Genomic DNA, 258,241 nt, shown 5'->3' on the forward strand with positions numbered 1-258,241 from the left:
GCTTAATATCCAACATAAGAGAAATCAAAAAGAAATATCTTTCGTTGGTAAATTTCCACATCCGGAAGTGGGATAGTCTACTTTGACTCATTGGCAGACTGCCTGTAGAAAGAATTAAGGTACATTTTCATTTATACTTTAAATAATCCTATTTACATAGCGCCACGGGAGGAGAGGGGCTGAAATGAACGAAAAAACAAAACAAAACAAAAAAACAGCCAAAGAAATGAAAATTAGAAACGAAATAGAACATAATTATTTGCTTTGGGAAAAAATCGAACCTCTTCTCGCTGTTAAATGTTATTGTTTTAACTAGACGGTTTTCCCCCTCTCCCAAAATTCTGGTGACACCCATGCACTTTTTGGCCAATGTGTGTTGCCATTTTGGACCAAAGCTTGATATTCATAATCATTCCAACACTAAAATCTGCTGTGATTTAGGAGACTTCGGCAGGCAAAAAGGAAAGTTACATTTCATTTCATTTATTAGCCAGATAAAAGGACAAAGAAAAATACGCAAGTTACATACAAGAGGCACGCCTAAAATCATCTAAATACATTACATGAGAGATATAAATAATTGCATAGTTTATGGAGCGTCAAAAGTGGACAACCCCATTTTCTCATTTTCTGCTAGTAGATTTTCTGGATTTTGGACTTTGCGTATAGCATTTTCAAAAAACGCAATTTTCCGTTAGCAAAAATTTGGATTTTACTTTAACAACTCTCGTGGCGCGTCCAAAGTGGACAACTAAAAACTTCCAATTCCCATTGGAAAAATTACTGTCATGCTCCAAAAGTGGACCACCCCATTTTCCCATTTTCTGCTTGTAGATTTTCGGGTTTTTTGAAGTTGCACCACTCCTTCTCAAAAAAAACCTTTTTTTTTTGCTAGCAGAAATTTAGATTTTATTTTGACGACGGCGGGGTAGTCCAAAAGGGGACAAGTAGAAACTTGAAAGGAAACTTTTCTCCCTACGTGGAAATGGAACGGTCTTAGGAACTTTTAGATTGGCATCACCGGATCCAGAAAAAAAAATTTATAATGTGGACGACAGTTGGGAAGCGGCTGCCGGAGTGACGGTCCTCTGCAGTATTGAAAACTAGCGGAGCTAGCCCATTAATGGTATTGACCCGTCGTCCGTTGACGGGCATCAGGTGTCATTTGGACATTCCCTTGCTGTGATTGGCCTTTTTCATGCAACTTGTATTTCCATCTCATTAAAGCCGATTTTGTGGAAGAGATCAGGCCTTTTTTACGTCAAAGATGTGAATTTTATGGGAGTTTAGAGGGGAGTATTATTCTAAAGGAAATTGTTGATAATAATATGTCCAAGCTTGACAAAAATTATGGACTGATTATGGTGGAAGTTACTCGGAGTGGCAAAAGTGAACAACCAATTTTTTGATCTTCAGATATAAGATTTGTTATACAATCCACCATCCATGTATTTTACAGTACATGCATAGGATGACTGCTCTGGGCCGTCACTTGCAAGTTTGTGTTTTCATTGCGTTAATATCTCTTCACATTGTCACTTTGAATCATTTGTCTTAATAGTAATGACCCAGGCCTCTACTATAACAGCCCACTTGTATTTGATGACTTGAACAAAGATTTTAACAATAGATATTAAATTAAATCTTTGATGTCATATCAGTGACCGACTGGTGTACTGGCTGAAAGATTTATTTTCTTCGTGGCTATCCTTTTTGTGATTGGAATTTTTGCGGAATACGTTTTTGTGGGAATTTGTTGGAATTTGTGGGATGTCAAAATTAATTCAACAAGTTCAAGTTGCATTTTAATGTTTCCCATTTTACTTTCTCTATTTTCCCCTATTTGAAAATTTCGATTCACTTGATTAAACAGCACTTAGCTTCTTCTCTTGACATGACTTTTTCAATTCCAACCTTTTATCGTTCCACAGCAAATTTAATTATACCACTGGACATGGATACACTGGTTTATTACAGCTAGCATCGTTTAGGGGACATATCACCATGCGCTCATTTATTTAAAATGGAAATTCCCGACGGCAAGCATTCTAATTACACGCTGCGCTAGGGAGTCGTAAATTTGCCGTATACCATAAAGGACTGTCAGGCTTTGGACGGTCCCTTTCGTATTTGCAAGTTTCTCAATGAGAATCGTTCACATTTTTTCCCGAGCTGCGACGCCATCCGTCAGACCATTGACCCTCAAAGGTGCACTGAACCAATTCAAGCTCCATTGAAAATAGTGTAAAATCAACCAAGTTTGGAGCCCCATGGCAGGCAACTGAAGTCCCTGAGGCCTCTCAAACAAAAACAATGTGTTGTTTGGTCCATCAGGTTTCATTTGATTTTCAATTTTTAGTAGGTTAACCAATGAATTTTTTAATTATCCGCCCAAACAAACTCACCCCCCGAGTGAATGTTGCCAAGCCCTCCCAGCGGCCATTTTTCAAATGACATCCCTCACCTTCCTGGGGCTCTTATGACTAATTTTAAATCCCATTTTTGTCTTCTTTGCCCCCAGATGGGTGCCCCTGAATCTACAGAGATAATCCTGGGCCATACTGACACAATCCCACCATTTCTTGGCCCAAACAGAGCCCTTTTTGCGAAACAATCTCTGAGGGTACTTTTTGTGCGCCTCCGCCTGGCGGAGAATTTTCCTTTAATTGGGACGCTGCACCCTCCACCGTTAATGTAGGCTGCCCATCTTCCAAGGCCGTTCCATTCTGAGCGTAGGGAGCACTGCGGTCGTTTCAGTTTTCAACTTCACCCCGTCGTCGTCAAAGTAAATTCCAAATTTCTGCAAGCAGAAAATTGGGTTTTATGAAAAGGGGTGGTGTAACTTCAAAACCCCAGAAAATCTACGGGCAGAAAATGGGTTGTCCACTTTTGGAGCCTGACAGTTATTTTTCCAGTGGGAATTTGAAGTTTTTAGTTGTCCACTTTGGACGCGCCACGAGAGTTGTTAAAGTAAAATCCAAATTTTTGCTAGCGGAAAATTGCGCTTTTTGAAAATGCTTTAGGCAAAGTCCAAAATCCCGAAAATCTACTAGCAGAAAATGAGAAAATGGGGTTGTCCACTTTTGACGTTCCATGTCGCCGGGTACAGCTGTCTGGATGCATCGACATTTCCCAAAACGAATTGTGTGTGTCGCTTTGAAATAAACTTGAAGAGGATGAGAAATAACCCCGATGCTAGTCCAACCATATGAGCTAATTCACCATAATGGACAACGCAGGTGACATTAATTTAATGTCGTAGACTTTTCTATAATAACTACATGTCGTTTCACGTCGTTTGTGGAACTTCTCGACCATTTTTGAAAACGCTTGTAAAACACTCAAAGTGGAAATGGGGCGAAGTGGAAATTGTGCGAAGTGGGGATGGGGCAAAGTGGTTAGGGGCGACGTAGAAATGGGCACACAGCCTAATACAAGCAACTGCGCTAGCACAACATTTGATGTTGTCAGATCAAACCAAGCACCACTGATGGCATGAATATTCAACTTCCTATACTGCAGTACACGACGTTTTAAGGATGAAGATTACCAGCGAAAAATTGCGGCGACGACGGGGCGGGTACAAACGGGTCTACTAGTACATGGGTGGAAGTGACTTAGCATCAGAAATGTGTCAGTACTACACGTATCATAGATCCCTGAAATGATGGAGAAAAAAAGCGTTTTCTTTGCAATTCTTGACATTTGTTTGGAGAGGGGCACGGGGATGGGGGGGAGGCAAAGGCCTCCATGAAATCTGAGCGGAAACCAATGTGCCATAAATGTGGTGCCATCTCCAATCAGTCTTGTTGTAGACAAGAATAAATGTAGCACACCCCTGAATAAAAGAAGTTTATTCCTGTGACTTCATCAGTGGTTAATTTCTCCATAATTTGGAAATAGTTCCGTGTATGAAACTCACTCATTTCCCTATTATCAATTAGTCCCCAGAAATCAGGTCAGGAAAGTCCATTTTAGCAACGACAGAGTACAAGCTGTTTCAGTGAAAACAAAATTTTTCAGACCAGTCTCAGAGGGTTTGTACACAGGGTGTAAATGAACTTCGTGTATGAAACTCTTTCCCATGATTTTTACCAAAACAACTTCATTAATATCCTTATTGGATGTCATTACTATTAGTCAATGGGGTGTCATTGCAAGAGTGGCCTTTCGTGATCTCAACTTGTGAGGGCGCTATACACTAAAAGTTGCTTGCCTGGTAAACAAACAAGGGAACTTGCATGTAAAATGGTGTGGCAAGGAACCCATGCATGACCAGAGGTCTTGGGGCTGATAGGAATAATACTGTTGAAAAATCTGTTCGTAGCACACCGTCACGGGTCAGCTCTAATATATGTTTTCCCCTTATTCCTTTTGATTTACAGTTACTTATGCTGGAAAAGGGCTTTACTCGTGTGAATAGTATTCTTACCTCTGCAATGAACATTATCCCTTTTACCGATTTTAAATTAATAAGAATAAACAGCCAAGATTCTTTGGGTAAGTCTATATTAAACCATCGCAGTTTAGTGTGTTGTCTTCTTTTTTAAATCCAGTGTAATACACTAGAAAAACCTGAATAAAAAGCCTTGAGTGGGGAAATAATTCTTTAAAGATACATTTGCAGAAGCTAAAAAAAACCTGGTGCATAAAAGACTCACTACTGAATAAGAAAAGTACCCCTCCGAATTCTATGTACATGCATGGTAATCATTTAAATTGTTCTCAAGACATGGTAAATTCTTTTAATGACTATTTTATACAAATAGGTCCCTCTCTTAATAAAAAAAACCCTAATGTCAATTATCGAAATGTCTTGACTGCGCCCAAAGAAAATTCTATTTTCCTCAACCCTTTAAGTGAAACTGAAATCGACATCGTCTCTAAATTTAAAAATAAAATAATAATAATCTTCTGGCTTGGATGGTGTTAAACCTGGGTTGATTAAACGTATTATTACCAGTATAAGTGACACCTTGTCACATCTTTAACTTATCTTTATCGAAAGGAATCTTCCCAGAAAAACTGAACATTACTTCAACTCACTTTTCAAAAAAAGATGATCTAGCTCATGTAACAAATTACAGACCGATTTCGGTCTAATCTTGTTTTTCTAAGATTTTGGAAAAACTTGTGTGTAAATTTTTAGAGAAGCATGCCCTTATCTCTGCCAACCAGTATTATACCCAGCAAGAAATGAGACCGGGGTACCCCCCCAACATGTCCAATCCCTATACACATTCCAGACTATTGTTGCTTAACACATCCCCCCAAGATGTCTGTAAGGAATTCCCCAGATTCCCGCGAGACAATGACCAACACAAAGCAGGGGGGTTCTCTCCGTCTCATACCTTGCTGCATATGCCCAGTATATGAAAACGACAAGCTTGACAAGGCTAGATGGGATCCGTCCACGGTCACACGCAAGTACGTGGATGCCATTGCCTTCGTGGCACATCCGTACTGCGAACTCACGCAGAAAAGCCAGGATGGAAGAGTTCCACATACGGACGCCAGTAATTCTTCCCTACAGTGACTTAATAGCCATCGGAAAGCAAAAACATGTCCAGAAAAGTTCAATTTAGGAGGAATAAAACGTCGTTTACTTAAAAAACACTTCCAATTTTGCAGACCAGCCCCACAGGGTTTGTGCACAAGGCGTCAAGTGGCGTCCGTATATGGAAATCTTTCCAGCGGACGGGATTTCTTCAAGCCGGATCTCAATGCTCAGTATCGCAAGATATGTTGGGGACATATTCCGGTCACGAAATATCTCTTTGGAGATGACTTACCGAAGCAGATTAGTGAATTAATGTAACCAAGCGTATAGGGCAAAAATTGGGTTCCGATCCGGCCTCTTGTACACACGGCTCGGGAAGCTATCAAGACAACAGATATCTGGGAGCATACTACAACAGATCTAGTCCATCTGCAGAAACGACACAAAACTGGAACACACATCAGAGCTCCAGCTGGTACCGCACTTCACGGTCCAGGCACCATCAGTAGAGTTCTTTAGGAACTGGAAGAAGATAGAGCAGAGGCTATTGTTATAGTTCCTCAATGGCCCACTCAGTCGTAGTGTCCTTTGTTTCCTCTCCTCTCTATTAACACAGGAATCGCAGAACACTGACGATGCCGCTCAACAATGCACTCGTCCATCCTCTGTACAAGACGCTGCAGTTGATGGCGTGCAACTTATTCGCAAAGCTCTGATCACGAAGGGTATTTCCCCAGGAACAGCAGACATCACACGGGCATCTTTGAGAAGTCAAACACTTAAACAATATGGCTCGTTTTTGAGGAGATGACAGTTAGTTTTGCGCAGAAAAATGGGCCAACGCATTGTCTTCAAGCGTTCAAGTCGCGTTAGATTTTTAAAAGCTGATTTGTTTAACAAAGGAGTTAGTAACAGTTTAATTAATACAGTAAGGTCTGCTTTATTTGCAGTAATTACTTTACTTGGTAATGTGGTGTTTGGACAACATCCACCTTTTTGTCGTTTTGTTAAGGGTGAGTTTCATTTATGTCCTAACCTTCCCTGTTACGATTGTATTTGAGATGTCGATCATTATTTTGCTGCAAATTGCTGATTACAAGGAGGACTTACAACACCTCACACTTAAGCAATTAACAACAAAGTCGGCTACCTTGATGGCACTACGGGCGGGGCAACGCTTGTGAATAATTTACATGCTGGATATCAGCTCCGTGGAATCAGACGCATCTTCAAGATAATTGAACTAATGAAGCAGTCGCGAACCGGGTTTTATCTCAACTAGGTGAATTTCCAGCATACCCTCGAGACAGACGACTTTGTGTGATCACATTGTTCCGAAAATACCTACAACTAATTGAGTCTCTAAGGAAAGGTGAAACGAAATTTCTGCTTATCACGACCAAGCCCCATAGAGCCGCATCAGAAACTATCAGCCGATGGAAAAAAAAACATTCTTAGAGATGCGGGCATCCATGATGACTGCTTCAAATTACACGGTGTGCGTGCCTCAGCAACAACTGCCGCCAAACGAAATGGAATCCCATTTGACGTAATACTTAAAACTGCAGGCTGGTCTAATGCTGCCACATTTGCGGCCTATTACAATAACCTGCCATTTCGACAACTACTAATGAATTATTTGCTTTTGTTAGATAAAGTCTAGACCCTTCGTTCACTAGTTGTGTATTAAATACCGTGGTATTTCCAGTACATAAAGTGTTGAACTTAATTGGCAGTCTTACGTAATCCCTCCCCGTCGTAATAGGCCTACGGCTAGGTCGAATCCTAACCAACCAAACTAGTTCGTTTAAACCATATCAAAATAGTTTTACATAGTCAAATTAAAGTAGTATATAGAACGTAGTAGTAGTAGTATAGAACGCCATGTCGATGTGGACACGACGAGTCTCAGTGTCCTCAGGAGAATGAAAGTCTGGTCGTAGTTAAAACGCAAGGTATAGCAAAAGAACTTCCCTCGGTGATTGCTGAAAATAAAATGTCTCCTGGATTACCATTCAAGTAGTCAATATTTTGCTTAATAACCGCTGTCCATACTCCGCCATTCTTACTCGTTCTGTACACGTTTGCGGTCTTATACATGTGCATAAAGTTTGGTGAAAACGGATCCTGGACCGTCATGTGACACACGTCACTATACGCGCAAAATAACAGATTTGTCCACGCGAGCAAAATGCCCCTTTTACATACATGGCGCAGCAAAAATGCAGGTCGTTTCTTTATTGGGAGATTTCGTATGGTTCAATAGGTGCCCCTGTAACCTTGGATCAATAGGGAGTGAACTGTGACAGGCTATTGATCCAAACCGGGCTGTTCCTGACAAATTGTAATTTACGTACACCGTGCAGTGTCAACAAACGTGTACATCGACTGTCGAGCTATTTTGCCCTGAATAAAGTTACCACTGAAGTGTTCGTGTAGCATCAATACACTGCAGATTGGCTGTGCCGGGATTCTTCTCGTACCAACTTGTGACAAGTGCCATGGCTGGAGTAAGTTATAATCTCTTTGAACATTTAACCCCGGAAGAGCCAGAATTGGCGGATTCAGCCCCCCATCGTCTGAACTTTTTTCCTCTATCAGTGCATTGCATTTTTTTTTCACGAGGCAAGCTTAAAGGTTTTCCATTAACCTTTGCTGGTCATTTTGCACCCATGTTATGAAAATCGATTATACCATTATCGCGAAGGGTCCATTTTCCTGAGACAAGTCAACCAAAAGTTGGAAACTTTCCTACTACCGTGCTCAGTGAACGAGGGCTGGCACGCGTGTCCTCGAACTTGAAATACCATAACAACAATACAAATCGAGTTGACACTTGTAACATTTGGGCAGATAAGGATTCTCTTACATGTATGCAAAGTTACAGTTACTTACCATGCAAGTAATCTCACTCTTCCCCGAATAGCTGCGTGATTATGGCTTGACTAATATTCAAAAGCTTGCTTTGATAAAGGGCAAAACAAGACTGATTTATGTATTTCATCCTCTGATGCAGCATTCCGCCAATACATATGATATATGCTTGTAAGCTCACATTAAATCTCTCATTCAAAGTTGTTTTATGATCTGTACCGTAGGTGTTTGGATTCTGCGGGTCTCCAAGTCTACTGATAGCCATCTTATTATTCACTGGAACTGTTGTACCGTCCTTGTCTAACGTGGTATGATATTCTTAATATTGATAGGCAGATTATTTTTACCCTAAGGCTAGACAGAGAAGTTGAAGTGAAATTGGTTGGGATTTTTAACGACTCAGAATACCACGGCATCTTTTTCCCGTAAAAATTGCTTTCTACAACTGGTCATTGTGAATGTTGTCTCTGCAGCTTCGCACTTTGGCAGCTTTTTTGAGATAGATCTGTTTGATTATGGGCCGTGGATGAAGTTAGGAATAATTGATAGATGCTGCTCCATTATGTTTCCAATTCATATAAACTTTTCCTCAATGCAGCCAAATGCAGATCCTCTGTGGGGATATTTTTCAGCCGTTGCTGGACAGGTACGTGCAGTATTTTAGAAGGTTGCAGTAATGCTGGTATTAGCAATGTAATTTCAGTTTGTGTACGATTTATGCAGTGTTTTGTTTTGAAGTGGGGAGGTGCGCATGTGATTTTCCTTTTTGGGTATCGTTTGACTTCAGAGAAAACGACTGTTTATTTAATTGATGTGAAAGTTTGATGAGGGGAACGCACCTTTTGTCCATTGCAAGCAGTTCTGGATCCGATATTTTGACCCTTTTCCTGATCAGAAATTTTGACTCAAAGTCTTGTTGTTAGGCTAGATCGAGGGATAATTATTAATTTGACGTAAAGTTTTCAAAGCGCTGTGCAGTGTTGAGCTTTTAAGCCTGAATGATAGCCCTATTGTCTTCGATAGGATGGGCAGATAGATACTAGGGAACTGCAACGAGCCTTGACGGCTTCGGGTATAGCGGGATCCTATCAATGTAAGTGCACCCAAGACGATGTAACCACGGTTAAATTGATCTGCCTAATGAGTCATCAGTTGCCTCGGAAACACGTCATGAAGGAGGCTAAAACATTTAGAGTGTAGCTGCAATGAATTTTTCTCAGAATAAACTTTTCTGCACCTTTGTACTCTTCTTCAGTGTACAAAAACTCTTTCGCACTCCTATTGGGTTGAATACAATTTCAAATAAAAAAATAAATTATCGACGCTTTGTTGGAAAACTGTGGGCAGTGTAGCTGTGAGATCATCCGGGGAAGACATAACTCTGTACAAAAGGTTTTCTATTGAAATTGAGAACCCAGAATGTACATACTGAAAACATTTATGAGAAAGAGACCGATGCATGTTTATTGCTGTGAACATGAAACACAACGAATCAGCAAAGAACAAAAAATTTTAGCAAACTACAAAAATCCAGGTCTCTTTGTGCACTAACCAATGAAACATTGAGGCTTTCTTCCTTTTGGGATGACGTCAAAGTTTTGCCATGAATATGGGAAATACTGTTTAGTATAAAAACCGAAAAGACAGTAAAATACCCATTGAAACGGTGAAAGAAATGCTAGAAATAAGGTGATCTGAGACACAGGTGCATGTTGAAGGTTTGTACTAAAACAAATTGATTGCAACTACTTTTAACAATTCCAATAAGGTACAGACTCAGCATTTACACAAATGGTAAAATCAAAAACAGAAACATACAACTGTATGAGGCTACTCCAATGCTAACGATATCAGTTGATATAACAAAGGGGCCCTTGCAAAAGTCCGTATCACGACTGTATGTGGCACTATTTGTCTGTTAAATGCTTGCAATAACGTGTAACAGAAGATAACGGCCTTTGTTTGCGATATGAAGCGCGGGATAAATAGTCTTAGCGATGAAAGTTATATTCGTCTTTTATGTATGAAAAATATTTGACATCCCTATTGAAAAGTGAACTTTTTAAACATTAAAATTTGACCATGACTTTAGGGTCAACTGACGCTGTTGCTGTGATTGGTTTCACAATTTTTTTCTATTAAAATTGGGAAGCCACACTCTGCTAATTGAATACATTTTTAGAATTACTGTATCCCTACACAAGAATGATTCACCAAGGAAAAGGGAACTTAGGTCAGCAAAATTTGAATGGGGGGGGGGCAAACATGAACGGACCATTGCTTTTGTTCTCGGGATGAAAACACAATTTTGCTCATAAATATCTGAAATATCATCAGAATAAAATCCTAAACGGCACCAAAATACCCTGCGAAAGCAAAGCGAAACCTGCAAACAAGGTTAATGGACACAAAAAGGTGCATTTGCAAGGGTTGAGTTTAAATAAATGCACTGCATTGACCTGTTGCCATTTTACCAAACTTTTTATATTGGCAGCATTTAGCAAGGCAACCTGCAAAGTGTTGATCCTTATGCTGGATGTATCCTTCAAAATAGTCTCCAATGGGGGGGGGGCTCCCCGATATGTTGCCATTTTTTTTCCAAATCGCCAGCAATATAGGTACAGTATTTCCTTACTTGGGAGGAGATTTGACCATGTTTTAAATGAAAAAAAAAGACAGTCGTTTTCAGCACAAAATAAAATTTGCCCCTCCTGGACCCCAGAGCGGGATACGCCGCTGATCGTTCATTTGATGCAAGAGTGAATCCAGAACCACATTTCGTGGGGCTGAATTTTTGAATCGTTATCTTACCTTTTTGGTGCTTATTACACGTTTCTAGAGTGAAGGGAAAAGTTGGACAAAAATCGCCTTTATTAAAAAGTGTTGGGGGGGGGGTTATGGCCCGCCTGCCCCCCCCGTCCCCATCCTGTCGTGATTGCCAGAGGCACATGTAGTTCCTTTCGCAAGACTCCTCCCGAAGTCCCCGTTATTTACACAATAGATCTTTAATCTTTTTTTTCTGGGACCTCCAATATTTGGGAATTTCCTGAAGTAACCTTTATTTCATGGGGTACTTCTAAAAGTACAATTTTAGAGCTTTTTCAATTACTTTGGGAAAAAACTGACGTTCTCCCCCACATCATCTGTTTCTCTGCATGATAAGAAAAAGCCCATTCTCGGGAGAGGGCATAGCCCCCTTTGGCCTTTGCCTGATCCGCCCGTGGGTTGAATTTGACAGGAAGAAGACGCTTGGAGGATTAAGAATGCATCTTTATTGAGACAGTTAGTTAGGTATGGAAGCTATGTAAAAATGATGTGGAACTAATAAGGGCGATCCACAATGGTGCGCCTCCAAGAGTTTGCAACGTTTTGGCCAATCACAACGCGCGAAATTTGTCGACCATTTCCAAACATGCATTGGGTCGACAGATTTTGCGCATTATGATTGGCCAACGCGTTTCAAACTCTTAGAGGCACACTTTTGTGAAACGCCCGTATTGGCTACAACCCGCCGCTCTGTGCGTTTGTTCTGATGACTGCTAATTTCTTTGACAGTGTTTCAGCAAGGATATGCGAACCATTAGGACCTTACATTTAAGGTTTTACAGCACTTTACTCACTTGTACTCATGTTACATTCAGATTTTCAAAATATCTGTTTGGTTAAAAGGAGACTCCAAACATGTACTGTTGGCTGTAGATATTTTGAAATATTAAACTGTCGAGAACAATGATTAGCTGACTTAATGAATGAATGATGGACAGCACGATCGGTCAGGCATGATGGGATTCAATGAGTTCAAGGAACTATGGAATGTCCTCAATCAATGGAAGGCTTCGTTTCTAACAACTGATAGAGATCGCAGCGGCACATTGGAACCACATGAGTTACATCATGCCCTTCTAAACTTTGGTGAGTAGATGTGGTGATCATCTAAAAGGTCACTGTTGAAAATCATTCGGTTTCCGTCCAAGTTTTTTGTTGTTTGGGAGCAAAAGGTTTAGATTCTGGTCTAAAACGTAGTAATTTTTTTGGGCTGTTTTCCCAAGTTCTTCCCATGTGAATATAATTTTGAATCTTGTGATGGGTTTGGTATTTTAAACTGATGGGAATGATATTAAAACGTCAATGTTTTGAACTATCAATTCTGCAAATTCTGTAACGTTTTCGTCCATTGGGAGTCCTTTACTAGATAAGTGTTTTTATTGGCTAGGATCAGTGCCGGGGACTGGGGGTCGGGAATTACTTTAAATCAAATATTTGCCTGTCCGTTAAAATCCAAAAAGAGCGGGGATGGGGGCTGGCGTAAGAGGGCGATGCTCAAATTAAAAACGCAGAGAGAAGCACCAACTTCGAACTTTGAAACCAAAATGGCTGTGCTTTATGTGTACTGTTATAATTGTACATGTGCACTGGCATATAATCCACAATTTTGGTTCCAACAATTGAAACACTCGTGTCACAACTCTCTTTATAAAAAGGTCTGTTAAGATGGAACCCATGTATACTTATATCTCTTAACCTTACATCAAAACGGTATGTTTATATTTTTGTTTTGTTTTTCCCTTTTCCAGTATATACCATTGAATACAGGATGGTTCTTGGGAAGTTAGTAAAATATACTTCAAAACTGTGGTCTTTTTCTCACCTCGAAGAAAATGTGGGGGATGATCCTACAGCCCATTTCTCGGTCAAAAAGTGGGAAATATTATACCCCCATCCCCGGGATTTACGTCCCTGATTGAACAACGTTGTCCGTAATTTGTCCTTGTAATAAAAATGACCCGTGAAAACCTCAGATTTGTTCGGCACCTTCACCAAATTCCACCGAACTGGTAACAAAACATAGGCAAGACATAATGGAAAAGCTGCTTCTAAAGTTAATGCATATAAGAACATGCGACGGCTGTTCCCCGATGTTCATTGGTGAGCCTTAACACAGGTAGAAACCCTGATCCTGTATCTTTGAATAAACAGAAAAGGTTATTCGAATGAAAAGAAATATTTAAGATTTTTCTTGGGCGTTTCTGGCTAGGATATAATCTGTCCCCCAACGCACTCGGGGCGATTATTCGTCGTTTCGCTGTGAATGGCAGAATCAGTCTGGATGACTACATCCTGTGCAGTATTCGACTGCGGACAGTGACAGGTAAGAGCACGTACAGACGAGCGGTATTACCTACGGAGCTCTGAAAGTGACATCCGACTTGTTGAAATCCTTTAATTTTATCCCAGGATGAAGACATCTCGTCAGGGGATGATGATACCTGAAAAGAGTTTGTCACGGGATGATGATGATGTTATAACGAGATGTCTACAGTCAGATGGCACTTCTAGAACTCTGTAAAGTCTCCTGCCCCTTTCCAGACATCTTTGTTTCTAACCCGCTGTATACTCCCGTGGGGAATATCTGCAAACTAGAGCGAATGAGGCCAATGCCCAGCAAATAGACATTGAATAACCCAGGTAACAATAAATGGAACACTTCAACCATGCATACAATTCTGATCATAAAGGCTTAATACTACCCCCACTTCAATGGCTGTGAGTATACTGCGGGATAAGTAGGTGCTAGGGAATAGAACACGCTTTGAGGTAAAAAGGTGATGATATCAAATCAAACACAAAATACATAGATTACTTCATAGTCTGTAGTTCATACGGCCCAATATTTCTCCACCAGATCATTTTAAGATGCGGGACACTTCTCGAAATGGACATGCCAACTTTCAATATGATGATGTAAGTGTTCCATTTTTAAAACTTCCAAGGATGATGTGAAAATTATTTTTAGAGCTTAGGTCAAAATTTGGATAAGAAACTCTTGTTGGCTGGCGACCTCATAGGTGAAATGTTCTCACGTGACGGTACAATTTCAGTGATACCTGATGCACCATTCAAGAAATACAAATAATTTCAATCGGGATTGGTTTCCAGTGGGTTCAATTTGCAACACGCTCTATTCTTGGCAAAGTTTGCAATACATTATCTTCTGCCAAAAGTTTTCCAGGTGCCACTTAAGAAGTCTCATAACTGTGTTTTTTCTCCCCCTTTTTTAGTTCATTCAAGTTGTTATGAGCGTGTGATGACTAGAGGAGACAACTTACATTGAAGCGCCTATGCGCCTCAGATAATTCTTACAACGTCGAGTGAATGGGCAACCCACGTAATCTTTAGACTCTAAAAGGAAAAGTAACCTAAGAAATTAGCAAAATGTGTATCGCGTAGAATAGACTTCGTTTGAAGATTTGCTGTTTGTCAAGGTCGTTTAGCTTTTTCTTTTTACCGAAGATGAATCACTGAGATCATATGTGTAAAAACGGAGATGTTTAATGCTACATAAAGGAGGAAAATTAATCGAGGATGTGCTGGTATTACACGCACCGATGCCTTTTAGTGCAAGTGTATTTAGATGGTAAGCCAGATTCGAAATACCCTCTGGACCAGTGGACCGAGATCTGTGATTTCAACAGTCTTACCAGTAAAATCCCTCCAGTCTAGTTTGTTCGTACATTTTTTTCCCATGAATTATTCCAAAATGTTCGTTAAAGAATTATCTTTGAGATAAAGGTACATGTACACGGTAACTTGCGAGCACGGGCGTCGCTAGACCATTCTGAAGGGGGGGGGCGGGTGCCACATGAAATTTGCCCACGGACCGTCACGCAAAACGAGTTTGCTGTATCCCCCTTCCTTTCATCCCCATTCTCAGTTCTTCATTCTTTTTTTTTATTTTGCTACCAGACCATGATTTTCCCCACAAAACTAACCGGGGGGGGGTTGACACACCCCTCCAGCGACGCCTGTGCTCACGCGTACATGTTAAACTTGTGTTTCCTAATACTGTATAGTCACTGGCCAGTCTTGTAACGTATTCCAGATACAGGCTATACCGTGGTCCAGTAAAAGAATTTGATCCCTGCGTGCCAAGGGAGAGGGGTAGACTGGTGAGCTGGCCCCTGTGAGCGGCCATTCTGGAATGCTGCTAGATCGAGGAAGTCAAAATTAGCCGCAGACATTCAGACAGTACGATGCATGTGTAAAAAAACTGATTTTAATTGGTATTTTAATGCTTTAAATTCTACAGTCATTACAGTACAAGTTCGTCTGCAAGAAATCAACATTTATATACATACTGTACAATTCACATACTGCTTACGTTTGATGAAAAGCTACACAAACGGGGTATGACTGGACCTCAAATACCGTTTGTAAAGTATGAGTGAATACTTTCACCTTTAGAATTTAATAACCGTATAATCGTCCTTAAGTGAGATAAAAGCAAATTTACCAGTGAAATACACCTTTAGTTTAAGAAAGACACACCATTTCGATGTTGTGTATGTGAATTGGTTTTAATCATACTGTACAAAATATTCTCCTTTGTTTATCTAGGTTTTTCTTGGGCGTAATTTATTATATAGGCCTATCCTTCTTTTGATCTTCATGAAATGTACAGAGGTAAGATTGCCCTTGCAATTATGGATGCTACTGTTGTATGTTCACTCACTTATAAACCTTTAAAATAAATGCTGTAGATTTAGGGATTATTGGCGCTGTTACCTGGAAAATAAAATTTAATAATGGATAAGCTTAGCTACCCAGCTTTAATCGATGTCAATCTGCATGACAAGATGCGCAGAAAAAAAAAGTTTTAAAAAAGCGATGGGCCACATTTTACAGCAGCAAATAATTCCCACTCGGTCTCTGTTACGGTAATCCAATTTGAATAGCGCCAAATATGTCGGCCGAACGTTTTTGTCTTGGTCTTAGTGTTGAGTAAGTCAACGATAAGTGAAATAGAACACAGATATAATACGGTAGACGGGAAAACGACATGGATGATGGAAGTGAACTTCTGAAGAACACTCTGGTATTGATATTGTAACTGACAGTATCTTTGTTAGATAAAATGCGACGAACAATCTCTTGCAGTCAAATCGCACGCGAGGCTGAGAAATATAGGTAGACACATGAATTTCAGGTAAAACACTGTATTTCGGGAGACCCAGTCTACCGCAGGTGATAAAGTAAAAGAACTTACATTTACAACCACATATTGAAAACGCACTTCATCATAAGAATCAAGGGGAAAAGGTGACAAAGGTAGCACGAATACAAGGTTGAGTCTGACTTTAAGGCCGAAGCTGATCAAGCAATACTTGTCCCATTACTATATAAACTTGTTCTAAAACTGTTATCCACAAACATCCACTTTGTGCACTGATTCTGCCGAGCTAAAACATGCAAAATTGTAGTCTAATGACATTTCAGTACATCTTATATATTCTGTTTCAGGCTGAAAGCAGTCACCATGTCTACACAACCAACTTAAGCCCCAAGGGTGTAAAACGGAGCTCAAATTCAACCAAGACGAGGCAAGACATACATCATTCGCAGATTTCAAGCGAGATAAAAATAAACGAAAGTTTAACAGTCGATTGATGTCTTACCTTTTTGCCATTCTGTGCACCTATAAACGCCTGTGCATTATCCAATGTGGTCTTACTTGGAAATCTTTCACCAAAAATTCCTTCGGGGGAAATGCGTATCTTTAAATTATCATTTAAATGAATTGACCTTCATTGATGGTGAAGTGTAATCGTCCGTGATCCTTACAGATGGTGCAAACGAAAAGGTGAGAATACACCATATACACATTCGCTCGCATCCTGGTACATGTTCTGTAATTTCTTACACTTACTTGGATTCATTTATCAGAATATATGAATATTTTAAGAATATCCAAAGAACGTTTAGAAGATAAAATTTATTCCAGTACAAACAACCTTGGTAACCACGCCGATTCCTCCAAACAATTATTCTGTCAGTGGCTTTGTGTTGTAATCATTTCTTGGGAGACTGTTGGCAAAACATGCAGCAAACATACAAATGTAATTCTTCCACCACCCTTTCCTTACCTGGCGTAAAACCAATAGAACTGACGAAATAACAGTAAGAAACATAAAAGCATTCATGAAACCAAATGATTGATGTACCAATCTTTAATGGATGAGGATTAACTCTGATTAACGGGTCAAAGACTGATGGAAAGTAAACTCCACAGAAAACGTGACTGAACGGACTATACAAACCAAACTTTTGCCTGAATGTAGCAATCAACTGACTGTTTACTGATTGGCGGAAAACATCAAGCAAGGAAAGAGGCTAAATCCATGCATTACTGTAGACTATACCGACTAAATGATGGAACAATCAACCAATCCATCATTAGATATTCTCTCCTCTCTGACGAGAGTTCCATATAATGGCGCTCTAACTGAGCTAGATGTTTCTATTTGCCGAATTCTGTTTCTTATGAGAGCACAACAAAAGATAAATGGCCACACCCGAGACAGCTTCCTGTACACTTGATGTAGTCCACAACCTGTTTTATTGCTTTTAAGTGATTTTCAGGGATGAGAATACATGTGATACCGAATCTACGAATTGTTTACATTTGATTTCACACAATTAGTCATGGAATACCAGTGGCTCTCGTGAATACAGACTTTATTGAATAGCGATAACATAAAAGAGGAATATGCACAAATTGCTTGAAAGTCATCTGCTCTTTTACTCAGCACTCTATCTTAACAACATTTTTGCAATAGGAGCAAATACATTACTGGAGAAAAAAGTGCAAAACAGTAAAGCAGCATCACTACTGTAAATGAATCGAAGAGCTGCCTTTAGCTTTACACTGTATACACCATAGATAAATATATATTTTTTATCACCAGTGTATCAAAATGATGCAGAATTTTCTTCTGTAAGAGTAGTAGTGTTTTCAAGGCCTCTAATGTGCATACAAATGTGGTAATATACAATGAAGAAATCTCTGATGAACAAAAATACGCAGCATTCTAAATTACTACAATAATCAGGCTAGTGCGGGAGGCAAGCTGCTTGCAAGATACAGTTTGATGAAAAGGTCTGAGAACACAGATCCGGTAAATATAACTATTGGCCTTTACTGCCATCCATCCATCCCGATTTCAAGCCTGCCTCACTGCTTTAACTTTAGGGATGTCAATGCAAAATTTAGTGATCAAACTGACCCCATATTTGACTTGAATGAATGCAATGGGTGGTCCAGATGTTTGAATAGTTGCAGTTCATCAAGTATAAATGTCACTCCAAAAAACTTCAACTCAGGTGGGCAGTACTGGGACCATGTGTGAGTTGATCATGGTCGCCTCATTTGAGAACACTGAAATGAGTTTGTAGATGGGAGCTATTAAGCCAAATAAATAAAGGACTAGCCACATCCTTAAGCTTGTGTCAATAGAGATGGCTGGCAACTATTTGGATAGCATCTAAGTGGATAGCTATACTGTAGGACTGGACCAAAGCACTGCTCTAATGCGGTCTACTCTCAGAAACACTTTTTTTTTCTGCCAGGGAAGTATAAGAGTGTCTTCAGTCTTATGAAGCAGCTAAGCTTAGTGCAAAGCTACTTATTCACTCAATATTGATGGACTTACTTCAGACAAGTGACTGTATTACTGTAATGTAATGAATCCTATTCTTGATTTTATGATTTAAAGGTGGGAAGAGACAAACTCAAGTTGCCAACTATAGTATCATTATACAAGCAAGGTTAAAAAGTTCATCAAACAAATCAGAAATTTACTGTATAAAAACAACAATCTTTTCTTTTCTACAAAGATCTTCGTCTTCGTTCAGAGAAACCACACAAACTTAAAAATTTACTAAATAAAATTACACATCATGTGCCAAAGACCTCATAAAATTTTGATAAAAACAACACAACTCTTTCATTGAATTACCTGTTTTAAGTAACTTGCCACAAATGTAAACCGTCTTTGACATTAAAACCAATAGTGTTGCACTGCACCTATACACAGCTAGACGAGTTTATACTGCACAAGCTCCCTCTGTAGATCGCCATTTGGACACAAATATTTCAATAGAATGTCAAAGCTTTAATGCTTAACCACCAAAGATTAGCCGATTAAGTACACTCATTTGGTACCGACAGTCATTAAAAAAGTACATGGGTCCTACATAGTCATCCTTGTGTTGACTACCTCGTGTGGATGAATGTGTAAACCCACAATGAAGTTCTCTGACAGTTGCACACAGTGTGTTAGCATGTTTTAGGTTATGTATATTCATATTGATGACAGGTTAAACAGTCAAATTTTATTTGATTTCTTTTGTCAATACACAAAATCAGTGGATGTGACTCTGTGTTGCACTTGAACTCAACAGCTGTACATGGCCCGTGCCAAAGCCCATATGTTTCTATGGTGGAGCGCTGGAAACCAGAAACTGTGGTAAGAAATGTAGTACAAATTGTGTACAAATAATTTTATCAACAGCCAGGATTAGCCGTACAGCTCAGTTATAAAAAGGACACCAGTATCTTCTTGTTCTCAAAAATTGAGATTTTAGGCAAGTGAATAATGGGTACAGGTTGCTGTGAAAAGATACCACCACCAAGCAGTTGACATCTGTCACATACCCACTTCAGATGCTGCATCAATTTTCTTCTCCCTAATTCACTGATGTGTAATAATTGGTCTGTGGTCCATGTGTCCATTGGATGTCCCTAAGAAAATGATAGTTGTAGATGCAGAGCAGACATAGAGCAGTGACAGACTAGGTGAAAGTCTCAATAGAGGAATACATCCACCCAAGAGACAGGGTTACCAAACAATGACCCATCATCACAATCACACATGTTAACATGCAAATACCGTGTCTGTCTTTTCTCAAATTCTCCTAATATGGTAAAAAAGAGATGCACATTCCTGTGTCAATGCAGGTGCAGTGATGCACTAGCATGTGACATTTTTCACCGTGTGACATACATTCCAAACTGACCTTTCCTAGTTCTCTTCCTTCTTGTATTGAGCTATGAAAGTGTCCTGTACATTGTCCCTAGAGGCCAAAGGAAATTTTCAAAACTTAAAAACAGGTAAAAGATTTTACATTTTAAAAAGTGTACTTGGTCTGACGTACGGATGTCTTTCCTAGCATTAATATGTACACTACTGCTAAATACGAATGGCTTCTTTTCTCTGTACAGAATGGAAATATCATGATTGTAATACATATACAAGTACTGTGCTAATAAAAGAGACAATGTGATCAAGTGAGCTTCAAATTAATCTTTGTAACTTAGACATCAGTGTTGCGCACTGATGATGAGGGTGATGTCTCCGTGTCTGGTGATGTTCTAACAGTAGGGAATTCAGTTGTCTGCGTACCAGCACTCTGCCATGGTGACGAGAGAGGTGAGGGACTAGTGGAAGTCCTGGACATGGAAGAGCCTTTTTGCAAAAATGGAGGAGTTTCCAAATCATCTATGTGCAGACTGGTCTGACTGTCGATTGAGATGTCAGACATGGATGACAACAGCAAAGTCTCAGGGTGTCTTCGTCTGAATGGTCCGTCCACTTGGGTGTTGGATGTGTCAGAAGACGCTGCTGCCAAGTCCTTGGGAAAGCTTCCACGTTGCGATCCTTCCACACTGCTGTTTGTGTTTTCGGATTCTGCTCTCATTCCATCAGATGGTGCTGAGGAGTCCACTCTGTTAGAGTTTGCAGGCTCAGTCGCAGTGGGACTCTGGGGTCTGGGACCAGACCACATCCTGGGTAAAGTGGGTCGAGCCTGGCGAGGTCGGTTGGCCAGCAATGGTGTGGGTCCTGACAAAGCCTGGGAGTAGTTCTTCCTAAGCAACTCCAAGATGGTTGCCATATCAGAGGTGACTTTGCATTCCAATCTGGTCATTTGATGCTGGAGGTCATCAAGCCGTCGCTCTATGTCTGCACTAGGAAGGATAAAACTGCTCACATCCTCAATTGTTACATCTGGCTGGTTCCCACTCCCTGTCATATCTGGTGCAGACTGGGAGAAACTGGTTTCCTGACTGCCTGGGGACAACGCAGACCCGGTATTCACTGTATAGTGGCGTGCTTTGCGTTTCATATGAGAGGAGTGCTCAGGTGTGAATCGCCGAGCACCAGTCACAGCATGCATTATGCTGTTCACACCAGACAAGGCACCTGTGATGGAGAGAGAACAAAAGAGAACACAAATAAAAATGATTATCTCAGGCTGAACTTCTTCGGAAGTGAAAAAAGGACTACTAGTCTTGGATATGGGCAGTCTTCAAGTCCGGTACCATTTTCTTGAAGGAAAGTCTTTTGGGGTTACTGGCAGTCTGACTATTGCCTTAATGAACTACCGACAGAAGGTTTAATGAAGATAAGGTTAATTCTAAATACCTTTTAAAATCCTGCTATACACTAAAATGCTATAATGTTAAGAAATTTGAAATGTATAGCGCAAAATCCTAGCTGAAGACAACATTATCCTTACTTACTATCCCACATAACAGGGTACTGTTAGGCACAGTAAGTTGATAAGCACATGGAGTTACTACTACATATTATCAGGCCAATCACCATTTATAGTGCCAACTTTTCCACCGAGCATCTCTATTAAAGTGGGCACCAGTCACTGGCTCTTACTCAATAAAGCTGTTTCATTCGTCAGTCTCAACCGCATTGCCCTGCCTTACAACCCACTGGTATGGCTAATCCTTTTAACAAAATAGTGTAAGAAGTTTGGACAATCCTTGAAGATGCATCTTTGTGTTTCACTTGACTACATTTTTCATTGTTTTGTTTGCTATTTTAAATTACAAAATTATTTTGGTGCCCTTTTTTTTGTAGTGTACTCCAAATTTTCATATTCATAAGTACAACTGTGGTGCCACTCCAGGGGAAAACCTAAATGCATTGATCTGTGTGTAAACTTCTGTGGGAAATTTTGATATTTTGTTGCTTTATAATTCCCTTCCCGTGGAGATTCATTGTTGTACCAGTATATGACAACAAGCCACTCAGCAAACCTTTGTCAGGAATGCTTCAATGAGCAAATTTTGGATGCATGATTCAAACAGAAAACATATAAAACTGAATGTCTTCCCTGAATGGCATCAGAGCAACGGTGACATCAGTTGCTCAGAAAAGCTTGGACAATTTGCATGTTTAAAGTGTAATTTTCAACACAATCAACAAAAAGGGTGTCAAATTGTTGAAGATAAATAGAATTGAAAGTAAATAAATAAAGAGCAATAGAAAAAAGTGCTGCTAAATAAATCACTTGGACCCTTCATTCAGAGCATATATATGCAATGTGCACGTGACAAGTGTGTGATCAAAGTGTTGTCTTGTAATACCGTCGACCAGAGTCAATCTAGACCTCAAAGAAAAAAATACTAAATCTGGAAGAAATGAGCCCATCCCCATGCCCTTTAAGCACACTTCTATGGGTATGAGCAGGTGTGTTAAATAGCTCCATGGTTTTAGTGTGGGAAACTGGTAGACTGCACATTCTGTGAAGTATTTTGGGAAGGCTGAAGTATCTGGGAAGTAATATGTCAAATCTTACATCCTGAACCGAAGTCATCAAAGTGTTAATTCACCTGGCATCTTGCTAGTAAACATTCAGCAAACTTCAACATTTGAAACCAGATCCCCCTTTAAAGCAGTCAATGATTTCAACCCTGCTCGGTAGTTATCAGCTGATTTGACAAGTCTGGCCAACCTATAAAGCTCATCAGGACAGCTCAAGAGGCGATTCTGTTACACTGGCAGACAGATACTGTTCCAACAACAATTTCACAAATCAAATCTGAGGTATTAATTCTTCATATCTGCAGGGTTTAAGAAGTGATCAACATTACGTTACCCTTAATACCACGCCTAAGTGGAATCATTCAGTAATAGTACAATGCCATTCCCACGCTTTCCTGAGGCCTGTTTGTAAATTGTAAAGCTCCACTTAAATTCTATGCCAGTGTTTAACACTCAAGAAGTTCGGCATCCGGCAACATATGATCAAGTTACAACAGACACAAAGAAGGTGGATTGCACTATGGACGCTTTACAGTCATTTCATCAATTCTGTGCAATGTAGTATAAGTACAGTATTGAAATTCCCAATTAATGTCTTTTTCTTTCAGGAAATCTTATCTGAAGTTGTTAAATCAAAGCTGCTTCTTTCATAGATATGATCTACATGCGCGGTACTGACAGAAGACTGATTCCAAAATGAGGGATGGGACACTGATGTCTCACCTGGGGTTTCTATGTCTGATGGAGGGAATCTGGGTAGGGGGGTTGGAATACATATTTTCAACAGGTCTGGTTGTGAGAGCACCTTTTTATCCCTTCTTTTACCGCCTAAGCTTGCTTAAACTTCAAGAATTTCCAAATTTGTCGGGAGTGAATATCAAAACCATTTATCTAAACAGGTTTCAATGAAAGACACAGATTTACCAACCTTTAACCACAGACTATTTGTATAGGGATGTGCAACTGCAAGTGGCCCCAGTGCAAAAACACTTACCATCATCGTTCCACGTGTGTTATGGATTATTCTTGAAAACTCATGACCACGTGACACACGTTGTTCACAAGTTTAGGTTTGATGGACTAATTTTCTTATCACATTTAAAGAGAAAAGAAATGTATGTAGACATTTCAATCAGGTTTATAATCTTCTTTCTTGCCTTCTGAGATAAAACGAGTCAGTTTTATTTTCAGAGTAATCCTTTGAATACCTGTGATAGGGGCCATCATTTTGAATCCACAAGTCCTAACTGCCGTTTACATTTATAATCAAATATTCACAAAACTATGGTACCTTTTTCTCAAAAGTGGCTCGATATTATTGTTTCATTATTTTTTAGGACATAGTTGGACATTCAAAGACAACTTTGGTGTATTTTTGACTTATCTAATCAGTTAATAACTTTAAAAGATAAACACATGGTAGTACGTTTTGCCGCCGCCTGACAAAATATCTGACAAGAGCATTATGAGGCATCTACTTGGAAATTATTTTTGCCATCCTTGGCTTGGATATTTCTGAAATTGTGAACTCCATAGTGCCTTATTTTACTGTTTTACTAAGCATATTGAATGTTTATGAAGATATAACAACAATATCTATAACTTTTACATACTTAATGGAAAGCTCAGACAAGCAAAGTGTACATCTTGCGTTATGTCATCGCTTCTGGGTGGTGAAATACATGTCCATCTCTGTATTTTTTTTGAAAGGCTGCTTTCTTGAACTCTTTGAAGATGACAATGTTTAAGCAATTTTTATGATCAGCTGTGCTGCATTGAATTACAGAGATGACAGAATCTAACGACCAAGGTATGAAAGTACCGGTACATATGCCGCGTCGTACACACCACACAGCGCTAGCAAATTACTGCAATCGCCCTGTACACATTTGGCTGGGCTGCAGCACAGAGTATATTGCCAGATACCTGTAGCATCAGACTATCCTCAGCTCTGTGTTAGGTTCTCTGTGAAAATTGGACTCCAGGCATATGAATGGGCATGAAGAAAAAGCCTGAAAATAATTTGCAATGAAATTTATCATGGGGAGACTACTGGGAGTGCGGAGCACGAAGCCCTTATGGCGTGGGGTCTGGGGCCTGCTTAAGGGCCCCGGATATGTTTGGATTCTAGATAGGCTGTGGTGCAATCTGAGGCAATTTGTGGCCCCTTTTCCTCTAATTTATTGAAGCAAAATCTTCTCAATAGTTGTTGGTTATGTCCTCTTTCATATCAGACAGAAAAGAGAACAGGGCTTTTTTGGTTTTGATACGAATACAACACTACTCACACCATGGTTCTCAAGGACTGTAAAGCTTGCAAAAGCAGTCGCCCACCACGTGCTCATCTTCTGTTTTAGCCAGTAACAATTTGTCGCACCATGACCAATTTCACTTGTTCTTTTACTGATTTGTCAATCTCTTTTGAATCGGCAGCTCCATGCTCAATGAACTTCTTTCCCTCCGCCATGATTTTGATTACACACATACATGTACTTGTACTAATTTCCAAAGCCAGTTCGCACATGGCTGGCCACGCAGAAGCACTGCCATGAATTTACGTCTATCAAACAAGGACCCCATTGGGAGTAATGCTCATGCATACCTATGATAATTAGGAGAATGATCAATCACGTGAGAGGAATTAACCAATAGCAGGTAAGAGTCTGATTTTTACTGGAGTCGGATTTTCATGTGACACCTGGCATTCGCGCTATCGCAAAGTGGCTTTATGGCAAAGCATAAGTGACTGCACTTGTCACTGGTTCCCTCCTTTGGCTTCGTAAAGAGAATTTAGGTTCGTGGGAAAAAAATTTGTTCCTCGTTTCCTACATACATGTACATTGTACATTTCGAAGGGTATTGCTTATACTGTCCGGCGACGTGTGAATTGAATTGCTTCAATGTACAAATTTCACTGGGAATTAGGGAAATTTTGAGCGCCGTGTTGTCAACCAATATTTACCCCCCCTTACAACTTACCCCCAAATTTTATTCCATTTTTACAGTGAACCCGAAGACCACAAATTTGAAGGAAAAAAAATGGAATTCCGGCTAAACTGGAAAGATTCCCATACCTGGGACTCAGTTAAATCCTCACTCCTTATGTTTACTGCACATGTGATTGGTTTTGGTCAGGATTTAATTACATAATGCTCACTGGCCGGCACACCATAGCAAGCCAATCAATATTGTGTATAATATACCACAATCAGATTTTTCAAAATCTGTCTTTTCGAATGCAGATCTGTACTTCTGTATTAGTGTTTGATTTCCATGCGAAATATGGAAAATCAAATATGGAAAATCCAAACGAGTTGGTAGCTCTCAAGATGAAAGTTAATGTAGGCATGCAAATAAAAAAAAGTAAGTGTGATAATGGAATGTTCTAGAACACGAGTTAGGCTGATCTCTTTATTGTTTTACACTAACCACATGCTGCCGGGTGCTTTTAAAATGCAGTGCATACATACTGGTGATTTTCAAGATTTTCAGTTTTCAAAATTCTTCAAAAATTTATCATTTCATTTAATGGACGTTTACACCCACACGAATGACTGTTTGGTTGTTACTCTAAGTTGACAGGCAACCTTCATTGATTACTGAGTATTTTAGGCAGGCCTGCTGCCCTGTAGAGAGAGCCCAGAATTGTGAGGTGTTGCGTAATTGCCTTTGTTCCCAGTGAATGCGAGTGGCGTCTTTTCAAACGCGGCTGGAATAGCATGCAGCGGTGCTGTGTCGCTCGTCAATGAGGCCCTGGAGCACTTTTGCCCGTGGTGCTAATCCGCAGGCGCGCTATGCCCAAGACAGTGGTATACTATTTACAAACAGTGACGGGTTACCTTTGAAAAAATGCAAAAAAAAGCCGAAAAATGACGGCAATTCCCAGCAGCAGGTCTTTTATTCCGAATACGGTCTTTTGTTACAGAGATCAGCTCTTTTGTTCCATTTCAGGCATCCCGGCTCTGCGTATAAGCCCATGGTGCTCGAAACGGGGTTCCCCGACAGTAAGTGGTTAAATACCGATCTACCAGCCCAATGGAAGAATGGGAATATGCTGTCAAATGTAGAACCTACTTTGTTGGGTAGGAACTTGGTGGGTTGACATACATGAACTGTTGAGAGTATTGTGTGGCTCACAGCAACAGCTATTGTCCACACCACATACTCGTTAAACACCACTAGCACATGGTGTAGACTAATTGTATGACTGATTTAAAAAGGTCTATGCAATATAGATTTTACTCTAACCCATGGGAAATGCACCTCTGTGTTTCAACTGACCTTAATGTCAATTTGTAATTGGCCTTTTCAAAGGTATTTTGATGTCTTTTGGTTTTAAGTAAAACTGTGATGTCCTGGAGAAAACCTTGATGTTGCATTGATTTGTCCACAAAAAACGGCTGGAAGTTTCTGGTGACAACTGATAACAGAAGTGATTTTTTTTGGGTGTTCCTGTCCTCAATAAATGTAACACATAATACACTACACAGCTGCATTGCAACAATGCTCGCATGTTCTCAATAACTTATACTTTCCTTTGTCACTACTAGCGAAGCTGTGATTATATAAAGAGCCCACTGACAGACCTCTGACCAAAGTTACTTTTACAATTTGGCGTGGGTTTCAAGTTGTCAAGTCAAACAAAATCAAATTGATCACTGAGCTGAACAGAAAATTCCACTTGTAACAAAACGAGGCACTCATCCATGGTGACTTGTCGGTTTGTTGGGGTCATCGGCTGTCTGGCAGACAATGCTCCATGCAGCAAGGGGGGTAACCGTCTTCCAGTTTCCAAAAGTCCAACAAAATTTCGAAATGTATTCAAAGTATTCACAGTTTGTTTTCTCAACAAAATAAAATTCAGAAGAATTCAACAAATTGGCAGAAATGAAGTCCATGTCTGATGTGAAGATGGAGCATGCATGATGTTGGACAGGCGGCAAGCAACAAAGCTTAATGTAGAAACTAAAAACAAAGTAAAAAGCATGCAACTGAGTGCAACACTCTAAAAACTGCTCAATAACAGCTATCCTCAAAAGCAAGCTTGACACTGTATATTGTGTTATGGCATTACAAAACCACCTGCATATCACAGCTTTAACGTTTGATACCCTGGTACTCAAATAACTACAGGTGAGGACAACACATCAAACTAAAAAAACATCAAACTACACTGGACAGCAAAAGAAACATGCCAGTAACCAAGTTGCCGTGCATGTCAATTTCGTCTTTGTTATAAAGATAATCACTTGCTTTCGGGCATGTGATTAATAAGGGGTATTGCAGCATACTTGTGTACAAAAATTGTTTATTTCTATGGAGGGAATTTTTATGTGTGGCCTTTGACAGAAGTAGCAAGTTTCTTTTGCTGTCCAGTGTATAAACAAAAAACGCATCAAGCAAGGACCATATTAGGCTTTACTCCTTAATAATACATCTAGCTATGAGTAAGAAACAGATCTTGCTATGCAAAACTGATTGCTACTATGAACAAACATCATCAACTCTGTATTGATCATCACAAATACTCATTCAGATTTTTTTTCGGACATTTTCAAGATTAATTCAATTTTCGTTATTAGTCTTAGTATTTAGACAACCACATTTTCCTCACCTGCAATGAACAAGGACAAGAAACGAAAATCATTCACAATCTTTCATGGAGTCTGATATAGTATGCCCCTCAACAGTGCTATTGGTTTACCGAGTCAATTTCAGAAAACACTTTCAAATGTTTCTAGAAGAAAGGAGTTCACTCCTATACAGAATTATGGTTTCCAACTGACTGTTGAGTTGGTCCACGTGAGAGGTATGTCTTACCATGCAGTAACAACACCTATTTTACATTGAATATTTCAACTCAAAATTAAATAATATGGGTAATCCCTGATTAAGTGTGCCATCAAGAGATTGCTACAGAGAGGCTATTTTTTTGCAGTGCATTGTGGGCAATGATCAAATTCTATTTGCTGGCTGGGCGCAGTGAACTTGAATTATGCCAGTGTTCGTCAGGGAAGAAGATTTCATTAAGTCAGCGCTGAAAGGTCATTATCGAAAAATTGCACTAAAAGGTCCTTGTTGAAAAGTATTGTTCCAAACATGAATTTTAGCAAGAAAATTGTTTAAAATGTAAATGTTGGACCAAAAAACCCTAGTTTCGTAAGTAAAGTACAAAAATAGTCTATTTCAATAAAATTTTTCATTTATGCTCAGAGTACGGCCCTGAGAGTATTTTCAAAAATTACATGAGCCAACAGTTTATAATTGTGTCTCAAGCAGCAGTTTGAATTGATTCTTTCTCCTCTTTCTACAGTACAGAATGTCTCCATCTATCAAAAATTTCCCTGAGTTGTAATCTGACATATGCTTGATTGCAAATTGCGGCAAGGCAGCCATGCTTTTGTCAACCATAAACTTGAAAAATGGTCACTCCCTGGGGAACTTCTTTGTGGCGCACTGTATTGTGAGCAGCCCCTACATGTACATGTACCTAGAATCCTCCTCACTTTTACTACAAGCTGCTTTCCAATGCCAAATTGAGGGAGTCTTTAATACTAAAATGCAAGGCTTGTAACATTTGTGTCTTACTTCAATAAATCCAAATTAATCTGTGAAATGGAAACAGCCATGCTAATAAACAGGCAAACTGAAATATCTACAAGGTTAAGCATGCAACCATCATTAGCAAGCAATGGGGTCTTTGATGAAATCCATTTAGGATTCTCCATTGCTTTAACATAAGAGGGGAAAACTGCACACTCCCTAAAACAACCAAACTGGAAAAAAGAGCAATGTACAGAGCATGAGGACTGATGAAAAGGAATTTGGCAATAGCACCATGTGTCAATAGCTGTTTTGAGATGCATGAGGTTTCAAACAGTCCTGTCTGTCTTGAGGAACAATCAACATAAGGTTATGTCCATAACATTGCACTAGCTCAGTTCCAAGGTTTCTTGCAAATCTCAAACAATGTCATCATGTTTTGACCAACAAAACTCTAATTAAAGGATCCATATCCTATTGCTAAAGGAAGCTTTTCACACTGCCTCAATCTTTCTGTCCTGTAACAATAACATATACATGTTGTGTAAGGTTTCCACCTTCAGATACCTTACTTGTGGCTTGGATGTGTTTCTTTATAGATGGGATCTGGAACTTGGATGTGTGACACAATAAAACAAAATGCCATGAGCTCTGAGCAGTGATTTTTAAAAGTTGTGGTCCACTGGTTAAGGTCACTATTTTAAACTGCTTTTAGATTGAAAAGGAGTACGAAGCTTGTGCCCTTTAGCGAGACCTTTTTCTTGCCAAGTTCATACATGACAAAAATTCTGGGACCATTCCTCTTGCCTGTGTCAAATTGTTTGTCCATGGAATATCAGTGGATCAATGCTTTCATCACTGAAGGTGTAAGCAAGCTTTTTTTGCCTTCTGTCACTTTCTAGTGTTGTAGTTGTGTCTCTCACTCGTACTGGCATTCTTCATCCGGTGTCATGTGGGTCTCAATCTATTCAACTGAAGTGTGACCAAGGCATTCCTTTGTCACTGTTAATCCTGTTTAGTTGTGACCATACTTGTGATTTGATTTGTGATGGAACTGACAAGACTGTCATCTTGGCCAATATTTATCCATCAACTCTGGACAAATTTGAAATGCTCTCGTGCTTGATTCCTAATTTCCCTCAAGAAAATGGGTATTTCTTCACCTTTCCTCTCTGGATTTTGCAAAAGCTTGTTAACTTCAGTATTTTAGGAAATCCTTAATTCTTCATGAGACAACTACCCAAGGATCATTGCTTAGCCTTGCAGCAAGCAGAATTCATTAAGTTATGACTTAATGAGGCAACACAGGAGAATCTCTGCTAATCTACGCTAACCAACACCCAGCAGATAGCAAACTGCAATGTCTTCCTTGTTTGACAAGTACCTATCATAAGGTTAGTACAGTGATCAAGATGCTGAAACCAACTCTGTGGTATGTGTGCTACGATTAGTATCAAGGAATGAAGTGCTAATGAAATGCATTTTGGGACACAGCAATACCCAACGCATGAACTTCCAGAACTGTGGCATATTTTGTGCATCATTTTCAATTGGTGTTCATTTATCAAAGTCACGTAACACAAGCCAAACTTCTCAGTGCTACCCAAACCACATGTACTCCCAAAACGAAACATGGTTTACTGCAATTGTTATTAGCAACTTGTTTACCAGTACAACTGAGAAATATTCAAATGTCTGCACACAGTGCAGTGTACATGTAGGGTTCTGCTATTAGACAATGATGCACAAGATGGACACACAGCTACATATCAGACATTTCTTGTAGAATGAGCTGTTTCATGATTTGCTTGTTTTTCAGATGGATATGAGATCTGCCACCACAACTAAGGACTAACATCAGCCTGCAAGGGTAGGCAATTTTTTTGAAATAAAGAGAGTCTCTACATCAAAGGAATCACACAATGTGCTTCTGCTTGTGAATTCTGAATATGACTTCACTCAGCAGGGTTAACTTATTTCTGCTGAATGCTTGTTGTGTGTCCTACAGTTGGTGTCAGATCATCACTGCTCAATGGTTGCATAGCATGATAGCAAATCATAGGAAGCACGGGGTGATGCAATGAACCAGCTCAATGTGATGGAAACCAGTCAACAAATATATGATGTTTAAAGGGAAGATCAAACGTGAGCGGCTATGGACTATGAGGATAAAGACCAAAGTACAGCAGTTACCAAAATCAAAGGAACAGGGATCTGATGGCTAAATTTTGGGAATTTTAATTGTTTGATGCAACTGGGAGCATTTCTTGAGGTTTTTAATTCACGTGAAATAAACTTTCACACGAATGGAAAATGCTCTGAAGCAGAAGGCTGAGAGGTGCCAGACTAAAAGACTTTAACAGGATGAAACTGTAGGTGCTGTACACACTGAGGTTTTCCTCAGTATGCTGATACATGTATATCACTCATGGTTTCCATCACATCTTGCACATGGTGAGAAGTACATACATGTTTGCTTCAGATATGCCAATTTAAGTTTGTTTTCATGATCTATTTCATAATTTGAAACAACTGAGACTTTATCATGGGCACTATTATACTTGGAGGAACAGCGCTATTAGTGAGACACATTTTGGCTGGGAAAAAACAGATTCAGAAAAACATTCACGCAACACAAAGCTATTTCAAAGTAGTACATTTGCTGGCAAACTTCACAAACTATGAATTTCACGACAAAAATCAAATATGCATGGAACTTGAGCAAAACATGAGACATGGAACAGGATATCTCTGCTTTTGGGGAGTTCCTTCAAATTTCTTGCTGTAATGTGTTATTATTTCTCAAGCAGAAGCTTATGTCTTAATAACCACTGCATTTTTCCTTAGAGAAGGCAATCAAGTGAAGCGCATTTTGAACAAAACCAGACAAGAATTTTGCTGATGTTTCAGTGACAAGAAACATATTAGTATATTTCTGCCTGTTTACATACTTGCCAGCCAAACAATATCTCACTGAAAACTGTGCCCTCCAATATAACATCAAACATCGTGCCCCTGCCCCTCCTTGTGCACTGAGACAGAACCAAACCAGAGAAGTCTTACCATGGCTGTTATATAATTCACTCTCGGTGGAACTACCTGCAATAGCGCTGAATGCGCCAGCGCCTCCCCCGCTGCGCCGGTAGTCCTCCTGCTGCAGCACTATCTCTGGGGCCGGGGTGACGTCACGACCGGCCATGTCTGGAGAGAATTCAAGGATGCCTGTGCCGCACTCCTCATCACTGGAGTCCAAGGTAGCTGAGCTGCCCCCGCGGTTTTGCGAGAACTTCTTGCGGCGGTTCTGTACCACAGCGACCGAGGTTGAGTCCTTAGCAGCTCCTGATGGAGATTTGGTGGTCATGAAATCAGACTGAGTCATCATTATCATGAATAAGTAGCTGTTTTTGAGTTGCAGCTACTTAAGTACAGGGTCTAAACTAGAAAAAGGAAACTATATAGTACAATCAGTTATTGTTATAACCATGCTATATAATCATTTTGTGTATTCATTTTCCCGAGACATATCAACAAAAGATTGTTTTTTATACTTCTCCCTTTGATGTGTTCAATTCAAGTGGGCTGACAGATGTGAGGTCATGAATTTCAAACGACTGTAACAACAAAGTCATGTGTAAGATTAAATTGAAACTTCACAGCTGTACTGAAATGAGTGACTTAACATGCAAGCCAAGTTTCAAACAGATCAGAACAGATCAGATGTGGGACAGGTGAGTTCTAGGCCCTCCCCCAGCTGAGATGGTCTGAAAATGCTCGGCTTTTTTTAGACTACGTCCCAATGAGGTCAAAACATATGAACCATAATTTCCACCACAAACAGTTAACTAGACTCATTTTTCCCCTGCAGCTGTTGTTGCTGTGATTCAATGACATGTAGGGTAGTCTGGTGCCCTTTATGCCATTAGTACAGTTTCTCTCATTACAATGGCAAGTGAGCTTGGTACATATTCCTTATGATTATTAGAGAGGATCATTTATGCAGTTAGGACTGTGTGATTACCCTTCTTTTGATAGCGGCCTTTCCTCTGTCTAGTCTTCTCGTGTGTTTGTTTACTCCCTGCTTGGTTTTTGAATTCTGCATCTGAAGAATTCTCATTCTCGTTATCCAGACCTTTTAAAGCAATGTCTTCCTGTTAAATGATGAAAAACAAATCACAAACAACATCTTGAAATATGATGCCAAGTGTAACAGTCAGAACCCAGTGTTGTGACCAGTGACAAGTTAACAACAGTGGAAAGTGAGAAGGGAAAGCTTTTGTCTCGGTTCATTTGAAATGCTTGTGACCTGACTTATGAATGAACGATGCAGTGGACAAGTACAGATTTGACTGGGGGGACTTGTGATGGATTTGACTACTATTCTGAGAGAAGCTGTGGCTATAAACTGATAATAATAATTTCTACTTAATAACTTCCTGCAAAAGTTGATTGCATGTCTTGTGGAATGGAACAAACAAATGCAAGAACATGACCAGCTTGTCTATGGCTCAAGGTAGACACTTCACTTACATCCCGAAGCACAAAGGTGATTTCAAGGTTTTTAGCAAACTGATGGTAGAACTCCGGGTACATGTCAAGAATTTCTAGCAGGTCTTCCCTCAGGATTTTGTGCAAGTCGCAGTACGTCAAGGCTCGCACGTTACACTTGGACTTGCCTACAGTGTCGTACTGACAGAAGTTTTCCCCAAAGACATCATCCTTCCCTGTAGTAAAGCACAAATACCAGTGATGGGAAGCACATGTCTTGTTCACACCATAAACCCTGTTGAAAACAGCAATTCCTAACTAACGTGACGTTAAAACAAAGGATTTTACATGATAGCGTATTGACCACATCAAGAGTTATGACAAAGGTGACTCTTTCTAGAACAGTAAAATTACATAAGATGTACAAGAAATCCTGAACTGTAGATCTGACCTTCACATCACACACAAATATAGGGACCAATAGGCCCTCGTCAAAACCTTTGATTCCTACTGGTTGCTATGTTCAATGCTGATTTAACTATCTTTGTTCGACTAAGGTGCATTTTAGTGGTTATGACCAAAACTTGAAGTGGTTGTTTTTAATTGCGATTTTCTCTGGAAATTTTGAAGGGGCAAGAATTATATTTGATGTAAAACTTGAATCCAGTTCTTGGTTATGACTGCCAAAATGCACGCCTGGCTGGACTTACTGTCATGCACATTTACAACAAGAAAATGATGCTTAAGTGCATGTGTGTGTAGATATTTTAGAGTTGGGGTATCAAGTTGTTAGGAAAGTCGAGATTGAGTGACAGGAACATTATTTGTCCCCACAATGTTTCTGGTCCCCAAAACATTTACATGTAAGTTTCAACATGTACATTGTAAGTTTTCCCAACTATGGAATATGAGTGTATACCCCACCCATAGAGAAGTTGAAAGAGTTGTGGGGACAAAAATTGGTCCCTGTACTGTTTTTACATTCCCACAACATCTTCTATTCAACTGCAGAACACGTATGGGTGTGCACGGCTGTGTAAGGATTTTACTGGAACCACAACTAATCCTAGTGAGGCAGGGTTGCAAGCATTTGGCAAACATGCAGTTTTCTTTGTGCATGAGCCCCACTCAACACTGGCACATAATGAAGGCTGTGTGAAGTACTTAATCCAGAAATCATGTTCTATCAATTCTCTGCGTGCAAAACAATGACGTTGAAAAATTCTTCCACAAAGTATCAGAGATCTAGGGTAATAAACCCCCAAAGGAATCCAAATGCCACCATTTTGGATCAGGTTTTGGGTATTAAGGTACTTGTCACAAGCCAAGTTGTTAACATGGAAACTACTAAAGTTCTTGTGGGCATGTATGTTTCGAGCCATTCTCAGTCTCAATATGCCAGCAGCATAATGAGACTGTGCTCAGACAACCGAAACACCAACTACAGCCTGTTTCTGATACAACTCAGTATTCCTCAATACAGATGATTCACAATAGTGCGCCCCCAAGAGTTTGCAACGTGTCGGCCAATCATAACGCGCGAAATTTGTTGACCCTTTCCAAATGCACATTGGGTCGACAAATTTCGCGCATTGTGATTGGCCAACACGTTGCAAACTCTTGGTGGTGCACTATTGTGAAACAACCGTATTCTACAGCCATGTAAATATATCATGCTTTAAGCAAGTATGATCTATTTTTCAAACTAAACTTGTTACTAAATCTATATGTCATTAGTTTTATTCCTAGCCATTCATGTACTTGTTTTCCACCATTTTCAAAGTCTTGAGGTGCGACTTCTCTACCGTGTGATTCCTTACTGCCCTAAAAATGTTTTATTCACCAGTAGAGTTAGACTTGTCTTAACCCCTCTGCTTGACATGTACAGTGTAAAATTTTCCACTGTTATTCTGAAGTTACATTTTGGAGTCTACTTTAATAAGCTGAGGTCACACTCATACAGGTTTACTTAGAAAGGATGTTGAATTGGTCCCTACAATGATTGGCCCATTCATTCCCCATGATTAACCAGGCCTGATGTACATGTAAAGCCAATTGTTTACTGTTTCTGAGAAACAAATCAAGTTCTTTCAAAAGGCCTACTGGCAACCAGTTGTCTTAGTTTTTCTTATGAATTCCTGCTTATAATCTTCATTTGGCATTTTAGTTAGATTGTTTCATAGCATGTCCATTTTCTTGTTCTTGATTTACAGATTTTTGACCGGATGATACACTTTGTTTCGCATACACACTGTGTAAGCTTTAGTTTCTTTGTCTTTGGTTTTAATTTCCTTGATTTATTGTAAGTTGGCAATAGTCACTGTTTTTAGTGCCTTCCCCTTCAAGATAATTAAGTTCATTAGTTGGTTTCTAGGGTTTGTTTTGACATTTTTGTGAAAAAAAACTTTTCTTGTCCTCTTGTTTTGAAACCTAGAGGTTTGTGTGCTTTGTCTCCATTAATTCAATTTTGTGTGACCATTCTTTTCAAAGATCCTTAATTTTGTTAGTTTTTTCGGTAGTTCCAATTCCCCACTGCTGCCATTTTTCCGAGTAACAGTTGCAGTCAAGTCTAAATCAGGGCCATGTTTTATAATGTTCATGAAACAACAATAAATGTTTCTCATGTCATTGAAAACCCATGACAATGAGTACAGGCCATAGCTGCTTGCAATTTAATTTAATTATTGTAACTGTAATTATTGTGAGAATGTGAGTGACTCCTTTTGTTTGAGTTTTTATCCACACATTCTATGTTGCGACCTTTTTTTCCAATTAATGAATAATGAAAGCCCTGGCAATCAGCACTCCACTTCCAACCTCCGCATAGATTCACACATAGATCTTACAAACTTGTGTCAAAGAAATGCCAGGACACTGTGATTATTCACAGTTGTGAATTCACTTATGATTATTTAAACTAATATCAGTGGCCATGCAAATACTATGTAAAAGGTAAAATAGTGAAATCTATCCCCTTTAACCCTACCAATTTTGTATTGTATTTTGCAACAGCAAACCTGTAGCTTTTAAAACAACTGGTGCCCTATTAAGCACATGTTTTGTTCTTTGTTTTCCAACCTCCCCCTAATTAAGGAAACCATGCCTTGTCATTTACAAACCTAGTATTGCTAAGACCACATCATCTTTAAGGATCTCAATAGATCCTCGGCAGATGAAATACAGTGCAGAGAGCACATCACCCCGATGAATTAAGGTGTCTCCTGGCGGAGCATGGGTAGTCTTGAACTTCATGGAAAATGCTCGCAGACAACCTGGGCTGGCCCCTTTGAATGCCGCGCAGTTGTTAAGGAGGTTACGGTTCAGGTGAAGGCAGATATCAGCTTGCAGGCATTCTGGGAAGCTTTTGAGAACCTGGCAAGGAAAGGAAATGAACAAATGTATTGGTAAACGGACAATGCAGTGTGCTTCATATGGAAAATTCTAGTTCATTAAATAAGCTTATTGAGAAAACAATGACTTTGGGGGATATTAATCACAACATGGCCTTGGCAGTGGGTGTCTGTTTCAAAATTCTTTGACCAAAACGACCTTTACTTGGCCGTTGAGAACACTTTCCATGAAATAGTCCCATTTCAGACCATTTCTCTTAAAGGCATATAAATCTACGCTCAAGTGGATTTCTACCTGATGATAAATTTCATTTCTGTTCATCCAACACTGCATTTAGCACCAATTACAGGATGAAGTGAAAATTAAAACACTGAAGAAATGTTCACTTTTATAAATGGGAGGAAAACCCCAGACAAATATTCAAGAGACACCAATGGAATCACGTAGGGACTAAAAACCCAATGCACATGCTGACCTAGGTGGGATATGAACCTTGGCCACAGAAGTGGAAGGCAAGGAAAGAGCCCCTAGACTCCCAAAGATCATGTTATTTTCAAATGAAAACATACCTCTAACATTCTGCTTTCCGGACCACCATTTCTTATTATGTACTGTGACAAACTCAAAAGAAAATGTGTTCCTAACTGCTGAAACTTTTGGAATAAGAAGCAGGAAGATCTTCTCAGTTTAAAATTTGAGACTTGTTTTGCTTATTTGGTCACTTAAACAGATTCTTAAATTCAATTTCAAGACTTATTTTAGAAGGAGGGTCATGGAACCTCTAAAAAAAACCAGATGACACACCTTTTATGTAAGAATGTGGATAGTATGTTTGTTAAATATAGCATGACTGTTTCAGGAAAAATCAATATTAGGGATGAATTCCGATGCATGTGTTTTGCACATACTGTACACTGGAAGATGACTGTACCGTCTAGCTACCAATGGCTTCCTCATCTCATCAGTCACTATTGATTTTTAGCAGCAATGCAGGCAATCTATGGGGGAGGGAATCACATTGCTGCCTGCACGGTGGCCTTGTGATGATGACAGAAATCTACTTTCAAAGGTTCTTTTCAGAGAGATTTCTGCTGACTTTCCAACTGTAATGTGTAAACAGATTTGGACAGCCAGAGGCTTTGATTGCTGGGAAAGATTGCTGTTCTTGTCAAACTTTTTACACACAAAATCTGTTGAGAGCAGAATGAGAGAAGAGACAGTAGACACCTCTAGACCAGTGCTTGGATTGATCGGCAGATTCATGGGCCAATATGATGGGTTTGTCTGTCTGCTGGGCCTGGGGAGCTGACTGTGAAAAGGGCATTTGATTATTACTGCACCCTGTGCATAAGCAGCACTGACGGCAAGCATGCAGGACTCGGGGAAAAATGCATACTGGGCTAATTTGATTTCTTTTAACATTTGTAAGCTTTAGTGCTGTTAAAAAAATGTCAAGCTGAAAGGACAGAACTAAAGCTGTGTCATCCTATTTCCATTACAACTGAAACTGAAACACTACATTTGAAGTTGAGGTTCTATGACTCATAAGATGACTTTCATTTGTCACTGCAGTGTGTACTCATTCGGCCTTCTTGCCCTACTCAATTTGTGCCTCTGGCCTTGATACTTGATTATAAATAGCCTTGGTGTCCTATTTGAACATTATCTTAAGGCCATTATGTCCTAGATTGGGGATCTAATGTCATGGCACCCTGCAAGGCTTTGAAATGGACCTTTCCCATGAAATATGCAAATAAGGTAGGAGCATGCACATTACCACCACTGGTTGGCAAAGTTGCTTAAATCTGTGATCTAATAATACAAATGCGCAACTATGACCACATACACACCATTTCTGTTTTAGTATAGTTCACACGAATGCCAAACTTACAGACTAAGAATTGTTACTCTCCAACCTCAGGACACTGAAAACTTCACTTAGTTTAAAAAAGCGTGCTCAAGTATCTGGCAAAGTCTGTAATACAGTTTGGATTGACCCTCACCACACCAGGTTATGGTTACAGCAGCTCCCCTACACTGCCAACAGTGTTGATGGCTGTGCTTGCCAACCAGTGGTAGTAGCATGCATGCGCCTGTCTAATTTGCATATTTCTTGGAAAAGGTCCACTGTATTGACAATGACACTTCTAGCTTTCCTGTAGAATGAATGTGTGCACATGTAATTTACATACGTGACTTGACCCTGTCAGAATAGGTCATACATGTAGGGCCAATGCCTGCCTGACTCTACTGTCTTTTTCTTCATGATAAGGACATGCTATCATTAAACGCTATGATTCTAGCTTAAAAATCGAGGAAAGCAACCAGTTGAGCTTGGTTGTAGTGTAGACTGCCATAACAAAAAAATGCCTGACCCCACTCGGAAGTTTAAAGAACAAGAGATTTATTTTGAATCCTGGAGAGTACCCACTCTCCAGTCGTTCATCCAGTGCATCTGGCCACACTCGTGCAATGGTCTATAGATAAATCAAGTGATATCCCCGATTTTGTACAGAGCGTCGTTTAAGAACAGTGTCTCCATATAATTGTTATTACCAAGACTCCTGTCATCACCAGAGGGGCCACACTGCAAATGAGCAGTGGTAAACCTACCATGGTCACTAAATTCATCTATGTATCTGGTTCATATCGTGTGGCATGATTTCAGTTTAAACAATGCCCACTGCACATTGAGTTCCATAGACCAAATGGAACCAGAAGCTAACACACTTGAGTATTCATCCAAAGGGAGCTTGTAATCTGTAGTGCATGTGTGCGAATGAGGAAATCACTTACAAATGGGATATCTGAGTGACACTCTGAGGCAGTATGATTCAGGCATGGCTTCTCTTTTTTTTGTACGAGTCCCGAATATTGTGCAGTTCACTGGCTTGTTTGCTTTTTCAAGATGTATTGAAAAGCAGGAGGTTGTGGGTTCGAGTCCCACCCGAGTAAGCTTGTGACTTTTTTTTGCAAGCTCTCGGACAAGCACTGAGCATACATTGTTTATTAATATATACGTTGGGTAAGGGCAAAACCCGTTATATAAATTGTTTGTTTTTGTTTGATAGTCTCATTGCTTCTAAATGTGGGAGCAAAAGTGTGGCAGAACAGTTTTAAACTGCGGGTATTTTAGAAATGGGTAAGAGCTTGGGGATGATAGCGGGCTGGCCAAAGGCATTACTTGTGTCTCAAAGGTATGGTGTGGGATGCATCTGTAACACGTTTAGGGTGTGTCCCAATCTGGAACAAATATGTAATTTCGTGGCAGGAAAGCTTGTTGTGACAATGCAGTTATTTATTTTTTCTTCTTTTACAGTAATTCAACACTTTCACATTTCAGTCTTACTGGCCTGAAACACAAAGTGTTAACTTTTGTGTCATGTTGTAGTCCATAACAAGTTCAACCACAAGCCCAATAACAAGACAGGTAACAGGGTAACCAATGACAGAGGGTGTCCACTAAGGAATGCTTTTGTCACAGTTCATTTGAATAGTTTATGACCTGGCTTAAATCAATTGGATGACTTGTGATGGACGTGTGGCAGACTGGGCTACAACACTGCTCGTGTGATGTGAGATACTGTTTTATATGCTTTCCAAAAGGCACCATCGATAGTGCTTTAGTTATCACACGCGTGTGATAACTAGATACCCATTGAGTGTAGAAAACACTTACAACATGTAGGTCCCAAATCACAAAGGTAACAAATGTCACATGAACATGATTACAGAGAATGTATTGAGTCTCACCATGTTCATGTCAATGCCATTGGTGTAAGACCATGCATGCTGGAAATATTCCTCCAAGCGCTGTCTGAGTGGGTTAGGGATCTGATGGAAGCGGATGAACTCCTTGACGCGCAGCATCTGGGTGTGGTAGCGAGCCGTGCCGGAATACAGCCTCTGGATAATGGCCGAGACATTCCCAAAGATGCTTGCATACATCAGAGCTAGGATGGGGTGAATGCAAGACCAAGCTTCATGAATGCAACTACTTGGATAAACTTGTCTTGTCATCACTGATTATGATGACAAGAACTTGAATGGCCTATGGACAAGGACGATACCTTCATTGCTGCTGTACTACACTAATCCTCCGGAGAAGTATTTCCCAATGAACCGATGTCTTGTCACAAAGAGAAATGTGGGTTTCAGCATGTACTTTTAATTTTCAATCTTTAGGAAAGAGTGTCCAACCTGTCTGCATGCTACTTCAAATGCCAAATGTTTGACAAAACAATACATCTTGAAAATACCGGATTTCTGGCAGGTTCAAAAAGGTTCCCAGGGAAAATACTCAGAAAGTAAGGGTTAATAAAGGTTGTGAGTGTGAAAGTGTGACCAAGTGGAAATGAAAGCTATTAGGGAGGACAGCCCAAAGTAGACATTGGGAGTAGGAGTGTGCACTTACAGGTACATGGGGAACCTAGTACCGATTCGAAGAATATGTACTCTTTAAAGCAAACCAATATTAAGAGTTGGATATCTGTGTGCACAGGGTTCAAAATAACCCAGCACATGGGGACTATTAGCACCTGTTTGCCGTGTTTGCCGGCAGACATGTCGGTAGTTCCTGCTCATGTGTGCTGTTTTCACTTCTTAAGTAGCCCTCAAGACAGCATAAATTTCCTTCGTTTTCGGTCAGTATTATTAACCTTTAATAGTTTTGTTAAACTTTCAATTTAAAACTCTGGAAAAGATATTTTCATGGCTAAATACGTACACTCATTGCTTTGAAGTTTATCAGAATACAATAATTTTTTTCTATGATCTTTGTCCAAAATTTTGTAAATAGCCCTTGGCCAGTGGGCCATGGTCTGCAGCTGCAGTCAAACACGTACCCAGGGGCTAAAACTAGCCTGGATGGCCAGTTGTCTATTTCTATCCCTGTACACAGATAATTCATTCAAGTCTGCCTGATAATATCACTATATTGGTGCATCAACACACACAGAATGATATAAATGTGTACAGTAAGCTAACACATCAGGGTGGCTTTATCATGTTAATTTTGGTCTGGCTTTCATTTTGCAGATTCTCCTCAAGTGGATTTAAAACCCTTTTTTAAATTCATTGTCAGAGAAATTATAAAGCAAAGTCTGAAGTTGGTTACGGGTCCCGATACTCAGTTAAATAAACTACATGCAATTCCTGGCAGAATTGGTTGGCTACACAGGTCCCTGGTTCTAATGCCGGGTAGTTAGCCCTACATGAGAAAATTACAATTTGGAAACTGATTCAGTACAAAATCATGGGATATAAAAAAGACATGCACAAACATAGGAAATACTTACATCCGATCAACATGACACAAATGGAAAAGATTTTTTCTGAGTTGGTGTTGGGTGAGACATTGCCAAATCCCACGCTGGTCAGACTGCTGAACGTGAAATACAATGCTGTAATGTACTTGGACTCTATTGTAGTCTCGTTAAAAGACGTTTTAGTCTTTCGGGCTAAGTCATCTAGCCAGCCAATGTTGTTGTTGTTCTTGTCCATTCCCTTTTCAACTTGCCCAATAGCAAACCAGATACAGGCCAGCCAATGAGCAATGAGAGCAAATATGCACATGAGCAGAAGGAGCACTGCAGCTCCATACTCCGAGTAGCGATCCAGTTTTCGCGCAACTCTGACAAGTCGTAGAAGGCGGGCTGTTTTCAGAAGACCAATGAGGGTAGTGGATTGCTGCACATAAGGAAGGAAAAAAAATCTTAATTGATCAGTAAAAAATGAATGGACTTATCAATATTCATAGGCAGTCAATGGTTATGTTACTCTCGGGGGGGCATGATCCATTGAATCCCAACAGGATAGTACACATATAAAAAAGCATGACAACATTATAGTTTACGTTTCGGTCGGGAGGGGCCTCCACAGTTTGTATGCAATGATTGTCTGGCAGATTCTGACAATTAATGCTATTCCATCAGTTCCTGACTTGCTGATTTCATTGATTTAGTGCCGAAATCGGGATGCATTTACATTGAACTGAATGGCTGTGAAAAGAGTTGTCATCGGCTGTTAGGATGACTTGTAGGTACTGAATTTTTCAATGGCAGTGAGAATCCAAAGGGCAAACCCATATAAGTAAGACATCCCACATTGGATGCCCCCTTTTCACTTATGCTGAATCCGCAACTGTTATTACAGCCTATCTGAAGCAACAACAGTAAATGCTTACTTACTGACCATAACACTAGACAGTGGTGTCATGTGTCATTAAATGCCAAACCAGTGAACAAAATATTTGTAGATATATTCTACAGATACAAATTTTGCAGGTAAAGGCCACAATCTTATCAGTGGTTAAGCAACACACCTTGTCATTACCACCAAAGAGGAGAAGATCAAATGGAATAGCGGCTACTGCATCAATCAGAAACCATCCTTTGAAGTAGTGCACAGCAATCTTTCCTGGGTTGGACACCACCTCATCATTCTTATTCACGTAGGTTGTGCGAAAATTGATGAGAATATCAATAATGAACATGACATCCACCATCAGGTCAATCACGGTCAGTGGATCACTGTAGCGTTCAGCGCCAGACCGAGATTCAGGGTTTTTGTCCAGAGCTGCTTTCTCAGCTTGATGAAGAGAACATAAGAAATTGACAAAAAAATTATAAAAATGGAATTTATATGTACATGTATATGTTTATATCAAGTGTTGGAAAGCTGTTGAACAGTTGTTGGGAAATTAAATGCCCCTCTTCATGAACAACATTCAATAAAATAAATACAGTAAATGACATATCCCCATATTTCCATTCTTCACACTGCATTATATGAATACTGTAATTTGCAGGTGAATTGTTGAAGGCCTTTGGTTGCTGCATGTGTTAAAAATCTTGCCCCTTTTAAAAATCCTTTATCTGAGAATAACATGACACCGACTTTCACTAAGAAAGAAGTAACTCAATCTATATTAAAACTGCAAGCGGAATGAACATGTATACAATTGAAATATAGTGAATATATTGAAATGCGGGTGTCCCATTTGTTATGGAGAACTGAAAGGAAAAATAAGAGCAAAGGAGCTTTCATGTTGCCTGTTAGCCACTACCAGGCATGATATACTTGTCTTGCAATCTATGATCTGATATTTTGTTTAGAAAGGTATATTTTATAAAGATTTGCAAATTCTGATATATTATTTTGATGTCCAGCAAGTAAAACTTGAGACTATGCATGGTGGAAGTACTAAATACAAGGTTTGCAGTAACATGTGACTAATTCTTTTTTTGGGTGAGTGTATGTGGTTCTGAAAAGAACCAGACGTCTCACTCAGCAGTTTGAATTGTGTGCTCTTTGGCCTTCAGCTCAGGGGAAGAATCCAGCAAACATGATGCCCATGCAACATATCTAGGCGTAAAAGTGTGATGGGTTGGTATTAAACTGAAACTAGATAGGGGCCTAATGATGATAATGGACCAAGCTGAACCATTATCATCCCCGTAAAATAAGTAGTGTATGAGACAGAACATTTCATGATGTAAGACGTAATTAATTATAAATGTACTGGGCGGTAGTTCAATCAATCAAAAGTTGAAGTCCCCTTCCACAAAATGCATTTTTGATGCTAGCACATTTTGTGCAGTATATCTCACTTTCATTTGTCATTTGGGGAAGCGGACCCCTACAAACCCATTGGAAATCATCACAAACTATAAGGGAAAACCTGGCCAGAAAAACACACTGACTAGGTTCACTGTTTGAACTTGAGTAAAACAAGTCGAGGGTGAGATCTGTACTCTCTCAGAAAGTCTAAACCTTCTTCCAGTCAAGCACTTGATCCAATGTGTGTCAGACTGAAATAGTAATTCTGGGGAAGACTGATACATAAAGACACAACCTTGTCACACACTGCCGCAACCCAGAAGCAGAACATGTCATGTATCCTCCAAAAATAAAATGCACTGTGTCACAGACAGCACAATTCCAAGCAACAAACCACACATACTTAAACAGGTAAGTCAATCTTTTGGAAAGATTCACTTCCTTCAGTAAGCATAAATCTTAACACAACAGAAATATCCTCTCTTGTGATGCGCGGATGCATATGTATGAAAAGAATTTCTGCAAGACAACCATTCCAGAGGTATGTTTCTTTGTTTCACATGAATGTGTGGTTAAGACATGCCATGCATACAATGCTAGAAATTAACTTAACCCAAAAACAAAAACAAAACAAACCCTTAAAGATGACTTGATTGAATAGGACCTACATCCTATATTGGACAAATCCACCACAGTGACTACAAACTTCCAGGAGGTTTTGGTATGCCCTGAATCTCCAACTTGAACTTCAACTTTCCAGTCAGCCGTAAATGTAATTTTGTCTGGGTGGTATAAACCTTCTTCAGTCTTGAAAAAGTTGCCAAACCTCCAAATGGATTGCTGAGAATCTGGAAGGGTTAACATTAAGGACTTCCTCTCCCTGCTTGCAAAGAAAATTTGTACAGGTCCTAAATTTTCTCTCCAGCCTTTCACTATAGTTTTTTTCTGAAGATGCAAGAGACAGATACTGTTTTCTGTTATTGTATAGTCCTTAGATTACATACTACAGGCACACAGCATGTCACAATCCTGCACTCACGTGTCGCTGAATAGACCACTTTTTCATAACATGAATAGCATATTTGCAACAAAACACCACTGGTTCACAACAACAGGATGTGATCATTCTAATGTATGTACATTATTGCCTTCAAGCTGAGGCAATCTTAACTTACCTTCTCGACTGGAATAAACAGGTGCAGAATACGAAATAAAGCATATTTTCAGCTACCTGTTTGTTAGTCCAATCTTCTCTGCCTTTGTGTCTCTCTATAGTCTTATATTCTTGTGCATACATCATGATGAATATCAGTTTGTTTCTATTCAATAACTTTAAGCTTTTTAAAGGACATTTTGCCAAAGGTTTTTGATTTGTTTTCAACATGTCCATCTACTCTTTTGTCATTTGCTTATTTCGTTGCCCAATTTCTCACTTCTCACATTTATTAAACTTAAATCATCAGCCTATGGTATATGGGGAAACTGACAAGGTACATGTACTTACATATTAATTACATATGAAGATGAATAAAGAAATTGTCTGGAGCAGGATTTGAACCTATAACCTCCGGAACACTGCAACGGAGCTCTCCCAACTGAGCTATCCAACCTTAAGTTCCCAGCTCTTCCATTTGTTTCACAATAGTGCACCTCCAAGAGTTTGCAACGCGGTCGCCAATCATAGTGCGCAAAGTTTGTTGACCCAATGCGCATTTGGAAAGGGTCAACGGATTTCACACGTTATGATTGGCCAATGTGCTACAAACTCTTGAAGGTGCACTATTGTGAATCGCCTGAATTAGCTAAATATTTATGATACTCAAACCATGTGCTCTAAATTTAAATTGAAGTAAACATCCACAAATGTCTGTACCTATGACAAGTTTAGCAGACTGATTTGACAGAGGATAAAATGTGGCCAAGTAATGTTTAAAACCAGTCAGCGATAAACGTGGTCCATGAATCTGGACAACCAGTCAGCGATAAACATGGTCCATGAATCTGGACAACCAGTCAGCGATAAACATGGTCCATGAATCTGGACAACCAGTCAGCGATAAACATGGTCCATGAATCTGGACAACCAGTCAGCGATAAACATGGTCCATGAATCTGGACAACCAGTCAGCGATAAACATGGTCCATGAATCTGGACAAAAATATCTGCTTTTGCATTCATTTAAAAATTCAATTAAAAAAAAGACAATATGAAGCTTACAAAAAATTCAGAAGAAAACTGTTTCTATAATGTAAAGTAAAATGTCATCTAAAAGAGTTTTTAAAAGACTTTGTTAAGAGTGCATCTTTATGATTGAGGTTAAAAGCTTGCAGTTAAAATGTAGTTCGTACAGTATGCTAGATACATCTACATACAGTAAATGTGTTAAAGTTAATTAAAGTGGAATTAAATGAATCAGCACACCGGTCCATTGGCTTACACTGTGGAGACATTCAGCTCTCGTAACTGAGCACAGTCAAATAATGGTGGCTGGATAGCTCATCAAACCTCCATGGCCAAACGCTAATCAATTCAGAGCTTTCCAACAATCTTTTAACACTGTGTTCTACAGTCAGTTTCCTTTATACACTTTGGTCTATTAACTAATGCTATTACTAAACTGTTCCAGAGTGAATGTGTGTGGATTTCTGCAAAATAAAAAAAGGTTTGCATAATGATGACTAACATGCAGGGACAGGTTATCTAATAGGCAGAAGTATATAGCCACAGCATAAAGTAATACATGTACATTGGCCAAGAAGCCTACAAAAAATTTTAAGGCCTATAGTACTACAATGCGCTTCTCTCTTTGAATTTTTGATTTTTCAAACTGCATGTAGCTGGTACATGTACATATCTTATGAAATGTGAGGCTCCAGTGTTTAACAATGCTGCGAAAATGGTGCTGGTATTCATGAATGAGTAGGGCTTAGAGGGAACACTGGTGCCCAGGGCCAACAGTATACTGACATATATATGCATATACTTTGAATTCAGGAGGGACAAATAGAACATAAAATAGCAAGGACTGCAGCAGATTCCAGTTCACTTTTTTCTGGCATCATGGTGTGGTTCAAGATAATCTAACTTAAAAATTATGCTGTGAACAAAGGTAACATCAAGTCAGGTACAACTGACACATTGTCACGATTGGATTTCTACTTACATTGGAAAGGTTAACTTTAATAGCGAAATGGAAGTAGCCCCTATAAAAAGCATACCTGGCCGCTCCAGCAGGAAGGCCGCATTGTAAGGTGTCACGATAGCTGTGTAGATGACCAAGAGGAGAATGATCCAATCCCACACGGCCTTGAAGGGTGAATAGTGAAGGATTGTCCATTTGTGAATGCGTGGGGACTGTAGTTTATACTCAGGAAGCACATCAGGCCCCAGGGAAAGCACCTAATCAAAACAGAAATGGCAATGATTATGACAATCCTCATTGGGGTCTTTGGAGAACAACAAATCTCAGTGTTTGGTACAGTGTATGTGGGAGTATGGTGAGATGCAGACAGACAGTGAAGACAGTAAACAACTGGAAAAATAGGTTTCTCCTTTATCCAAGTAAGAAGGTAAATTAATTCTCTGCATAAAGTACAAATAATACTGAGCTAGGTAATGGAAATCCTTGGCAAGGGGAAAAATGTAATATGGCAGAAAATATAAGGGGATCTCTCCTTCCCTCTGAGGGTTAATAATGTTTCTGGTATCTTTTAATTGCTAAATACCAAATTATAATCAAGGCACTTGTTTGTCACTTCAGCAAACTAAGGCCGTTTTCCAATACTCAACTCCGTCTCCGTCTGAGGCTTCGTTCCCAAAACCAATTCCCGATTGTGGGCCTGAAGTGTTTAAATTACATTGGATTACGATAATTTTTGGCTTTCTTGCATCTTATTTGATGTTCTGTGGCACTATTAGACTGATTACTGTGCTTACAGCTTCAAAGTCGGCTAGTAAAAAAACAGTTGAAGCCTGAGACGGAGCCAAAGTTGATTGGAAAAAACAAGGACTATAAGGAACGTATAAAAAAACACAACAAAATTTAATTTGAATTTTGTTGAGATTGTGTTAGCTTTACACCAAAATGACTAGTGATATGCTACTTATTCACACACTGTCATGGATGGCTGAACAACCATTCTTTTTGAACCATGGGACAAAGTGGGCTTGAGACCAAGTTTCAGTTAGAAACATCAGCATGAATTCTATCCAATTCTCCTTCTCTCCTGTGAAATGTTTGTAATGAATAGGCCAAATGTGTTCATAATGCAGTCGGGGTAAAGCATGACATAATATCTTAATGGTTACAATGTTTACAGAGAGACATGCTACGAAACACAATGGTAAGTTGTCATTATTAAGTTCACTTCCAATAGCATAAGATGCTCTGATGATTGCAGTGTCTAAAACTTAGTCCCAAGTCTAATTTGTCCTAGTGTCCAAAGCGAATGATTGTTTAGCCATCCATGACCATATGCAAATAAACAACATTGGACTGGAACATTCACTGGAAAGAGGGGATCTGTGGTTTTAACTTGGGCTACTAGTCATTTTGGTGTAAAACTAATAATACAGTCTCCACAAAATTCAAAAGAAATTTTGTTGCTTTTTTTATACGCTCTGTACAAATTAACATGTTTCTTTGAAATGCTGCATACATATACAAATCACTGCTATAACGAGCTGGGTCTTCAACAAAACAAATCACTACAAAATCTTTTTTCCTGTTGATTTGAATTTGATCCAGAACCAGTCTAACCATCTGTATGATGCAACACAGCCCCCACGTCCCTGACCCCCCCCACCACCTATTATGATTAAGGAACCAAACACCTGCTCTCCATCCCCAGATCGGGGGGGGCAGTCTGATGTAATTTAAATGATTCTTAATATAATTCCGTCTGAGATGTTACCATCTGCACCTGCCTCTTCAACAGATACTGGTAGCTGAGTATCAGTGGACACAGACAGGCCGTCACTAGCAAGACTCCTCCATAATGCAATGACTGCATGAACCACTCAACCATTACTCCTAATTTGAGCTGCAGTGTAGTCTGGTGTTTCTTAGAAAGACTAGCCACAAGTAGAGAAACCAGCCGAGAGCTTCATACCCAACCCCTGCCATGACTGATGGGAAATGGCTTGGGGATATGTGTTCTTGAACATTAAAATGTGCAGGCAGATGTCAGACACGTAATTGACTAGCAGACTGTACATATGGTAACCTTGAAGTAGACTGAGTCAAACTTCTACCTCCCAGAATGCATTGTACAAAAAAATTTCTATTAGCAGTTTGCCTGATTGCAACTAGTGAACTTGACATAAAAAGCCCGAAAATGACACCTGACACAATCTGTTTGTCAAGTACACACATGTATAAGATCACTGAATTGTCAAGAAATTTAGAGTAAGTACTATGGCAGAATGCTGAGCCAGATTTGAACTAAATTGACATTCAAGAATATTTTTCTATATTGTAACTAACCCAATGCTTGCATTTTTCCAAAAGAGATTGCTGAATGCACATGTCTGGATTCATCTATACATATTCATACATATGCACATGCAAATATTTTACGCGTGCACAGCAATGTAATGCAGTGCAATACAATGCAATGCAATGTAATGAGATCCATTTACTCTTGAAGCTCTATAGTCCAGTTTAATGCCATGTTTCTACCTGTAGTAACTAGTCCATGTGCCTAACACTGAGCACTGCTGTTATCTACTCCCAGGTGCAGCATTTCTGCACATGCTACAAAAATATTTTACCCCGTTGTTACCCCGTTACCCAGTCATCAATAGAACAATGCAACTTGGCTGACAACCTTGTATTTCTCCATGCAAATGCCATTTCTACTTTGGAAGCCTAACAACTGTGGATCACAAAAACTATCCATGAGAATCTTCTGAGTTTAAGATTCAATGTATCAAAATAGTGACTTCAAACAATCCCATCAAGTTATACTGCGAGACTCATGCATTCACACTGATCTTCACTTGACAACAATGCCGAATGGGATATTTCCAGTACTACAATGCACCAATACAAACCTACTCGTAACAACCATAATAAAAGCCATGACAGACTTGCTTTTACGTATTGAAATTTCCCAGTTCATCATAAATCAACATCATAATGTATGGCAATTAATCCTGTGGTATGACAATGACCAACGTGAATGAACCAGTCATTTATTCTCTCAATGAACCTTGCATTTATTCTTTACACGTACAATGTTCAATTTAAAGAAAGGCAGCAGCTTTATAAATCAAAGTAGTGGTCCATGTATGCTCACACATCTTGAAATAAAACATAAAAGAACAGAGTCAGGTGATGACCATGAGTGTCACGAGGGGATCAAGGGGTGGCAAGGGAGTGCTTGCCCTCCCCCTCACAAAAAATTGAAAAAAGAAATTCAAAAGAAATGAAAAATAGAAGGGTACGACAATCTCGCATAAATAAAACACCCCTCAAAACAGACCCTCTTCCAGTGTTAATGGTTCATCAGTTTGTTGCTTATTATTCCTTTGACCCCCCTCCTTCAAAAATCCTGGTGACACCTATCGGTACAGTGATGACTGTATATCAGGATGGAGCTTAACAACGATGGAAGTATTGTGACTTCTATTTTCCGCAAAAATTATCAAGATGTGGTTTCATTTTCAGGCTATCCATTTTTCATATTTCAAATTACAGATCCACTCACCCTATTTTGCCAAGTGGGGGAATTTTTTTTAGGCCTTTTTTTCATATTTTTCTGCAGTGAACTTGTGATTATTGCAATGGCAGTCTCTGAGAACATAATGTTCACTATTTACGTTATCCTTTCAAAACTAGAAAAAGCTCAGTATCCCAAGTTTCTTTGGCCTGTGGTAAGTTTCCTTATTAACTGGAAACTTATCCAGCTTTGCTCAGTGACATTGAACACAAAAATAGAAACAGAAAGGAACTGCACTTTCAAGGAATACTTGGTTATGCAATTTTTAACAGCTGAAAAATGTCAGTGAGTCTTGAACACATATTGAAATAATTTTTTCAAAGTATACCGTCAATAATTACCATTCCATATAAAGGCATTTCTGTTTTGTCATGACGAGTGAAACTGAAGAGAGAGTGCAAACCCAGGTATGATGACACTGTTCATCATTAAAGCAATGTTATTAATAATTGCGGAGGCTGAAGGCAGCCTACACATGCCCGCACAGAGGCTGAATAACCCTAGGCTATGCCCATCTAACATTACTAGCTGCTACATAACAGCTGTCAGGTTGTCTGCCGGATGTGGATAGGCGGACTTAAGCCCAGTGTAATTGCATGACAATATCAGGTTCACCATATAGCTCTCTATCTTTGCTACATCGATGAAAGCAAACTGGCAATGTGGTTACATCAGCAGTAATCACTTTCATTCATGGTTGCTCATCTCAGCATAGCTATGACAAAATGCACTGGTAGGATACATAACTGGTGCAAGAAAGCGTGGAATGGTGGTATCATGTGTGAATCAGTGATCTTCTTTGATGTGATGACACTGTCTTGAATGGAGCCAGTGTGGGGTAGGGGGAAGAAGTTTGATTGGGAAGGTGTTGAAATTGTCAAGAAAGGTGCTGTTTCTGTTGGAAATAAGCCCCTGAGAGGTGCTCAAGGAAGTTGTTGAACTTCCAATGCACTAATATGTTACCATGACATCAGAGAGAAAGATCACATTTTTGTGTGAACATCATAGACTCTAGGGGCCAAAGGTGGATTGAATGCCTGGTACTGGGAAGGGAGAGGCCACTCAGCAGTCGCAATGAAAGGGAACACAGGCAAACTTTTCCATGTGGTACATGCATACACCTTATTGTACAGCATTCCCATACTCTGCATTATTCCTACACTGTATGGCGTTTCCATATTCTGCAGTATTTCCATATTGAGCAGTATTCTGACATACTTCCCACAACATGCAGGATTCCTACAATTAACATGTAATGTTACTTCACCCTTAAGTATTCCTGCACTGTGTACTGTGAAATATTCCTTCCAGTATTCCTGCGTCAAGCAGATTATACAACACTCTACATGTATGTATTTCTGCACAGTGCGCCATGCATTTTTTTGCACCTAATTCACAGCTTCAGTTCAACTTGCATTCAACCCAAATCAAGATCAGACTCCCTGATTTTTGTTGACAGACATTTAAATCACCATATCTATTCCCTCAGAGTCACAGACCACTTTGCTGCAGAGTCGATTATTCAAAGGTTTCCTATCCGCACACTTTTAATAACGGACACATATTCACAAAACCATGAATTTAATTTCATTAGTGGCACCCCCTGTGCCGTGTGCCGCCACTCGACCGTCATCTCTTCCTGCGCAGCATGAGATACATTGAAATGCCCTCGGGAATTCTTCATCAATTTCAGCTGAAATCAACAACATGGTGGTTCCTCCATTTGCTTTCCAATTCACTTTAGAATGTGTGATTTCTTTTCTCAAAATTTTGACATGGACTACTTGAATATGAATTCAAGTGAATTTATTTCTCAAAAGCATAAATGAAGTCCCCCCGAAATTTGTAACCAAAATATCTCAACACCAATTCAGTACACATCAGATTTCCAAATAACATATCTGTGGGTTTGTGGCAGAAAACATACATGTGCACTCTATATCGTTGTGTGCCCGGCAAAAGGTTGTAAGTGCGCTTATACCCTTTTGCCTGGAAGCATGATTACAGTAGAAAAAAATGTTCCCGGTATTAAAAAGGGCGTAAGAAACACACTCTCTTTATTTAGTAAAAATGGATAAATTTTACTACAAAATCAACACAGGCTGTGCAAAAAGCAACCTTTGAGCAACTTATCAAACAACTTGGGAAAATTTTTGTAACTATTTGCAAAGAAATCTTTATATTTCATTAAAATAAAACAGTTGCATGCATACGTCCTTTTGCCAGGAAAATATATTTGCAGCGATTATGCTTCCCGGCAAAAGGTCATAAGAGCTTATGATCTTCTTCAAGGCACCCGACAATATGTAGTTTTAGGCTGCAGCTTGAATGAGCTGGCTTTTATTCCAGCATTGTTTGGTCCATCTTCTAAGTATGTAAAGTTAAATGTCTTAACTAGATTATAAAATAATGGCTGTAAATCAAGTTGAAAAAAATATCTAAACTACAGTTAAGATTCACAGCACAGTTCAATCCAAGAATGGTATTAAACATGATAACCAGGAGTTTTAGAGTAACCCAACCTTTTACAGGTTGTCCTGTGTATTATTTTGTTTCATATGTACCATGTAGGAGAATTACACAGACAGTCACCATAAAGGAATATTGGTTGCAAGGTCTCTGCCTGTGATGGCTGGTAGGCAAGCACAAAATATAAGGTTTTCACGTGTATGTACATATAGATTGTAGATACACGCAAGGCTGCAAATTGTACAAGACTACAATGCATGATATTAAATCTAAATTTGAGCTCTGTGATTGATCTACAATATAAGAAGTATTGTAGCCCAAGTTATCCAGTCATATAAGGTTCACTGTGATCTTTGAAATTTTACATTTAATGGTCTGCATCCTTGAATGTACATGTACAATCTACAAACCTGTTCCAAATTGGTACCCTAAAATTTCTTTGCCCCTTGTTTGCCAAAGTTTAGTTGAATGAATAAACTGAGGTAGTTTCATGCCATATATCAGGTTGAGTAACGTTGGATAGTTTTTCTAACTAATGTTTCCATGGCAAACTGCCAATCTTAGCATTCAATTAATGAAATTCATTTATCCTCATAAAAGTTTCACCCAAACACACAGTGCTCCTGGTTACCATCTGCATTCCTGTGCAAATGTGCGTGTATTCAGAAAGAGAAAAAGGATGCACTACTGAGCATACATGTACTTTTCTTTGTAAATGTCAAAGTGAAGAAGACTTAATGTCTTCATATTCCTTGATACCTCTACACAGTTCATATCTTAAACATCAACAGGCCAAAGTGAAGTGCTTTAGTATTCAGTGATTAGTTGGTACGGTATGCTCAAATCCAAACAGCCCATCTATATTTAGAGCTTCAAACACCACCTAACGTCTACTTTAGTGTGACTATTGATTGTGAATGGCAGTGATGTTGCAAACTATTTTTGTACGTGACCTTAACAATAGTGGACCTAAACACAATGGAGGAAAATGTTCATTGGATATCCACTACTCTGTTATTCAATGAAATAATGCAGCGAGACAAATACACTACAGGAAAACAAGTGTGCACAAGCAAATGGCAGATTGAGGGTGCCTAGAAGACATTATTGAATTTGTGGACCACGAATCCTCAGTGATGAAAAGGACATACCGGTAAACTGATGCATTAAAGAGTGACCTAAGAGGCAGGTTCGTGCGAATTCTGGTGGCAAGTATATTTGAGGCTAGGAACCAATCAAATTGAAATCTAACTATGGAGTTTGAACTGTGTTCAACTTCTGTACAACCGCAGCACAAATTTCTGACCTGATATCACTAACTTGTGTCAGCCTTTGGCCACCATGTTGACATCTACAGTGTACATGTACTGTGAACAGTACCATAACAGGAGGCACAACAAAGATCCAAACAACAATGCAACATGACACATCTCATTTAAGCCATTTTATGCCTAGAAATGAATCTAAAATCACGACACAAACATCCTTTTCACAAACTTTTCGATTGCTCATTGCTAATTTACCAGTAAAGAGGTCCAAACCTTTCGAACAAAATTTTTAGAGAACAGCAAATAGATGTGTAACCCATTACTTGCACACAACACATCAAAATGTAGCATTAGAATTAAGCATTTAAAATGAGTAACACCAACATGCAAGCCCACACATAAATAAAACGTCAATTTGCAAAACAAATTTATGTTCATAAATGTTTGTATTGTGGGTGACGGTATGTCCTGAAATAATTTTGGTAAAACAGATTATCATTAAGCCAAGAAAAAAAAGGGAAAACGATGAACGACCTAAAACAAATCCCCAAATAAGTGAGATGAATCAACATGCTGCACTATCTCTTTATGTCTACTGATCATTAAGAAAAGTGCAAAATGTGCAATATGCCTATCAGTGATTGTCCGGTGCCCCGTTGGCATTCGTACCACCAACTCATTTGCTGTGTAATTGAAAACACACAGTCCCTACATCAACACAGTTACGCAAAGTCACATCCAATATTTCAGCCAATGGAATAAACCTGCTTCCCATGCAGACAGCTTCAGGCCATCTGATCAAGTCCTGACCAAATTTATGTGCTGCAAATGGTTCAATTCCAAATCGTCCACTGCTCGACTACAAATTACACATCTCCTTTAAATACCGTGTATTTTTTCCTAAAGTACAATGTACATGGTTATACTACTTCCAGTGCTACAAACAATAGTTATATTCTCCCAGAAAATACTTGAAATGGCATTGCTTTGAAATGGCATATGCTTGAAATTTGTACAGTGGTTGTTAGATTTCACACATTTCCTTGAATGGATACAAACATGAATGGCAAAAATACCTTAAATGCAAATGTACTCTTACTCCTTAAGGGCCAACAACAACTGTTCCAATTATGATTGTCCCTTTGTACGTGTACATGAAAATAATAATACTTGTCTTGATGGGGACACATCACACAAACATGACAGGAATGAAGGAATGTGAATGGGTAATGTACATGATCTAAAGCAACTCTGTGTTGAAATCAAAGTGTTCAACTATTTTATTCATATCACAAGTGTACTTGCTGTGATATCACAATTTCTTGTTCCTATTTGCGATAGATGAACCGGCCTTTATGCCTCCTACTGGTATCACTCAAATCAGGCTTTGCAATGCATAAATGTGAAACATAATGAAATCCACATGAACTTGGAGTACACACGTACATGCCTTCAAGACTCTTCAAGGCACTCATTCCTTTTGATCATGCTATGCATTGATAACAAAAGTATTCAGAGGGATTTGAATGAAGGGTTTTCCCCAGGGGACCTGTTCTTCTCTATCTTCTCATGTGGCTGAGGGTGGAGGTGTCATTTCCTCAACATGACATATTATATTTAAATTTATAAACTTGGTGTACACGCAGAGATATCTATGCTGCATATATTTTATTCTGTAAAGTTAAAGTCAAATAAAGTGTTTTCTAATCATCATTGCTCCACACAAACTCAGTGACAAATATTTTAAATAACATTTTACATTTCACAATATGTCAACTCCAAATTTGGTAACTCAGTGTCCAAAAATGCATGATGCATCAAAATAAAAGCCTGCAGTTTTGAGGTTCTGTATACAGAAAGGTACACCAGAAATATTGGGGAAGAAACTGAACATGGGTCGTACCTCTAAGCCTCATTGAGGGTTTTCCTGGTATCCCTTCTGTCACTAGCAGACAACCTAATGAATTATGGATTAAACCTTTTCTTGTCAAGAACAATGACTTCAGCATTAAGACATGCATGGTCTTTGGTGTTCCCTGTAGACTCCAAATGTGCTTCCAGTTAAATGTAGGTTCCAACTGATAATTGCAAAGGAAGAGGTGAAACCACCTCCCACAGGACCAAACCAATTTTGTCCATACAAAGATACCATCAATTTCCAAGTTCTGACAAACATGTATGCTACACAGCAGGTTTTTCTGCCAACACAAAACCTGGAGTGGAAGTCAAAGTGATAATGATGCCATGGTGGCCATGTTCAGTCAACATTCAGAAATTCTCAAAGCTTGTCATCAATGATCAATAATAAAGTTTTTAGAAAATCTGATCACATAAAACAAAGCCTGATTAAATTTAAAGTTAAAAAAGTCAGCACCTACAGCACATTAACAGGAATCGGGAAGTAAAAATGTACATGTATGTTGGAAATGCATGTACAGTGAATGTTTGCATACCATATGGGCAACTACAGATAAGCATAGTGATACACATCCCATCATTATCTTTCAGTAAACTGTGTTAAAACTTGGGTAAGAAAATGTTTAACCTTTGTTAGTGCAAGACCAGAGAAAATATGGAAAGAAACCAATGTCGGCATATGCAGCCAGCTTTATTGATGTTGTTTTCTTGGGGGAAGAGGCTTTCTATTTTTTTTTTCCTATTTTTTTCCCATCGCGTAGTTATTTCACTATTTTGAAGACACCAATTTTTACTCAGATAAGAAAATATAAGAAAATAATCATGCAACAAACTTTGAAAACCAATGTTAGAACAACTCACTAGCCTCAAAATTAAAAAAAAAAAAGTACACAAAATAATGCTACTTTTACTTCCAAAAAGTTCATCCCTTAAATGGGTAAATTATATAAAAATATTTCAAGTGAAGTGAAATGAAATATCGAGTGACACATAAATGTTGAAATCTTAAGTCTAGAATTTGCAATTGTAAGGAATCAATGTTAAAATGGTCTCATTAATGTGTTGCAATCAAGACCTAACAAAGCGCTATTCAGTTCAAAGTCAATTCACAAGCTACTCCATCAGTGAAAAAATCCTCTGTTACCATTTATCCCCTGTCATTCATGAGTACATGAACAGACTAGTGATTAACAAATGTCCTTACTGACAGAGCAAATATGAAGTAGTGAGTCTCATCAATGATGACTGCCATATTCAGTGTCTATACTCAAAGCAGATACTGTAAAAATGCAATCAAATATGAGACAGCAGGGTTCAAAGGTCATTTCTGATTTTGTATGTCTTGAAAACTACTGAGTGGTTTATGCAAATCTTAGATTTTTTGTAATGAGGTATTCAAAATTGACTGATGTTCCAAAGCCGAGAAGATGTCAGCAAGACCACTGTGACAATGTCACGGCTGGCAGTTCATGAAAATGATTTTCAAGCATCTGTGCTTTTGTTGATCCTTGCATAATGCCCTTATTTCTTTCTTCCTGCATTTATAAAACAACTTATTTCCTTGAGGTTCTGTTTATGGTGCCATCCAAGATGCAAGTTCATTTTCAAAACATGCAAAAATGTTTGGTATGAAATGGCCCTTTCATGCAAGAAACACAGAAGCTGGTCATGAAATGGTAAACGCAGTTATTTGAAGCAAGTTTTATTTCCAGGCATTATTCCATTTAAAGGGTGATTCAAAAGATACACGTAAATGCACATGTACTTGAAAGTAATGTATTCTACTGATTGGCTGAATCTAATCATGGATGGCGCCAATGGAGGTGATGAAGCATGGCTAAGCGATGGGAGCTACTGCTACCAAGGTTACTCATGCATTCCGACAGCAGAGTGCTCATCTTTGAATACATGTAGCACTTGCCTGTAATTCATAGGATTTGGGAAATTATTATGGGAATTCATTGTCATCTGAACCTCCCACAATACTTGACCATCTGTCGTCTAAATGCTTAAGGCAAATAGCTTTGGTTTTGTTCCTATAGTACCGGTACAGTTTGGGCTTTTCTCTCATGATTCATATTTACAAAACTGATAGAAGCCCCCAGACTCATCAAGAATCTTTCTCAGAAATTGAAACAGTATCCCCACACACAACATCCAGATCTACTTTTACCAGTATTCTCTTGGCTGCCAAACCCAAGATATTTTCCAAGTCACAGACTGAAGGTTGTAAAACAAAGTTTTAAGATTTAGGTACAAGAAGGCATTGAAGACTTCTTTAAATCTCATTTTTTTTCTCGTTCTCATCAATAATTTCCAACAGCACATTGCTCTCTGTCTGCTCAGTCACACCTACAATAATGTGATAGCAGTATTGTACACATTACTTTTTACGTAAACTTCAAGTAAACTTTTTACATGACTTTTTACGTAAAGGTCCAACTTCACAGCTTTACTGATCACAGACATCTGTGTTGATTGATCAACATTCTGTGCTAAAATACATCTTGCACAACAGACTATGAAAGTTCAAACGAGTCCAGGAAAGTATTAGTAAAGAATTTCATGCAAGAGTTAGCAAACAGTCTCCATACTCTGTATATAAGCAGAGCCATGCAATGGAGTCAAAGCAGAAGTACCGGGTAATTGATTTCCTCTGCAATTCCTCTGAGACCAACTATGACTTTTTAATATACATGTGTATTCCTTTGTATATGAACAAACAAATGTCTCCTGAGCTGTCATTTCACTAAATTCACAAGGGAGCTAACACAAATTACGATATTGTGTTCTTTACCAATACTCATGTAACACATCAATTTCAAGGCTAGGCACGTTTGTCAACTTTGCATTGTTTGACAGTAGTGTGACCACTCCATATTGACAAATTGTGACATGCTGTCACAACAGTGCATTCAGTGCCAATTACAGGATGAAGTGACAATTAAGAAGACAATGAAAAGTTAAGATTTAGAGGTGCAAGGAAAACAACGGATAAACATTCCTGGGAAACCCCATGGAGAAGGCAGGGACTGAAACCCCAATCCACATGCTGACCTAGGTGGAATTCGAACCTGGATAGCAGAGGCGGAAGGCAAGGAAAGAGCCACTGCACCAACCTGACCAAAGGGTTCACAAATGAGCATTCACAAGAACTGCAATAGAAAATAACACTGCAAACCAAGGGTCCTTTCAAGCTCATTATTTCATCTCTGGCTTCTGGTGCAGCTGTTCTCCCACGCATTAATTATGACAGGCAGCTCATTAGCAAGGATTACTGAGTGGTAACTGGGACTCTAGATGACAATAATGATGTACATGTACATAATGCAGTGACAGAATTGACATGGCATTAGGAAGTACAGGTGCGACATCTGCACTTAACATGAATGATTGAAGACTAAAAGGGCCAACTTCTGGGGCTGCTAAGCTGAAAATGATGCTGAGAAAAAAGTTAGCTGGAGGCCAGCTTGTGATTACACCACTGCACAACACTCTACACTGCGTTAAGTACTGCATGTTTATTCTCTCAGAAAACATTTCTTGTTCTTCAAAATAGCATGTGAAACTCTGATAACACAGCATCATTTCCTGTGTACTCAGTGTAATGCATGAAAACAAGAATGACCCTCCTTGATTTGTGGCTGAAACTGAACTGAAATGAAACTGAATGTTGGTCTCTTTTTCAAAAAAGTTCTAGTTGTAAAAGAATACATTATTAAGATAATTTTCTGACTATTCTGCACATTACACTTTGTCCCTGTGATAAGCACTTCTTCATCGTAAACAATGACAGTATTCACAAGTTATAATCTGCATGCCTCAACATTATGGTACATTAACTCAACCATGCAAAACTTGAAATCACGCAACACACGAAATCACATGACAGGTTTGTGCTTTTTGCTCTTCACAGTATCATCCATATTGATTAGCTGACTCTGTGTGATTGATACAATTGCGGGTCTGATGTAATCCCTTTTCCTCAATGATGGTGAAGGTTTTACTACACGAATCAATGAACATGTGACAAAGCCTCAGCTGACGGAAACTGTGTGGCAACAGGAGATAGCTCCATGTGGATATTTACCTTTATTCTCCATAAAGACAACCCAAACAGGACACATCACTGGCACATGCATACATATGTACCTGTTTCACAATTGTGGGGACACCAAAGGTGCTGAAACGGATGTTCTGGAACCAAACAGTTATGGGGAAAAGTTTTTGTTCCCACAACTCGGTCTTGAAATGCCTAAGTGTATAACAGTGTACCAAACATTGAATTGAATGCGCACAACCAAAAGTCCATGACAGAGATGCAAATGAGCAGACATGGGCACATACAAAGATCCAGTAGTGCTTAAATTTTATATAAGAAGTAAAAACAACTTCACAAAAAGAGACTTAGTTTAAATGAGCCAGGTGGGTATCCTAAAGTTGCATGCACAAATTGAAGTGCATCAGGGGTATTCCAGGGTCCAGATCAGCAATATGGGATGCACAGGTTTGCCCTATCACTACCACCACACCCGACTCAGGAATGTGCTTTGTTCTCAAATCAGCTTACATGTACTTTTTGGAAGTACAGAACAGACTCACTGCAAGTGTTTGCTGTCAATATACTGTATCAACACTGAAAAATGACCTCCAGGTTTCCAAATTATCATATCTACATTGTAACTGAAACAACAAAAGTGTGAAAGTAGTTTTCATAAACTTGTTTTTTTTTGTTGCTTGAGAAGCTACACGAATAGACCGGTAGCACAGTTAGTACGTACATATTCATATACTTATTACTCACGTTGAAACCAATGACACAATTTATACCAGAATCAATACCGGAACGTAAGTTGTTTTCCTTAATAGACCTCTTACGGGACACAGTCTTTGTAGGAAAATTACAGCGGCGTATTCTATGTCATGTGCCTGCCATGAGCAAGTGTCTTATACACATGCACGCGCACACGTTGATATAAAACTCTTTGAAATACGGCACAGCTGATGCGCATCATGAGAATTTGACATTCAACACGCCAATGCACATGGCTATCTGTAGGAAGTGATGGCATTTGAAAGAGACCTATACATTCCTTGTATAAACACAGTGAGGCAGGATGGACATGCATGCCTCACCCTAAATGGCAGAAACAACCAACAGCTGGTACCAATATCCTACACTGGAGAACACTTGAGCACTACTGCTGCTGTGAATCCAAACTCGGGTATACGGTATATTCACTCCACTTGAAGATAGAACCCATCATTGCACATTATCGTGGAGATCAGTTTTGTCTCCATCGTCTGCTTTGTCTCAAACTCCTGAGTCAGTTCCTGACATTTGCTTCTAGGGCTGAATGGAAAATACTGGAACCTGTCTATGTATCCACAGTGGAACTATCGTGATAAACTCATAAAACATGAAGCCTTCAAGCCAGAGACTGTGAAAAGGCTTCAAAAATACTTTACATTGTGCATATTTCCTTGCCACGTGCACAGATGCACTGCCATTATCCTGGTTTAACACAAGGATCAGAACAAGGTACATGTAGCCAATGTGCCAAAAAACATGCAATTTACAAAATTATGACACAGTGAACATTAAGTAGACACATCATGGTATCAAACATTTGAATGCCTGGCATGTGTCCTTTATTGTCCCTCATGAGTTTTTTCACTCAAAGCAATCTTCTTGCAGAGATTCTGATTCACCTGCATGTGCATTTCAATCTTGTTACACAGTTTTTTGAACCAGACTTGGATAATTGTGAGAAACATAATGTTGTGATCTGAGGACACCAAAGTCCCTGCAATTTCCACAATCCAGGTCTGTTACCCATGAGCACTCTCTAGATACATGCTGTATATATCACAGCTGTTTAACCACATTCCAGTATATTGCTCACTTGATCGAAAGGCTTGGAATAGTTGTCATTATCATCAAATTATTCAATCAAGTAAGTAATCAATGAAGTAATATCATACCCAGGCTTGGATTGTTGACCTTAGTTAAGGTCAACCACTCTAGCATTATTTTAGGAATGTATGGTAAGTGACTTGATTCGTGTTTCAACCCACTAATATGAGTGTAGAGCTCCATACTTCTCAGTTTATTTCATGCTGGAACAATCCATGTACAGTACATTGGAACAAATTCTGTTCCAACATTTTGTTAAAATTCTAATGAAATGAGACTATTTCTAGACTTCCTCAGAAACCTTCAGATGGTAGTATGTTTAATGTTTTGATTCTCCATATTTTCCAAAGACAAAACAAAAATTAAGACCAAACAAAAAATCTGATGCCGTAATTTGTTTTTGCTTTGCTTTCCCCCAAATGCCTGTGCTTAAACTATTAAAGGTAGGATCTTCTTTATAACATAGTGCTTCCACAGTAAAAAGTAATGCGGGATGGCAAATATCTGACCTCACCCCAAGGGCAAATTATTGCAAGTTAACCACCAGCCTATCAAGATTATAATAGGCAGTGGCAACCTTAATCCTCAATCTACCAAGCCAATACTCATGTACAGAAGTAACTACATGTACATCAGATGTACAATTCACACAATAACCAATTACTTGGTCCAAAATCATTATGAAAACATTCAGTCTTTGCTGTTACAGTTCAAGTGTGAACAGAATTATTTGGTTCATTTTTATCTGTCTGTTTGAAAAAAGTGCACATTGATAGTTTCTGTTTTTTAAGGTGAGGATTATCTCCAAATGCAATTGGTCAAACCTTGCTGTGTACATGTGAATCTTGAATACAAAACTAGCCAATTCATCAGCAATTAGAGAAATCTCACTTTAAATATCAGTCTCCAGTGACTTCTCGGTTTCCAGGGAAAAGATTATCTGATCATATCCAATTCCCTATGTTTTTTGTTGACATGAAAGGGTATGGCATTTCAGTTTATAGGTATTCAACTGCACATAGGCCTACCTATCTTACTTTGCACCTATACTCATTCAATGTACATGTACATGTAACATGTCACAGCCAGGGCCCATTTCACCCAAACAAATGTATAAAAATTACAAAATTGGAACACATCCAGGAGAATTGATCCTTTAAAGCATCTCAATGTAAGTGGACATTTTCTGAGCATCATACAACATAAATGAGAAAATGATAAAGCATTTTGGCAGACATTTAGGGACACATGACAACATTATGTGTGTATTAAATACATACATATCAGATTGCAGCAATCTTACGTGTGTTACTTTCTCTTATTGCATTTTTAAGAGGAATGCATTATGGAAGTCACATGATGGTTGAAAATGATACAAATCTCAACATTTAAGCTTTAGGGGATTTGTTAAAACTTTCCTTCCAAATAAATTCAAATTCTCTAAGAAAATCTTCTTGACAACTACTTTCAAAATGGAAATTTATGTTATTGGCATGTAAGTTTTGTTAGCACAGTTTAATAACTCGGAACAAACTTATAGCACCAATGAAAGTTCAACAAAACCTGTACGGAACTACATCCCATCAAATTCCTACTGCAAGAAAAAAAAAGACATGTAAGTTTTCAACAAATGTTCTCTAGCTGATCTCTGCTCTCCATGAAAGGTGACTCATGCCACTATGAACCCGGAACATCTGAAATTCACATATCAGTGCAATTCGTTGATAGGGCTGAAATTCTGACCAACCACTGTGGGAACTCTCAATGAAGAGATTTAAGGAACTTAAGAGTCATTGTGATTGACGAAGCACACAATAGAGCTTCCATGTATATTAGATTGCCAGAGCGTTAACGTCTCTTCCCTTAGCTTTGAAGCCATCCTGAGCATAGAAATTTTGAATTCACGGCCATATCCACAGAAAATATAGACGTTGGATGATGGAATGCAATTTTGCACAAGTTCTTCTTAAAGTGTGGAAGTTCACAAACGTGGATCACATCAGTGCATTTTTCTTTGTGCATGGCAAACAAGTACCTAAAAACAGACAAATTTATTGAGGATAATCTGCAGCTCATGTACAAGCTTATGTGTTGCGTATCTAATGCAAAATAAAAACTCCTTTGCTGACAGTCCTTAGTATTTTGGCTTCAATGCAAAAATATGGAATACACATTTACGTACGCAAACCTGGACGTACCCTGCAGGGCTCACTGTACACAGAAAATTTAGTTCCTAGTAAAAGCTATAGCTCTGTGATGCAAACACATTCAATTGCAGGATTTCAGCCTGTAAGAATTATGTTGTTTTGCATCAGAGGACCATTATCAAATGACATGCTAAAGGAAAACAAACAGAAAACATTTTCCTCTGTACAAGAACACTCATGCAAAGCTATAAACTTAACTAGAAATACAAGCTGGAAGCATCCTCACATGTAGTTTGACAACTTAGATTCCTGATGGTGAATAATATATGCACTCCCACCACACACAGAATGCGCATAACAAATTCAACTTACACTATCTTTCTTCTGTGTCATAGGTGGAGGTAGTTCCTTGTCTTTACCCTTGGCCTTCCGGAAGCCCAATGTTTTGCGTACAAAATTCATTCTGTCAGCCTCTCTTGTTGTAGTCAAGGTTTAACGTGCACCAAATGCTAAGCAATCACCCTGTTCATAGACATGTGCACGAACAAGCAGTTACTACCGACATGCTAGTTGGCATGGTGAGTCTTTCTGGATGGGTACAGTAGCACTGCTATGGTGTTTGGCCTTCATGTACATCGATGAAAAGCACAGTAGGTAGCTCCATCACGCCAATGGATCAGCCATTAGATAAGGTATTAACAACGGCATCAGTGAACACAGAATGAGATGATGGCAGTGATAAAGATGATGTTTACACACCCAGCCTGCAATGCTGATGAGGGCTGCGGACAGCATAGAAGGGACGAGGAGGCCAGGAAGTATTCACTCCTATCTTTTCCTATTGGCATTCCGATGGGAGTGCTGTGGTGAAACTGAGTACAGCATGGACCAATAACCACTGCACAGACCAGAGACACACGACACTCGATGCTCTGATATAGCCTGATAGCTCGAACCAGACTGACGAGTGGTCTGCATAGCCAGGCACTGTCAGCCAATATGATGATGCCTGCATCCCCATCTCCATTTCAGCTCAACTCAGATCAGCATGACCCAAATGTATATGCCTCCACACCGCCACACGTGCCCATGGGCCACACAAAAGGATAGGCTTTTGTGCACTAGGGCTCAGCCAATATGAAAATCAATAATTTAATTGAAATGTTTTCATTACTGTTCTCCATATCTTGCCAATTCCATTCCACTGGAAGGGGGTTGCCAAATCTACTTCATGAGACTTGTGTAGTAGTGGCTCCCATCAGAGGAGCAAGGGGAGAAGCAGGTTTTATTTAGCATCCGTTACGGGTGATATTATCAGACGTAAATAATCCAAGCATGTGGGGATTATGAGGCGAGCCTATTGCCTTGCACAGAGCAGCTCTGATGAAGCTTAGCATGCAACAACATCCTAGGGGACATGGTTTAGTCATAGATTTTCCTCACCAGGCCCTGGGTTTGATCATACAGTTCACAGCACCCTTCAGGCCTTATGGCCAGCCGCTGCCTGTCCAGGCATGCAATTGCGTTATTTGCCAGAACTTGGTCCACATAATTACAGCATGGGTTATCAAAATGATACGATATGGCAATCTGGTATTGCGAGGCACGCGCTTGCATGCCATGACTGACAGGAAAAATCCCGAGATCATATTGATGCAAGGATCTGTAGGATTCCCAATGGCTCTTCTCTTTTTAATGATTTTCTGGCAGGACGACTACTGATTAATTTAAATGTTACCAATACACGATTGCAGATATAGTGACCTTGACTGAATCAAGTTTCCTGATAACTTAATGAACTGCCGCTACACTGCAATATTCTCTTGTTGTGGGACCCCCCTTCCGAGAGCCACGCCATTTTTAGCTGGTTCGGCAGTTCAGCCGAACCAGGTATTGAAATCGTTCTGTTTTTTTTTTTCTTTCCTTTTTTTTTTTTTTTTTTTTTTTTTCTTCTTCTTCAGCCAAGTTTTTCTACCCCTACACTTTGGCACCTAGGAAAATCAGAAGAATTTCAAACTTGGAGGATAGTTGTGTGATCATCCAAGGACGGTCCTAGAAGAAATTCACAGTGATAACTTAAGTAGTTTATTTATTATTGATTTTTGAAGAATTAATTTTCCCCCATAGACTTTGTACACAGATTGCACACAGTTTTCGGACTGTCGTATATCAGGCTATGAGGGCGCTATTGCAGAATTACGGTCACACCTGCATGGGCTTTCAATTTTCAAGAAACTGTCCCATATTGAACCATGTATGGCGCTGTTGCACAACATAGGGTTTGTACACACATTGTCCCGCATAATGCGTGAGCAGTCCTCAACTTCGACCCAGAATTACTACCAGAACGAAGAAGAAATCAGACTAAATTTTCCCTTCCGTTCGATCGCAAATATACCCAAGTGTCCAAAGATTAAATAATATTTCATAAGTTTTTCCCAGTTTAGACAAAAATCACGTGACATGAAATTAAAGGAGCAGTTTTCCTACACATGTGTTTCTAGCCCATTGACTTTGTACACGTTTTTGAGCGACAATTTTGGTAACTTTGCAGTCTTTCATCGTTCCCAAAGTGATAGCCAACGAAGACCCCGATGCAAGATTTATTGCAAAGGGATGACGTCATGATGACATCATCACCTTATTTTATATTTATTTTTGAATATTTCATTTTTCCCCATAGGTTTTGTACACGTTTTTCGACTTGACACAAGTGAACAAGTAGTCTTTAACTTCGGCGCAAGATTACTATAAGAACAAAGGCAAAATCGGGTACTTTACGCTCTGTTATTTTATTTGAAATATGCCTAAGAGTCCGAATATGAAGTAATATTTCATAAAAATTGTCCAGTTTAAGCGGAAATCACGTGACACGAACTTAAAGAAGCAGTGTTTCTGCAAACAAGTTTATAGCCCATTGACTTTGTACACGTTTTTGAGCGACAATTTTGGTAACTTTGCAGTCTTTGATCGTTCCCAAAGTGATAGCCAACGAAGATGCCGATGCAAGATTTATTTCAAAGGGATGACGTCATGATGACATCATCCCCTTATTTTATATTCATTTTTGAATATTTAATTTTTCCCCATAGGTTTTGTACACGTTTTTCTACTTAACACAAGTGAACAAGTAGTCTTTAACTTCGGCGCAAGATTACTATCAGAACAAAGGAGAAATCGGGTACTTTACGCTCTGTTATTTTATTTGAAATATGCCTAAGAGTCCGAATATGAAGTAATATTTCATAAAAATTGTTCAGGTTAAGCGCAAATCACGTGACACGAACTTAAAGGAGCAGTGTTTCTGCAAACAAGTTTATAGCCCATTGACTTTGTACACGTTTTTCAGCGACAATTTCGGTAACTTTGCAGTCTCTGATCGTTCCCAAAGTAATAGCCAACAAAGACCCTGATGCACGACTTATTTCAAAGGGATGACGTCACGATGACCTGAATATTTGCTCATACGTTTTGTACACGTTTTTCTACTTAATAAAAGTGAACAAGTAGTCTTTAACTTTGGCGCAAGATTACTATAAGAACAAAGGAGAAATCGGGTACTTTACGCTGTGTTGTTTTATTTGTAATATGCCTAAGGGTCCGAATATGAAGTAATATTTCATAAAATTGTTCAGTTTAAGCGCAAATCACGTGACACGAACTTAAAAGAGCAGTGTTTCTCCAAATGGGGTTTTTTGCCCGTTAACTTTGTACACCTTTCCAAGGCACAATTTTGAACCCTTTCGAATGTTTGCTCGTTTTCAAAGTGACAGCCAACAAAAATCTTGATACAGAAATTATTGTATATAAATGACGTCATGATGACGTCGTCATGTGATTTACTCTTGTTTTTTCAATATTTATTTCAGCCCCTTGACTTTGTACACGTTTTCAACCCAGCATTTGGGTTAGTTTGAGAGCTTTGATCAACAATACTTATCTTGTTGGTAAAACAGTCCCGAACCAGCTCTGTGTTTGTTTACAAACACGTTTCTCTAGTTTCTTTTCTTTTTTTTTGAACATGCGTGTTATCAAATTTGGTGTGACTGCAGGCATGTAGGTATACTGAGGAGATCCATTCCACAAATGATTTGGGGGATGTATCTACATGTGTACATGGGGTTAATATCCCACTCTAAATGTATATAATCTCGGAGAATACAAACATAAATCCAAAGGCTGTACATATGCAATATTATACATCAGACAATTAAAAAACAATTACAAAGTACAAGTTTTTTTTAAACATGAACAAAGGTCTTAATTTGGAGATGGAAAAAAAGGCTTTGGAGCAGCAGCTAAGCACTCCTCTGTGACCTTTTTCCCCCAATTTTCTTGGCTTTAGAAATGCCAGTGCTTCACATTCAGAGTATTAGAAATCCATCCTCCTACCTTCAAACATTTTCATTAACATGCTCAATTTCTGAGTATGTTTTTGGAAAATAAATTCCTTAACTTTTTCCCTCCCTAGCCGTCAACTTGAATACACTGCTGCCAATGTATCATTGCCACTCAAAGACATCGGCTGGTGTTTAACTTTCAGCTACTAAAAGTCCAAAATCCACGTCACTGAGACCACCAGAACCACTATCATGTGATTAGCAAGGGTCTGAACTCACTACTCATGCAATTGAGAATGCGTCTACCTCATCCTTAGATAGTCTTGACTCAATTCTCCAACACAGTTTTTCTAGGTCAACCAGGCCATCAGGTGGAGCTACAGTAAGTAGGCCAGCCACCATCAAGGTCTCCACGCTGCATCCTACTGAGCCTACTCATCAGATCAATACAGAAACACCCACATAGGTATATACTGTAGCTTTTAAACACTTAACAGAAATTGTGCCTGGCACGCCACTGCCACTGTTTACACGGCAGGAAAAACTGTAGTCAACACAATAAGGCAGGAGTGCATCTTAATTCACAGGGTGGGCTGGAGACGTGCTGGTTTGAGGCTGCTCTGTACATGGTGCTGATGTTTTGACAAAGGTTTCAATTACTTGCAGTGGGTGTGTAACATGTTTCTGCCAATTTCAAATTTGCTTTTCGACCAGCATGGATTTATTAATTGATTCAGATTTGTAAATTGATTCAGATATTTGTGAAGATGTGGCCAATGCATAGGAAAAGTACATGTACACTGAGCATCTCAAGATTCAGCTTACTTTCTGTGACTGGGGTTGCAGTTCAAGCCTATGCCATTCCCCATTTGGTCATTTTTTGTGGCGACTCTAAGTACGACGTGCACGTACAGCGAAGAGCATGCTAATTTTACCAGCAGAATGTTCGGGCTTTTAAAATAGTAACAAGGATATGTGCACCTTGATAAAAATTGGGCACATGACATTATACTGCACTAAATGGACACAAATCCCCAGCCTGTGATCAAAAGAATCATTACAATTTCTAGATCTTGTTGATGGAAGCAGAACTGTGCTTAAAAGGGTTTCACTCTGGTACAAGTTTTCATAATAACCAGGAACATAGAGAACCATAAATTCTTCAAACAAAAAAGAACAATTATCCCACAACTTCCACAAACTGCTAAATATGTTCCACATAACTTTAAGCAATACTGCAAATCACCATTTACATGTACATGTACCTGGACTAAATGTGAAACCGGATGGAAAACCAATTGAACATATAAAACCCCCTTTATGTTAAATGTTTATGTATAATACACAGGCTGTATCAGAATATGAAAGACTTTTGGGTAACAAATCTGAACAAACATGGGTCTCCATGACTGGCATTTTTGGTGGTGTACTGGAAACTACTCCAAGCCTTGAGATAGAGACTGTAAACACAGCAAAAGAGGCAGAACTTATTTAAATGACAGAAATCTCTCTGTTCATGAAGCAATAGAAAGCCCACATATTGCACAGAAAATGCTTTATACTTGAGTCAGAATATCTACCTAAATTACATGTACAAAGATATCAAGCTTCTGGATGATGAAATGGGATTTTTTCAGCTTTTCCTTCATGAAAGATAAAAAATTCCATCACATTGCTTGCTGAACAAAGGTAGTGAATATGACTGCAAGTATTGACATCACAAATGTCACCAGTAATCACCGAATTCAACAAGCTCAATTCAGCAATATTGTGGATTGCTTGTCTAGTTAGCCAGTTCAACATCCCAACCGTGCATGTACATTTCAAGGCTTGACTATTTCCAAATTTGGTTTAAACATGCAAGAGATAAATGTGCATGAGTCTGTTGGGACAACGCCAACTACAATTGTATGTCACTGAGTGGCAATTTTGATCATGAATGATGATTAACTGCATTCCTAGATCTTGACTGTTCTCAAGATGAGTCTGCAGGTGCAGGGTGACTGAAACAAATTGAGACCAGTATTTTCTCAATCTCAGCTATACCTCTGAGATACAGTGTTCCTTCAAAAGGGTGTTATGAAGGCCTGGCTATTGGCTGGAGTCACTCTGCCTGTCTGGAGCTGAGTACAGTGTCTTGCCCGTGTCTCCTGACAGGGCCCGGCCTTAACCTCTCTTAAGTGGAAGAGAATTTGATTATCTGATTAGACAAGCCAGCCCATTACATGGGTCTCTGCACGGTGAGCAATCCCCTGCAAGTTGCCGGCCAAAATCTTCCACTACGATCATTTCCCCTAGTTAACAAGATTCATGGTTAGAGCAAGTGCGTAGATTGCTGAATTAATAAGTGTTCTTTAAGGTGACTGCCTCCCAAGTCTGTGTGACATACAGTTGCTGCTTTAAAACAACACCCATGCCTGCTCAGGTATGTAATTGGAAACCTGTTTTTTTTTTTTTTAGTCCAGCAAATTACTGGTGGATTCATTTTCCTGAAGTTGTCAGCCTAGGTAATTATTAGGAGGCATTCTGGGAATGCCAGCATGGCCTACACTGCTAGCTTCATCAGTAACATGATCAGAGATCTCTTGTAATATGTTTCTTGTGTGCTCTTACCAGTAGAAGCCACATCACTGCAACGCAACCCAGGAAAGGAAGCCATGCACAAAGTTGACAGGAGGGACACCTTGACATATGCCAGAGACCAAATCGTGTTAACATTGATCCTCGGGAAATATGTTTAACCCTCCTAATGTTTCAACAGTCCAATTTTGGGATAATCCATTCACTTGGGTAGAATTCCCTCAAAATGTCTTGCCAAAGTCCATGACCTTTTTGAAGGAATTTGGAGATGAAATATTACTATTACAGCAACTTTCTGAGGGAATCTCAGCATTAAAGCTTTTCATATATGCTCAGATTTCGAGCAATAAGACATTAGTACTTAAATGTAGGCACAGAACCTTTTCTTTCGTTACTGAATTTATAGCCTTTCTGGTTATGGGGTCAACTTCACGGACAAACTCATCAAAAAAAATTGACTGATACAACTGAATGCACTGATGACAACTTCTTACAGTACCGAACAACAAAGCAGGAATTTTCCTAATATAATTACTGGCTATACTGCTTTCAAGTGTTATGCGATCTGCTCTTTCTTGAATACCCTGAGGGGACACGTCTGACACTTATCATCTACCAAGCTCTTTGATAGTAATGTAATTAATGTGCAAGTTTAAGTGCTGGTAATTTAAACTCCTTAGCAGAATTCAAATTTAATCAATAAAAATACTAATTAAAGTTGAAAAAAGACCACTGCATAAGCAGGGGTGTGTGAGTGGCCACTTTAATTAAAGCTGAAAACAGCTAGGAAAAAGCTGAAATGTAAAATGTTTCCATACTTTTTTATAGACATGGTGTGCAAAAAAGCTGAAATTCAGGGTCAACATCTACACCAAAAAAGCTGAAATCAGCTGAAAAGCTGAATGCTCACACCCCTAATAAGTTACAAAGGACACTATTTTATGAAATTATATGCTCATACTACAGTAGTAGTAAGCAGTGATAATACAAATATAACATGGTTTTTCAGAGTGGATTATTGACATCAGCACCCCAATGAGGAATGAATTTCACAAAATACTAAGCATGTGGTTCCAGAGGCAAAGTCAATGATTTGGACACCTATCGGACATCTTACGTGCACAGGGAATTAGTAAACGTAAGCATTATGCTCTCACTGTCACCTCATAAGTCTTCACATGATCCTGTTATCCCTGATCAATGAGTACATTGTTTATTATTGGAAAATAGATTTCGTTAACTCTCTCTATGCAATCAAACCATTAGCCATTCCAAAATTTTGCCAACCATGTAAAAAAGTGATTTTTTTTCTTTTTACCTCTGTTGTCACAGATTTTCATAACCCATCATGCGGAATTTATGCCGGGAAGGAAGAAATGGAATGGACTTCATTCAACATAAAAAAGGAAACCCATAACGTATGCAGTCATTGTAAATGTGCAACCCTACGGGTCCAGTCCACTAATTCAAGCCCCATTGAAAACAGTGTAAAATCAGCACCGTTCAGGGCCCAATAGCTTGCACGCCAACATCCCTGAGATTTCTGAAACACAAATGAAATTCTTGTCTGGTCACTTATCTTTCAATTTCTTTTCAATTTTTTGTGGGTTAACCAATTACATTTTTAATTATTCCCACAAAACAAAATCACCCCCCAAAAAGTGATTTTTCCGAAGTCTGATTGCAGCCATTTTTCAAGTGGCAACCCTCAACTTTCTCGGGCACTTAGGACCATTTTTCAACTGTAGTTTTCAGCCCTTCTGCCCTCATATGAAAGCTCAAAGACCCAGGGAGTTGATCCTGGCGACGATTTACACAATCTCACCATTTTGGGGGCCAAACAATCTCCTTTTTCAAAAGATACTGTGGGGGCACTTTTAATGCTAATGAGCTGGTCAGAAATTCTCACTTGAATTAGTGGTCTGCACCCCTACATGCATCAGAACACCACAAACCAGTCATGGGTTCCATAAACACTGGATGCAAACAACCGACTGGGCACACACCTTGACATGGAACAATTCATGGCACATTTTGGAAGACAGGTCAGAGTAAAATCCAGTACATGTATACCTATTAGAAGTGAAGCAAGCATAGGGAAGCATTTAGCTGTAAGAGTCATAAGGCACCATTTCCTATGGTTGGACAGTGATGGCCAGCACAAGGAGGGAAAAATGTTTACTTTACTCAACCAAAACACTACTGTGCTGTTTATGGACTACTGCTACACGTACATGTATGTACTAATACACTGGACTCCTGAACAGTGAAATGGACGGAAAACTTAAACCCACTGAAGCGTTGCTACCAGTACCACTATTCACTAAAGGTCAGTTACATTCTTCTGTGAAGATACCACGGATTTGTGCATATTCAGATGAAAATTGTTTGCGTGTAATCTGTACCACACAAACTTGTGCATTAATTTGAATGCACAATTGTTGCATTGCAACTTACAGGATGAGTTTTCAGGATGACGATGGCATAAACGAGTACAAAGAAATGAAAGGTGACAAGATTCACCAAGTCACTGAAGATCTACATGTAGCAATTACTTGTAAAGGTAAATTTTGTCAATGGTAAAAAGACTATATTTGTTTGAAAACTTTTTTGTTTTGTTGTGTGCTTAGCAGAAAGGCATTCAAGCATTTTTTCCCCTTACAACTAATACTGCAAGTGGATTGATTACAGACAGTTGAGCGTATTCGCATAACACTTACAACCTTGCACATTACATGGTGTACATGTATTTGTTGAATACTTGATGTGGCAATATACCATCATGCAGTTCATCTCACAGAACTTTTATTTGACTCACCAAAAAATGCATTGTATATGTGCCGGAGATTACATTTGAAGGTATTATGACATGTAATGAATTCAAATCCTGATTAGCCTTTTACGTGCTAACCTCTTTTCTACCTCCAATAACAATTTAAAATTCACTAGGTAAATTATCCAATGCGATCCATTTGGTGACAATTAAATGCTTTGCGTTCCACGGCATGACACATCCATTATAAATTAGTCTGCGTATTTGACCATTTCAATCCATTTTCGGGCAAATCTCGGTAGCAATTCCACCGCAACTCCTCCGTCATTTTACTACAATCCACAGATTAGCCCGGGCCCTTATGAAGGCTGATTAGCAATGTACCTACGTAATATGGTGTAGCACAACTGACGTCACTGACAGTGGGCACGAAAGTGCCGCAGCGCGCAAACACAGCAGCCGACAAATATAATTAATGTCTGTGCACTCCAGCAGGCAGACTGGATGCCGGCAGCCATATATTAAGGTCAGCGACTCACAAATTTCTCCCCCATGTGACGGTCAGATATAAATAGCATTAGAACCACTGGACAAGAAAAAAGGCATTCTGTGCCCACTCGTTACTAAGTACATGTACAGGCACTGCAAATACGTAAACACAGATGGATGCATGCAGTGCAATTGAGAGGACTCATAGAAATATAATGGAAGTTGTACCAGGACCATGAAGGTCATTCATACTACAAATTTTGTGAAGTTGTAGGGTAACAATATTTTTGCACTTCATGGTAACATCTCTGACTTACTGAAGTAACACATGGAAAACAAAACCCATTTACTAATGTTTAAACATCACTGAATCTTCATAATTTCAAAGGCAAACAAATACTTACAAGAATGATTTTCAACACCAAGCAAGAGACCAAAAATTAAAAAAACCCACAAATTTCAAAGGAAATGTCCGTTTAACTGTCATTTAATTATCCTTACATTATGGACTCAACAATTTATAGAAATTTCTGAAATGTTGTGTGTTCACTCTTTCTTTTCCTACAAACCATGTGACTTTAAGCTTGACAAATTTATGTTGAAAAAATCTGACTCTTTGATACTTTGCTGGGAACAGTTCCAAAGGTTCTGTGCGCTTTTTGTGTGTCCTGCTACTGCGTAATGTGGCACAAAACAGAAATGTTTACGTAGAACATAAAGCTATTGTTTTAAACAAGAAGCTTGACAAGTGATTTCTGTTCCAAAGTTTCCAAAGAAAACTGTGATCCCAAATGTTTTTTAAAAAGTATGGCCGCAACCACAATGTGCAAATGGGGGAAATTTTGCCACTTCAACAACAGACAATTAACTGCAAATGTTTGCTAACGCGAGAATTGCTTGTTTGATGTAACAGTCTTTATCATTTTGCTACAGCCAGTTACTGAACAACAGAGTCATTACTTTTCACAAGACAATCATGAATTTGAAGCAGTTCGATCCGCATCATTAGTTGGCAGATAGCCACAGGATTGAAACAGCATAGTGAAGGCAATAATTACAGCTAAATCATTTCATGTTATCTCACAAATGCTCACTTATTCAGGGTATCCACTCATATGTTGTTATTGCACATAGCATGGTAATTGATGTACCAGTAACATGCCTCCTTTTGTAAGCAGAATTTTTGTGCAAATGGAAATTTGGAATGCATTTTAATGGGATCAGAGGTGACATACCGTATTCATGTTAGCAAAAAGGAAAGCTGGTGGTATGAAAGTTTTGTTCTAAACAAATTAGTCAACAACCACATTAACGTAATTTTGTTTTCAATGAAAGCACATAAGGTCTTCAAACATTCCACATAAAATTCAATGTTACAGAACCTGTGGATTCACAAAAAATATCAATGACGTTCATGTTTTGAGCAACGCCATTCAAACCATGAGAGTGCAGTATTTATCAAATTATGACTGAAATAGTCACAAACCTTTAGAAACGGCACTACAAAGGTTGAAAATAAAAGATATGAACACAACGATACCCTTCAAGGATTCCTTTAAAAACTTTGGAATGCACAGTCCTCTTCGTATATTCCTTCTCACACAGATAACTAGAAAATACAGTCATGAAAAAATGTAAATGATGGAAGCTTAATATATATGAAACCGTACATTAGCGTCATTTCCTGAATCAAGCCAATCAAACCAAGTTACATGTATATGTCACTAGAGGACGAGAAACTCAAGAAGTCTCTGCTGCAGACAGCATGAATGATTGGATATGTTACACAGAGATACTCTGTCGGCTAGCAAACTCAACATTCATTGCAGGCTGCTCTTTTTTTAGTCAGGTGCTTGATGATTTGTAATTAACACTATCTGTGCACAAAAAACAAAGACACTATCTCCCTTCGCATCCGATATTGAATTATCCAGCGCGCACACACGCCCGTGCAGCACTGCTTGGGCTACACCACTTATTTTGCAGCCCACTCCTTATTGATTTCCAATATGAATGGATCGGACTCCTGGGCCCCTGTGGCCATCATGCGTTATTTATTGCTGGTCGTGATAAAAAAAGGAGTTAGAAAGAGAAGAAAAAGGCCAGGTGATATGTGCGCATGGCGTGTTGAATTTCCCCTATGAAGTGGCTTGAATAAAACTAAATAAGAAAAATGTTACACGACCTGGCACCAAGTCAGAGTGGTAGACCCAGTGAATGAATACTCATCGGAGTTCCAACCCCCCCCACACACACACCCACAGTAACGGAGCTGACTTCTTCGACTAATTTTGCCTTCCCCTTAAGCTAATGCTAACATTTTGAAATGACAAGAATAATTCAGTTTCAAAGGCAGGCACTGAAACAGTTGCATACAAAAACAACAACCCTCACAGTCCTTAGGTCTGAATGCTTATTCCAGTGATGAAATTCGTATGGTGGTTTGTAGAAATTAGCCCTACCCACGAAAGGCGAAAGGGAAAGTAAATACTTCTCAGACATTTATAAAATGGAAAAAAATTCTGAAGTAACAACTATGAACAGAATGAATACAGTAGATGCTTGTAAAAATGAACAGCTAAAAACACTAAACTAGTGACCAGCAAAAAACCAGTTCTAGGTTATGAATACTAAGATACACCTGTATATCCCTTAATAATTAATTGATCTATGATGAACTTCACCTGCAATTTCTGTGTTCCTGGTGTACTACTACATTGTACGTTCATCATCATCTGACAAGAAACTGACTTATGATTTTTGACAACACATCTATCTGGAATATCATTAAATGATAAAATCGTTCTCTAGCTACCAGACAGATTTCCAGAAAAATGTCACAAACTGCATTCACAATTGCAGTTACTGTTGGGTTGCCCAATCTTAATGCCATGCATATGTAAACGTAATCATGTTTCAAACAACAGTTTCAAAAAATGGGGCATTGTGTGATCCACTCTCTTGTCACTGTCAGTTTGTGTTATTCTTCAATTACAATGAGCACATTACTGCGAACATGGATCCAACTTCCAATATGAACATGCCTCAGGGAATGAGTAATTATCATTCACCTGTGCCAATTTACAGGTTGATTGATGTTGCGCATCGCCATCTCATACAAATTTCATATCTGACATGGCTTGGTGACTCGTTAATATTGAACAGTTCTCTTCAGTAGCTGATCTCTTGGGGCATGTATGGGTGCCTAAGACACCTCCTAACAACTGATGATCCATAAGTACATATTCATCACTGCTCCGAGTTTTTTCCTTGTGATCTTCCTTCAAAATTGAAATACATTATTATGCATTGCCTTTCTACATCATAAGCACAAATGAGTCAGGCAAAAAGACCAACAACCTACAAAACGTGACCAGATTCCAAAAATGAAGACTTTTTTTCCAAAAATGAATTTTCCTGGCTAATTGCAAAATGCATTCATGGGTCTTCATTCTGATATAAGACTCCCTTTGAAATTTTGATGTATAAAATGAGTTTCTTTTGATTTAAAGCCTATAAAAAGTGGCTGGTGTGACCGTACCTTAGGGTTCACTTTGTTATGCTGGGACACAAATGTGACAAAATGTCCTCTGTACAAACAAAGTCACTGTCATATCAAAACAGGATGGCTGTGTATAATAACCCATGCCACTGTCCTGTTGATGTCAAACAAATTCAGAGCTACAGCTCTGGCAAACAAAGGTGGATTAATGGATGGTTGTCAACTGCAACTGCCTTCAAGAGGGAGATCAGTCTTACTACCTGATGCACGGTACGGATGGTGGAACTTTCCAGCTTTCTTTCTACTTTCTTTCCAGCTAAAAAAAAAGGGATCGTCCAGGTTTTTCACGCACACGACGATGCAGGCGTATACATTGCTATTTGTATCTGTTACTGGTTGATCAGGAATAAGTCTGACATTCTTTCAAAAAGCAACTCGTCTGTCCAACTTTAATGAATTACAATGACAAATGCCTGTTTAGAGACTCTTTTTTTCACCTCAATCACACAGGATGACACTATCTCAAAGAAGAGTAAGTGAAAATGGATATCAACATGTAGTAAGTTATCTGTACATATCAGTATCAGTAGGCATAATGGTAAAAACAACATGACATCACAAGGCCCCACAAATTCATGACTTAATCCATGTTCTAACAGTATCTGTTTGCTTGAGAAACATTCTGCTTCTGTAAATTCTGGGAATTCTCTTGAAGAGAGAGGAACCACATGTCACGTTTACTGGTCTTCTTCATAAGTATACTTCACCATCTCCTGCATGTTTGTGTGAATGCTTCATTTAATGGGTTTTTTTTAAAAAAAGCTGCTTATGGGATTCACTGAATGAAAAGATACATAAACTTGCCATTTCGTAAGAGTTGTATTGCAAAATATCATCACGGCCACGAATAACTTCTTACACTCAATTTTTTGAATTGCAGAGGTGCTAAAGCATGAAGAGTCAAATGATAAATTGAACGGTGCGGTATTCACAAAAGAGTTTAACCTGTGAATTTTTAGAGAGCAGGTCCCTACATGTACCATATGAGTACCTTGAAATATTCCTATTCCCTCCTGGCCTGGGGTGCAATTGCAATTCACCTTACACAATCTCCCCGGCAGATGATATTCAATACTTAATAACGCAGATGGACACAGATTAATTATTCCTGAAGGTCTCAAGTCACCACTGTGAGGGCCGCAATCCACGGACAAACATGTCGCCTTGACTCCAGACCTTCTGGCTTATTTCAAGAAAAGCCAATCAAGTATCGGGTAATGTCGTCAATGGGCAGTTATTCGTCATTAATCACTTGCTGACCATCTCAGCACTGGTAATCAACTACAGGGTCTACACTGTTTTGCATGTCTCCAAACTACATTATGCATGTTGAAATTTCAATGACGTTCAATGAGTTTTGTACGAAATGTGTAAAGGACGCATGTTGAACGAATACATATTCAAGATAACATGCTGCGTACACGTACATGCTGGAGTCAACACAGCCTGCTCTGCTTTATAACATAACAAAACTAATCTTGAGCTTGTTAGAATTAGCATCCTTTGACACGAAACCTCATTTCACATGCTGTTACTTGGCCTTCTGGGCTGGAGAGTGGCATCGAGTTTGAAGTACTCTTTGCAGTTATTCCTAGTACAAGAATTCGTCCTTCCAGGACAAGTTAATTCAGATTTCATTTGAAAGCTTCTCAAAACTTGGTTGAAACGGGTAAGATGCAGGGAAATTTTAATGCACTCACTCTGATATAATTTGACACTGAAATTAGTGATTCCATGCACACTGCCACCTGTCTGAAGAAATTTTCTGGTGTCATTCCAAAACAGCTCAGATTTTTCATAAATTTTTTTCAATCTGGAGGGAACTATAAACTGCACCAACTCTGACAAATAAACATGCCATCAAAACATGCACTATGAGTGTATGTGTAGATGTCAGAGATTCAGTCAGCACAATTTCAGAGTTTGCTAAATTCATGACTATGTCTGATGGCATTTTGTGTACTTGTATTTGTGACATGGTATGGGTTTGGCTCGACTTAAGTAGAATCTTTCTAAGCATACTTCTCTGCACCATTAACAATGTGACAAATACTGCATTCATATCCACTTGCACAAGGAAATTGATGCAGGATTTGCACCTGCAACCTCTGTATCAAGGGTCACAAGGTTCCGATTCCCTCTTCAATTTCACTGATTAAAAGCGAAGGTAGTCAATTTTCCACTGTGGTTTATGTTTGATGATCATTGTAGCTTAACGTCCACCTGAAAAATATTTTCCTGTATTAAATAAATATAAAATAGAGAAAAAAATACATGTACCAGTACAAAGGAACTACCTTCTAGTGAGATGAATTTTGATTTGAACTAAATATGTAATGTTTTTAATAATTCTGTTTATATTTGGATATTTGTCTTTGTGTTAGTACCATCATACAAAGCAACAGAGACTACAAAATCTCAACTTTTATATTTAAATATAAAGCAATGCAATTCCTGGGGGAGTTTTCTTGAGTCATAATTTCTACATTTAAGAATCCTGTGCTGCTTCGGACTACCTCTTCCTTGAATATATCCCAGTAAACAGAGTATCTGCATGGACAAGGTGAGGATTTTCAGAACTTAGGGTTCTTTTTCTCAGTATTACAAATCAAAAACTGGAATCTGATCCAACATTCACTGGTAACCAAACTCCTATTAAGGTGGGTGAATCTGATGACGTTTGGGCGCCGGTGATGTTAGGGGGACGGGAGACATTCAATTAAGGCCAAGTAGCTGCGGGTCCAAGATTTACAGCAAGGTTGACGTCATGCACGCCCTAATTCCACAAAATTCAATATGGTCGACGAGCTCAAACCTGAGGTGTGAATAATTGACAAATTTGACGTTCATACAACGGGAAAAATCAGAACTGTAGATTCTAATTGTACATGAATCTCACACAGGTGCCTGTATCAGGGGTGGTTAAAGTCATAAACAGCTACAAAAAAAAAGGAAAGACAAAGGAGATAACATAAAACTTTCAGAAGTCTTTGCCTAGATTCCAACTTCTAATTCCACGAGCCTGTCTACATACATGTGTATCTTTCTATGAGATTTGCAGAAACCCCCCCACATATTTAACATAAAATCTGTGTTGGTTGTGAATTTCTTACATGCAATAAACAATTTCATGTCATGGTGTTTGAGGGTACGTGTAACTGCAATAACAAATGCACTTAACTGTCTTTATTTTTTGTTGCCATGGATGCAGTTAGCTCACATGCTTTACACCTTTAAGGGGAGAAATACAAATTGTACAGAAAGAAAGAAAATTTTTCAGATCAAGGCAAATTTAGCACTGTTGTCACAATTGGAATTTCTGAGGTGTATCCTTCAAGTCAAATTCAACATACATCTTCATAAAAAAGATTAGCAATTGAATTTTCCTTCACATACATGTACACAAATTATCTGGAATGATTTTTCTTTTTAATGTAAAAAACCATATTAATGTCTTGAATAAAAGAGCACTGTAATTAGAATGTTGCAAAGTACATGTAAGTTTCTTTGAAAATGATTCTTATTATGTTCTGCTAACCTTTCCCTACCAGAAGTTGCTCCATATTTGAACTTGATGTAAGTTCTACAGCGACATTTGGTTAGAGCACTGATGATGCCTTCTGATAAGCTGAAATGAGCAGCTATTGCAGTCTGATTTATTCAATTATATCAGAGGAATTATAAAAGGCTACTTAGGATCCATAACACAGTGAGGCATCATGTCTTACCAAGGAACCTTTTTTTGCAATGAATTAGAAAACAAGTCAACATCTACGTGTCAAACAAACTTCATAATTTTGCATAAGAACTTAGGTTTTATGATGAATTTGCATTTACATAAGTAACCAGTACATAGGTCTTTTTTGTATTTGATCAGCAATGATTTTTTTTGTATTTCTTGTAGGTAAATTTCTGTTTTTAAGTATTAAACCACATAAACAGTGAAGAACAAATAAGGAAAAGGATAGTACTAGTACATATACATATACCCCCATATCTAAATAAACACTTGATGGTGTGTTTTTACATGGTCATGACAGTCCTTTCCTGGGAACTCACTGTGCGCATGCCCCAGTTCATACACTCTTTTTGCAGGACACATTGAGCACATGCTACCAATTTCTCTTTGAATGTACGTCTTTGTGAGTGTGCCAGGTGTATGCACCAGCCTGGTTGAAAAATTCCTGCCAAACTGTCTCTTCTTTGTCAGAGAGGGTGCACTTCAACTCAAGGTGGATATTATCAAAATCGTGAGTCTATGAATCTGTCCTACAGTTTGCATTTAATGTAGGCAACTTATCAATGGGAAAGTGTGATGTCACAGTGCCTTTGGTATGTTCACAAAGACTGTAATATCACCTCAGCGAGTACATCCTAGCACTTTAGACGCACACATGAACACAGGATGTGGTGCAGCTGTATGTTGGCTCCCTCTACTGACTAGGAGCAGCCATCTGACTGCGAGCCTCAGCTGTATATTGTCACCGTAATCATCCTGAAATATTAACCACCTTGACACCTTCCAGCAGGCTTCATGCCTGGTAGGGCTGTGGAAACACTGCAGCTCATCTGTCTCCCTGTCAGGAGTAATGCGGTAGATCACTCTTATCTAATTTCACAGAGAAAACCTTGGTCACTCTTGGTGTCTGCATCAAAGTCAGCTTTTGAGATGCACTTTATATTCCAAGGAAAGGTGTCAATCACTTATTTTTCTTGGGGTTCTCGCTGATCTGCTTTTCATGCCGCACCATTTACTTGTCACAAAAGCATGGTGGAAAAATCTTTTTCTGAATTTAACAAGGTTGTATGAGAAGTAAAACCTGTCATAGAAAAGTTAAGGAACTGACAAATGTCTTGCATGATCATTCTGAATATAAACAAAGAAATCCCTCTCATGTTAATTTCTTTGTTAATCTTTAATAATAATTAAATACTGCATGTTTGACTTTTGTCTAATGCATACAATTAATGTACTTACATGTACATACCTACATGATATTTAAATACTTAAGGATTTGACAGTAAAGTAGATTATTCAAAGCCATCTTCAAAAATTTTCGACCAGTAAAGGTACATTTATAATTAACATGATTTGCTTGGATGTCAAGAGTTGGTAATCATAAATAAAGACACTTTTTAATTTGCCTCAGACGAAAATAATTCCCAAGATGAAGCAAGATTTCTTGTAAATTTCCCAACAGTTCGGAATAAACTGGTGCACCTTAAAAGATACATTTTCCAGATTGATGCATATCTGATACTAACCAAAACAAATTTTATCAGCTGCAGATATAGTCAATACAAAGCTGCATGGGCCCATTTAAGAGGTCTTTGAGAACAGTTGCAAGCACCAAAGGAAAGCAGGTGTTAAGATGAGCTGCCACATTATCAGAGCAGCAAAGTATTGCAGGACTTTGACTGTAACTAGATCCTAGCGGGAAGATTTAAAGGTTGACACAACCTCTGTATCAATTGGCACGAATCTGCAACTGTAATACAATATGCAATTGTGAAAAAAAAGGAAAGATCTCAACTTGACCATTACCAGCTCCTTCCACCCGCAACTTAAAGCAACATTAATTCATTACCTAGTGCAATTTGTTTTTTGAAGTGAAACAGCATGTGTCCTTGCTCTATGCTTTCATCATAGAGCAAGGACATGTACAGAAGCAATGAAGAACCGATGCTTAAAACTGCATGACAATTGATGCAAGACTTAACTGTTGAGTTGACAAGTGCCCTTCATGCAAAAATACTTGACTGAGGGCCAGTCCAATGTATTGTGAATCCACCTATTCTAAAGATTTTAGTCTTGACCATTATTATCGCAAAAATCTGCACTCCTTAAAGGGTAAGCAAAGATCTTTTGCATCAATACTACATGTACTGATGGTTTGAGTGATTATGCAGGGATGTGCCTTTCATATTTCATACAGCTTGTCTAAGGCTGCATCCAAATCTGTTGTCTGGAGCTAGGTTTAGGTCTTCACTCCATTGAAAGTATGTGGAGAAGCACATACAATAGACCTAGCCGTACATACATACACGTGTACAGGTACTTTCTGCCATATTCCTTTCTGTCAGGCAGCTTGGAAGCCATGGTATTTCAATATACACATGTATTGTGACGTTAAGTGCACTGATGCAATAACCAAATGATGACACTCCAGCTCATAGACTTGAGCATCGGGGAAGATTTTGAAGGTTTCAAAGTACTCAAGATTGGTGAGTTGCTGATCTCCAAACAAAGGTCAAATTTGATTTTTACTCAGCTGATGGCAAGGTATGAAATCATCGACCAATTTCACAAAGAGACGAAGTGGCCCAAAGCCATAACTTTTTTTTCAAATTCTTCCTTTTTTTGTTGGGGGGGTGCCTGGGGTGGCAAAATCAATTAGTCTACACGATGCCTACAGCTGGGTGTAATCATTTTTGACCAATCTTCAAAAATCAGCCAAATCCAGATCATTTTCACAAAGAGCCATAGTTGTCATCCATAGCTAAAGCATTAGTAAACAAAAGGCATATCCATGGGCAAACTTAGTTTGCCGTTTTCACGAAGAGAAATAGTTGACTCTGGAAATGTGTACAATGTAACAATTTGACACCTGGCATGCACAATGGCAAAAGCATGTACTGTGCCCCACATTTTCACAAAAAGACAAAGGTCACAGAAAGTTTTGGTGTTTTCACAAACAGATAAAAGTGACTGTTCACAAAATAAACAATTTCAATTGTTTCAAACAATATTATTTTGTAGGTTTATTTCCCTTATGATCCCCTCTTTCATGAAGTAACATTGGTTATTAGTCAAAGGAAAGCTAAATACTGGGCAAATAAGCATTGGGTAAAGAGACCAACTGAACATGTGATTTTCTCAAAATTTAATTTTCATTCTCTTCATGAAAATGGTGACAAAATTTTGGCATTGCCAGCAGGTACACAGGCATTCTAAAGGCCTTGACCATTCATTTTTTTCTTCTCGGGTTAACTTCGAAGCATTTTATTGTGAAGGTAGCAAGTTAAGTAAAAGGTTTGCGGTAGCACCATGCAACAATATCTCTTTTGTGAATATGTGTGGTTCTGAAAAGAACCAGAGGGTACTCAACATTTCGGACAGTAAGCTCTGTCCGTTGTGGGGAGACTGCAGAGGTTCTAAGGATGAAGTTTTACTTAACTTTCTCAGGTTACTTGAGGTGCGACTGGGTCAAGAGGTAATGCAGAGATTAAATTTGCCAATTAAAGTTTTGCCAATTAGCTCATGGACTAGAGAGTCATGTCCACTATATCTTCCATTCAAGTTACACAAGGACAAACAAACTTGACTTACTTGAGAAACCTTGGAGGTAACTGGAGTGTACATGTTTTGTGTGGCTGTGCTGGCTGTAGGGGAGGAATCTTTGTCATATAGGCGGCTGCCATTCAACTTGTTGCTGCCATTCAGTAGGCGTTCAGCTTTGTATCTGCTCAAGTCTGAATCTGACACGGCAAACTGCATACCTCTTCTGGAACTAGGACCAACTGCACACCAAATAAAATTCAAAACGTAAGACGTGTGATGGTTAGAACTAGATACACAGGAGAATCTCCTCTTTGATTTGACGTTGCTGTTGATATAAATCCATCTTTGATGGCCCAACAGCTAATTATGATTTCCTTGATGTTATTGCAATACTTCTGTGCTTTACAAGTAGGGAAAATTTGACATTTAGGCATAAATAAAAATTGGGCAAACAATGAAATACGTGTAATGCACACTCGCAGCATTTATGCTCAAGCTAAGGGCAAACATGATCAAAAATTGGTATCCAATTCACTTGTTAAATGCTTCTCATCCCTATCTCATCTGTCTGGGGAAAAGTTCTCTGAAATTTGGTACACATTTAAACACCTTTAAGCTGAGAAGATCTAAAAAGTTTAAGTGCTGTTGAACAAATTTTTTTCACGTTATCCTCACATCTGTATGAGGTAACATACCATTTCAACTACTGTTCCCTGTGCACGGAGAACAGAATACCGGTAGGTTAAAAGTTTTTTTTAACATTCTCCACATGGGGTGTAACAATTTGTGAAAATGGAAGGTTTGATTTTCATAAATCTTGGAACACTTGCACATAACTGGGAAAACACGTAAAGGAATTGTGTTCTTATAAACATGTATTGCAGAGATATTGGTGGAGATATTGGAGATGGGGTCAGGTTGGCATACTGGTTCTTTCCTCGCATTCCACCTCTGTGGTCCCGGGTTCGATTCCCGGCTCGGTCCACATATGGATTGGGTTTCCAGCCCCTGCCTGATTTTGTGGGTTTTACCCAGAATATTCTTCTGATGTTTTCCTTCCACCTCTAAAAACTGTAACTTCTTCTCATTGTTTCCTCTCCACAGGTTTCTTCAGGCTTCACTGCTGTGATGTGGGACATGACTTTTTATCCCTCGTTAGGGGTAATGCAAATATCCAGTGGCTTCTATTTTTGACCTCATGTTTCTATGTACCCCTCAGGTGTACGAAACAAGGGAAACATGCTTTAGAACACTGTGACAAGTTTCTGATGTCTGTAACTTGTGTTCTGGCACATTGTATGATGATGTGCACATCAGTACATGTAAATGTATTACTAATAAGTTACAATTACATCCGAGTCTCACTGCTGTTTTTCAATAGTTTTGAAATATGAAACAGGAGTAATACAGACGTGATTCTGTTTGAAGCTGCTTTTGTTTCTCTCGCTGACTTTCCAATCCTTCTAGGGATGAAACACGCCGTACACTCCAGCCACTCTGATTGGAGAAAGATGTGTTGGAAGGGGATCGTATGGCAGGGTTCCGAATCTCAGCGATTCCCTGGCACTCATCTACTTGGAGCTGGCTGGTTCCTTCCAATAACCGGTCCCCAACAGAGCACAGGGATTGGTGCAGTCGAGCCATATCCCGCCGTATCCCCGAGTCAGCTGAGCTGGTGGTGGCTTCGGTGGTAGCATGGAAGGAGTCTGACTGTACAGATCGTGTGGACTGGGTAGGAGATGGAGCTACACCATGCTGGCTGACGTCCTTGCTGCTGAGGTCTATCAGAGGCATGGACCCTTCTGCCTCTGAAGGGCATGTAGAGTTCTCAGGGTCCACCCCATCCCCATTCAATGCCTCATCTGCCATTTGCATCTTGTGTTGTTTGTACAGGGACGGTAGGCGAAGACGAAATGTTCGGTGGTTATCTGTGCAGAAAACAATTAGATTTCTTAAAACTCAAGTGTCTGAGGCTTTAGCCAGCAAGACATATACATGTGTACAAAATGAACTGACTGCCAAGAGCGCACAGGAACAAAGTAAGAGTATGATGACTTCGGCCATATTTCACAGAAATACAAACCAAATGTTCTTGTTGAAAAAGAATTAGCTGGGAACCAGTCACAAGTAACTGGACATAAAATATTGCCTGGTAACCTCTTGTTGCTACATGTAGAAACAACTTTCCATTCTAAGCAATGGAATCAGAAACTCATCAAACCAGTAGACATGTACTTCCAAATGAATGATATGTTTATCATTGCTACTTTTGGGGGAAACAAGACCTAGAACTTTACCCAATTTCAAGAAGTCTTTGATAATCCATTTTAAACATGTGAGACATTATAAATGAATTCCTGTATGTTGTGCAAAAACCAAAACACTGTGCAGCTGGAATAAAAGACATATACAGATATAAAAACTGGAATGTATGCTTGTTACTTAAAAACGGGCATCAAATCAGTGTGTCTGTATTAAAAAACAGTATTCAAGTTCCTTCAGTCCTGAAATTATGTAACTTACATGTAGATCTTCAAGGACTTACACGTATGTTGTTGTAAATATGACTGTTATTGCAACAATCACTTTCAAGTTATAATATGTACATGTATGTCTGTCAATAGGTTAGGGTATAAAAGCAAATTTATGCTTCACCCTTTACCTAAATGTTGTTCTTTAACGTGTGCTTTATCTTTCTGCTCGACATTGTACATTCTAAGGCAAACTGTTGTAAAACTTAATTCATCTTCTACTCTGTAACCATGGTATGAACAAAATTAAATAAAAATGTCAAAAAAAAAAGAAAAAGAAAAGTACTTTCTACCAGAATATATTTGATCTCTGACTTGCTAAACCCAAATGTAACCCACTACGTGAAAATGAGACATTGTTGCTGGGACCACTTTGGAGTTACATGTAGAAAGAATCATGAATGATGCAAATCAGTAGGAACCCTCTGCATTGGTTACCCATGTACTGTCTGGTTTTCATTAGAAGACCAATGTGACTATTGACTCAAAACAAAGAGCTGTTAGCTCTTTCTAATATAAACAAAACTCAAATGTTGCTCTGGTGACTTCTGACTCATTTTCATAGAGCGGGTAACAAATGTTGGTAGTCTTTTAGACTGCCCTCTTGTGGTCAACACTTGTACATGTACTTCTATTTTTCAGCAGCAGTGTTCATGAACGCAAGACACCCCCTGGATTTCCAGCTGCCACGTGCAAGTGTGAGTATAGCGCCCTCTATCACTTCAGAATATCTTTATACTGGTATCAAGAAATACAGGATTGCTGACTACATTCCGAAACTGTATTGGCTCAATATACATGTAGATCAGTTAAACATGTACGCAAATCCATGCAAAATGTATCAAAATTGGCCATGGGAGGCTTAATAATCATATGTAAGACAGATAAAAATTTTACAATAATAACTGAGATATGCAAGTATGATCATTTACACCACAACTGAAAAAGGTTCCATTTGAAGGAAAACTTGTCAGACCTAGTGATTTATATATGATCTGTGAAACAACTACATTGAAAATGGAAAGTAGTTTCTGACTGAAATAAATTAATAAATGTTTATGCAAATTGACAGCAGCCACAGTACGCTTCAATTAATAAGTTTGTTATCAGGTATATTACAGCTATCTAGGAAAAATCTACATTTTTGAAAATAGATTTATAATACGTTATGTTTCTAAAAACAATTTCAAATCTGTTAATTTACTCTGACAGATATGAGGATCACACTACACATACGAAGGAAAAGGCAATTACATGTATGTGCAATGCCCTTTGCACGAAAAAATGTGACATGAGAAAAGTGGCATTACTTATGAACGAAGAATGCCCTCAAAAATTCAGAGTGCAAATATAGGGTAATCGTTTCTACCTGTAACTGTGTAAATAAAATGATAATAAACTTTGTATAGAATGGCCAGCCAGGTGATGACACTTTCGTTAGAATTTTAAATTACATTTTCATTGTGCACAAAATACACAACTGAGGAGGAAGTCAAGCCTCCATACTGTAAGGATGCAGATTGACTCAGCTTTCCAACCTGGATTGCTGAGATGGATTTAACTACAGAGACATTGTTAACAGAAATGCCACACTGCTTGTCTGCCAACTCATTTCTCCAGCCTGGGTTGCTGAAGAACTGGTACACACACAATGAGAATGTGAACCAGGAGCTGATCCCAGAAGCTTTAGAGGGTGCAGTGTCCCAATTCAAGGAAAATTCTCTGCCAGGCCGAGGAGCACAAGAAGTACCCCTACAGATTCTTTTGAAAAGAGGGGTCTGTTTGGGCCAAGATATGGTGGAATTGTGTCAGTGTGGCCCAGGATCATCATCTGTAGATTCAGGGGCACCCATCTGGGGGCAATGCAGACAGAAATGTTCTTGAAAATTTGTCCGAAGAGCCCGAGGAAGGTGAAGGATGTCATTTGAAAAATGGCTGCTGAGAAGACTTGGGAACATTCACTTTTTGGGGGTGGGTTTGTTTTTGGCAGATAATTAAAGAATTCATTGGTTAACCTACTGAAAATTGAAAATCAAATGAAATCTGAAGGACCAAACAACACATTGATTTTTGTTTGAGAGGCCTCAGGGACTTCAGTTGCCTGCCATGGGGTTCCAAACTTGGTTGATATTAGTTGATATTACACTATTTTCAATGGAGCTTGAATTGGTTCAGTGCACCCTAGAAAACTGTATTTGTACCTGTGATCTACAAACATGACCAAATGAGAATCTTGCTTATGCAGCAAGCTGGGAAAGAAAAAAAAAACTTGGAAAAGTGCCAACACTACAGGGCTCTGGAAGTCATAGTTTTCAGGTAAGCTCCAGCCATGGTTTTTTGTCCTTGCTTTGAAGTGGTTTACCTGTGGTTCATTGAAAGCTTTAAACACAGTGTAGATGTATACGTATATCTTAATTGCACAAACCCATGTCAACAATCCATTAAGAGGTACTTACTTCTTGCTCTTCTCCACCTGTTCATAGGTGTATTCACAGACAGGGATGATGATAATGTGCAGGAAGATGCTTCAGTGGGTACTGATGAGGATGCTGAAGGAATCTTACTGACGCCGCTGATATCCTCAAAGTTCATGATCACCATAATCACCTCCTCATTTTCGTTCTTGACTGGTGCCACCAGGACACTGCACAGAAAACTGCTTCCTGGAGGAGAGAAAACAAATTATTCAAAAACTTGTGCCTAACGTGCAAGAAAAGCCAGACTGTTAAAATGAATACACGACAGTCGACAGGCTGTCCAGTTTAGGTGTGACCCAGATCAGTATTTCTGCTTACCAGTACAAGGAAACTTTATACACTGAAAGTTTGGAAAGTAGACATTTCATTCCACAGGCTGATATTATTGATATCACAGACATTGGCCTGGAGAGGGAAGTCCTCAGAAACTGCAGAAACTAGTGATCAGTGTTACAATCAAGAGTTTAAAGTCTAAAACCAAGACCTGCAGGTCTATGTCAAGTTATTAAATCTGACATCAAGACTGAGACTTTTCCTAACTATCTGAGACAATTTGCCAAACTCTAATTAGCATGTACTTATAAACTATAATGTTTAATGGATAAGGTAATAAATAAAGGATATTCAATCGACATGCACATGTAGAAAAAACACAAAACATCCTAACACACACTTACTTTGCATACCTAGTGTGGACATTCCTTTCTTTTTGTGCAGTTAAAAAAACTCGGTGAAAATACTTGTTTTTTTTTGAACTGGGAACACAATTTTCAGCTGCCTTTTTGTGACTATTCCTCTTCATTTTACGACAGATGACCCCTACCCCAAAATGCCTCTAAAATTCTTTTTCAGAGAAGGGGAAAAGTCTTATGGACCTGTGTAAGTCCACGGAACGTCTTCCTTTCCTGCATCGTGTTGACATCTTTTGTTCACAAGTCCACACTAGGTATGTAAGGTTACCGCAGAATAATGTGAAGGTACACAGTACACTGGCATTTACTAAGGGGTTTATCACACTAATCAATGCTCAGTATATTCTGGGGCAGATCCAGGAACTTTTCCAGGGGGGGAGGGAGGCAGGGAGGGGGATTCAGGCTGATATCAGAGTTTTCTTATGTCTGATTGTTGCGGACAGGCAGACACACAGATAATGCATTACATTGTAACAGGTGTACCGGTACAAATAATAACCTTTACGGGATGTCATCTTTATTCATTATTACTACAATTGTTTGTGTGTATGCATGTGTCAGAACCCCCTCCCCTCCTTCCCGATCTGCATGTGATATTGCACTGCACGACCTGAATGGGTTTTCAATTGTATCTGCATAGTGTTGGACACCTGATATGTACCATACTCTGCTTTCAGCCTGAATACGTTCATTGATTTCTGGCGTTTGGAGAAATTTGATTTTTCGGCAGAGTGAGAGTGACTTGATCTGTAATGTAAAAGACTATTGCTCCCACTGAGGAACAATATTTAGAAATGGTGTTGCATTATTCCATTTACACAAACACTTCCAACGTTCGCAACAGGTCAGTGCCCACCTTATGGAAAATGTTTTCCAAATCCTTGCAGTTTTTGGCTAAGGAGGAAAGTTTCACCAGGTTCAGAATCAATGTCTATCTGTTCCAGGCATAAGTACCCCCTCACTGACAGAGGAGTGAAAACCTGACAGGGCTATCATTTCAGCTAGGTATACCCCATGATGCCCAAGGAAAAGGCCCTCTAGTGAAAAAGATTGTACATGTATGCTGTTTGAACCTGTATACACACACACATGTGGTACAATGTATGTCCTTTAGAGACCATTGCTGTTCTGTAAGAAGCACCCTCTCTTAACTTGATCACACACAAATCCCTCATTTAACAAAAGGCCAATTCAAGCTTTCTTGTGTGTGATCCAAAACTCACTCAATGTAGTATTTTTGCAGTGAATATGAAACACTCTTTGTGCAAGAGATGACAACCTCACCATCACACTGGCTTTGTTTCCAAATCTTGAATTCTATCCCACAATTCTTTGTTTGGGTGGGTTTTAGAGCTTTTTTTCAAGAAGCTCATGTACACTACTTCAGAGGAGGAATGGGAAGATCACAACACCTTGTAATTATATACTTTTAACAAGTCACAGTTACTTTTGGAGTGTGTATTTCTCTCTAGCACTAACTCAGTCTGTCTCTGTTCACACTACATCTGCATTATGTTATCTGACTTTCTTTTAATCACAACATGAGCTTTCTCCACACTGCATCCAGCAATTGGCATTTACTCAAAATCAAACTGCCAATGTTTCACTTGTGCAGAGCCTGCGCTTTTGGTTAAAGCTTCTCACAAACACACTGCACATCCGCAATTTAAAAAAGGATGGATTTGTGCCGGGAGATGTTGAGTAATTTGGATTTTTTTCTGCCGGACGTGTATTATAACACCTTATAATCAGTGTTTGCCCCGAAGGCTTGTGAAAAAACCACAAGCGTACTCCGGTAAGACTTGAAGTCTCAAACCCACGGGCTTCCTGCTTACTACTGCAGACGTCTTAACCACTCTACCACCAAGCTTGCCGGCATCGGCTGGCTGGTCCGAGTCAGATGTGTTTTTTCACAAGCCTTTGGGGAAAAACTGAGTATACAGTGTTAAAATACGCGTTGGGCAGGGCAAAAATCCAAAATCAATAGAACATTTCCTGCAACTTTTACACTCTAACTACTTTAAATTACCTGTAACATTCCTAACTAGTGTACATGTACATTAACAAGGAAATTTGCTTAATCATAGAAGTACTGCACTGAAAAAAACAACAAGTCACAACTTCAAGAACGGCAATAAAAGAAAACAAAAATACGCTAAACACATGAGGCATGCTTGGGGCACTACCAAAAAATCAATTTTTACATTTTTTTGGTGTATGACTTGTCTAACAGGGTACCTAAAATTACATTCATAGGTGAGAAACTCATTTTGTGTGCATTAACATTGATTATAAACAACCGCGGGTCAGATGCCTGTTTGACCAGCAAAATACAAAACTTGCCCAGGGATGTATTGAAGCCTGCTGGACATGTGGCTGGGATGAAGGGCCTCTCAGCAAGCAGAACAATCTAAGAACAATTTCCCTCTTCTCCAGTTAGGTAACAATGGCCTCAGAAAGAAAAACTGCTAACTACCTCAGGACTAGAATACCTTGGTTTTCACTGAGGCTTCACCAGATTGGCCAAGACTCAAGATTTACGAGGTTAATGCGAGGGACTAATGTTCAATAAGGATGTTTTTGGGATGAATCTGTACAAGACAAGGGCTAGTATTAAAACATGCAGGTCGGAATTCGCTGGTCCCAACCAAGATGAATCATGACTGGTGTGCCTTACATTAATTCCATTATTAAAACCAGGGCTTTTGTAGACTAATACCAGTCAGGTTCTTGTCTACAGCTTGAAAAATACACATGTAAGCCAAAGATACCTTGTCAAGGCCCTAAATTAGCCTGACATTTAACATGAAAAAGCCTGAAATCAAGCATTTGCCTTAAACTTGGTATCCCTGCTTCAAGACTCTCGGGGGTTGTAAATATGAAGAGTCCTACATCTGAATAGGACTGTGTACTTGAGTATTCCTGAAACATGCATGAACTCTGACCCCAGAATGGGTCCATTTTGTAAGGGAGTAGAGAAAGCACCTTTCAAAATGGAGAGTGATCACTTCTTTTTCTTAGTTTCTGGATAACTTGTAACTTAGTTTAGGTCTTTCTACAGTGAAAATCTTTGTAGGGAAATTTCATCAACAGGTCAATTGATTAACCCCTCCCCCACAAAAAAGTACAAAAAGAAGAAAGACTTACATCTTGACTTGAAAACCTACAAAAGGTGCGCATTGACACTTGAGGACACTCCACGATTGAGAATTTTCAATGAACTTTGACTTCATTGACTTGTTGACAAGTCTGCAGCTGATTTGCCTTGATCTGGCAAGACATTGTAAATCTGCACTGTCTGTGATCTGCATTGATGCTGACCATCCAAGGTGTTCAGAAATCATGAAAGCACTACAGAAGGTTAGAAGTCTAATCATGATTACTTTACATGGGACAATTGATGTCCCTGTGGGTTCAAGTACAAAGTACCTACCACTGAGGGTCCCTGTGAAGCACAGGATTTTACAGGATTCAGGGAGGTTCCACAATGTGAAGAGATTTGTTTGAGTTAAAGATTATAAAGATCATGAAAACATGAATGTAGGAGGATTACATAGTTTCTGTATTTGTTTAAGGAGGCAATCTTGGAGGATGGAATAAATATAAAAATAGCAGAACTACTGAGTACAGGTCAGCAATTGTTCTGTCTCAATGGGGTGGTAAAGAAGGAAGCTGACTACAGGCCAGATAAACTTCTGGCAGTGAGGTGATACTATACACAGTTAACTTTGTAATTTTATTTCTTCTGATGCTGCCAGTGGAATCATTACAGGTTTGGTGGAAAAATATAATTAAAATGTGGCTAATATTGAATTTACGGTACTGTTTTCCATTTGGCCACCAAAAACATTGATTTGTTATCGGAAAAATAGAAAAAGTGAGGCCAAGACGACAATTGGCAATTCACAATATACACTACAGGTTTGCATCAAGGGTTTTGGCTTCAAGGTTGACAACTATCATATGTTGTTATACAGTTGATCAAATGTTTCTTGTAACATTGAAGAGTCTAGCACAATGCTTTTCATAAACAATAAAGTTGTCCAGTTCCAATTTTACTTTTATTCCTAGACACCAATATCTAAACAAAGCATCATGGATTGCGCATGTGAGTGTTTATCTTACAGACTGGAGATTCTTGGTTTTTTATTTAAGATTCCTCCCACTGAAAAAAAAACGAGAAAAAGCCCAACTGTCTAAGGAACTCGGTTATGCCTATGCTTCAGTCACATTTCAAGGCTTTTTGGTGAATCAGGTCCAGCAGTGCTTACAATTTGTTGTTGCTTTTGAAATGTCAGCCTGTGTTTATGGATCAGGTGCTACAGGACTAACAATCACCACCACACTTTATTCCCCATGCAAGACCTTTCCAATTCAATTATGGTGCGCCACTCCTTGGCCCTGTCTATTGAATCAGGCCGGACATATTGTTGCTCCAGTTCACAAGGAATTGATCATTTGGGATTGGCATTTTGAAAGGTTTTGAACAACAACATCATGAACTTTTTTGGTTCGTTGTTGTTCAGATCAGCAAAATAAATCTGCCCAATACCTGAATACATTCAGCTGTGCGCCTCTGTGTGCCGCAAGGAGGCACCTCCTTAGCAGTCAGTGGAGATTCTTTATCCAAGTATCTGGTACCGGTTTCGGTATGTGAAGACTGTCCTGGTATACCATGACAGAATTTGCCATGTGCGCAAGGGCATTTATGCAATTTTTTTAAAAAACTGTCATTCACAACGTAACAAATGGCTTTAATGACATCATTTGCCCAGAAGCAGATTAATAAGTCAGGCATGCTCAGTGTGCCCTGTGCCAAGTACATACAACTCTGTGTGCATGCAGATTTATTCAAACACCAGCCAGCATTCCCTCATCTGGACTCTGAATATCAAACTTGCAAATGTCTCATCATGGTTCCAAGCTAATAGACTTTCTCTAAACTCTGATAAAACCAAATGTATGTTCTTTACCAAGTCTGGATGAGGACTATTAATCCTCCCATTTAAATCAACAATTCATCTATTTCCCAGGAACATTCTGTAAAATCCTTAGGAGTTACACTCAACGATCAGTTGAACTGGAATGACCACATTTCCTCAATTGGTAAGATCACTTCATGGAATACAGGTGTCTTATCCAAGCTCTGTTCTTTCCTTCCCCCTTCCACGTTATCTACCCTTTGCAATTCCCTAATCCTTCCTTACTACAACTATTGTAACTTTGCCTGGGCACGCTCAAGCTACAATCAACTCCACCTACTAATAACCATTCAGAAGAGAGCTATTCGGATTTGCACTCAGATCACTTCCACAGGCACACACAGCCCCTCTTTTTGCATGACTCAAGACACTTACACTCACTGATATTAACAAACTTCAAATCAGAATTTTTTTGTTCAAATACACAAACAATCTTCTTCCAGATGCCTTTTCGTCTTGCTTCACCCCTGTCTACAGTGTCCATGACTATCCCACACGGTCTCACAACAACCTGTACCTTCCATACACCCGCACATCCTATTCGATTAATGCTTTACGATTTCAGGGGCCACGGCTTTGGAACGGTATCAGCACGACCTTGAAAACACAACTGTCTGTAGACCATTTTAAAACGTCATACAAAAATGATCTTCTCTCTATAGTTATTTAGCACAGTTTCCCTCTCAATTCCAAATTCGTACCGGTATATACTTTTATTTTGTTCTATTGTTCACATTATAGCCTTGTACATGTACAAATTACTTCCGTCTTTTTCCGTCTGTCATCTTTTCGTTTCTTGTCTGTTTGTTAGTCCTGTGATCTGTTGTTTGTCTGTTTTCAAGGCATTTCAGTACCAGCCCTTGGCTTTTGATTATGCCTCGGTAGTACAAATGTCATCTTAGTTACTACTGTTTGCATTATTTTCTTTATCCTTCATTAATTGTAAACACGCATACATGTTGAATGCCTTACATATGCACTATCGGAATAAATGTCAATTGAATTGGAAAAAAACAATTGAATGGTGTGTCCCAACCAAAGGGATTGTCATGGTGTAAAAACATGCCATCTCCTGTTCCTGCACGCACAGGAAATACATAGGGAAGAGTACATGCATTACCGGTAGGTACATGAAGTTTACATACAATGATGTACATAAATATTTACATGTAACTGGTCCTAGTGAATATGGTGTGTGAAGAGGTTCTGAAGACAAACAAGGCAGCAGAGACAAAGTTAATCTGTACATGAAATAAATAGATTTTCGTGGTTATCTGGGTGTTTTACGAAGCAACTTTACCATACTACAGTGATTTTAAAGCCCACCAAATTACAACAGTCTTGCCGTAAAAGCATGTCAAATGTTTGGCCCCCTTATCACTTTTTAACACCAAAATGAAACATGAGGCCAAAACAAAGTTCATGTATGTATACACCTGTATTTTCAAAATTCCCTCCAACTGTACAACATGAACCAGATAGTGTGTGTCATGTATGGCGCCCTCTACTGGTCACAATGCACCTGTATCTTCTGCTGAAAGGAATGCCTTATAGGTTTGTTGACATTATTAATGCGTGTGTACATATCCCTGTATCCCCATATTTATGCAGAACTGTGTTTGAATAGGAGCCAGTGTCAGGGTAAGATAACAATGCAGTTGTGTCCACACTGAGATTTGGAATGATTCAATATTGCCACAAATTTATACATGTACCCACATTCTCCTTGAAAATGGACATTTATATCAATTTCCCTATTTTCATTCAGGAATTTTAAACTTGTCATTCCAAGGATTTCTTGTACATGTATCAATCTGTTCACCTAATTCGACAAATTTATTTTCTTATGCACTGTTTAATTTCCCCATTATACACAAACAGCTATACAATAAGAAAGCTTCGCTGTACATCATTTTCAGTTTTTACAATGATGTACATCCATTCCGTTCCAAGTTACCCTTTTCTCTCGCACTTTTCATTGTGCTTTTAATCATAAACAGGTACTGTATTTGTAAGATATAAAAGACCCTAAAAGAAACCAGTTTAGAAATTTGGGCATGCCCGAGATAAAGAAATGTTATACCTCTGGTACATGTAGATGCGTGGAGACAATGTTAACAGTGCATACAGCCATAAATCCTTCACAAGAAATCCCCCCACCCTATGTTTTCATTGTATTTCAAACATGTTGACATGTATTTTCTGCAGACACACTGGGAGAATTCTGTAAAAACTGGAAGAAAATGGTGCGTGATTTTACAAAAAAAGACAAGAAAAATACGTCACTGTAAACTTGCTACATATTTTACAAGGTGAATTTCCTGATTTTTTTTTCAACCTAAGCATTGGGATTCTCTTGAATCAATATCAACCGGTGTGTAAAGGGGAGGAGTGTACTGGTAATGAATACACGGATGTCCTGAACTGTCTGGATCTACTGGTGCATATGCTCAACCATTTGGAGGCTGTAATATCTGAGGTCAAGAATGACCAATGTTTATTGATCAAGTTTATTTTATTAAATAAAAGCGAGTGCCATGCTTTGCATAAATGCTGATTCATGCATCATTCTTCTATTTCTAGTCACAGTGCATGGGAAGGGTGCTGTGTTCCTACATGTGCACAGTGTGCCAAACACCTGAGGATTTTTGCAAGCTAGATCACTATCAGCCTGTTAGGAAATCTCACACCAGGCTGTAGTAATCAAAGGCTACACTGTAAAATGAAACCGCAGATTCCCTCTATGTACTGAGGATTAAGGATGGGAATCTATGTATGTGTACAATGCATGTTTGATTTGAATTAAAAACTTCATGAGAAATGTTTGCACAAATTGCAGACAACGTAAATGTCAAGCTAACACTTCAGTCGCACAAAGAAAAGGTTCTTTGCTGGGCATTGTACTACACGATTAAAAATAGAAAGTGCTTCAGCATCCAAAAAACTAGTATGTGAACATGTAAGTTAACAAAACAGCTAGGAGCCAGTCTTGAAAAAATGTATTAGGTCGTATGGGATTCAATGATCAACCACTAAAGTGCCTCAAAGGCTTTGTATTGTTGCTAGACATTGCTAACTGGTAGGCAAGTGGTACATGTACAGTACAAATACCAGGTTCTGTTGTTAAAATGTCAGTACCGTCTATTGGGGAAATTTACGTGTATACACAAATTGAGATTTCTTTCCCCGTAAACATTACTTCCATACTGAGGACATTGGGACGGAGCAGCTAAATTGGTGACTATCTGAGGGTTGCTTGCTGCACTGAGGGTCTTTGTAATGGGATGTCTAATTCAAGCAAGAGAGTAATAGTTGGGAAGCCTCCAGTGAAATCAAATTATTATTTATGCAAGCATTTGCTTATCAAGAATTGTCATGGGACAGTTATTTTGGGTAGGCCTTCAACAACGCCCCCTTTTTTAAAAGACAGTTGGGAAGTTGTGAGGACAGAAATGTACCCTTATGATGTTTTTGTCCCCATATAGCATTTATGTTTCAACACGGGTAATCCCCCACGACTAAAAAACAACTAAAATGCATAATAATAGCACATGACAATAGCACAATCAAAGCTTCTGCCGTTTATGGAGGGAAGGCATAGGGCTTTTTAAGAATTCAATGATCCTGTGCTCAGATTCATCTGTAGGAAGACAATAAAGGGGAACCAGAATATTCAAAACATGGAATAAACAACATCATGGAAAGAAACCTAATAACTCAATAACACCAAGTTCAATTATTGGCTGAGGAAATGAGATTCCAACCCAACTGGTAAGACTTGTAATGGGCATGTACACTCTCACTTGAAGCAATGCTCAGTTTACGACAAGTAAAGACTTGTCTTAATAGCAGAGGTACAAATACTGATGAATACTTATAAGGAATGGTGCAAAGCTAATATTACAAAATGAAGACAGAGAATATCAGAAACCGATGGTCTACATGTACCGGTACATAATATGACCGGGTTCAGTGTGAAGCCATGAAATCCAATTACAAGCCCTACAAGACTCTTCACATTTGGTCCACTTTTAGAATGGCATAAATCAAGGTGGTCAGTTGTTAACTTGTAAAGAACACTTTGTATCTTGATTTCTGGGGGATGGAAGATGACACTATATCCCCAAATTTATATAAATGAAAGAGACCTGCATCATTGAAATTGCAAAGTTCTGTAAATCTGCTCTTACAAGCAATTTTGTGTATGCGTCATTCAGGGTATTTTGACTGCGCATATTTTCAGCAATCATGATTGAACATGAACTTGTTATGCATCTTTGCAAAGATTAAGTGATATGCAAACATGGCCATGCTAACAACCTCCCCACACTGCCTCTCATATTAAAATGTACATTAGGGAGGATGAAGTGGTATATTTCTACATTACCTCAATTCTCAGTCACATAATCATGCAAATTTATGGGCCAACTGGTCACGATGAATTACCTGATTGTGTCATAATGGTTAATGGCTATACAGTACAACCCTAACGACCATAATGAACTATATGCATCATGGCCAAAAACTCTCTAAAGACAGCCCATCAACCTTTCTATTGATGAAATAATGTACATGTACCAGTATGGAACAGAAGAAAGTGGTATTTACTGTATGTTAAAGTCACAATAAAAATCTCAAAGCAAGGAAAAACAAACAGTTTTGCAATGACACCATACAAATAAAATGCTAATAACATGCGCACTTATGACCCAGCTGATAAGGATCAAAGGTCAGTTAGCCAAAGGATATTAATTCAAAAAAGAGTAATGACCTGTCTAATCCAACTTGTATTAACAAATTGACACCTGAGGTTTTTTTCCTACAGGTTTTTTTGGCTAGTGTAAACAGTTGTGTGTGGTTGTTGGAGCATCAAATTTTCAGGCAGATCTGCAAAATTGATGCATGACACGACACACCCGAAATCAATCTGGTCGGTGACTGGTTCCCAACACGTGTGCTTAAGCTGTGCTCCGGTACCTTGCTTGGCATGCTTTCACGCATGCATGCCTTTACACCTGCCCTGAATAAATTTTGCACCGGACTTCAAACTTTAGCTCAGTAATCACAACTGATAAATGGCAGTGCTGTAACTTTTAATGGCATGGCTCAACCACCTCTGACTGATTTTTTTTTTAAGCGAGTAAAATGGTAAGACTCAGCACGATTAGTATGAACAAAAATTAACTCAACTCAAAATTTTTTTCATCCATTTTTTTCACATTGAAATGCTTATATTTTTATAGTTTTCCTGCTTACACGTATGTTCACAACTTTTCAAAAGAGTAACTTCCATTTTTTATTACAAGTCCCCTTTGAGTTTTGCTATTGTGGTGTGCAAACATGTATGTACGCAATGCTCAATGTAATGAAGCAATGCTACACTGGTTCCCACCATGCTGGGCCATTACCAAAGAAGGCATGATGGAAATGCGGCAACGAGTCTATGCATCCAAACCAAAATAGTGTTGTTGCACTACACCATACACGTGCCAGTACGCACGCACGCACACACGCAGCTCTACAGTTGCACGTCGAAAACTAATCAATGCTGCAAAAAGATTTCTGCAAGTTACTTCCCAGAACTTGATCTCTTGTCCATGTCTGTTCTTTTCTTACTCATTAATTTAATTTGAGGTTGTATTGTTCGTGCTATGCTCGTGGTTCAAGTGAGTATGTTTCCACAAAACGTCCTGCCACAGCACGAGGTTTATCAAATGCTCCTTAAGATGCATCACGCACACTTACAATATGATACACGGACATTGTTTGCCAGTTTCTTGACACGATTTCCTGACTAGTGTTATGCACAGTAGTGTGAATTGTCCATAATACTTTAGAATTGTTGACTGTATATATTTGTACATTGATTAAGGCAAGTTTCTATCACTTTTGTGGCAATTTTTGGTACCTTTCGTCCCCATTCAACCAGCACTGATATTTTTCTCTAGGCCTTCTTTTATATTTTCCCCGGGGGGGGGGGCTGTTATTAATACTTTTCTAGTCAAGGCCCTTGCAGGGAGAATGAACTTAATTGATCTGTTTTCTGATGTTGTTTTTAGTTGTGTGTGTGTGTTTGGGCCAAATAATTATCATCCTACAAGGCCTTTTATGAACCTCATTTTCATCACCCAAATCATGTTTTGCCAACTAGAATTTTGAAACTTGTCATTTCTTGTGTACGTGTCTTACCATTTCTAAGGGGAAAAAAATGAAAATCAAAACAAATGGGTGTGGAGGTTACTTCAACATGGGAGGAAAATGATAATGCATTTTGAACAAGATGGATGTAAATTTGATATGGTAAATTTTAACACTTACTGCTCAGAAAAGTGGACCATTAATGGCCTAAGATTGCATAAGGGAAGTGGCCTCGAAATGCCTCAGATTGCACCACAGAGAATCTAGAATTCAAAATTGTCCGAGGCCTCACCGCAAGGGCTTCTCACTCTGCACTCGCAGGGTCCAGTCTCAGCAAAATTTCTTTTACCAGCTCACACCTACCCGAACCCAGGGGAAACCCTGATGTAGACACAATGACAACACACATAAACAAGGATAAAGGCACTTGAGTTCTAGTAGTTGCAATGTTTCTTTTAAACTGCAAATAAATGGAAATCATAGCACCCAACAGTTGCTGCTTTCAATGTACTAGCAATTTTTTGACAAGATATTACTTTTGTAAACACTTCTCTGTTTAGAAATGATTTTTACATGAGCTATGCAACAAGACTGCATGGATGGGAAAAAGAAACCTCTGATTAAGTGTCACAGAAACTAGATGTTCTTAATATTCTGAGCAAAAGTCATCTGTACAGCGTATGGTTCCTCAAGAATGTATGCATGCATACCAGTGTCATGTACAACTCACTATATGTTCGCACAGCACTCCATCCAACAAGTGTTATCAGTCGGGAAAATCTCTGGATTTTCAACTAATAAAAATATTTTAAGATGTACTTTGTGTCGGGGAGATATTAATTTTGAGTATAGGGTTTTGCCCTTATACCAACATACATGTAACACTGTATGCTCAGTGCATGTCCGAGAACTTGTGAAAAAATTCACAAGCTTACTCAGGTGGGACTCGAACCCACAAACTCCTGCTTACTATTGCAGTGTCATAACCACTCCACCACCGAGCTCGCCGGGGTTGGCTGGCCCGTCCGAGTGGGATGAACATGTAGCAACAGGTACTGCGAAACCATTTCAAGATGTATTTTGCTTCAGGTGAGATGTTAATTTTAAGTATGAGATTTTGCCCTTTTCACAGGTTCTGGGAAAAGCACTAAGATTAATTAATATATACGTTGGTGTATGGGCAAAACCCTGAACTCAAACTTAATAGGAATATTAAATAAATATTTTGAAAAATATTAGAAAAAAAACCCAGATATTTTTTAGTTAAATCTGATTTTTAAAATTTAAATCAGATTTTTTTATTTTTATAAAAATTTGAGACAAGTCAGCTCAAGTGTCTATTCAAAAGCAATCAAATTACATGTAGCTGCATGTGTAACACTTTTCTTTTATATATTTGTTTTGTGACAAAATTAAATAAATTTGGATTTAAATTAAGAAATTTAAATCAAGTAATTTGATAAAATTCACAAAGCACCCTGTCTAAACTTTAGAGAAATGCTTGCAGTAAAACACCAACCAGTACATGTATCGGCAGAGAAGACACTTCCTTCAGAGACAAGTACATGTACATGCACACATACCAGGGGTAAAGTGCATACCAGGTTTTAAACCGAACTCTAAGTTTTGACAAAAGTAGAGTTCACAAGAATTTGTAAATACCGGTAGGGTACTTATACTTGTACTTATTATCAAATGACTAATGGGTGACAAACAAGCTATAAACAACAGGTACATGCATTTATTTTGCACCTGTGTGGGTACAAAATGCTGGTATTTACCTTGCTCTACATGTATGTACAAAAAGCAGTCTCATTTTGTTTGTAATCCAGCTGCACAGCAATGACTTAGGCTTGATTAAAAATCACTTTATTAAGGACATGATTTTAGTGGTTTTAGTTTCACTATAATGACTAACGTTTCTAATCTCAATAAAAACATTTATACACTGTACTTGGAGAGATGTAAAAGGTTGATGTACACTGTTAAACCATGGAGGAAGGACACAGAAGGAGTTTGAACTGCCCGGGCTGTGACATCCGGCCAATTACAGCTTTCTGGCATGCCTGGTACATGTAGGTCGGTCCATAGCCAGAGCGCAGCAAATGCTTGTTACGTACCATCTGTTTCACAACCATAAGCCCCTCTGTACTCTATAATCATCGCCGCAATTTTCGTTGGTAATCTGCATCCTTACAACCTTGTGCACTGCAATAAACACGTAGGAAGTTGAATATTCATACCATCGATGGTGCTTGGTATAATCCGAAAACAAAAATAAATTTAATGCTTGCGCAGTTGCTTGTATTAAGCTGTGTGCCCTTAGTGTTCACGTGCAGTTATTGCCCTTATCGAATGCTTCCTTCTTGAGTTATTTTGGGAATGAATAGCCAAGTTGTTTGGAAGATATTGTGTTTTATTTGAATCATTTTTATTACAGTATTTATAACAAAAAGGTATTTCATGAGATCTCTTGAGCACTCCAGTGGTGGTCAACATGTTATTGGCCAGTCTAAGCCAAATTCGTACAAAGACTTAGAAAACTGATGTTTTGGAAAGACAAAATAAAATTACCAACATTGCATGGATAATGGAACAGCATATCAAAGTAAAAAGTTTATTCCCGATGGCAAAAGTAGATCTAATGTTAGAGATTTTTTGCTCTCTATTTCCTGGTCATGGCGATAAGCTGTAGTGAATTGCAAACAAAACACACCAAATGTTGCAAGGATATTACTGGGCCCACTTGTACGACTATTAAAGCTTCAGGCAGTAATCAGGCATTTTTGGAATGTTTACTATTGTTTGTCTGACAGGGTGGCAATGCTCATCGAGCACTTGAATTCAAAGAGTTCTAACTCCTTCTGTGTCCTTCCTCTATGGTTAAACTCTGAAGTGGACAATTTAAATGAAATCAAATTAAATCATGATTATAAATCCTTTGCATCAAATGCCAACACTGAATCCAAAAAGCTGATTTAAATCGAAACAAGTGGACAGAATTGAACTTAAAACTTTGCCAACCCAGATTTTGTGTAACACATGTGCATTCATACTTCTTTAATACCAGGAATGGAAAGGCTGCATAGAAGGGGAATTTGCTGTTTAAAATGTGCAAAACCTGCAAACATTTCACAAATTGAAACATTTTTGCCTTTTTACCCCAACATAAAATGTTGATTTTTTTCAAAAAATCATTTGACTTAAATCACGACTTAAATCATTTGACTTAAATCATGATTTAAATCAGACAACCCTGATGTTAAAATCATGAATTCTTCAGTTTTGTATCATCCAATGGTTTTACATTTCACAAGAATTTTGCGCACAGAACATGAAGTACATACATGTACTGTACATTATAAAAAAAGGATAAAACTTAGTAAGCTTATGGTCCGCTTAAAACGTCAGTATTGATGTCTACGGACAATGAGATGAGTGACGTTCTTGTCTCATAGCCTCATGGTAAATAATTAACTACCGTACTTGTATTATACCTTCACACTTGAACCCTGCCTGCTGACGCCATCATGCACTGGGATTATTTGAAGTTGAAAGTACCAGTCAATCACCTTGTTCATTTCCACTACACAGAGCAGCCTTACAATCTGTCATACGATTTAAATAGTTTCTGATTATCTCAATTCCTCAACAAGCATATTTATGGTGAAATCGCCAGTACCAATTCTACAATCTACTTCAGGCACAAGTAAGGTACCCTTTCCCTGGTGACAATTGGAGAGGGTGGGGGCGATGCTCACACATCACTGGTGCAATTCGCACGACGCCCACACAGCGACGCTGCAGATTTGAAAAAAATGTACTTGTGCGTGCTTAACGCATGCAGTACCAGACGTGCGTGAACAAGCACGTGCATGCGTTGGTGTGTCACCCCGAGGGAGATTGTTGCTTGGGTGAAAAAAGAGCTGCCTCCATCGTCATTTATACAGAGTGCCCATACATGTAGCTCTGTTTTCAAGCAATATGTCACACATCATCAAGGTTGAACATAGGTTAATCACTAACATTGTGGCAAGTGGCTGCGCCAGCTGGAATATAGGGTGCTTGAAGGGCCAGCTAGCAGTTGATTTCACAAAATGAAAGGTAACATCAGGTCAGGAGTGCTTCACGCAACCTTCTGTGTGACTACATGATGCACTTTACTGTTGAGGTCTTAACAAACTCAGCATTTTAAACAGATAGGATGAAATATGGTAGCTTGGACCAAATGGCTGTACGTGTACAATTTCATTACAGGCAGAGCACAATTGAATTACATGTAGGTGTGGTATTAGTTTTTTCCCGTCACTTTGGAAATAGCACGAGCTATCTTTTTAGAATCATCAGGAACTTTCAAAGTTCCCTCATATGACCTGAAAATAATAGGTGTGAATTTACTGAATCATTCTTGGTAAAGGTAAGTCCATCATTTACAGCAGTCGAAACATTAACTGATGAAATTATTGCTGAATAGCATCATTGGAATAAACTCCCTGTGAAATTATTCTTCCTGGAAAGCTACGTTATCATTCTGAAGAAAATAATTATGAAGACTGTTATGTCCCGCTAATTAGGACAAAGTACACGCTAGTGGAATAATTAGGACGTCCACTCCATCAATTGATCTGCGATTGTGAGGTGTCTTCGTTTAATTCTCAAAACTGGTGGTTACTTCCTGAGTATTGGGAAGTAATATAAGACTTGGAACAAACTCCAAGATGTACAGAATAATGGTCAGTTTCCTCACTAACAGTCCATGAATCAAACATGTTTTTACTTGTGGAGCCGCAGACCCATTATTATCTTCTTGTACCATGGTCATTAAAGAACTATGCAAACAAGTCCAACTATAGTGGAACATCAAGTCTACTTTCGGAATATAACTAGGGAAAAAAAAAATTTTTGCAATTTTTTTTTTTTTTAAACAAACTCTTGTTCTGGTTTACACGACTCCACTGTGACTGTTAATACATGTAAAACAATCTACATTAATACACTCACTTTCAGACTACAAGTGTCATTCTACTGCTAACCTATGGTTATATATCAGGAATTAAAGAACACTCAAACATTCTACGTACGTAATTATGGTTTGGTCATAATGTATGCAGCAAACTTCCTAGGAAGGTTTTTTTGTCGCTCTGACACTCTAGTGGGTTCGGCTGGTTCAGTGTGAGGTTGAACCTTCCCTGGGCTAGACAACTCTTTGGGCTCCGAGTTGCTTTGGACTACTACTTCGGGAGTTACCGGCGGCTGTGTCACTTCCAATGGTAGTGGCTCTGGGAGGTTGCTTGGCTGTGTCAATGCTTCTGGCGTATACTCAAGTGGTTTGTCAACTGTCTCCCTCACGTGTGTTGGTACAGACTGCTGAACTGGCTTAGCAATACATCGTCGCGTTTGGTCAATATGGCGTCTGACCATAGGACCATCAGACAAGCGAACTTCATATACTGACGATGCCAGCACTCTGACAACTTCACCATACAACCAGGCTGGTCCAGAACCAAAGTTCTTGACTAGAACAGTATCGGCTGGTTGTAACTCTCTAACCTTAGAGCTTCGTGACTGCTGCATTTGAGCTTGTTGCATTTTTACTCGTCTACCGAAGTTAGGCTTCAGCTGATCTAGCTTGGTTCGAATTTGTCGTTGATAGAGCAACTCACTGGGACTTTTCCCATTTGTCGACTGTGGAGTCACTCTGTAGCACAACAGGAACTGCTGGAGTCGCAACTCCAAATCTCCACTTCAGATTTTCTTTACTCCAACCTTTACAGTTTGAACGGCTCTCTCGGCCAATCCATTGCTCGATGTCTCAGGAACTGGCTGAATTCTTCTGACACGAACTGCGTTCCGTTGTCTGTGACCACTGTCTCTGGTATTCCATGAGTAGAAAACAGCCTTCGCAACACCCTCACTGTTGTGGCTGCGGTGGAATTACCCACACGAATGCCTCAATCCATTTGCTGAATGCATCAACTACTATCAGGACATCCTGACCGCTGATGGAGGCATAATCCAGATGTAACCTGGACCAGGGCTTGTCAGGAAACTCCCATGGATGCAGTATAGTTGGGGGTGGCATCTTTTGGTGCTCTTGGCAATTTTGGCAGCTTTGCACTTCGTGCTCGATCATTCTGTCGATTGCTGGCCACCACATGAATGAACGGGCCAGTGCCTCCATCTTAATGATGCCCGGATGCGTTGCATGGAGCTCTCGAAGAAGACGAAGGCGTAGAGCAGACTGTTCTGGTATGACGACCCTTCGCCCCCAAAGGATTACACCATCCTCAAGAGACAACTCTTCTTTCTTGGCTACAAATGGGGCAAACTCGTTTCTGAGATTCTTCTTCTCAGGCCAACCCTGCTGTAGGTAGTCCTCACTCTGGACAACACTTGGTCCTTGCCCGTTAGACGCCGTATTTCTTCTGCAGTCACTGGTTGAGTATCTACATCTTCAATTAGGTTGATTCGGCATTTGTCAGACCCTACTACCATCTCATCTGAGCACCAGGCTTCTCCACTTCCTGTTATAGGTAAACATGAAAGGGCATCCGCATTTTGATGCTTTTTACCCTCCTTATGGATTATGTCGTACTCATACGCTGAGAGTATCATGTGCCATCCGGTGGTGCGAGCGGAGGCCATCGGACTTGAAGGTTTCTTATCACCGAACAAGGCCACCGAAGGCTTATGGTCAGTGACTATGCTGAAGTGCCTCCCTTGGAGGTACTTATGAAACTTCTTCAGCCCGAATATGTCCCTCTTTCTCATACTGGGCATAACTCTTCTCACTGGAAGTCAAAGTCCTGGAGGCGAAGGAGATGGGCCTCTCACTCCCATCTGGCAAAACATGACTGATCAATGCGCCGAGGCCATAGGCTCGATTACACCCTTCTCGAGCAATTCATCGAGGCAGTCGTCTATTCGCTGTTTCCTCATGTATGAGACTGGGGCAGCTTTGTAGAAAAGTGGCTGCTCCTCCACTGGCTGTACCTTTGCCTGGTACTCTGTCAGCTTACCAGGTACCGTGGTATTGAACACTTCATCAGGGGCTTGCAGTATGTCCTTCAATTGGGCTTCGGTATCCATATCAACTGCATTCAGTCTTGAGCTGCTTGGCGGCTTGGCTTGAAGGACATTGGCCAATGCTGATGGGAAGCATTCTATCCACTCCCGTCCCAAGAGGCTTACTCCATTCTGCACGACAAGGAGTGGCAAAGGCTTTGTCGGGTGTGACGACAAATGCTTCACCTTCACTATGGCCTCACCGACGATTGGAACTCTATCACCTGTGTATGTTGTCAAACGGGGATTGCAAGGCTGAATTTCATCAGGATTCCCGATTCGGGTAAATGTCCCCAATGACACAATGGACCACGGGCTTCCCGTGTCAAGCTCCACGTTGATTTCCTTACCGTTGACATTCATGGTCACATTATAGGGTTTACACTTCAGTAGCTGAACTGCTGGCACGTCCATGTGACTCAATATTGTGGCTGCGGCTTCATCCTCCCGGTGTTCCTCATCTTCTTCCATTTCCGATATTTTTGGAAATTGCCATTAGAAGTTTGTTCCTAATTTGGTGAAGCATGGGCAAGCACTGACACAAGGCACATGCGGTTATTGTAATTTACTGGTCCACCCACCTACATATGTATCTGCAGTTGGCTAAATCAGAAAATCAGAACACATCCCTAACCCTGAATTCATAACACAATTCCAATTATGAGTCAGCAACTTTCCATTGAAATCGAGATCCTAGAATATTGTTTTCTGGGAATATACACAATGTACATGTGAAACATTTGCTGAGCTTAAACATCATTAAGGTTAGTTGTTTGGCATCCTTTGTTAGATTTTGAGCACTTTAGTTGCCTCAAATGCACAAATGAATAATGGTGTACATGTACCGGTACTTTACCTCTAAGTTGAGCACTGACAGCTTGGGATGAAGCCAATTGTGAAGCCAATTAAATCATCCATTCACGATTTTTATACTGCAGTTACATGTAAATGTATTTCCTATTTGAAAGAACTTTACATCATTTACTACATCATCTTAGGTAAACTTACACTGTGTTACCTTCAAGACATGCTTTTAACTAATTAAACACTTTGTACCGGTAAGTCTGCTGACAGTGTTACATGGTTAACAACACCGTACCCAAGTCTTGACATGCTGTGGTGCATATGCACAAGGTTTTGGTGAAACACTACTGCTTAAGATAAACCCTGTACGGCCTCGTAAAATATTCATTGATCAGTAGTTATGATCCTGCTTTGTTTAGTGCAATAGCATGTCATAACTTTTAAGTCCCTATGGTTGTGAACAGGCTTATATTTCAGTGGGCTTCTACACTTTACAGTTTTGTCTCCAGTGTGAAACACATGTGCCCCGGGGGCTTTTTCCACTTTCCACATTGCCCAGTTGGGCTGAAAGCAAAAACTTGACCCAACCCAGACATCATGTTCCACAGTATCCCTTAATACCAGGTATCACAAATCCATGTCAATTGTAATTGCCTGATGGTGTTGGTAATGTGCTAATCTGTGAGATATGGTTTGCAGTTTAGAGTACCTGATAGCTCGAGAAGCATGTCACTTCACACTTGAAAATTGCCTGTCTGCACACTCAACTGTGAAGTTACATTATTACTAGCTGGTGGGTCAGTACACTGTACCATGACAAGACATACATGTACATGAATACAGGGGAAAACTGTGTTGATAAAAGACATCAAAGAGGTGACATGCTTCAATTATCCTGTCTAATCCTATTACTTTAACCTAAGGTCTAAACTTTGGAGTGTTATCTGTGAATACACTGTTCAGTAACACAATTTAGGTAAGGTATTGGAACAGTACACACCACTACACATTCATTATAAAAGCAGCCAAAACATGTAAACAAATGTCACAATAATTTGATACTTGTTGATACGTGTTGTACTGTTTTTCATGATGTACTATTTTAGCACTTCAGATCCATTACTGGTTAAGTCAAACTTAAGCAATGTGCTGTTTGTGATTACAATAATGTTTGCGATTATAATCATGAAGTGGTGTGCCATCATCTTTGGCAGTAATCAGAACTAATGACAACAAATTTTATCTGAAAATATTCACATGCATTTTACAATGATTCACACTAGAACATTTAAACAGTGTAGGTTAAAATACACCCAAACTTACCTTAATTCCCATATACATTAAAATTACAGAGTTAAAGTACTTTCAAATACTTTCTGCAGTACTCAGCTATGGTTCTCAGAATTTTTCTAGGATACGCCCCACATGAACAAAACCTTTCATATAAAGTAGGTACATGAATCAGCCTATCTACAAGCACAGACCATCGTCCTAATGTGTATAAATATACACATCACTGTCATTTGCCTGAAGCTACAGCACAACAGACTAAGAGTCTATTAATTAAGCTAGTATGGCATGTAACATTGCACCTGCTTTCCAAGAACTCAGATCAAACATCCTTCAGCTGCAAGAAGTGCCTGAACATGCCAAATTTACTCTGTGTGATGCCATCAAAAGTAATCTCAAGTACTTGGAACTTTGTCAGCAGATGTTGCAGGTGAAAAAAGTCAACCAATAATCCATTTTTGCAAAAATCATGTACGGTCTCTGCAATACAATTTTCAAATTACTATAAACCTTGAAAATGCACCTTTGTGTTTCAGTTATCCTTATTTTCAATTTTTGCTCTGCTATGTGAAAAAGGTACCCATACATTGGTGCCTTTTTGATTTTCATGCTAAGCTAATTTCCATATTCAGGAGCAAAACTGTCATCCAAAGGAGAAATACATGTACCTGAGTTATATGTATGTTGATACATGTACATGTATGTGCACAAAACCCAATGACATTTTCAATGCATTACTGTCATACTGTATATTTCACTTTTTTGCAATGTATTGTTGCAATAACTTTCTGACAATAAGCCAACAAACAACCCTTTCTAATAAATAAACAAATTACACGTGTAAGCCTTGCACCGCAGATTTGTGCCGTAGCTACGCATCAATTTTTTGAAAAGATGCTTAACTGCACAATGTTTTAATTACTGTATGTTACACTTCTTGGAGGAAGATTATCACAACTTTTACAATGGCTGCTTCATTTCAATATTACATGAGTCATAAAAGTCATAAAATTAGCCCCAACCACCGGCCATTTTGATGAAGTTTTCATCTTTTCTTCATCCGAACCTGGCAGGAAATCTCCAAGTTTTCTAACAGCCAAACAAGTTTTTCATTGCCCCCCCAAAAAAAACAAGTTCTACACTTATTTTGTAAAAACCTTGTGCAGTTCATTGATGAGCCTCAACTGAACAGGATTAATTAGTAAATTTGTTCAATTCCAATTCATTTGGTGCAACTTTTGCCACGTAACATGATGGCATAAGTGGCACCATACATTACAGCCAAAGTTGCATAACTAACAAACATGTACATGAAGAAGGGTGACATACAAGTAATATACCCTTTCATGGAGTAGGTTACACATATGTAAAAGGGTAACAAAAATCTTCCAAGAAATGTTGTAGCTTCCATATGCTTAACAACCTCTTGAGGAGGCATAATTCACATGCATGTTAGCATGGAACCCAAATCAGCAATGCTAATTGTTAATGAACTTTACATGGAGTGGTCTGATCAAGTACCTGTCATGGTTTGACATCCCCGAAGCCAGGACTGACTCCCTCACAAATAGGCCTCCCTCACTCTCCCTAAATCTAATGAATATTTATTTCTTGGTATCAGTAGGCAACTGAACATGCACATTTTTATGGACATGTACTACTGCACATGCAATTTATGCATACTTCAACTTGCTTGTTGGACTTACAATGCTAGGTGCTCCAGTGTACTAAAGTGCCTGCCTGACTGCCTGGAGGCATCATAAGTTTCACCGATGTTCAAGTTCACAACATTGGCATATACTAAAAAGTCTGTGTAATTCAAGATACGTGTATTTTGGGAATCCTCTTTTATATGCCCTGTGAAATATGTATGTCTGATGGCACTGATTTCCCCACTGCACAGTGGGTAAATCAGTGCCATCAGACATACATATTTCTTGAAATCACTTCTCTGGCCTATAAGTGACCATTACCTTAACTCTGTTAAATAGTGCTTGACAGTAGGCAGTTGCATAATTAGTCAGAACTGCTTTCTCACATCGTACTCGTTAACTTTCTACTATGGTACATTATTAAGTGTTTCTGAACTAGTGCAGTTTGTAGACAAGTGCATAATTTGAAGACTACATGTACCTATTATTGAACAAATTATAAAAGCAAACAGCATACATGTAGATCATGTTTCAATCTCAAGATTAAGCACACATGCTCTTTTGTTTCACCTTCTAAATGCAAAGACAGATTTGAAAGTGACTTGCAGCGCCCTTTAAGAAATTTGAGAGCCTGCCTATTTTGCGAGCCTTGCATGGTCCACATGGCATTTACATGTATGCACTGCTCTGGTGTAGATGATCACAGGATGGGATTGGAGAGGACCATGGCAGCTCCAGCAGGACCATCCATCAATGATGGCTAATTGACTTCCTCCATCTTCCCCTCTAAAGCGGACACAAAGCGACAAATTTTCCAGTTGTAATTTCCTGGGAGCCTGTAATGAAGGACAGCCAATAGCCAATCCTATGTGCAGCTGTCCTGGGCCCCTGCTCCTATACCAGTAGTCAATCAACGTACAAGTAACAGTACCGGGTATGGTTTATTTTGACGTGAATCTTTGCCCTGCTTCAAGTTCATGTATGTGTGCATGTACCGGTAACTCTTGACAAAAGTGTTATCTGAGACTTCAATTTTAAAATGCCTAATCAGCACACATGTAAAAAGATACTGGAGCCATCCTTTAACACAGAACTTAGCAGTTGACCTAATTCACCGTGCAAAGTAAAAAGAAACGGCATCATCAATGACCAATCATTTTCATGCCCACATGGCAGAATCCATTATTCTCTGTTCTGCCCAAATAAACCACCCTGCCTGTTACTCTGGATACCAGCCTAAGCCCATGTACATGTTCAGGTAGCACTGCATGGTTACATTTATCTCAGGATCTATACATACACTGTAAATTCACAATTTGCTCATTGCCCACATGGTGTACACTGTCCCAGCGACCTTTACTGTCATGGTCTCTCATGACAGTAAAACTTCAAAATGGCTTGATGCTTAAAACAGTATTCATGAATACAGTACATGTACCTGGGACACTTTTTCTATTCCTATTGGTCCAAATGCGTCAAGTGACTGCGTATTAACATTTGATGATGCCCCTGAGAAGCGATAGGGCCCACTGTGTAAATCAGGTGCTGGCACATGGATACAAGACAGTTTAATCAGGTCTGATTGGTCAGGAGTCTGTGTGCATGTGACACGCCACACACATACCAAGTTCATTGAAGGGGATACTATTGGACAACTTTCAAAAGGAATGTATACATGTACACACTGTGCTTTTCAAGCTTCTGTGCTGTGGAGCTCTATGGGACTGACCCCTGAGAATGTTTCCCTAGAATGTTTTTGGTCCCAATAACATCCCTTTCAACATGTGTTATTCCCAAAACTGCAGTGCAAATGTATGTATGCACAGCTGACATGGGTATATTGATACATGTTCTCACTGTCACCATGCTGCATAAAGAATACACTGTACATGTAGATAACTTCTTTGCATACGATTCAAATTCCGTCTACAACAAATTTACAAGTATGCCCAAATGCCAGGTTTGCCCCAACATGAAGCTTTAAAGTTCTCAAGTACTGCTATATATATGCATACACGAGCCAATGTCCTCGCTGCTCTTACATCCTGTTTCCTCTGAATTCTAGATATTTTCTTGGGGGCATCCTTCATTGATATTCTGGTTTAAGTCCCTTACCTACGGTTGTTTTCAATCAACCCAAGAATAAGATCATTTTGAACCTTGGGAATCTATTCCAAAGCAATCATTTCATTGTCTAGATTTGAGTAACCATGGTAACCAACAGTACATAAATATGTAAAATACAGCTCAAAGGCATGCACATACGTGCACAATTTCTCTGCAACAAACTGTGATTCTCATGATGATTATTTGTTGTGTGAATGGTATGACTGACATTTTGTGACAAACATTGACATGCTGATACAAGGGATACAGGTGCCGCAAGCACTGAAATTATGATTCAAGTATTTTGAATTTAAGGTTTAGTTACAGAGCCTTCTGCAAAAATGTACATGTGCTGTAATTGCAAGAGGAAGACTATTTGTTCAGCTGCTATCACATTTCACTGATGTGCTCTGCGATCTTTTGTGACTAAACATGAATTACAAAAATGTTTCAATACTTAAATGACCACGCAAAATACATATTTTAATCTTTCGATTTTAATATAATTTTTTCACATATTCTGAGGCATTACGGTTTCAATGAAAAACCTGACATGCATACTCAAGGATAAAATGTTCCTATTTTTCTTCATCAACTTGAAGCATAAAATTTCCTTAATTGCTTTTAAAATGTCAAATGCATTTAGCTAATTAATGAAGGGTTTGCTGCTATACGTATCAAGGTACCCGGCAGTCACAGACCGTGGTAAGTGGTAACAGACTTTCTTCATGTAAGAATCCCCTCTGCAATGACAAATGGAGAAGTTGAGGTGACAACTGAACGTCAATGATACCGAGCATCCAGCGCCCAAGCAATGACCAAACAGATCTACAAATTACATGTACTTGCAAATACTCTGAGCCTATGCATTCACAGGGTATTTCTAAAAAATAAGGACCGATTCCTGTAAACAGAAAATGTTGATGCAAAAAAAAAAAAAAAAACAATGGCAAAAACTGATGCGCAAATGGTACAAGATCTGGTTTATAAAAGTAAGCGGTTAAACTCCACATTGCAGTAATCTGAATGAACAATATTGCACATGATTACATTCCTATGTGCCACCAACAAGGTGCTTTCAGGCTGAGACAAATATTTTTTTAGAATTGGCGGGTCGTTCTGCTGGAGTGCCTTGATGAGCTTTGATGAATACAAAGCAAAACAAACACACCGGTGAATTTTCTTTCTTTTGAAATAATCATTCTAATGGGAGGCCAGCATCAAAAATGGAACTGAGTATTGACATCCTCAGGCAGGTACCGATACCTAAACACTTCATGCTAACAAAACATGAATAAGCACAGGCATGTGATATGAACACATGTTGCCTCAAGGAAGATCACTACTCAGCGAAAAAAGAGTTCTCTCTCTGGCATTGACATGCACAGTCCACATGAGAAAAATTGTGTATGGACCACTAAGGCAACCTTTGTAAAAACAAGGAAACTCTGTGTATTTAACCATTAAGACTCAGTTCACATTGTACTGAGATTATATGTGAGAGAGTATTCATACCATATCCTGATAAGTTAAATTAAAATCAGTTTGTTGGATATGATGGATTTATAGAAGGGATTGAAAACTACCGATAAACCCTTCTCATATTGCCAAATATTTGTAAAGGTGGCCAAAGTTTGCTGAAAGCTCAACCTTGGTTGATGACACGTTTTGCTACAAAATGCATATTTCCTCGCAACATTTTAACTAAGGTTTTTCACCTATCGTTTAGTGGCAGTATTTATTGGAGGCATGAGATTTTTAAACATAATGCCATTGCTTTTTTGACAGCCAGACATTTTCTAACAACTCGTGGACAAAAAGTGTGTCAGGAATGTAAAGAGAGAGTACTCCACCTAATTCAAAGAGGAGAATAGATTTTTGAAAGCAAACTGGGTACCACAGAGTCATATGTTGCCAATCTAACCTACAAATGCAACAGCAGTTGCCAAACTGGTCTTTATATGGCACCCTTCCTCTTCTCAATCGATGATTTATTGCTTATGTCCATCATTTGGCTGGCAAGGGAAAAACCTCTGCATAGAGCACCATACATGTACATGTAGCTTAGCACTGGCTCAGCAGACGTCTGTCTTTGCTCCATTAACCTGTCAGTCTGTCAGATTTCATATAAAGCCCTTGAATAAATAATGCTTCTTTGTCACTAAAAAAAGTTCATACAAGTATGGAAAGAGTTCCTTGCTCCATCAGGGCTTGGATGAAGCTCAACTATCATTCTCCACCAACATGTGATGATACTTCATGGACATACTGAGGCATATTCACCCTTCTAGGTATGTGAATAAGTAGGTTAAACAAATCTTTTTCCCCATTAATATGGCAAATCTACCTTTGAAAGCCTTTTTTTAAATTTTCATTTTTACAGCAAACAAACTCAACTGCTGTCCATGTGACTACAATGTGCTGTGTGTGGGTAGCTTCTAGCAAGGTTGCAGACATGAACCTAATCCCAAATATTGTTAATAAAATGCAAAGATTTCTAGAAACAATGGGAAAAGGTGCACTGATGGCTTTAAATACAGAACAAAAGGACAGCCACTGTTGTGTGGTTAATTAAAGATGCATGGAAGTAAATTTCTGAAAAGGAGAGTAAATACATATGGGCAGGTTTGCCTGGGCAGTGACAGCCAAAAATCAATGTACCAAATGATCCCCTATGGATCTGACCATGCTTATTACTGGTGTTCTACATAAAATTGTGCCTATATGGCAATGTTTTTGTACTAAAAAACATTGGTTTTTATTCATTAACATTTTGTAGATCACATGCCATTCCTTTATCAAAGTTTTTCTGCATGACAAGCCTGAATTTAATAATATTCCTTTTAACATCCGCCATGTTCAATTTTATCTAGAAACTACATGTACATGTACCATGTGGACATACTTGTGTGAGGAGTATGCAAATAAGAAAATTACAAGTACATGCATGTTGATAGACAACATACTGTGACGGAGGCACTGCACGTTTGTACAAGTATTTCAATTAAACTTATTTTCATTTTTTAAACTATTTTCACTTGTATTTTGGCACCTTTCTGGTTTTTAATGCTAATATGAATGTGCATACTCATGAGCAAAACTGTGATGTACACATGTAAACTGAGGCACTGAACCTCAATAGTGTACTGATCTGTGTACAAAAATTGCAAGATTTTTTTATGCTTTGCTATCAATGATTTCCATTTTCTTTGACACTTTATTATTTGTATGTATGATGATAAGCCAGCAGACAACCTTTTCTCAAAAAAATGTTTTCAAATAGTAAATTTGGGGTTCAAAAGTTAACAAAAAAACATGCAGACTGAACAATGTCTTTCTTGATTGACATCGCACTAACAGCGCCCTCACTTGTCTGGAAAAGCTTGGTCAATTTTGAAGGTTTAGAAAAGTGCACTTTACATGTCACTCCACTCCAACAAGATTATTAAAGTTTTCATACACTGAAGAAGAGTTTAACAATGAACAAAAAAAAAATTCACAGAAAAATTCACTGCATGGATCCTTTAATTAAACAAATAAAAATTGGTGCGACACATGTGCATGTACATATCAAATTTGGCATGGAGAAATCACTGTCAGGCTCCCAACTTCCCAAGCCTCCACAAGCTACATGTAATTTCAGTGCATCTGGGTTACAACCCAAAGTGATTGATGCATTTGGCTAATCTCACCAGACGGGGACTGGCAAAGCAATTAGCCTATAGGCCTGCTCCTAAAGATTCCACCAAAAATTCAGGCTAGCAACAGTATTCATTCGTCACAAAGCTCACTTTCATTAAACCTCATGCAATTTTTATTGACTGAGCCAACTCATCATGTGGTTCACTCAGAAGACTGCAAGACTTCCTCTGAAATGGAGCCCGAATCAAAATTTGGATTTACTGGATGACTTATAGACATATCAAGCGACAACAGTAGAAAGCTATCATTGTGGGATGGCACTGTCCTGTTCACATGCATTCTGAAATGTAGGAGTGCTCATTATACGGTACAAGTACACATACTTGGTCTGCAGTTGTGGCACTGAGGAATGTACCGGTACATGCAGATATTACAGGGGCCCTAACGTGATGGGGACAAAGTGTCCCTACAACTTGATCCTAAATTTCATATGACAAAGGAACTGTCTCTTCAACGCAGTGAAGGCCTACTCAAACATACTTGCTCCACAGTAGTGGCGACAACATGTGTTGAAACAAAGATGATGTGGGAACCAAAATGTGATGAAGACCAATTTTTGCCCCTACAACTTTGTCTGGACTTTCCTGACAAAACAAGCTGTCCCCTCAAAGTAGTATTGGTCTGAGCATGCGTTACAAGGCAGAGCATGAAAATCCCCACTAGCTAACGCTGACCATTTACACAAAACCAACCACAGGTTCCTGTGATTAAAAGATTCCACAAAGTTATGCACTGACATCATGCACAATCAAAGCTTGAATTGACCAAGAAAGATCAGGGTCAGAGTGTCAACTGGACTCTGTGTCCTAACGAGAGAAATTGCGTTAACAATACATGTGGCAGTGATGTCCAGTTAGGCTACCACAGTGTGTTCAGTAGTTCCTGGAAAAAAATTGAGCCTCTGAGGCATTGATGTTGCCCCACAAAGGCTTAACTCATGGGCATGTAGCATCTCTCCTCATCCCTATGAAGGGTACTCTTGCACAGAAAATAGGGGTACATGTATAAATATCGTTTCTTGGGCACTGGCTGAATTTCAAGTCCTGAGCTGACCTGTGGGGCTTAATTCCATGGAGCTGCGAAACATAAGTTATTACTCAAATGGACATGTACATGTACATTTTCATGCTAAGCAAAGCTCAGCAGGGTGCAAGAAAATATTTTCTAAGCATGGCAAATCTCTTAGCAGCTCTGTGACATTGGCCCAAAGAAGTAAACTGCTTGATTTCTCGGCATCTATGTCTCATTGGTGCACAAGTACATCTTCACAAGTAACAACCACAGAGGCTGGGATGACTTGAGCTGTACACTAGCCGGCATCAATGGAATACATACATGTGTGCCTGTGTTATGGTCAAGTCCATCACAAGTCCCAGCAAGCCAATCGCAAGTCATGCAGTCTTAAACCAAGTCACAAGCTATTAAAATGAGCTGCAAAAAAGCATCCCTTCGTCACTGTTCGCCCTCTTAATTGTGACTGGTCCTGGGACAGGAAGGGTTAGCTCAGCGCAAGTTTGAGTGACGGCCATTTGCCGACAATCCTGGTATCCAGAATAGGCTGCCATGGATAAGCAATCAGCGAACAAACAGCAGTTGACAGATGGTCATTACTTGAACTTGCCCTCATGTACCAACATGCAGGTATGGTATGTTTACCAAAGGATTCTAAAAAAAGAGCACATGGAACTACCATGCAGTAACTTGACATGGGAGAGGCTCATTTTAGTCAGCAATGAGCATTCCCAACTACGCACATGTAGAAGTACCCAGACCAGACAAAAAAGCCAGACTAAAAGGGTGGGGGGGACATATTTTTAGAAACAATTGAAATAGGTTATCTTTCCTGAGAAAAAATCTGGTTAAAAGTCTGTTGCACACTTGATGTACATGTCTACAAAGACATGATGTACATGTACTTCCAATATTCAGAATTCTTCCATATGGTGAACCTTTCATACTTATTTAAGTCCCCCCTGGGGTTTTCCATTTAGAGCCTGAGCTGCCATTTCCTTTTCTGTGTTCTCTCAACAACCTGACTGTTCTTGGGCTAGCTGCTGCCCATCTACACCGATCCCTGTGGGTTTGCACAACTCCTCTCTCCAAATTTTTCCAATGACAAAACCTTAGTCTCATACAATTTTTAGACACAGAGGCGGGTGGATGACACTTGCTCTCTTTGGCTGAGAAGGCTATCTCCCCAAGGAAATCAGAAGAGCAGGCAGGCACTGAGTGAGGTTGCTATGTGGAACTCTGATCATCAAAGCATTGATGGGTAGTCAGGCTGAATACCAGGAGGTGTTGGCAGATTGTCACTGTCACTGACCACTGCTGTCCTCAGTCCACAATGATGATACAAAAAGACAATTTGCTCAAATTCATGCTTAAATATAAGACGGGCCCACTTTGAGATTATGTACAATTTTTGCTACCTTGTTACCATACATGTATAAAGAGACCGTGAAGAAAGTTTCTGTGAACACAAAAATTCACGGTTGTGCATGGTTTGATTCATAATAAAGCACATGCACAGTGTGACAATTTACGGAATACCTTCTAAGTAAACTTATAAATAGCTTAAATTATTGTAACCCTCAAAACTCATATGAACTCAAGTAATGTAATGGAAAATAAATGGCAGAACAGTGTTACTGCAATGCCTGGCCAAGCACTCCTCCTACTGGGTCATATTTAAAAAGATGATGAAAAGACATAGATCATTTCAATTGGGGGGCTTTGGTTAGGGTGTGTGGGAACAAAATGCTGGGAAATGTTCACCACAAACCTTACTGCTGCCATATTGGCTAAAAATTTACTGATGATGACAGCTGAGTTCACACATTTCAAACAAGTCAAAAACAAAGTTGGATTTATACCCAATTTAGTCTAAGTATGGGTAAGATGATCAATGCCATCTGCTCCAGTGTTTCACACAATTAATACGAATCTGATCCAAATCCGACTGAAGTACATTCAATACAATCCAATCTGATTATGGATTTGAATTGAAAGTCCATGTCTTTAACACATGTACTTAGTTATTTTGAGCACGCAAACAAGCTGTGCATTGTATTGTGATGTACATGTACATGTAGGGGGGGCTTACAAGTAAAACAATTTATGCAAACCTTTCCTACATGTATTTCATACTGTACATCTTTTAATGCACAACTACACGTACATGTACTGTACATACTGTAAGTCTAGTGAAACAGATTTAAATCACGTACATGTACATGTAGGTGTATATAAACATGTACAATTTCCATTACTTTCACAGGCAGTGGTACAGGTTTCCAGCTGAATAAGATACATGTACCACATTTAACACCAAATCTGCCTAATGTCCCTTGCATTGTGCTACAGCCAGCCATGGCCATTAATACATGTAGCTAATCAGCCGCAACCTGACAGCTGTACACCTGGCTTTTTACGTGTTTCCAGTGCAAGTTTGTGCGTCCCACAAATAAAGCCATCACAAGCAATAATAGAATTAACTATGATGCAATCTGAGAAACCCTGCACATAAAAATCACTCATGGGTTATAATCTTTTTAAGCATTTTAAAGTGCAGATTCTCGTGCACATATATAACCTGTAATCCAAACATCTGCTCAAAAAGATTGGAGGTTGAAGCACATACTAGTTCTGAGAAAATGCTCTTCAAAGTAGAATACCTCAAAACTAAAGAAAATATCCACTGCCAAATGATGTCAGCATTAATCATGCAAGTAAAAAAATCCTGAACATGCCAACCCAACAAAATTTCTCAGAATTCAGATTTCTTGGAATAAATCTGGATGAGCCAAATGCCCAAAGTGGCAAACAACTTCATGTACACATAAATGCATGCACATGAACCTCAACATATAAGACCCCTTTCTGCAGTTAATTAAAAATTTGACTACATTGTATATTTTACTTTCAATGCCAGTAGAAATCAACCCATGACTGGCCAATTACAAAACTTGAAGTGTCTTAAGAGTTATTTTCTGACCATTATCAGTAACGTCCTTCTTTTCAGAGCTTCATCAATACTTGCTGTGTACGTAATCTCCCCAGCCACAGATCTATGCAATTGATTTTTGCAAAGTGATATTATAAATGACTCTGTTTGTGTACCTCACTGATTTGAAAGGGAACTGCAGACAATTTGCACTTAAAACCCACTGTTGCGACAGTACATGTATCTTAAAATGGATCACCGTTTCTTCTCAACCTTCTTCCATAATTACATGCAACATCTTTCCCATTGGACAACACGGCAATCTAGGTGTCTTCCCATCTTTAACGATGACTTAGCAACCAATTAGTGCACACTGCATGAATAAGTGGGAAAATATCTCATTCCGTCCTGTCCGGACTGGTAAAAGCAAATTGACAGAGTGCTGGATCCACAATAAGTCCGACAACCGGGCCAACACGTTCCACAGTTTGGAGGCTTATGTGTCTAAGCTTTGCATCACGTTTAGGTGATGAAGCTCTGATGAAGGCTTCTCCATTTCCTCATTCCAGGATGTTAACACCTCTCAATGATGGCTCTGGCCAAAATTCCCATGGGGCATCACCTTTCTTAATTTCCCATTAATTCCCAGGATAATCCTGTGATATCAACAGCCTTGGTTAATTCATTTTCATATGGAACACCTGGGGAGGTGAACTATCAAATATTGTAGCATCAACATGTATACTGCACAAATTCTACGGCTCATATGGTAGGGTGAAATAACAAGTTTGAATTACAAATCAAACACAACTGGCTTGTCTCTTTAAACCATGAATGTATCTACATCAACACATCAATCACATTTCTGACATAAATGGAATCCTGTATTAATAATTCACAACTTGGCTGTGTTCTTCGGGGATGTAAAGGTCAGCTGATACATTGATGACATACATGTACCTCCCTCTAACAAAGGGGGAAAAATTAATTCCGGATTTCTAAACATCTCTGTAATTGTTTGCTTTCATTTAATTAGACTTCTCAAAAATTACAAATCCCTTGTCCCAAATCCCAGTCAATCTTTATTGTCCAAAAAGTAACAACACCTTCTGTGTGGTGATACATGTAAATGTATACTTTCTCAATGACACTCCCAATTTATCATATTCCTCTCATTAAAAGCTGCTCATGGCAAAGAGAATATTCTATTCTAACTACAGAGTACATTCATCAAGTATAAACAAGATTGCATCTCTAATTCAATCTTATACACAAATCATGGCCTCAATCCACACAAAGTAATGGCCTACTTGCTAGTTCGACAGGTTTGAGCACAAGTCACATCATTTATACTCTTCAGGATTGTCCCAAATGCAAATCATCGATTTAAAATGTGTGTTTAATGCATCCTACACTGGCTAGGGGGGCATTTGCATAAAAAGATATGGAATTTACTCGCAAACACAAATATGAGTATTTAAAATTTAAGATAAAAAAGAAAAGATTTCTCCGATGTGCTGGGACTTTCTCGTATATGCAAATTAAGTAGCAACATGTAAATGTTTCAAGGGCACATCTGTATCCTTTCTCTATGTGAAGATCTTGCACTGAAATCAAGTTACTAAAAAAGACAAAAAAAACAAAACAAATTACTGTCACCCCTGCTGCCCAATGCAAAATGTAATTTCAATCAGCAGAGAAGGAAAGGGGGGGGGAAATTTGGCAGTACAGAGCAACAACTCATTCTTGTACCTACAAACTCTAATCAGATTATCCACGGTATTTACATCCAGCAGCCTCGATCTTTACGTGATGTCCAACCAGTTTGGCGCGGGCTTTTCCCTCTGCCTCAAGCATAGGGCTACACCCTGTGTGAGAAACCCCAAGGCTAGTGTTTGTTTCTCCCCAATCCAGCCCTTGGCAATGATTTGGAACAGACGTTTGACTTTAGCCAGTTGGCTGTGAAAACTATGCATGCGTATTGTGAAGCTTGACACGCTTGGCCTCAGACTTACATGTATTACAAGCATGAAGCAAGTCAATGATAGAAATCAGCATGCTGAACCCAAAGAAGTGGAAAATTCAGTTGGAGGGTGAATATGAAGGAAAATGGAGGCAGTAAGTTATAACCGCAAAGGCAATATTTATAAGATGCAGGAATGAAGCATCAAGAATGTAGGTTGAGGTTTCTTATGAAGAACTTATAATGTATAAAATAAAACATTATTTGTAAAATAATGCTAGTAATTCATGAGCATATGTAGGCACATTTTGATATTGCCACTTTGTTATTTTTTTACTAAAGGATCATGCACAAAACTTGTATAAGTATTATAAGAGTAGAAGGCTTTTCTTCAAAGCGTCATGAACTACAAACTTTATTGAGAAATTCACTGTGAAAGTTATGACTTGTGATTCAGTTTGCTCTCCACTTCTCCTCTGGTACAGTGTGTGTTTAGAGTAGCCAGGTTCAATTATAAAGGGTCCATGCCATGCAGTTTTTCCTATGCTTACAACCCTCGGAAATGCACCTTTGTGTCTCAATTGATCTTATTTTCAAATGAGCTTGTGCTAGGCTGAATGTACTACATGTACGTACTACGTGATGGAAATTTTATATTTTAAGGTGCGAACACTGTACATTATTTTTTCCCTTGATGGCATCTTCAGCTGCAAAACCCCCAGACTAATCATAATTTATCATGTTTGGTCAAGTACATGTACTTTACATGGTATGAAGCTTCACCTTGTGGTATGTTTCTTGAAATCATATACATGTAAAGCAGCCATCACAAATTACCATGAGCCAAAAGTTAAGCAGTGCTGATGAGCTACATGTATAGATGTATAACAACACCTTGTCAGAATACATATTTTGTGAGTGGGTTAGATTCTGGGGAAAAAAAGTGAACTCACTCAACTCAGGAGCAGTATGCTCTGCCTGTTGAAAGGAAACAGGTTCAGATGCAACAAATCAAATGTGCTTTAAGATAATCATGAGTTAATCAACCCCTGGTTATGTTCTAAGCATTCCTGTCAGTTGCACAGTGGGGGGTATCAACAATGTATAGGCCTGTAAATGCAATTATCCCAAATAACCAAGTGCCACATATGGTACATGTACAATTGTACTTTGCTGCAGTCCAAAAAAAATCCCATCAACATACATGTATACTATCTTGTGTCCCTCCTGAACTTCTTCTAGGATGTACTCTCAGGAAAGGTTGTTGTTCATCAAGCATGACTTGACTGCATCCAACACCCATCAAGCAACTGAAGCAGCAATAACGCATCGATCAGCTGTTTGTGTTTTGACACGAAACCAAAAGGTACACTAGGAAAAATCTTAAAATATGGGCAAAAACAAATTTATACATGTATGAAAAATGATTGAAAAAAGTTAACCTTTTGAAAACTTGCATCAAGTTTGGAAACAACAGGGTTTGCCCACTATACATGTACATTTCACACCTAATGACTTTCCTAATCAATCTAATTTACAAAACTTAACCTACCTTTCGACTACTAACCGTTGTGTCCTGCAAGTACATGTATATTTCCTGTGGTGATGTTTCTCCTCAAATCCTTCAAGAAATAATGTCTCATTGATCAGCCTGCTGCTGAGTGAAATCTCCAATCTCTATGTTAAATATACACAGTGAGTGTTTCCAATAATGTACATGTACATAAACCAATTCCTCAATGGTTCAGCAATTCAAACAATGAATATCTCCCACAGCATTACTTACAAATAACTTGAGTATCTACTTTTTGTTCTTCGGACACAAATGAATATGTGTAACTCCAGGAACATCAGCTACTTCTTGAGCAACCAAAGCTCTACTCCTTCTGTTACAAAATGTAAACTCCAGCAAGTACGCAAGCTGATCCTCCAAACACAAAGATGACAAAGGGTGGTAGGGAGCAAATAAGTTCCCACACAGAAACTCTGTGATGATGGCCCACTCAAAGCAGGCTTGTCTTCCAGCGAAGGTCACAAGCCCATCACTGGGCCATTACTCTTCACAGCTAAAGTTTAGTAGATGGGGAACACTGGCACTATGCAGATGTAGATAAATGTATCCTAATCAGTTTATCCCAAATGGAAACTGACTCATTCAAAATGCTTCCAACTTGTAGATTCCACTATCAGAAAAACTAGATTGACCCCCTGCAGGCCAGATGCTGCACTGGTAGATACAGTTGGCAGCCAATAATCAATACTACAGCCAGAAACATACCTACAGTCAAATCAATGGCCCCCTTCCAACAAGGGCTGTACACTGAAAGGAAGCCATTACACATGATATTGATTTTCCAGCAAGATCCACAACAGGCTAGAATTGATCTTTCCTCCCAAGCTTCAAATTTTGAAAACACATATATGTACGTCATTGAGTCACCGACGCACAGCTTTTTGTGCACAGTGAGCTTGTACAGTACCAGTATACACCCAGGTATATATGTTCACTTTAACCTCCTCTTCAGGATTATTTGAAGCCGAAGTTTAGAGAAACATTTTCTCCACGGGCATATACATGTAAACATGGAGATTTCAAAACATCCTGTGATTACTGGGTGGGCAGGTACAAGAACACGTACAGTACCATAAATGTTGACATCAATGCAATTACCAGCACTTCCTGTGAAAAGGGGTGTCCTTCATCAACCGTTGTGCAATTGCTCAAAATATGACACTAAATCAATAATTAGTTCAGTTAGTTAGGAGCAGGTTACATGTTGTAACATACGTTTAGGATGGCATTTGTGGACTTTTATAAAACTGTTATGATTAGTTGCACTTCAAATCACATACTTACTGGTTTTGCCTTTACCAATTTACTTGAACTACGTTGATGAAGGGCATTTATAACACATCTCCAGACAAAAAAAATCTCCGTCTAATGTAAACATATAGCACATTATAAAAAACTGAAAGAGGGACAACCATCTTAACAGTGTGTTCAAACTTAGCAGTCACAAAGAATGTCAACAGAATGAAAAAATGCACACTGTACTTGACTTTTTCTGTTTATCCTTTGTTATTGAATAAATAATAAATCAAATGATTTCTTCAAAATAATTGATTAAATTGAAATCCACTGAACATTTATCTTCATGCAAATTACATGTAATTACAAGTTTTTAGGAAAAGGCTCACAGCTGAGGTTAAGATGAATTACATGTAAATACTTTTCTGAGCACAACAATCAGACTTAAGATGACTCTTCAAAGTGTCCAAGTTAAACTGGAATTTTTAAACCACTGATCAAATAAGTGTGCTGTGAAGATGTGGGTTTCAGTCTCATTCAAGCAGACAAGCAATTTTTCACGCTCTCTGCATATCCCACACTAAGCGTACTGTGCTTCATAAAACTGAATCAGAATTTTTTTCTTTTACATGTATGCCCTTCTGTTACTAGTAGACCTTTAGCACCTTAAGGCATTGAAATGCATTGAATACATTGCACTGTAAAGAAGTGAAATATTTGTTTTGCTAACAAAACTTTCTTTATGTGAGAAATGAAAAAACTCTAATCAAAGAATTATTTCATGGATGTGTAATATTCCACAAAGGGCATGAAATGTTGCCAAACAAAAGACTTTATGGCATAAACTCTCACAATCTTTTTGTGTGATTATAACAATCACAAACAAATCTTATTCAACTCATACATGTACAAACCCTATTTTAATTAAAACATTTAATCCTCTTCAACCAGTTTACTTCTTCAAATAGTTATTATTGGAATCCTTTACTGCACTGTGTACTCTTCCCTTTTAGTAAAGAGCTCAATACAATGTACAATATTAAATACACAAAAAGTGCACATACATGTACATGACATATATTCAGATTCATCATGTAACTGTTGCCTTGCCGAAAAGCTAATCTTACTGCGAACATTCTCGGTAGTGATATTAAATTACACAGAAGTTTTCCCTAGGGTCTCATCTACAGGTAACAATGAGAGCACAGCATTAGACTAGCTGGCTAAATTAGATATTCTTGACAGCAGATGTTACATGATTTCTTTGATCATTTTTGAACTCCTGAGACAGAATAGCCATTTTTACTGACTAACAGCCCGTAACATTGAATTTATGGAAATTTGTTTAATACTTTTCAAAGAAAATTCAGCCACACAATTATGTGCCTATGAAAGAACCTTCTTTTTTAATATTTTATTTTCTTTTTTTCAACTTCTTAACTGAAAATGAGTATGTCCACTCTCCAGATCTAAGCTGTACAAAAATAATTTTTGTCTGATATTTAGCGAACATAATACACATACTCATATGTACATAGATTGAAAATGCAATCCAAATGTTTGCTTTTATGGTAATACAAACACATTAGATTTTGCATTTTGATAGTACACTTCACTGTTCAATGAAAATGTTTACATCTGGTCAAGCTAACCCCCCATGAGTTTATTTATTTTTCCAGTAAAAAATGCTTTGAGCAAGCAAATACAATCTCACAAGATGTGATGAGGGCGGTTGCTCCTACTGTACATTGTGAACATGAAGGAGGTTGCAACTACCACATGTTGTGTACATGTACATTGTACCTGTGCCTGTAGTGCAAAAAAGATTAATGAACTTCACAAACTGCGCTCTTGGCTCACAGATAAAGCCCTAAACAAGTTTTTCACTAAGAGCTCTGTCTCTGCTTGAGTACATTCCTTTTGACAACCCCCCCAAAAAACCAATAGACTGGCACCAAGAAAGATGAAACTTGAACCTGTTAATTCAACCTCAAATTGCATAGAGAGGGATTTCAAACACACCTCCATCGCACATTGTTTCATTGCTGAACTTCAATGAGTTTCATTGGTCAATGTCTTGCACATGTATGTCCTTACACCAGGTTATCAAATTCTGAACTACCGGTATCATTAGCACAAAATTAATGTCAACTGCACTGTGTGATGCAAAGAACATGTACATGTATTAAGAGTTTCATTACCATGGCAACATTGTATGGCCACAATCGTGAGCATATTTATGTATTCATGTAGCCCTGAGCATGGTACTTCTTGTGTCCTGTGTTAGTAAATTTTATGGGAAACTACACATAAATTGATTGCTCAGTTTGTAAACTTTGAAAACAACATTCTTTCACTTGTGAAAAGTACAGGGTACTGTTCATTAGAAGCAGTGTACCAATGACAGCCCTTGTAAAAACATGAAAGAATTCATTAATTGATTATGAACGCTACTCTATCAAACACCTTATTCAAATGGACTACAGTAAGCCTTTTGTGAGTTAAATTTGAACAAAATCTGGTACACTGAGTTCTTTAAATTACACGAACACAGCCATTTGAATTCTCCATACTTTGAACACTGTCGCTATTCCTCATGATTGGGACAAGCTTTTGCTTAATGTACATAAAAGACACCTTGCAAAAGCTTCCCCTGAATTATGGGGTACATGTACATGTATAGCAACAATTTCATTTACATGTAGTTTGCATGGGAAATTAAAATTGTTACGTTTATGGACAATCAGATAACTCAGTGTGCCTGATTTTATTCAAATTGAACTAGCAAAAGGTTTACTGAAATAATGTACATGTACATGTACTTGTATTGGTACATGTACACGTACATGTATTAAATAAACATCCTTTCTCCCAGAATGCTTGCAGTTCCAGAAGAGGGGGTTGACTCCTTCCTCTCTGTTATCATAGGGCAAAACACACCTGGCAATTTCAAGGCTCAAGCACACATATAGCCAGACATGAGCAGAGCTGTGGCACATGTCAAGGTGCGGAAGGTGAGAGTGTAATGAATAGATATAGACTGGGTATACAGGCTGTTGAATAATCTAGTGCTTAAGTGGATGTCATGTGAAATTCAGGACAGTTCTGTGGTTCTTGCTGCAGTAAACAATGGGGGCGGTGCTGCTTAGGGAGCTGTCAGGTTTTTTTAACACAAATGTGACTAGCTCTAGAAAAATGGGTAATAAGTCGCTGGATTCAGGTTATGCGTTTTTGATACGGCTGGATTTTGTACATCACAAGCTACAATTTGATATATGAATGACCCCTGTAGTGCGCTGCGTTCCGGAGATATACTGTACATGTATAGACATTTGTATATCCACATTTTCGTATTCAATAAAAGCACCTTTCGAGAAAAAGCTCATAAAGTGTAGCACTTGGAACCACAATGCTATATAGGATTTCTTTTTGAATGACCAATTTTTCATCTTTATTCATCAGTATCAATGTTTGCAGTCACAAATTCTGAAAATATATATTATAGAAGCTATTAAAGGAAAAAACACAAAACCACATTTCTGATGAAATTTTGCCTCTTCAAACAGAACAAGCTATTACGTGTTTTGGCATGGCGTGACTTAATACCGTTTTTTGCAGAGCAGGTCACAAATACTTGGATTCACCAGTATCCCACTTCAACACATGATTCTATGTACATGTAATTACCACAATTTTAACTGCACTGTGTGCTCACTCAGGAGTTTCAGGTTACATTTCCAACAACCTACTGTATCAATATGAAGTCAGCAAGGTTATGAGATGCAGGTGTGGTTCCCTATGAAGCAGACTCTCAAAAGTTCCAAGCTATCAAAACACACTGTCCCAACCTACATATATGTGGATTAATTGGTATGCATACAGGTACATGTACATGTACCATACGTACCTAGTCAGCCATGCGAAGCGAGCTCCGCTATGTTTCCATGCATACATGAACATACAAACATTGATCACGGCACGCAGCAGAAATGTTACAAAATTCTGACTTGAGATCCCCATGTATGATTTTGATTCGGTGGACTGAAAGATTGATATTGGGTTGTGCATACATGTTCAATGGGAGTACCTAGACTTGTTGAGCCTATAAATACATACATGTACATGTATACACCTGATCTGAGGGTTGATTCTTAGGACGATGGATTGAATAACCCACTCAATCAATACCAGTGAATTCATGATTACATGCAATTTCCATTTATATAAGGTACATGTACACATACATTAACGCAATCAATACTTGCTGGATGCTTTAAATAAGCCAAAAAAAGCAAGAGTGAAATTTCATTAGCAGACTGGACTTTGGTCTAATCTTGGTCTGATGCATCATAGCCCATCTGACTACCATTGTGGAGCACTGTGCACATCTCTTTAAAATAAGACCTGCAGCAAAGCTCTCTAGATAACGTACGTTAACTGCTCCTGATGAAGTCAACACATTTGGAATACAACAAAGTACCGATCTGACATGAAGAAAATAGATACATACACATACAAGTGCATGTACATGTACAGTACAAACTACACATGTCTGGTATACAACCTACGTGTACATGTATGTACATGTATCTCCTCACGACTATACATGTGTCTATAGCAAGTAATCGAAGCTCATAGTAAAAAATTGCGATTTACATTTACCATTTGTGTAAGAGTTTATAAGAAATACCAGTACGTGCCCAGATGCATGGGTTTGTAACAAAAAAACTGTTCCCATTCACTGCACACATGGTCTACAACAGCAAGGCAATGAATAATGCTTTAAGTGCCACTGTGAGATTTACTTAAAAACAATTCATGTTTAAACCGAAATGCAGGGAAAATGGTTCAGTCTAATCAGTGAAATTGGCTATTCAAACCAAGTACTGACCATGACTTCAACTACAAGTTATGCTTCATCAGTCTTTAAAGACAAAGAAGCGGGGTAGCTCTCATCATTATTACACGCACAATAGGGAGATTGACTACTCAAGATGAATTGGATTTAGGAAGATTGACTACTCAAGATGAATTGGATTTAGGAAGATTGACTACTCAAGATGATTTGGAATAGGGAGATTGACTACTTAAGATGATTTGGAATAGGGAGATTGACTACTCAAAATGAATTGGATTTAAGAAGATTGACTACTCAAGATGATTTGGAATAGGGAGATTGGCTACTCAGGATGATTTGGAGTAGGGAGATTGACTACTCAAGATGACTTGGAATAGGGAGAAGTTGAAAACTCAAGATGAATTGGAATAGGGAGATTGACTAATCAAGATGAACTGACATAGGGAGATTGACTACTCAAGATGAATTGGATTTAGGAAGATTGACTACTCAAGATGATTTGGAAGAGGAAGATTGACTACTCAAGATGAATTGGAAGAGGAAGATTGACTACTCAAGATGAATTGGAATAGGGAGATTGACTACTCAAGATGAATTTGAAGAGGGAGATTGATTACTCAAGATGATTTGGAATAGGGAGATTGACTACTCAAGATGATTTGGAATAGGGAGATTGACTACTCAAAATGAATTGGATTTAAGAAGATTGACTACTCAAGATGATTTGGAATAGGGAGATTGGCTACTCAGGATGATTTGGAATAGGGAGATTGACTACTCAAGATGACTTGGAATAGGGAGAAGTTGAAAACTCAAGATGAATTGGAATAGGGAGATTGACTAATCAAGATGAACTGACATAGGGAGATTGACTACTCAAGATGAATTGGATTTAGGAAGATTGACTACTCAAGATGATTTGGAAGAGGAAGATTGACTACTCAAGATGAATTGGAAGAGGAAGATTGACTACTCAAGATGATTTGGAATAGGGAGATTGACTACTCAAGATGATGCTTGCTGGGACCGATCTACTTTCTTGCCAGAACTATGCATTCTGGTCTAGAAAGTCAAGTTTTTCCTATGATGTCACAATTTTGCTAAGATTTGTCTGCTGCCCTCATTGACCGATTTCGATAAATTTGTGTGAAGAGCCCAGCCAGAGACTGAAAAGAGCACACAGAAAACACCAAGTTTTCCTGATTTAACGACATACATTGTAAAAGAGGGGTTAATCCAACTTGCTGCTTATGAGACAGTTGAAAACTATCATATAACATCAATTTAGCCCTACATGGCCCATCCCCTTTAAAGACAAGGAATTGTTACATGTACTTTCCAACCTCAGGACACTTGCAACTGCAGTTTATTTCCGAGAAAAGTGTGCTGAAATATCTGAAAAAGGCTGCAATACGGAGTTGATAGTGAACTTCAACTCAGTAGTTTTCCTACACTGCCGACAGTGTTGACTGCTGCACTTGCCTACAAGTAGTTGTAGCACGCATGCACATGTATAATTTGCCTATTTCATGGGAAAGGTCCATTACAGGGTGGAAAGTAACAGAATATGTTTGGGTAAATCGGATACAAGTCCTTTTAAACAGCTGCAGAATCTATCATGAAAAAATCTCAAGTAATCTCAAGATTATCCAATGGTTTCAATGGGATCAATGCTCTTCAAATTCGTTTAAATTCTTGGGATTTTTTTCCTTAATTTATGGCACATTTTAGAGGGACTTACAGAGCAATTTGATATAATATTGAAAAATGGGACAAAATCACTTTGTTCACAACTTGTAAAAATGCCTCTCTCTTCTAAAAGCAATTGGATATTTTGATGATACAGGAATGTCACTTGTAAGATAGTGATCTTTTCCTACATCCTGGGATGAAACTTTTGCTTGGGGATTAAACTCAAAAAGTAAGCCATAACTAGGGGCAGTGTCACATTGAGTGCCATCACATACATGTACATGAAGTCAGTTGAAGGATTTTGAGTTAAATTCCTTGGCAAAAGACAGTCAATTTTTCATGTGGCACACACTGTATCATCTGTATGGGCTTGGTATTGATCTTACCATCCTTCCTGTAGTAGGTTATTTCCACCTGGTGCTCCTCGCCTTGGTCTAGTGCTTCCTGTACCTCTTGTATGGACTCGTGGCTGGTCCCTTCCCCATGCAGGAAGACACAGGAGCAGGGTCGTTGCATGAGCTCAGCTCGTGAGTAGCCGGAGAGCTCACAGAATCCATCATTACAGAAGATGATGGCACAACCCTCCACCTTGGCATTGGCAATGATGAAATTCCGATCTGTTGTTTGAAAAAGCAACATTTTGTTCTGTAATAACTTTACTCATAGTAAAAGAAAATACAGGTGGGGTGTTGTTCAACTTACATGTATCAACCCTAAAAGTCAGGAACAATTCCCCATATACCACTGCAACCTACATGTATTTCTTGTTTATAAATTTATTTCTTTTCTTCTGCCAACTGCCAAAACTTAGCTTTCTGAGTTGCTGCTTTACCGACATTTTGAAACCAATGTCATGAAAATACATGTACATGTACAAGTATGTGCATGACACATATGAAACATTCTTGCAAAATGTCTAAATTTTTCAACTAAAAACTTTGAGCATAATTTTTAATTTTTCACAGACCCTCAAAATGGAGATAGACCATGCAAGGTCCAGCACATGTACATCTTAATAGTAAAGACACAAACATGTGCTTGGGCGATCTTAACCGTTCATGTGACCAATACATGTATTTTACATGGATAAAAGGGAAGGAAATACTCAAGCTTCCAGCTGCCTGTAGCCTCTGTCGCCAAATGACAAATATTTACACACTTCGGCTATAGGTACTGCCGACCACAAAAAACACATGTAAGTAGCGGCAAAAACCTGCAGGTAGCAACAACTACTCCTACAAACAATTTGCCAGGGGAAACCCTGAATACTACTGTACATGTACATGAGGAATATCAATTATGCAATTCAAAATTCAAACCACAGACTGCATTGACAGAGGAAAAGGTATGCAAATGTCCAAGATCTGTATGCCTGCAGACAAAAAGTACAATGCAGTTAGCTGTAATGGAATAGTGGATAGCGTAAATTGGTTGCATCAGTAACAAGGACCTGGTTCATACAATTTTAGTGTTTGCATATTTGTATCACATTTTGGTACATAAATGTTCACATAATGTATAACTTTGTGCCCACTTATATTCCAACAGGAAGTGTATACCTTGTATATGTGCATACATGTATGAAATATAAACTGTAATCAATTGAAATGCAAATAAATCCAGAGAAAATACACAAGTTTTTTTACTTTCATATAAAAATCAAAAGCATACACATACCTGTATTTTGCAATCAGTGATCACAGTAAAGTTTATTACATGTAGTGTACACCAGCATGTACATCATCTCTCAACATAATGTGACATCGTAACAACAATAACTTTTGCCATTTTTACAACAATCAAATCAAACTCGTAAAACAAAACCAAAAACAAACAATTAAAGTTAACAAAAATTTCTTTTATAGACTCATTGGAAGAAATTTCCATAGGAGCAACAGTGACGGCACATTCAAAAACTTGAAATGTACAATGTACATGTACAGTAGTTTGGGAAGTCACATGTACATGTGTGTTTGTCAACCTGTTGGATAAAAGGGACATCTGATGCACATACGTACAGTACATGAACATGTATGACTTGAACACAAACGTGGTACCAGCTTAGTAATGATTTCTATTTCTGGGAATTGGATTTGTCTACAGAATAACCTCATAATAAAGTCCTGTCTATTATGCCATCGCCCTGCATGATACTAGTAGGCTTACCAAATGCACAAATGTGGTACCTTTTTTACCCTAACTGTCCAGTGTCCTCCAACTGTTACAAGTTTGGGTCTGTTAGAGCCAACGTACCCAAAACCATTTTCACAGGTCCTATACCACAAGAACAGTGTTTGCGGATAATACAATTTGATACAAAGAGCTATTAGCAGCTAAACAGGTACCCAGTCCCCACATCCAATATGTTATACCCCTTGGATACCAAACTGAGTGAGTCATAGGATAATTAACCACAAGGCCAAGCTTGATAAATCAAACTACCAGGCTGAAATTAATACGCATCTGCTAATCAGAGCCACATTATGATTCCATCCCACAAAAATAGCCTGTAGGATGCTCATGTTGAGATGATCTGGTAAATTATAAGCAGGACAAAAGTACATGTACATGCAGCATTGCAGGCCAATTATGAGATAGTCGTGCTGAGTCAAGCAGATGATTCAGTGTATCAATTTCATGTATTACTGAGGATCACATAGGATTATTTTTTGAAAAGTCTCTGAACACACGAACCAACAGTCTAGGGTAACCTTCAATGTATACATGTACATGTGCATGTACAGTACAATACATGTACTTGCAACCTTTCGGATACATGCACATGTACAGGTATCTCTTGATGCTCGAGCCTTCAGTTGTAATGTGATAGTACTCTAAAACCACGAGGGCAGCTGAGGGTACAAGTACACTTGGACCCTTGGATAGAAAAAGAAGGATCCTACATTGCACGTTACATGGATGGGAAATTCTATGCACATCAATGAGATTCAACAGTTCATGTAGTTCAAAGTACGTGCAAGTTCCTGACAGATTTAACAATCAGGTACAGTTTATTTACCCTTTAGCCAACAAAATTCTTCAAAATCTCCCCAATGTAAAGTGGTTCAGAATATGTGCCCTATTTTGCAGGTTCAGTTCTAATTTGAAAGGGATTTTCTCCTTCAAACTTTTTGCACCAGTGATACGGTCACCCAAAGTGCTGATTTACATAAATTTCAACAAGTGTAAGTTAGGCTTCTCAACCTTTTGAAGGAAAACCAAATTAATTTTAGGCTTGGGTGGCATTTCAGTACTGCCACATAAGTGGCAATTTTTCATTTCAATACTGAAGAATACTGACTATCCATAAATACCAAATACCTGCACATTTGGTATTTCAATACCCCAGTATTCTTACTAATGTGTTCAGAATCTGAACCCCTACGTACAAACTTGCATATTGGCCCGATAAACAAATCTTTTTCCCTGATCAATGCCGATACACACGAAAAATACCCAATACCCCTTTTTTCTGACCCAATATGCACGTTATTGGGCCCCCTTTTGTACAGCCAATAGTGTGAAATTGAGTTATTGCACACACAGTGATTGTTTTTGTGTAAAAAAATATGGTTCTTTGATTCTCTTTTGAAATGATGTACAAGTACCTAAAAGGATTTTTATCCCCAGGGACCAAACTATTTCCATTGATTTTTGCCTGAATGGATAGAGTTTGAGTTGCCTGAACTACACGTACTCATCAAAATTTCTGTGAAGAAACGTGAAGTTTTCTGGGGTTTTCATCTGTTAAAAGTGGGCATACATGTATTTTCAAGTGGTACTGTGAAGGCTTTCTGTTTCATCATAAGAAACTAGGTGTCATTTCTGGGGGAAAAAAAGTTGGATCAAAAAAACCTTAGAAAGAATGAGATTTAGATCATAAGTGTGGAAGTGCGCATTTGGCCACAGAGCGATGAAGCGCACTGTGATATTCCGAAAGGCCACTGCCAGGCCCTGTGGCACGGCGGCAAGTCAGCATTGCAGTCTGTGTGCAGTACGTACATTAGCTTAACATGTGCCACACACTGTAAACGGGTGGATGGGGACTGCCTTTTGTGATTTTCTCCATGGTTGGCACTTGTTCATGGTAGCACTAAGCACTTTTCCTAAAGAAATAACACATATTCTTCTTTGAGAAGCTGTCTGATTTTTTTCTCGTAATCCCAATTTAAAAAGGTAGGCCTACATTCAAATGCACATTTATGTGGTTTGAGAGATTTTTTTGGCAACTGAGCAGCTACCATACAAACATATATATATATGTGAACTTCAGACTTCACAATAAATATTGATGCCCTATACATAAATCTGACATGCCTGACCTTCAACTGTTGTTTTTTTAGCTTATATTTAAAATATTTGAGAAATTAGGGTACTGTATCAATGTTGCATGAGCTCATTAATCTGTTTATTTTTTTTTAGGGGGGATCTCATACATGTACATTTACCTGCAAGTTGAGTCATGGTTGAGCAGAAAATACCTTGTGCTCAAAATTTTCTCACTGTTCATTCATAATTGTGATTGACTGGGACGATAGTTACATGTACATGTGTAATTTCAAATGTGTTTCCCCTAATTCTTCACTATAAATATTTTTTAAATATATTTTTCTATAAACCTTGCATGCATAATGACATAGAACACTCCATGCACATGATCAGCAAATACTAGATATAGGCCTTACCAGTGTAATGCATATTATGCACTAAAATTGCTGAATATTCTGCTCCAACATTAACTTTGTTTTGCCTTGATTACCGCAGAAAATGCCAATGACTTGATAGACCAGATTGACAGGTCACATTTGTGAGGGAGGTACAACGTAATCGCACTTTTGTCGCAAGAAATTGGAAAAAGATGACCTTTGCAACACTTGCCAATCAATAGATACAACTCAAAACTGGTTACCAAGTTGCTTACAATGTGAACATATCTGTAAACAAAAAATTGATAATAACTAATCATTGGAATATATAGCACTTACTTAGTAAGTTAGTAGTTACTTTCAGATCTGTCACTTTCCATGGGAAATTACAGGTGAAAAGTTCAGGAAATGCTCTAGACTGTACCGCAGAGCATCTAAATTTCTAAATTCTTCAATGCCCTTACTCCAAACCCCACACCATAGCTTTGTAAATTGTCAGTGAACAATAACAGAAATCCCCCACAATTTTGAAAAATCCTGGGGAGAACCCTGAGAATATTTGCAGAACCCTTTTAAAATAATCAAGAAGTACCGGCAGGAGGGCATGACATTTCGATCCTCTAGAGCAAAATCTCAAAGGCAATAAATAAATACATGTAAATTAAAAATAAAGGAACATAATCACATCGCCATACTTCATTCCATTCTTGAGTCATCCAATATCTACATGTATCTGCATTGTCACTTGAAGTGGAGAGACATTTACATGTAAGATGCAATTATCCAGCTCCACTTGGTAAGATGAAACTTAACAAAAGTCTGCCAACCCATTAGCCAAGAGCCTTTGAAGTAGTCATTGTGTTTGGGGTTTTGGTGTACATGTAGCTTATGGTGTCTGAATGGAAAAAGCAGAAGAATTTACATGTAGACATTTAGAAATAGATCAGTTTCAAATTGTTTAGAATGGTAAAGATGGACACAGAGTACATGATCGCTTTATTTTTGCGGGGAAATTTAACATGAATACTATTACACTATATACAATTTATTTTAGGCCCTTTTGAAAACACTTGCTTTTGTTTTAGGCACTAGAATTTTGGCAAATTTGTTTGACCGCCTCAAACATAACAGTACCCCCGGGGAAACTCTTAACCATGTGATATGTCGCAAGCACACATTTATTGTTTATGATCAAGAGCACTAGCGATGTTGCCATGCAAACCACCCCCTCCAAAAAGACTGACAACCTTGATCTTTCCTACGGTTGATGTGTCACTTCCAAAGCATTGTAATTGTGAGTACAAGGTTGTGTAGTCACGCTGGTACAATGCTAATTCTATGTGGGCATGGTACGTGTAGGTGCGCAGTAGGGGACAGTGAGTAGCAGATTTCCGCTGCTGGTGCGGTATAGCCACCATTTTTGTTTACATTGCTCATTTGATTTCTTTAAATGGGCGAGATTGCTGTAATTTCCCCGTGATATTAATTAATGTCGGTAGATGACAGCAGGTTGCCCTCAAAGACGTTGTTGCCTTGTTCCAAAGCTGAGATCAGAATGTTTATTTCTGCTCAGAACAGCACAGAACGTATGCAAAACTGATATGTGGTGTTCCACATATCAGTCATGGCTCCACTAATTTCATCAGACATTGTGACTTTATTCACTGCTGTCCACTTCAGGAAGGCAGCCCCCCCCCAGTTCATTATCTAGAACCAAAATACATGTATTGCCTTTTAAACCTCAACACACACTTTCCAGAACACTACAAATCATTTTGATTTCACCAACGAAATCAACAGTTTCGGTAACCGAATTAACAAATAAGGCAATAGGCCTCGATCGGGCCTAATTACAAAAAATATATGTTGCATTTATTGCAACATGACCAGCCGCACTGGTTTATACTCACTTTGTCCGTCGAACTTGCGAATGATTGTATCAATGAACGTGTTCTGAGGGGCCACATGGCCCCTGCGGACGGGCATTTCCAGGGGTGCCTTGAGCTAGGTTAACGTACATGTAGTTTTTGCTGTCACATATTGATGGAGAAATCCGTCACCAAACAACGAATCCGATCGACTCCTTTTGGTGAGCAGACATCAACCCGCGCGTTAAAACCCGATCTCTCAAGCCATGTGTTCGTATGTGTACACACATGCGTTGCCTGTCAAATTGTCAATAGGCAAGCCATATGCCGTGCGACTGCATTGCTGCATGTTGTATACCGCGCGAACGAACGTTTGCATTATAATAATGGCTTTTGTGAATGTTCAACACGTGCTGGGGAAGGACGCCACCTATTGACCAACTTTTATCATTTTTAAAATGCAAGAGGGTTTGGTTGTCACTCAAGTTGTTACTCATCTGTCACTATTGTTGCACGATTCCCATATGTTGTCTGGAAACAAAACAAAACACGTAGCCGAGCAAGTCATCCCCACATTGCTCAACCCCCCCGTCCTCGGCACAAATTTACGCTGAAATTTACTGAAAGAACTGGAACATTGGAAGTATAATTCAGGGTTGAATAGGGTTACAGGTCGCGCGCGTGCCATAATTTGCATCTTGGTTTCATGGCCAACTACAAGGTGTAAGAATAATCACAAAAAGACCGCGGAGGACCATACCATGCGCCTAGCCCGGCAAGAAAGTTGGTGTGTCAGATTATTGAGGAATTACACTTCACTTTTTTTCCTTGTGGTTCCTTGCCACTTGAAGGAATTAATACCAAGTACCAACAACAAGGCATCTAAAACGCAAACTGTTTCTGAGAAAGTTGGATAAACCATGGATAAACCTCGGTAAGAACGTCTCCCATGCAAAGTTGTATGAGGTTATTCCGACTAGAAAAGGACCCAGGAGGTACTCAAGTGAAGGACTGGAATGCATTGCCCTCGAAAGTAGTCAATTGCACATCCCTTGAAACATTCAAGGCCAGCATTGTTGACTATTTGACACAGTGAATATTCCCATCCACACGCTGCGCACGCTGGTGAGTAGTTGCCGGCTGGCGATTACAGATACTGAAGTCATAAAAAAACACCATGACATCGATCAGAAAGCGAACTGATAAATGGTGAATCATGTTTTAATTTGATGTGTGTGTTTCGAAAACCTCAAGTAGTACTAGTTGTGGGGATTTTCAGCGCATGTACACCTGCGACAGAAGTGAACGGCACAACCCTTGCCACTGTCACGGGTGAAAAAATGTCACCGATACGCTATCACCTCGTCTTTAGGCAGAGGGCGCTATTCAACATTAACGGACCGTGCGTTAATTGTACACACCCGACTCGAGCTGGCGTTTTTGTGGTTGCCGCTCTTTGAAACCGCGACACGCGCATGCGTTCACTTTTGTGCACATATTTTGAAAACGACTTCCGTACAGGATCGACCGTATTTCGTATCAACGGCGGTGTGTCAAACCCGGTCATGATCAACCGGGTTTGAACGTTTTAGTCTAGGAGAACAAATTAATAGCCAAGATTGTCGTCAGACCGATATTTAATCACCAATTGCAATAATGTCTTCTGATTCCAAGTCGAGTCCGCTGTCAACCATCAGCTGCAATGTGGTTGATGAACGATCACCGTCCTGTATGAAGCAAAAACATGAAAAAAGTCGGACAGCGATGCCGTTTGCAGACCGCATTCCAGTTGAAGAATGGTACATCTAGGCTTCTTGTATCGATTTCCAGATCTTCAATTGCTAAACTGTGTGTGTAACGTTAGTTATGAGGCCTGCCAGCTATTCTCAAAATACACGCTGCTTTGGATGGTTAATGGCCTGAAAAAATATACATATAGCTGGGCCTAATGTTAATGTTGGCTAGGTCCCTGTAAAACTCTTTTCTTTCACTTTTGAAATTCAGATAGCCTAAAAGTAAAAACAAGGCCCATTGATCGAAAGGCTGATTGATTTTTAGCCCGATTTATATCAGAGCAGTTTAATCATGTTGGTGTATTTGCAGGAGAAACGTTGGAAACATCACAAAGTGTGGCTCAGACCCTGTAGAAACAAATAATGGTTACATTTTTACAAATTGAAAAAAGAAAATGAAAAAACATAAAGTACTTCAGTCATTCCAGAAATTCAAGAAGCAATTTTACCGATGTGATGAAATTCAAATGCAAGCTCTTTTTTTGCCAAAACATTCTATTTGTATCCAATTATAATGTTTATTTTTGGTTTGCGGTTGGTGTGATATACAGCAAAGAGAATGAAGAACCAATCAATGCAAGGTCTGGTGATGAGGAAGATGACGAGGTCTTCTTTGGTGTCGTCACTGACAAGGAGAAATCTAAGATGACCAAGCTACGACGCAGGACACAGGTCTTTGTTTCCAACTTTCGCAACTTGTCGTGGGGGAGTGGAACAGACAGCTTGGATGAGAGCTGGTCTTCACGACAATCACGTGACTCAAATACATCTCTGTCCTCTCCTTCCACTGAATGTGGATCTCTAGCAAGCTACAATGCTTCCATTCTAACAGACATAGGTACTTGGACATCCACTTTGGAATTTCAGTGTCAGTTTTATATTTACAAATAGGTCATTTGGGAGACATTTTGTGGCAAAGTTTTCAGCATTAGGGAGACATTGGCTTTTAGGGAGACATTTCAGTGTTCCTATGGGAATGTCTCCCTAATGACCCATTAGTGGTAATTATTAGTTTGTTTATTACAGAGCAAACTCTTAAGGTCTGGCCACTTTGCACTCAGGAAGTCAGCATGTGCTATTCCCCAGTACTACACTGCATGTTCCAGCCACAGAATTACATGCTTGCATATTTGGCTCGTCGCCCAGCCCCTGAACTGGGCACTGGGTAGGGCTAATGGCTTTGCACTGTGATTGGCTACATTTTGCATGACCTGTGTGTATGCAGTTATCACTTCCTGTTAGCGTAACATTATTACAATTTCTTGGTTCACCAATGGCAATGCTTGTGTAAATACGTGGGCAAAGTGTACATAAAAACATGGCCTTGGTACAGTCACAATGTTTTAATTAATCTTCTGACTAAATATCACTGATCACGTGTCTTCTGGCGATATATTTCAAGTCATTGGTGATCTTGATCAAGTTTGGTTGAACGAATAAAGGGCAGTGAGAATATTTTTGGAAATGAAGAAGAAAAAGACAAAAATATCAAATTGATAAGTGTAACGCATTGAGTGAGCTTGTGGGCCTGGCAGAAATTTCCTGGAACAGTGCTCTGCGTGTCGTTATCTGTGACCTCGTGTGACTTATTTCCTTCATTAAAATCTGTGCAAGGTTGTCGCGGCTCGGCCCTGGAGGGAGTCCCTCTGTGACACCGTGTGGCCGGACGGTTATGGGTGCGGTTACCTAACCGCACAATACGGTTTTCGGCTTTCTTTGCTATTTTTCTCAGTTCTGGCACACAGGGCACATACACGTAGTCTGTCGACCTAACCTACACCAACAACTACACGTGCAAGGCCATCAGCCCTTCCTAGCGCCCTGTTCGACGCTGGGTGACGAGCGAATGTGCATGTCAGATGCAAGCTAAGTCTGTGATTGGTCAGAACATAATGGGCAAGGCTTAATGGATTGAACCTCCTTAAGGTTTGGCATTAAAAACCGTGATGGATATACTTAGATAAAGAAAAGGGAAGAGAGAATGTGGACTTGCACAAGGTGTCTTCATGATCGCCTCATCGTACAGGAAAATAAAATCCCTTGGATTTTCTCTCAGCAGAAGGCGCAGACACACAGCTACATCCCAAGCCCTCTCAGCCAGCTACATGTAGGATAGCATCGTCATCCTCTTTGGACAGTCCGTCTGTCCTGGCCCATCGAGCAGCTGCCAAGATCCAGACGTGGTTCCGTCTGACACGCCAGGCTCAGGAGTATCAGGGAGCCATGAGGGAAGTACAGCGGCTGGAGGAGAAGACTGATGAATTCATCCAGGAGATCCGCAGAGAGAAGGAGAGAATTAGGCAGTGTAGCACTCCTGAACAAGGTCATAGCCACAGAGGTAAAGCCTAGCACATCTTTTACAACATTACCTGTAGTAACTACATGTACATGTAGTTCTTGGTATTTCATTTAAAAGTCTTAACCTGTTTGTGTTTGAATCAGTTTTATGACATACCTAACAGCTGCACAGTTCCCCTTTAAGGGTAAAATCTAATTCTAGTCACACAACAAGCCTTGACACATTTCAGGAAAATAACACTAATACTTGCTTGCAGGTAGGAATTACTCTGCAATGTGGTGAGTGTTGGGTGTGTAGATTGATAATTTTGATAAGCATCATATTTACAGGGCTATCACTGCTCTGCTTAGGAAGGTTGATGCAAAAATATTATAGGGTCTGTTTGAATAGTAACAAAATGATTATCAAACCATGATGTACATTTTGAGAGTTGCTGTACATTTTCAAAGAATCGGACTTGATCAAAATGGTTGGCAGAGCTGTTTCATGACCATTTTGAAATTTTGCACGAACCGCTTCAGTAAAATTAGTGATCGTCAGTTTGTTTGAAATGAATGTAATAACCACGCTGCAGCTGTGGAAAGTTTTATGAAATTGATCGCAAAAACATTGTGCAACTGTGTAACAAATAGTGTGTACATAAATACATGTACTACCCATGGCAGAAGTTACATTGTTTCATTACTGCTGCTGCTGGTTTTTGTAAATGCTGCAAATTTCTCATCTCCATGCCTCCCAAAAGGATTAAAAATGGGATTCATATTAAATTGAGATTTACATGTACTTTGCTTTATTCTCTTGTCAGGTTTATCTGTCATAAAACACAAATAATGACCTTTTAAGTATTGTTGGGCCACATTTCTTTCTGCTTCAGCAAAGTGCCAATGCGGTGCTGATGTTCTTAAGGTGTTTCCATTCTGATGTATGTAGATGGACGCTTGGATACAGTGCTGAGTTCGCCCATGGTAATGGTCCCTGGGCACAGACTGCATCTAACAGAGATATCGCCGCAGGAAAGCGCTGATGCTACTGTGCAGCAAGCGTCGCGCAGTCCAACTCAGCTCTGTCAAGATGACACTGAAGCTGTTGATGTTGTTTTCAATGCCACTGATGATAGCAACTCAATCAGTGCTACAAAATCTGGCTATATGAATGAAGGAAGCACATGTACCATTTTCTGCCCAAGCAAAGTTGATGAAGTGTCCTTCAAGTTGAATCCCACTCGGGCTAAAAATCTGCAAACAAATCCAACATCAACTACTTCAGGTGCAAAGCGGAAAGGTTGTGGCACCCCTAAACTTCCTGTGAAACAGTCACTCCAGTACCAAGACCACGCAGTCGACGGAAGAAGTTTTTTTGGTTCTCCTAGCTTTGCCCAGTCAGGTTGTACTAGTCGAGCATCATCAGTTTGCAGTGAAGGCTCTCTTTACCGAGGAGCAAACACCAAGGTTGCATCAGCCGTGAAGAGCCAAGCATTCAATCAAGATCCATTCTCTCTCCTTGGCACACCCTCAAGGCTTGGAAACATTGGGCAAACTGCTACCAACAGCCCTGCGTGTTTACAGGTAGGCAGATGGTTGGCCCACACCCCAGGCACCCCTTTGCAGCCACTACAAGTAAACTTGACTGCAGGTACCCTGTCTTCCTTTCCAAGGGTGCCATATGAACAGATTCAGAGCCCGACAGTCTTCTCCAGCCCCAGACTGTTTCCCACTACCATCCAAGCCGTGCAGTCCCAACAGTCTGTCCCCTCATCAATGCTGTTCTCTCCTCTTAAGCTTGCAGATCACAAATTGGTCAAGGATTGTAGCCATTCAGATGCACTTACAAGTTTTGATGTCCAAGGAACAGAGCTACAAACATCTCAGAAAACAACGGAAAGAGAAAATGACAAGTCTGTGTTTGACTTTGATAGTCAACAGCTTCCAGGTCTGAATGTGGCGACAGTCAAAGAAGATTCAGACTGTAGCACTCATCATCGCATGAGTGATTTCACCACATCATCTGCACCCTCAGACGGGGTACAGATGTCTCCAAATATAGGCTTCAGGAGGTACGCTCCGAAAGTGGCTATAGTCACACCCGGCTCAGCCCCAAACATGCCGGATATATCTGCTCAAGAAGCCCAAAGCAGCAGGTCTGTGTTGGAATGCAAGAGCACGCTACCAGCTGACATGGGATCCAGGAAGCAACTCGGCACGACACAAAAGGGTACAAATAGATCTCATCATTTCTTCCCATCGCCAGCAGTCAGGGATTCACTGGGAATTCAGACACTAGCGACATCTTTGACCAGCCCCACGGCTGATGTGCAAGACTCACTGAATGCCGCCAGACCAGAAATAGGTGATGAAGGGCAGCTGTGCATTAAGACCTCACCATATGTAGGCCCTCGAAGCTGTGGGTCGGCAAGGAGCAAGCTGGAACTGCTGGAACAGAAGAAGGCAGAGCTGGCCAGACTACGAGCTGAGAAGGCCCAGCTCAAGAAGACACTCAAGACAGAAAATGAATTGGTAAGATCTGATGGACTTCATATTCGTACTTTCAAAGTGTACCCGCAGTGTATTTAGGGATACATGTAGCTTTATACTTGAAGATAGTGAATCCTTAACCCTAACCCCCAAAGGGTTGCTGGCCCTAACCTTCCCCACTTTGTGCACAGAGGCTGTTGGATTTTGTTTTTCTGAGGTATGCCAACCCAATGCAAAAGCCAGCTGTTATGGGCCTACCAGACCTATCCCCACAGAATTAAACACTTTACTGCTGTTTAATTCTGTGTGGTTGGGGAAGGCCAGGGTTAACACACTGCTTCAGAAGCAGTGAGGGCACAGCAGTAGTGTTACGCAAGTGTGGTTCAATAACACTTTCTTATTGCTTTACATAAGTGTCTATGTTTGGTGGCACTTGCTTGAAGGTAATATGGACCATTTGTCATTTGCAATTCTTTTTTTTTGTAAAGCATCAATGGTACTGAAAAGTGCATGCTTAACAACTAAGCTGATGAAGCGTGAGTCGTGTCTGTGAATGCCGAATGCTTTAAGAATACCACATTCAGGTTCAAGATTTGAATTGAAACATTACAAAGTCTTTTTGGGAATTGGACGCTCCTGTGACGCAATTTCAAAATTAGTATTTGGGTCATGATTCTCATTCAGCCGGTTTGTAATGTACATGATATCATGTACTGACCCAGTCATTCACATGTGGTTAGCTACCATGAACACGTGTCCGTGAAATCATTCCTTTACAGACTAACTCAATTACAAGAATGGCAAATTTGTAAACTGTCTGAAAATGATTTTTCCCAGAAAAAGTACAGTATACCCAAAAGGAATAATTTCACAGGGAGTTTAGTGTTCAAGTACGAGTACACGTAAGCTTTTGAACAATAATTGAGTTGATTTCTTTTTGGACAGTTGCAAAAAGCCATCACAAATGATGTTGCATCTATACTTGCCAGCAAGCTGTTTGTTTTTTGTATTTCTAGTGCTTTGCCATGAAGCAAGAAATACAGGCTGCCTTGCGAAGCAATACCTCACAGACCAACCTTCCTAAGCATCTACTCAGCTTGGGTTGTCAGGGGATCTCTTCACTAACATTGGTGAGATATTCTAAGTTGATATCACAAGGCACTAGCTTGAGACTACAGATTGTGGGAGATATTGGTAGATGGCACTATGCGCTAAGCTAAGTCAGTTGGAAGAATCGAAGATTCAACCTGCCATTTGTTTGAATATTGCAATGTTTGGTTAACCCCTTGACAACGGGAATTTTTTTCCGAAAGCCGACTCCAAGAATTCCAGCCTCGCTTGGCCACGAAGGCCACCTGCCAAACCGCAAATTCTCGGTTTGTGGCCCTGCGTGCTCTGCACGCTTTGAATTACACAGTGAAAAGGCTGATTGTTCGGTGGCATGCGGCTCTACTCACGCTTCCACATTCCCGTTGCCTCTTTTCAAAGTGGGGACTATTGTGAAGCTGGTGATGATGCAAATTCAGTCTTTTCATTTCTGGGCTACACACAAAGGCCAATCACCATATATACAAGAGCCAGGGTCTGCCTTCTTTCACCATGTTCGCTCGAGCATGGGCCGAGAATAATAGCTGAAAAGTGGGCGGAGGATCTCAATTTTTACGGTGGCTCTTACTGTTGCGTGGCGCGAAGGGGTTAAATACCAAATTCCTGCCAATAAAACAAACAATGCATGTTTGTATGGTGGTCCACATGGTTGAGTTTCAGGAGAGTCGGAGTCCAACTTATGTTTTGTCCTAACTGGTGATTTATTCAAGATTTAGTCTCAGTCCCATTGATATTACATGTACATGCCATTTTGGGCTTTAATGTTGGCGTATGCATCAGCTGCCTTTAAGCCTCAACTCCTTGGTATGCTTTGAGAATGCAATTTGTAACTAATGAAATGAAAACTGGAGACATCTGATTCCTTTTTTGTTTCACTTTTTGGCAATTGAAAATGCTCTGAGCAGCAGTGTATTACTTGCCTGAGCACAAAGAAAAGTTTTGAGATAATATGGAAATCTGACTGACTGGAAGTGAAAGCAACAATGTTAATTTTTATGATTTGATTGATCTCTGCAGACTGATCAAGAGTTGGATATTGTGACACGGTTACACACCATCAGGAACAGTCGCCATGGCAACATGCAAGGATTAACCGCATCGCCTGTGGTCACTCAGACTCCCACCGAACGTGACAAAGGTTGCTTATCAATCTTTGACTATTTTATTGTCAAATAGGTTTGGTATGCACTGCCCTAAGAGTGCAATGGGAAAGAGTTTAGCTCTTAGTTTGCTGAAGATTGTGCAACAAGTTTTTTTGTGTTTATTCTCTTCATGTACATGTAAATCTGTGTGTTAGAAGTAATGGTCACTCTTGTGGGCAGTGTCTGGTATTAAAGCAGGGTCGAATCAGTTAAGCATTTCGGATCCAAAACATGATTAAGAAAAATTTAAGCGTAAACATCTTATCCAGTCAATTTTCAGTTCTACATATCATGTGAACATGAACAAACTGGGAAAGTTAGGAACTCTAAGGAGGGGGACATGAAAATACACGGCGAGTGTGAAAACATGTTAAAATTATTGCTGTTGTGTTGAGTCAGGATACAGGAGGAAAATGTGCTATCCATTGGGTATTATTGGAACAAACATTAGGCATTAGGTTGATATCACATCACATTTGATAAAGAATTCTGTTCAAATATATTTGTTTTATTCCTAGTTATTCACAGTAATCTCAAATCTCTAATCTGATGTTTACTCATTGGACTATGTTTGATTTGATTTTCATCACATTTTGTTCAGGATCTCTTCATCTGCGATGGCACTCCAGTCTGGTCACTGAGGTTCAGTATTTGTCAAGTCCAGGCCATCCTGTCAGAGTTGCCAGACCAATTCTAGCCAAACAGGTGGTTGCAAAAGTCAGATGAACAAATTATTTACATTGACGTTATTATTACCCCTGCTCATTGGGCTTATAAAGAAACATTCCTCTTATGTTGCCGTTATTGGTGTAAATTGCCAACTCAATCACAGGGGACATCTCTGTCCTGGCTACAGTTAGTGAGAGTGTACCTCAGCGAGCACACACTGACTGCTACCTCATAGATTCAGCCTGGCCCTGTAATTGGCACAGTGACAAATGTACCAGAATTTTGAGCAGGGCAAGCTAGAGTGTAAACCCACAGCACTTTGAAGTAATGTTCTTCAACAACAGTAACCTTGTCATGTTTTGTGTCAGGGTTTTTCCAGAGCAAGACATGTACCTGTCACCAGGACAGCCAGCCCAGCGCAATGAACGCTCAACAGACAAGACAGGCCACACCAACCCTCTGGTTTCGCTCAAACACCCAGAGACAAACTGGAATTTTGAAGGAGACGTTCAGCTTTGTGTGGAGATTTCAAGCCAAGTCACTTTGGACCATTGAGGCAGTGTGGTATTTCAAAAAATGCAAGATCATTAGAGAACAAAGCATGTGAGTGGATGGCCACACCCCAAGAGCAGATGTCATACTCGTATGCTTGTTCCTAAATGACCTGGGATACATTTCATGTTGGTGCATGTACTGTTGGAATACCAAACTGACTTACTAATGAATATTCAAATATTTATTGTTGAAATTGTTTATGTTGGGGTAAAAATCAATGAAATAATAGGGGACAAATTCCATTGTTCAGTCACAAAATTGCCTCCTGTAAGAACATTTCAAGGTGTTACAAATACACTAACAAAGCAGTCGATGCATGCGCTCTACAAAAAGACAGAACAATTGCTCTTGTGATCTCGCTGAGACTTGGGGAACAAATCAGCAATTAGGACCAAACTGTTGCACTGCCAGCCTTCTCCTTTAACGAAGCAGCAGACTCCTGTCATGAAACTCAACAGAGTGATCACCACACAAACATGCACGTGTTCTTTCTGCTTTTGTGGGAATTTTGAATAATGGAATATTTGAACGATCAAATATTAGAAAATTCAATTATTTGAAATGACTCAGTGTTAGGATCTATTGCCCAGATGGCTTTGTGGTTGGCAACTCTATGGATGTTAAAGATTTCCTTTCTGCCAGCATTGCCTCATCAGGCCTGTGAATCAACCTCATTCCCAGACTGCATGCATGCTGAAGGTCTTACGTTCTAGTTTGTAAAGCAGTCCTGATTTCAAGATCCAGGCAACTAATGTTACACTAAAATGTATGATGGGAATATACCCATTCCTCTGAACTGTATCATCATGATGAGACACATTTTTCTCTCTGTACATGTCTGTAATTATGTGTGCCATTTCAAGACTCACTGCTGTAGATGTGGAGCCATTTTGGCACACTACAGTTTTTTGTACGTGTCTATACTTCATTAGAAATATTTTGGTATTCTGGTAACTTTTGAGGACAAAGTATCAGGAAATTACATTTCTATTTGCTTATGGATATGGAAATTTGCATGAATGCCCAAAAGGTCCCTCATATGCCCTCAGATTAACGATGGCAGTACAAGACTGAACATGACGATAAAATGTATCAAAGATGACATTCCACTGCCACATTTGATTCCATGGACTCTGTAACTGGAGTTGTCTTTGGACAATCCTTTTTTCACTCCTGGCATGAAAAATATCAACTTAATGGATTTCTTCCCACTAAATTTCTGAACCCCCCCAAGGATTTACCACACCGTGTAGTAAGTAATACACACGACCCTGTACAGCTGACATGCAGTATGCACACACCACATGTCGGTTTATCACAGGGCATTTTGTGCAGTTTGCTGTTAAACGTTCAGGCATGATGTAAGTAGAAACAGAAATTACAAGATAGAGTTTTAGCAGCTGCTGTATCTATCTTGATGCATTTAGTTGACATGAATGCAACTGAAATAGAAACAAAACTATCAAATTCCACAGCTTTTGAAGTTGGATATCAAGTAAAGAAAGCATGTAATGAAATTGCAATTGACAACTACAAAGTGTGTGAAGTAGAATCGTGTTATTGTTATTTAGTGCTCGTGAGCAACAGAATATAGCATCAAAAATCTATGAGATTATAGTAACAATTAAATGTCAGCACAAAGAAATTGTCATGAATCCTTCATTATGTTTGTTGTATGACTAGAAGCATTCTCTCCATCCCCTTCCTATGCTAAACATGTTCACCAGTCAACTGAAGCTACTTCAAGTGATTCATGAAACACAAGGAATATTATTTAATTCAATGATATGTGCAACCCCGCCTCAATGATATGTGCAACCCGCCTCAATGATATGTGCAACCCCGCCTCAATGATATGTGCAACCCCGCCTTAATGATATGTGCAACCCCGCCTTAATGATATGTGCAACCCCGCCTTAATGATATGTGCAACCCCGCCTTAATGATATGTGCAACCCCGCCTCAATGATATGTGCAACCTGCCTTAATGATATGTGCAACCCGCCTTAATGATATGTGCAACCCCGCCTTATTGCCTCTGTGGTAATTTCTTGGTGGTGGATCGTAATGTAATCGTGTCTTTTCATAATCACTCTGAATAGATTGATGTTCTGATCATGCACACTGTGCTCACATGCGTGCTTTCCTTTCATGCACAGTGGACCTTGGGCCCCCACCAGCTCCATAGGAAAGTGTACATGTATTCTATGAAAACTGACGTCACTACATTAGCCTGTTGTGAACTCAATCAGACATCGTTTTGTTGCTACAAACATTGCAAGTTCAAGGCTACATGCTTACCAGCCTGTGTGTATTGAGCACTGCAGCCGAAAAAATATACATTTTTGGCTGACTTGTCTCGGAAAAAGGGGTGCTTTACAAGAACGGTATGCTCGATTTTGGTGCCAAAAATGACTGCAGCATTACTCTAAAAGCTCCTGAAAGCTCACCTGAAAAAAACTGCACTGCAGCAAAATTGCAACACTGTCGACTCCAGGTCTTTTATGGTTGTGACAAGCCTGTGTGGACAGCATGGTGTCTGCAATGACTATTTGGGAAATAGTTTTCCAAGTTGTGAATGGTGTCCAGTCTGACTATGCCAAACAAACAGAGAAATGGGTGGGTAGATGGCTGATGTACAAAACTTCTTTCAAGAGGTACTGACTGATTTTGCTATCACCAGGTTATGCTTTATTCCCCAATCTCATTATGATACAAGTTCACTATATACAGACTGAGAACTCAAAGTATAAAGAAAGACTTGTTAACCAACATATGATATGTTATACAGAGCAGGCTTGCTGTTTGCATATATAAAGACAACATGTTTCTGGCATATGAAATAACACACTTTCTCAAAACAACAGTCTTTCTGACAGCGCAATGCTGCAAAAATATTGCTGCCATTCAATCAATTTGGGAGTATAACCAGAAATCATACAATGGGCAAAACCAAACTGTAGTTTATCCTGACGATAGAAAAATAATGCCAATTTATACCATTCGTATTACTGTACTATCACACAAAGGATACATGTACAAGCCCACCCTTTTACTGGCTCCGCCCATCCACACACAGCATGCTGCCCTATAAGCACCAATGTCTATGGAACATGTAAGTTGAAGTCCAACTGCATGAGGACCTTAGCTATCTTGCTCACACTGCACACGTCAATGTTGTTCACATCTCTACTGTACATCAAAGTTGTACACCGTAGATGCGTGGAAATACATTCCAACATGAAAACATGCACTCCCCCTCCCCACAAAAAAGAGAAACATCAAAACAACAGAAACAAAACACGAAACAAAACCTTGAGCCAGAAACAATCTCTAAAGCAAAAACAAAAGAGAAACACAGACAAGAAATCAAGAGAGCACAAAACAAAAACTGAACTAACACAAACTTACAAAAGTAAGGCAAAATAGAATGCTGTTTAAGGTTTCTATACATTGGTGGGAACGGTATACACATTGGGAAAAAATGATTCACTCACATACTTGTACATTAATATATAATTAGGAAAAATCAAGACATTACATGTACATGCAAAGCATGTTTAATTAACTCAATTAACTTTCAATATTTCAATGTTACATATTTTGGCCAATATATCTGACAACTTAAAATGTAAATCCAATGACCTGCCCAAATACATTATAAACTCAGATAAACAATTTAACAATTTCCTAACCCAAAATACATGAAAGATTGCTAGTCAAAGACTGAGTGCATTACAAAATTCTAAATGGAATAAGTTCTTGAAGACACACTGATTGTCATCCTGATCATTCCAGATGACATCGGCTACTTCAAACCATGCATGCTCAAAAAGTTGCACAGCTATCAACGATCCATGGTGCATATGCCGACCTACAATAATACCCCAATGCTCCTAGATTCTTCAACATTCACTTTAATTTGAAGATGACTCTGGTAGACTTTGAAGGATTGAGGAAGAAGGCTCTTGGAAGAACAATGAGTGTGTTCTTAGGTTCTTCTTGCATTTCTCTCAGTGGAGAATATTTGAGGGTTCCAGGATACTCCCCAGAAAGTGTCTAGGCAACTGGGGCTCACGCTCCATAAGTGTAAACTCACAATTATGAGTTTAGTACCCAACAAACAAGCTCTCCCACGTAAGTTGGCCTCATATTGATCAAAAACAGCAACAATGCCTACTACTCAGTCTGGACACTTCAGAGCTATGGGTATTTTGGTCTTTGGTTCTTTTGGACGGATATGATGGAACTTTGGAACACACTAGCTTCAGGGCACTGAGAAATGAATGGAACAGTAAACAGCAAAAAATTGAAGATTTGTGTACATGTAAAAAATGGCATCTAAAATACACCATCCAACCTTTAATCAGTGTTTAATTACTCCCCTTACATGTATGTTTACTTGTGCAAGTGCATTTGACTCAAGTAACTCAACTAATGAATCAGTTGGGCAGGTTTTTCGCAGTACAATGCAAAAACATTGTGGATACTGTCTTAACACTGCGCAGAAAAGTTGACATTGCTGTGAGCAGGTTGCTGCAAACTGGCTCAAGTCAATTAAGCTCTTTCAAAGAAAGGCCAAAAATGCAGGTTTGGACGTCCATTGCTTTTGACAATTCAAATTAATTTTCAAATGTTGCATCTCTTCAACTTTCTCATTCTGAGCATATTACAGATAGTCCTCAAACAATAAAATTTAAAACAAACCAAACGAATAACGTTGTGCTGAAAGTTAACTCTGAAAAAAAAACAAACCCAAATGCAGACCTTTACACGGCCTGGACCGGCTGCACAGCAAAATACTGTACACATTGCTCTGGAAAGACATAATTGAAAAAGGTATCTCATTGCAGGAATAGACCTATACCACACACCTTGTTTACATGTGTGCTTTCCTATGGCAACGAGGTGCGACGTAATCCATCAGCACCCATAGGAAACTACACATGTAAACAATGTGTGATGTCATTATGCTTCAGGTCTATGGTGAGTTAATTTTTACTATTACTTTACTAACAAAGACTTGAGGGATATCATTTTGTTAAACTCTCTGAAAATCTGTCACACATGTCCCCTCCTTAAGGTTTCTGACAGACTTCAGCATCTCAAGTTTTCAGGCTTCCGCACTGTCAATACATACGACTCAGCATTCATCAAATTTCTGATCAGATCAAGTTTACAATTAGTACACCGCAGCTATAAAATGTCTGTGTATAAACTATTGACAAAGTTACTTGATGCACAATAATAAAAATAAAATGTAAAATTTATAGAAAGATCAGCAGTAGATATCTCATGAAAGAAAATCTTTATTATATGTACACTGACTGCATACATCGCCATGGAGACCACTGCCATTAAATTGAGAATCAGGCCCATGTTTTGTGTCAGATTTGAGGCAGGGTGCTTTATACAATCTGTGAAGTCACAGCAGTGTTGTGAAAGTTAAATGTCCAAACACTGTTTTATGGACTCCATGATGACGGGGAAATGGGGCTGGGTGACCACTCATGATGGCTGAGTGACCATTTACCCAGCTGTTACATGATTACTTAACTAACTGACCACCCCTGACAGGTGAGTGACCACTCAGGACAGCGCACACCTGGCATTCATGATTCTGCAAAGTGTTGTGTATTATTATTGAAATGATAGATCACATGATCAATGCAGCTTTCCATGGAGAAGTTGGAAAATACAGTCAAGGATTGCCGTAGCACCATGCAAGGATATATCTGTTTTCTAAGTATGTGTGGTTCCGAAAAGCTATTTCACCTTTACAAAATTGTTCATTTGCCATTTCTAGACTTGCATTTCATTTTAGATTTGTGGACAATGACTCTGTGCTCACAGAATTAGTCTATCAGCTCACTGCTCAAATTTCAAGGAACAGAACACTCAATGTCAAATGTCTAATGATACAACATAAAGTGGACTTTGACTTATATGCCAGGTTCTAGCATTACATATGATCTGCTCCTGCAGCCTACCATGTACAGAGTTCTCATTCAAAGTGTAACAGTCAAGCGTTGTGCAATGTGTTCCACATGGTCAGACAGTTAGGCCACCAGAAATGTGTTCCGACATACCCTCCATGGATTAGCTGGCCACGAGTGCTTTATCACAGTACAATATCTTAATTGAACAAGTTTTCCTTCAATGCATAATTTGGTACAAAGTCATGCCCCCAATTTACCAATGTCTAGCTTAGGAATTAACTGTCTCCACCACTGAAATAAGAATGGTATTTCAATAACATTACTGAACTGTCTTTTGATGACCACAACAGTACAGGTTGTTAAAAGAATAAACAATAAACAGAAATGTACGCCTCCATAAAGTTAATATGCTCCACATTTTTTTGTTTGCCAAAATATCCAAATCATTGACAACACTTAATTAGTATATTTACATCAAGTACAAAACCCCTCTCACAGAAAGTTGATAGATATCATTACACTTGTTGTTTCTTCTGCTGAAAAATATAACAATCTATGTCCAAGTTCATTAATTCTCTTGATTATGCTGGTTATTTACAAGTTCTTCTGACAACTCAAAGCCCATTCACTGATGAAAACCAGGCCAATTCTACAGAGCCACTTAATTAGGCCCCCCCAAAAATTGTTCTGACAATTTAAAAGGTAGTGGCCTTTGCGACTAGCTTATTCTGTTCTATTTATTGCATGCTGACAGGTTTGCTTGTGCGAGCTTGAAGTTATAGTACTCCAACAAAGATCCATCCTCACCAGTGTATTGCCAGAGTACGACCACTGCTGTGGATATATACTGGCTTACAAACTGTGTAACAGTTACCCTGAATCTGGATCATTCAACAGACATCTTTGCCGCACCTGAGTGCATGTATCAGCGTGGCATTAGACACTTCCTCTAGACAACTATCATTGATTACTACACGCTAGGTAGGCCCCCAGTAATGGTTCACAAACTCTTCCCATGTACTGTTCAGAGAAACTGTCAAGGTGACTTTGATCGTTGCTTCTGCCATTACCATTGGGCATCCCTGTGCCTATTTGCGTGTAATTGCACGATTGACCAGTGAACTACACTATGGATCAGTAACTATTTGCCTCTAGAGACAGTGAACGCATGCTTAATGCAATCACTTCCATGCAGAGACTCTGATGCTATGAATAACAATATGTAAAACCCCCAGCCACGTACCCATGTCAAGCCCTATGCACAAGTCAGCCTTAGAAATTCCCCAAAAAACAAACATTACTGGGATGACTTCAGCAAATATTGGAAACCATTCCCAGGTTTGCCATTACTGTAACTTTCACTTTGCCATATAAACTGGAATCAAGGTAATGGCACAGACCATTGACAAAATGAAATTGGAGGGCATACCATCAAGACAAGGGCAAATGCCTCTTTGGAGGACTCCCCCAAAATGGATTGTAGCCGGACGTACTACCTACTTCCAGAAGTTCTGATGCTCATTGATGATGAATTCTATGCACTGATTCTGATAGACCATGGACAAGGCCACATTGAAGCTCTCTTTCTTGGGCCACATAAGGGTAGGGCCGAAGACAATGGCTAGATTCTGAGGTAGCATTCTGTTCTTGTCCTTGTGAGCCACAACACTGCCGAGAGAGAAATGAAAAGGCAAGACCTTTATGTGACTAAGCAACAACTGTCTTCAAATTGAAGTTTTTTTGTGATTGATAACCAATTCGACTGAAAGGTTTGACAAAATGCAGGTGCATTTCTAAGGATTAAGACAACGTAATGAAATTGGCCCTATAAAATTGTTACTCCTCAACATAGGGTAGTGCTGTTATAGTGCACTCCGATGCTTAAACCAAGATTTACCTTAATCAGTAGTCTTTGTATAAAGACAAAATGCTACAAGATACCTCAAAATGAGACTTAAGGCTATTTTTTAGCATTTATGCTGTTTTAGCTTGCATTGCAAAGCACAAAGAAAGCTCTTTTTGTTTTAATATGTCACTTGGTATAGCATCCTGATAAAATGGATATCAGAGAAAAATGTAAAAAGTTCACAAATTTTAAAATTAGACAGTGTGAAGCAGTTTTGATGGGAAATGAGCCCGTTTTACTATTTTCTTACCAAATACTTGAAAGTGAAGGAAAACCAAAAGGTCAGTGACAGGACAGAAGAAAATGCTTCAAATTGATGTTCTTTTGCACTTGTCAACAAGCTGGGGAAATATGGTGTCAGTAACTTGCACGTTCTCAAGAACCATTTGGATTTGTCACAATTCATGCCAAGTCACATCTGACGTGAGCATTACGGCTGTGACTTATCACTTTGGTGCATGCATGACAGAGGCACAGCCGCTGAATATGCCCAGTATGGCCTCACATCCAAGATGGTGGATGGAAAATGGCTGCGGGAGATGCGACTGGTGCAAAGAACTCACATAGATATCTTTTGATAAACACTACTGCAGCCAGGTTTGTGAAAGATCCAACAATTATTAATTTACGGCAGGATGGAGTCCTTCAACCCTAATCCCAATGGGATTCTCAGCAGGCAGTCTGCTAAATGCAAGAGCATGTCACAAAGCTGAAACGAAAGCAATAATACTGAATGTAACAGAATGCATGAAACTGCACGAGTGGATTTTATGGCACTGTGCAGTGCACTGGAGCAGCACTAGTCTTGGCCAGAGCTGCCAACCTCACTTGACCAAAAATCTTATGGTTTTACCTTGAAAATCCTATTTTCTGAAAAAAATCCTTTTCTTCACTGTTGCACTGTTCCCTACACTGAACAATCAAGAGAGCGCGATGCATAGTCTGGGTCCAAGACGAACTGCACAAACGAAGCAGTAATAGACAATAGAGGGCCTCGTGGATGGACATCGCATCATGCATGTTGCATGCATTTGCATGGCAATTCCGACTCGTGAAAAATGTCAATTTTCAAGCCAAACAACAGGTAAAAATCTAAAATAAATACAAAGCTTATTTTTTTTGTAAATCGTATTTTATTGACAAAAATTGTAGTGTGGTATTGTCACTGTAAAATTGTACGAAATACGATAAAAGGTTGGCAGTTCTGCTTTGCCCTTTAAGTTACACAGTGCACTCTTCTACTCATGCTCGCTGCTGAAAGCAATAATGTAAAACAATTTTTCATCAGTAGTGCATTCTATTGCCATTAGCAGGTAAAGGGTTATGTACATGTACAATATTCTTCTTGACAAGCTTTGAGTGGGGTATCCTACACCACATACTTGTTCAGATGTCTAAAGAGGACTTTCATGGTCTCCTGGTTGACTCGAGGCAGGGAATTAATTACGTCCTGGAAGGCTTTCAGTTTGGACTTTCTGTCAGGCTTCCCTGCAGTCAAGGAAAACAAAAGCATGTGTAGTTGGCAGTTGGGGAGAAATGCCCCAAGCATTAAAATAGGAGTAATTTCTGTTACTGATGGTCACTTTATGAGCATATCTGTTATGTAATCGTGGTCTGAGGGGATCACACAGATAACATTATCAGTCTGTGCACATTCAGTTGAAAATTAATCCTGCACATTCGGCACAATTCATGTGCACAACCCCGCGTATGCTCATGGCATGAACTTTATTCATGCAATAAACCTTCTGCACAAGTGAAAAATCGAAGGGCACGGGCAATGCTTCAACATCAATGGTGCCTGGCATACATGTGAGGGCCAATGAGGTTTGGACATTAATTTTCAAGTGGAAACTGCCTGTATTTCATCTCAGCCAAGCAAGCACACACACAAGGGATGATAACACTGTGCCTCTCAGACACTGTGCAGTCCCTGATGACACTTATGCTACAAAATCATGACCAGAAGCACTTGGGTTGTTTGACATCGTATGTGCCAAGCTGATGGACTGACCAAGGGACAGACTTACTCATTGCTTCCATGAAGCCATCATAGCCATCAAATGTCACCAGTGGCTCAGGTAACTCTCTGAAGTACAGCTTGAGTGCTCCTGCGATGACATGGATGTCTTCCTTCCATGGTGATGCACTGAAATCAACTGGCTTTTCTGTACCCCAAAATATACCATGACTTTAATCAAGGTCAATTACGTAAACATGCTAAATAACTACATATGTACTTGAGCATGACATCCTTTTATCTAAATATGAGGTCCTGAGTTTAAGTGATCACAATTTTCTTATTGAACGATGTTGAACATTTCAGGCATTTCCTAAAAATGATGGTGCCTGTTTGGATGCTGCAGGCAACACCATCAATGTCCTAAATACCACTGCTTGTGACAGACTCTGCACTAGATGACACAATAAACAGTCTGATTAAATGTTAACCTCTTGCTGCCGGGGGGCAGTTACCAATGTTGATGATGCTGGTCCGGGATAATTATCATTTTTTTCTGTTTTCAAAATTCGTAAAAAATTCCTCTCTTCATTTACTGGACACTTACAAACACGTGAAGGACTGTCTCGTGTCCTCTCTAGCCTGACAGACAAAATCTATTGATGCCCGAGTATTTCAGCGAGGCCTGCAGCCTTGTAAAAAGAGCCCAGATTGTGCGGTGTTATATAAGTTTCTTTTGTTCACGAACCTGGCTCAGTGTGCCGCTGACCTCTTTTCAATAGGGGCCAGATTAGCATGCAGAAGTGCTATGTGGCTCATCGCTGCGGTGGTGGAGTGCTTTTGTCCCTGGTGGTAATCCGCTCGCTCTAAATGCCCCAAACCGTGGTATACCGTTTCGAAACAAGGCTGGATTATCTCCACTTCTGAGAGTGAAAAAATGTTGGTAATGCCCAGCATCTTGGTCTTTTATTCCGAGTACGGTCTTTTGTTACAACGCCCTGTTCCCTTTGTCCGAGTTTGGAGACCCCGGCCAAGCGTATAAAGCATACGTGTCCGGATCCGGAATCCCCGGCAGGAAATGGTTAAAAACCTTTGATTTCCAAGTACAGTGGAATGCCGCTATAACGAACACAACGGTCCACACTAAATGTTCAGTCTAGCGGACGTTTGGTATAGTGAAATTAACTGCCGAATGTTTCGTTGTCATGTTGAATAGCGTCCTCTCTTGTCTAACCAAAGTGCACCCTCTTCTGACACTATGCTTCGCTGTTTTCCTGATTTTTTGGCATTGCACTCACGTTCAAGGTTTTTTTAAATATTAAATAACAAAATTTGTTTCAAATTTATCCTTGTAAAGTCGTGAATAATCTTTGTTCAGCTTAATGTTGTAATTGTGAAAATAATAAAATCAACACAAGTCTAATAAATGACAACATGATGAAGGGAAGGGAGAAGGAGGTGCTTGTGTTTATTTCTTTTCCTTTTTGGGGGGAAGGGAATGGGGCACAGAGCAGCTGCAGGGGATCTATCTGTTTTTTGAACATATGTTGGTTCTGAAAAGAACCGTTTGCTTTGAAGTTCAATTTGATGGAGTCTGCTTACATCTTGAAAAAGTCTGTCAGCTTTTTCTGCTTCATTACCTCATCTCGCTTCTGTCAGATGACATTCTTGATGTGCTGCGAGTTGATGATTGTTATGGGGTCAGTGTTTTCCTGAGATTCCAAGAAGCGCAGAACAAGGCCCAAACCTGCCAGTGCCTCAGTTGCAAGTGGGGTAGGCTCTGGTTTATCATCGCTGTCATCCTAAGCGATCGGATCTGCCGCTGGAACGGGCCCTCCTGTCACAGCCTGCACGATCTTGTCGTCACTCCATTCCATCTCAGCATCCGTTGGCAAATTGCCATCGAGGGCTTCCCATGCAGCTATAACTGCCGGTTCACCCATCCCTTCCAAGTTCCGTTGGTTTCCAAGTTGCCGAACCAGCTGTGTGGGGGAACATCATCATCATCTTCTTCTGCCGGATTGTTGCCTTGAACTGGAGTGCCGAGGGTCTTCTTCAAGGCGTCTTGAATGGATTTTGGCTTGACTGCTTTCCATACTTCTGTGATCATGTGGCATACGTCCTTGAGAGTGACGGACTTCAAAACTGAAGTCAAGTCCGTGTCCACATTGTCGTTGTCTAGTACCCGGCAGAGAAGATGTTTCCGATAGACTTCCTTCATGCCCTACATCACACCGCAGTCCATCGGCTACATCTTCGATGGAGTGTTTGGAGAAAAGAATTTGCATTGAATTCCCCGACAGCGGCTCACGAGGGGGTTCTTGGGCATGTGTCCAGAGCAGTTGTCAAGCAGTAGAACTGCCTTATGAGGCAGGTTCTTCTTTGTCAGAAATTGTTTTATTTGTGGGACAAACTCTTGGAAGAACCAGTCTTTGAACAGTTCTGAGTCCACCCATGCATTTGCTTGGCTCTTGTAGACCACGGGCAAGATCTTGTGATTGATGAGATGAAAACATCATGGGTTTCTAGCCTTACCCACCATCGTAATTTTCAGCTTGAGGTCATCAGTTTCATTGGCGCAGCAGAGTAGTGTCACCCGGTCTTTCGCCTGCTTTTGGCCTGATGCGTTGCTCTCACTACTATGGGCGAGAGTTTTGTTGGGCAGCAGTCCCCAAAACAAGCCAGTCTCGTCAGCATTGTAGTGCTGCTCTGGCAACAGTTCTCGAGTTTTGGAACTCGGACATGGAGCCTTCACTTGGTGAGGACAGGCACTCTCCTGACATGGCAAGTTCGCGTATCCTGTGCCTTTCTTTGAATCTCTTCAACCAGCCAGTTGAAGCTGCAAATGCGCTGCCTTCACCATTGATGCGTCTCTCAAAATAGACAGCTTTCTCAGCAAGGAGGGGCCCTGAAACTATGGCTCCTTTCCTGAGCTGAGCCTTAAACCAAGTGAAAACAGCATTCTCTACTGCCTCACTGTTAGCTTTCTGCATCCTCTTCCGCATCATGCCAACTGGGGTGTCAATCTAGCTTCTCAGAAATTCCTCGATCTTGTCCCACTGCAACTTGTAGATTTCATTGACCGTTGTGTGGCCAATTCCATATTCTTGAGTGATAGCTGCTTGCGAGGCTCCACCATCAATTCTCTTGATCATTTCTTGCTTATCAGCGAGGGTCACCATCTTTCTCTTTCCCATGACAAGCTTGGATGACTTTGGAATATGCAGCGGAAAAGCGATAAAGGCGTAGATGTGTACTCATGCACTGCAACCAGCAGAGTGGGAAGATTGTAAGCTATTTTGGGCATTTGAACCTTTTGAAAGCGGCCGTCTTCAAACTCAAAAATCAAAGCTACTGCTCAGAATCGATCTCTGCAGCTGTGGCGAATCTCGATGACTTGTGTATCAGTGGCACCCTCTTTAGCCTATTGTTAGTGCAGTGCTATGGTGCACGTGCAGTTTTCCTCTGTACCCGAATGCGGAGTCGCAAAACCAGTGTCCATTCAATTCTGTTGTCTAATTAATCCGGCGTGCTGTGGCCGTATTACAAGACGACTTTGAACATGTGCCGACCAATGACTCACGTACCCAGTTTCTCAGCTAGCTAATTACAATTAATTCTTCAACAACTAGTGGCTTTCCCTTCTAATCCTTGGGGAAATAATGGCCACTTGTTACTCTCCAACATAAAAAACCTGACTGTTTTATCAAGTTGACGTTCGGGAATTACAAACAGCTACTGCATAATGTTCGGTAGGTTTTGTGTACAAAATATTGGGAGCCAAGGACGATGTTCGGTACAGCAGAATGTTCGGTAGCGCGGTGTTCGGTATAGCGGCGTTCCACGGTATAACTAACAAAATGAGAAACAGGAAATGCTGGTAGTCTGAATGTCCTACCTTGATCCACAAGGAAGCGAAGTTTCTGGATGAGGGATAAGTTGCCACTGACTCGATAGATGCCGTCCATGTGTAATCCAGACTTCTCTATCAAGGCAATACAATCTGTGACAAACTTGGGTACCAGAGTTCTCTGCTGCTCACACAAGGCTTGGATATGACGACCAAACACATCCTCCTCTGTCCAAAACAACATAAAACAAAACAAAACAAACTAAAACAAAATCACATTGTTAGGTCAGAAATAATAAAGCAGGGGCAGACCTTTTTTATCTTCCACCGAGATGACGCAGTTCAGTTGGAGTTTGGCCACTGACTGTGGTGTTCATATTTCATTTACAAGCCTGGAATATAATACAGTCTTTGGGATTTCAAGGTCAAGGAATAACATGATTTACTTTGCAACAAGTTTTTCTACTAAACTGATTTTACTCTTAATCAGTTCCATTTGCAAGTTCTGCGAGTTCAGTGCAAAAACAAAGAGGCAAATATGATGTACATTTCTGGACGTGCTGCTTACAGTGATCTTGACACTGATTGGTCTTTATCATTTTCGGACAAAACATATCAAAACTGTTGTAAATTACGCTTAAAATGGTGAGATCATACACTTTGTTTCGTATCAAGGCTTGCCTACCTAAACAGTCATTTAAAATGCAGACAGGGAGGATTTCAATTGTTTCAAACATTCTGGGTGCAATACAGCATCATTTTCTGTTGCTCTTTAGTGGACAAATAAGCCGAACAACTGGGTCTAAAGTAAGGTGTGTAAGGGTCAGAAACCAGGGTCTTATTTGGCTAGACAAATTGCCTTTTACAACACAAAGCAGGAAGAAATGGACAGAACGTCCCTAGAGATGACAAGGTGGCCAGTGAGCCCACCTTTAATGATTCCTTGTTTCTGCAAGGCTTCCATGGTGGGTCTCTTGGTGATAAAGCTCTTCAGCTTGTTCTTGATCTTCTTCTTGTCTTGTCTGGACTTGCTGCTGATTTCCACCAGGTTCTCAGGTCCTGGAACAAACACAGGATTGGATTACTCAGAAGCAAATATGAAGTACATGAACCTCGTAGGCATGTGCCTATCTGCAACTAAATGATGTAGTAATTATCACCTCTTTCCCATCCTGGCTGTGAATTTTTTTTTTCAAAAGTTGCTGTTAAGGTTATGAAAGGTCAAAATGTAACCCACCATTCCAAACACCAGATTGATAAATTGTAGGCGTATATTTAAAAAATGATACCAATATACACATGAACAATATATATACCACTGATTTTACTGCCTGAATCTACCAAAGCTTTCATAGAAGACAAACTTGTTTACTTTGGATTTTTTTTTGACAACACAGAATGACAGAGTGGAAAGGAGTTGTCAAAACATAAAAATTACCCACTGGTTTTGGAATGGCGGGTCACAGACAACTTGTCTGTCCAGCACGAAAACAGAAAGCCCTTAATCCTTTGACTTGATCGGCACAAGAAATATAATCTGACATCAAACTCTCATTTGAATGCAAATTAACCACTTCAGGCCGGGTGCCCGGTACTGGAGACACAAAGCGCGGCCCATGAGGTCAGGGCATCCAAGATTGGAACTTTCTTAAAAAAAAAAAAAATTGCAGGGCGTTTTTTAGAAAAGTTTACTTGCTGTCTGTCAAAAAATTTGGGCCATCATTGAAGGTAAGTCCATCACTGATGGCCACAAATGGGCTCACTGGTCCAGAAAAGTGGGCCCTTATTCATGATGGGGTGGCCGAACTTGGAAACAAAACACTAAGCTGCTGGGACTTGCCAATGAAGGTTCATACGCTATCAGTGCAGAGTGCTGGCCATTAGCAGAGGTAATCCATCATTTAAATATGGCTTTTGCCCTTTTCCACCATATATTTATATAATCCGTCATTGTTTTGAAACAGTATCATGGTTTGCCACTGCCAGCGCCCACAAATTATCAGCGGGACTAAAGCGTACCCTCCAGTGCTCCAGTGATTAGCGATATGATACTGCTGCGCACTCGAGGAATCTGGTGGCATTATGCAGGGTTCATTGTACCAGTGTGCCCGTTGAATGGCCCCATTCCTCCTCATGACCCATGCGCTCTGCATAGCAACACTGGCCATCCAGCGTAGCAACGCACTGGGCTAAGTCCTGGAACAAAGAGGACATTATGCGACACCACATACAGCGGGCTCTTTACTGGGCAGCATGCGTGGCTGCAATACTCGCGCATCAACGGAGGTTGCCTGTCAGATTAGAGTCGCCACAGAACAGTCGTTCTTTTGGAAGAATTTTTGAAGAATTTTGTGAAAACAAAAAAAGAATTAAAAAGCACCCGATCCAGCAGCATGAACATTGACAACTCGGCCCAGTGCAAAGTGGTTAAGACAGAACTAGCTAAGGCTTCATCTGAATCTTCATCTGTTGTCTAGAGCTACATGTAAGTCTTGGTCTTAGCTCCATTGAAAATGTGCGGAGACGGGAAGACAATAGACCTAGCTGTAGCTCTGGAAGCCTGTTTCGGACACGGCCTAACTTGCAGTTGCCTCCAGACCCTTTGGGACTAAATTTGTTACATAAAATACATGCCATCTATAAAAAACAGAAATGGGCCATTCTATAAATTCAGGGTCCAAAAGTGTGACATTTTTGTGTCCCTGTTACACCTTACCAGAGTAAATTGACATGGAATGTCACCAAAATTGATTTCAAACAATTTCTAGTTGTTTGGCGGGTTATTTGCATTAATTTGCTATTCTTGGAGATTACAGAATGTGTTCTGAACAAGCGAAACATATCTCAGATGTGACAGGGACAAAAAAAATATTGGGCCCCTAATTTATAGAATGACTCAAAATACAGCACTACTTGTTTATTAACCCAAATTCTTCAAAATAAATCAAAAGGTCTGAAAGATTTAGAGGAATAAAAAAGAAGTAGTTGTAGCAACTGATGCTATAGAAGTAGAGGGGCTTACGCTCCTTGTAAGTTTAAGCATTCATAGAGAGTCAATGGTTACATGCATAGAGGAGGATCCCAGATGAATCATGTAAGTTCCCAGCTTGAATGTCCTAGGGACCTAAGCTCCAAGCAGTAATGCTCTTACTTGGTTTGGGGGACGTAGGGCGTTGGGCCGGGAGAGGGGAGGTGGGTCGAAGGCTTGGTCCATCACTGGATGGGGACTGGGTATCATCAGCGCTATTCTGTCTCCTCAGTGAGTGCTGAGATGTCGGAGGCTACAGGGGAGGAAATGAAAATGACAGACAGTGACATCGATTAACATCGAAAAGAATGGTAAAATGCCCTATGGCAAAAATGTGTCATCTGTCCATTTCAAAGTTCAAGTTGAGAAGTCCATCCTATACGCATGCTTGTTTCACTACAGGTGAAAGATTCAAATGTTTAATTCTTAATCTTCCCAAGCATGGGCCATATCGCTGTGTGATGAAGTTAAGTTAATTGAGTTAAATATTTCCAAAAAAATTGTGGAAAATTTACCCATAAAGATTGAAAGTGAGACAAGCGGTGAAGTCAAAAACAAAGGGACAGTGATGAACACTTTGACAAGTTCAACTGGCTATTTGGAAAATCTCTACAGAATTCAAATGTTATTTGATCCTATTAGGTTTAAAAACAAAAAGTGCAGCCATTATGCCTGGTTTAATATATATCAGTTGTCAAGCAAACTGAGTTTTGTTCTTTTGTAATTGTAACACGGGAAAGAGGAAATGAAACTTGAGATCCCAACCTATAACCATAAAGAATACCGTATCCAGGCGCATGCAACTTGGACTTTCTCAAAAAAAAAGGAGGAAATTCAGTGGCATGAGTGTGAAGTGAAAAGTTGCATTCTTGTGTATCGGTTCTCCACTGACAGAGTGATCCAGCTTTTGATCAGTGAGCTCCTATCTAGTGAAATCAGCCGATCCAAGGAAAAGTTGCATTCTTGTGTTATCGGTTCTCCACTGACAGAGTGATCCAGCTTTTGATCAGTGAGCTCCTATCTAGTGAAATCAGCCGATCCAAGGAAAAGTTGCATTCTTGTGTATCGGTTCTCCACTGACAGAGTGATCCAGCTTTTGATCAGTGAGCTCCTATCTAGTGAAATCAGCCGATCCAAGGAAAAGTTGCATTCTTGTGTTATCGGTTCTCCACTGACAGAGTGATCCAGCTTTTGATTTGTGAGCTCCTATCTAGTGAAATCAGCCGATCCAAGGAAAAGTTGCATTCTTGTGTATCGGTTCTCCACTGACAGAGTGATCCAGCTTTTGATTTGTGAGCTCCTATCTAGTGCTGCAGTCGAACTGCCAAACCGAACCAAAAATCATCAAACATGGCACTTTCGAACCAAACCAAACTGGTCGGTTTAGATGTTTGGCTTTAATATGGCATGACATTGATAGCGTACGGAATGCACGCACGAAAACACAATGAAAAATGGATAATGAGTTGTGCTGAATCAGTGCCGCTCCAGCCCTTGGCACATGTGCTATTAACCCTAACAGTCCCAAATCCTCCCATTTCAATACAATTTTACATACACCCTTGGGTGTTAGGGTTAATTAACTGCACACGTAAATACATGTATAGTTAACTTACCATGGCCCTGCATCACGCTATGGTTGTAAAAAGCATGTGGTGAGAATTCACTAATAATCAACCAAGAACATGCAACGTACAGCATTTCCGCTGCACAACAATTCTAAATTCTCACTACATCCAACAGTGCTTATGTACACTCAGATTTAGCATTACGTTTGCCAATCTCCGATAGCCACGCTGTCAGGTTCCATATTAGACCAATGATGTCATAAATGGCCATGCAAAACGAATTTCGATTGGATGCTGATTACAATCGGACTTGTACTCAATCAAAGGCAACTCCAGAAGGAAAACTGATTTTGCCAGGCGGGCCGAGCCGGTGTAGTGCGTAACAAGATTTGCTTCACGCGGTGGCCCAACTTGCCTTCCGTTGATCGCGTATGTTTGAAGCATGATCAAAGTAATAGTGTGAATACGTTGTAATACGTTGTTCGCAAATCTCAAATAATAAATGCCATTATCCGTTTGAAAAAGACTGATAGAAAATTGCCCCTTTGGACACATGGGACAGAATGCTGACTTGATACCAAGGTTCTTCTTCTAATACATCAAAAGCCATGGTTTGGCAGCTGACTCTGTTTCTTGAAAATAACCAACACACAATTCGTTTGAAATCTTATTTGATCTTGTATCCTGTAAACTCCTATTTGAGCAAGCTGTTTTTTCTGTTTTCACATATCCTACGTCCGATCGTTTTGTTGAGTCAAGCGTGGTCCAAACACAACCGCTTTTGGTTGGCAAAACATGGTCTGAAACTGTCACACCTCCAACGGTAGCTTTCTATGGAATTTTAACTCCTAAACAAACTTTGGCGAAACAGTTCAGAAAAAAAAACATGTTCCCATTGAGGTTGCTCATGGATAGGGATGGAGAGGAGATTCCTTGCATGTATTAACGTAGTTTACACATGGAAGTACTATACACGGCATGGTTGTAGCGTGCTCTTGGATGTCTCAATGCGCATTGTATATACAGGTACGTACACATGTCTGAACCCGAACCGAACCAAAGTTCGACAAAAAATTTCTAAACTGTGTTTGAACCGAAGTCGAACCTTGACAGCTACTTGCAGCTCTATCTGTCAGTGTTTTTCAGGTTCAATTTCAAAGATACTTTGCACAGAACTTTGCGAAACACAGAAAATGTTTGCTTGGCAAGCATTAGCAGCCAAAATGTCAACGCCTGTGATAGGGCTGTGCTGAATATTCCACTAAATGAATATTCAACCCATTATTGAATATTCAAATCTTTTTTTTGAAAATTGAATATTGGCCATTTCCCCTAATGGTTTATTTTGAGATTGTTCCTGGTTTGCAAAGGGAAACTTAGCCCACTCTGATGTTGATTTAGTCTTGTGTGTTCCTATATGTCTTACACATACACGTAGAGTACATATACATACATCCTCCTTTAACTATACTTATATGTTTGTAAGATTCTCAGAACAACAAGTGACAGGTCTTACATCCGTGTTTTCTGTTATCTAAGTATGAGCTTCAACATCTGGAAATGTACATGTACATTACTATTCTCTTATCATTGGTTAAGCCACATTACAGACAAATATTGGCACATAAACATGTTACGAAAAATATGTAAGTTGGCTTGGTTAATACAATGGTGGGTGGAACTGATTATTTTCTAACGTTTAGAAACTAGCGACTGATTCCATTGATATGCCACAAAGATTCAAGCAAGCTAAGTCTGCAAAATGAACTCTGCTTTGCGTTAAATGGTTTGAATGTAAGTCTCACTGAATTAAAGCCAGCAGGTTTGGGAACATTTTGCAAACATGGGTTAAATTCTAATTTAACAGTGTACCAGTGTTTTATGCTCAATGATGGGTTTTGGAGGATTCAGGAGGATTTCAAGCAAAACTGCGAAGGGAATTACATGTAGGTGTAAGAACCCTTCCTCTGTGTTAATTCTTAATCAGTCAGTAAGACATGCTAATAATGCTCTCTGAATGGAATGCACACAAGAGGATATAAAAGCTGATTAGCAAAGATCCACATGGAGCAAGCTAGAGAGTGCATCAGATGATGGCAGGCCACTCATCTGCTTGTCAGAGGATTACATTCCTGATTGCAACACTATAAATGTACTCCCATGTCTCATAGAGGAAGGACACAGGACGAGTTTGAACTGCCCGGGCTATAACATCTGGCCAATTACCGCTTTCTGGCATGCCTGGTATGTCCATGGCCAAAGCGCAGCAAGGTCTTGCTACACTGCCGCAATTTTTCGCTGGTAATCTGCATCCTTAAACCTTTGTGTGCTGAGGTATAGGAAATTCAATATTCATGCATTTGTTGGTACTTGGCATGATCTCATAACAACATTACCCTGTGTGCCCTGAATGTACATGTGCAGTCATTAGCCTTAATGAATGCTTTCTTCTGGAGTTGTTTTCGGGATAAATAGCCCCATTGTTTACAAGATTTTGTGTTTTGTTTGAATCAAGACAAACAAACAAACAACAGTTCAGTTCTCTTAGTGGTTGTTCAGCCACTCATTATTTGGTATCAATGTTAGATAGAATTTATCTTGACACTGATAAAGCCCAAAACTCTGTTATTGTTGCTACAGATTTTTCCAAAGCATTCGACCGAGTGGATCATAACATTGTTGAATCCTGATAAATGTCATGCGATGACTGTTTGTTTTCAAAGGAATTCTACCTTTGGTTCAGACTTTAAAATTGGTACCTCAGTCTTGGATCAGGTGAACTGTATGAAAATACTTGGCATCCACATTCAAAATAATCTCTGATGGGATACTCAAGTGATTACTATGTGCAACGCTTTTAATCGCAGGTTGTATTTTTTACGTCAACTCCAACAGTGTGGTTTACCTACTGAAAACCTTGTGACTGTTTACAAGCAATACGTTCGACCCACTCTTGAATATGCATGTCCAGTTTGGCATTCTGGGTTGACTAGGGATCAAAAAGAGCTGCTCGAGAAGTTTCAAAAAAGAGCATTCCGCACAATCTTATCGGTTGATGTTATTAGTAAAACTTCATACGACTTCATGTGCGACACACTGCAACTTCCCTATCTTGAAGAAAGACGTGAGCAGATATGTTTGAATTTGGTAAAAATCTCCTTTGTTCTGAGAAACATGCCAGTTTGCTCCCCCCGATAAGGTCAAATAACCTCCAAAACACAAACCCTTCGTCCATCCCTAGATGTCGTACAAACAGGTACAAAAACAAAGCCATCCCACTTATTGAATGCGAATTGTTAATAGTTTTTTAAACTCCAGTTTTAACTTTGATTGTTGGAATTTTTTGTTTTTGAATCTGCAAATTTTGGGTTTTGTTTGTAATTGTGTAGTATTAGTCTGTTTGTTTTTATCTAAGCTTTTTTGTTATTCAATTTCTTAATTCTATGTGATTTGTACTTAATTTTTCCTTCTTCTTACATCTCTTTTTAATACCCTGATTGTAAACTTACCCTGAATTTAGCCCCTTGGGCTGCGATGGGAAAGTTCGATAAACCAGAATAAATAAATTTAAAAAAATTAATAAATATATTACTGCATTGTACAAAAGTGTATTTTAGATTTCATGATTCCTCCCTGTGATGAAATAGCACATTTTGTTCCTTATGTACTGAGCTTTCCAGTGGTGGTCAACGCTTTGTTGACCAGTCTTAGCCAAATTCATACCAAGTCTTTGAACACTGATGTATTGGAAAAAGAAGAATAAAATTCCAAACTTTGCATGGATAATGGAACAATGTATCAAAATAAAAAAGTGTATTCAGGATGGCAAAAGTTGGTCTAATATCAGGGATTTTTCTCTCTCTATTTCCTGGACACAGCAATAATTTGTATTTAATTGCAAGCAAAAAACTACAAGAAGTATCGCTAAGATATTACTGGCCCCACTTGTCCGTCTAAGATGTAGACAGTAATTGGGCATTTTTGGAATGTTTTCTATCATTCGTCTGACTCGGCCGCTCATAATTAATGGGGACACACTCAAAAGTCCCCACAATTTGGTGCAAATTTTTGTAAGGACCGGTTCATACTGCAGGCAGACAAAAACATGAAGTGAATTTTTCCCTAACCTGAAATTTGTTGGACTTCTGAAGCACAAGCATTTGATCTGATGTCACAATTTCACAGTCGCGTACTCTTTCACATCCAGGGCAGGCATAACTGGCCTTACTTAAATCTTTCCTACATATTAGCTCTGGCCAGGAAATGAGTGAAGACAGAGCACCGTATACTCTCCTTACACCAAATCCATAATACCGCTATGTTGATGTGACTTACCAGTGATCGCACTGCACCATTGATCGCTGCATACCACAGATGTGTTTCTTCCTCCGTGTCAGCCATCAGCCAGTATTCTTTATCCAGTGATGTCTTTAACTATTGGAGAGATCGTAACACAGTGAACGGTGAATTCGAATGCACTCACAGCATACCACTTTTGATGCAGGAATCAGGACTGTGGAAGCTGCCTCTAGCTCTTTAGGTATCTGGGAACAAAGTCACATTTGTGAGTCAAGCTCCAAAGTTCAAATGAGAAACAATTCAGCGATGTAAAATGTAGCAATGAGTTATTAATAATGACTGAATGCAAACACTAAAAAAACATTACTTGGGGGAAGTAACAAGCACAAGGAAATGAAGCCAAAAAATGAAGTTACTATATATGGGCAGTAACAGGCTTCAAGCTGAAGCTTCAGGGGGTCAAGGCCACTTGACCTTGAAGGCTCTCAAAAACCAAAGGGTACCAAGGCCAACCGAAAGGGCTTCAAGGCCACTTTGGAACTTTTACTTATTGGTGACTTTAACCAACTTTCCTTCAATTTCAACATGGTGTTTAACTTTCAACCTGCAGTTTTCATTGTTTCTGTTCACATGCTGAGCAGTGGCACTACGTTAATTGTAAAAAGTAAAAATAAATAATACTGTATTAACTTTCAATTGACCGTTTGGTGTTGTGTCTTATTACTTTTCATGATGCCATAAAGCCAACACTGTCTGTTTTCGAAAATCAATGTAATTACTCACAAATAATGTAATTCAAGCAAGTTGGTCACTGGGTCACAAACATTTATCCAATAGCAGCCTGCTGTCGTGCCCGCATGAATACCAGTAAAATAGCGACAAAACAAAATAGACTGGGTTGTACTCCAATCTGTTATCCCCCAAAATTAGTGACTCGGTCTTAATATGCGCTATGTACAGAATCCAATTGGTGCAGAAAGTGTAATTCTGTGCTGCGACCTGTAACCAGTCTATGTATAAAAGTAGTTCGGTGCCATGTTTTTAGTATCACACAACTACCATGCTGTCTACAGGGCAATGCAAAACCAGTCTCTGAAAAAAATAGTACTCAGTGCAGCCGGCTGTTGACAGAAACGCTTGTGCTAAACAGCAACTTGAAAGTTGAATACAACTTTAAAATGGGCCTACAGATCATTGAAGAGGGGCACATCGGCCAAGTGGCCAAAAGGTGCATGCTGTTTTTAAAGGGCATCACGGCAAATCACTGGTGCATCACAACAGTGGCCGCTGGTGGCCACTGTAAAGATCGAAGTCTGTCAGGTTAGAAAATTCACTTGATATTCCTTTTACGACATTACGGAAGAGGTAAGGGAGTACGGGGGAGGGGGGTCATTTCTCCACATTTCCTCTAAGATACCGGTACCTACAAACCTGCATGCAAAAATGACCCAATTCCAAGTGCAGTTGACATAAAATATTATAATGTGCATCCCGTAACAGATCAGATATTCAAAGCGATTCTATTTCTTTTCACTGACTCCATAGTTCCTTAGTCGGTCTCATACAACAGCATGCTGCCATGCATGTTCTATGCAGCAACCTACCTCTATGTAGCTCTTCTTGAGGTACTTGGATTGCTTCTCACTGTGCAACACTACCTGTGATCCCCAGAGTTCCAGCAGCATGACTGGGGTGCCAGATTTCTGAAGAAGGGGTAGGGGGAAAAGAAGGGATGCACGTGTCTTGAAATCAAACGATATGAAATGCCAAGCATTCCGATGGGACCAGGCGCGTTGGAGTGGTGACGATGGAGGGGTTTCAACTCTCAGCTTGATATAAATAGCAGGAATGGGCTCAGAGCATTTGTGACTCTGTGCCTAGAAATAGTGAGTACTTAACTGAACTCTCATTAGAGGGGCATTCATGTGTATTAAAAAAAAAAAAACCAAGAACAAAACAATTCATCATCAATGCCCTGTCATAGCACCCGATGGAACAGAGACCTTTTTTTTGATTACAAAAATTGAGGCGCTACGTGTGTTGTAGGCAATTTCATTCAGTTTCCCCACCTTGTGGTCCTTAAAGAACGCCAGTCGGGAACCAGTGACAGCAGTGTAGACCTGCTGCCATTTGACTTTGCGGGTGGCCTCACCAGGCCGAGCACGCTGCAGGTAACCCTCCTTCTCGCTGCTGGCTGTCTCTGGGTGGATGTCTCCCACCTCAATCTCTGAATGACGCCGGTGAACATTCTTTGCATGAAGCAAAAATAAACATGGGATGATTTCCACTGTTGGTCTCAGGTGTCTCAGCAGATTCTCACGGCCGAACATTATGAAGTTGTTTGGATAAATCACATGTGAATCTTGAGGCAAATACATTTTTTTCTAGCATGGGATCCATTATCTACTAATTAGTATGTGAATGTGCACGCTGTGATTTTCTGCACAATTTTTGTTACAACAAAACATATAAGCTGCGTATTAGTGAACAAAACAAACAAACAAACAGACAGAGAAAGAAGGTTTGGAAAGACAATCTTAATTGTGTGTAATTGGTTACATGGCCTACTGTTGCCATCTACTGCTCTTGGTAGTTAGTGCTATTTTTCTGTGATAAGTTACAAAGCATGCTTGGAGAAAAAACAGGCAGGAGAAATTGGACAAAACCAACACCAGTTCACTCTATGGTACCTCAGGTCTCATCACCTCCTTAAAAAGTCAATCCACCAGTAGTTCATAGGATTTGTACACTTTTAAACATCTATTTTAATACCATTTTTAAAATGAAAAAAAAATGTCACAGCCAGTAACTGTACACAGGATCATCTTCATTACATCCAAATAATACCCCTCATCATTCAAGAGAACAAGCTCAGTGTACAAGTTATGGATCTCTTCATGCTTTTGAAACACAAGCAAACAGTCATTCTGATATGAAAGTCTAGCTTTCTAAATTTTTCAAACTTACACAAAGTTTTAGTCCTTTGAAAAAAAAGTCCATGCCGAAAGTTGAATACATGCAAATCACAATGTCAAATATGGACGTTTTGAGTTTGAAGAGTGGGTGAAGATGATGCTGTGTGATAGCAGTGATGCAAATGTGTTGATGCCTACAGCATCACCTACTTTTGCTGTTTACAATGTCTGTAACTACGCATGTGTACACCCGTATTACCATTCATGCATTTGGACAACAAACACGGATCCAAAATAACCTCAAATGCCAGATCTTTGAGAAATTCATAATCATTTAAATGTAGACGACTTGCCTCCGGAAAGCGAATATTTGTGCCAAATGCCAAATTGATTTAACTGACCATAATAAGGAAAGAGTGATTTACATAAGAAAATGAGGAGGGCTTTCGGCAAAAACACATCTTAAAAAAAAATGAACAAGAAAGAGAAAAAAAAAAATGAAGCGAAGCAAAATTTGTGAAAAAAGTTTCTCGGACACTAAAAAAAAAGGGCTACCTCAAAAGCCCTGAATTGTAACAACCTGTGGTTTCTAAATTTCTATGATTTAATGTCAAATCAGAATGTACGGTAATTGTTCTAGAACTAAACTGCCAATGATAAACCAGTGGAATAATTTGGTGTAGAGGGATACCACATGCACAACCCAAGCACTCCAACTCTGTGTAAATCAACATACAAGTTTGCACTGTATGCATGTGACCAAACGGGGGAAAAGTCTACTATATGTACATATCAATTCAAGCAATTTCTTGCTACACGATCAAGACTGAACAAAAAAAAAAAGAGATAAAACTGCTTTGAACATTTTTATTTCAACTTTTTACATGTTAGTTCAGACTGAATGTAAAAAAGATGGACAAAATCTGGTGATGGGTATTTACATGTGATATAAATGACAACAAAATTCATTTTTTCCAATGGTTTCTTCTAACTTAACAGTTAAATGAATGAAAAGAAACAAAAAAAAAGAACAAATGTGTGAGAACGGGCCAAAGTGTATTGACTTGAAACTTCATGTCCTCATCAATGATGAACTTAAGAATGTCAGTTCCAACACAGAACTCCTTTTTTTCCTACCTGTAATTTTTTCCCTTCACATCAGGAAATGTAACACTATTCCAAAATACATGCAGCCTAAACATTCTGAGACCACTATACAAGGTTGTTTCCATCTCCCCAGAGCAAAGGTCAAACCTTTTTATATTTTGAGTCCAATATTTTGAGCTCGCTATGCTTGAGTGAACTTACAAGAGGCTGCACAGTATTCACGGAATGCCACATGTACAATGTACATTTGTACACATTTAAATGGTTTTAAAAAGACCTTTTCACCACCCTTGATTTCATGTCAAAATGAATACGTAAATAACCCATTACCTGTCAATAAAGCCACCAACTACAGTTATGCATGCAATGAATTCCCTTCCTGCAACCAGTGACACATCAACAAATATGCAGTGACTCATGAATGTGTACATTTGATTAATCCACCATCTTGCCCCAGTGATCCTGATCCTAAGTCTACACAAGGAGTGTTTCTACGTCCACAACAAGTTTCATAAGATTGAACATGGGACGGCATAATCTTCCCCCCCCCCCAACTTTCAAGTTGCTCCATTTTGTGAGACTGGGTCACATGTATTCTACATTTATTCATTCTGCATTCTGCTAGGGAAGTGGGCATATTTTAGACCCTGCGTTTCCACAGAAAATATCTGAGTGTCTCTGTAATATACAACTTCTCTCAACCACGAGCTGAGCATGAGCAATGAATGCAGCTGACGGATGATTGCAGATGAGGGGTAGATGGATCTGACACGAGACAAACTGAAGTACACAACCAAGACAGGACAGGGGGTGCTCCACACAGACATGACAATGCCAACACCACAGGCCAGCCCCATGAAACAAGAATGCCAGGGAGAAATAGCGGGCACAAACCATCAAAAAGCGACTTTCAGAGGGCAGGAAAACAGACTGGGTTTTGGAGAAGCGTTCACTCGTGCCCCGAACTTTGGATCTCCATCGAACTTCCATCTCACTGCTCTCCTCCGATTTCCTACGCCGGATTGACTGAGGTTCCTACAGAAATGTGGCAGTAACTTAGGTATTAGAGAACAGAACGGTGGACAAGAGACAAACATGTAGATGGTGAAGAAAACAAATTGGACTGTGAACATTTTACCAAATATTCAAATCGGTTAGACATGAAATGATATTAGGCACCTTGTTATAAACTAAATTTAATTGTCCAAACTGCTGAAAAGACTGAACAAAAGAAAACAAAAAGTTTGCTGGAGCTCAACTACAGCAGGCAAGCATGCTAAACAGCAAAGGCTACGTTGACTCTTGTCTCACTGACCATCAGAAAGTTTATGTCTGCAGCTCGGCTTAACTTTGAATCCCAACCTGTGAACTAAATCAAACCATGTGGAAACTGAAAGCATTTGGCCTGTGCTTGATATACCTACAACTTCACAAACAAACAAACACTGGCCAGTTGTATTTAACCTGATTCCATGTACATGTACCTTTGTGCTGTGCAACTTTTGATGTACAAGTACATGTAAGATGCCCTCTACAAAGGGTTCCAAGAAAAAAGTTCTCACTAAAATGCACTGTGGTACACGTTTGGCACGATTCAGTTTATTTTGTGTGAAATACAATACAACAAGATAGTCAGCAATGCTCATGTCTGACATCACAAAACTAATTCTGAAAAGTCCCTTCATAAAGAGTAAATGACTCATCAGTACTTCCAGTCTTGGCATTATGGTAGTAATGCACTCACTGACCAATCGTGAGTTTCTAAAAATCACTTCAAACGATCTGTACATATCATACTATGTTATTCGTTCTGTTGAAGTAATGATGGGTTAAAGTGCCTTGTGAAATCAACTCTTAGCATCAGTCATCTACAATGAAGACTAAATTCAAAGGAAGAAAGTACATGTACATAGCATCAACAGATGTGTGCACAATAACTGCACGTACATGTACATGTATGTACATGTAATTGTACACACTGTCACCTAGCGGTATGCTCACATGTAGGTCTAAAGTTGGAACTTTCCATGAGGTGGAGGTTATATTTTGTGACAACAGGTCACATTTGTGGATGGGTACAAAGGGTCCCTCCAAATAACCGAACTGGTATTTATGTCGGTTGCAATTCTTCCAGCTGTCCCGGAGCACTTGGAAGTTTCATTGTTCATGTATCTTGCATGATATTTTGAAGATATCTTGTAGAAAAACTTCAAAATGCTCCTCAACATTCCAACCAACATAACCAACCAACATAACATATAACATTCCGCTGGCACACATGTGCAAGGATCGTATAGTGCCGAAAGCGCAAGATGGATAACTCTGTCCAAAGGATGTAATTACCATGGGCGCCATTTGAGCAAGCGATACGCCTGCTCAGTTTACGGTAATGCTTGGGCGCAGGCTCACCAGGTGCACGTGCCTGCTGCGGCGCCTGGGCCTTTGCATTAATGTGCATTGCGCAGGCGTATTGCTTGCTCAAATGGCACCCATGGTAATTACACCTTATGCGATTATAACTTTTTACGTGTATTCACGGTGAAGTTCGCCATCTTGCGCCGCTATGCGGCGTTATACGATCTTTGCACATGTGCCCCGTCGCGACAAAAGGAATATAAAGTCACATTCCGCTCTTTCCTATTTTGATGGTTCAGAGTCAAGTATTGAAGTGGCGGTCAATTTTGGGGAAAGAGTAACCCGTCTCCTTTTAATTCCAAATTTTTCGCAGGATCCTGTATTAAAATTTGTTATTTTTTCAGCCATTTTGACGATAGCATTATTCGTACCTGGTCAGAAATGTTGAAACAATGCCAGAAACAAAGATCAAAGCTGCAAGAGTAATGCACATTGTCATGTTACACTTTTACCCTAATTGGTTCACGTACATGCCACCGGCAAGCTCTTTTTCTGATGAAACTAAAAATACATGTACCAACATCTCAATTTTTGAAAATTCTGACTTTTAGCTCCTTTTGTGGTGACAGGTCACATACTGTATACATTCACATCCATGTACATGTATCTCCTTATGTTTGTTGGGGTTCACCCAGTACAGTGGTCTCCTCACACAATACATTCATGTATGATACATATATACCGGTAGATGTACGCTGCATTAAAAGTGGGATCTGCGAACTCCCACTAAAAAGACAAGATGTTTAACATTGGAAAAGTGTATAAAATATGCCTTGTCAGACAAAATCCCATCTCTTTTAGATGTACCTTAATTTTTTTTTAATCATTCTGGTTGTTTATCGTCAGAGTCACAACTAAATCAAAATCAGCCAGTGGCTTTGAAGTCATTGGTGCATACATGCAAGTACCAGTAACTGCTACTTGCATATATTGCATTGCACACTGTACAGCAACCAGTGTTGTTCTAACTTCCTCCCTACCCTCACAGAAAAGTTCCCCACCCTGAGTTATAGCCATATACATGTACAGGTATTCGAACATCACCGACAATGGATGAGAGGATCCTGGGAAACTCTCAAGAGTCGAAATCTGGTTTTTCTTGTGCTTGGCAGTGTGGTAGAACTTTCAAACCCAGTCAGGAAATATTGGTCCCCATGCATGTACGGTATATGCAATTCACAATTCAGTGCACACCTCACGTTGGAGAGGCAATTTATCATATCTATAAACCTTACGGTAAAATGGCTGACACGAACAAACTATCCTTTCTCCACAATCACTTCGCCAATTTTACAACTTTTGGAAGTGCATGATTCAAACTGGAACCTTTCCTGTAAGAGAAACATGATGAAAAGGATGAACAGTTTTTCCATTTCTGTAAAACTAAACTGGTAATTATTACATGTTTGAAACGTGATCATACACAAAATCATACCACGGTGAGTAGGGCAGCAACATAAAATGTTTGCAGCTGCAATAATACTAAGTCAGCCAAATACATCATCACCGAGCACATGCATGCCTGGACATTCCACATGCATACGGTTACATGTCTGGATGTAAGACAAGGCTCAATACACCTACATGTGATCTATAGCTGGCATACTTACCCTTCAGCAAAAACAATATATATCCATACATGTCTAGAGTGTATGCACATATTTGTACGTGTGACCACTCATAGCAAATCCATACACTATACAACACAGTACAACAGGATGAAATAAAACTCGTTTGACCTTTCAGTGACCACACTGCTCTATGTACATTTGTTTCCTATTTCCTAAATGAGACAAATTCAAGTGGACTTTTTCAACTAGAAATAAGACAAAATAGTAATGCACTTGATCTGGTGTACACGTGTTTTAGAAAGGGTAACACGTCTCTACAGTGCTTGTATGGCGCGGTTATGTTTAGACATTGGGAGGATTGACATTCACGTACCAATTGGTATTCATGTTCTGTTTTTGGAAGTTACTGTACTTGTCATTTCAGCATTCATAATGTACAGTAAGCAAGAGCACCTTACATGTACATGTATGTTGCTATTTAACAAAGGGAATAGCTTTTGAGCAGCACACTGGTATTTTTGACATATTGAAGCAGCAGCCTGGTGAAATATAGGAGTCTTTGATGAAGTGTGTGGTCAGAGAAACTACATGTACCTCTACAGAATGTCTGTACTGGTACAAAGGTTACAGGAGTTATGTACCTTTTGCTGTGGAAACTGTACAAGTGCTTCCAGGATAGCAGATTGATCATGATGAAATGACAGACACTTGTGCCAGATGCAAATGCAGAGACTACTGTACGGCTTTGTACACATTCCAACGAAAATTAGTGGAAATCCATGCTACATGTACACATTACAGACCAGTACACAGATTCATTGTGTCCCATGCATAGTGCTTCTTTTGAGTGGGCCACTCAATAAATTAGGGTCCATCTTTTGTGTGTGTCCCTATCACATCTGACTCATGGTGGACTACATGTACACGTATGTCACAATTTTATCACAGTAAAACAATATTGTCTGCAAAAATAAAACATAAAAGGAATATCAACTAAACTTTGAAATTTTTTTTAGAAATACCAGGTTATTGGCAACACCGTACTGGAAATGTTTTTGCCAACCCAAGTTTTCAAAAATAATATTTTGCTTTGTTTCTCCAAATCCTCACTGATTTCTATCAACTGAGCAAAACTAACCTGTGCCCTTTTCTGCAATATGTATGCAAGGTGTCAAAACCTTGGACTGAATCTCAATCATGCCTCACAAGGATTCCAAATCGACCATGGATCAGGCAAAATAATATTTCACTAGTGCCATTAGCTAATGCCCATGGTCCAGCTTTTGCTAACAATTGCATGGACCTAGCGACTGTCCAGAACGAATTTTCCAGAGATTCGACCTCCAGTGCAGCCTTGTATGCAGTGTATGTACAAATGGACATGTCTACATGTGCTTTGGTTTAAGCCAGCAGAGTGTTCTGGTAACGTGCATACAAAACCTTAGCAGCTGTTTTTGCATGTGGTTTGCAATGCTAAACATTATTTGTTTTTGTTTATTTATTTTGTCGGCGCACTAATAAAATTCAAGCTTGTTTACAAGGTTCATCGGAACCTTACAGTTGAAATAACGAGAATTGTTGTCCAACTTGGGAGTTTCAAATGTAAAAAATCCCAAACCCATCCCCACAGCATGTTGTGTTAAGGTTTCACATTGCTCACAGTCTGGTGTGGATGTTGTGTGTGGACACAGTGATTGATTTTCAAGGAAATGAGAATTATTTGCAGACATTTTTATCAAATTATGCAAGAAATGAAACAAACAATCTGTCTGTTTCGACTAGGTGTCGGTAAAAAGCTATTTTATTCTGAGCCCTGTGCATTTATATTTAGAGTATTTGGGAGTTCTTGATGATTCACAATTTAGATGATTTCTATCACTGTATCTGCGACACCACTGGGAAAACCTGCCGATGAAAAATATTAATATCGCCAGCACATCTGACGTACACGTATGCTGTTCAGAACACATTCTTTAATTTCCAAGCATGATCATGCAAGGCAAAATGACCTGCCAGACAAATCAAAAATAGTCTGAAGGCAGTTTCAGTGATATTTATTTCCATGTCAAAATACACAGGTTAGGTGCAGCAAGGACACCAAAATGTCACACTTTTGGACCCTGAATTTTTAGAGTGACTTGAGTGGTAATGAACTGGCATCTACATGTAATATTCCAATAGAGTCCACAGGGTCAGAAGTGTGCTTTGCACCAGTATGTGTACCATACATTGATACAGACCACTATGACTTACAGTGGGTAGACTCCAGCCCGTTTCCTCACGGTCACCGCTGTAGTAATATGTCTCTCCGTGCTCGTTTTGGGATTTGTACCACTGCAAGATAAACCATTGATCAAAAACTAAATTTAACAGACTTGAATGCAGTGATTGGTAACTATGTACATGTGTTACAAAAATGTGCAGCGTTATGATCCCTGCATGGTTGGAATTTAAGACTTTTCATCCAAAGAAAATGCAATAGTCTATGATGGTTGCCATGTAATTCTCAGGAAATTTACATGGTACTGTATCAATTTTACCTTTAATACTACTTGTACTAAAACTATCACGATTTCTTGTTTGACATCAATGAATATCTTTCTGCTGTCTTCCAGCAGTTTTGTGTACATGTACATTTACAGTACACTGTACATGTACATGTATGAGTAATGTTCACAGATACTTTACACTGATACTGAAACTAGATTCATCAACCATTGTCTATTTACACTGTGCATAAACTTAATGGGGAGTAACCTTGCCACACTGAGTCTGATACATGTACGTCACAAAAAGTAACACAAACCCATATTGTACAAGTTGTAAGTACATGTACCACAGCACTGTACAGTGCGACCAAAACAGTCGCATTTGCACCTGAACAATGATATGCAACAACACGTTTCATTCTTATTGCCAATGGTGACCATGATTTGTGCCCGTTGGTCGCCACCTTGTTCGTCGTATTTCAAAACCGATTGCTGTCCAGTTTTTTTCTACGTGGACTGAGCGATGTGTCTCTATGATAACACATTTTTTGCCTGCCTACGCATGTTATTGGGCCTTGAACAATGACGATTTTACACTGTTTTCAATGGGGCTTGAATAAGAGGACACAGCATGAGCCCACGTCAAACTGAAACGTAGCTTGCATGTAGGTACATACATGCATGTGCGGGTACCAGGTACCTGAGTCGACTGGTTTGTGGTCCCATGCTGTATAGAGCGTGCATGGGGACCAAGAACTGAGATGTTTTGTCAGGTTTTGTACACGTATACTTGTGTATATTGAAAATGTGTGTACAGTATGTACAAACATGGACCTGGCACCTAACTTTTTATTTAGGAGCCAGTACATGTACGTGGCTCCTCGTTTTAATTGTCTCCGCACAGCACTGATGTGCATGTACCACTACACGTACATGTGTACATGTCTACAATGCAATGAATTACTTGTTCACTGTACATGTGCATGTACATGTGCACCCGTTACATGTAATGGGTCTGTACATGGAAACAAGAGTGGTACGACTCAGTTTTGGCACGACAGCAGTTTCACTGGCAAAGAAATGTATGTTACACATTTAGAATTACATATTGGTAGATCAAAGGGGAGCCAATAGGAACCATGCCCTAGCCCAGCTGCCCAGATGCAATATTTTATTTATGGAATATAACTAAAGACAGATTTTAGGCTATATGTACTTCACTTGCCTTCCTTCCAAATGAGTATAAAACCCCCCAAATTTTGCCTCAACCCCCACACAGACCATTAAGGTTTACACTGATAAATTTCCATGTTTTGCCCCCTCCTCCCCAAAACCATCCGGTTCTGAGACAACCCTTGGGGGCAGTTTGTGAATTTTACCGGGACATTGAATTCATCTGTAAGTCTTCACTAATACCATACCAGTAAACACAGAGTGGTATGTTCCATTAGTTAAGATCAAACAAATACATGGTAATTGGTATACTTACATTTGTGTACATGTAAGTGTAGTCAACTGTCATTACAAGAAGTTAATGGGACAACTAAATAATTTTGTTGTTTTGGAACCCTTTAAAAGAACTGGAAAAATAGAGAAAAGTACTTCAAGAGACTGAGACCATTACACCGGTATGTTTTATAAAAGTGTTCTATGTCATCAAATGTACAAATCACTGACTATACGCAAAGACACACTCACCTCACGCATCATACCGTATTCATGCAACCCTAAACCTTTCATAATACAATATGGCATCTTACCTACACTTATTAGAGGTAAATGCACTGATTAGGACAAAAATTACAATATTCAAAAACCGTACCTACCCACTTTCTATTTATATTATGGATTTAGTAAATGTGTACCTTAGGGTCATGGACATTACATGTACCGGTACATGTGGTAGGCTATCAGTTTTAGCCAAAAAGTCCTCTAAAAATGTATATATGTACACGCCATTATCTTGAAAAGCACCAATTACATGTTAATGAGTATGTATGTTTTCGGTCTCACTGAATAACAAAATTGACCAAACATAGTTATGATCTTTTGATGATTTTTGTAATAATGAGAATGATTCATATCAAGGGGGAAAAAATAAAAAACATAAAAATAACTTCACTGAAGTAAAATTCATGGAAATTCCACTGCTACATACATTTAAGGAATGAACCAGACACTGATAATGTGCATGCGCATGTACCTGTACAGTGTGAAGGATTTCCCCATTTCCATGAATTTGCTTGGTGGCAGGAAACAGGTTTATGTCTGTGATTTAGTAAACACGTGTACACGGAGCACTCTCACACTTTGCCAGTGTTATATTTTTATCCAATATTGTACAGAAACTGACATCCTGATGAGTTTTCAGTATGGCTTTTGCTGAATGTTGCATTTACTAACCAGCAGCAAGTTGGGAAACCATCATTTCCTAATTTTGGTTTTGAAATGTTTGGTAAAATTCTCAAGATATTGGGTACTAGCAGGCAATAACTTTGACTCATCTTAAATGTTCAGCTTAAAAAACTGCTTTCACAACTTAACTTGGTGTACTGAGACATACTCAGGCTTACCTCATGTGTACGTGTAAGCAAACCATCAAATTCTGAACAATTCTGTACATTCTCTTCTTGACAAATTCCTCATGTGAATTATAACTTGTCTGGCTAACTTGATTTTGCCTGCATTATTTCATCCTCTCAACCTGGAGCAGGCCCCCATAGCACAGAAAAGCATAGTGCAACTTACCAGTATATGTATATATCTCCCTTTCCCAAAGCAACTCACATTCACAGCACACGTTCATGGACAGCCATGATTGTCTATTGAATAACTACTATGAGTCTTATGTGTACTACAGATCTACATATACGCTAAGTCCAGATCTCTTAAACTAAAACTTGTCTTTATTCCGGGACAAGGATTACCTTTTCTTTGAACTGGTCATTGATGAAGACATCTCCACCACTTGGGGTCTTCTCCTCTCTCCAGCCTGGGGGAAGGGACTGTAATGAAGCTTCATTCTAGGAATTCAATAACATGAGGAAATGTATTACAGTCTCAAGCGCATGGACACGTGGGGCTTCAATAATCATTTCCTGTCTGGCAATCATGAAATAAAATAAATTACTTAACCGTAATTGATGTACGTTAGACAGTTTCTCTATTCAAAAATGTACAACATGACCCTGTATTAACATTTGATAATGCTCACAGCAATTTGATAATCCCTGCTTCTTAAAAACGTGCTAGCACCTGGATACGAGATAGTTTAATTCATTCTTATTGGGCATGAGTCTGTGTGTGCCGCGGCACGCAGATCTTGCCATGCGGGTGCCAAGTTCCTTACACAAGGAATATACCATAAAATGGATGGGGGCGTTCGGGAAAATGGAAGTAAAATTCTTGAACAAAATCCTTGGAAATTTATTGTGTTTGTATTTTTACTCTCTGACTAAAACGGTACTTATTAATGGGAATAAACTGGCTGGTCTTAAACTAACATTTAAGACTGGCTTAGGAGAATGAATGCTGATAATGCCCTTACCTGCAGCTCAGACATTAGTCGCGTTCATTCTCCTGAGCTGGTCTTAAATGCACGTTTCAGACCAGCCAAGCACATATTTATTCCCTTATTAATTTCAACTACATATTAAGGTTTTATTTTTGACAGGAAAGTACTATATCAGAACTTCCGGTAACATCTGAAACAATACAAGAATACAGTCAGTTAAGCAAGGAAAATTCATTCTTTGAACACCATACATGTACATATCGGTACGTGTACACTTCAACACCTAGCAAATCAAGATCTAGGTACACCTGGACATAAAGTGTCCCATTTGATCTCAAACAGATACCGGTAGGCTTATGAACACATGCTTTGGACTAGCAAGGTAAAACAAGCAGTAAATATACATGTAAATGTATTTTAAAAACTTGTAATGAAAACGTTTACATGTACATGTATGGCATGTGTGAGGCCTTGCAGATCACTACACAACCCCTTCACAGTGCAATACTGTCACTGTTTCCTTATGGAGCTCTTAAGAAAGAGAGACCTGTGTCCATGTATGGTACATTTACAGCACATGTACCAGTAGACGCATACACCAGATTCTAATTGAAAAAATTCTTACCGGCATGGCAGTGAGTCCACAATCCAATTTAGTGAAATGTTATCTTATTACCGGTCATGCTTGATGAAAAGACTCATGTACATGTACATGCATTTTGCAAGTTGGAAGTAAAAAACCCTTGGCAGCACTGGTACTTCCCATTATGCTATATAGGGTCTATTTTTGCACTTGAAAGTGCAAGCAAGACTAATATACTACACTGTGGCAACATAAATCACTCTTGGTTCTGCCAAATCTTGTGTAATGCCTATATATCCGTGAGAAAAGAACTAGGGTGCTTGGGAAGTCCAAACAAAGTGATTTATGGGAACTCTACTGGATGTCATAATATTAGAATATGCACTAAACTTGGCATGTTGGAAAGAATCTCAAATATTCATCGGAAAAAAAATACAGTTGTGCTAGACGTGATACTAGTGTGCCTCAAGACTACATGTACATGTACACGTACATTTGCCCCCAGCTGGTATTGCATGGAGGAGACACTTTTGCATGTCAGGCATGTGTGAACCGAGTTGTTGGGACAATAAAACAAAATGTCCCAATCACAAAATTTCTCCTCGTAATCATCTTTGTGACTACCGTGTATCATTCAGCACATGTGTAGTCCCACACCTACGGTGCAAACATTTGTGTACGGTACATGCAGATCTGTCTCTGTGGTTGGACCTATATCAATATACATGGACTGTACATGCACGTGCAATTATGCTGAATTTAAAACTTACTACACTGTATGCCGGTATTTACAGCTATTGCGTACATGTACAGTACATGTGCATCTGTCTTTATCCAGGATTTGTAAAACTGGCCATGCAAGTGAAAATATACTAAACCTTATTATGACAAGAGTGCATGTAGGATGTACATTAACCCAGGTTGACTCCCTTGACAACCATGATTTGTAGAGACATCATTGCACTGATCATCCAGTCCCATCCCAACCCACATGCTGTCCTATACCTGTACAGCTGTACCACGAAACACAGTCTGCAGACAGTATATATTCAATGTTGGTGTTATCATTACAGAGTAAAAGGAAACAGAAATTGATATCAAACTTAGGCCCTGACTGTGACACAGGTTGTTCAGTAGTTCACAGAAACCTCCTGAGGAAAAACACGGGCACAACTGCACAACATATATTGTGCCTCTCATGTACCAGTATGTATGTACCGGTAGACTATACAGTACATGTAAATGTGCCAGTTACAGAGCGACGGTTGACTGCCCGCCTACCCACAGTGCACATGTTCTCAATGTACCCTAACTCTGGCATAGAGTATGGTGTAGTCCACTTGGACTTCTGACTCCTTTTCAGTGTGCATTGCTTCATTCTTAATGCACTCATATTCTTTTCACAATGGTTTTCCCAACCCCTGTAGCCATGCAGCTGTCAACATGGTGCTTATGTGGGGTTTGGAACCTTTTTTGTTCTCAAACGAGCATGTAGGCAGCTCCTTCCACTGCATAGCCCAAAATGTTTATGGCTTGTTTTTCAAGTGGCTGGGCATTCTGCAATTACTCCAAAACAGGAGTGGGTTCTTGATATTTCATAGGAGCAGTATATGTGATGTCTGTACCATTCACTACCAAGTTTGCAAAAGCCCTGACTTCAGTGAAACCAATATGCTCAACGATCAACACATTTATTTTCTGGCTAATAGTACTTGTTCATCATTCCTATTTTCCACTCTAAGCAGCAACAAGAGAGGTGTGTTTTAATGAGTGTGCAGGTCTGCATGTATTTGTTGCAGTGGCTGTTGCACTATCAATTTGCATGAATGGTCTTTGCATATGCGTAGGCACGTGCTCAGTCCCAGTAGAAGAACTTCGACCAGTCTATCTTTTTTTTTTTGACGGAGAGGGTACACTCCAACTCTAGGTGGATTGGGACTGATCGTTGCAATAGAAAAACGAGATGAACGCTGTGTCTAAACACTGAGGTGTTTCGGGAAACTCTTTTGGTTTGATGAAAAATGAAGTTGGAACGGACGGGAATCGAACAGCTGTCGTTAAGTCCGCAGCTCAAAATTTAACACTCACAGTATATGCAGGGCCCAATCATACATGTGCTTCAGAAGATACAGTGCATTTACCGGAACAGAACAGGCCAGAATCAAATTCCGCTCTGGGGGACCACTACCCTCCTTACTACAGCAGTGCATTACAATACACACTCACATGCTTTCCCTGTAATGTGTTTGGCATTTTGTTAGATTCCCGCAAAATAGCAGGGCTCCTTTACACGCTTTACATCTCCAAAGTATATGGCTTTTACTGCTACGACTGTTACCCCTACGGGTGGTGTTGCCAGCATCAGCAGCCTAAGGCACTTTTTTTTCATTCTCGGCGCATGGTGTTTATGAAAAATATAACAAGCCCAATGTTTGGACAATGGATGCAAATATTTACTCCATTTTTTGATGAGCAATTTCACACTTAGCCGTTGGAATTGACTTTTTGTGATGTTTAATAAATTAAATTTTTTTCCATTGTAACTTTCGGTCTGATGAAGTCATCAGTCTAAATTTTTGCACAAATGTTACAGGCATAAAGGTGATTACAGTACCAATTTTCAAGGCATTCCAGCAAACTTTGCCACAGACATCTGTTCCAAATAGATTTTTGAAAGTTTTTTAATCTTTTGATAGAGGGCGCTCGAGTGTTGCATGATGTCACCAGTAAATGTTCCGAGGAAAACTATTGTGTTGAAGACTAACACCATTGGAAGTAGGTTCATCACGATTATCCATTTCAAATTATAAAGCAGTTCCGTTTTGGACCGGAAGTAAGGGTCAAGCAATTTTACCTACACGAGAAGAAATGATGACCAACGACCACTCTCTTACAAGGTGCAAAATAGAAGCTGCTGGAAGTCACTGTTGATTTTATGAGGATGTTTGAACATTTTGTATTTTAAGTGCTTGTAGTTTGACACCTGATGACATCATCATGATGTCATTTTTCTAGTACATTGTTGCTAACTAAGGATTTGCTTTGTGTACCTTTGATGAAGTTAGCAAGATTGCCAAGTGGCCAAAAAGCACTGTCAAAATCGTGTAAAAAAATGGGTAAAAATCAAATATTCAAAATTCTATGATAAATCAGATGATGACATCATAATGACATCATGATTCGGCATAACAGATGTTAGTCTAACTATGTGCCAAGTTTGAAAGGGATCAGCCCAATGTAAGACCCAAAAAGTCGTGAGTAGAACAACCCCTTGTTATGTACATGTATATGGGCAAAAGTGAAAAACACGGGGAAAAAAGTTTTGTTTAAGAAAGAGAAAAAACATTTAACAAAAACAAAAGTTGTTTTTGCTGAGGTCAGAAACAGCTAGAAAAAAATAAAAAGAAAAAACCTTAACAAAAATAAAAGCCATTTTGGCCGGTGCCCGAAACAACTAAAAATACAACTAACATATGTACAGTGTGGGTTGTGTACTGTATTACACATGGAAATGATAATTGGAACATTGCAGGGCAACATTCATCATTCGCATGGTCTGTTTCACAAATCCTGGCAAAGAAAACTAAAACCACTGGAAGTAGCAGATGAAAGTGCCAGACCTCAGCCGTTCTTGATCTCTTGAAATCAATGCAAACAATCAGGAACAGCATCCAGAACATTTAAACATACATGTACATGTACCAACCAGTCCCATCTACAAGTACATATCTGTATGAGATTTTAAAGGAAATGTACTCTTTAATCACATCTAAATTCTTTATTTTGAGCACCAGGATAGGACTGTGGTATGGTAGGTACTGTACCTGCAATAACATGTGAATTTGCACTAAACAAATCTCTTTAAAAAATGGGGAAGTTTTAAGTCCAAAATACATATACACGTTAACTACTAAGTTGTTCTATCTTGTTCACTCAAGCGAGAATGATTAATCAAAAGGAACACAGCAGTCTAGAGCTTCTCCGGAAAAGAAACATTCAATACGAAATACAGGACGTCAAGATAAAAATAACATGATGAAATTTCAGATCAGCAGATACATCCAAATTTTCCTGTAAACAGGTGTAAAAACAAACTTTGCTGAAATTGATACTAAATGTACATACCGGTACATGTATGGGTCATTCTTCAAATGTATGATCCAAAGTGGGACATGCAGGCAAACATTTGAAAAAACTATTTATTCTCCTTGTAAAAAACTTTGATCGACGTGTACCGGTACGTTCCATAACACTAGAAGTGCGGACAGATAAGAGTAGTGAATAGCCGGGTTCTCATTGGACCTTTTTTGGTTAACTTACCATGACTTTCCTGTAGAATGAAAAAAATTAACACCAATGAGGACAGACGGTAAATTGATGTCGCTATCGTTTTAAAGTGACTGTGATGTAAAAACTACCACGCTGACAGTGGTCATGGAAGATGTCCATAAAATCATGGTAAGTTAGCAGAAGCCAATTTTACGAAACGCTGAGACGCATCTTAGGAAGGGTAACTCGTCCTAACTTGTGACTTATCTTAGGATCGAATTCACCAAATTCAAGATGCATTCAACACGTCCTAAATTCCTTGGCAACGTGGCCGAACTCAAATTAAGACCGGTCTTAGCCTAGGGTCGTCTTATCTGCGCGAACATGTACATTTTAATGAAAAGCATCAATGTGGCACTAATGTTTCTTGCTGATCCCGAAGCTCGCAGGGCAATTAGGTGAGAGAGGATCTTCCGAGATAGAAGAAATCCACTCGACAGTCTTAATGACAAGGAAATCTTCAGGAGATATACATGTAGATTCACAAGACATGAGGTATTGCAAGTTCTAGAAGGAGTTGAAAATGATTTGGAGCTTGACACCCAGGTGAGTAGGCGATAGTAATCACCATTCAATGAAGACATTTATTGTGGTCTTACATGTAGGCTTGACTTTGTGCAGAAATTAACAAGTAAAAACGTATTCGGCCAGGGAATAAGGACTGAATTAATGTTCGTATTAAATATGAATTAAATCATTCAAGTGACAGGATAAATTTTGCTTCATACTGTCATACCTCTTTTCAAAGATCACAATTCAACCAAAGAATGGATGGTTCTTTGTTAGATGGATGTAATAATAAATAACAAATGGATAATTTATTAATGAACAAGATGGTTTGTACAATAGAGGTATATGAACACATATATACAGACAGCAGTAACTGGCTGAATGAATACCCAAATAACAATATTTTAAAATGAGACTAATTTTGCCCATTAGCCCTAACATCGTAGTCATAAAGTTGGAATGACATTGATAAATTTCTTTAAATTATAAAAATATTTATATGACTGTTTAAAAATACAACTAATTAGATCCTGGTCACAACTGCACAAAGCAGTGGAATTATTTATTAATCCCTGAATACCGGTATTTCAGGATGGCATAACTTGATCTCTACAAGTATTTAATAGGACATGTATTAAATTAACACTAACTTTACAAGAACTGTTGCGATTCATTTTGAATATTCATTAGAATCCCCATTTTCCAAATGAGGTTTGAAATACATGTAGGAAGGGATGTTTGTTTAAAGTCCTCAGGAGGGTCTGTTGTAACTTGTACAATTTACTAAGGAGCAACAATATTTTTCAGGAAAAAGTTCGATGAAATGTATAACATGTATTTTCAAAAACACTCTCCCTATTAAAAATTGAATAATAAATTGCTATTTTGCTGTTTTTTCCTCAACATTTTATTCCTTCTACAGCGAGCAATGCAATCTTGCCAATGACTCAGCTTCTCACGGCCCTCCGGTTCTTCGCCACCGGTGCTTTTTACACGGTTGAAAGTGACCTCCATGATGTGAGCGTATCAGGGCATGGTGTGTATGAAAAATATAACAAGCCCAATGTCTTGGACAATGGATGCAGATATTTACTCCATTTTTTGATGAGCAATTTTAGACTCTAGCTGTTGGAATTAAATTTTTTTGTGATTTTATTGAATTAAATTTTTTTTCCTGATTATAACTTCTGGTCTGATAAAGTCATCAGTCTAAATTTTTGCACAAATGTTACAGGCATAAAGGTGATTACAAGTACCAATTTTCAAGGAATTCCAGCAAACTTCGCCACAGACATCTGTTCCAAATAGATTTTTGAAATTTTTTAATCTTTCAATTGAGGGTGCTCGAGTGTTGCATGACATCACTAGTAGATGTTTGAAACATCCTCCCCGAGAGCTTGTCGTATCATTAGGGCCTGTTATGTGCTGCACAACATTTCTAAGGAATTGAAGGAGCCTGAACTAGAGGGACAGCAGAAAGATGACAGAGATAACGACGTACATGTACCCTACAATGGGCCAATCCGAGACGGCAGGATACAGAGGAGAATAGTTACCACTTTTGAATTCATTATGAATGCATTTTTGTTCAATTTATCTATGCCTATACTCTTCAAAAATACTGTACATGTATTTAGTGTTAGCTGTTCCCATTAGGAATGAAGCCTTACTGTTCTGTTTTTTCCTCCGTCATTCCAGTGCAGACTTCTGAAAGATTACATCCAGTTTATGCAACAAAGCTTCACTGAATAGATACTATAAATAGGGCCATCCAAAATATAATTCGACTAATAGTTTTTAATTTGGTGTAACTACATGTAAGTGTATGTATTGGAACATATCTCTATATAGTGTCAGGGATCATACGATGGGTGTGTTACAGACACTGAAATTGTTCTAGAAAATTTGTGCAGAGAAGATGTGTTAAGTTTTGTAAGGAAATGTTGGAAATCTTCAAAAATGCTCACATACTACTTCATATGTTTGAACTGGAGAATTTCTGTTACTGTTTGAATATTTCTGGTTATTTTCTGAGATTCTTTAGGCTCATAACAAGCAACTTTCATAATTCATTTCAGTGTTTTGATCCCAAACAGGTTAGTAAGGAACAACTGGATGTTGTGGCTGATTTCACCGAGTGAAACTGAAATTTGTCAACAAACTTCCAACTGCTCCTTGTCAACCTGTAATCTCTCCCGGTCCAGCATGTCCAAAGCAAGTTTCTGCTTCTCTGTTTCCAAGTCCATCTTTGTTGTTTTTGTTGTCACTTCCTCAGATTCCTGGACCACTTCCGGATGATGAGCTTCTGATGGGGCGTTGGGCCCTGAAGGGTGGCTTCACCTAGACAGATACCTTTAAATGACAAAAATGATATTTACTTTGATTGAATACAAATTATACAAATATCAAAGGGATAAATTACAAATCATCGGAATGTGTTCTTAATGTACGATCTATATTCCAAGAGCACTGCCTCTGACTGCTCTAGTGACTTTAAATATATTATTCTCATTTGTATAACTCTGACTTTGAATTGGAGGCCCATTTTTGTAAAACTGTATGTATTTCCAGTTCATTGTTACAGAAAGACTGTGAAAAATTGATATGATTACATTAACTACTGAAGGCAAGTCATGATTCTAACTAGACCTTACTGACTTGGGACTCAGACTTAACCAACATGACTTGCGACACAATCTTTGACTCCAGAGAGGTGACGTATACATGGACTCAATGTTTAGTAATCTGATACATGTCAGGTCTAACTGAAACTGCATTTACTTACTATTTGCCACATGGACTTATTTTTTGCCACATGGACTATTTGCCACATGTACTGACTATTTACCACATGTACTTACTATTTGCCATCATGTCCAGAATCAGCTCATTGGCTGTACTGTCATCAACAAACACTGTGACTGCTGCTGGATCTGATTCTCCATCTTCTACTGACAGACTGCCATCTTTTGCCAAAGGTACAAGAGCATCTAGAACAAGTGTTTTATTGACACCTGGTTATTCTCCTCCACCTGTATCATGAATCAGAAACTTCAAACCCAAAGCCAAAATGAATGACCATAAAAATGATTGTGAAAAAAATGATAGGACAAACATTTCCCCTGGAGGCTATGTATGTTTAACTTCAGAAAGACCACGTGTGTTATCGTCGCCGCTAAGTTTTGTCATCGGGTTCTTTTCTCTATTTAGTTCCTTGATTTGAATAGTATGTCCCTTCCAGCTCAGTTTTGTTCCTAGGAATGTCGGGTCACATGCTTCTTTATTCTCTTAATGTATTATTATTCACGATTAGCTAATTTGCATGGAATTCCTGGGTCATGTCGCATTATTCAGCCAATGGCATTGCGGCATGCGCTTCACGTGTGTACTGGACTCATTGGGTATATTTAGTGCGGGCACTTTCTTTTCGTGTCAGTCTTCGTCACGTCGTTGGAAGCCGTGAAGACTGTGAGTTCTGTTCATTTTTTCTTCCCATATTTTGTGCCTTGTGTTATAATTTATATTCGGCTATGTGCAGTGTAATGTTGTGACGATATCGTAGGTCTCGCTTGTCACATTAAGTTGTATAGAGGCCCATGCCTTCCGTTATAGCTTGTCGATGTTCTCGTGTTCATATGTATGTACAATAAGGTTTACCAGTAACGATATGTGTTCTTAGCGTTTATTTTGTTCATATTACGTTTATTTTTCAGCACCACCAGAATACTGCTGTTACCTCTAAAGCCCCTGTATATCCCGGTTTAAGTGCTGATAGGACGTCGTTATTTTCCACTGTGTGTATTTGGGGATGCCTACCCCGCATACGATTTGTAAGTTGTGGTTGATGTATAACGTTAGTCTATAATTGAACATCGTGCCTGCTTACATTCGCTAATTATTTAAGGTGCTTTGCTCGTTGGAATATTCTTCATGTAATTATTTGCTATGTCTCTTGCTGGTTTACTTATTTGTTGACTGAACTTATTGGATATTTGCTGGGCGTGTGTTTATTGTCAGTGTCTCCATGTTCCAATTGTCTTGTCTTCTAGGGGTGTATTTTCTTAAATTACAATATAACTTATACTTGTATTCATGTGTTTATTTCAGTTTTCACCTGCTCCTTTGGAGTTGAGTCATTAAATGAAGGGGAAGACATCTCTGCGTCACTGTGTCCATTCTTGCGCCTACACATTAGTGACAACGTGAATAAAAATACTTTTAATTTATGATAAAGATTTTGTTGGAACATTTTGCAAAAATGAAGACATTTTCAAATTGGTAATTTTAACGTCACATGCTCAGTGTTGAAAAATCAAGAGTCAAAGCTGATGCTACAATGGACGACAGGCCTTTACCTTATTTGGATCTATGGTGAAAATAGCCCATTGCTCCTTGAATCCGTTTTTGGCCAGATGCTGAATTTGCTAGTACAGTGGATCCAAAACGGCAGTGTACTACCATGTTCACTTGTTTGGGGAGGGGGCCAATCTACGATAAATTTCAATAAGAACCTCCCACTTTTTTGGTCAGTCCTTTATATTATGAAACACATGTGATAGGTGTGGCACACACCCTGACAAAAGTGCATCACGACACAGGGCTGGCGATGGAGATGCACATCACAAAAAGAACAATCTACGTGTAGGACAATTGCCAAGCTGTACAATAAGAAATAGAAACTTAGAGCTTAGGATTAACAAGTAATATTGTTGATAATAAATGGAAATAGTTTGTGCAGATGTGCTCAGGGCCTACCTGATTCGTTGCATTCTCTACGGTAGGACTGTGGTTGACTGGCAACGGTGCACCACTTTCTTCTTATTGTCTTCCATGGTCACTCCATTCCTCCATTGTCCACCAAGACTTGTGCTGCCAGTTTTCAGGAGTGGATTTTTTATTTTCTCTACACTGGCTGAGGATTTGCTGCTTGTCCCAAGAAGTTGGTCCTTGTGGGCAGTCACAAATTTACTCAACACATTTATTTCTTCATGAGACCAATTACTGGCCCTCCCCCCACTTTGGTTGATGTTGTCGTCGTCGTTCTTGCTGCATGTTGGTCCCATATTTGTTTGCAAAGCCTAACACTTGGCCTAACATTACATGTAGGTTCTACGTTTTTCACGTTCATGTTGGGCCACAGCCAAAGCAGCTACGGAGAGATTAAGCCTAAAACTTGTGTCTCGATAAACTTGCTTTTTAACTTTGAAATCACTCCGTTTTGTAAGACTGCACACTCCGCACTGAATCAAAATGGACAAATTTCCTTAGATATGTATATACTTTCATGCTTTCCAGCTAGCAGACGAGTTTTCATAGACAAATTTTTTACTTGGAACATCTGCCAATCAGACATCTTAAATTCACTGCATGCATGTACATTTCTGATGGCTGTTGCATGCATATGCTGAGTCGCACGACACAGCCGTTGTAGGTAAAAGGTCATCCTCGTCCCACAAATAGAAGTTCATTTAACTGTATTTCTGATGTGTCTTTCTTAAGATGCATTTAGTGAAATTGATCTTAAGATGCGTCTTAGCTGAGATTGATCTTTTAGCTGGGACTTTTCGTGAGTCCTGGGATGAGCTGCAAGATAAGACAAGTTTTGTGAAATCGGCTGCAGGGGTGCCAAAAAAATCCAACGAGCACAGTTCCACTGATGTAGATTTACTGCGACCATGCTGTAACCTACCGGTATAGATAAACAGGAGAGCTCACCACTACACATACAGAGATCCACAGTGGATGCGCGAAAATGGTTGCATGGTTCCCTGCCTTCTTGTGTACAGCATACCAACATATGGCGTGCACAGACAGTGCAGTGTACCCAGAGAAAGCTACACATGTACAAACATGTACACGGATGTACAAGTGTAGATCTTGTTCGACTGCCACGAGATTTTCTGTTTTTTGTCATACGCCGCTCCGGTTAAATAGGTGATTCGCACAGGGCAACAGCGAATAAACGTTACATTACGGTTAAAAAAGTCCAAGTGGGAATACCCGGTAGAATGTCAGGGTAATATAAGTTTCTGCGTGGCCGTGGGAGAAAAAGTTTAATGGAAACACGGCTCACAATGTACAGTATCTCTGTATCATGCAGTCAGCAACATGTCATCTTCTGACACATCCCGCTAACACATCACTATATTTTGCATGCACCAAAGGTGAAACATTTGAAATAGGTGTACATGTACGTGTATTTTGATAATTTTGTTGATGGCATGTTAAAACAGCCTTGAAGTTGTCACTGTACGTGTAGTACGTAAATCTCAGTTGGACAGGAGGCATTAGCTGGCCCAAGTTAGGTACAGCATCCAATATACATGTAGCCTTTGCTGTGTCAGGTCATGGTCAGGTATCTCTCCTTCTCTTGACTGTTATGGAGTGTTACTGTCAGATACAACCATGACAACTGATCAGTTCCACTGTTTCCATACGCTTATCAGGTAAAAGCTCTTGACATGACTGAAGACCACAACCATTCCAAGCCTGCATTGAACCATTGTAAGTACATGTACATGTAGTTTGCACATGTACATGTACCTGCCAATCAGTTTATCATGTTTACAGAATAATCAATGTCCTGAAGAGTATACCAGGAACACTTTCAGATAAGGAACATTTCCACACTGAAAAAGCGTTACAAATATTTCAATAATTTCTCCTCGATGTGCCACAAAGTGACATATCACACATGTACTGGTAACTATCACACCACTAACTGGCACATTTTGTGCACATTATATGATATCTAAGGACAGTAAAAATGTGTATGTCACCATATGGTGTGTCAAAATGATCATTCATGTACTTGCATTGTGTGTAAACACCACTTCATGATGCAAGTAATAATTTGTCTGACATCTCACAACTTTTCACTATTCTTCTCAGGAACTGTAATGCAAAGAACGCTGCAGCAGCTAGCAACTACGGTATACAGGCAGTTTCTCAAAGCCTCAAGTATCGAATGAACCAATCAGCCAATGAGTGTGAAAATAAATTGGTATAATCTTGAGACTTCATGTACGTCATGTATATAGCCATGCGACAATGGATGCATACAACCGTCGATCAATGTATGCATATTTTATTTTTTTCAGGATGTACTTTGTGTTGGGGAAATATCAATGTAATTACGGGTTTTGCCCTTACCCGACGTATATATTCATGAACACTGTATTCTCAGTGCGTATCTGTGGGCTTGTGAAAAATTATTAAATTAACATCTCTCCGACCCAAAGTACATCTTGAAAAAGTCTGCAGTACCTGCTGCTATCTATCTGACTCATACCAGCCAGCCGACCCCGGCAAGCTCAGTAGTCGAGTGGTTAAGACGTCTGCACTAGTAAGCAGGAGGTTGTGGGTTTGAGTCCCACCCGAGTAAGCTTGTGAATTTTTTGTAAGCTCTTAGACAAGCACTGAGTATACAGTGTTCATGAATATAGGTAGGGGCAAAACCCATAACTGAACATATTTTAACTGGCCAGCTTTGCCGATACTGTAACTTCTGACTGGCATTACATTTAGCTGTAGCTGACATAATGTAAAATGTGAGTGGAAAATTTCAACCATTCATAAATTTCAAAAAAATGGATGCTACGGTGAACCATTCAAGAGTGTAGAACCCTGATTGCAGGCCATGAGCACAGGAATGTGAAAGTTTGTTTTTATGATACATGTAAACTGAGTAGGGTTCAAATGTAAGTACAAATACGGGTACATGTATTCCTAGAAAGGGTACATGATGTACATGTACACATGTAATTAATGACCAAAGCTGACCTCAGAAGTGGAGACAAACCGCATTGGTTTCTATCAGTTTGCCCCACTACATTCTTTGCCAGGTACAGCAACTTAAATTGAAAATGTCATTCCTTGGTACAGTTCAATGACTTCAGCACACAGCCAGTAACAATTGGAGTTATTTAAGCCAGGGTTGGGCTCACTGGGTTCTATGCTGGCAGAGTATGCATTAACTGTGTGCAGAAAGGCTGAACAATCAAGTGGTTTAACAGGTCAATGGATTTAGCTAGGGGACCAGCAAACACCTTCATGTACATGTAGCAGTCTAAGGTGTAAAGCCTAAAGGTGTTGCAACAGTTCACATACAATCAAGCCAAATGAGTTAAGTAAAATCAGAATTTGGTGCTCAAATGAGAAACAATAATCTACGATTCTTCAAGGGAATGCCCATAAAAACTAACAAATTATACGATTTGAGTAACTGGGCTACATTGCACAACGTAACTATGAAACTCGGCAGGTCATGAATTATAAACATGTTCAGCATGCGCACAAAGTACATTGATCGTATAATCATTCCAATGTACTCCAAGTCTCCAATTAGTTTTCATTCAGTCCAAATAATATAGTAACAAAGAGTTGGTTCTGCCTTTTTTGAAACACATCTTGTACAGCTTGAAATCTCAATGTACTGATACATACTTCCTACAGTATGTACATGTACATGTAGCCAGGTGCAGGTGGTGTCTTGTGTTAACATTTGTTAAATGTTAAAGTGATGGGGGGGAGGTTAAAAATGCACATGGCGAAAAGACATACAGTGTACATGTATATATCCATGTACATGTAACTAAGGCATACAATTTTTCCACTTCCAACGGGAATGGATGGAATTCTGGAATAAGTTGTATTTGTAAATATATTCTAACCCTTGGTTCTTAATAAATTTACAACTCTATGCATGTGTATATGTACATGTACAAGTAAGTATACCAAAATGGTAGAAAAGAGAATGAGAACCCAACTTGGCAGACCACTCTGCTTCAGCTTGCCTTCTGCATGCTGGTTGTACATACATTGCACATGTAGATGACATGTATGGTCTACGTACATTGTAGCAGTAAACGGTTAACAGACATGTGCATGTATCCTGAAAGTGTACGTTACCAATGCCTTTTTGTGTTCAAAGTCTACGGGAGTTCATATTAAACGGTGTACTCACCTTCTTGCGTGTTCTTGGGCTGACGCTGGATGATCGCTTCTTTTGCACAGATGACGGAGGGTCCCAGGAAGTCTCGTTGGTGCGGTTGTTGTAATAGTACTTGCGTCCTCTCTCATCTCGGTGCATCTCCCACTCATCGCCGGCACTGGGCATGAGCTGGGAGCTGGATAAAGAGTGCGCTACATGTACGTTGGAGTTCAAGATGTGGGAACGCAGCTCCGATTCATTGGGTGGTGGTGGGAAATACTCTGGAGAGTTCACACTGGACTGCTGTTACCAACGATTGAACAGGAGTTGAAAAACTCTCAGAAACCAATCTTCAAATTACACTTATTTGGACATGTATATATATTTTGGCCAAAAGTGGCAATGGTGATAAATGTAATGACGTGTATACATGAAGCACATGTATACACGACATGCATGTGAATGTTGGCAATGCTAACACATACATGTACATTGGAGGAGAAGAACACTTTGCCCTTGTCACATGTTTCCATTTATCTCATTAGACCACTAAAATGACCATATCTTTTTGGACCGATTTTTGGTGGACAAGTTTTTCAGACAGATTTTTGTGACACACTGTACAAGATTGATTCTCTCTTTCTGTTCCCTCTTTTGCTGACATGGTTGCCTTAAAGGTGCTAAAAGATACTCACCCTACAACGCAACTACTCAAAAATCAGTATTTATATCAGATGTGTATATGTGTAACATGTAATGAGTGAACATCATCAGTAATTCTTCACTGTTTTTCCAAACTTGCAAACAGAAAGTGAAATTACATGTACATGTACCGGTAGAGCTACATGTATTTCTAAACTACATGTACATATTTACAGCATCCTTATTCATCAAAGCGGATGAATGTGCTTGAACTTTACAAGAACAGGTATGAATGTAATAAAGTAGCTTCCACACCTATTTCTAATCAGCAACCTGAACAAATGTGGTAAATGTATCAATGGCACATGTGTATTCTGAGCAAATAAAAGAATTTGACAAAGTACTTGTTACATGTATGTACCGTATGTGACCTTGATTCGAAGAGCTTCTTTTGTTTTTTTGTCTCCTTAGGAGTCAGGTTGCCAGAGTGGTTTTCCCCTACCTCTCACCTCTGCGGCCCAGGTTCAATTCCTGGCCACATTGTAGTCCACATGCACATTGGGTTTTCAGTCCCTACCTGATTCTGCGGGCTTTTCCCAGAATATTCCTCTGGGGTTTTCCTCCCACCTCAAGAATTGTACTGTAACTGCTTCTCATTGCCTCCTCTCCACAGGTTTCTTCAGAGTTTTGAGCTACAGTGCCTTGGGTGCTTTTGAGAAATCCCTGATACATTACCAGAAATCCTTCAAAATAACAAGTACCCTTAATTGATACATGTACTTCCGGGAGACATTCCAATAGACCCATGTCCAAACTCTTACACCTTTGAAATGACAAAAAATATTCCAACCAAACTTTGCAAATCTTTTCACACGAGCCTACTGTAAACTTAAAAACTCCCAAATAAAATGTGGTTTCTCTCTGGTATCAGAAGTGTTTAGGGATAGTCAAATGTCTACCTGAGGTTTATTACTTACTACAAATCCTCTCCCAACTACATGTAGAACATAAGTTAATGTCCATGTAACTCCTTTTGTCTAGTGTCTTATGCACGCAGTGCATGCCTTACCTCTGAATGCGATGATAGCTCACTGTCAGTCATGGGGGACATAGCACCCCCTATGGGTGTAGCCACCTTATGGATACCCTGTCTGCTGTTGCCATCTCTAACGTTCAGCTGGGTTGGACGTGGCCTGGGCACAGGGTCCTGAGAATTGTCATAATCTGGCTTAGGGATGACAATCCGATTCCGCAACCGATCGGATATCTCACTGACCATGTTATTGTGCCGGATTTGCGAGGCAGCCACATTGCCGGGTACTGGCTGTGTTTGTTCTGATGCTGAGTCCATGTATGCATGAGGAATCAAGGTGCTGCTGCGCTGTGCAGTCCGGTTCCCTAGTCCTGTTACTACATTATCAGGCTGAATTTCTAGATACGTGGCGGGGAGATATACTGGTTTCTTTTCTCCTTCACGCTTGACATACCACCAATCGGAGTTCGACTTACGTAGTAATGTGAAGAGGTCACCGGGGAGCATTTTAGCTGGTAACCCACTACCAGACATGTACTCATACTCATATTTAGCTTGTACCATCTGTGTGACAGGTTGCTCCATACTGACTGATGTGAAACTACAGTACTTCTTTCGCAACAAAACTGCTACGCAACTCGACAATGATATGCCTTCAATGGAGTGCTCGTGCAGAATGATAAGTAAAAGAAGTATTCTGAGCGTTCTTGTGCTGTCCTGAAATGGTTGTTCAGCAAACACTGCTACAAAAAGATGATGAAGAAACACACTGTTCATTCAAGGTGACACCTCATCCAGATCTTGTGTGCCTCAAGGCAGACGTGGGCTGCTCTCTATGTATGTGTTGGTACAGGAGACAAGAATGGTGTCTGTCAGTGTTGGGTTAAATTATGCTAATGGCGCCAAGGGAATGTAACATGATCTTGTTTCTCCATGATTGTGTGCAGTATCACAGCCATCAACTACCAGTATGCAGTTCAATCTGATGGGGTGATGCGGGGCTCAGGACTCTCTGCAGGATGACACCATTCACGTGTGGTTAATACCTTATGGTGACAGGAGGCACATGGCTCAGTCTAGTCTCCACTGACTGGGGCCAGGGGTCCAAAGTACATGTACATGTTGAACCTTCATCTGTACGTGTTCACAACAAAAACGACATTGTTAAACCATACCATGACCAACAGCACCTGTTCATTTCCAACCTTCTCAATTAGAAACTTCCTGCATTGTAACATGTCCTACACGGATTTGTATGGTGTAAATCACAAGTGTGAGTGAACTGAACATGGTGCATGTACTACGTGAAACATATTATGTTTCATGAAATGTGCTCATAAACTGAAAAACTGGTTTGCATTATGTATCACTGTCAATGTGGAGCTATAGATGGTAGACGTGCCATAATACCATGTCCCCTTTCGCAAACATTCCCTTGGCACTGTACCAGAATAAATGTCACATATACCGGTATGTTGATTAAAATATGTGAACCAGACATGCACGGGACAACTTTCATTTCAGTGTGAAACTTGTTTTGCTCAGTCTGAAAGAATACTTGTACATTGTATGAATGTCCGTTATGTGAAGTGCACATGTATGACGATGTAGGATGTAGTCACACTGCCACTTTTTTTCAACAAGCTCTTGTTACAATGCTGACTACAGTGAACTTGGTACATGTAGGTACGTGATGGTTTAAGACAAAAGCCAACATTAATATTTACAGCAATCTTCTGGGCATAAAATTCCACTATCATGAGTCTCTCTTAACCAGTCTTTTCAGCTGATGGTACAAGCATTGAGCACCTGCGTGGATGAAAAACACATGACCCACAGCAGGATTTTAGTAATGCCTTCTCATTGTGGTAAATGTGGTTGCTACTACCTGAACTGTGGTACGATTCATTCTTATCACTAGTAGGAAATCTGTGGGGGTTGTACGTGTACGTGTGTGGTTTACTGATTGTGCAAACTTATACAGAAGAAGCAGTGGAGAAGTATGGTTGTCCATGCACATTCATGTATGCATAAAGAGGATGTTTAACCTCCATGGTTGATGGTCACTACATTTACAGGAAACTCCTTCAGAACCTTGACTTTGCTAAATGCACTTTTGCAGCGTACTTTAAAACTATGTAAATTTCAACAGCAACACAATCATTCATTGCTTGTTTGTAAATATATATGAATATGACCTACTGGTACATGTACAGGTCATGTATTTAATAAGGGAATGAATATGAGCTTGGCCAGTCTTAAACGTGCATTTAATGATAATTAAATGATGCTACATTGTAATTTTAATGATAAATTTAATGACAGATTTAATGAACGCTGATAATGCCCGAGCCGTAGTCACATCCATTCTCCTGAGCCAGTCTTACAGTGCACAAATTTATTCCCTTATTAACATAAAGTCTCCAAGATCCTGCTAAACCCACACACTGTACTGTAGATTTGGAAAGAGGAAGGTTCACACTGGTAGAGTGAGAGGGTGTACCAATGCCAAGTTCATGTATGATGTCGGCCTATATGTACATAACTAAACGCCAGAGAGCACATATTTGAATACTGTGCTCAGTGGACCCCCTCAAAGATGCCAAATGGTATCACCCCCTTTGAACATGTTGAACCTTATAGAAAATTCCAGAAAAGGAGGAAAGAGGCAATCATGAACAGAACTCTTCTCTCAACCTGTTAATCTGTTATCAACAAAGCACAAAACTCTTACCTGAGAACATTGAATGCAGAGTTTACAACAGTTCATTTAACTTTCAATATTTTTTTATCAACACCTGCACCAGAACTTCTGAGGTGTCTACTCCCAAATAAAGATGAGTAACATAGGGGCAGGCCTTCATTAATAATCAGGGATGCACAGGTTGTACTAACTACTGTTCATCATGCTCATGCATGGTGGACGTCGACATGGTGGAAGTCAAAACAAAACAAACACGATAAACAGCAACAACTTGGTTCCATATTAATTTGCCTGTGAATGGGTGTGTGGGTGACTCGCTTTTTTGACTAACTGGGGTCTGTGCTTCAACCTTGGCAAAACATAAAAATTTACGAGCGTCATTTCCGTGTCGGCGGATACTAGTTTACTAATACCAGGCTACGGCGAGAATTGGCCACACACAGTAACACACCACGCGCACAAGTGAGGCCAGGCCGCCGGACTACGCCTACAAACTAGGCTCCATCGTGATTCATATATTTAATCCCAACTATTCTTGGGTCTCCATCGTTTGTCAAAAAAGGTTTTTTTAATTACTCGGACTTGAACTTACCAAATGAAATACCATTTACTAAATTCTGGACGAAATCCTGAACATGTAGCCTACGGCGCCACGCTTCCGCCCACTGGCTACGTATCAATACATATTTACAACGACGTCGACGAGAAGCGATATGCACTCACCGTGCCATATGATATATGCTGCGCTGTGTCATTCGCGCACGGCGAAAGGTGCGCTCTTCCGTAACCAGCCTTGTCTTCTGATTTCATACACATAATGCTTAGGGTCCGCAGCCAGACAGTACGGGATTTATCACACTGGATTTTAGTAGACCCGATTTCCGAGGCAACTGTTAACGCCCTCTGCTGCCGACAAGTCGTTTACTTCCCAAAACTTAAGGAGGCGTGTGTTACGGAATGCAACTTGATAACGCATGGGGGGGGGGGTGGAGCTACTTTGCAGGCTCACGTGTAAAAAGCAACATTCAAGGAGAACAAGGGGGACACAAGTGGGACAGATGTCAAAATAGGGACACTCAAGGAGGGGCTAGAATCAGGACAACCAGTTTTGACAAGGGTTATTGGGCTGCAGAGGCATGAGGTTCATTGCAGCACGGAGGAATAATTGCAGTCAGGTCTTGATGGTGGAAGACGCAATAGAGAGGGAGAGCTGCATGTACATGTACTGTACGTAGGCCTATCCTCAACTGAACAAATAGCAGGCGCGGATCCGGAGGGAGGTCAAACCCAACCCCAAGCCCGCTCTAAGACCAACAGAAAGTTTAAAAATGGGGAAAGTAATAAAAAAAATAACCACAGTGTAAAACGGTAAGTGCACCAATATTATTGTAAAAAAGAGTATGTCATGTAAATCATCATTTCTGCTTGTTCCACAAAATGGGATATTAAAAAAAGCCTGACATGACCCCCCCAGGAAAAATTCCTGGTGTCTCCCCTGAATAAGGGTTATCACCCCTTACGATAACGAAATACAATTATCACCAGTTACATGTACTTATTTCGTCATCAGTATTTTACGGTGGCCCACAACTGTCACGGCAAAAGCAAAAGCACCACGGCAAAAGCAAACACACAGGCTTGGTGCTGGTGGGGATGGATGTCGAAGTAGAAATGCTGGTATTTATGAAAATTTCTGACGATTTAGCTGCCCCACCCTGTCTGTGTGTTACTACTTAGTGCTTTGCCCCGCCCCCTTACATGTGCCTCTTCCTAGCGACGCCCATATCGAAAAATCCCTCCAAAGTCTCTGGCTTAAGTGTTGGCTGTCGATTTTGGGGCTTCAGCTTCAACTTTTGGGAGTTTGTCCTTGCAACCTTTACAATGATACATCTTATTCAGTATGTTGCATTGGAAAGACTGATAACTTAAAAGCTAGTGTCGAAAAGTTTCATATTAGTCTGCACCATGCTCAAACGCAACAACTGGACGGTTTTGATCAACATTTGCACATTCATTATGCTTATCGAATGACGGCATTGCACTAAATTCCGCAGTGATGTTATACATTACTCCTTTGGAATATTGTGATGCTATACACTACATGTATCGAGGTTTTCTTTTGTTTGCCCTGCTAAAAAGTACGCTTGCGTAATTTTACAAGTAACGAAATTGCACACCCTTTCCTCCAAACCGAATGGGCACACATCATGCAAAACTGAAGTTTTGGTGAACATGACGGAACTGAAGACGTTCACACAACGTTCATCAGATGACAATGAAAAGCCCAATCTTAAACACGAACCGTGCGCGAAACTGGCTTATAAAAAGCCTTTTTCTTTATTGCTATGATAATTGCACTAATACTTTTTGTCTATGACGTGGGGGCGCACTTTGAATTCACAAAGTGCTAAAATTGATTGCACGTTCTAATTTTGATATGTTAACATCATATTTTAATGTCTGTAAATGAATGACGTAATATTTAATGTTGATATGTCAACATAAAAGTTTAACGTCTGTGAACTAAACTGAAAGTCAAGAAAACAGGAGCATTAAAATGACTATGTAGCAGTTTTTGAATACATTTCAGATTTTCAACAGGAAAACCTGGTCGATGAAAATCGTGGCTCTAAGTCAGTTTATTATTCAATTTTCTATTCGCACTTTGAGCATTTGGGACATCACCGATATACAAACTTGTATACACATAGCCACAAATAATCTATTTTGGGTAAGTCATGTTAATGAAGGGCCCTTGTTTCCGCCAATGAGGTGTGTTGATCATTATGTCCACCAGATTCAAGTATCCTAATCCGTGAAGGAATACCATTTTCAAAGTACATTAGTAAATTTCATAAAGTTTATGCCCTTTGAATCCAAGGAATATTGTGGATCAAGAACCAGACTTTTGGTTCTGGGGGTGGGGGGAGGAGGATGCCTTTTTGAGGGGTGAGGTTAAATTTGGGGCCTTAAAGACACTTTGGGAAGGAAGGGCAACTTAATGGTCCCAGAAATCGCCTTTTGTTATGTCCCCCTTTTGGCCCCTCTATCTGCCAATACTTCAAGTGCATCTTGGGACAATATCTTCTGTCGTCGAGAATATCCGCTACTGATTCCAAGGTGATTAGAACAAAATGTCTCACTCTGGAAGAAAGCACTTGAACTTACACGAGATCAAAACCATGTTGACTATTGCCATTTTTTAATATCAGAAAAGGGAAAAGACAGAAACATATATAGACAAAAATGACTGAAGTTTCATCAGGTACTTTATGAAAGCACCAGTAATTATATACAATATGATTGCATGTAGATTCTACAATTGAAAGTAAAATATACCCCATTAAACCTATGTAGATAGAGAGAAAAGAAAGAAAAACAGTGTAAACAACCAAATGAATCGCTGACAGTTTGTAGAGATAATCCAAAGGTAATTTTGTGTCCTTTTGTAAGAAAAAAAAATTTAAAAAAGAGATGGGGTTAACTCTACTATAGACCACAATACCGGTATTTTAACATGAAAGATCTCGTCTCTCTCCAAATAGTTGGCTTCAGTGTACAGCATCCTAATCATACAGAATGGCACTGATACAATTAAAGTTTGCCTGTTTCCTGTTTACAGGGTCCTTTAATAAAACTCAAGGCGACATCTAGGAGCAGAGTTTATCAGAGAGAATGTCTAATTCCAACTCACAAATGAGTCAAACGCCACTTGGACTTAAGAACATTTTTGGCCAAATACCTGTCAGACTGGGTTATCTAACTGAGCTGTTGTGATGAATTACGATGAACAATGTCAAAAGCTGGTCAGTTTTTAGTAATAGAATTTTTAAAATCAAAGATGAGTGTTTTGAATGATTTTTGTTAGTCATCCTGATTTGACCCAATGATCACATGACAGTGCAACAGTGATTTTAATTTTCAGGTTAAAATGACATACAGGTACATTTTCATAGCTCCAAGATAAAACACCCTGAAAAGCACCTAAATATAAATCCTACATATATCTCATGACAACTTATACTACAAACTTAATAAATTACACAAATTTCAGATATCTTCGGTCTTAAGAATGCACAAAGGAAACCTATTCACTAAAGATAAGTACAGGGCACAGGAATTGCAGATGCTGACAGACTACAATCTGATTGCTCTAGTGATGTGCAGTCATCATGACATTCAAGCACTTTCAGGGTTAGAAAGGCCACTTTACACAGATGTTCCCTTTTTTCACACAGTGTGTATGTGCCATGATTTTTTAAAACCCTATGGCCAATTGTTAATAAGGGCGATTCCGGTTTGCTTTGTCTGCTCTGCAACCAAGCATGTTCAACAACACCAACTTGAAATACACAGAGAATTTAGACCAGACTGAAAAGACTGACGGATAAGTGCGCAGAGGTCAACCAGATTCAATGGTAAAGGGCATGTTTGAGTAGTGGTTAACCATAGTCTGAGTACACCTCTCTCAGGGAACACTGGTTGGACTAGTCGACTATATTCTGGACCAGGTCTTAAAAAAAAACATATTGAGTACTTTACTCTGAACTAGCATGTTTCTATAAACACTGTATACACAATGTTGTCCAAAGGCTTGCAAAAGCCCAACAGACATTCTCAGGTGGGACACCAACCCACTTCCTGCCTACTTGTAAAGATATTTTACCGCTAATCCATCCACGGTGGGCTGGGTAGATCAATTCTGGACCTATCTATGTATCAACATTGGCTGTATTGCTGATTAGCAGTAACTGAGGTCACTGTATTTGTACAAAGGAAACTGGGGAACTAGGCAGTGCTCAATTTGAGCAGATTTAGAAGGCCCATGAAAGTGCTCATAAGGTTACATTCAAAATTCTCATGAGTAAGTAAACAATCATTTGTTTTGGGTTTATATTAAACCTTGTCTGTACATTTGCAACTTTTGGAAATCCAAATACATACATTATGTCACAAAATCCGCCGGTGCCCCTTGTGTGATTATGTCTTATACACGGTTGTCCTCTTATATGGCACGCCCATATAAACACAAACGATAACTTGGTCATGTTTATCTCTTACAAAGAAAGAGTGTATCTACATTACACAGTTTCATTGAGTTTCGCTTGCACATCAAGTGGCAAATATCTGGCGGAAACCCTGCAAAAAGAGAGTACTCGAACCAAGCTTAAAGTGGACAACATCCAAGATCAAGAACTAATGAAGTGGAATTTCATTTTGCTGAGAATGCTGGGCATGGAATTGATAACATTACGCTAGTCACTGTCAGAATCTGATTCATCAGTCAGCTGCAAGTCTTGACCTAGAAAGAGCAGTAAGGAGAACATCACATTAAAATGAACGGATCTGTTGTGTGTGTGAGACTGTAAAGTGAAAGTACGTACAATGTACAGGCATGTTACTTTTCCATGAACTGAATTTTCTCTTTTCATTGCTTATGCATGTAATTATAAATGAAAACACTACATAATCTGGTGTGGTTTGGAACTTTGTCTTTTGCTGAATTTCAAGTGTCTTGCCTGTACGCAGCACGTCAAGACAAGCGCCAAAAGAAAAAAGAAGAACAAGAAATGAGAAACAAAAGCCATGCTTTTCAATGTGAAGCGCTCAATTAGCATCATAAACTATGGGTTTAAAAAAAAAAGCATAAAGGGCATGAAAAGATCAATTTTGCAAACAAAGTCTTTAATGGTCTCTACCGAACGGTGAGCCATTACAAGTGAACTCGAAATGGCAAAACGGTCTATTTTTTTATAGATTTTTTCAGCTGCAAGCCACACAGTCTTGAGTCAAAGAGGACAGGAACAACGACATCTCAAAACAGCCTGTAAAATCATTTCTACCAGCATATGACTCTAAAAAGTATGGTCTCTAGAAGAACTACAAAGACAGATGTGCAGTCATAAGCCAAATTCTTCTAAAACTGAGGTACTTACTGAGTTGACTCCTTAGATACTGCGCAGTCTCCTGACTCGTTGCCAGGCCTCTGGGTGGACTGTCTTGTTTGGCCTGTGGTCTCCAGCTTCCTGTTAACAAGTTAAGGAACACAATATGTTTATTCAAATCCTAAGAAACAAGTAACCATTAAAATAATCATTAAAATCATTATAATAACCATTAAAATCGATCAACAGATGATGTGATAAATATTTACTAAATTGTGTTTGATTACATGTTCTTAGTGCCAACTTTCTCAGAGTAAATCACACCAACTTTGACTTTATATTTGAATATCAATACACTCAATAACATAAAATAAAGTTGTAAGTTTGGTGTACTGTGATTGTCACTATGAGGCAGGTGAATCAAGGCTGCCTGTTTTGCCAACAATGAGCACGTTTATCACCACGTAAAATGTAACAGGGAACACTGTCTATACTCCCAATGATTCCATCAATGTCAAACCATGACAAGAAAATTGTCTCTGATCTCCAGTTGCCGGGCCAAAGATCCTCAAACAGTGAGCTGACAAAGGACGCATGGAATAGAACTTTTGGAGGGATTCCTTAAAGTGCATTTGAATGAATAGTTTACGACAATTTTCAGTAATGAAGCTCTGTAGATATTTCAATACCTTTTTGTTTTTATGCTCACATGAAACTTATTTTCTTGCCCCTGTGCATGACCAAGAAAAGTCAGCTGTGTACTTGAGTCTATCACAAGTCAATTACAAGTCATTTCGAAAGTCACAAGGGATGAATAATGACACAGAAATGGGTACGTTTTGTTGATTTTGTTTTTCGATTTAAAAACGGAAATGAAAAAATGAGTTATTTTTCTAGTTTTTATTAAAAACCCGAAAATTGAACACAAGAGAAGCGAGTCGTTTCTCGTCTTTCATTTCAAAACGAGAAATGACAATTATGCCCTTTTTTGTTTTTCAATGTGAAAACGAATAACATCGTCACATACTGATCTACCTTTTTAAAGAATGCAAAACAGTTCCATTTTTTATTTTGTAAAGTAAGGAACAGTCTTTGTAACCAAACAAATCATGGCTGAACTAAAGGAATACGAGTGATATGTTGCTTCTACTGTAAAAGGAGCAACTCAAATTTCTTGCATTCTCAAAGGCAACTTTCCTTTTACAGGTGCTCAGAGACGCCTGTGACACCTCCTTGAAATTATGTGTGCAGTCAAACGAAATGGGGATTAAACCAAAATTTTAAACAAAATTACTTTCATTTTCAACATGAAAAACATGAAATGACTTCTTCGTCTTTTTTCCTCAGTTTTCGTTTTCACGTCAAAAACAGAAACAACAAATTCTTATAATTTCTGATTTTTGTTTTCAAATCGAAGAATGGAAAATGACTTGTTTATTGGTTGTTTAATATTCGTTTCAAATAAAAAAACGAATGAATGAAACGTACAAGGACCGAGATGCCTTGATTGTAGTTGATTTGATTCATTGTGTATGACTTGCAAGGGTTGGTTTGTTTACACGTCATATACATGTGAAAAGGAAGTACATATATGTTATCATGGAGCATTTATTGTGAAACTTGCTAGAATTCAAATATGTGATACAGTCAAGTCTAGCAAAAGACGTCTTCTGTCAACTCTAGTCAGTTTATGGGTTTATGTACACTGGAAGAGAACATCACGTCAACTTCACTACAATGCAAACCATGGGGTGATGCAACCTTTGATTTTAAAGTTATGGAATTCCAAACATGAAAAGATGTGATGCCTGTAATTTTATTTTGCTATGAAATATATCAAAGAAAAACCCTGAAGAGTGACTTAGGTGTGTTGATCGCTTTAATTGTGTTCAACGTTTGTAAGTTCTCTGCTCAAAAGCTTGCCATCTTATTACACTATCTGGCTTTGTGCTAAGTATGAGCCATCTTCAACTTGTGATAACTTGATCACAACTCAAGACTGATGTTAGCACTTCACAGACCTTTAGACTTGACATACATATATCACTATAACCAAGAGGAAGGACACAGAAGGAATTACAACTCTGGCACTTCAAAGTGTTCAATGATCATCACTGCCGAGTCAGATAAATAGTAGAAAACATTCCAGAAATGCCTGATTACTGCCTACAGATTAGACGGACAAGCGGGGCCAGTAATATCCTAGCAATACTTGTACAGTAGTGTTTTGCTTGCAATTAAATACAAATTATTGCTTTGACCAGGAAATAGAGAAAAATCCGATATTAGACCTACTTTTGCCATCATGAATAAACTTTTCCAATGTCGATACACTGTTCCATTATCCATGCAAAGTTTGTAATTTTATTCTCCTCCGTCCAATGCGTCAGTGTTCAAAGACTTGGAACGAATTTGGCTAAGACTGGCCAACAAAATGTTGACTACTACTGGAAAGCTGAGTTAATAAGGAACAAAATGCGCTATTTCATCACAGGGAGTGATCATGAAATCTCATAAAATATACTTTTGTGCAAATGCCATCATAAAAATTATTCAAACAAAACACAAAATCTTGAAAACAACCAGGCTTTTTATTCCCAAAATAACTCCAGAAGAAAGCGTTCATTAAGGGCAATAACTGCACATGTACATTTAGGGCACATGGCGCAATGCAAACAACTGTGCAAGCACTAAATTGGATGTTGTTATGAGATCATGCCAAGCACCAACAAAGGCATGAATATTCAGTTTCCAATACCTCAGTACACAAAGTTTTAAGGATGCAGATTACCAGCGAAAAATTGCGGCGGCGATCATAGGGTATAAAGGGGTTTTGTGGATGTGAAACAGATGGTGCGAAGTAGGCATCTGCTGCGCTCTGGCTATGGCCAGCGGTAATTGGCCAGATGTTAGGGATTGGGCGGTTCAAACTCCTCTGTCCTTCCTCTATGCTATAACTTACTGCTATGGGAGTGCCTGGCATGCAGGCTTCCATTCCTCATTGCTTGACTGTCTTTCTCGTCCTCATCACTGGAACTGCCGCTGCTACTGCTCTTCTTGTCGTTATCATCATCACTGTCACTGTCCGTGATGTAGCTGCTGGATGAGTCTGAGTCGTCGTGGTGATAAACTGCTTGGTGAGAGGGTGGGGTGTGGGGTGATGGGGCAAGAGGGGAGGGCTGAAGAGGAGAGATCTCACCAGCTTGGGGAGGGGAAATACAGGCATGGTTTTAGGGAATGTTTCAGCACACCTTTTTGGAAGTGGAAAATATATCCACAAAATAGTGTTATGATGAGTTGCTACATGTTTGCACCTCAGGATTACGGAAGTGACGGAGATGAAGCTGTGCTTAGCATGGTACACGATTTGCTTAGTAAATCTTGGTTTCCAGCTTGAATGTCATGTGGTGTACATATATACAAAGATGAGTAGCCAAGGTTGGCAAGGGGGCTGGGACACTATTTTATTTGCATTCAAGTGACAATACTACATGTGCTACCGTACCTTGCTCAATGTCTGGTGCTGAAAGTACTGAGTTTGTTGAGGACATGTCTACTCTCTTACTCTTTGAGCTTGTTGATGTCAAGCTGGGTGAGTTCTTCAGGTTAGCTGAGGGGTCCATGGTAGCCAGTGAGCGACTGTGCTGAGCTTTACTTGTGCCTTCTTCCCTGCACACAAGAGAACATGCAAATAATGAATACGGTATTACCGGTACATTTAAAGGTTGGCGTGGCCCTTTGGCAGAGGCTGAAGCTATTGTCCTTGAGCACTCAGGAGACTTGATCACTTGAAGTCCACTGCAGAGAGGCTGTGAGACTTTCCTCCAAGGCAATTGATCAAATCTGAATGAGCAGATAACCTGATGAATGCTGCCCAAGGAAAACTGACAAGGTTAACTTAACCAGGGCTGTAAGTTGAGAATGACTGTACATGAATAAAAGCACACGGCTGTAGTCAATCAGGAACTGAGGTCATCACATCATCCCCGACATTCATTTTGTCTAAAAATGATTCATTATGCAATAGAATTTTCTCAGTCAACTGAATGGATGGAACACATGAACACGTATCACTTTGAACCATGTGTGACAAACAACGTTCTGGGGAAAAAAAATGTCCAAAAATGTTGGTATCAGCTACTGACCTTTGCTTTTTGACCTGAACATTACAGGTCAATCTTTCCAGGGTAAACTCTCCTGTCCTGTGGTCATAGATCAGGACACATTCCTTCTGTAGTGGCCTCTTGGAACCCTTGAACTTAGTGCACATTGTCCCTTTACTCTGGAATCCAAATGAAAGAGCGAGCTAACAGACATGCATGAAATAGGACACCAGGTTGGAAGAATCTCCTCCTTCCTTGAAGACAAGAAGACATAAATGAAACCCGTCAAACAGGTTTTCATGGTCCATTTTTTGTACACATATGTACCAACATACGTACAGAAGACTTGATGGACTCTGCTTTACAATTGAACAAAGCTGTTTCCCAACTTGAATCAAAATGGGACTCTAATTTGTGTTCTATTTTTAGTTCCAAGAGAATCAATAGACCAATGTACTGATGAGGTCACAGTTTTGTTTAAGTGTGTGCTTAACTGCCTTCCATGGTGCTCAGTGGACTGTGGGCACCACTGGCTCAACAGAAAATGCACACGTGAGGGAAGTAAGACATTATTAGTACACAGGCCTTTACCAGACAGTGACTGATAAATTTACAAATGGGCTGAGTCTGACAAGAGCTCAAAGATTTGATATTTCTGAGAAAAAAACTGCTTTCCTACTAAGCCACAGTGCTTTGAAATGCAATGAAGCTCCCTGTATGAGGAGCTAGTTGATGTTTTCCTGCAAAGCTGATTCCCCTCCCAACAGTGATATAAATAACTATCATTGAAGTTTTCCAGATAAATCTTTCTGCCTCGTAGTTTGCAGTTGATTATAAACAGAACTGCCACTCTTAACAAACTAAGAGCTGATTCCAATTAATTTGTGTCGCCCGAGCTGCAATGCAGCAACTCCAAAAAGCCACACTAACTTTTACCCAGAACGATGCAAGAAACCCTGTCCCTGTTTCTAAGCCACCCAAACACAAAACATAATTGCATCTTACTGCAGACATTGTATATTTCTCACATCAACAAATTATCTGCAACAGAATCATGGGTCAAGGCGAGCAGTAAGTTCAAACCAAAACACATCATAAACCCTTTATTGAGTAACAAAGGATGAGCAAAAACAATGAAATGCCCTTTTCACAGCTATATTTAGCCAGTATCATAATTGCAAGTCCATCATAAGTCCATCACAAGTCATCCAGTCTTAGGTAAAGTCACAAGCTATTTCAATGAACTGAGACAAAAGCTCTCCTTTGTCATTGTTCAGGCTGTTACTTTTGACTGGACTTGTAAAAGGACTTGTTACTAGATTTGTAATGGACTCCATTACAACACAGTCTTCAGCTCGAAACTCCATTAAACTTTGGGCTGTATGTAACAGAGATCTATCGTGAACATTAACCCTAACCCCCTAGGCTCTTGCACTAGAAAGCATACTGAACCTCACAAAATCCAACAGGTTCATGTACTTGTCTATGTACTTGTACATGCAGGTTACTGCACCAAACCTGATAAACTCCAACAGAATGAGCCCGTTGGAGTTTGAGTGATATGGTATGGATGGGTCTATGCAGTATAGGATGACTTGCATTGAATAGTACCAAACCTGACAAAATCAAGCATAGTCCAACAATTGTTACACAGTGACCTGTGTGTGTCCCCAACTCACACAGAATCCAACACCATCTCCCTGGGCCTTTCATCCCAAGTCTCACAAAATTCAACAGCAGGTTCCTACGGTACGGTACCAAACCTGCCAAAACCTGCCAAAACCTGCTGTTGGAGTATGGCAGGTTTTGGGCAGTTAGGGTTAACGGACACGTGTTACCTCCACATTAGGCAAGGTAATGGTGACTTCATTTCCCTCGCCAACCTCAAGTACTGCTTCCTTAGAATGGTCCACTGATTTGGGCTTGAAGTCATCTGTGTATACAAAACACAAAAAAAAGATATCGTTTATCAACTTCTTTGATGGCAAACTGTCTGATGCTCATACATAGCTTGCTCAAATATGGGAAGAACATACAGCGCATGAGTGAACATACATGTACATACATACATGTAAGCAAAAGCTGTTACACTGGAGCATGAACTGCATGTACAAATATGCACAGAGTGCTCTGAAGAATTAAAAAGGTGACAAATGTTCTATTGGAGAATTTAAAATTGTAAATGGTAACGTAATATTGTAGACAATAGTTCATCTAGTCAAATTACTTTGTCCAAAATCAAACTGGTATGCCCAGATATGCGCAACACCGGTTCTGAGAGACTACCAGTTTGTATTCTCAAAGTCTGGGGGAGGAGGGAAGGGGAAAGGAGATTCCACTTGCCTCCCTACTCCCTTGCGACACGATTCAAAAGATCAGGGTGGATTTCGAAAGATCTACAAACAAGTAGAGGGGTTAATTAATGCAAGATTAACACATCAATTAAAGAAGCACTTACAGCGTATTGTATGGAAGGCCCTGTGCTTGTCTCGATCAAAGCTTCGTCCAAGCTTCAATTGATGGGCCTCTGTTCCAAACAAGGCTGTGTCTGGCATAGTACTGCTACTTGACTTGTCCATCTTGATGAATATTCAGCGTAAAATTGTACAGTACAGTGTGGATCTAATCAGTACGTGTATATATGTACACGTGTACAGTCCATGGTCCGCGCATTGGCATTTGTGTACTGCATCAGTAGCAGTGTTTGAGGTTCAGGTAAGACCAATGTCACCACACTCAAGTGGCTGTCTGTATCGTTTTTGAACAGCTTGCTAACGAAAGTGGTGCATCAGGAGGTGGGCGGCAGTCTGACTTCTCCTTTATGTGGGCAGTTTTCTCTGCGGAAATAAATTAATAATGGAATAAATATGTGCTTGACTGGTCTCGAACGAGCGTTTAAGAGAGGCTCAGGAGATAGGACATGACTAATGCCTGGGCCGCAGGTGAGGGCGTTATCAGCGTTCAGTCTCTTGATCCTGTCTTTAAGACTGGTCAAGCACATATTTATTCCCATTCATAAATACCTTTTTAGTCAAAGAGTTAAAAGTAGTCAACAGATGATGATTTTCTAACGATTTTGTTCTAGAATTTGTTTTCACTTTCCCTCACACCCCCGTCCATTTTATGGTATATTCCTTGTGCAAGTTATCCAATAGAATCTCCTTATGTGGACTTGGTGCGCATGTGCTGAGCTGCGTGCACAGTGCAAACAGACTCTTGACCAATCAGAATCAATTAAACTGTGTGTGGCATCCCGGCGCTGTGATTAACGCAGCGGCCTTATCACTTCTCAGCGGGCTTTATCAAAACTTAATACACAGTCAAGTTGCACGTTGTTGAATAGGGAGACTGTCTGAGGTATATATGAATGCAAGGTAATCAGTTAAAGGCACTGCCTTGGCTACAAGCAAAGAGAGCCCATCCTAGCACAATAATAAGGCAAGGTTGAAAAAAAAACCTTCTAAAGTTAACAGGTGTCCCTTTCAGTAATTGTTGGTTTCAAGATGCTCCGAACCTCCAAAAATTTTCGATTTTCACAAATCCCAACAAAAAGAGAAATTCTGCCAACAATGCCAATTAAGTTTTCTTGAGCTGAATGGACCTACATGTACCTTCAATGGTGTATGCATAAAGTGAGAGTAAATATGTTATTTGGTAGCAAGTACATGATGAATGGATATGGAACTCCAGCCAAACCTACATCAAGTACATGTGTGCAAAAATGTCACAGGGTCTGCTAAAAAAAACCGGAAACTTTTTTTATCACGGCAAATAGCATCGAAGCACACGAACAGGCGTAGACAGTGGACTGCATGACCATCAGGGTTCTCTTCTCTTAACGCCGTGTCTGATTCCACTTACTTTCCGTCTTTGATTCAATGTGTTTTAAGTTGTTTGTTTTTCTTAAATTTTCAATTTTTCCATATTTTGACAAAATCTGTAGCATGACATATGATTTTTTTTTTACTCCAGACCATGCACAATTACATTGCAGACATCAATCGACAGCCCTTCTGTCGATCGATGGTGAAACACAAGTCCACGATCATCACGTACGTGTACTTGGTTTCCAGCTTATGTACAATATTCCCATTCAAACAATCACAGCGATTGGAACCACTGACTGACATGATAGTCTTGAATTCAAGGGCCGTGCATTAAATGTACTTGGCACGCTAACGGCCGGCATACAGTGCATGCAGCATAATGGCATGCAGGCGCAAGCACTGAGTGCTGCATTGCATGCAAGTTCAGCAGCCTTGTCTTCAAGGCTACTACAGGGACAGAGCTACACATGTGCACGCAGTGCGCGACCATCATTAAACTTGAGATGCACAAAGTTGAAAATAAACACATTTCTGTTTGTGTTTTCTTTTCCGGCCTTTTCTTTTGAGCCAGAAGGGACAACAAAAAACAAAACAAAAACACAGAATTTCAGGGGTCTGCTTAAAAAAAAACCCAGACATTCGGATAAAACCGGAAAAGTGGCATCTCCATGTGTGGTTATTAAAATACCTGTTCTGGAGTGAGTGCTTGGTCCACCAGCTAATATGCACAAAACTAAATCTGAGATCAAGGGTTCCTTCTAAGCAGATCCCAAAATTGGCAATAGAACAGTTTAAAACTGCGTCGTATGTTTATGTAATCCATTACTCACTTACTCTCAAATAAATATGTGTATCAGATCAGACTGAAAATGTTGCATCTGTTCTGACAGCCCAAGGTGAACATCTGAGTCCAATCCGAATTTGAAAGCCTCAGCTGATTCCAGTCCAATGGCCTTGTGGAGCAACATAAATAGAAAATGTTCAACAAAAAACTTACCACTGCCAGATTTGATAACAATTTACTTGCGATGGAACACAAGTTCATGTGTTTTAGACAAACGGAAAACAAAGATGTGTTTTGTTAGGGGATCTAATCTGATCTAGTCTGATCTAATCTAACATTTTAGAGTATCAATCCAAATCTAAATCTGACTGAACCATGTTTAATCCTTTCAGACACTGACGTTGGATTGGATCAGGTTCTGATCACACTACTGTGGATTTTTTTCAAGAGGAAAAAAATCCAAAATCGCAGTACATGTAAGTACATGGATTTTAGTCACACATAATTTTTAAAGTGAAGCCATAAAAAAATTGTTTATTAACCAAATTTGCTCAAAGTACTGGCCATGAGTGCTTCCATTTTAACTCATGGATATATTGATTGAAAGCTTGGGAGTTTCCTTGTGTCAACCAAAACAAACAAAGGGGAGAGTTCCATAGGCGGACATCACTTAACACCCTGCTGGGCCTGGCCGGAAAAAAATGTTTTCTAAGTCAATGCTTAAATACTTTCCTTGCTAAATTTGACTTTTTTAGGACATGTGATCACTTTCTGATGGCTAGTAAACCACTGCAAGGGAAATTAATGATGTCCATATATGGAACTCTTACCTGCTCATTTGCCTGTACAAAAGCAAAAGCATTTGATGTAAGTCACATTGGTACAGGTTCACAGTTCCTGCTCATCCATGTCATCATACATGTACAAGTTACCAGTATGAATAGGCCAATACAGCTTCACTGGCTGCTTTGAGGTTTAGCTTAGCCCAGATTGCTGGTTGGATGCCAGTTTTCATTTTACATTATGATTGACAATGCTGATTTATCATTAGATAAATGTACATGAAGGCCATGTGGCAGTGTTGTAACGAGTCACTAAATTTGGTGGCGTGAATCGAGCCATTTTGACATTGTGACTCGAGTCGAGTTACTTTGTCAAGTTGAGTCAAGTACCGAGCTTGAGTAATTTGAGTCATAAATGTAAGAACAAAATACAATAAAAACACAACTACGCGTAAGTCATTTTTTGGTATTTTTATTTCCTTTATATATACTGAAAATAAATTAGGGTGACAGGTATCTATAATCTAGCCAGCTAAACTTCTGCTTTTAATTTTTTGAGACTCAAGCCATAAGCTTGTACTCGAGTCGAGTCTCCATGAGAGATTCAAGTCGAGTCATTTCCTTGCAGAGCTTTGAGTCGAGTTGAGTCATTTATCTGTCGAGAATCAAGTCAAGTTGCCAAAGATTGTGACTCAAGTCAAACTTCAGTCGAGTCACTGACTCGAGTCATTACTACTCTGCCATATCGTCATGCACTACCTTGATCACTAATGTACGCCTAGGCTACCAAGTCTACATGTCATGTTGAAACACACAGCCACACCTGCACAAGCACAGCATATGGACATAATGGAGTGGCATTTGGCCATGTTTATGTTAATTACAAGATAGGCCTATGATGTAGCAATTCCCCACTTCTGTGGTTCCCTAAAAAGCATGAAAAGTCGTCTCACTCAGAATACCGCACAACCTGACAACTACTCCACAGTGGACCTGCCGTATGTTTCACAGTCACACAGAGTTCAACACATGAAAGACGATATCACACTTGTACCCGAAGATCGTATAGCGCCGCGTAGCGGCGCCAGATGGGGAACTTCACCATGAATACGCGTAAAACGTTGTTATCACATAGGCGCCATTCTGGTTGGACTACGATTGCGCAGTGCATGTTAATGCTCAGGCGCAGGCGCTGCGACAGGCAGGCACACACATGAACGTTCACACTTGAATGGCGCCTTTGGTGATAACACCTTTATGGCCGAATTACCCATCTTGCGCCGCTACGCGGCGCTATAAAATCTTTGCTTGTAAAAATTCCGCATCCCGTGAAAAAGTTATTTCCTCTTTTTAAACTGCCATTAATATGTTAATTCTATTTTAATAAAAGCTGTGGAAAAAAGTAAGTTTTATTTTACTACACTTTTTATATACATTGAGTATCTACAATGTAATACTAAATTAAAAAAAGAAAGAAAAATAATAAGTAGTAATTATTTGCATAGACTGGCTTTTTAAAAATGGCGGCGCTCGTGGGCCGTCGCATCGGTCCATGTGGTTTCCAACACAGAGACAGTCATAACTGAGGCCGGTACCGGTAGTCGCGATGCTTCACTTACTAATACGTGTTAACATGGACTATCAGTAGGCGTAACGTTTTTTCAACGTGTGTTGTCTGAGTATTCCAGGTCAATCAAGGTCAGTCTGGGCAATCAACTTATCAAGCACATTACAGCATGCAGTACTGCCAGTAGGCCTGACTGAGCTGAGCACCTTAGCCTGGCGTTTGTGTAGAGGCTTGATCATCACCAGCATTGATCAGCATCGGCCATATCGGCCTAGCTACGGTGATAAACCTCCACACTACAGCACTGGAGTGTACTCACAAATTAGGCCTATAAGCTTTTGATAGGGCTAGCGAGTAAGTTTCTCTGTCCTTGCTCTATGGTCTGAAGGATAAAAACTAAAATTCAAGTCTACCATGTTTACGGTTTGGTACATGTAACATTACACAGTGGAACAACTCCTACAAAACCCCACTTTACCTCTATTTACATACTCAACTAAGAGTTTGTAAGAATTTTTTTCATATTTTTAGACACATTTTAATCAGTTCATTGTGCGCTTCAAAACAAAAATTAAAAAAATTTAGCAGGGAAAACACTATAGCATGTACATGTATGATGTACTTGGAAAAAGCTTTGCTTTTGAGCTGGCGCAGCAACTGAACATTTGCAGGGACTGTTTTAACCCTAAAAGAGCTGGGGGGGGGACTGTCCCCCTCAACAGTTTTCCTGATATTGCCACAGTGCATTTTTTTCAGGTTTTAAGCTCTTAGGAGTTTTTAGAGTAACTCAGTTGACACCAGTTTTGTGAAAATAGGCCATTCTGTTCTTGTGCAATGAGCATTTGTCCAAGACGGGTCAGCCAAAAATGTATACTTTTTCCACTGTGGTGCTCAGTACACACAGGCTGCCACGCATGTAGCCTTGAACTTCAAAGACTCTACCAACAAAACCATACCCGTGATTGAGTTCAAACTTAACATTTGTAATGATAGGCCTAAGGAATGTCTTTACGTGAAAGCCAAGTAAAAAAAAAATTGAGCAAAGGCACAGCTGAGTAATTGGGGGAATCCCCTCCCAGCTGTGAGATGGGCCAAAATAACCTGGCTTGTTTAGGGTTGAAGTCGACTTTAAAATGTTAGTACAAGTAATTTTCATCTGGCTCCACGCTTTTATAGCCATTCAAAATTTCATGTATCTCAGTCCCACATGAACAAAACTGTCAAAATTCTTTTTTAATTTGCCTTGCTTTCTGTTCTTTGCACAATTCCTGCTGAGTTTCCTACGTACTTAGAAGTGACAGATTCAAACAGAAATTATTCTTACATTTCCAGTAAGAAATGAACATTCTAGAGACAGAAAATGCAGCAGCTGGAAGTGCTGATCCAAGCATTTCACCCTCTGATCAAGAAAAAGGCCATAGGTGTCGCCAGCTGACGGTTGAAGAGTGGACAAAACTGAATGCTGATAACATGCTGGTGTCAGACTACAAACAAGCAAAGCTTGAGCGAGAAGCTCGCAAGAACTGGGACCTCTTCTACAAGAGGAACTCCACCAACTTCTTCAAGGACAGACACTGGACAACCAGAGAATTTTGTGAACTGGCAGAGCTGGAGTCAAAGGTTAGCATTCCATCAGGGGACCAACTGTAATTTACTTTTAATCAGGATTAAAGAAAATAAAGAAAATCGTTTTTGTACCCTGCAATAACCTACTCCTATTATGCACTGGTATTGTACTGAGTTACAAGTACAGCCCTGTGTTGGTGGTTCTCCAGTATGTGGGATTCACTTTTCATTGGACCTCCAAACATGAAAACTATATGCATAGTGTAACAAGGTTTGAGTTGGTTACTCTCTGAGCTGTAGCTTTAATGTCTAGTATGGGGACATACTCGTAATGGGATTTCATCAGTTTCATCTTTAAAACAGGGCTGAGGGTGGGGAGGCAAGGGGACAAACGGAAACTCTTGTTCCTCCCTTCTGATTATAGCCTGACCATGTAGCCGGGGAGGGGCAGGTGGCCTTACTGTGGGAACTCTTTCCCCTCCCCCCACTGTGGGAACTCTTACCCTTTCCTCTTATCTCCCTCTGAGAAGAGCCTGACTATGCCATTGTTTGGAAAGAAGGCTAGTCGTTTTGTAGTACGAGTCCTATTGTGGCTGTTGTAATACAATACAGATCCCATTGGTAGCGTACATGTACACATGTCTTCAGGTCTTACTACCTGGACAGATACTGGTCAGTTTCTTGTTCCATACTTTCAGTTCTTATTGCTACTGACTTTGTTCAGGCACACTGCATGTTAGTTATTGTCCAACTGGGAAGCCCACTGGGATGTGGATTGGCAACTTGGGCATAGCAGTGGGTGGTGGTGTGTAGTTTTCTTGGTTTATTTTTGCCTGGTTCAGTTGGCATATGTTATGTGAAAGACACCATACTCATTACTTTGCACCATGGAGGTTGCACTTCCATGCTTTGCGCCACATCTGTGCATCATTCATGAACTTTATTCCAGGAGTTCAGTGAGATGCATACAGTGAAGTCTTATGAGTTTAATGTACATCCCAACTTTTTTTGGCTGAGCTGCAATAGTTTGTCATAGGCTCCAAATGACCAGTACTGCATGATCCTTTCAGTCTTTATCCAGGCTGCCTGTACCTACTTTTATTGTAAATTATTATTCTGCGTTTGCCTCTGTCAATATGTGTAAAGTGAAGACTTTCACATTTGTTGATGCTGCTTATCTCTGGGTGTACAGTGTACATGTATGTACTGTACATGTACTGGTAGGTATGAAGGAATACGGGCGTTTCACAACAGTGCGCCTCCAAGAGTTTGCAACGTATTGTACAATCACTGTGCGCAAAATTTATTGACCAAATGCACGTTTGGAAAGGATCAACAAATTTCACGCGTTGTGATTGGCCAACGCATTGTAAACTCTTGGAGGCACACTATTGTGAATCGCCCGTATTGAAACTTACTTATTTTCAGAGTTTGTATCCCTCCTCCTAGTAGTAAACCCCCTACTTACATTGTATTTGTCTGCTAGTGCCTCTGACTCCCCTGTCCTTTTTTTAACCAAGCAGTGATCTTCTTGAGGTAGTTCTTAGCCTGTGTTATACATGTATGCAGAGTGGTTTCACAGTCTTATGGTATTTGATTGTTGTTCCAGCCTCTGTTTTTGTTACTACATGTAGTGTGGCACTGCCACTTTATACTTCTGATTTTATTGTTATATTGTTTTGATATTATGGGAGTACACTGTACATGAGCAAATATAATCTCCTGGGCGAGATCTACATGTAGGCTTGTGGGTACACCATGGAATTAATCACTGATTTGACGATGTGTGGTTCTTAGAAGAACCAGTGAGTGTTAATCTCTTCCAAAAAGAAATTGATTCCATGGTGTACCTGCCAGCCTAGATCTTATGTAACTTCCACCATGCAAAGCTTCAAATCTTACTAATCTCCTTGATGTTAATTTAGAAATACCCTTGAGGTTGTGGTCTATCAGGTAGTGTGTCCCCCTGCCCATTTGATCAAAGCCCCCCCCCGTTGATTATTTGCTCAGCATTTTTTGTATGGTGGTCTTCACCAGACCATCGTAGAGTACTGCTTTCCTGCATTTTGATGTTTCATTTTGCGTGTAGGATGGCAGCAGGCCAGGCCAGAGGTTCTTACTGGAAGTGGGATGTGGAGTCGGCAATGCCATCTATCCACTGCTGGAAGAGAACAGACAGCTGTTTGTTTATGCCTGCGATTTCTCACCCAGAGCTGTGCAATTTGTCAAGGTAGTTGACTTGTCTTGGAACTTACCGTTTTTGTCCATGGCAGATCCGTTAGGAGGGGAACTTTGTGCCGTAATCATGTATTTTAATCCAGGTTTTGTGCTACATTTGAATTTAGTCTGTTTGAGACATTTACTGTGCTTGATGAACTGTAACTACAGACTGAAAAGCATTTTAGTCTCGTTTGCATTGGACTAGAAATTGTGGAAAGTTGCCGTGAGCACTTGTTAACATTCCATTGTGGTTATTCTTCTGTGCATATGCACATGAATTACTACAACTCATGGATAGTCTGCAGTGGTGTGTCTTCTCAGGATCTTATGAGGGTCTATTCCAATTGACCTTATAATCTGACACTGGATGTGGCTTCCGGGAAGCGGGAATTTTTCAATATTTTTGTACGTTGTTACGTTGTATAGGTGCGTGTGTGAGATGATAGAGATTATATGGTTATGCCTTGACCCATGTATGTGATCAACATACTGTACAAGTTTTACAAATATTGCAGCCATCTGTCCTGGCCTATTCTGTCATGTAACCCTGACAATGCAATTCTTCCACTGCCCCATAGCCCAGTAAAACATAATTAGGTAAAGCTCACAGCCAACATTTGACACTTGACAATTATGCCACTTTACCGGCTGTCTGCACTGGATTTAACTTTGTCCAATTTGCAATATAGTCACAGTGAATTTTGCCAAAAAAGTGCAATGCGAACATGGCATAGACACAACCCTATTTGTATCAGAGGGGGGTTACATGTACAGGTACATTGTAAATTACATGTACATGTACGTTGTACATGTGGGTGGCGATTTTACGGTTCAAAGTCCTCTTGTTGCTGTCTTGAGAAACTCACGAGATAGCATAACTAATGCATTTATTATACGGGACAAGGATTGAAAATGCTGCAGGTTTTAATGGTGGTAACATTTAAAAGCAAGTGGCTCTATGTGGTACCTGTATGCACAGTCTTCATTGAAGTACATGGTGAAAGAACATGACGGCTTAAGGTTTAATACTTGTGCCTCTTTCCATTGACGTCTTTGCTTGAGCAAAATGCTAACAGCTAAATGTATATACAAATGTACATGTACGTGTACCGTAATTTGGAAAGTTTCATGTGATTCTGCCTTGGTCATCATACTCCACTAATTTTCCTTTTCTTATTTAGGAGAATCCTGCCTATGACCCCAGCAGGATTTGTGTCTTTCAGTGTGATTTAACTGCTGATTCGTTACGAGAAAGTATCCCAGAGTGCCACTTGGACATCGTCACCATGTTATTTGTTTTGTCAGCAATTCATCCGGAAAAGATGCCATTAGCATTGAAAAATGTCTATGAGGTGAGCAGCACGGACTGTCGTACTGTAATACCAACAATTAAAAATGTCTTGTATTTGATACTAAAAGTTGACCAAAAAACTTTTAAGACATACTTTTTAAAATGTACTGGTAAATAAGTGTCATCTTTTTACCTTCTTCATGTTGAATGCATTTTTGCTCTATTTGTTAATTGTTTTTTGGGGAGGATATCCCAAAATACATGTATTGTTACCTGGATTTTCCTAAGATGTTGTCTTAAAATTTGCCATGGGCCAGTGATCAGTTAGTCTTTTGTCAAGGTCTTCATGGCTGTGTGTGTGTGTAACTGCAAAGTCACTGGACAGGAGACCAGGCGAGTGGCGCAGCCACGAGGCCTTTTCCAACTTGATTTTGAGGTTTTTGTGGTGAATTATTCATAAGCTTTCTGATATGCATTATTCATAAATTTCATGTAAATAGTTGAAGTAGATGAGTCTCTGAAATAAACGGCATCAACTCCAAAGCTTACGCAATGTTCCCATCTGGTTTTTCATGAGGGCAATAAGCGGTGAGATGACAACTATGATGCTTGTTGGTGGGGGGTGGTGCTGACGTTGGAGTAACACTAGCAAGTAGCAGGTCATCAAGGCCGAATGGTCAAAGCAAAATGGCAGTGCTTAAAAGATGGAGCTGAGTCTTACCATATCCCGTTGGTAAAGACGAAAACGTCACGCCCGCGTACAGATTCTTCAATAGCCTAACACTGCAACGGTTTAAACTCGGCAAGGTGAAGTTTTCCAGCAGCATATTCTAAAGAACTGTCCAAATACTGCTTAGACAATTGACCTGCACTCACGGCCGCCGACACACTTGACACGCTCGCCATCTTTCAATTTGCATAATAGGTTAATGTATGCTGACCCCCTCACTTATGATTGGTTGGGATTTTTGCTACCCCAATGGGGTAGGGGTAGCAAAAGTCAAAAACATAAAGAAACCATAAGAAATTCCTGACAAGTTGGAAAGGTCTCGTGGCTGGTCTCCGGTCCAGCCGCTTTGCAGTTACACATAAACACAGCCGAGAAGGCTTTGACAAAAGGCTAATGATTAGTTGATGAACAATTCAGATTTTAAGTTCCTGATAGCGTAAGACCTTCCACGTTAGAATACCTCCTCTGCAGTAACTTGGATTCTCTTTCTTCTTTGAACAGGTGCTCAAACCAGGTGGATGTGTGTTGTTCAGAGATTACGGGTTATATGACCATGCCATGCTACGATTCAGCAAAGGTCATAAACTAGGAGAAAACTTCTATGTACGGCAAGATGGCACAAGGGCTTACTACTTCACTGAAGGTTTGTATGCTTTGAAACAGCAACTTATTGATGTTGCCGAAACAGAATTAAAGGTTGCTAAATCTGAAATAAATTTTAATTTCTTGGAAAAGAGACATTCATGCCAACATTTCAAAGTGGTGCTTAAGTGTCAGTCAGTAAAATGGAAATTATTCTTCAGTGGTGATTGAAGTTCATGTTAAGTGTAAATTACATTTGACAAAGAGGTTTTCTGGCCAATTTCAGCAAAACAGCATTTATTTTAATCAGCACGTTTAAATTAATGTCCCTTTTCAATTTTATTCATACTGGGGTTGTTTTTCACTGTTTCAGTTTTCATATGTGTTTATTGTCATATTTTGTTTAACATGTTTAAAGGCACTCAATTCTCTATTTTTTATCAGTCACAATTTAAATTTCTGCTGGCATTACTAATTAATGCTGTCAAATGCAGATTCATCAAAGCAGAAAGGATTTTCAACCTTTGCGATGTTACATAATTTAGAGTAACTCTGGTTGGGACTTTAAAATGTTCAATTCAGATGCAGTACGACTTGAGTAGTTGCTGGGCATTTTTCATTATAAATGCTCTTTAATGATATGAAAACTCTGTAATCATCTTGATTTACAGAATTTCTATTTAACATATGTAGGCTGTCTTTAATTGAATTTAGTTGAAACCAATGCAGAGGCTTTTCTTGTGATTGTGTGTTCAGGTACCATCCATCCATTTTTCTTAATTTCAGTCCTTAATTCTGATCATTCCAAGTGAAAGTTTAAAAGGCAGAAGTAGAAGTTGCTATGGCTTTATTTACATTTTTCCTGTTTTTCTTTCTTGGAAAATCCACCTTCATAGATACACGTATGTATGCAAATAAGAATCAGGTAGCAATGCCAAAGAAAACCAAAGGGTTATCATTTTAACATAAAAAATTTATTCACCAGTCTTTTTTTGTTTTCTTTCTTGTAAAATCCATGTTCATATGTTGATAAAATCCATGTTGATATACAAATCAGGAAGCATGTTATGCCAAAGACCTGAATTTGCAGGGAAGCATTTTGAAACTGTTTGCTGATTGGTTATTGTCATCTTCTCAAGGCTTCAAGCCAATTGGAGTGAAAAAAAAAGGATTCTTTGAAGATGCATCAATTTTATTTAACAAGTGACTGCAGAGGTGAAAACATTGAAGGACACTTTGGGATGTATTCTAAAACAATTTGAATGGACCACGTGTTGAATGGGACAATATTTTTTATGAAATAAGCCAGGAAACCTGTATTTTAGTGGACTGATATTATCTCAACAATTAGCCGGACCCAGCACTTAATTTTTTGGGGGACATAGAGGCCATATTTACAAAGTGGACAGCATCATTGCTTTAATTTGATACTTAAGACCTTACAATCACATATAGGGTCCGCTCTTTGTACTTTTGCCCACTAGTGGCTGGTAAACCTACCGTAGGTAGGCCTTGATACAAAAGCAAAAGAATAATTCATTAAGTGTTTAAAAAAATTTCACATCTGAACCTAATCAAGTGTGATAAATTGGTACTTTTGCAAACTTTCACATACGAATAATATGAATAATACAGACCTGCCAACATGCCGTACTCTTTCCTGAGGTCAGGCATTACCACACAATAGATTAACATTTTAAATGAAGTGAAGGCTCATTTACACACCTTTTAATCTATTGTGTGGTAATGCCTGACCTCAGGAAGGAGTATGGCTAGGTTGGCAGGTCTGATAATAGACACTGTGAGAAGAGCTTATACAACCCAGTTGAGAAAGCAAGAGTTAAATGTACACAAGTTGAGAGAATGTACAGTTCCTGAAGTTGTTGGTGTCTGTTGAGTTGGAAAGGGAACTGGCAGTTTGCGTAGCTGTCAAATTTTTCAATTGGTGTGATGTTTTGCACTTTAGAAAGCTTCATTGTATCAGTCACCTGCTCTGCTGTTACATTTCTTTCTAGAGCATCTGAGCAAGTTGTTCACAGAAGCTGGTTTTGAGGTCGCAAGCAGCGAGTATGTCCTAAGAGAAACAGTCAACAAGAAGGAGGGACTGTGTGTGCCCAGGGTGTTTGTACAGGGGAAGTTTACCAAGCCAAGTCAGTCACTGACAAGCTGACAGCTAGCTTCTGCATGCTGATGTGGAGTATGGAAGGTTACAGGTTTGGCAGAAACAGTGGCAGTTTTAACGCAGGTCCTCTTTGTTTTTCCCAACTGTTGCTCTGAGCAATCAGTGCATGTAGTATTTCTTATCTTAACAGTTTCCTGACATTGAACACTCACAGATCATGTGAAACTTCCTGTTCATTATTAAAGTAGTAGTGTTTGCGGTAGCACCATGGACGTACATGTATCTCTTTTGTGAGTATTTGCGGTTCTGAAAAGAACCAGTGGTACTCGACGTTTCGAGCAGTATGCTCTCTTCGTCATCAGGAAATGCCGGATAGAGATTTCAGTCAGCGTGTGGCTCGTGCAATAACCCTTCAACTGCCGTCTTGCAGCCTTACAGCATTCCTTCCACGACTCATACTTTTGGGCGAAAGCTTTCTTCAATTTTGCTTGCTTTTTAGCTTTCTCTAATTCTTGAAGCTCTGCCATCTTGGCCGTGGGCTGCTTTGCTCTGCTGCTTTTCCTTCTTTTGCCATCGGAGGGCTTGCTGAGTTGGAGGAGTTGCTCCTGCTTGACTTTGACTTCCTTCAAGATTCGCTCTCTTTCTGCGGGATCGTCTACTGACTCTAAGGCTGAAGTGTGTTCTTTAATCTGTTCCTCAAGCTGCTTCACTTGGTCTTGGTCGTTCACTTCCTGGCTAGCCATGACATTAACTTGGGAACAATATTATCAATGCAAGATAATTTCACACTTTCTGTAAATCTACGGTCAACAAGAATAACATGTGCTTGTAGAATGATACATAAATGCACCCTTAACTACATCAGGCATCTCTATTAACTACGACTGTGTGCGCATTTAACTATATCAAGAAGCAATTAAATTCAGCAGCAACGCACTTCTCAATAAAGTACACAGAAAATATTCTGTCAATGCTTAGTATGCTGTGGGTGAAATGTCAGTGATGTGCATGTAACACGAAACAATATGCAAATCAACAATCTCTCATTAAGCATCAACCAATGACTCAAATTGGTAGGGAACAATGTTGCACAAATGTAAACAATGTGAGAGTACATGTAGGCTAATCGTGTTTCACTGTGCAGTGAACAAAATGCAGCAAAAAGGTTTCCCAAACACGGCTGATCTGGAAAGTTGTATGCAATCGGTTCTTAAATTCTCACAGCAAATTTTACACAAACTTCATACGCTATGCTCTACGTGACATTCATGGCACAGTGTTATGTAATTTTGTTGTCAATAACTGACTGTTCATTGTTAAGTTCCGCGTACAGTTCTGCACAGTTCATGTAGACTTAGTCTTGGACTTGCTGAACTTTCAATGCCGGTTGACTCTCCTGTCTCTGGAACTTGCTGGAGCTTGAGCCAATAAGTGTGGACAGGAAACCTGATGAGAGGTCGAAGACTTGTTTCACCTGGTCCATGATGTCCGAGATGGGGCTTGGTGAAGGACGAATGGTACCGGTAGGCCTACGGTAGACATATGGCACTCAAGGCTTGTGTAGCATCGCCGGTTCAGATAGGATCATCGGTGTGGTCCACCTCATGCGAAGACAAGCGAAATGATGATCCCGAGATCTCACTATAGCTGCGCCATTGATTGCTAGCTTGGTAGTTGGCGCAGCTATAGCACTCTGTGATTTGAAGGGACCATTGTTTGCAGCACTATGTAATTTGAAGGGACCATTGTTTGCAGCACTCTGTAATTTGAAGGGACCATTGTTTGCAGCGCTATGTAATTTGAAGGGACCATTGTTTGCAGCACTCTGTAATTTGAAGGGACCATTGTTTGCAGCACTATGTAATTTGAAGCGACCAGTGTTTGCAGCACTATGTAATTTGAAGGGACCATTGTTTGCAGCACTATGTAATTTGAAGGGACCATTGTTTGCAGCACTATGTAATTTGAAGGGACCATTGTTTGCAGCACTATGTAATTTGAAGGGACCATTGTTTGCAGCACTCTGTAATTTGAAGGGACCATTGTTTGCAGCACTGTGTAATTTGAAGGGACCATTGTTTGCAGCACTCTGTAATTTGAAGGGACCATTGTTTGCAGCACTCTGTAATTTGAAGCGACCAGTGTTTGCAGCACTCTGTAATTTGAAGGGACCATTGTTTGCAGCACTCTGTAATTTGAAGGGACCATTGTTTGCAGCGCTATGTAATTTGAAGGGACCATTGTTTGCAGCACTCTGTAATTTGAAGGGACCATTGTTTGCAGCACTCTGTAATTTGAAGGGACCATTGTTTGCAGCACTATGTAATTTGAAGGGACCATTGTTTGCAGCACTCTGTAATTTGAAGGGACCATTGTTTGCAGCACTCTGTAATTTGAAGGGACCATTGTTTGCAGCACTGTGTAATTTGAAGGGACCATTGTTTGCAGCACTCTGTAATTTGAAGGGACCATTGTTTGCAGCACTCTGTAATTTGAAGCGACCAGTGTTTGCAGCACTCTGTAATTTGAAGGGACCATTGTTTGCAGCACTCTGTAATTTGAAGGGACCATTGTTTGCAGCGCTATGTAATTTGAAGGGACCATTGTTTGCAGCACTATGTAATTTGAAGGGACCATTGTTTGCAGCACTCTGTAATTTGAAGGGACCATTGTTTGCAGCACTCTGTAATTTGAAGGGACCATTGTTTGCAGCACTCTGTAATTTGAAGGGACCATTGTTTGCAGCACTATGTAATTTGAAGGGACCATTGTTTGCAGCACTATGTAATTTGAAGGGACCATTGTTTGCAGCACTATGTAATTTGAAGGGACCATTGTTTGCAGCACTCTGTAATTTGAAGGGACCATTGTTTGCAGCACTATGTAATTTGAAGGGACCATTGTTTGCAGCACTATGTAATTTGAAGCGACCAGTGTTTGCAGCACTATGTAATTTGAAGGGACCATTGTTTGCAGCACTCTGTAATTTGAAGGGACCATTGTTTGCAGCACTATGTAATTTGAAGGGACCATTGTTTGCAGCACTCTGTAATTTGAAGGGACCATTGTTTGCAGCCCTATGTAATTTGAAGCGACCATTGTTTGCAGCACTATGTAATTTGAAGGGACCATTGTTTGCAGCACTCTGTAATTTGAAGGGACCATTGTTTGCAGCACTATGTAATTTGAAGGGACCATTGTTTGCAGCACTATGTAATTTGAAGCGACCAGTGTTTGCAGCACTATGTAATTTGAAGGGACCATTGTTTGCAGCACTCTGTAATTTGAAGGGACCATTGTTTGCAGCACTATGTAATTTGAAGGGACCATTGTTTGCAGCACTCTGTAATTTGAAGGGACCATTGTTTGCAGCCCTATGTAATTTGAAGCGACCATTGTTTGCAGCACTATGTAATTTGAAGGGACCATTGTTTGCAGCACTCTGTAATTTGAAGGGACCATTGTTTGCAGCACTATGTAATTTGAAGGGACCATTGTTTGCAGCACTATGTAATTTGAAGGGACCATTGTTTGCAGCACTATGTAATTTGAAGGGACCATTGTTTGCAGCACTCTGTAATTTGAAGGGACCATTGTTTGCAGCACTCTGTAATTTGAAGGGACCATTGTTTGCAGCACTATGTAATTTGAAGGGACCATTGTTTGCAGCACTCTGTAATTTGAAGGGACCATTGTTTGCAGCACTATGTAATTTGAAGGGACCATTGTTTGCAGCACTCTGTAATTTGAAGGGACCATTGTTTGCAGCACTATGTAATTTGAAGGGACCATTGTTTGCAGCACTCTGTAATTTGAAGGGACCATTGTTTGCAGCACTATGTAATTTGAAGGGACCATTGTTCGCAGCACTATGTAATTTGAAGGGACCATTGTTCCATTCTAAAAATGAGAAATACCTAATAAAAAATAAAGTGAGTCTGAAGAAGCCAGTGAAGCGTTTGACCTACTGATATATATTTTGCAGCCTGTTCAATGAAATGAATGTCAAGCTGAGTTTGACCAAAGGCAGTCAGTAATGTGACCATCACCATGTCGTGAACATAATAGATTAAAAATGAATATTCTAGGAAGGAAATGCATTACCATATTATGATGTGTATCTGCTCAGTAAAGAATGATATCATGAAAGAACCTATGAAGTGATCCTATTTTTTACATATTTGAATATGGAATTTGTTTGGAAAGAGGAGAAAATGAGACTTTGCATAAGTAAAAATGAGTCTTAGGTATAATTGTTTGGATTTATTCAGATTTTTTGGGTCATATCTGTTAATTCATTGGGCACTACTCAACAAGGTTAATTATTTGAATTAGGTTGTTCAAAGGATTATTCAAGGACTTCTTATTTGGAAAGGATTGCTTTATTTCCAAATTGAGTGAATGAAGTTGGACCATTATTAAAACAACTTTCCTGATTTTAGTAAATTCAGCAGGCACAAGAATTCCAAGGTTTAAACCCAAGTATAGGGTTGTACAGATTTATTCATATTTCCCACAGAAATTCATGAAAAATATGAAATAATAAAACAATGGCTTCTCACACAGGTCATTTCTTTGTTTACATATTGATTTATACTATAGTAAGTTAAGAATACACATTGATGTTCAAGAAATATTTATGCACTTCTGCTCTCTGTTTTCCAGTCAAGCCACAAACCTTTTAGTTTTATCATACAAATAAGCATGTACTCGGGTCCTTTCATAAAGAGTTTCAGTCATGATGGACTCAAAATAAAATGAAGAAAAAGAAAACCATGCAATTACTGGCCTGAAATGCTGATGCCAAGCCTGGAATTCTGCTTGTAACATACATGTATATACTTCATTCTTCACTGCATGTAAAAACATGAGTGAACACAAGCTCTTCTCTCTTTTTCAAGAGTTCCCACAAACAGTACAGGGATGGATGTTATTCCTTTAAGAGTATATACAACTAAGTCACACTGGTTCATGCGTGTCACACCTAATTGATATTGTATTTGGCTGTACCAACCAGAAGACTTTTTCAGCTGCAGCTGTCCATGTACAGTCTCCAAGTGGTAGGATGGGTCCTGTGTTGGAATATCTTTCACAGGAATGCCTCTATGCTTATATGAACACTTGATCTCAATAAGCTTCTCTCCATGGCAGGAACAGCTTGCAACACCATCTGGTGAGGCACCCATAAATGGCATAAATGGTGGCTCAACATTCACTTTCAGGTAAAATGCATCTGGGCTGGTTTCTGCACAAACCTGAAAATAATGAAAGTTGAAAAATTCCATAAATTTTAAAAGTTTTTCTATTTTTTAGACATGGATCAAACATGTATTTTCCTTTTGAATTTCATGAGTAGCTTCAATGCACACACCTACTGCATGGGCAGACAAGAGGTGTGCAAATAAACAGTTCCTGTACATGCAAAAATGTACATGTACTATATGTACATGTACTATATGTACATGTACTATATGTACATGTACATTGTAGTACATGTACATGTATCTCTACTTATCACTGGCATCACCTTTGTAACCATGTATCACCCCTACAATAAATCACTTCTGGAACTCATAACAACTTGTATGAAATATTTCCATCATAAACAACTTCTTACCAAGCAATGTAGCGGGTATGTCTCTGAGGTGAAACCCCCTAGGGCGTACATGTATGCAAAATCATATAGAAATCGGGATTTGGGAGGTCCTGCCGAGTTAAATAATGATCTGCGTCAACCGTGACTCACCTTTTTCAAGTGCCCCTGAACGTTCTCAATCCATGCTCTGGATACATTACCCAGTGGCTTGTAATTCTCAGGATGTGGGCTAGGTTTTATGCCTGTTTTTCTGCATGGAAGTCCAGCTCACTTGAGTCCTCTACAGACCTGATAGTGATAAACTGAAATAACTAAAATATGTCATTGTCCGTATCCTTGCGTGACTGGTTTTCGACGATGTAAGGCCTTTTCTTCAAACTGACCAACATGAACAAAAGTATCGCACTGAAGGAGGTCTCAATCACTTTTTTACATCACAGACTTGTAAAATAAACTTGGAGGACGTTGATCACTCCTGTCGCTTTTGCGAAATTACCTGGTTTAGTTGCCGTCCGTGGCGCATCGCACAGCAAACACCGTGACCTATTTTCGATGGCCGCATTGAGTAAGGTTGTAATGTTGTGTGGCACTGTAAAATTCTTCTGTCTTTTTATTGGTTTTTCATCTTTTGTTTTTCCCGACCCTGCCTCTCACTCTTTCCTCAAAAATGGTCATATGCATTTTCAGCATTGTTATTATGATCCAATAATACCCCTTGGCCTAGGCCCACCTGCTCCACTTTTGGGATGGGGAAGCTGGAGTGCCTTTTTATCACCTCCTTCCTCTTGGGTCTTCATGGTTCCTGCTACCCTCTCCTTCTCATCAAAACCATCCTCTTGATAAACAAGGAATCAGTTTTATCATCGTAATGAATGCAGTTTTGGCAAAATGGAAACAATCCTCTTGAACATGAAAAGAAGTTATATTTCTTCTTTCTGGTTGATGTCTTCTTCTGTGACGTTTCAACAAACTGCACAATCTTCCTTACTGCTTCTTCAGTTATGGCCTTTCCTGATGTCACTGAAGAGACACATCTCCTCTTTCCTGGTACTTTCTCTCGCTGGCCTATGATCTGTTCTCATTTTTTGAAGAGATCAGAGGAGTCTGAGTGAGGGAGGCTGCCACTGCCGTCACCTTGTGGACCAACTGGTTGGGGTTCAGACAAATCTGTCGGCTCACTGGCTATCCCATTTAGCGCCTTGGCTGGTTCGTAGTTTCTGACATCGATTATTTCAAAGTTGCAAGGATAGATGCCAGTTTTCTTGAACGAGCTTCGTAATTTGTCAGGGGATAGGGCCTTGGAGTATGCTCTGTGTAATTTACTCGGTGGCAGTTCAATTAAGGCAGTCGATGGAGGCAGATTGTTATGTTGCAAAACCGGGTAGGGCCTTTTAATACAGCGGCCATTAGACAAGACCCTTTAAACTCGTGGGCAATAGAGGGCGCTAAACCAACTATCGTATCGTGACACCTTTCCTTTCATGAAAAGAACTGAATTTTTAAGAGAACTTTAAACAAAAACATTTACAGGGGTATAACGAGTTTCACACATTTGTCTGAGTTAAACATGTATAATGATTTTCACACATCTGGCTGAATTACACATGTATAATGGTTTTCACACATTTGCTGTGTTATACATGTTAAATTAAATAACCAACAGAATTTATGATCAACAGAACAATCTTTGTATTGTGTCCCATTTTCAGTTCAGTGTTCAGTGTTCTATTTTGTGACGTACTGTTCCAAACACTTTGGTGCTGTCCGGGTTCTGCTGCTCCTTCTCGGGATGATGGGTTGTGCATTAGGTGGCGAACTAGCAGTTGCGGTGTCCTCAGTGGTTTGCGAAGCGATTCTTTGCTGTGGTTCGATGCGTTGTGGGGTGCTGGTTTGCGAAGTTATCCGCGGATCTAGTGGGGGAACTGAGGCAGTCTGCGGAATATTGATGAATGTTTCCGCGCTCTTCCTCAGATGCTGTCTGTTACGTCGATACTCGCGACCGTGTTCCGTGATTATCTGGTATGATCGGATACCGACTGCTTTCTGTACCTGTGCTTTCTGCCACACTTTACTGTCTCGTTTTTGTTTGAATCGCACTGTTTCCCCTGCACAGAGAGGAGGGAGTGGTTTGGCATTTCTGTCATAGTAGTGCGACTGTTTGGCCTGCGTTTTGATCTTCTTGGAGACAACATCCCTGATGATTTTTGGTTTGAGCAATTTGCTGGCATTGGCAACAGGGATATCATTTTTTGTGCGCCGGCCAAGGAATCGCTGGGCAGGTGAACTGCCGAGTCCCTCGGTTGGTGTGTTTTGCCAGTTGAGTAGATTTAAGTAGAAATCTCCGCGGGCGTGTTGTGTCTTCTTGATCAGCGACTTGGTGATCTTGACAGCGTTTTCAACTTTTCCGTTGCTTTGTGGTTATTCTGGGGAACTGGTTGTGTGATCGAATCCGTATTGCGTGCCGAAGTTTTCGAACTGCTTGGAGTTGAAGGGGGGTCCATTTTCTGTCTGGACAGTGTCTGGTATGCCGTGGTTAGAGAAGTGTCTTTTCAGTTTCTTAATGATGGCTGTGGCGTCTTTGCTGCCAGTGAGTGGGTTGACTTCAAAATAGTCGGAGTAGTAGTCGACCGTGCGTAAATAATCATTACCTCCCAGTGTGAAAATGTCACAGCCAATTTTTTCCCATGGCCTCGTTGAAAGATTGTGGCTGATCAGTGGCTCTTTGGGTTGGTTGGACTGGTACATATTGCATGTTTCACACTTGGAAACATAGTCTTTCAGTTCACTGTTCAATCCAGGCCAATACACGCATTCCCTGGCCCGTCTGAGAGTGCTCTGAAGACCGGTATGAGTAGCATGAAGGCGTTGTCGTATGTCCGGTCTCAGTTTTTTGGGTATGACACAGCGATAGCCTTTGAAGACTATGCCGTCTTGAGTCGTCAGTTCATCGTGAACAGTGTAGTATGCATGTGTTTCGGGTAGGCAATCATGCATTGTGTCCGGCCACCCTACTGTGATTTGCTGTATGAACCAGCTGCAAAGTAGAGTCACTTGCTGTTGCTTGTTGGATCTCTGTGAGTCGTTGCTTGGAGAGTGGTATGAAGTTTGCCATGTGGATACTTTCCACTGCGTTTGGGTGTTCTGTCCGTTCTGTCCGCAGGTATGCGTGAGATAGCGTGTCAGCCAAGTACATATCTTTTCCTGGTTTGTACTTGATTTCGACGTCATACTGGTTTAAGCGAATGAGCAGGTGTTGCAGCCTTTTGGGTGCTGCATTGAGTGGCTTGAGTTGTATAGCAACCAGGGGTTTGTGGTCTGCCCAAAGTGTAATTTTCCGACCGTAGACATGGTGGTGGTTGCGTTCCATCCCAAACACAAGAGCCAACAACTCTTTCTCGATCTGCAAGTAGCGTGTCTCGGCGGCAGTAAGTGCACGGCTCGCATATGTGACTAGTTGTCCTTGCTGTAGCAGCGCAAATCCTAAGCCCTTACAAGAGGCATCTCCTTGACCCTCAGTAGCAAGTTTTGGGTCAAAGTACCTTAGCACAGGGGCCTCGGATACGCACTGTTTAATGGCAGTAAGTGCCTTATCATGTTCCTCAGTCCAGTTCCATGCAGTGTCTTTGTGAGTGAGCTTGCGTAGGGGCTTACTGATGTCAGATAGATGGGGCAAAAATTTCGCGAGGTATTTAGTCATGCCAACAAAGCGTTGTAATCCTGCTACATCCTCAGGCTTTGGCATGTCTTAATAGCGGCTATCTTATTTGGGTCTGCCTTAAGTCCATCGCTAGAGAGTATATGTCCCATGTATGTCACTTCCGAGCTCTTGAATTCAAGCTTGTCAAAATTCAGCTTGATGTGTCGCTTTCTGCATCGCTGCAGTAGTTGATGCAAGTTCTTATCATGATCGCGATTAGCCTCGTCGAGCGTTTCACCGTGTCCTGTGATCAAAATGTCGTCTGCTATCTTGTAGACACCCACTAGACCCTCCAAATTATGGTCCAGTTTCTGCTGAAAGATCTCAGGGGCTGGACTGATGCCAAAGGGCATGCGGTTGTAGCGATATTGCCCCCATGGAGTCTGGAAGGTTGTTAGGTAGGAGGGTTCTGTGTCGAGTTCGCAGTGTAAGAAACCCTCCTTACAGTCTGCTTTGGTGAAGACCCTGACACCTGACATTTGTGGTAAGACTAGATGTTGTCGATCACTGGCAGTGGGTAATGCCCCCGTTTGAGAGCACTGTTGAGGGGCTTGGGGTCGATACAGACTCGTATCTTCCCGTTTGGTTTATTGACAGTAACCAAACTTGATACCCAGTCAGTAGGTTCTACAACCTTTGTGATGATCTGTCGCTCCTCCATTCGATCAAGTTCTGTCTTGAGTTTATCTTTGAGTGCGACTGGTACGCGCCTTGGCGGCATTACTGTCGGCGTAGCAGATTTGTCAAGTTCAAGATGCACAGTTCCGGGCATGTAACCAAGTCCTTGGAACACATCCGGATAGGCGTTGATGACGTCCGTTCTTGGCTTGTCTGTGAGTGAAGCTTGAATGTTGCGTGGCTCATTTATCACGGCGATATTGTGATGCTGTACGCGTATCAAATTCAGCTGTTGTGCGGAGCGTGATCCAATGAGTGGTGTACTCTGGCCCTCAATTATCACAAAGGGCACACTGTTCTCCTGCATGGTTTTAGGGTTCACTAACAGTACCATGGCAGTGCCAACAACAGGAATGGTCGCTTCATTATTATAAAGTGACAGAATTTTGTTTGACTTATCTATCGTTGTACCTACAGGTAAGTACTTCTGAGGTAGCACATTGCATGTTGCACCACAATCAACCTGCATCTTAATCCTCTGACCATTAATCATGAACGTGGCCATAATTTCATTGGCATATTTTTTGTTTGGCTTGCCTTCTTCGGTTTCTATTTTACCTATCACATCGATAATCATGACTTCAAAATCTGAATCTCAATCAGACTCTTCTGTGTCTTCATCTAGTGCATGCACTCTTGTTTTTCTTTTCATCTTTGATTTGGGGTCTCTCTTGGGCAACTTCTTTTGACTTGATGCACCTTGCCTGCACTTTGTGGCAAAATGATTCATCTTTCCGCAAGTTGTGCATGTCTTCCCATATGCTGGGCATCGAGTTTTCATTAACTCATGTGTTTTACCACAGTATTAACAGTTGTTTGTGTATTCTTTCTTTGCGGTCTTTTGCTTTTGGTGCACAAATTTAACTTCTGCTGACTCATCTTTAGTTAGTTTCATGGCTTGCATGTGCGTTACAGTTGCCTCTGATGCTTTACATAACATGACACATTTATCTAAAGTGAGGCTCGATTCTTGCAACAGACGTTTTCGCAACGTGTTATCAGTTATGCCACATACAATTCTATCTCTGAGAAAATCATCAGTGAGATTGCCATAATTACATGTTGATGCCAACTCCCTCAATCTGACCAGATAATGGTCAAAACGCTCATCAGCCTGTTGAGCACAGTTGTTGAACTTGTATTGTTCATAAATGATATTGGTCTTGCCTTTGCAGTGCTCTTCCCAGAGCTTCAAGATGGTAGCCATATTTTGTTTTTCCTCCTCCGATTTGTACGGAAGATTATCGTGGATGTCCAGTGCATCCTTGCCTACGGCTGTTATGAACGTGGCTACTCTAAATTTGTCTAGTTTGTCCACAATGCTTGTGACAATTTCATAGCTGTCCCACAGCTGTCTAAATTTCTTCCAGTTGGCTTTTAAATCGCCAGTCACCTGCAATGGAGGTGGAAGTGGTATGTGTGTGGGAGTTAACACCGGAGTAGTCATGGCAACAACTACACAAACCGTAAGAGCGGGCCAAAATCTTTCAAATTACTGCTATCAACGAGAGGACTAGTGGCAAGTCTAACTCTAAAACTCTGTAAAAACTGTATAAAATCACAGCAATGACATTCACTATAGGAGCAATTACACCGCTCAAAATATTATGTGCTAGCCTCAGATCTATAGAATAAATTATCTGCGACCATTCCTCACGTTACAGTCTGACAGTACATACAGTCATTCATGCGGGTGCGGTACGTGTACACACGCGACGTACGTAGAGTCAATTCCAGTGTCCAAGCGAGGATCCACACGTCGGCGAAATGCGCTCGAAACGGCGTCAAAGTTCCAAAATATGGCGTTTTTGCGACATGTAGAGGGGCGGACAGGACTTAACTTCCGACACCATGTAATTTACTCGGTGGCAATTCAATTAAGGCAGTCGATGGAGGCAGATTGTTATGTTGCAAAACCGGGTAGGGCCTTTTAATACAGCGGCCATTAGACAAGACCCTTTAAACTCGTGGGCAATAGAGGGCGCTAAACCAACTATCGTAGTATCGTGACATAAGTGAATGGCTAAACTCCTCAAACGTTTCCCCCTCTAACTGGCACCTTGAGTAAAATGTACAATTGAGGCTTTGAACAGTCTCTTTTGCACCAAACCTCAACCTTAGGATTGATAGCAACTTATCAATGCTGTCCTTATCCTCTTGGGGACAGCATCTGATCTCTTCTTTTGCTTTGCCAGCAAGGTGGTCAATGGCAACATTGAGCTTCTCGTCAGCAGACAAATCTAGCTGGCGTGAATATGTGTCTAAGTCCTCCAGCCACTCTTTAAGGGTTTGGTCCCCAGACTTTTTCGGATGGCCACTAAATTTGCCAAACTTCACAGGAGTCGACCTTTGAAACCTTAGATTCTTAAAGGCCCCAGAATGTCGGCGAAAGCTTTCTGAGACTGTGCAAGTGACTTGGTGAGAGCCTCAGCTAAATCCTCAGGCTTTGCCATAGCTACACAGCTAACTGAACAATGTACAAAAATATGCCGCAGAAATACAGCTTTGAGGGTTGTAGCCTAAATATCAAAACATCAACAGTATTCAAGAAAGGCAAACATGTGCCCTACAATGCATTTACATGTAAAACACATGTATGTACATGTACATGTGAAACTGCCATACTACAGTTGACAACATACACACACACACACACAATGTGCTTAGAACCACAAGCAAGCGAAAAAACAAATATTAATTACTAGTAAGACATGTCTTCACTGGGCTCCAGGCTTGGGGTGTCTTGCAATCTTGTACTGCTACACAGGCTGGCTCCTCGTCCGTCTCGGCATCGTAATCCTGTCTACGACGCCACTTGCAATGGTAGCTACTTGCGTAGCCCCTGGGGTTGTTGGAGTGTTGACTTCAACTGGTGGGAAATGAATCCCTGGTCGGACCACGACGACAGACTCGGGAGTTGGAGACAGCAGACAGCAGTGACTTAGTCTTAGTCGACAAATACTGTGCGACGCAACTCTACTGGCACGAATGGACGTGGATGTCCAGTCGAAATGTCACAAATTAATGTTGTGTTGCAAGAATGGAGAGGAACTGCATGGAATTTGAGGGAGGATGACGATGATGTTTGAAGTTGTGCCAGTTCCGCACAGTTTGTCTGCAACTCCGCCATTTTGCGGAAATCGATGACAGAAGATTGTTCCTAGCGAAGAGTGTTAAGTTCAACACGCGATAGTGCATCGGCTGCGAGGTTATCTCCACCTTTCACATGTCTGATATCACAGGTAAATTGTGATATGAAGTCGAGGTGGCGACTTTCGCGAGGGGGTTGTTGGTCAGATGAGGTGCTGAGAGCATATGTGAGCGGCTTGTGGTCTGTAAGGGCGTGAATATGTCGACCCTCAAGCGAGTGCCGAAAATGTTTGATGGCGAGGTAAATGGCTAACAGTTCGCGACCGAATATGCTATAACGTGTCTCGGCGGGTTGAAGTCTCTTGGAGAAAAATGCGAGTGGTTGCCATGCGTTGTCCACTCGTTGTTGGAGAACAGCTCCAACAGCGACATCCAAAGCATCTGACATGACGCACAGAGGCGCATCTGGCTTTAGATGAGCGAGGAGAGTGGCATTAGTGAGGGCAGTTTTGATTGCTTGAAATGCAGCCGTAGCAGTGTCACTCCAAGGCCACAACGGTGCCGATTTCTTTCCTGCATTAGTGAGCAGATCGGTGAGTGGCTGGAGGACTTGCAAATAATGAGGAATGAAGCGGCGGTAGAAGTTAACTAGTCCGAGAAATTCGCGCAGTTTGGTCAGAGTAGTTGGCTGCGGAAAATCGTGGATGGCACTGACCTTTGTTTCAAGTGGTTGCACCCCTCGAGCATCAACTCGATGTCCTAGGAACTTAAGCGATTCCGTACCAAGGCAAAATGTGGCCGGATTGATTACCACTCCATACTCATTGAGGCGGCTAAATCTGCGCCTAATATGGCATGCTGAATTTCTGCAACTACGAAAACCCAGCGACATGGCCGCCGGATGCCAATGTCAAGTGTCAAAGATCTCTCACCGTAAGTAGCCATTGTCGATGAATTTGCTGCTTGGAGATTTTGCCCATGTTGACGGTGGGTGCGCTCGTGCGGGGTAGGAGGGATGACGCTCACCTCAGCTCCTGTATCTATGAGGAATTGGCGTGCTGAGTGGCGGTCAGTGACATTAAACATGCGAGAGGGTGTGGAGTGGCCGGCAGAGTATGCCACCTTTACTTGCCGGCCTGGCCGTTTCCCTGGTTGCTGGCATTGAAGGAACAGGGCTGGGTGCACTTGTGGGCCCCGTCACCAAATTTGGCATGATACCAGCACACGTTGGCGTCATCCGGAGGAGTTGGAGTGCTGGCACGGGGTCGACGACTGCAAGAGTAAGAACGGGAGCATTGAGGGTTGGTCGAGAGTTTCTGGACTTGAGCGGTTAGACGATTTATCTTGCCGCGAAGAAGCTCTACCTTGCTCTGCAGGTTTGCTGTCAGGGTAGCCACCGGTGTCACGGAGTTTACCCCCTGAGATGGGATGGACACAGCCATGACTTTGTCAGCCAGCTCGGCGAGTTGTTCCATCGTCATGGAGTCTCCTGCCGAGGTGATTACCATCTGTACGCTAGCCGGTAACCGTTGCAAGAATAACTGGTGCAGGATCGAGTCTTGCAGTACTCTGTCACCGAGGAGTTGGTGCATCCGCCGCAGTAACTGCGTTGGCTTACGATCGCCAAGTACCTCGTCTGTCAGGAGCTGCTGTAGTCGTTTTTTTTCAGTTGCCGTTGTTCTTTTGATCAGCTCCTCTCATAGGGTTTTGTAGGGGTGTCTTGTGGAGGATTTAGGAGGATGTCCCTGACTTCCTGGGCAATTGACGGGGTGAGAGCTGAAATGATATGGTTGTGTTTCGTTTTCTCCGCGTTGATCCCTCTTGTGGCAAACTGGGCCTCCACCTGAGCAAACCGTACATGTGAATCTGCAGGCCAGTACTGAGGTAGTTTCAGGCTAACTGCAGCCGTCATGGGTGTGGCAGTCAAGCCCACCGCTGGTGTTTCTTCGAGTGGCATGTTCAAATCACGTCTGGGTCACCAATTTAGTAGTGTTGTATAAAAAGAAACAATGTTGACAACAGGTACTAACTTTTGAGAAAGGAACTTTTATTCTAAACGCTCCACCCTCCTTCCTGCAGCAACGTAAATCTGTTTTGTGGCAGATGAGGTACTGCTGCTCACTGTGGCTCTCTGTCGTTCCTCTTGCTCCTTTTGGAGGGCCACCTTCATTGCCTCCAGTTCTGCTCTGAGCTGTGCCATCTCATCCTCACTTCCCGGCATTGTTGCTCCTCTCTCTGATAAACTCGTCTGGATACGGGTAGATGTGCTTCGCCTCAGGCTGGGGGTCACAGCATTAGTACTCCATCCTGTCTACGATGCCAAAATGTGACACAAGAAAATGCACGACAAGGATGGTGTACATTTACTGGTCTGGTTCTTTTAAAGGCGTTGCTGCATTGCAGGAAAAGAAGACCCCCAACCTTGGCTATCTCAAACTTCTATTATTATTATTATTATTATTTATTCATGCCAAAAATTCAATATACATCACAAGCAAGATGGGCATAGGGGAGACAAAAGTAATACGGAATCACTGTGGTCACAGACCTGTCTCCCCACATCAAGATGTGGGAAATTAACAAATTAATAAAATAAGTATACTGTATATACATGTACATGTAAAAACACTGAACATGACGACATTAAGAATAAATTTTAAAAAACACACATTTAAAAATACTTTATGGCACCTTGTATAAATTAAACAATTAATAAATAAATACATCCAACAATAAAGCGTTACTTCTTCTGTAAGTAAATATTGAAAAAGCAGAATAATAATAAAAAAATTATCCAGGATATACACATAAAATAAATGACATTATGAGATTGCATATGGGAACAAAAACAAAATAATGAATAGAGGATTGCACTAACAGAACAAGGGTAGCCAAACATGAGGTAAAAAGATATAAAATGGAGATAAAAGAAGAACTTCCACACTACATGAATTGAATAGCAGTAGGCCTAAATGGAAAAACAAAACAAAATAAAACAAATAAACAAGAACAAAAAACAAGCCTAAGAATCAGGGTAAAGGACATTATTTTTCAATACTGCCAGGAATTGTGAAAAAGGTTTCAAAATAAGAGTGTTAGAAACGTGTTCAGGGAGATTAGACCACAACCGGGGAAACTGATGAAAGCAGAATAGATGAAGAGATTGTGTGCTAGCCTGGAGATGATTAAAACTAACAATATTGGTATGTCTGGAATTCACGGTAACCTTAGTCTGACACATTTCACACTTGACAAGATTAAGAAGACATTTACATACAAGGGACAACACTGCAAAATTACGGCGATTGGATAAAGTTGACCAGTTGAGGATCTCAAGTCTCTCTGTGTAAGACATAACTCCACGTTTCTGACCTAAAATGAATCGAGTGGCACGTCGTTGAATATTTTCTAGCGTATCATCCTGCTTCTTTGTTTGGGGCAGCCAAGCAGGAAGTCCATATTCTACGATGGGGAGAACAAGAGCCTTATAAAGGGCCAGTGCAGCGTGTACAGAGGCATTAAAAGCCACGGTTTTGATAAACCCGAGCATACGATTGGCTGATGAGCTGACAGATTTAATGTGGTCATTCCATGAGAGCTGAGCGCTTAGAGTGACGCCAAGATATTTGACCGTGTTTGATGCTGTGAGAGCAGTGCCGGAAAGAATGTAAGCTGGAAAGAACTGAGCCCGCTTACGGGAAATGTGCATAATTTTAGTTTTAGATGTGTTGAAGGTCATACCATCAGAGGCACTCCAAGCACTCAGCTCATTAAGATAATTCTGAAGTTCAGAAACATCCAAATCTGTACGAATGGAACGATATAATAGTACGTCATCTGCAAACAAAACACAAGGTGAGTTAATGTTGTGGGAAATGTCATTGATGAAAAGGTTGAAAAGTAGGGGCCCCAAAACACTGCCCTGAGGAACACCGGACTTCACCAAAGACCACTCCGAGGTTCGACCAACAAAAGTCACTCTCTGAAGTCGGCCCACCAAGAAATCTTTTATCCAACTCCAGAGAGCACCTCCTATGCTGAACCCAGAAGCGAGCTTATGCAGAAGTGTGTCATGGGGCATGGGGTCAAAGGCTTTGCTCATGTCCAAAAAAACAGCATCAATTCTGGGTGGATTATGCTGATCAAGCTGTGCGGCCCAAGTATGATAGACATTCAATAATTGAGTGACACAAGATCTATGAGGTAAAAAACCATGTTGATAAGCAGAGATCAGGCAGTAATCATCCAAATGCCTCAGAATAACATCAGAAATGACTCTTTCCATGACTTTACATACAGTGGAGGTGAGAGCAACAGGCCAGTAATTATTCAAACAACTGCGATCACCTGATTTGAAGACAGGAGTAATGTTTGCAGTCTTCCAGCCAAGAGGAAGGCAGCCACACCTGATGGAAGTTTGGAAGATCCTGCACAAAACTGGCGATATTGAGTCTACAGTATTAGACAAGAATCTCACACCAATCCCATCAGGCCCAGGTGCCTTCCCCTGTGGAAGGGATAAGATAATACGACGGATACTACCTGTAGAAAAATGAATGGTGGAAAGATCATCAATCGGAAAATCACAAGATGGCGGGTTATCAGGTACATTGCTAGGTTCAGAAAAAACTGAGGCAAAGTAACTATTGAATGCAGTGGCTATATCATCATAATCAGTGAGTATGTTGTCACCTTGTTTGAAAGACAAAGGAGTGGGTGATTGCCTCCTACTTCTTACATAAGCCCAGAAATGTTTTCTGTTATCATTAGACAGAAACAATTTATCGACATATGCCTTATAGGCTTTACGACTTAAGAACTTAAGCTTATTACGAACAGACTTGTAACAGTTCCAATCTTCAAAGGATCCAGATGATTTCGCTTTCTTGAAGAGCTTGTGTTTCTGTCTGCAGAGGCGTTTCATGTCAGGGTTAACCCAAGGGCAGTTTCTTCGCTTCCGTGATTTTGCTGATCTGCTGGGAAGTGCATCCTTCATGGCTGCGTAGACGATGTCCAAGAACCCTTCCCAGGACTCATTGATATCACCTGTGTCCAGGAACAAGTCCCAAGGAGCATACGCCAGTAAAGCATTTAGGTGGTCCACTGACGCCTGGTTGTATGTGACAAATTGCCTAACTACTGATGACGGTGGAGGAGTACGGCGACAGTTTAGTGTGATTTGGACTGCATGGTGATCACTTGAAACAGGGTTCGGAACTGTTTGAATGTGAGAGACATGTTCAGGAGCCCTGCAGAAGACTAAGTCGATTATGGAGCCCGTGGAGTTGGAGTTGGTGCCCGGACGCGTGACATCACTCACTAGCTGAACAAGGTTCAGCGAGTCAGCAAAATCACACAATGCCAAACGATTGGGAGAGTCAGGTAGATCAGGATTCCAATCAACATTAAAGTCGCCCATCAGGAGAACATTGTCGTACCTTGTATGAATCCAGTCCAAGTTGGATGCCATGTTGTTCAGCTCATTCCAGTAGGATGACGCTTCATTTGGGGGACGGTACAAAGCGCCTACCAGCCACTTGACTTGCCGGAAAGTGCAGCAGACCCACAGAAGCTCAAGATCAGGGCACTCAAGCGCCTCCATGCGGACAGGCTCCAAGTTCTCTTTAATGGCAACCAGCACACCACCTCCTCCTCGTCCAGGACGATCTCTCCTGAAAATTGCATAATCATCTGCAAGGCCCAGGAGGGAGTCACTATCATGACAGTCGAGCCAGGTTTCAGTTAAGGCAAGAATATCGGGTTCACTGTCAGCAGCAAGAAAGGAGGCAATATCAAACCCCTTGTTACACACACTGCGTGTGTTAAGTAGCAAGGCAGTCACCTGCTTTGGCCTGGGTACTACAGCAGCATCACTCAAACTAGCACTGGTCATTCTGCATGTTCTAGGTGTGGTGGGTAGTGATGGTAAACTACAGTCCAATATGCCAGGGAGTTCATCGAAGAGACACCTGCAACACAGCCATGTAGAGCTGCTAGAGCTCAATTTCTCGTAGTCAGCAATGCTAATACGAGCACACTTGGCGTGAGTCCACAAGTCACATGTATCACAGCAGATGCCACGTTGGTTTGATTTCTCTGGCTGATCACACTGAGTACAAGGGTACTTTACAGGGCCGGGATTGGCTTCGATGTCACCAGCACATAAGATTGGACGAAAGCAAGCTGAGGAGTTGTGATAGTAGGCGACAGGCCTACTGAAGAGCTTCAATTTGTGCCGCGACGAAGGACTGTCATGACTCTTGTCAGGGGGATGCTCAAAAAACAACATGGCGGCATACTGTCGACAATACACGTGTGACACATAGCAAACGCACACGTCATCATACATACGGCGACGGGTCAACAAACCTCCACTTGTAAGCCTCAAAAAACCACTGACAAACACGTTTCCCGGGAGAAATCTCAGTCCAGTAGGTGCTTCAGGGTCAAATGTGTACGCAGACGTCAAATTCTGAGGTTTCAAGCCATTACAAGCACAGCAAACGACGATCAAACAGAGCGCGAGCACGAAGGTACGTGTGGTCGCCATGGCGCCCTCAACCTCTTCTGAAGAACTTGATGCTAGATGTAGTTATTTAGCAGGGTGAACTCTTAGTGTTTACTGGCTGAAGACTCAGTGTGCAATGAAACAAAGGACAATGTGCTACACAGGTGCCTAGAGGGGGTCACTAAATAAATGAACTCATAAGGTCCTAGAGCTGTGAAGTCACAAAACAGCTGACTTGGCACAGCCAACTGAGGGCGCTAGGCAAATAACATACAAAGTGACCTGTCACATTTGGTTTATGAAAAAATTGCTCCTTCACCATTTTACTACAATGCCATTCAGCAATACACGTACATGTACATGTATATGCCTAGTGCTAGTAAGTAATATTGTCAACTATACAAGTTTTAGGCCTAGTACATGTACATGTATGACACTTGAAATGCAGAAAGAGGAAAATAAGGCTAAAATAGGAGAAAAATTTACCGATATATGCTACATTGTGTATAATCTGGCTAATTACATGTATTGTAATAGCTGTGGAGGTCATGCTACATAGAATTGCATGCATTCACTTGTCCAAATTCTACACTTGGACCATTTTTTGCCTCTTTTCCCATCATTATTTACTTACACTTTGGGCAAAGTTCACTTGTACATGTATTCACTTTTCACCCCTATAGTGATTTTGTGAGAAAGTTACATGTACATGTACTTACCTTTATTTCAGATAGATGATGGCAGGTGTAAATCTTTTGTTTTTCTGCCGACATGTACATATGTGACCTGTCACGACAAAATGAGAGTAAAGTTGCATCCCACTCTTTCCCGTTTTGAGGGTTCAGAGTTATTTTGAAGTAGAGGTCAATTTTGGGGTTTTGTAATATTTGGAGAGAGTAACCCGCCTCCTATTTAATTCCAAATATTTCGCAGAATCATATATTGCAAAATGTCATTGTCTTAGCAATTTGGATGATAGCATTATTTGTGCCTGGTCTGAAATGTTGAAACAATGTCAGGAACAAAGATGGAAAGCTGCCAGAATAAAGCCACATTGTCAACTTATACTTCTACCTTAAGTGTTCTATGTACATACTATTGGAAAGCTCTCTTTATGCTGAATTCAATAACATCAGTATCTCAGTTTTTGAAAATTCTGACTTTCAGCTCATTTTGTGGTGACAGGTCACATATGTAAATGTAAATGAGGAACGTTGCAAAACTAACAGGACCGGTGTATGGAATCATGAAAATAATATCTGCTGCCCTCTATTTAAGATAAACTTTAGAAAACATTTGGCACTGATGAAAAGATAACAAGCACTGCAACTACTGCAGTTTATATTGTGACTCGCGTTACCCTACCGCTAAATGCTGTGACTCGTGTTACATGTGACTCGCGTTACCAACTTTCAGTGCCAGATATATTATCCTAGTGCCATGCCTTTTGTTTCACTTAGCCCATCCTTCACTACCAGTTGTAGAGTGTGTGCGAAAGACGACAGCCTTTGCTTAGAGCTGCTTTCCAATACTGATATAGAATCATCTTCATCTTTTAGGTCAGACCACAGGGACCCATCCTCCGTGTCTCCAATATTCTCCTCTGTTTCCTCACTGTCACCTGTGGTAGTTGTGGGAAAGTTGACTTTGAAGGCACTTTTCTTATTGGATGCATTGTCAGTGACTACGAAGTTCACCTTTGTCTTGATGCCCATATCCTCCAAGATGTCATTAAATGCATTGGCGATCCGGTCTCCAGCATGCCTACCCTAAAACTGCTTGCAGCTAAGAAGCAGCGACTTCAGTTCCATCATGCCACTTGAGATGGGGAGGATAACGTGTGCTGTCACCCTCAGAAATGATCTCATCACACGATCAGTCCAGATGTCAGTGGTGATGGACACTGATGACTGATCTGCTAGAATATCTTGATCTCCTGTTTTCCGGCGGCATAAAGTTGGGGCAACTTCACACCTAAGGTTGATTTTGACATCAGAGTTTATCTGAATTTAAAATAATACAATTTCTAAAACTATTTCTGAATGCATAATTTTAATGTTATAGTGGCAAGGTCTAAGTGAATGATTTATCTGTTGACAGGCATTTTCCGATGTTTAAAAATGTTAAGAGCTCGATGTCCCTGTATTGTTTATGTGAATTTTCTGTTCATCCCTACAAACACACAAGATTGTGTACCTTGGCTCTATAACTTTCATGAAATCTCGAAAGTGCAGGTTCTCCGCAATGGACAATGGAAAAGAACATCCAATGATTAGGTTCTTAATGATTGCCTCATTAATTGCCTTTTGACGTGGATGCTTGATGTTGTAGAGCTGAACAGTCTGCTCCTCAGATGAGCCTGTGGCCCCTGGAGTTAGGTAGCCGGCTATACTCTGCTGCTTGCCAGCACTTTGTTAGTGACTCCTTTCAAAGTCGTAGGTATTCCTCGTACCTTGAGCAGATAATTATATACCAGTAATTTTATTACCAGTAACATGCTCAGGCATACTCTAACCATCTTTCCCAACACAGGATACTTTCTGAAAGCCTCTTCTTACCTGCTATCAATACTGTCCAAAGCATCATTGAAGGCAGGAAGCTGGCACAGTAGTTTGCAGAGACTTCATGTAGCTGCAGCTAAGGCTGTGACCTCTTGCCAATGGATCTAATGCTAAAAGGGCCTTCAACGTGCGATTTGTCAGAGGCAACTTCTTCTGGAAGTACTTCCCACACTTCAAGTATGCTTCTGTTGCCTTCTTATAGAACTCCTTCACTGTTACATCATGTGGGCAACCTTTCACAATCTTCTTGCAGCCATTACCAACAAAGATCATATTAGCTTTGAGATAGATACTATCACTGTCCATGTCAATTGATTCAAGTTGTGTGGCTGACTTTCCCGCAAGACTCTCTGATCGGATGTAGCATGTCAAGAAGTTAGAAAACAGCTTTTTCTGCTCATCATGCACTAGAGGTTGCTTGGATTTGGAACAGGCACACATAAGACTTTAACATGGGCAGGACAGATGCATAGAACTCCAAGAGGAGTTTGGTGATGACCCACTTGTAGATTATCTGTGTGTATATGCGTTTCTTCCTAGCCTTAATTGCCATCTTCTGTGAGATTGTTCTTTCCCAGTTTTCTCAGAATTTCCTTGATTCTTGTCTTTGCTTCTGGTGTTAAGTTGTACTTCCGGAAGAGCTCTAGCTGCTTTGCCTTGAAAAGTAGTATGTCTATGGGCTACTATATAAATAATGTTTATTATTTAAGTTATTATACTTAGCATACCTGTTTTGCACATGACACATTTGATCCCATGCTTTTCCCAGGCTGAAGTAGGCTAACCCTTTTTCAATGGCTTTGGCAATTTTTCTTCCCGCACCAATGCCGGTGATAGAGGGCCACGCACACAGCTTGTCGGCATTCTTTAGCCAATTAACTGAAACCACCTCGACCTCCGATGTGTCTTGGAATTCCACCACGGCATACATGGTTGGCGCGTGGTGGTGACAAGTGCTACTCATTATAAAGGAAATTATGCTGTACATGTATATGTGCATTCTAAACGGAGCAGTGCACTGCAAGTAATTTTCTGTCTGGATACACGATGGAAAATAATAGGAAAAGTATTTAGATTCAGAAACTGGGAGATGTGATTGGGGTTTGTTATGGGTATTATTGACAGAGGTTTGCAATAATTGAGTACAGCTACTTACATGTACATGTATACCTAGGTATTGATGTAATGAGTTTCTGGTATAGCAACAAACGAAACACCACGAGGAGAAGGGAGGAGAACATATTTTCTGCTATTTCTGAGGCTGTGGCTACAAGAAACTCTTCTCGGGGGAAGATACACAATAAATTCCAAGTTCACTGGAATCCAAAGGATACGAATAAGAACTGTCAACATCCCAGAACCTCTGAAACACAATGGTGTCATCAATCTTTTCATCACTAAGAAGACTGCATGTACACCAACACAACATTGTCCTGGATTTGCACACAGTTGTTACTCTGTGATTATGTCACCAGAAATCATTTCGACTGCAGCTCTCTGTATTGAATAGCATGGCGGTAGCATGCAGCTGGGAGTGGGCCCTCGTGGTGTTTTTCCTCAGGCTTAGTTTCGGAATAATTTGCTGTTTAAACCCCTGTTTTTCAGAGAGTCTGCAAATTACCTGATGCAAAGGATATCCCAATTCACGTACCCTTTTCTTCAGCTTATGAAGAAAGTTTTCAAATGGAAAATGTGAAATGCTGTCAAGTGGTCCGTGTTGCCTAACTTATGCTGCCAAATGAGTTAATCCATGTATGTTGTACACTACATGTTCAGGACCATATAAATCTGCCAAATGATTGACAAAACAAACCAGTAACTCATGTGCATAGTCACACAACACTTTGCAGAGAGTTGGACTTACCAAGACTGTAATTGCAACATGAAGCAACAGGAAGTTTTTGTAGAAAGCATCTTCTAAATGGCCTCGGAATACCACTGGGCCGGCGTATAAAAGCAGCTGTCAAAATTCTGTTGCCTTCCATCTATCTACCTCAGTTAATGACCTCGGTTTTCTAGCAAATTCAGAGGGAATGAATCCCTGCAAACAAATCAATGCATCTGTAATCCTAGAAACTACTCCATTGCCTATTTTACATGTTTTAGGGCCCGTCATCCAGAAGCACACCAACCACCTCATTACACCGAGGCAGACAAGGTGCATATAGTCCAAAGGGAACTGAGACACAAACCCTATATTTAGCCCTGCCAAGGGGGGTGGTCCTAGATGATAATCATAGTCAGACATTTCAGCAAATTGTGTGTCACTTCGAAGCTGAGCATCATTTTCAGGGAAGGTCATTTTATTCGAAATGTGTTTGGCTATCTTTATTAAATGTACTAGTAAATTTTCATCATCACTTAATTAAAGCACACAGTATTATGTCCAGGCATATAATGTTCATAAATTTATGTCCTCCATGAGCTTAAAATAATCAAGCTGCTTGTAAACTGAAATATGACCTCCTGCGACTGTTGATAGAGGTGTTAATTGTTAACTGAAAGGGCAGTTAAGTGAAACCAGGGATGTGTGTGTTGGTGGTTATAATCAACATTTGGTTTGGTTATGCCTGTTTGGGGAATCTTGGTACAAAATTGTTGCATACAATTCTTGCCTAATGATTGATTGTCAAACACAGTCAGTTACAACAACCTGACCAATTCTTAGCTGTGACTTCTATTATGCATCCCAGATGTCAGCTCCAGTGGAAGCAGGCAACCTTGGGTACCCACAATTAACACAGCCTGAGTGGAAAGGTTAGCTGTGCAGGTATCCATTTGCTCATCAGATGCTCTGGAAACTGAAGTTTTCCCTCTCTGTTGCGTCACTCAGCAAAACTTGAATTTTGGGTCTGGTTCATGGACAGCCTTGTTGAGAAATTGGCTGTATAACATATTGCACCCTTATGGATTGTTGCCAGCAGTAAGAATAGTGTTTGCTGTTATTTTAAACGTAGGTCATCCACAACTTGGTCAAATAATAATTACAAGGTACTTTGTGTACAGTCATTCCATGTGATCAATTCCATTGTCAACAATTTTTGACAAAGTATTATGTAATAATTACATTTTAATTCGTATTTTGTACGGTAAAATATTAAAATCCTCACTCAGGATGTGACAATATGCATCATCAGCAACATTTATATATATGTTTTTCAATGTGTTTGCAAATGTTCAACTGGTTTGGACAGCATTTTTAAAGTGAATGTTGTCAGTATGGTGGAAATAAATTGCTCATAGCTGATCCCAAGTGTTTGATGTGTCTACTTCATGGAGTCAGAAACAGAATATTGTATAAAGACCACAAATATATAAAAATCCCACTATAACCAAAGGTTGTACTGCACTGCGAAAGAGTGACACAAGATGGGAAACCTTGCAGAAATTCTGAAATCACGAATCTGTAAAGTACATTGCATATGTACTCTTCATGTTGATCGCCAAAATGAATGCCTGAAATTGTAATGGCAACTGAAGATGTGAAATGTGAGGCTGTACTTACAGAGACTGAACCAACACTGTGACATGGCAACACTTACAAAATTTCAAGAGGTGTGACACTGTTTGGTATGAAAGTGTATGCATAGTATCCAAATGAGAGCAGTGCTCAAAAGTGTACACAAATCACTGTCCGAGGGCAACCACAACCATATTTGATGCTGATGGGTTTTAAGCCATGCCCCATTATAAGAACAAGTGAGCATAAATCAGAGTACAAGTAGCAGGAGCTACAGCAGAGTAGGTGAAAAGCTCAAGGAAAGTGAACCTGGCTCTCTCAAAAATGTTTTGTGGAGGTCCAACAGGTACACACTGTGAGGTTATCCCTGACTACCAAGCACCTGACAGCTAGTGACTCTGAATTCTGCTTTGCCATCATTGTTGCAAGAGCAGAATATTCTCTATGAACTTGCAGTATCTCCCTTGA

The 258,241-nt window shown here is 39.8% G+C and overlaps 6 protein-coding genes, 2 long non-coding RNA genes and 1 pseudogene across 22 annotated transcripts; 4 read left to right on the plus strand and 5 right to left on the minus strand.

Annotated features, from left to right (window-relative positions):
• Positions 1-7,782: 7,782 nt before the first annotated feature.
• Positions 7,783-15,970, plus strand: LOC110984222 (sorcin-like). 2 transcript variants are annotated; one of them, XM_022244171.2, is made up of 9 exons: positions 7,786-8,010; positions 8,599-8,682; positions 8,973-9,020; positions 9,398-9,467; positions 10,869-10,912; positions 12,139-12,286; positions 13,410-13,523; positions 14,058-14,116; positions 14,434-15,970. In XM_022244171.2, exons 1-9 carry the CDS (start codon positions 8,002-8,004, stop codon positions 14,458-14,460), a joined length of 603 nt encoding a protein of 200 aa, XP_022099863.1. In that variant the 5' UTR covers positions 7,786-8,001; the 3' UTR covers positions 14,461-15,970. The 2 variants fall into 2 exon arrangements, with proteins under 2 accessions (XP_087003862.1, XP_022099863.1); XM_087147736.1 differs by lacking the exons at positions 9,398-9,467; positions 10,869-10,912 and having other exon boundaries at positions 7,783-8,010.
• Positions 15,971-17,734: 1,764 nt separating this feature from the next.
• Positions 17,735-141,757, minus strand: LOC110984221 (voltage-gated inwardly rectifying potassium channel KCNH6-like). 4 transcript variants are annotated; one of them, XM_022244168.2, is made up of 14 exons: positions 141,437-141,757; positions 135,267-135,497; positions 91,164-91,370; positions 87,589-88,104; positions 86,225-86,415; positions 47,929-48,109; positions 43,472-43,737; positions 42,447-42,837; positions 40,903-41,102; positions 36,918-37,170; positions 33,841-34,034; positions 33,332-33,461; positions 32,377-32,652; positions 17,735-21,411 (listed from the first exon to the last, which is right to left on the minus strand). In XM_022244168.2, the coding sequence occupies exons 1-14, from the start codon at positions 141,510-141,512 to the stop codon at positions 20,525-20,527; spliced, it is 3,999 nt and encodes a 1,332-aa protein (XP_022099860.1). In that variant the 5' UTR covers positions 141,513-141,757; the 3' UTR covers positions 17,735-20,524. The 4 variants fall into 4 exon arrangements, with proteins under 4 accessions (XP_022099860.1, XP_022099861.1, XP_087003860.1 ...); XM_022244169.2 differs by having other exon boundaries at positions 32,413-32,652; positions 141,437-141,756; XM_087147734.1 differs by lacking the exons at positions 135,267-135,497; positions 141,437-141,757 and adding an exon at positions 127,074-127,700.
• A 1,080-nt stretch (positions 141,758-142,837) lies between these two features.
• LOC110984253 (uncharacterized) lies at positions 142,838-153,075 on the plus strand. Its single transcript, XM_087147758.1, has 8 exons — positions 142,838-143,193; positions 143,739-144,025; positions 145,244-145,525; positions 146,417-147,999; positions 148,974-149,087; positions 150,082-150,202; positions 150,808-150,911; positions 151,244-153,075. The coding sequence occupies exons 1-8, from the start codon at positions 143,051-143,053 to the stop codon at positions 151,298-151,300; spliced, it is 2,691 nt and encodes an 896-aa protein (XP_087003884.1). The 5' UTR covers positions 142,838-143,050; the 3' UTR covers positions 151,301-153,075.
• Positions 153,076-154,095: 1,020 nt separating this feature from the next.
• LOC110984223 (rho GTPase-activating protein 12-like) lies at positions 154,096-207,476 on the minus strand. Of its 6 annotated transcripts, none has more exons than XM_087147761.1 (16): positions 207,317-207,476; positions 204,057-205,154; positions 202,379-202,645; positions 187,405-187,500; positions 184,242-184,322; positions 179,318-179,371; positions 178,897-179,037; positions 176,050-176,229; positions 175,585-175,683; positions 174,017-174,115; positions 168,237-168,366; positions 166,016-166,144; positions 165,134-165,313; positions 161,306-161,443; positions 160,658-160,763; positions 154,096-159,037 (listed from the first exon to the last, which is right to left on the minus strand). In XM_087147761.1, exons 2-16 carry the CDS (start codon positions 204,795-204,797, stop codon positions 158,866-158,868), a joined length of 2,613 nt encoding a protein of 870 aa, XP_087003887.1. In that variant the 5' UTR covers positions 204,798-205,154; positions 207,317-207,476; the 3' UTR covers positions 154,096-158,865. The 6 variants fall into 6 exon arrangements, with proteins under 6 accessions (XP_087003887.1, XP_087003885.1, XP_087003886.1 ...); XM_087147759.1 differs by having other exon boundaries at positions 202,379-202,648; XM_087147760.1 differs by lacking the exon at positions 207,317-207,476 and adding an exon at positions 206,755-207,140 and having other exon boundaries at positions 202,379-202,648.
• LOC147796325 (uncharacterized) lies at positions 193,264-202,369 on the minus strand. The gene is made up of 3 exons (XR_015428127.1): positions 198,169-202,369; positions 196,275-197,597; positions 193,264-195,765 (listed from the first exon to the last, which is right to left on the minus strand). It is a non-coding gene; the product is annotated as an uncharacterized LOC147796325 (long non-coding RNA).
• Positions 207,477-209,898: 2,422 nt separating the features above from the next.
• On the minus strand, positions 209,899-223,242 carry LOC110984236 (uncharacterized). Of its 5 annotated transcripts, none has more exons than XM_087148143.1 (9): positions 223,076-223,242; positions 221,374-221,492; positions 219,171-219,549; positions 218,551-218,645; positions 216,755-216,891; positions 216,115-216,278; positions 215,572-215,811; positions 212,661-212,750; positions 209,899-212,026 (listed from the first exon to the last, which is right to left on the minus strand). In XM_087148143.1, the coding sequence occupies exons 3-9, from the start codon at positions 219,289-219,291 to the stop codon at positions 211,980-211,982; spliced, it is 894 nt and encodes a 297-aa protein (XP_087004269.1). In that variant the 5' UTR covers positions 219,292-219,549; positions 221,374-221,492; positions 223,076-223,242; the 3' UTR covers positions 209,899-211,979. The 5 variants fall into 5 exon arrangements, with proteins under 5 accessions (XP_087004269.1, XP_022099917.2, XP_087004268.1 ...); XM_022244225.2 differs by having other exon boundaries at positions 223,059-223,242; XM_087148142.1 differs by having other exon boundaries at positions 222,990-223,242.
• Positions 211,967-214,469, plus strand: LOC147796326 (uncharacterized). The gene is made up of 2 exons (XR_015428185.1): positions 211,967-212,100; positions 212,482-214,469. It is a non-coding gene; the product is annotated as an uncharacterized LOC147796326 (long non-coding RNA).
• Positions 223,243-223,612: 370 nt separating the features above from the next.
• mettl6 (methyltransferase like 6) lies at positions 223,613-232,445 on the plus strand. Of its 2 annotated transcripts, none has more exons than XM_022244244.2 (6): positions 223,613-224,026; positions 225,005-225,292; positions 227,328-227,468; positions 228,640-228,810; positions 229,981-230,122; positions 232,077-232,445. In XM_022244244.2, exons 2-6 carry the CDS (start codon positions 225,011-225,013, stop codon positions 232,229-232,231), a joined length of 891 nt encoding a protein of 296 aa, XP_022099936.2. In that variant the 5' UTR covers positions 223,613-224,026; positions 225,005-225,010; the 3' UTR covers positions 232,232-232,445. The 2 variants fall into 2 exon arrangements, with proteins under 2 accessions (XP_022099936.2, XP_022099937.2); XM_022244245.2 differs by having other exon boundaries at positions 223,613-223,803.
• A 13,923-nt stretch (positions 232,446-246,368) lies between these two features.
• On the minus strand, positions 246,369-247,201 carry LOC110984245 (uncharacterized; annotated as a pseudogene).
• Between the last annotated feature and the right edge of the window lie 11,040 nt (positions 247,202-258,241).

This window comes from Acanthaster planci, linkage group LG17 (assembly GCF_054643075.1).
Source record: "Acanthaster planci isolate LZ-2023a linkage group LG17, COTS_SCS, whole genome shotgun sequence".
NCBI classification, from domain to species: Eukaryota; Metazoa; Echinodermata; class Asteroidea; order Valvatida; family Acanthasteridae; genus Acanthaster; species Acanthaster planci.

What these genes read in the sequence shown, in the direction of transcription:
- LOC110984222 (XM_022244171.2), top strand. An exon ending in TACCGTCCTTGTCTAACGTG is followed by an intron (nt 8,683 to 8,972) that starts GTATGATATTCT and finishes TCCTCAATGCAG; the next exon opens with CCAAATGCAGATCCTCTGTG. An exon ending in TCGACTGCGGACAGTGACAG is followed by an intron (nt 13,524 to 14,057) that starts GTAAGAGCACGT and finishes TTTCTCCACCAG; the next exon opens with ATCATTTTAAGATGCGGGAC.
- LOC110984221 (XM_022244168.2), bottom strand. Translation starts at nt 141,512, where the DNA reads ATGCCCGTCCGCAGGGGCCATGTGGCCCCTCAGAACACGTTCATTGAT. An exon ending in AACCTACTACAGGAAGGATG is followed by an intron (nt 91,371 to 135,266) that starts GTAAGATCAATA and finishes TCTCTCCTCCAG; the next exon opens with GAAGCAGTTTTCTGTGCAGT. An exon ending in AGGCCGCTATCAAAAGAAGG is followed by an intron (nt 32,653 to 33,331) that starts GTAATCACACAG and finishes AATCTCCATCAG; the next exon opens with GAGCTGCTAAGGACTCAACC.
- LOC110984253 (XM_087147758.1), top strand. Translation starts at nt 143,051, where the DNA reads ATGTCTTCTGATTCCAAGTCGAGTCCGCTGTCAACCATCAGCTGCAAT. An exon ending in TTCCATTCTAACAGACATAG is followed by an intron (nt 144,026 to 145,243) that starts GTACTTGGACAT and finishes ATTTTCTCTCAG; the next exon opens with CAGAAGGCGCAGACACACAG. An exon ending in ACAAGGTCATAGCCACAGAG is followed by an intron (nt 145,526 to 146,416) that starts GTAAAGCCTAGC and finishes TGATGTATGTAG; the next exon opens with ATGGACGCTTGGATACAGTG.
- LOC110984223 (XM_087147759.1), bottom strand. Translation starts at nt 204,797, where the DNA reads ATGAACAGTGTGTTTCTTCATCATCTTTTTGTAGCAGTGTTTGCTGAA. An exon ending in CGGGCTGGAGTCTACCCACT is followed by an intron (nt 179,372 to 184,241) that starts GTAAGTCATAGT and finishes GGTTTGATTTAG; the next exon opens with TTCACAGGTTGGGATTCAAA. An exon ending in CTGAAAGTCGCTTTTTGATG is followed by an intron (nt 176,230 to 178,896) that starts GTTTGTGCCCGC and finishes CTTCATGCAAAG; the next exon opens with AATGTTCACCGGCGTCATTC.
- LOC110984236 (XM_087148143.1), bottom strand. Translation starts at nt 219,291, where the DNA reads ATGGACAAGTCAAGTAGCAGTACTATGCCAGACACAGCCTTGTTTGGA. An exon ending in GTTCAGGTCAAAAAGCAAAG is followed by an intron (nt 216,279 to 216,754) that starts GTCAGTAGCTGA and finishes TCTTGTGTGCAG; the next exon opens with GGAAGAAGGCACAAGTAAAG. An exon ending in AGCACCAGACATTGAGCAAG is followed by an intron (nt 215,812 to 216,114) that starts GTACGGTAGCAC and finishes CCCCTCCCCAAG; the next exon opens with CTGGTGAGATCTCTCCTCTT.
- mettl6 (XM_022244244.2), top strand. Translation starts at nt 225,011, where the DNA reads ATGAACATTCTAGAGACAGAAAATGCAGCAGCTGGAAGTGCTGATCCA. An exon ending in TGGCAGAGCTGGAGTCAAAG is followed by an intron (nt 225,293 to 227,327) that starts GTTAGCATTCCA and finishes TTTTGCGTGTAG; the next exon opens with GATGGCAGCAGGCCAGGCCA. An exon ending in CATTGAAAAATGTCTATGAG is followed by an intron (nt 228,811 to 229,980) that starts GTGAGCAGCACG and finishes TTCTTTGAACAG; the next exon opens with GTGCTCAAACCAGGTGGATG.